Source organism: Prionailurus viverrinus, chromosome X (genome assembly GCF_022837055.1).
Source record: "Prionailurus viverrinus isolate Anna chromosome X, UM_Priviv_1.0, whole genome shotgun sequence".
Classification (NCBI taxonomy): domain Eukaryota; kingdom Metazoa; phylum Chordata; class Mammalia; order Carnivora; family Felidae; genus Prionailurus; species Prionailurus viverrinus.
Window position 1 is genome coordinate 55,865,043 of NC_062579.1, and position 256,286 is coordinate 56,121,328.

Below are 256,286 nucleotides of genomic sequence, written 5' to 3' on the forward strand. Positions count from 1 at the left end.
GCTGTCAGCACAGAGCTGGATGCGGGGCTCGAAGTCTTGAACCACCAGATCATGACCTGAGCCAAAGTTGGACGCTTAACCGACTGAGCCACCTAGGCATCCCAAGATCATTTTTGAATGGAGGATGAATGCAAGTTCATAGTTCTGGCATTTGCATCTGGAGTTAGGCTACACAGTCTATCAGCAGCACGTTAATTTCATGCTGGGAAAGGCTGAACTATGTACAAGATGATTTACAAGGAGGTCTATGGCACTTTCTGTCTGGTTAGATGACACAGGCTTTGGTGGGGTTTTGTTTTGTTTCTGGTGATGGAACGGGTTGGAGGGCTCTCTTGCCAAGGCAAAGACTTCAGCCAGGGGCTGCGTGTCAGCCTAAGGGCAGTAGGGGGCGGGAGAAGCTTGATTCTAGGGCTCGCGTTGCCCTTCACGTGACGCGTCCCTCTCTCCGCGTCTCAGGCCCTGCTTCCGGCCTGGGCGTCACCCGGAAGTGGGGGGGGAGTAAGGAAGGGAAGGGTAAAGGCCACAGGCCCGGGAGGCTAAGGGTGGAGGAACAGAATCCAAGTGAGTGCTGCTGCCGCCGCCGCCCCCGCTGCCGCCGCCGCGCTCCCCTCTCCCCCTCCCCCTCCCTCCGGACGCCGCTACTATTGCTTCTTCTCCGGGTGTGTTAGATTGGAGCCTGCGCGTGCATTTGTCGCTGCCGCGGGCTGCGTAGCTCCCGACGTTTAACTATAGGAAAAAATAAACCAGGTAAGTCCTATACCGGCTTCCCGTCGTTCCTTTCTACTGGAGAGGTGTTCTGTACTGTCAGTCTGTACTACCGAGTGTACCCAGGGTCATTTTAATCTGGGGGCAATCCCCAAACGCTCACTTCTTCACAACTCAGGTATTTACCTCGCTCATGTTTTACCCCTCCTAATAGGGCATAATGGAGGGGAGATTGGGTACTGACCCGTGTCATTTTCCTTGTACCCTCCTGCGAAAGTGTTCTGATCATCCAGTGGCCTGTGTTACCTAATTAATTAAAGATATGAGAAGGTCTGTGCCTGTATGGAAGTCACATGTACTGATGTCCATAATTAATGAAATAAAGTGAAAAATTATTTTGCTTCTTGTCTCTCTCTGGGAGCATAAGCTAAACTGAGAGAACGCTCTTGTTCTTATTTCATTTTGTTCATTCGGCCCGCTTCCCAGTAAAGTTATTCTCCATACTTGTCACACCCTTGTGGTACCTTTATCTTTGACACTTTTTGTTGTAGACGTTGAGGTTATCCTAAGCACCAACAACTCTTTCATTGCTTCACAAGTTCGTATTTTAGCATCTGATCTTTGTTTTAGAGTCTTTTCATCTACAGTAATACGGTTTTGTATTGAGTCTTAATGTGTGAAGGACATCGAATTGGGTGATGTCGAGGTGTGGGGGTGGTATGGAGTATAGGCAAGAAATAGGACAGAGTCCCTGGCCTCAAGTGAGTTTGCAGTCACGTTAGTTGAGTTCAGTTATGAAGTCAGTGGGTTCTAGCAGCCCCACTGATTGAATAACTAGACTGCTTATCTCATCCTCTTACTTTTTAAAAATCTTTTTAAAATCTCATCCTTTTAAAAGGATATTTTGAACTGAGATTTTATTTATTTTTAAAACGTTCTTGTGTTTACATTCATGACATGAGAGGGTTTTTTGGTACTAGAGGGTCTCACAATGTATAGGAAAGACAGGTACATCCTTTTAATTTCATCTCAGTAACATTGTACGTTGGAACGAGAAAGTGTTATGAGAATGCAGGGAAGGGAGCATTTGAGATGGGCCTTGAAGTTGGGTAGGACTTAACTTTGCGGGAATGGAAGTAGGGGAGGGCAGCCCAGGTAGAAGAAAAAATACGAGCCGAGGCTTAGGGGGCTGGAAAGATGCAGGACATCCAACAACACACTGTACATCAACATCCCTATTTCTAACACAGCCACATCCTCTCAGATACTGCTGTTAAAGGAAAAAATATATAGGCTCCAAAACTGGTAAGCTCACAACCATATCCAGCTACCCTCCAGCCAACAAAAAAGCTTATATATAGAAAAAATGCATGAAATGACAAAAGCAGCATGAATGTATGAGATTTCAGTCAGATGTAAACTAAAATTTAAGAGAAAAAATAAAGTTTGCTATATATTTTCATTTAAGCTTTAATTTTTTTAAGCTTTAATTTTAAATTTGGTTAACATATGGTATTATATTAGTTTCAGGTGTACAATATAGTGATTCAACACTTCCATACATTACCCAGTGCGCATCACAAGTGCACTCCTTAATCCCCATCACCTATTTAACCTATCCCCCCACCCACCCACCTCCCTTCTAGTAACCATTAATGTGTTCCCTATAGTTAAGTCTGTTTCTTGGGGTGCCTGGGTGGCTCAGGTAATTAAGCTCCCAGGTAATGATCTCACGGCTCATGAGTTTGAGCCCCACATTAGGCTCCGCACTGACAGTGAGGAGCCAGCGCGATTCTTTTGCCCTCTGTCTTTCTCTGCCCTTCCTCCTCTCACTCTCTCTGTCTCTCAAAATAAACTTAAAAAAGAAGAAAAAGTCTGTTTCTTGATTTGTCTCTCTCATTTTTTTCCTCTTAAAGTTTGTTGTATTTTAATTCTGATTGACTGTTATAACTTAAATGTAATTTGGAATCAATTTTTACATTTCTGGGAATGAATAACATCGGTGTCTGAAGCCAGAAGTTGTTCCAGGATTTCCCCAATGAATTTCTGCATTTCTTTTTCTCCAAATTGATTTCTCGCCTGGTCTTCTTAATATGATAGAAACTATTCTTTTCCAATCATAGTCTTAGAAAGATCTTGATTCTTGGCCTCCAGGTAGGGTTAGATTAAACACTAATCTCCCCAAAGGATAGAGACATCTCTGGTCTCTAATGCAGAAGGTTGTTTTTCTTTGAAAAGATGCATGCAGAAATAGTAAAATTTATTTGAAAAGGAAAGGGAGTGATGAGCAAAAATCAACTAACATATACAATCTTTACTTCTGTGAGGGTGCTAAGGCAACACATTTCTTTATAAATTCCTCATTATAACTTCTCATTATAACTTATTATAACTCATTATAACTTCCTCATTATAACCTCATTATAACTTATTTTATTAAAAATACTTGACAAACTTTAATCAAGACTTTTTTTAGTTTATTTATTTATTTTGAGAGAGAGAGAGCACGAGGGGCAGAGAGAGAAGGAGAGAGAGAATCCCAAGCACGCTCCCCACCATCAGCGTGGAGCCCCATTCGGGGCTCAAACTCAGGAACCATAAGACTGTGACCTGAGCCAAAACTAAGAGATGCTTAGCCAACTGAGCCACCCAGGTGCTCCTTTAATCAAGACTTTAGACACATCCCAATGCGTGAAAATAATTTTCATTTGCCAGTTGGGAAACTAAATTGTGAGGAGAGATTTATCTGAGGTGATACAGGCACTGGCACAGCTGAGAATAATATTTGGGAGTTTTATCTTAAAATTTCTTCTACTCATCTTTGTGAAAGGTTTTACAGAGTTTTGTTTTTGAACTGTGGTCTTGCTTAGGACATAAAAATGTGGGTGGAGCAGGGAGGTGGGCAGGAGAGACAGGCCACAGGCCTGTTTTGGTTCAATTTACCATCTCAACAATCATGTTTTTCACTTATAACTCTCAAGTCTTCAGGTAGATTTAATATGATATAACTTGCTTATTTGCTGAGGTAGTATGGCAGGAAAAGTATCATGATACTTTTAGAATGTGTTTCATTACAGTGAAAGGGTAGAAAATTTCTGGTTTCATAAATATGTTCCTAGTTTCTCCAGCACTGTTAGAAAATTGAAGTGATTTTCTTATCTTTGTGGAATTAAATGTGTGGGATACTGGTAGATTACATTAGTTTTCACAAATATTTCTTTCCTTGGAGGAAATGAGGATAAAATATCCCCCATTTTGAGCCACTTAGTTGTACTTTGTCCCATGTTTTCTGTCCACATTTAGAATTACACAGCTATTTTTTTAAACCTATTTTTACTTTATGATTTTCTCGTGTAGAAGTCCAGTTTTTCAGACCTATACTCAGGAGCACATTTTCATAATTTACTAGTTGAATAAACAGGTTATTTCACATCTTAGGGAAATTGTTTTAACCTGGCCATTTACCTTATTTGATTTTGTTTGTAAAAAGTTTAAGTGTTTTGTTTTATGCTGATATAATTGTTGCTGATCCTGTTTGTGCATTTGATGTCTCAGCCAAAGATTGTGAGGGAATAATATTGGAATTACTTTCCTCCTCTACTCTGACCTGAGAGTTTGCAGCGCATTGTATATTCTTGGAATTGTGAAGAAAATGGTTTCTGCTCTCTTGAGTGTTCACCTGAAGCATGGTACCTGCCGTTCAGGAGAGGAGAGCATTAAGAGGGCTTCTGTTAAGACCTGAAAAACTGTTAACAGAGATAGAAGAACAGAAAAGAATTCCAGAGTGGAGAGCCCTTTAAAGGAAATTCCCAGGACTGTTTCTTAAATATTTGTTTACTTATTTATTTATTTAACAGAGAGAGAGAAAGCATGCACGTGTGGGGGAAGGGTAGAGAGGAAGAGAGGGAATCTTAAGCAGGCTCCATGCTCAGGGTGGAACCTGACCCTGAGATTTTGACCAGGGCTGAAAACAGGAGTCAGAAGCTCAGTGGACTGAGCCACCCAGGGGCCCTCCTCAGGACTATTTAGGATAAATTTGTAGCTGACTTCTAGTGTCGTGAGGATACTTAAGAATTGATCCTTGAACTAACAAAAGTTTACAAAGAGCTTGGTTGTTAAGGAGTTCCAAGTGTAACTCCTTAGTTGATCCTTGTACTTACAATGGTAAGAAAAAACAAAGGTATCTAATTTTTTGGTGATAATAAAATTATTTGTTCTAAGAATTCTAATTGAATTATTAAATCAATCAATAATAATGCTATTAATATAAAGTATATTGTATTGATTATTAATAAATACATTATTATTTTGGAGTGGGGAGAGAGAGAGTGCTGGCTAGGGGCAGAGTGAGAGGGGGAGGGAGAGGGAGAGGGAGAGGGAGAGGGAGAGAGAGAGAGAGAGAGAGAGAGAGAAAATCTTAAGTAGGCTCCTCACCGGGTGTGGACATGGGGCTTGATCTCAGGACTGTGAGATCATGAGCTGAGCCGAAATCAAGAATTGGTTGCTCAACTGACTGAGCCACCCAAGTGCCCAATATATTATATTTTTAATTAATTAATTATTTATTTAGAACGTGTGCTGGAGCAGGGGAAGAGCAGAGAGAAAGGGAGAGAGAGAATCTCAAGCAGGCTTCACACTGAGTGCAGAGCCTGACGCAGGGCTTGATCTCACAAACCTGTGAGATAATGACCTGAGCTGAAATCAAGATTCAGATGCTCAACCAACTGAGCCACTTAGGTGCTTCCAATATATTATATTTTTAAAACACTATTAATATTAAATCATTTGCATAGAACCAGTTTCATTTTGGCCAATAAATGTTTTCTCTTATTTTACTCTGCCATTTCACTGTTAATTCTGATTATCAATTTTTAGTTCAGACTTACAGCCACAGTATCTTGGTATTAATTTCTGATCACACCTGTAAGTGTGTTTTTGGGTATTAGCAATCAAATTGGTGTCATATGTCTTCAAGTATTGTCCATCTAAAGTGAAGTGTTTTATCTGGCTCCTCTGTTTCTAGCGAGGTGATAGCAGAATGAATTTTAGTCATAAAACCCTTTGTAGTCTTCAGATAGTTATAAAGCCTTAAATTCATTGTATGATGATAGAAAAAATAATTTATGTAGTGCAGTATATTACTTGACCTTGAGTGTTAGCGTATGATTAGGGTTGCATAAGAGTGTGTCCACTGTGTTTTTTACAAAAATAACTCACAGATGCCTGTTTCTTAACTTTAGGGGCAGTGGTAAGTCATGGGATCTTGAATCTTTTCCTTTTTATTATTTTTTGGGGAGCATGTAAATGAAGGAGACTAGAATTGATCTTTCATCTAGTGTGAAAAAATGTGCAATTTGGTAGGAGTTAACATGTTCTTTCATAGGGCCAGATTTTATTTCTAGAGCTAGTAAGTGGCTAAGCTAAGATTTAAAGCCAGACAGTCTGGTTTTAGAACCAGACTTCTCTCTCTCTCTCTCTCTCTCTTCTGTGGTCTTCTCTCTCTCTCTCTCTCTCTCTCTCTTTTTTTTTTATAAAGTCACTTTATTTTTTATTTTTTAGAGAGAGTGCATGAGTTGTGGAGAGAGGCAGAGAGGGAGAGGGAGAGAGAGAAAGAGAGAGAATATCTCAAGCAGGTTCCATGCCCAGTGTGGAGCCCAACATGGGCTCAATCCCATGAATTTAGGATCATGGGATGCTCAACTGACTGAGTCATCCAGGTGCCCCTAGAATCCATGTTCTTACCTTACATAAAAGAACTGTATTTTTTTAATGTTTATTTATTTTTGAGATGGAGAAAGAGAGACAGAGTGTGAGTGGGAAAGGGGCAGAGAGAGAGGGAGACACAGCATCCAAGGCAGGCTCCAGCATCTGAGCTGTGAGCACAGAGCCTGATGTGGGGCTTGAACTTGTGAACCACGAGATCATGACCTGAGCTGAAGTCAAATGCCAAACCGACTGAGCCACTCAGGCTCCCCAAAGAACTGTTTTTTTTAAAAAGTACATAGACATTTGAGCAAAATTAGCTCTATTGCAGTTAAGTTCCTTGTTTGTCCTAAAGGGAGAAATACTCATTTATCTTCTTTGAAAGTATGAATGAGCAAATAGATTTGATGACGAAAAATTAAAGTATTGGTAACTCAAAATTTCCTTGATACTTTCAAACTAAATTCAAAAGTAAGGAGTCATAGTTTTATTTTTAGCTAATTACATTAATTAAAGATATGCTAAAAGACTTAATGTTTAAAGTGATGTTGGTCTTATTTGTATTTTCTAAGTCCCTCAGGAAGAGAAAAGAAATGGTCATATGTCTATTTTTATCTTTTTTTTAAGGAAAAATGTTTATTTAAAAAAAGAAAAACTGTTTTATTCAGTACATGTATTTCAGATATTAGGTAAATACAAAAATGATATAACAGTACCTACCTCAGAGGATTGTTGATGAGTTAATACATGTGAAGCTCTAAGAGCAGTGCCTGTCAGGTAGTAAACACAGTAAAGTTTAGTTACCATTATTCTTTTAAAAACTATTTACTGTAGGGGCGCCAGGGTGGCTCAGTTGGTTAAGCGTCTGACTTTGTCTCAGTTCATGATCTCTTGATTTGAGGGTTCAAGCCCTGTGTCGGGCTCTGTGCTGACAGCTCAGAGCCTGGAGCCTGCTTCAGATTCTGTGTCTCCCTCTCTCTCTGCCCCTCCCCTGCTCACCTCTGTCTCTCTCTCAAAAATAAAATTAAAAAAATTAAAAATTATTAAAAATGTTTTAATGTTAGCAACCTATATAATAAAATTATAAATTCTAGTTTTGCAGTACTATAAATTGAGTGGATGTAGGAGGAATATACTAATGAATCAGTACCTGCAAGCAATAATTAGTTTCTAATGCATTAAAAAAATTGTTTTTAATGTTTATCCACTTTTGAGAGAGAGAGAGAGAGACAGAGAGAGAGAGAGAGAGAGAACACGAGCTGGGGAGGGGCAGAGAGAGAGAGGGAGACACAGAATCTGAAGCAGGCTCCAGGCTCTGATCTGTCAGCACAGATCCCGACGCAGGGCTCTAACCCACAAATTGCGAGATCATGACCTGAGCTGAAGTCAGACGCTTAACTGACTAAGCCACCCAGGTGCTGCAGCAATAATTAGTTTCTAAATTCCACCACAGAAAATGGAAAACTCAGATTGGGAGGGCACAGTAGCCTACATTACACCTACAGTATGCTAACATCACATCTTGAAACTCATTATCACAGATAGCAAGTCAAGTCACCCTGATGTACTTAATCTTTCTGCTTCTCCACCGAGAAAACTCATGGCATTCTGCTTACATAATTAGTGAGTTACAGACTCTGGGTCACTGAGCTTTTCTGGATTATTTCTTTAATTGTGAAATGCTGAACCATACTTCTGAATGATTTCTGAAAAAGTAGGCAGAGGAAAAAAAAGACTTTGTGCATTTCTGACCTACTCTTCAAAATAGTTGCATTCTTACAAACTTGTACGTAAGTTGAGCTGTTACAAGTTATGTCAGCACTCCAATTAAATGTTTATTGTGTGCTTGTTATGAATGTAGTATTTATGTGGGTTCTGTGAGATATGCAAAGAAGCATAAGGCATATGCTCCATTGTCTAATCAGAAATAAATCTAAAACCAAGCAATTACAGAGAAATTAAGTACTAAACTATGATGCTGATTCCAAGGGTATTCAGAACTCAAAAAGAAAGTGGGTATGAGTATTTGACATGTTTTTCATGGAGGAGGTAGGACTTGAGTTCATTTACTAACTCGGCAATTATTTGAGTAGCTAATGTGCAAGGTACTGGGGATATGATTGTGAATACAACAGATCTGGTCCTGCTTTTCTGGAGTTTACAGATGAGTGAGGTGATTTAAATATGTGGAAGAGAGCATTCCAGATGAGGGGACCAGTCTAAACAATATAGTAGAAAGAAATGGCAAGCATGGATTATATATGGCAGTGAGGGCACTTGCCTGATTGTAGTAGAGATTATATATGTTAGGGAATATTAGGGAAGAGTATTGAAAGTGATAGATGAGGGCCATTGTTTGAATGCTCTGAACAACAATTTAAGTCTATGGAAAGTGGGGTGGGAACAGTCTTGTGGGACTAAGCCCTTAACTTGGAATCTGACCCTATATCCAGATAGACAGTATCAGAATTGAGTTAAACTGTAGGACACCCAGCTGGTGTCACACAGAATTGCTTGTTGGAGGAAAACTGACACACATCTGGTGTCAGAAGTGTTATGAGTATAGTAGTACTATGAGACTAAAGGAGAAACATGAGAAAGAAGACTGGGTTTTTCTAATACAGCCATCTTTTGAACGCTTTGAACAGTATTTAATCTGTGGTAAATTCCTTGGATGCGGTGTTTTGGAGAGGGATAGGAGCATGGGCTTTGGAGCCTTAGGCCTTGATTTGGTCCCATTTCCATTCTAATTTGTTTCCTAAGTTTAGAATTTTGTGTTAAGTTTTCTTAGTGAGCAATAAAATGGTATTTTCACAGAGGAGCTGGGATCAGTTACCCTAGTAGCACCAAGTAACACTAGAGAGCAATGTCTACATGAAGTGCCGGTGGGAAGTTTAAGAAGTTGGGAGAAGTAGAAGGAAGTTAGACAAGGAGAGAGAAATGCATTCTGTGATGGTTAGTAGAATGCCATTAGAAATGTCTTCAAGCAAAACAGAGTACATTTGCTTAGCCTTTGTTTTCAGTTGTATTTTATTAAGAATAGTCTGTTTCTTCAGTCCAAATATGAGACAGTAACTGCAAGTTGTTTGACTCAGCCACTTGAGGACTACCGGTGGTCATTTTAGATTCTTTTCTACATGTGAAGCATCTAGTCAGTGTCAGATTATCTTCTATATTTGAAGCATCTGACTAGACCATTGCGTCCTAGTTTTGTATTTTACCTAAACACAACTTGGTCAGAAGCTTGAAGTGGTAAGTTTTGTTTATAATCTGTGTTAGTATTCTCACAACTTGGCTTAAGGCATGAGTGGATTGCCAAATGAATGCCTGATATGACCTGCCTTTTTCCCTTGCTACCTTTGGATTTAATGTAAGTACCATCGTGTTCTTTAAAAAAAATTTTTTTTAATGTTTTTATTTATTTTTGAGACAGAGAGAGACAGAGCATGAGCAGGGGAGGGGCAGAGAGAGAGGGAGACAGAATCCAAAGCAGTCTCCAGGCTCTGAGCTGTCAGCACAGAGCCTGACACGGGGCTCGAACTCACGGGCTGTGAGATCATGACCTGAGCTGAAGTCGGACGCTTCATCAACCGAGCCACCCAGGCGCCCCAATACCATCATGTTCTAATAAGGTTTAACAGTATTATTAAGGCACTTTCTAGAATTTTTTTCTGCCAAATGAGTAGAAATGATCACATAAGACCATCTTTGTTTCATCCCAATCCTTTATTGGGGTGATCTCCAGCCTTATTATGTGGAGGACCTTCTTTTTCTTTCTTTTTTTAAAGTAGGCTCTATACGTGGGGTTTGAACTCACAACCCCAAGGTCACGAGTCACATGCTGTACTGACTGAGACATCCAGGCACCCCCGGAGGACCTTATTTTAATCTAAGTCTTGAGATCAAGGCAGATATAGTCATTGTAGTTCCTGAGAAGTATTTGCTGGCTGTACCTCTGTTCTCCCTTTCACTCTGGGAATGTTAGCTGGGACATGTGGCAGAAAGGGGTTGTAGCAGAGAGGAGAAAATATTGGGAACCACCTTGGAGCTCCATGAAGCAAGGTTTCTAGACTGACCAGTAGATCCTGATCTACAGGTTGGAGACTTCTACTTTATTTTATCTAGGGCTATTGTCTTACACAACTCCAGAGGCAGCAGTCACATTGGTAGTCTATAAATATTATAAATACATACAAGTCTATAGATATTATGATGTGGAGTTGTGCAATATGTCCACCTTGAAAACTTGACAAACCACTTCTATTTCTAGCCCCTTTCTCTTAATATCTACAACATTTAGCAGCCATGGTAGTCCCAAGTTTATCACTTGAATCTCACTTCCCACCTTAAGGCTCTTCTGTAGTCCAACAAATGAAATTTAGATCTTTGAGGATTTTAAGGACTTGCATCAGTTTTCTTACTCTATTTAAGTGTACTCATCAATAAAATGGTGATGATGCCTATCCTAACTCATACGTTGTTATGAGTATCAAGTGAAATAATATACAAAAGCACTTTGTAAATTGTAGAGTGCTATACAAATGTAAGATAATATTCTTTCTTGGTGTCTTGTCTTATAGTGGAAGGGGTACTGACTTTGAGACAGGAGTCTGGAATTTAAGTTCCAATTCTGCTATTAACAAACTGTGACTTTGGACAAATTACTTCGTGTTTCTGGGTGTTTGTTTCTTTACATATGAAAGGACACTAATGATGCCACTCCTCTCTACCTAGAAACCCAAGAGTCGTTTTTTTTTCCTCACCCCATATTCAGTCAGTCACCAAGTCTTTTGTCTAGTTCTTTTTCTTCTTTTTTTTTTTTAATTTTTTTTAACATTTATTTATTTTTGAAACAGAGAGACAGAGCATGAGCAGGGGAGGGGCAGAGAGAGAGGGAGACACAGAATCTGAAACAGGCTCCAGTCTCTGAGCTGTCAGCACAGAGCCCGACGCGGGGCTCGAACTCACAGACCGTGAGATCATGACCTGAGCTGAAGTCGGACGCTTAACCGACCGAGCCACCCAGGCGCCCCCTTTTTTTTTTTTAATTTTTTTTTAACGTTTATTTATTTTTGAGACAGAGAGAGACAGAGCATGAACAGGGGAGGGGCAGAGAGAGAGGGAGACACAGAATCGGAAACAGCTTCTTCTTCTTTTTTTTAAAGTAAGTTCTGTGCCCATCATGGGGCTTGAACCTCACAACCCTGAGATCAAGAGTCACATGCTGTGCTGACTGAGCCTGCCAGGCGCCTCTGTTGTCTAGTTCTTGATATTTCTCAAAATTTCCCCTACCTCTCTATCTCCATTTAGTCCCTAATCATTTCCCTTCTGGGCTATAGCCTTTTTTATTTTTTTATTTTTATTTTTGAGAGAGAGAGAGGGCACAAGTGAGCAAGAGGCAGAGAGAGAGAGAGAGAGAGAGAGAGAGAGAGAGAGAGAGAGAGGAGCCAGGCTCACCCAAAGCAGGGCTTGAACTCACCCAATGCAGGACTCAAACTCACAAACTGTGAGATCATGACTGAGCCAAAGTCAGATGCTTAACCAACTAAGCCACCCAGGTGCCCTGCGCTATATAGCCTTTGTCAAAATTATGGTAAAATATACATCATATAATATTTACCAGTTTAACCACTGTAAGTGTACAATTCAGTACCTTTAAGTACATTCATAAAGTTGTGTAACTGTCAGCATTGTCCATTTGTGGAACTTTTTTACCATCCCATGCAGAGACTCTGAACCTGTTAAAGAAGAGCTTCTCACTTCCCCTTCTCCTACTCTGGATAACTTCTATTCTACTTTTTGTCACTATGAATTTGCTTATTCTAGGTACCTGTTATAAATGGAATCCTACAGTATTTGCCCTTTTTTATTTGGCCTATTTCCCTTAGTATAATGTCTTTCAAGTTCATTCTTGATACAGTATATGTAATAATTTAATCCCTTTTAATGGCTGGATAATATTCCATTGTTCGACGGTAGGCTTTTAACTGGTCTTCTGACTCTAGTCTTGCCCCTTTCAAATTTATCCTTCATGATATGATCTTACTTAACCTTTCCAACTTCTTTGTCTTTTCCACTCACACCATATTCCTAGTCATACCAAAAGCACTTCTTCAGATGTGCTATGCTATTTGACACCTTTGTAACTTTGCTCATGGCCCTTTTTTTCTGGAGTTTCTATGCATTTTTCTGGAGAACTCTTATTCAACCTTCAAGACCCAGCTCTCTTAACAATAGTAGGTTGGTTAAATTATGGTCCATTCATATAATGGACTTCTATTCAGCCTTTAAAAATTATGGCATATATTAATGATTAAAAGCACAGACTTTGGATCAGACTTATTGTGTTCAAATTTCAATTATGTCACTTACTAGCTATGTGACCTTGGGAAAGTTCCTTAACTTCTCTGAGTCTCAATTTCATCATCTATAAAGTGGATATAATATTGTACCTTTCCCCTTGGGTTGTGAAGATTAAAATATTAAAAAATATTAGGTATTATTACATATTAATATTTACAAAGTTTTTCATTATAAGTATTGAATGAGAAGCATGTCACAGGGCACCTGGGTGGCTCAGTCAGTTAAGCATCAGACTTCAGCTCAGGTCATGATCTCACAGTTTGTGAGTTTGAGCCCTGCATTGGGCTCTCTGCTGTCAGCATGGAGCCTGCTTCGGATCCTCTCCCTCTTTCTCTGTCCCGTCTGCATTCTCTCTGTCTCTCTCAAAGATGAATAAACATTTAAAAAAAGCATGTCATAAAACAAAATACATAATTTTTATTAAAAATGTGTGTGTTTAGGGGTGTCTGACATTTTATTTTCTTTTGTCTTTTTATATTGCTCATGCTCTACCCACTTTTTATTAACTTGGCTTATAATTATGATATGAAGCTTTTCAGGTTAATCCATCCATTTCCATCAAACTCATTTTTGTGTGTGCATGTTGAGGAGACTGATTTATAATTATCTGGCCAGATATAATTTATTTTACACCTAACTATGGCAGTATCATCTTTGAACATAGATACTTACACTTTTCCTAATTTGATCTATTTCCCTTTCTCTCTGATATGTCCAACTTTAATTTCCTACATTCATAGCCATACCTTTTTCAAAGGGAGATGTTGTCAGAATTCGTTTTTAGCTGAAAGATACTAGTAATTTTAGTCTTTATCTGACTCATTTCTCTGTGTGTGTGTTTGTGCACATTAATCCTTCATCAAAAGTAGGAAAAAAGGCACATAAGACAAGAGAAGAGGCTTTTTGGTAATTTATTTCAAAGACCAAGAGAATATACTAAGCCAAAATTTAGAATTTAGTTATAGCTTGACTCTCTACAGCTTTTTCAGAATTAAAAAGTTAAACCTCTTTAAAGCAAACTAATTGAAAGGAAGCATCCACTTTGTGAAAATTGCATGTCTGAAATTGGGAGGGAAGCTCCCTTTTAGGTAAAGTATATTTTTTACTTTACCAAAAGCAACTTTCTAATGATTTCAGCCTATTTGGAGTCTTAATTTTGTAAGATGACAAAGTTCATCCTAGTGCTTTCTGAGAAAGCACAGAACCCAGAACTGAGGCTGAACTGAATTCTGAAAAAAAATCTTCCTGCAGGGGCGCTTGGGTGGCTCAGTTGGTTGAGTGGCCGACTTCGGCTCAGGTCATGATCTCGTGGTTTGTGGGTTCAAGCCCCACGTTGGGCTCTCTGCTGGCCGATCAGAGCCTGGAGCCTGCTTTGGATTCTGTGTCTCTCTCTGCCCCTCCCCCACTTGTGCTTGGTCTCTCAAAAATAAACAAACATTAAAAAAATCTTCCTGCAGATCATAATGAATTTGTACTTTAAAGATTAAATTTTTTTTTAGTGTTTATTAATTTTTTGAGAGAGAGACAGAGCATGAGCTGGGGAGGAGCAGGCAGAGAGACACAGAATCCACGGCAGACTCCAGGCTCCGGGCTATCAGCACAGAGCCCGATGTGGGATCGAACTCATGAACCATGAGATCATGACCTGAGCTAAAGTTGGACGCTTAACAGACTGAGCCACCCAGGCACCATGATTTTCTTAATATTTGTTTGTTTATTTTTTAGAGAGAGCGAGCAAGCCGGGGAGGAGCAGAGAGAGAGGGAGAGAGAAATTCCAAGCTTTCAGCACAGAGCCCAACATGGGGCTCAAACCCATGAACTATGAGATCATGACCTGAGCTGAAACCAAGAGTTGTATGCTTAACTGACTGAGCCATCCAGGTGCCCGCCTGTACTTTAAATTCTAAAAATAGTAAATCTTGTTGGCTATTTGTCTTTATTTCTGTTCAACAAATGTGCATTGAATTTAAATTAATATTTTTTTTCCCAGCAAGTCAGTGGATTTGATATAGCCAATTCACTGGATTTGATATAGCCATCAGTATTAGGGCTTCCACTTGCTTGTGATAACAAAACACTTGAGGGGTGCTTGGCTGGCTCAGGATGGTGAGTTCAAGCCCCACGTTGGGCATGGAGCCTATTTATAACACAAAAAACAAAGCACTTGAAACTTCCCAGTTAAAAACTCTAAAGGGTATGGAATGATATAGGGCTTCTCTGAATTCATTCTCATTCATTTGTATGAAAATACCTGGCTAAACAGTTGTCCTTGACAATTTGGAATTGCTAGTCCCTTTCTATTATATTTTTATCTTTTAATGAGAGACAGAGTACAAGCGGTGGAGGGGCAGAAAGAGAGGGAGACACAGAATCCAAAGCAGGCTCCAGGCTCTGAGCTGTCAGCATAGAGTCTGATGCAGGGCTGGAATCCAGGGACCACGAGATCATGAACTGAGCTGAAGGTGGACGCTTAACTGACCAAGCCACCAAGGTGCCCCTCTAGTCTCTTTTTAAAAATTGAACTCCTTAGGGGTGCCTGAGTGGCTCAGTCTAGTAAGCATCTGGCTCTTGATTTTGGCTTAGGTTATGGGTTTGAGCCCCATATTCGGCTCTGTGCTGGCAGTGTGGAGCCTGGTTGGGATTCTCTCTCTCTGCCCCTCTCCTGCTCGTACACATGCACACTCTCTCAAAAATAAACTTAAAAAAAAACCCTGAACTCCTCATACATTCCTAGTACATAATTTTTCATCCTTATCTGTTCTGATGGTGATTCAACTTTGAATAGGAGAGAATGTTTATTAGATTTTCACCTTCATTAATCAAAGTGTATAAAACGGCATTAAAGGAATTGAGGGGGTGGGTATGGTGGGAATGTAGATCTGGACTATATTTACAGAGTGTCTGCTTATTTCATGCTGAAAATTATTCTTTGGACCTTGGTTTGATAAAAAGAAAATTTATGAACAATATGGATGTTAGGAAAAGTCAAAGTATTATGAAAAATAGATATGTATATTATTTTTAGGTTTTAGTCATAATGCATAAATATTTCATCTCTAAGAATTAAGACAAAATAGTTTTTCTACCAGTATTTAAACTGCTTTTTTTAAATATTGGAAAGATTGATTATATTCTTACTTGATAGGAAAGATACTTTTGCATAATCATCAAGATGGGTCAGCAAGATATACCACATATACTGAGTATTACAATTTCCTCCAATACAAGTCAAATGCTAGTGTGCATGGGATTGGTGGTATAAACCTACCTGATACCTTTTTTGTTTCCTAAGCAGAATACAAGTACCTGACCTAATTATCTATGAAAGACCTGACATAAGTTCACTTGTTACTGTTGTTGAGGACAGGCATCACTTACCCCTATCACTGCCTCCATGGGGCAGAGAAATCTTTCCCAGAGCTGGAAATGTGAATAGGACATAGGTGTCCATTGGCATCTTGATTTCCTAATTGGAACTCACTATCCATTTCTCCATAAGAACCAGTGCTAAAACAATATTAATATATAATCTAGCTTCATAATTACCAAGAAACTTCTGAAGACCAATTTGTGAACCTAGCCATCATGTATAATGTTCTTTCTGTGAGAAAACATGATATGTCTTCAAAATCAATTGAGAAACAATGGTTTAAGGAACCCAAATTTTTGTTGAAAATAGTTTTATTGAGGTATAATTTTACATACCATAAAATTCACCTGTTGTCTATATATATAGTTCAATTACATTTATACAGTTGTGCAATTATTACCATAATCCAGTATCAATGTTAATTTTTGTTTTCTCAGTCCATCTTTTATGTATGGTAAAGGAGGACTTACTCTTTGAAAGGCCTCTTCACTGAAAATTAGAGGAGTTGAACTCTAAAATTACTTATAAAATTATATTCTAGTATAATGATCTGAATCAATCTCTTCAAGTTGACATATGCATCTTTCTGGCACAAAATGGATTTTAAAAGCAGCAGGAAAGTCCTTTGCTACCTTTAGTAGTAAAATTTTAAGGGTTGGGCAGGCATGATACAGCCTAGATTCTGTTTGGTGTCCCATAGTAAGATCATTATTCTTAGTCCTTTAGCAGGTAAAAAGGTTCCACAGAATAATGAGTACAGCCATAGTTCCAAGCAGTAATGTAGGTATTAAATGGAATGAAATGTGAGCAGTTCTCTTGTGCTCCTCAGTCCTGCTGGCAGTGAAATACCAAAGCTGGTGACTTTCCCCAATCCAACCTAGGAAGCTGGCTACTACAGTCCAGAAGCTGGGGCCACCAATTCTCTGTGCAGCTCCCAGAGAAGGAACCTTTGGCGTATTTGCTTAGCTCTCTACAACAGAACCCTGCAGAGAAGCAAAGCAAGGACAGCTGGTGCCTCAGGCAGGCCAAGCCTAGCATTGTGGGAGCAAAGAACATGGCTTCATCAAGATGCAGGATCACCAGGAGAATCCTGCTTCCATTTCCCAGAACATCAGCCAGCTCCTGACTCTTCATTCATTCCCAGGAGTTCCAAACCCAAAGGAAGCCCCATGCTAGGACTGCTGCCGCCAAACATAGAAAACCCACTAATGCCATGCTCTGTAAGTTGCACTCAAGGAACCTATTTTTTTAGCTTTATTTATTTATTTTGAGAAAGAACACACGTGTGTGTGTGGGCAGGGAAAGGGAAGAGAGAAAGGGAGAGAATCTCAAGCAGGTTCCATGCTGTCAGTGCAGAGCCTGACCACTGCTCGAACTCACAAACCATGAGGTCATGACCTCAGCTGAAATCAGGAGTCAGATGCTGGATGCTTAACCCACTGAGCCATCCAGGCGCCCTTCAAGGAACCCATTTTTAAATTGAAGGTATTCATTCAATGAATACTTATTGAGGGCCTGTCATATGTTTCAGAGAAATATGCTAGGCACTCAATAGATTTTCTTTTCTTGATAATGCACCGTTAAGGTCACCCCCAGTCACACTTACTTTGTCCAGGGTAGGATAACCAGTTGCAGTTACAACTTAGGGAGGAAACATTGCTGGATTGTGTGTATTTGTACCAGGTAGGGGACCAGGGGGAGGGGATTCTGTAGAACTTTGGGGGCTAGGATCAGAAGAATAGCTGCCCAGAAGAGGTAGGAGAAAAAAAAAACAAACATCTAGGAAATGGTAAGGAAGTGAGAGAAATGGAAAGAATTGGAAAGTTTAATGTTTGTTTCAGATTAAGGGGAGGAAGGGATACTGTTTATGTGTCTTCTCAGGATGAGCAAGGATGGACATTCAGGGGAAAGAACACACTTTTTGGAGTCCAAGAGGTGTGAATTAGAATTAGACTCTACCCTTCATTAGCTTCTTGGCATTAGGCTAAGAAACTCTCATTATCTTTCTGAACTTCAGTTTCATCTTCTCCAAAAGGAAGACAGTTTAATATGGTTATTAGGATTAAAATATTTAAAAATATCTGGCATATAATAGTAATTCAATAACTCTTAATTCCTTTTCCCTTTTATTCTCCTCCCCTTTACCCCGTAATTCTACCTACTATCAGCATGATCTGCTAGTTTTTAAATCTTCATTTGAAAAAAAAAAATCATAAAAGTAGTATATAGGGTTAAACATGGCTACCTGACCACACATGGTTAGCTCTAGTCCTTCTCAAACTCCACTAATATGACACTAAAGAAGTTTTGAAAGGCTTAAGCCTGCAAGGACAGAGAGAACAGGAGAGGGACATAAGCAGAGGAATGGTTTGAACATATCACTGGAAGGCAGGAAGCAGAAGAGGGGAAACTTGCCTGCAGAGGGGGATATCAATGAGAAGTGAGGTCTTTTATCTCATATTATCTGTGAGAAGCTCAGAACTTAAAGATTAGTACTTTTCCTAAAAGGTGAGGAGGAGACCCATGGCTGAAAAATAAAGGGAAATGTTTTAAAAAATGACAGAACAGGGTTGGACCCTTCAGGTCTCTTTGGTTTCCTGCTACACTAAGGTGATCTTCTTGCTTTCTATCCCATCCTGCCCTGGAGAGTAATGTGGCCTTGGACAAGTTACTTAACCTATTTGTACCTCAGTTTTCCCCTCTGTAAGATAGGGATAATTATAGTATTTACCTCAAGGTTGTTGTAAGGATTAAATGAGTTAATACATGCAAAAATACTGCTCCTGGTAACTCTTGATGAATGTTAGTTGAGGAAGGAGGTGGTGCCCAGGGACTTACATAGCTGCCAGAGGCAGCTCTAGAATTTAGATCATGCCCCATGGAAATCAGCTGCCTTTAACACTTAGGGTGGAAGATGGGGTCTGAACATAGTCTTTGACCCTTCAGAAGGCACCTTTCCCCAGTCCCCTCTCCCTGTTCCCAACTCTGTCTTTTAGGAATGTTCTTGAGCTGTAAGACTGGATTCAATTGGAGCATTGAGCTCTTATAATTCCTTTACTCAGTAAATGTTTATTGAGTGCCTGCTCTGTGCCAGGGATGATTCAGGCGGCTTAAATGACAGTTGGGTCAATAATAATATTAGCATTTGTTGAGTGCTTCCTGTGTGTTAAGTTTTTCTAAGTGCTTTATATATGTTAAGCCATTTAATTCTCATTACGACCCTATGGAACAGATGTTGTTATCCCTGTTTTACAGATAAGGAAACCGAGCACAGAACTTAAGTAGCATGCCCAAGGACACGTCACATAGCTCGCAAGCAGCAGAGATAGGACTCAAACCCAGTCTGGCTCTCCAGTCCGTGTTTTTAACTGTTATGCCTCCCTACTTCTAGGGAGCTTACATTTTAGAAGGGGAAGACAGATAGTAAATAATTAAAGTAAATAAATATCAAGTAGTGAAGTGGTATGGTAAATGTAAAACAAGAAGATTGTGATATAGAGGGACTGGCAAAAGGTAGCCTTTAATGGAAGGGTCAATGTTTATGAGTACCAAATAAGAAAAGTGACAGTTCTCTAGGAATTCATTACTTAGGGTATTGCTGTCTCTGCAGGTTTGCAAAATGCCCTTTCTATGATTTGATTCCTAATGCTATGTACACATTTTATTATTGCTATAAAAACAATAGCAGTTCATATGTATTGATGGCTTACTGTGTATGAAGGACTATAATAAGCAATTTGCATAGATTGTTTCGTTTTATCCTGCATCATGTAGGGCTGTAATAATTCTTATTTTTTTCAGCTGTGAAGAACTTAAGCTTAAAGAGACAAAGTAACAGGTCCAGGGCTTTAAATTCTGCAGGTGGCAGAGTGAAGATTCAAACTAAGGTAGACTGATTCCAGAGCCCTTGCTCTTAAATACTTTTATAGATTTTATAGATGAAGTGATTTGCCTAAGGTAATACTTTTTATAAACCATAATAGCAAACCCCCACAATAATAGCTAACTTTTATAGAGATTCAAAGTCTTTTAAGCATTATTAGGTCTTCACAATATCAGTGAACTTATATTTTGGAGCTTCAAGATGAGAAAAACAGCACATTTGAGTAAACAAGCTTCTAGTGCTATGATTTTATTACCCCAAATTGGAAAATTTTCACATTAACTAAAATTCTTAAGTTATTTCAGCACAAAGCCAGAGCCAGGATTTGACCTGAGGCCATTTGACTTCACATTAGAGTTGTTATCCACTCCATTGCAAAGTAGAAGATAACATGTAGCTTATCTTTGTTCATTGTATTATGGGAAACCAATCTTGTGAAAATACATTCAACAGTCCCCAAGGAATGTTTGGTAAATTATTTGTAGTTTCTTAAAACTTTAGAATTTTTTAAAATAAAAGCTGGAAAGAGTTTTTCTTCACAGATTTGGAGGTAATACAGGGGAATGGTACAGAGTAAGAGCTCTGGGGTCAGTTTGTCTGGTTTCCACTTATCTTCACTCCTTGTTACAGTGACTCAAGCATGACCTTGAACTGGTAACTTTGCCCTCCAAGTCTCAGTTCTTTTAATTGTGAAAGAAGCATAGTATATTATCTGCCTCATAAGATGAGTATGAGGGCTAAAAGAGACAGCCTTTCTACAAAGAGCTGGGCATGGTCCCTTTTGTCTGGTTACCTCTCATCTTGGAGATGGACCCTCATTCATCATCCATGGATCCAAAGGGAAGCTTTGGCTCTATTGCATTGGTTTCAGTACTGCTTGAAATGTTCTAGGTGTGTGAGCTTTGGAACATGGACTTCTCTGAAATACTGTTGTTCAGTGGCAGCTTTTTATTATCGTAAAATTATTATGGTAACAAAATTTTACCATTTTAACCACTTCTATGTGTATAGTTTAATGGCATTAAGTACTTTCATGTTGTGGGGCACCTGAGTGGCTCAGTCGGTTAAGCATCTGACTTTGGCTCAGGTCATGATCTCATGGTTTGTGAGTTCGAGCCCCGTGTCAGGCTCTGTGCAGTCAGCTCGGAGCCTGGAGCCTGCTTCAGATTCTGTGTCTCTCTCTTTGCCCCTTTCTGGCTTGTCCTCTGTCTCTGTCTCTCAAAAAACATTAAAAAAGTTGTTTTTTTTTTTTTTTACAGTACATTCATGTTGTTATGCAACCTTCACTACCATGTGTCTCTCTTTTTTTAATTCTATAATTAAGTGGTTTTAATGGTTAGTATACCTTTGAGAAATATTTTCAGCCTGAGCCCACAGGTATAATATTTGCTTAGTTCTTATGTGTCTAATATGCTTTTCATTTTCTTCAGAAATTATAAAAAAATAGGATTTCTGGGTAAAAAAATAAATTTTGGTTTATAAATGTTTCCTTTTAAAAATTTTTTAAATTTATTTTTTTATTTAAATCCAAGTTAGGTAAAATTTGGTGTAGTAATGATTTCAGGAGTAGAATTTAGTGATTCATCACTTAAATATAACACCCAGTGCTCATCCCAACAACTACCATCTGTCTCTTGATCTTTTTTCATCTTCCCAACCTGAAACTCTATACCCAGTAAACAGTATTAGTGGCAGTTTTTGTTTATTTGTTCTCAACCTTTGTGACTGAGGCTGCTAATTAGGAGAAATGTTAATACAAAGAAAGATGTGAACAAAGAAATGTGATTAGAAATCTGTGTCATCCCAAAAGCACAATCCATATGTGAAAAAATGATTACATTGGATTTTATTAAAATTAAAAACTTTTGTCCTATGAAAGAAAATGAAAAGACAAGTCACAGACAGGGAGAAAATATTTGCAAATCACAGTTTTGACAAAAAGTTGTGTCCAGGATAAAATTAAAAAACCATCAAAATTTGGGGTGTATGGGTGGCTCAGGTGGTTAAACATCCTGCTTCGACTCAGGTCATGATTTCACGGTTCGTGGGTCTGAGCCCTGCATCAGGCTCTGCACTAACAGCTCAGAGCCTGGAGCCTGCTTTGGTTTCTCTGTCTCCCTCTTTTTTTGCCCTTCCCCCGCTTATGCATGTGCATGCACGCTCTCTCAAAAATAAATAAACATAAACAAATTCCTGAAAATTAAAAATTTGACAATGAGAAAATAACCCAATAACAAAATGGGCCAAATATCTGAATAGACTCTTCACCTAGAATATATACAAATAGCAAATAAGGTGAATGCAAATTAGACATATGTGAATGAAAACTATTGGAGAAATGTAAAATAAAACCACAGTGATGATTGTAACAAATGTACCAATCTGATTCAAGATGTTGATAGTGGGGAAAGTTGTTGTGCATGGGAGGGAAAAGAGTATATGGGAAGTCTTTATCCTTTCTGTTCAATTTTGCTGTGAACCTAAAAATGCTCTAAAAATATTTTTGACAATCACAGGGCGATACCACTATACACCTATTAGAATGTGAAAACAAAACAAAACTGCAATACCAAGTGTTAGCAAGGCAGAGCAGCTGGAATTTTCATACATTGCTGGTAGGAATGAAAAATAGCATAGCCACTATATAAGACAGTTTGCTAGGGGTGCCTGGTGCCTCAGTCGGTCGGGTGCCCGCCTCTTGGTTTCAGCTCAGGTCATGATTTCACAGTTTGTGAGTTCGAGCCCCGCATCAGGCTCTGTGCTGATGGCATAGAAAGATTTAAAAAGAAGACATTTGCTAGTTTGTAATGAAATTAAACATATACTTACCATATGACTCAGCAGTTCTTCTGGTATCTATCCAAGAGAAATGAAACCTATGTTTACACAAAAACCTGTACATGAGTATTAAGAGCAGCATTATTCAGCATTAATCATCAAAAGCTGGAAGCAACCCAGTTACTTCAACTGATAGATAAACAGATTATCTTATACCCATACCATGGAATACTATTCCATGATAAAAGAGGAACTGACTAATGATTCTTGGAATAAAACAGATGAATCTTAAAATGCACTTAGCTAAGTGAAAGAAGCCAGATTCAAAAGCCTATATAATGTGAGTCCCTTTATATGAAATCTGAAAAAACAAAATGATAGGGAAGAAAATCGATCAGTGGGTGCCAGGATTTAGGGATGTTGGGAAGTGTTGGTTATAAAGGGGTAGCATGATGGAATTTTGGAAGTGGTTCTCACGCCCTTCTGCCACCCACCCAACCTCTGTTGCTAACTTTCACCAAAGTAACAGGCATGTAGTGAGGGTTAATATTTGTTCTGGTCCACCAACTCTCACAGGTAGAAATAAAGGCAACTAATTATCCCCCCCGTCCCGAAATCTGTATTACCAACTTCGTAGCATATAAAGTGCAATTCACCTAATGAAAGTAAATGCAACTTTATTAACTGTTATGTCATATGGAAAGTCATGGAAGTGCCTTTTTCTGTTAAAAAATGGGGAATCCTATATTAAAATAAAAACCAAAAACCTTCTCACTTCATTGGAATTTTCTGGTCATACTAAACTTTTACTACCGCTTGATCATTCAGTGTACCATTTGTGTAAGTTAATGATAAATTTTGTAGGGTGCCTAGCTGGCTCAGTTCCTTGATCTCGAAGTTGTAAGTTCAAGCCCCATGTTGGGAGTAGAGGTTGTTTAAAAATATTAAATGATAAATTTTGTGAGTGTAACTACCTACTTGAGCTCCAGAGACTGTTATAGAAAAGTTTTTTTTAATGTTTATTTTTGAGAGAGAGAGAGAGTCAGAGTGCAAGCGGGGGAGGGGCAGAGAGAGGGAGACGTAGAATCTGAAGCCGACTCTGGGCTCTGAGCTGTCGGCACAGAGCCCAATATGGGGCTCGAACTCACGAACTGTAAGATCATGACCTGAGCCAAAGTCGCTTAACCAACTGAGCCACCCAGCTGCCCCTGTTACAGAAAAGTTTTTTATCTTGAACTACAGGCAGCCCAGGATGGAAGGTGCTAATGCAAGGTAAATGCTTTCCTTTTACAAGTATCTTGAAAATTTAAATGTTATGGGGAACAAGATTTTATTTTTCAGAGAATGTTTTTACTTTTTTTTCAAGTTTTTGTTTAAATTCTAGTTAGTTAACATACAGTATAAAATTATTTTCAGGTGTAGGATTTAGTGATTCATCACTTACATATAACACACAGTGCTCATCACAAGTGCCTTCCTTAATGCCCATCACCCATTTAACCCATCCCCGCACCCACCTCCTCTCCAGAAACCTTCTCTGTATTTGAGTCTATTATGGTTTGCTTCCTTCCCAGTTTTTATTTTATTTTTTCTTCTATTCTCCTATTTCAGCTGTTTTGTTCATTACCCATTTAATCCACACCCCTGCCCACTTCCCCTCCGGTAACCCTCAGTTTGTTCTGTATAGTTAAAAGTCTGTTTTATCGTTTGTCTCTCTTTTTTCCCCCTATGTCTGTCTGTTTTGTTTCTTAAATTCCACATGAGTGAAATCATATGGTATTTGTCTTGCTCTGACTTATTTCGCTTAGCATAATACTCTCTAGCTTCATCCATGTTGTTGAAATTTTCAAAAGGCTCATTCAGTTTTAGTGCCTTTTTTAAAGATTAAAAAAAAATTTTAATCTCTACACTCAGTGTGGAGGCTCAAACTCACAACCCTGAGATCAAGAGTTGTACACTCTTCCAACTGAGCCAGCTAGGTGCCCCTGTTTTAGTGCCTTTAAAAAAATACATTTAAATCTTTTCATAACAGGTATCGTGCAACTCTTGTGAAACAGCCTGCTAGAACTAGACATATCCCAGGATTCTTGTAGGACTGTGTTAACCAAAGTGGATTTGAAGGTGTTTAATGAATATACATGGGCAGCAAGCTGAATGTGTTTAAATTCCTAGGATTTATGGGTTTAACTCCACATAGATGGTCAGTCACTCTGTTTCAGGAAACAGTATGTTCATTGCAGAAGACGTCATGACGTACAGCCAAAAATCCCAACTACTACTGGAACTATTGCTCTCCAAGTTAACTGTTTAGTCTTCCAAACTTCTTCCTGTGCAAACATGCACACTTGTCTCTCTGTGTCTCTCTTTTAAAAATTTTTTTAACATTTATTTATTTTTGAGAGACAGAGAGCGTGAGGGGGGGAGGGGCAGAGAGAGAAGGAGACACAGAATTGGAAGCAGACTTCAGGCTCTGAGCTGTCAGCACAGAGGCCGACATGGGGGTCGAACTCACAAACTGTGAGATCATGACCTGAGCCGAAGTCGGGTGCTTAACTGAGCCACCCAGGCGCCCCTCTCTGTGTCTCTTTTTAAAAACAAAAAGACATTTTGGGGTGACTGGGTGGCTCAGTCGGGTAAGCATCTAACTTTGGCTCAGGTCATGATCTTGCGGTTCCTGGGTTGGAGCCCCGTGTCAGGTTCTGTGCTGACAGCTCCAGAGCCTGGAGCCTGCTTCAGATTCTGTGTCTCCCTCTCTCCCTGCTCTATCCCTCTCTCCCTGTCTTTCTCTCTCTCTCTCTCTGTCTCAAAAATAAACATTGATGGGAATGCAAGCTGGTGTAGCCACTCTGGAAAACAGTATGGAGGTTCCTCAAAAAATTAAAAATAGAACTACCCTATGACCCAGCAATTGCACTACTAAGTATTTATCCAACGGATACAGGTGTGCTGTGTCAAAGGGACACATGCACCCCATTGTTTATAGCAGCACTATCAACAATAGCCAAAGTACGGAAAGAGCCCAAATGTCCATCGATGGATGAATGGATAAAGAAAATGTGGTGTATGTATATACAGTGGAGTATTACTCAGCAGTCAAAAAGAATGAAATCTTGCCATTTGCAGCTACGTGGATGGAACTAGAGGGTATTATGCTAAGTGAAATTAGTCAGAGAAAGACAAATATGACTTCACTCATATGAGAACTTTAAGAGACAAAATAGGTGAACATAAGGGAAAGAAACAAAACTAATATAAAAACAGGGAGGGGGCAAAGCATAAGAGGGTTACTGGAGAGGGTGTGTGTGGGGGGGATGGGCTAAATGGGTAAGGGGCATTAAGGAATCTACTCCTGAAATCATTGTTGCACTATATGCTAACTAACTTGGATGTAAATTAAAAAAAATAAAATAAAAAATAAACATTCAGATGCTTTTTAAAATAGGTTCATTATTCAGCATAGTATTGACTATCTTTGAATGTAAGAAAATTTAACTTTAGTAGCTATGTAGTATTCCATCAAATACATGGGCCATCATTTATTTTACCAGTCCTCATTAAAATTTTTTTTAATGTTTATTCATTTTTGAGAGAGAAAGAGAGACACCGAGCATGAGTGGGGGAGGGGCATAGAGAGAGAGGGAGACCCAGATACTGAAGCAGGCTCCAGGCTCCAAGCTGTCAGCACAGAGCCTGATGTGGGGTTTGAACTCATCAGCCGTGAGATCACGACCTGAGCCAAAGTCAGATTCTCCACTGACTGAGCCACCCTGGCGCCCCATCAGTCCTGATTTTTTATAGTCCTTTAACTTGTATTCATGTTTTCTTTTTGTGATGAGTATTCTTATATACTGAAGTATCTTTCTATTTATTTCCTTAGGATATATTCCTCAAAGTAGTATTTCCAAGTCAGAGAGTGGTACTTTAAGCTTTTTTTTTTTTTTATATCAATGGTAATGTATATTTTCATAGTGACAAAATGTTACAAGATACAAAAAAGCATGTAAGGTAAAAAGATTTTCTGACTTCCCAGCCCTCTTCTCTGAGAAACTATTAGCAGATTATTGTGTATGCTTCAGAAATTTTCAGAGCATTTTCAAGCCTATGTAAATACTTAGTTCTTTTTTTTTTCTCTTTACACATCTGGGATCTCATACACACACACACACACACACACACACAATTTTATGACTTCCATTTTTCATTTAACATATCTTGTACATTTTACACCAAGAAATATAGACCACCTTATGTTGTAAAATGGTTATAGCATATTCCATTGTCTGGGTATGTTGTGTTTTATTTAAATTAGTTCCTTTTTGATTAACATTTAGGTTGTTTTCAGTTCTGTGCTATAAACAGTGCTTCAAGGAATATCCTTGTATATGTACCTTTATGAGCATATCTTTATAATTTTTTTTTACTTTTATTTATTACTGAGAGACAGAGAGCATGAGCATGGGAAGGGTAGACAGAGGAGGAGACACAGAATCTGAAGAAGGCACCAGCCTCTGAGCTGTTAGCACAGAGCTGATGCGGCGCTTGAATTCACAAACCACGAGATCATGACCTGAGCCGAAGTCAGATGCTTAACCGACTGAGCTACCCAGGTGCCCCTATGAGCATATCTTTTAGATAAAATTCCCAGAAGTGTAATTGTGAGGTCATAGGGTACGTACATTATACATTTTGGTAAATAGTGCCAAAATGGCGTCCAGAAAAGTTGTACACCTATATACTCCCACTAACAGTATGTAAAAGTGGTTAATACTTTGTAAGACTTTTGATAGCATACTGCCAAATTTTCATTCAGAAAGCTATCATTTCATGCTCTCACTAGCAGTGTAAGAGAATGTCTATTTGACCACACTTATGCTAGATATTACTGAAATTCTTTTTAAGCTTTGTCAGTCTGTTATGTGAAAAATGATTATTTTTGTCTTCCATGACTCGTGAGACTTTTTGACCATTTGTATTTTTTTCCATCTTTTAAGTTTATTTATTTATTTTGAGAGAGAGTGTGTGTGTGCATGCATGAGCAGGGGAGGGGCAGAGAGAGAGAGAATTCCAAGCAGGCTCTGCTACGCTGTCAGTGCACAGAACCCGACGTGGGACTGGAACCCATGAACTGTGAGATTGTGACCTGAGCTGAAACCAAGAGATGGACGCTTAACTGACTGAGCCATCCAGGTGCCCCTCTTTTTTTTTTTAATTTTATTTTTTAAAATTTACATCCAAATTAGTTAGCATATAGTGAAACAATGATTTCAGGAGTAGATTCCTTAATGCCCCTTAACCATTTAGCCCATCCCCCCTCCTATAACCCCTCCAGCAACCCTCAGTTTGTTCTACATATTTATGAGTCTCTTTTGTTTTGTCACCCTCCCTGTTTTTATATTATTTAAGGAGCAGGTTGTAGTAAGGTAGAGGTGGTCAGGGGAGAGGAGTAGGAAGGTAGAGACTTAATGCTTTGTTGAGTTTGAGATGTACTGGGCATATTTATATCTGGATAGATGTAGCAGGCAGATGGGAACTCAAGTCTGGAGCTCCTAAGAAAAGTCAAAGCCAGCAAGTATAGATTGATTGATTTTATTTTTAAGTTATCTCTACACTCAACATGGGACTTAAACTTACAACCCCAAGATCAAGAGTCATATGCTGTACCAACTGAGCCAGCAAGGAGCCCCAACCATTTGTATTTTTTCATTTGTGCGTTGCCTGTTTATTTCCATTGTGCATTTCTCTTTTAGGTATTAATATTTTTGTTATATATATGTAAAAGATACTTGTATATTAAAGATATTAATCACTTGCCTGTCATACATATTGCTCATCAGTTTTTATATTTTGTTATCTTTTATCTGTTTGTATTTTTTTCTCAACGTAGGAGCTTTTAGTTTTTATGTGTCTTGACTTTGGTATCATGCTTAGAAAGGCTTTGTCTACTCCCACATTATACTAGTTTATGCCTATAATTTCTTTCAGTACCTTTTGTATTTTACACTTAAATTTGCAATACATTTAGAATTTATTTTAGTTTAGATATATAATATAGAGAACTAACTTTATTTTTTTCTAAAATGATTAACCAGTTGTCCCAATGGTGTTTGTTAAGTGAGCCACTGTTTCTTCACCTACTTGAAATGCTGTCTCAGGGCACCTAGCTGGCTCAGTCAGTGGAGCATGCAATTCTTGATCTCAGGGTTGGGAGTTCGAGCCCCATGATGGGTTTAGAGATTACTTAAAAATAAAATCTTAGTTAAGAAAAAGGAAATGTCTCTATTTTAAGTATAGTGATATGTAGAAAGTCATATATACATGTATATATATGCACACACACACATATATATATATACACACACACACATATATATACACACATATATACACACACACATATATATGTATGTATTTTCCCCTTATCATTTTTTTCACAATTTGTGTGTTCTTAGATGTTTATTCTTTCATATGACCTTGAGGATCATTGTATCAGGGTCCATCTACCTCAAAATCCTACTGACTCTCTTTTTTTTTAATTTTAGTTTTAAAATTAACTTCCAAATTAGTTAGCATAGAGTGCAGCAATGATTTCAGGAGTAGATTCCTTAATGCCTCTTACCCATTTAGCCCATACCCCCTCCCACAACCCCTCCAGTACCCTCTGTTGGTTCTCCATATTTAAGAGTCTCTTGTGTTTTGTCCCGCTCCCTGTTTTTATATTATTTTTGCTTCCCTTCCCTTATGTTCATCTGTTGTGTGTCTTAAAGTCCTCATATGAGTGAAGTCATATATTTGTCTTTCTCTGACTAATTTCACCTAGCATAATACCCTCTAGTTCCATCCACGTAGTTGCAAATGGCAAGATTTCATTCTTTTTGATTGCTGAGTAATACTCCATTGTATATATATACCACATCTTCTTTATCCATTCATCCATCGATGGACATTTGGGCTCTTTCCATACTTTGGCTATTGTTGATAGTGCTGCTATAACCATTGGGGTGCACGTGTCCCTTTGAAACAGCATACCTGTGTCCCTTGGATAAATACTTAGTAGTGCAATTGCTGGGTTGTAGGTTAGTTCTATTTTTAATTTTTTGAGGAACCTCCGTACTGTTTTCCAGAGTGGCTGCACCAGTTTGCATTCCCACCAACAATGCAAAAGAGATCCTCTCTCTCTGCATCCTCACCAACATCTGCTGTTGCCTGAGTTGTTGATGTTAGGCATTCTGACAGGTGTAAGGTGGTATCTCATTGTGCTTTTGATTTGTATTTCCCTGATGATGAGTGATGTTGAGCATTTTTTCATGTGTCAGTTGGCCATCTGAATGTCTTTGGAGAAGTGTCTGTTCATGTCTTTTGCTCATTTCTTCACTGAATTATTTGTTTTTTTGAGTGTTGAGTTTGATAAGTTCTTTGTAGATTTTGGATACTAACCCTTTATCTGATATGTCGTTTGCAAATATCTTCTCCCATTCTGTCGGTTGCCTTTTAGTTTTGCTTATTGTTTCCTTCATTATGCAGAAGCTTTTTATTTTGATGAGGTCCCAGGAGTTCATTTTTCCTTTTGTTACCTTTGCCTCCAGAGACATGTTGAGTAAGGTGTTGCTGCAATCAAGATCAAAGAGGTTTTGCCTGCTTTCTCCTTGAGGATTTTGATGGCTTCCTGTTTTACATTGAGGTCTTTCATCCATTTTGAGCTTATTTTTGTGTGTGGTGTAAGAAAGTGGTCCAGGTTCATTCTTCTGCATGTCGCTGTCCAGTTTTCCCACCACCACTTGCTGAAGAGACTACTTTATTCCATTGGCTATTCTTTCCTGCTTTGTCAAAGATTAGTTGGCCATACGTTTGTGGGTCCATTTGTGGGTTGTCAATTGTGTTCCATTGATCTGAGTGTCTGTTTTTGTGCTACCTACTGACTCTCTTAAATGTATAGATTAATTTGGATAGAATTTACTTGTTTTCACAATATCTTCATACACATTTATTTAAAAATTTTTTTTAATGTTTATTCATTTTTTGAGAGAGAGAAAGATAGGGCGTGAGTGGGGGAGGAGCAAAGAATGAGGGAGACACAAAATCCGAAGCAGGCTCCAGTCTCTGAACTGTCAGCACAGAGCCCGATGCGGGGCTCGAACCCATGAACCACGAGATCATGACCTGAGCTGGAGTAGGACACTTAACTGACTGAGCCACCGAGGCGCCCCTTCATACACATTTCTTATTAAGTTTATTACTGAGTATTAAATTTTTTTTCCCAGGGAGATATTTAGGTACTATATGAATGGGATCTTTTACTATTATATTTTCTAGATGATTACTGTCAGTGAATAAACAATTGATTTTGATATATTTAGCTGCCAACCTCATTCAATTGTTGAATACCTCTCTACATTAACTCTATCTTAAACTCTGTAATTAGGTGAATATTTCAGGAAAACAAGCATATTATCTAATATACACACATTTTCTCTAAAACATATAAATATAAACTTATATCTGATTATTTTACTTGCTTTTTTCATTAGATCCATATAACAACCCTATGATGTAGGTAAATTGGCCTATTCTGGAAATATCAGTCTAGTAAAATTGTTTGATAGTGTTCATTAAATCTATTCTTGCTGGCTCTCTGCCTACTTGTTTTTTTAATTATTAAGAGAGGGGGTATTGAGATATCTTACTATTATTGTGGGTTTTTCTATTTCTTCTTGCAAGTCTTTGACTTTTTGCTTCATGAGTTTTGAAGCTCTGTCACCAGCTGCATATACATTTAGGATTGTTATGTCCTCTTCATTAATTGGCCCCTTTATCATTGAGGTCTTTCAATGATAGACCTTCTTTATCTCTGCTTATGATCCTTGTTCTAAAATCCTCTTAAATATTAACATAGCCTTCACCTTTCTTTTGAATAGAGTTAGCATAGTATGTAAATTTGTCTCATTAATTGTGATGAAAATTTTTATTTTGTCTAAAATATTACTGTAAAGTTAATTAAGGAGTATTTTTGGCTTATTAGTAATTGGCAAGTATTTTCTAGGGTGGTACTTGGAGATTATGTAAATATCCTCTTTCCCATCAAACTTTTCCCCCTATTTTTAGCATATACAAGTGATTTCTTAACCAGTTGTTACTTTGATACTTGCAAATGGTGCTTTTCAAACTTCATTATTCTATCTACACTTATTAATTGGCATTCTACTGTGAGGTGGTAGAGCTTTCCTTTGAAGTGTTTGTAAACGTATTGAGTTAAAATATGTAACAGCACTACATAAAATGTGGGAGCAGTGTGGAATACAGAATAATGGCCCCATAAATATGTCTGTGTTCAAATCCCTGGAGCCTGTGATTCACTTACAAGGTAAAAGGGACTTTGCAGATGTGATTAAAGATCTTGAGATGGAAGCATTATCCTGGATGATCTGGGTGGGTCCAATATGATAATAAAGGTTCTTACCAGTAAAAGAGGGTGTCAGGAGAGTTAGAGAAAGAGATGCATGGACAGGAGCAGAGGTTGGAGTCATGAAGTTGGAACTAAAGGCCACAATTCAAGGAATGCAGGCAGCTGGAAAAATAAGAGATGGATTCTCCCATCTCCCCATCTCCCAGAAAGGACATAGTTTTGCCAACACTTTGAGTTTTTACTTTTCCCTTGACTTCAAGATGAGATTCTTTAGTCCCTATTATTTCTTGTATATCGGAAGTTAGCTCTAAAGGTTTGATTAGGTACATGTTAAGAGATTTTTAGTGAAAATACTCCATAGATGGTGTATAGGTGGTACATACATATGCTTTGTTTTCCCACTGTGATATTAATATTGATCACTGTGTCAAGGTGGATTTTGATTTCTTCATCTTATTTCACCGAGTGAGATCCATTTTGGGCTACTGACCTCTAGAATTGTAAGATACATTTGTAGTTGTGGCAATTTGTTACAGCAGCAATGGGAAACTAATAAAAGGGGGTGTTAAATTGAACTAACATTTAAATTATTTTCATTTTTTCAGGCGGAGGTTAAAAATTCTAATTTAAGGTAGACACTGATAAATCCAGGAGGGATGTTGTAATCTCTAGGGTAGTAAAAGAATAATTTTTATTTTTTTTAAAGTTTAAATATTTTTTAGTGTTTCTTTATTTTTGAGAGAGAGAGAGAGAGAGAGAGAGAATGAGCATGGGCACGGGAGGGGCAGAGAGAGAGAGGGAAACACAGAATCCAAAGCAGGCTCCAGGCTCTGAACTGTCAGCACAACCTGACGTGGGGCTCGAACTCACAAACTGTGAGATCATGACCTGGCTGAAGTTGGATGCTTAACCTACTGAGCCACCCAGATGCCCCAAAAGAATAATTTTTAAATGCTATAACAATTACATGGGGAAAATGGAGTAAAGAAAATTATTTGATTAACCCAAAAGAAAGCAAGAAAAGAGAGAAAAGGCCCAAAGAACACTTGGGACAAATAGAAAACAGCAAGATGATAGACATAAACCCAAAAATATCAGTGAATTTATTAAATGTGAATGGACCAAATATTACATTTCAGAGCAGAGCTTGTGAGAATTAAAAAAAAAAAAAACACGGGGCGCCTGGGTGGCGCAGTCGGTTAAGCGTCCGACTTCAGCCAGGTCACGATCTTGCGGTCCGTGAGTTCGAGCCCCGCGTCGGGCTCTGGGCTGATGGCTCAGAGCCTGGAGCCTGTTTCCGATTCTGTGTCTCCCTCTCTCTCTGCCCCTCCCCCGTTCATGCTCTGTCTCTCTCTGTCCCAAAACAAAAAAACAAAAAAAACACAATGAAATGCTAGTCACAGAAATAGCATACAACTAGATGCTATTTATAAATATGTTGAATCTAATTAATTGAATATAAAAAGATGAAAAATATTTTATGCAAATACTATCTGAAAGGTAACTAATATGGCCATGCTATTTCAGATAAAGTGAACTTTACATCAAGAAGTATTACTAAAGAGAAGGATAATGATAAAGATATAATGATTTATATTTTATAATGATAAAAAGATTACCTTGACAGATAGATATAATATTCCTAACTTTCTGTGTAGCTAATAGCATGGCCTAAAAATATGTATAGCAGAAATTTCCAGAACCAAAAGCAGAAATAACTTCATAATCATAGGTGGAGATTTTTAAAAGGGTTTATTTATTTTGAGAGAGAGAGAAAGAGCATGAGCTGGGGAGGGACAGAGAAAGAGAGAGAAAGAGAGAGAATCCTAGGCAGGCTCCACACTGTCAATGCAGATTCCGACGCAGGGCTTGATCCCACAAACCACAAGATCATAACCTGAGCTGAAATCAAGATTCGGATGTTCGACTGACTGAGCCACCCAGGTACCCCCATAGTTGGAGATTTTAGTACACTTCTCTCAGTAACTGATTTAACAACCTTCCCACAAGGAAAACTCAAGGCTCAAATGGTTCCCTGGTGAATTCTTCTAGTTACTAAAGAACTAGTATCTGTTGAACACTAAACTTTTCTAGACAACTGAAAAATAATGAATACTTCCTAGCTCTTTTTATGGAATCAATATAACGTTTATACCAAAACCTGATAAGAACATTGTATAAAAGGAAAATCTATTTTGATAAATGGTAACAGACCAATGCCCATGTGGGGAGAAATGAGCCTTGACTCCTAACTCATATTATATACAAAAAGCAGTTACAGATGGATCATAGACCTAAATTATGAAAGGTAAAATAATAATGATTCTAGACTAGCACTGTTCAATACAAATATGTGAGACACACATGTAATTTAAAATTTTCTAATAGCTGCAAAAAAGAAAAGGAAATTGGAAGTTAGTTTTAATATATTTTACTTAAGTTATACACAGGTTATTATCATTTTAATATCTAGTCAATATACAGTTATTTAGATAGTTTACAGTTTTTCCCTACTAGATCTTTGAAATCTAGTATGTATTTTTCATTTACAGCACATCTAATTTTCTATGTGCTCAATAGCCACATGTGGCTAGTGGCTACTGTGTTGGGCAGCATAGATACAGAACATTTCCAACATTGCAGGAAATTCTTTTGGGCATTGCTGCTCTTGACCCATCTACTAGATTTTTCTGATTATTTCCTCATGTTGTCATCTAACATCATCCTTTATTTTCTGTTACTTCGTGTAGATTGGAAGTTAGCTCTAAAGGCTTTATTATATACATGTTAAAGATTTTTGTGAGAATACTTCACAGGTGGTGTAGAAGAGGTGTACAGTGTACAGTACACTAATAGGTGTACACTATTAGTGATATTAATATTGGTCATGGAGTTAAGGTAGACTTGCTCCTTTGAGTTTCCATCTTGAAGTCAGGGGAAAAGTAGAGAATACTGGAAAATATCTCAGAATGTTAGTAGTTTCCCACCATTTGGTCTTCTGACCAAGAAGAAATCCTTTTCTCTCTTTCATCTTTCTCATCTCACATGAGAATTCAGAGGCAGTTTTTCTGTCCATCCAGTCAACTGACCATCCACCCAACAAAAATCATATTTACTGAACAATTGCTTTGGGTGTCTCTCTCCCACCTCTCAGTCTGGTTTTCTCCCTAGTTCAGATTTGGAATATTTGAAATAGATTATTTTCATCTAAGTAAGAGGGAGAAAAGTAGAATCACATGTTTATGCTGTAGCCTTAGCTGCCACTAGTTGAGTCCCTGTGGAGAAGCAAAAGAGTGATTATCTTTGGGTCTGTGTTTGGCCAAGTGTATATAATTTTGGCTCATGCCATTAATATCTGACTTTTTATTGTATAGTAGTAATAATACTTATTATATAGTTATAAGTCACACCTACATAGCAATAACTAGTGCTAGGTGCTATTTATATATATTTGCCTAGTGAATAATAGGCATAATTTCCAACTTAAATTTTCCTGAGATTTCATGCAGTTTCATTGATCTTAAATATGTTACAAATTAATTCATTTCTGTGTGGGAGGCATTTATCATAAATGCTTAGGTGGGTTGAGAACAGATATTTAAATAAGTAACTTAAAAAATTTTTTTAGTGTTTATTTTTCAAGTGAATTTTTAAATTGTTTTTCTTTTTTTTTTAATATATGAAATTTATTGTCAAATTGGTTTCTGCCCATTTCTTCACTGGATTATTTTTTTTTTTTTTGGGTGTGGAGTTTGGTGAGCTCTTTATAGATTTGGATACTAGCCCTTTGTCCGATATGTCATTTGCAAATATCTTTTCCCATTCCGTTGGTTGCGTTTTAGTTTTGTTGACTGTTTCCTTTGCAGTGCAGAAGCTTTTTATCTTCATGAGGTCCTGATAGTTCATTTTTGCTTTTAATTCCCTTGCCTTTGGGGATGTGTCAAGTAAGAAATTGCTATGGCTGAGGTCAGAGAGGTCTTTTCCTGCTTTCTCCTCTAGGATTTGGATGGTTTCCTGTCTCACATTCAGGTCCTTCATCCATTTTGAGTTTATTTTTGTGAATGGGGTGAGAAAGTGGTCTAGTTTCATCGTTCTGCATGTTGCTGTCCCGTTCTCCCAGTACCATTTGTTAAAGAGACTGTCTTTTTTCCATTGTATATTCTTTCCTGCTTTGTCAAAGATTAGTTGGCCATACTTTTGTGGGTCTAGTTCTGGAGTTTCTATTCTATTCCATTGGTCTGTGTGTCTGTTTTTGTACCAATACCATGCTTTGTAGTAGAGGCTAAAGTCTGGGATGATTACAGCTTTGTAGTGGAGGCTAAAGTCTGGGATTGTGATGCCTCATGCTTTGGTGTTCTTCTTCAAACTTACTTTGGCTATTCGGGGCCTTTTGTGGTTCCATATGAATTTTAGGATTGCTTGTTCTAGCTTCGAGAAGAATGCTGGTGCAATTTTGCGTGGGATTGCATTGAATGTGTAGATAGCTTTGGGTAGTATTGACATTTTAACAATGTTGATTCTTCCAATCCATGAGCACGGAATGTCTTTCAATTTCTTTATGTATTCTTCAATTTCATTCATAAGGTTTCTATAGTTTTCAGCATACAGATCTTTTACATCTTTGGTTAGATTTATTCCTAGGTATCTTACGCTTCTTGGTGCAATTGTGAATGGGATCAGTTTCTTTATTTGTCTTTCTGTTGCTTCATTATTAGCGCATAAGAATGCAACTGATTTCTATAAATTGATTTGTATCCTGCGACTTTGCTGAATTCACGTATCAGTTCTAGCAGACTTTTGGTGGAGTCTGTCGGATTTTCCATGTATAATATCATGTCATCTGCAAAAAGCGAAAGCTTGACTTCATCTTTGCCAATTTTGATGCCTTTGATTTCCTTTTGTTGTCTGATTGCTGATGCTAGAACTTCCAGCACTATGTTAAACAACAGCGGTGAGAGTGGACATCCCTGTCGTGTTCCTGATCTCAGGGAAAAAGCTCTCAGTTTTTCCCCATTGAGGAAGATATTAGCTGGGGGCTTTTCATATATGGCTTTTATGATATTTAAGTATGTTCCTTCCATCCTGACTTTGTCGAGAGTTTTTATTAAGAAAGGATGCTGAATTTTGTCAAATGCTTTTTCTGCATGGATTGACAGGATCATATGGTTCTTTTCTTTTCTTTTATTAATGTGATGTATCACGTTGATTGATTTGCGAATGTTGAACCAGCCCTGCATCCCAGGAATGAATCCTGCTTGATCATGGTGAATAATTCTTTTTATATGCTGCTGAATTCGATTTGCTAGTATGTGGTTGAGAATTTTTGCATCCATATTCATCAGGGATATTGGCCTGTAGTTCTCTTTTTTTGCTGGGTCTCTGTCTGGTTTAGGAATCAAAGGAATACTGGCTTCATAGAATGAGTCTGGAAGTTTTCCTTCCCTTTCTATATTTTGGGATAGCTTGAGAAGGATAGGTATTATCTCTGCTTTAAACATCTGGTAGAACTCCCCTGGGAAGCCATCTGGTCCTGGACTCTTATTTGTTGGGAGATTTTTGATAACTGCTTCAATTTGTTCACTGGTTATGGGTCTGTTCAAGCTTTCTATTTCCTCCTGATTGAGTTTTGGAAGCGTGTGGGTGTTTAAGAATTTATCCATTTCTTCCAGGTTGTCCAATTTGTTGGCATATAGTTTTTCATAGTATTCCCTGATAATTGCTTGTATTTCTGAGGGATTGGTTGTAATAATTCTATTTTCATTCATGATTTTATCTATTTGGGTCATCTCCCTTTCTTTTTGAGAAGCCTGGCTAGAGGTTTATCAATTTTGTTTAGTTTTTCAAAAAAACCAACCCTTGGTTTAATTGATGTGCTCTACAGTTTATTTTAGATTCTATATTGTTTATTTCTGCTCTAATCTTTATTTTTTTCTCTTCTTCTGCTGGGTTTAGGGTGTCTTTGCTGTTCTGCTTCTACTTCCTTTAGGTGTGCTGTTAGATTTTGTATTTGGGATTTTTCTTGTTTCTTGAGATAGGTCTGGATTGCAATGTATTTTCCTCTCAGGCCTGCCTTGGCTGCATCCCAAAGCTTTTGGATTGTTGTATTTTCATTTTCGTTTGTTTCCATGTATTTTTAAATTTCTTCTCTAATTGCCTGGTTGACCCATTCATTCTTTAGTAGGTTTTCCAGACTTTTGGAGGTTTTCCAGACTTTTTCCTGTGGTTGATTTCAAGCTTCAGAGCATTGTGGTCTGAAAGTATGCATGGTATGATCTCAATTCTTCTATACTTATGAAGGGCTATTTTGTGGCCCAGAATGTGATCTGTCTTGGAGAATGTTCCATGTGCACTAGAGAATAAAGCATAATCTGTTGCTTTGGGATGCAGAGTTCTAAATATATCTGTCAAGTCCATCTGATCCAATGCATCATTCAGGATTCTTGTTTCTTTTTTTTTTTTAATTTTTTTAACGTTTATTTATTTTTGAGACAGAGAGAGACAGAGTATGAATGGGGGAGGGTCAGAGAGAGAGGGAGACACAGAATCCGAAACAGGCTCCAGGCTCTGAGCAGTCAGCACAGAGTCTGACGCGGGGCTCGAACTCACGGACCACAAGTTCATGACCTGAGCCGAAGTCGGACACTGAACCAACTGAGCCACCCAGGCGCCCCCAGGGCCCTTGTTTCTTTATTGACCGTGTGTCTAGATGATCTATCCATTTCTGTAAGTGGGGTGTTAAAGTCCCCTGCAATTACCACTTTCTTATCAATAAGGTTGCTTATGTTTGTGAGTGATTGTTTTATATATTTGGGGGCCCCCGTATTCAGCGCATAGACATTTATAATTGTTAGCCCTTCCTGATGGATAGATCCTGTAATTATTATATAATTCCCTTCTTCATCTCTTGTTACAGCCTTTAATTTAAAGTCTAGTTTGTCTGATATAAGTATGGCTACTCCGGCTTTCTTTTGACTTCCAGTAGCATGATAAATAGTTCTCCATCCCCTCAGTTTCAATCTGAAGGTGTCCTCAGGTCTAAAATGAGTCTCTTGTAGACAGCAAACAGATGGGTCTTGTTTTTTTTTTTTATCCATTCTGATACCCTATGTCTTTTGGTTGGCGCATTTAGTCCATTTACATTCAGTGTTATTATAGAAAGATATGAGTTTAGAGTCATTGTGATGTCTGTAGGTTTCATGCTTGTAGCGGTGTCTCTGGTACTTTGTCTCACAGGGTCCCCCTTAGGATCTCTTGTAGGGCTGGTTTAGTGGTGATGAATTCCTTCAGTTTTTGTTCGTTTGGGAAGACCTTTATCTCTCCTTCTATTCTAAATGACAGATTTGCTGGATAAAGGATTCTCGGCTGCATATTTTTTCTGTTCATCACATTGAAGATCTCCTGCCATTCCTTTCTGGCCTGCCAAGTTTCAGTAGAGAGATCCGTCACGAGTCTTATGGGTCTCCCTTTGTATGTTAGAGCATGTTTATCCCTAGCTGCTTTCAGGATTTTCTCTTTATCCTTGTATTTTGCCAGTTTCACTATGATATGTCATGCAGAAGATTGATTCAAGTTACGTCTGAAGGGAGTTCTCTGTGCCTCTTGGATTTCAGTGCCTTTCCCCCCCCCCAGATCCAGGAACTTCTCAGCTATGATTTCTTTAAGTACACCTTCAGCACCTTTGCCTCTGTCTTCCTCCTCTGGAATACCAATTATGCATAGTTTATTTCTCTTTAGTGCATCACTTAGTTCTCTAATTTTCCCCTCATACTCCTGGGTTTTTTTAATCTCTTTTTCTCAGCTTCCTCTTTTTCCATAATGTTATCTAGTTCACCTATTCTCTACTCTGCCTCTTCAATCCGAGCTGTGGTCGTCTCCATTTTATTTTGCAACTCATTAATAGCATTTTTTAGCTCCTCCTGGCTGTTCCTTAGTCCCTTGATCTGTGTAACAATAGATTCTCTGCTGTCCTTTATACTGTTTTCAAGCCCAGCGATTAATTTTATGACTATTATTCTAAATTCACTTTCTGTTATATTGTTTAAATCGTTTTTGATCAGTTTGTTAGCTGTCGTTATTTCCTAGAGGTTTTTTTGAGGGGAATTCTTCAGTTTTGTCATTTTAGATAGTCACTGGAGTGGTGCAGAACTGCGGGGCACTTCCCCTGTGCTGTCTTGAATAACTTGTTTGGTGGGTGGGGCCGCAGTCAGACCTGATGTCTGCCCCCAGCCCACCGCTGGGGCCACAGTCAGACTGGTGTGTGCCTTCTCTTCCCCTCTCCTAGGGGTGGGTTTCACTGTGGGGTGGCGTGGCCCGTCTGGGCTACTTGCACACTGCCAGGCTTGTGGTGCTGGGGATCTGGTGTATTAGCTGGGGTGGATTGGCAAGGTGCACAGGGGCGGGAGGGGTAGGCTCAGCTCACTTTTCCTTAGGAGATCCGCTTCGGGAGGGGCCCTGCGGCACCGGGAGGGAGTCAGACCCGCTGCCAGACGGGTGGCTCCGCAGAAGCACAGCGTTGGGTGTTTGCGTGGTGCAAGCAATTTCCCTGGCAGGAACTGGTTCCCTTTGGGATTTTGGCTGGGGGATGGGTGAGGGAGATGGCACTGGTGAGCGTCTTTGTTCCCCGCCAAGCTGCGCTCTGTTGTCCGGGGCTCAACAACTCTCCCTCCCGTTGTCCTCCAGCCCTCCCGCTCTCCAAGGAGAGCTGTTAACTTATAACCTTCCAGATGTTAAGTCCCTCTTGCTGTCAGAACACACTCTGTCCAGCCCCTCCACTTTTGCAAGCCAGACCCCGGGGACTCTGCTTTGCTGGCGGGCCGCCCCTCCACCCCGGCTCTCTCCCACCAGTCCGTGGAGTGCGCACTGATTCTCTGCCCTTCCTACCCTCTTCCGTGGGCCTCTCATCTGCGCTTGGCTCTGGAGACTCCGTTCTGCTAGTCTTCTGGCGTTTTTCTGGGTTATTTAGGCAGGTGTGGGTGGAATCTAAGTGATTTGCAGGACGCGGTGAGCTCAACATCCTCCTACACCGCCATCTTCCGCAAAAGTATTTAGTGTTTATTTTTGAGAGAGAGAGAGCACATGAGCGGGGAGGAACAGAGAGAGAGGGAGGCACAGAATCTGAAGTAGGCTTCAGGGTCTGTCTGAGCTGTGAGCACAGAACCCGACATGGGTTTGAACTCACTGTGAGATCATGACTTGAGGTGAAGTCGGACACTTAACTGAGTGAGCCACCCAGGCCCCTCAGTAACTTCTTTTTTTAAACTTTTATTTGTATTTATTTTATGCAGAATTCACTCCCAGGCCATCAGTTTTTGTATCTTCAGTTTCTTCTGGCATATCTTTTTCTTCTGTGTAACCTTCTCTTCTGGTTTAGGAACAACCTGTCTTTTCAGTCAGAATCATCTCAGTGTGGCAGGGAGAGCTCATGTATGGTTTAATCTGACCATGAGCTCTGTAAGTTCTATGCTGCATCTTGGAGGCTTTGTTCACCTGGATGTACTTAATGACCAGAGAATCGACATCTAAACCACTAAGTTCAGCATTACTCTGCATTTTTAAGCATGCGTAGTAAAAATTCTGCACCGTTTTTGGGCCATTGAGCCTGTGTCCGGCACCACTGTTATGCCTGAGCACACCTACCACCTCCACCATTGTAGCAATGGAATGGCAAAGGTTGCTTCTTGAAAGTAACATCTTTCAGATCCTTGATGGCTTTTCAGATATGCGTACCGTTGATGGCCTGGGCAGTTTCACATGTGTTCTTAAAGTAGGCATGAAGATTTGAACCTCTTGATTTGCATAGTTTTGTAGAATTTTCTGGGTCAAGTGAACAGCGAACCATTTTCAGAGATCACCTCAGGCTGCTTGTGGGAAAAGAGTGAATAAGTAACTTCTATTGAGTTTGTTCCTCTGATATTTGTTTATAAAATAGATACAACAAACAGGTTGTTCAGGGTTGTAGAATAATATGTTCCTAGATTCTAGATATTGTCTACATCATCTTTATTGATTACTCTACTTTTTTGTAGTAATTACGGCTAGTATTGCTTCATTATTACTTGGGTATTTATTTATGGTGATGAAAGCATAATATTGTACTGTTTATATAATTGTACAGTTTTTACAATATTATACAGTTTACATAATAGTTAAGTCCCATGATTATAAGAAGTTCAATGGGCATAAAAAAGTTGATTGGAAGCAAGCACAGCTGAATCTAAGTATGCCAGCATACTACTGGTGGGACAAGGATTGCATGTAAGCATGCTTTGGGAATCTGAATATTTTAGTGATAGAACAGAGCCCATAAGTTAATCCATTGGATGTTGGTTAAGAGAAGTTTTAAAAAATTATTTATTTATTCATTGTTTAAAGTTTACTTACGCTTAAAAAATTTTTGTAATGTTTATTTTTTGAGAGAGAGAGGCAGAGTGTGAGCATGGGAGAGGCAGGGAGAGAGGGAGACACAGAGTCCAAAACAGGCTCCAGACTCTAAGCTGTCAGCACAGAACCCCATCACGGGGCTCGAACTCACGAAGCATGAGATTATGACCTCAGCTGAAGTCGGACACTTAACCGACTGAGCCACCCATGTGCCCCAAGTTTACTTATTTATTTTTAGAAAGAATGAGAGGGTGGGGAGGAGCAGAGAGAGAGGGAGGGAAGGAGAGAATCCCAAACAGGCTCCGTGCTGTCAGTGCAGAGCCCACGAACCATGAGATCACGACCAGAGCAAATACCAAGAATTAGACACTTAACTGACTGAGCCACCCAGGCGCCCCAAGAACTTTTTTTTTTTTTTTAAGTAGGCTCCATGCCCAAGGCAGGGCTTGAACTCATGACCCCAAGATCAAGAATCTCATGATTACTCACTGAGCCAGCCAGATGCCCCAGTTGAGAAAACTTTTTGCAGAGTAAAACTTTTCTTTTTCCTGAACATAGTTCCTGTTTGTAAATTGAAATCTACATCATTGTCTTTAATGGCCATATGGTTTTTATTATACATATATTAGTCTTGAGTTCTTGCTTGCAAACAGCATAGAGCTATTTTGACTCACTTAACCAGACAAGGAATTTATTGGTAGGCTACTAAGATTGCTTATACAGTGAACATGAAAGATGGCCAACCAGGGTTAGAAAGTAGGCAGGAACCCAGTGAGGCTAAAACAGGCCAAGGTTACACCCCAGGAGCAGTTTGGTGGTGACCTCTCCAGTGTCACTGCCTTTCTCAAGACTTTTTTGGCATCTTGACTCTTCTACTGCAACTGCTGTGAATTCTCTTTAACTATGACTGTATATTTGTGTCACTCCCTCAGGATTCAAAACCCTAGGCAAAAGTAGCTGCCCAGTCAAGTCTAGAATCATTTAGCAGCATCTCAGCTTCAATGATGAAGGGAAAAGGAATATCCCCTCATCCCACTTTGGCTTCAGTATTGGGGACAGTATTCTTTTTTTTTTTATTAAAAAAAATTTAATGTTTATTTTTGGAGAGAGAGAGAGAGAGAGAGAGAGAGAGTGCATGTGTGCTAGCTGGTGAGGGGCAGAGAGCAGGAGACAGAATCCGAAGGAGGCTCCAGTCTCTGAGCTGTCAGCACAGAGCCCAAGGAGGTGCTGGAACTCACAAACCCTGAGATCATGACCTGAGCCACAGTCGGATGCTTAACAGACTGAGCCACCCAGGTGCCCCATGGGGACAGTGTTCTACTGCCTATTGGCAGGACACTCACTCACAGGAGGGGATTTCTGTAACCTAGGAAATGTGTTTGGATTCTGGGTAGCCAAAAATGTGACAACTATCTGTAATAGTGTGGATATACGAGTTTATTTAATTAATTAATGCCCTGTTGTGTAAAATTTAGGTTGTTTCTTAGTTCTAAGCTACATGGTAATAAACACATTTTACTAATCTAGTGGGAAAATACTGCATCTTAGTTGTTTCAATTTATAATTATTACTATTATTTACTATAATGTTGGAACTTTAATAGTAAAACTTAAAGAAAAAATATGCAGGGAAAACAAGCTCTCACATTTTGCCACTAAGAATATAAATTGTTTGGGATGAGCACTGGGTGTTGTATGGAAACCAATTTGACAATAAATTTCATATATTGAAAAAAAAGAATATAAATTGTTAAAGTGTTTGGAGTTAATTACATCATTTAAAAATTTTGACATTAGGCACCTATTTTGTGTTAAAACATATATAACAAAGTTTTAACCAATTTTTGAAATAATTTTTTAATGTTTATTTTTGAGAGAGAGAGAGAGAGAGAGAGAGAGAGAGAGAGATCACCAGTGGGGGCAGGGCAGAGAGAGAGAGAGAGAGAAAGACAGACAGAATCTGAAGCAGGCTCCAGGCTCCAAGCTGTCAGCACAGAGACCAATGCGGGGCTCGAACCCACAAACTGTGAGATCATGACCTGAGGTGAAGTCGGATGCTCAACCGACTGAGCCACCCAGGCGCTCCAAATTTTAACCATTTTTAAATGTACAGTTCTGTGGCAGTAAATACATTCACATTGTTGTGGGACTATCACCACCCATCTCCAGAACTTTTTCATCTTCCTCAGCTGAAGCTTTTTTTTGATGTTTCAAGTTTTTATTTAAATTCTAGTTAGTTAACATATAGTGTTCATTAGTATCAGTAGTAGAATTTAGTGATTCATCACTTAATATAACACCCAATGCTCATCATGATAAGTGCCCTCCTTAATACCCATCACCCAATTAACCCATCCCTTCCAGCAAGCCTCAGTTTTCTCTCTATAGTTAAGAGTTTGTTGTATGATTTGCCTCTCTTTTTTCCCCTTATGTTCATCTGTTTTGGTTCTTAAATTCCACATATGAGTGAAATCATATGGTATTTGTCTTTGTCTGACTGACTTATTTCTCTTAGCACAATACTCTCTAGGTGCATCCACATCTTTGCAAATGACAAGATTTCATTATTTTTTATGGTTGAATAATATTCCATATATATGTGTGTGTATGTGTATCTCATATCTTTATATATATGTGTATATATATATATATATATATATATATTTTCAACATTTATTTATTTTTGAGACAGAGAGAGACAGAGCATGAATGGGGGAGGGTCAGAGAGAGAGGGAGACACAGAAACCGAAACAGGCTCCAGGCTCTGAGCTGTCAGCACAGAGCCCGACGTGGGGCTTGAACTCACAGACTGCAAGATTATGACCTGAGCTGAAGTCAGATGCCTAACTGACTGAGCCACCCAGGCGCCCCTCATATCTTTTTTAAATGTAATTTGTTGTCAGATTAGCTTACATACAGCACCTAGTGCTCATCCCAACAAGTGCCCTCCTCAATGCCTATCACCCATTTTCTCCTCTCCCCCACCCCCATCCACCCTTAGTTTGTTCTCTGTATTTAAGAGTCTCTTGTGGTTTGCCTCTCTCCCTCTCTGTAACTATTTTTTCCCCTTCCCTCCCCCCATGGTCTTCTGTCCAGTTTCTCAAGATCCACATATGAGTGAAAACATATGATATCTGTCCTTCTCTGTCTGACTTATTTCACTCAGCATAATACCTTCCAGTTCCATCCACGTTGCTGCAAATAGCATGACTTCATTCTTTCTCATTGCCAAGTAGTATTCCATTGTATATATAAACCACATCTTCTTTATCCATTCATCAGGTGATGGACATTTGGACTCTTTCCGTAATTTGCTTATTTTTGGTAATGCTGCTATAAGCGTCAGAGTGCATGTACTCTTTCAAACCTATATTTTTGTATCCTTTGGGTACATACCTAGTAGTACAATTGCTGGATTGTAGGGTAGTTGATTTTTAACTTTTTTTGAGGAACCTCCACACTGTTTTCTAGAGTGGTGGCACCAGTTTGCATTCCTGCCAACAGCGTAAGAGGGTTCCCCTTTCTCTACATCCTCACCAACATCTGTTGCCCTCTGTGTTGTTAATTTTAGCCATTCTGACTGGTGTGAGGTGATATCTCACTGTAGATTTGATTTGTATTTCCCTGATGATGGGTGGTGTTGGGCATCTTTTCATGTGTCAGTTGGACATCTGTATGTCTTCTTTGGAAAAATGTCTATTCATGTCTTCTGCCCATTTCTTCATTGGATTATTTGGTTTTTGGATGTTGAGTTTGATAAGTTCTTTATAGATTTTGGATACTAACCCTTTCTGCCATATGTCATTTACAAATATCTTCTCCCATTCCAAGAGTGACTTTTAGTTTTGTTGATTGTTTCCTTCACTGTGTAGAAGCTTTATATCTTGATGAAGTCCTAATAGTTTATTTTTGCTTTTGTTTTCCTCTGCCATGTCTAGTAAGAAGTTGCTACAGCCGATGTCAAAGATATTGCTGCCTGTGTTCTTCTGTCTCACATTTAGGTCTTTCATCCATTTTGAATTAATTTTTGTGTATGGTGTAGGAAAATGATCTAGTTTCATTCTCTGCATGTTGCTGTCTAGTGTTTCCAACATCATTTATTGAAGAGACTGTCTTTTTTTCCATGGGCTATTCTTTCTTGCTTTGTCAAGGATTACTTGACCTTATAGTTGTGGGTCCATTTCTGCGTTTTCTATTCTGTTCCATTGATCTGTGTGTCTGTTTTGTGTCATAACTGTTTTGATGACTACAGCTTTGTAATATACCTTGAATTTCGGAATTGTGTTTTAAAACTCCCAGATTTTGGGGCGCCTGGGTGGCGCAGTCGGTTAAGCGTCCGACTTCAGCCAGGTCATGATCTCACGGTCCGTGAGTTCGAGCCCCGCGTCAGGCTCTGGGCTGATGGCTCGGAGCCTGGAGCCTGTTTCCAATTCTGTGTCTCCCTCTCTCTCTGCCCCTCCCCCGTTCATGCTCTGTCTCTCTCTGTCCCAAAAATAAATAAAAACGTTGAAAAAAAAATTAAAAAAAAAAAACCTCCCAGATTTTAGGGACCTGGTATGGTATGGACTCATGCTGGTCCTGTGAGGGAGTTTCTCGCTGTGCTGGAACTGGTGCAGGTTTGTCTCAGAACAGCAGTTGTAACAAAGTGCAGTCATGTGAAGTTTAAGTAAAGTGCAACAAAGAGCCTGCTCCCCTGATTCTGCCCTTCTTCTCTAAGGGAGAACTGCAGCGCCCTCAGGGATCCACACCAGCCATGCTCTGGACCTCTAAAACACCAGTCTTTAAGCCTTGCTGGTTGTAAAAACTTATAAAAATCATTTCCTCTTGGTTTTCCAGTCAATGTCTTTGAGGAAGTGTTTTTCTTGTGTGGTCCCTTGTGCACTCCTCTCTCTCTGTCTCTGTCTCTCTCTCTCCCTCTCATCTCTCCTCTCTCCTCCCTCCTCCCTCCTCCCTCCTCCCTCCTCCCTCCTTTCGCTTCCCTCCTCTCTTCATGGGTCTCCCTCCCCTCTGCAGCACCAGCCATCCATTTTTTCCCCAAATCACATCTGCGTGGTGTGGGCTCTACCAAGATGTGGGCTCCTCTCTCCCTCTAACTTGTGCATTTTGTTCAGTCAGTCTTCAGATAGATTTCTTGGGTGTTCGGAATGATTTGGTATTTATCTAGCTGTGTTCCGGGGATGAGGCAAGTCTAGGGTCCTCCTACCACTCCACCATCTTAGCTCCTGTCCTCAATTTATAATTTTTAAATATGAATTTAATTTGTTTATTACTATTTTGGATTTCTTATTTTGTCATTGCCTAATATATATGTTACATATATATTTTTTTACGTATATATATCTTATATATAATTTATCATAAAATTCATTGTATTGAAGTATATAATTTAGTATTTTTTAGTGTATTCACATATTTGTGCAACCATTACCACTAATTCCAGAACATTTCATTATTCCCCAAAAGAAGCTCCATGCATATATATATATATATTTAAAAAATTTTTTTTTAACATTTATTTATTTTTGAGACAGAGAGAGAGCATGAACAGGGGAGGGTCAGAGAAAGAGGGAGACACAGAATCTGAAACAGGCTCCAGGCTCTGAGCTGTCAGCACAGAGCCCGACACGGGGCTCAAATCCACGGACCGCAAGATCATGACCTGAGCCGAAGTCGGACGCTTAACCGACTGAGCCACCCAGGCGTCCCAATGCATATATATTTTTGTAGTTTGTTTACATAGTGCTTTTTGCCACACAAAATTTTAAAATTTCATATAATTAAATTTAAAAATCTTTTCCTTTATGTTTTCTGCTTTTGCCTTATGCTTAGCTTTCTAAGCCTTCCCACCCCAGGTTTTGTGGTTGCTATTGTTAATTAGTATTGATTTTTATATCTTTGTAGCATTTTTGTTTTGATTTTTTTTGTTGTTTTTTATTTTGGTAGGCTTTACACCCAGAACAGAGCCCAAGGTGGGGATTGAACTCATGACCCTGAGATCAAACCCTTCAGCTGAGATCAAGAGTCAGACACTTAACCGACTGAGCCAACCAGGCACCCCTACTTTTTTTTAAAAGCAATCTCTTTGCCATTGTGGGGCTCAAACTCATGACCCCAAGATCAAGAGTTGTATTGCTCTACCGACTGAGTCAGCCAGGTGTCCACTACAAGGCTTTTTCATAATTAAAAATTATAAAGACATTTTAATGTCTGGTGGGGGTAATTAGCATCATTATCCTTTTAGGGATGCTTTTTATAAAATTAATGACATACTTGAAAACCTTGGTCAAACTGCGTTGTTATTTTCAGCCTCAGCAAACTTTTATTGTTTGTAGTTTACTTGTTCTTAATCAGTTATAGGAAATATAAAATATGTGCTTTTTCAGCTTATTCTGTATAATGGTTAAATACTGACAATTGGTTTTAGTTTTCTTAGATACTTACATTTTTGTAATGTTTATTTTTTAGAGAGAGACAGAGTGTGAGCAGGGGAGGGGCAGAAAGTGGGAGACACATAATCCAAAGCATGCTCCAGGCTCCGAGCTGTCAGTATAGAGCCTGACATGGATCTTGAACCTACGAACCGCGAGCTCATGACCTGAGCCAAAATCAGATGCTTAACCGACTGAGCCAGCCAGGCGCCCCAGTTTTCATAGATATTTAATGTTTTTTTTATCATTGGTTTGTAAGATGGATTTTTCCTTATGAACAAAGTGATGTCATTATAAGCAGTCTGTTATTTACCTACAGATTATATCTGGCAAACTTGAATCAAATGATGATTTTGATGGAGGGAAAAAGCCTTCCAACTACCAATCTTCTTAGAATCTAAGCGACTGCTTCACCAATACCATATCATCCCATTGTGTGGTTGAAAAGTATCTGACACATTTTAAAGTTAAATAGTTGAATCCTATTACCCTCTATTCTTCAGGGATAAAAAATGGCTTTGTCTGAGGTAGTACAAGTTTTATCTATACTAAAAACATGTTTTTTCCTCTGTATTGTTGACATGGCAGCAGATGCTCAGCGCTGGTGGAAAGGCACCTAGGAACTTGAGAACTATTTCTCAGTTTGTGAAGAACCTGTCCACACCTGTGTTCATTGCAGGATACCAGTATTTTTCAAGCATTTTTCCTACCCTACCCTTTACCTTTGGCTCGTTTTGTTTTATGCCTTTTGCAGACATTGCCCTATTAAGTTAATCCCTTTGAGGCTATTGTTAGCTCTGGACTCCAGCTCTGGATTCCTGAATTGGCTGTATAAGCATGAGTAAGTCTGAGTGTTGGCTTCCTTAATTTTAAAAGGAGGCTACTATATTTATATTGCAGGATTGTTGTGAAATTCACATATATGAAAGATTTCTCAACTATGCAATGCTATAGGCATCTGAAACATCTGTACTATTATCATAAGGACAGCTCTTTTGTAGAGACGCGATGATTAGTCCATGAGTCACAACAATGGCCAGGAAGATACCCTTTTCTTAATTTGAATGTTCTGTTCTTTTTTTTTTAATTTTTATTATTTTTTATTTTTTTATTTTTTAAAAAATTTTTTTTTATTTTCAACGTTTTTTATTTTATTTTTGGGACAGAGAGAGACAGAGCATGAACGGGGGAGGGGCAGAGAGAGAGGGAGACACAGAATCGGAAACAGGCTCCAGGCTCCGAGCCATCAGCCCAGAGCCTGACGCAGGGCTCGAACTCACGGACCGCGAGATCGTGACCTGGCTGAAGTCGGACGCTTAACTGACTGCGCCACCCAGGCGCCCCTGTTCTGTTCTTTATTTGACCTTATTAATATGTCTTAAGTATTCACTCCTAATTTTTTGGGACCGGTCAAATGAAAAGAACAATTATGTTTTGAAACATGCTTGTCTACTCCAGCAATTTCATCTAGAATATTCATCCTCTATTTATATAATGACAGTTGTCATTATTATTAAAGAGATTAGGCAGGCACTCAGTATTTTGAAAACAGGTTAAAGAATAAGATGGCTCAGTTGGGTGGCTCAGTTGGTTAAGTGTCTGATTTTGGTTCAGGTCATGATTTTGCAGTTCGTTGGTTCGAGCCCTGCATCAGCATCAGGCTCTGTGCTGATAGCTCGGAGCCTGGATCCTGCTTCAGATTCTGTGTCTCCCTCACTCTCTGCCCCTCTCCCACTCACGCTCTCTCTCTCTCTCAAAAATAAACAAACATTAAGAAAATAAAGAATAAGATCAGTTTTCATTTTAAAGGCTTAATCAATTTATAAGAGATGCATTATATAAAATAATAGAGAAGTTAATGTTTTCCCTTTTTGTTTGCAATTTAGAGGTTGTAATGATTTTATTTTGCGGGGTTTTTTTACTTAAAAAATTTTTTTGTGTTACTGGTTTTTTTTTTTTTTTTGAGAGAGATAAAGAGAGACAGAGACAAAGAGATAGAGGGAGACACAGGATCTGAAGCAGGCTGCAGGCTCTGAGCCGTCAGCACAGAGTCGTCACGGTCCCGAACTCACAAACCATGAGATCATGACCTTAGCTGAAGTTTACATTTAACTGACTGAGCCACCCAGGCACTCCTGTTTTTTTTTTTATTTATTTAAAAAAATTTTTAATGTTGGGCGCCTGGGTGGCGCAGTCGGTTAAGCGTCCGACTTCAGCCAGGTCACGATCTCACGGTCTGTGAGTTCGAGCCCCGCGTCGGGCTCTGGGCTATGGCTCGGAGCCTGGAGCCTGTTTCCGATTCTGTGTCTCCCTCTCTCTCTGCCCCTCCCCCGTTCATGCTCTGTCTCTCTCTGTCCCAAAAATAAATAAACATTGAAAAAAAAAATTAAAAAAAAAAATTTTAATGTTTGTATTTATTTTTGAGAGAGAGACAGAGATATAGCATGAGCCGGAGAGGGGCAGAGAGACAGAGGGAGACACAGAATCCGAAGCAAGCTCCAGGCTCTGAGCTGTCAGCATAGAGCCTGATGGGGGGCTTAAACTCAAGAACCACGAGATCATGACCTGAGCCGAAGCCGGACACTTAAAACCGACTGAGCCACCCAGGCACCCCTATTTTCTTTTAAGTAAGCTCTAGGCTTAACATGGGGCTTGAACTCATGACCCCAAAATGAAGAGTCGCATGCTTTACTGACTAAGCAAGCCAGCCAGGCACCCCTAGACGTGGTAGTAATTTTAAATAAAAGCAATTGGGTAGGAAACAATTAAATTGATTTGGTAATATTATATAGATTCCATGAAGGCAACTCATTTAATATTGTTTGCATAGGTAGAAATCATCAATTTATTTTTTTTTTTTTTGGTAAATGTTTATTTTTGAGAGAAAGAGAGAAAATGAGAACATGAGCAGGGGAGGGGGCAGAGAGGGGAGAGGATAAAGGATGAGAAGCAGGCTTTGCACCCACAGCAGTGAGCTCGACATGGGGCACGAACTGCAACATCATGACTTGAGCTGAAGTTGGACACTCAACCAACTGAGCCACCCAGGCGCCCCCATCAGTTTGTTTAACAACACAGCCCTGGTATAATAGGGGGGTTTTGGCTATTTATATGTTTGAGTTTATCATTGGTCTCACTTATTGAAATATTTCTGTTTTAGTAACACTTCTACACATTCCCTATATTTTTATTCTTTATTTCCCCTTAAAATGAGCTGACTTTTAACTTTTTTAAAAAAGTTTTTTTTATTAAAAAAATTTTTTACATTTATTTATTTTTGAAGACAGAGAGAAACAGAACACAAGTGGGGGAGGGGCAGAGAGAGAAGGAGACACAGAATCCAAAGCAGGCTCCAGGCTCTGAGCTGTCAGCACAGAGCCCAATGCAGGGCTCGAACCCACAAACTGCGAGATCATGACCTGAGCTGAAGTCGGACGCTCAACCGACTGAGCCAGCCAGGTGCCCCGAACTTTTTTTTTTATTTTAAAAAAAATTTTTATTTAAATCCAAGTTAGTTAATATATAGTGTAATGATGGTTTCAGGAGTAGAATTTAGTGACTCATCACTTACATATATAACACCCAGTGCTCATACCAACAAGTGCCCTCCTTAATGCCCATCACCCATTTAGCCCATCCCCCCACCCAGTACCCCTCCAGCAACCCTCGATTTGTTCTCTGTATTTAAGAGTCTCTTATGGATTGTCTCCCTCTCTGTTTTTATCTTATTTTTCCTTCTCTTACCCTATGTTGATCTGTTGTGTCTCTTAAATTACACATATGAGTGAAATCATGTAATAGTTATCTTTCTCCGACTTATTTAGCATAATGGATTCTAGTTTCATTTACATTGCAAATGGCAAGATTTCATTCTTTTTGATCACTGAGTAGTAGTCTAGTGTGTGTGTGTGTGTGTGTGTGTGTGTGTGTGTGTACACCACATCTTTACCCATTTGTCAGTTGATAGACATTTGGGCTCTTTCCATAATTTGGCTATTGTTCATAGTGCTGCTGTAAGCATTGATGTGCATGTGCTCTTTGAATCAGCATTTTTGTATCCTTTGGATAAATACCTTGTAGTGCAATTGCTGGATTGTAGGGTAGCCCTCTTTTTAATTTTTTAGGAACCTCCGCACTGTTTTCCAGAGTGCTGTACCAGTTTGCATTCCCACCGTCAGTGCAAAAGTGTTCCCCTTACTCTGCATCCTTGCCAACATCTGTCTTCAGATCGATTTCTTGGGTATTAAGAGTGATTTGGTATTTATCTAGCTGTGTTTCAGGGATGAGACAAGTCTAGGTTCCTTCTACCACATATAAAAAGCCAAAACCCCCCTGTATTCCTGCGTTGTTAATTTTAGCCATTCTGACTGGTGTGAGGTGGTATCTTATTGTGGTTTTGATTTATATTTCCCTGATGACGAGTGATATTGAGCATCTTTTCATGTATCTGTTAGCCATCTGTGTCTTCTTTGGAAAAATATCTATTCATGTCTTCTGCCCATTTCTTCACTGGATTATTTGGTTTTTGTGTGTTGAATTTGAGGAATTCTTTATAGAATTTGGATACTAACCCTTTATCTGATCTGCCATTTGCAAATATCTTCTCCCTTTCTGTTGGTTGCCTTTTAGTTTTGTTGATTGTTTCCTTCACTGTGCAGAAGAAGCGTTGTATCTTGATGAGATCCCAATAGTTCATTTTTGTTTTTGTTTCCCTTGCCTCTGGAGACATGTCAAGTAAGAAGTTGGCTTCAGTGGAGGTCAAAGAGGTTATTGCCTGTTTTCTCCTCTAGGATTTTGATGGTTTCCTGTCTCACATTTTGGTCTTTCATCCATTTTGAATTTATTTTTGTGCATGGTATAAGAAAGTGGTTATTCCTCTGCATGTTGCCGTCCAGTTTTTCCAGCACCATTTGCTGAAGAGATGGTCTTTTTTCTACTGGATATTCTTTCCTGCTTTGTCAAAGATTAGTTGGCCATGCATTTGTGGGTCTATTTCTGGATTCTCTATTCCATTGATCTATGTGTCTGTTTTTGTGCTAGTACCATACTGTCTTGATGATTACAGCTTTGAGGTATAGCTTGAAGTCCGGAATTGTGATGCCTCCAGCTTTTGTTTTATTTTTCAACATTACTTTGGCTATTCAGGGTCGTTTCTGGTTCCACACAAATTTTTGAATTGTTTATTCTCACTCTGTGAAGAATGCTGGTGTTATTTTAATAGGGATTGCATTGAATCAATAGGGATTGCATTGAATAGAGATTGCTTTGGGTAGTATTGACATTTTAACTACATTTATTCTTCCAATCCATGAGCATTGAATGTTTTACCATTTCTTTGTGTTGTCTTCAATTTCTTTCATAAGCTTTCTATAGTTTTCAGTGTACAGATATTTTACCTCTTTGGTTAGGTTTATTCTTAGGTATCTTATAGTTTTTGGTGCAATTATAAATGGGATCGATCCCTTAATTTCTCTTTCTGCTGTTTCATTTTTGGTGTATAGAAATGTAACTGATTTTGTACATTGATTTTATATCCTGTGACATTGCTGAATCCAGGTGTCAGTTCTAGCAGTGTTTTGGTGGAGTCTTTCAGGTTTTGTGTGTACATCATGTCCTCTGTGAAGAGTGAAACTTTGACTTCTTCCTTGCCAGTTTGTATGCCTTTTATTTTTGTTGTCTGATTGCTGAGGCTAGGATTTCCAACACTATGTTGAAAAACAGAGGTGAGAGTGGACATCCCTGTTGTGTTCCTGACCTTAGGGGGAAAGTTCTCAGTTTTTCCACATTGAGGATGATATTCACTATCAGTCTTTTGTATATGGCCTTTTGATGTTGAGATTAAGATGTGTTCCTTCCATCTGTACTTTCTTGTGAGTTTTTATCAAGAAAGGATGCTGTATTTTGTCAAACGCTTTTTTCTGCATCTATTGAGAGGGTGATGTGGTTCTTATCCTTTTTTTTTTATTAATGTGATATATCATGATGATTGATTTGCAGATATTGAACCATCCCTGCATCCCAGGAGTAAATCCCACTAGGTTGTGGTGAATAATTCTTGTAATATATAGTTGGATTTGGTTTGCTAGTATCTTGTTGAGAATTTTTGCATCCAGGTTCATCAGGGAAATTGGTCTATAGTTCTCCTTTTTAGTGGGGTCTTTTCTGGTTTTGGAATCAAGGTAATGCTGGATTCATAGAATGAATCGGAAGTTTTCCTTTCATATTTTTTGGAACAGCTTCAAAAGAATAGGTATTAACTCTTCTTTAAATGTTTGGTAGAATTCCCCTGGAAAGCCATCCAGCCCTGGGAGCTTTGTTGGGAGCTTTTTGATTACTGATTGCATTTCTTTACTGGTTGTGGGTCTGTTCAATTTTTCTATTTCTTCCTGTTTCAGTTTTGGTAGGTCTGTTCAATTTTTCTGTTTCTTCCTGTTTCAGTTTTGGTAGTTTATATGTTTCTAGGAATTTGTCCATTTCTTCCAAATTGCCCAATTTGTTGGCATATAATTACTCATAATATTCTCTTATAATTTTATTTCTGTGGTGTTGGTTGTGATCTGCCCTCTTTCATTTGTGGTTTTATTTATTTGGGTCTTTTCCTTTTTCCTTTTTGATTTTTTGATAAATCTGGTTAGGGCTTTATCAATTTTGGTTTCATTGATCTGTTTTTTTTTTTAATTTCAATATCATTGATACCTGCTCTAATCTTTATTATTTCCCTTCTTCTGCTGGTTTTGGGCTTTATTTTCTGTTCTTTTCCTATGAGCTGACTTTTTAAAAATCTTTTTTTCCCTCAGCTTTATTGAGGTATAATTGAGAAATAAAACTTGTCTATATTTAAGGTGTATAACATGATGTTTTGATATACATATCCATTGTGAAGTGTGGTCAAGGTAATTAACCTGCAGTCAGTAATTGACCTGCAGTCAAGGTAATTAACATATCCATCACTCCTCATAGTTACCCTTTTTTTTTTAATTTATTTTTTGAGGGGCACCTAGGTGACTCAGTCGGTTAAGTCTTTGACTCATGCTGTCTCTGTCTCTCTCAAAATAAATAAATAAACTTAAAAAAATGAAATCTTATTAAAAAATAAGATTTATTTTTTGAGAGAGTGAGTGAGCAGGGGAGGGGCAGAGAGAGAGAGGGAGAGAGAGAGAATCCCAAGGAGGCTCCAAGCAGGCTCCACACTGTCAGTGCAGAGCCTGATGTGGGGCTTGAACTCCTGAACTGTGAGAGTGTGACCTGAGCTGAAATCAAGAGTCGGACGCCTGAGTTAGCCACCCAGGCGTCCCTGTTTTTTTTTTCTTTTTTTAATTACCTTTTTTGTTTTTGAGAACAATTAAAATCTCTTTTAGCAAATTTGAAGTATACGATATTATTAGCTATAGTCACCATGCTATAAATTAAATCTCTAGATATTCATTCTATGTAACTGAAACTTTGTACCCTATTTTTTATGTTTTTATTTAAATTCCAGTTAACATACAGTGTAATATTAGTTTCAGGTGTACAATTTAGTGATTCAACACTTCCATACAACACTTAGTGCTCATCACAAAAAGTACATTCTTTAATCCCCATCACCTATTTAACCCATCCCCCTACCCACCTTCCCTCTGGTAACCATCAGTTTGTTCTCTATAGATAAGAGTCCTTTTCTTGTTTGTTTGTTTGTTTTTTACCCTATGATTTGTTTTGTTTCTTAAATTCCACATATGACTGAAATTATATGGTATTTGTCTTTCTCTTCCTGATTTCACTTGGCATAATACTCTCTAGCTCCATGCATATCATTGCAAATCGCAAGATTCATTCTTTTATATGGCTGAATAATATTCCATTATAAGATTTTATATATATATGAATAAATTTATGTATTAGAATAAATATATATACCACTTCTGTTTTTCCTTTTATTTATATTTTTAATTTTTTTTTAATATGAAATTTATTGTCAAATTGGTTTCCATACAACACCCAGTGCTCATCCCAACAGGTGCCCTCCTCAATACCCATCACGCACCCTCCCCTCCTTCCCACCCCGCCATCAACCCTCAGTTTGTTCTCAGTTTTTAAGAGTATCTTATATTTTGGCTTCCTCCCTCTCTAACCTTTTTTTTTTTCCTTCCCCTTCCCCATGGTCTTCTGTTCAGGTTCTCAGGATCCACATAAGAGTGAAAACATATGGTATCTGTCTTTCTCTGTATGACTTATTTCACTTAGCATAACACTCTCCAGTTCCATTCACGTTGCTACAAAGGGCCATATTTCATTCTTTCTCATTGCCACGTAGTATTGCATTGTGTATATAAACCACAGTTTCTTTATCCATTCGTCAGTTGATGAACATTTAGGCTCTTTCCATAACTTAGCTATTGTTGAAAGTGCTGCTATAAACATTGGGGTACAAGTGCCCCTATGCATCAGCATTCCTGTATCCCTTGGGTAAATTCCTAGCAGTGCTATTGCTGGGTCATAGGGTAGATCTATTTTTAATTTTTTGAGGAACCTCCACACTGATTTCCAGAGTGGCTGCACCAGTTTGCATTCCCACCAACAGTGCAAGAGGGTTCCCGTTTCTCCACATCCTTGCCAGCATCTATAGTCTCCTGATTTGTTCATTTTAGCCACTCTGACTGGCGTGAAGTGGTATCTGAGTGTGGTTTTGATTTGTATTTCCCTGATGAGGAGCGACGTTGAGCATCTTTTCATGTGCGTGTTGGCCATCTGGATGTCTTCTTTAGAGAACTGTCTATTCGTATTTTTGAGAGAGGCAGAGACAGAATTTGAGTGGGTTAGGGGCAGAGAGAGAGGGAGACACAGAAGCAGAAGCAGGCTCCAGGCTCTGAGCTGTCAGCACAGAGCCCAATGTGGGGCTCGAACTCACAAGCTGTGAGATCATGACCTGAGCCCAAGTTGGATGCTCAACCGACTGAGCCACCCAGGCGCCCCTTTTTATTTATATTTTTAAATTTAAATTCAAGTTAGTTAATGTAATGTAGTGTTTTCAGTATGCCGCATCTCGTTTATCCATTCATCAGTTGGTGGACATTTGGACACTTTGTGTATTTGTCTATCATTGATAATGTTGTAAACATTGGGATGCATGTATCCCTTCAAATTAGTATTTTTGTGTTCTCTGAGTTGATAACTAGTAGTGCAATTTGGATCATAGAGTAGTTCTAATCTTAACTTTTTGAGGAACCTCTGTACTGTTTTCCAGAGTGGTTGTACCAGTTTGCATTCCCACCAACAGTGTGAGAGCGTTTTCCTTTCTCTACATCCTTACCAGTATCTGTTGTTTCTTGTGCTATTTGAGCCATTCTGACTGGTATGAGGTGATATCTTATAATTTTGATTTGTATTTCCCTGATTATGAGTGAGGAACTTTATATCCTTTGACCAATATTTCTTTATTTCTCTACCCCCCAGCCCCTGGTAATCACCATTCTAGTCTCTTTTTCTGAGTTTGACTTTTTTAGATTTCACATATAAGTGAGATCATGTAGTTTTTGTCTTTCTGTGTCTGGCTTATTTCGCTTAGTATAATGTCTTCCAGGTCCATTCATTTATTTTCCTTTAAAATTAAAAAAAATAATGTTTATTTATTTTTAAGAGAGAAAAAGAAAGCACAAGCAGGTGAGGGTCAGAGAGAGAGGGAGACACAGAATCCGAAGCAGGCTCCAGGATCCAAGCTGTTAGCACAGAGTCCGAAGTGGGGCTCAAACTCATGAACTGTGAGATCATGACCTGAGCTGAAGTTGGACGCTTAAGTGACTGAGCCATCCAGGCACGCCTTAAGAATTCTTACAGGGGCGCCTGGGTGGCGCAGTCGGTTAAGCATCCGACTTCAGCCAGGTCATGATCTCGCGGTCCGTGGGTTCGAGCCCCGCGTCAGGCTCTGGGCTGATGGCTTGGAGCCTGGAGCCTGTTTCCAATTCTGTGTCTCCCTCTCTCTCTGCCCCTCCCCCATTCATGCTCTGTCTCTCTCTGTCCCAAAAATAAATAAACGTTGAAAAAAAAGAATTCTTACAATGAGGGGCACCTGAGTGGCTCAATCAGTTGCACATCTGACTTCTGCTCAGGTCATGACCTCGTGGTTCCTGAGCTGGAGCCCCACATTGGGCTTGGTGCTGTCAGTGCAGACCCTGCTTTGGATCCTCTGTCCCCTTCCCTCTCTGCCCCTGCTCTCACTCTCTATCTCAAAAATAAATAAACATAAAACATTCTTTTTTTTTTTTTTTTTTAAATTTTTTTTTTTTTTCTCCAACGTTTTATTTATTTTTGGGACAGAGAGAGACAGAGCATGAACAGGGGAGGGGTAGAGAGAGAGGGAGACACAGAATTGGAAACAGGCTCCAGGCTCTGAGCCATTAGCCCAGAGCCCGACGCGGGGCTCGAACTCACGGACCGCGAGATCGTGACCTGGCTGAAGTCGGACGCTTAACCGACTGCGCCACCCAGGCGCCCCTAAAACATTCTTATAATGAAATAATTTAGGCCAACAAAGAGTATAGGGATCCTGTAACATAATTGTATATCCACTACAAGGCCTAAGTATGTATGTATGTATGTATGTATGTGTTTATTTTTATTTTAAAAATTTCCACTTATACCTTTTTTTAAAAATATAATTTATTGTCATATTGGCTTACATACAACACCCAGTGCTCATCCCAGCAAATGCCCTCCTCAGTGCCCATCACTCATTTTCCCCTCTGCCCCACCCTCCCATCCACCCTCAGTTTGTTCTCTGTATTTAAGAGTCTCTTGTGGTTTATCTCCCTCCCTCTCTGTTTGTAACTATTTTCTCCCCTTCTCTTCCCCCATGGCCTTCTGTTAAGTTTCTCAAGATCCACATATGAGTGAAAACATATGATATCTGTCCTCTGACTGACTTATTTCACTCAGTATAATACCTTCCAGTTCCATCCATTTTGCTGCAAATGGCATGACTTCATTCTTCCTCATTGCCAAGTAGTATTCCATTGTATATATAAACTACATCCTCTTTATTCATCAAGTGATGGACATTTAGGCTCTTTCCATGATTTAGGTATTGTTGAAAGTGCTGCTATAAACATTGGGGTACTTGTGCCTCTATGCATTAGCACTCCTATGTCCCTTGGATAAATTCCTAGCAGTGTTATTGCCAGGTCATAGGGTATATCCCTTGGATAAATTCCTAGTTGTGCTATTGCTGGGTCATAGGGTAGTTCTTTTTAAAATTTTTTGAGGAACCTCCACACTGTTTTCCAGAGTGTACATAGCCTAAGAATTTAAGCATTACATCTATAGTTGAAGTTCCCCTTTGTGTTCCAGTTGCCTCCCTTCCTCCCTCCCCAAAGTCCTGAATTTGGTATTTATCCCTCCTTTGCACATTTTTATATTTTGACTAACACTGCTACATGTGTACGTATACAGAAACAATATATGGTATTGTTTTATGTTTTATGTTTCTAGACTTTTGTATCCACGTGAAACTTTTTTTATTTCCTCAACTATGTTGATTAGATTTATCCATGCGGTTGCTTATATTTCTAGTTTCTCAACCTCTGTACTATTGACATTTGGGGTCAGGTAATTGTTGTGAGTGGATTTCTTGTTCATTAAGGGTGTTTAATAGTATCCTTGACCTCTACCCACTAGATGCTAGTAGCATCTCCCCCTAGCTCCCAGTTGTGATAACTAAAAAATCTCCAGACTTTGCCAGATGTCCTTTTGGTGGTAAATTCTCCCCTCCCAGTGAGAACCATTATTTTAGTTCATTCATTTTAACTACTATACCTTTCTCCACTATAATATATGCTACTGACTATTTTTATATTTTCTGTTTAACAGACTTTTAGATTATTTCACTGTTGCAATGAGCATTCTTGTTCATGTTTCCTCTGCACATGGGTGAAACTTCTGTAGGGTGATATGCCCAGGAGTGAAAATGTTAAGTTCTAGTATATACATATCTTCAGCTCTACCATATATTGCCGGAGAGTTTCCATAATGGTTGTGCTAATTTATGCTCTTACCAGCTGAATAAGAAAGATTCTGTTGCTCCACATCCTCACTGACACTTGGTATTGCCAGATTTTGAAATTTTTATCTACCTGGTGGGTGTAGATTATATTAATCATGGTTTTAATTTGCATTTACTTGATTATAATTTATTAATCCGGAAACTTTTCCAAAATTATGAGGACTAACTATTTTAGAAGTATTTAAAAATTTTTTAGCTTCTGTGATCAGCTTCAAGATGTGGTTTTGAGCAGACTTCATATATATGTGTCATATTTGTACTCAACTTATGAAATTTGTGTTTCTAAACCAGAGATGATGATCTAGTCATAATCCTGTTCTTCCTTTTAGAAAATGTTATTACTGTGTGGTAATTACCAGGTGTGTTTAGGGAGTGGCTGAAAATACTTTTTAATAACCAGAAGTTCTTTCCCTCGTTGTTGGATGCTGTTCTCAGAATCACTTCATTCCTAATAGCTGCATGCCACATTTGTTCTTTGATATTGTGATCTCCCAGAAGCCTACATTTTTTTAAATGTTTATTTATTTTTGACAGAGAGAGACAGAGCATGAGCGGGGGAGGGGCAGAGAGAGAGGGAGACACAGAATCCGAAGCAGGCTCCAGGCTCTGAGCTGTCACCACAGAGCCCGATGCGGGGCTCGAACCCACAAACTGCGAGATCATGACCTGAGCTGAAGTCAGATGCTCAACTGACTGAGCCACCCAGGCGCCCCTATTTTTTTCTATACCATATGAAATTGTTTATGCTCTTACTCTGTTTTCTGAGTCATTTTGCTAAATGCAATGGGAGGTTACAAAAAGTTTTCCTTACTTTGTACGTATCATTGAGATTTAAAATTCAAAAGATAGACATAGCATATATTACAAAATCAATTGGAGTTATGTATATAGGAGTAGTATGAGGGAGATAGAATTCTTCTGAGCTTTTGCATGTAAAGGCCCATTAAAGTAAAGTTTTGAAAAAAATGGAGGTGAATTATGAAGGTAGGAAGAAATATATATTATTCATGAATGATTTAACATGCTTAAATCAGGATTTAACCAGAAATGTGATTGTATTAATGTAATTTTCACTCGTGCTCAGAAATTCTTTGTTCCCCAATACATACTTTCAGGTGAATTATCCAGTTATTTTAAAAGTGCCTTTCTGTTTTCTCTCTCTCAGTTCCTCAGTAAGCCTGAGAGATGCTCTAGTACTTTGGTCTGGGACATACCCCATAATAAAACTGTATTTAAGTTTTACATTTCTAACTAACCAAGTAAACAAGCCTTCATCTGCTGAATGCATTGTATTCTAAAAGTTTTTTTTGTTTTTTGTTTTTTTTTTTTTTTAGCAATTTGAACTTAACATTTTCCCATAAAACAATTTAGTCAGGTTTGGTAATGGACCCAGATCAGCCCTCAAAAGCCCCATTTGACCCATAACCTTATCTGAGTTACATAATACTAAGTCTGAGTGTTCTGTCCTGGAGCAGGCAGACACGTACTACAAGAGGAAAGAGAAAGGGTCTCCTTTTTTTTAAACAAAAATTTAAGTTTATTTATTTATTTTGGGAGAGAGAGAGAGAGCAACAGAGAGAGAGAGAGAGCGAGAGAGCACAAGAGTGAGCATGAGTGGGGTAGGAGCAGAGAAAGAGAATTTCAAGCAGGCTCCGTGCTGCCAGCACAGAGCCCAACATGGGGCTCAAACCCACAAACTTTGAGATCATGACCTGAGCCAGGATCAAGAGTTAGACACTTAACCGACTCAGTCACCCAGGTGCCCCAAAAGAGTCTCCTTTTTAAGGCAGAGGACTGACCATAACCAATATTTTGATAGGGTCTGTTTGTTTTAGACATTATTCTACTTCCCTTTTTATACCCATTACTGCTATGGAGAGTGACCCTCTTCCTAGCCCCTAATGTCTTTATATTGTTCTTAAATACCCCACTTTGGACTTTTCCCTTGGGACCGTGAGTTCCCTTCATCCAAGTATCATTTGTTCACAAGTACCTGCCTTTCCTGTCCCATCTGGGCTTTGTAGGTATTAGGAGGTATAATTTTAGCTATGAGTCCCTTAAACTATCAAAGAGGAATTTGTACTTTGAAAAGAGAATATAGTGTCTCTTTTTTTTTAATGTTTGTTTAATTTTGAGAGAGAGCAAGCAAGGTAGGTGCAGAGAGAGGGGGGGGGGGACAGAGAATCTGAAGCAGGTTCCATGCTGACAGAAAAGAGCCCAGTGCGGGGGTTCAAACTAATGAACCATGAAATCATGACCTGAGTGGTAGTTGGATGCTCAACCTCGCACACTCAACTGACTGAGCCACCCAGGCGCCCCTGAGGAGATACTATCTATTAAGACAACTGACCTGGATTCTTGAACAAGTCACTTCATGAGGGAAAAGAGATAGGACAGGGGCTGTTGTAGATTAAATGAGACTAAAAAGAAACAACCAAATTCAGTGTGTGAACTTTGTCTGGATCCTGATTTGGGAAAAATAAAAGCTGTGAAAGATGTTTTTGGGACATTTGGGGAAATTCAGATAGAGAATTTGTATTAGATGATGTACAATCATTAATTTTCTTAGCTTTGGTAATAATGTTGTGGTTATTCAGGAGTCCTTATTTTTTGGAAATGCACGTTAGAGTATTAGGATTTCTAAAACTTATATTCAAATAGTTCAGAACAAAATAGGGCTAATATAACAAAATGTTAACAAATGTTGAATTCATGCAGAGGATATACAGATAGATGTTCATTGTACTATTACAGCTTATACATGTGGTTGAAATTTTTCATAATAAAACTTTGGGGAAAAAGGAAATAGATGTATTGATGTAATTTCTAAATCTCAAATGTTTATAATAGTAAATTCAGGCAGTATGGAGAATTTTTTTTTTTTTTGAGCTGGATTAGCTAGTTCTAACTCCTCTAAACTAATTCAGGTCTACTATTCTCTTATTTCGCTTATCATTCATTCAGAGATTCAGATTTTATTCTACTGACAGCAGCTGTTGTGGCTGGAGGAAGGATGATAGAGTTTCATAAGGCAGTGACAACTTACTTTTACAGTAGATTGTAAATCATAGATGATCAGAATGTGAAAATCTTTGGCAATGTGCTTCATTAGAGATCATGAATTTTTAACCTGGAATAAATGCTGCTTCAGGTCATTAAAAACAAAATTTATGGGAATGCAAGCTGGTGTAGCCACTCTGGAAAACAGTATGGAGTTTCCTCAAAAAACTAAAAATAGAACCACCCTATGTCTCAGCAATTGCACTACTAGGTATTTATTGAAGGGATACAGGTGTGCTGTTTTGAAGGGACACATGCACCCCCATGTTTATAGCAGCACTATCAACAATAGCCAAAGTATGGAAAGCGCCCAAATGTCCATCAATGGATGAATGGATAAAGAAGATGTGGTATATATACACAGTGGAGTATTACTTAGCAGTCAAAAAGAATGAAATCTTGCCATTTGCAACTATGTGGATGGAACTGGAGGATATTATGCTAAACAAAATTAGAGAAAGACAAAGATCATGTGACTTCACACATATGAGGACTTTAAGATACAAAACAGATGAACATAAGGGAAGGGAAGCAAAAATAATATAAAAACAGGGAGGAGGAGAAAACATAAGAGACTCATACATATGGAGAACAAACAAAGGATTACTGGAGGGGGTGTGGTATGGGGGGGGTGGGCTAAATGGATAAGGGGCACTGAGGAATCTACTCCTGAAATCATTGTTGCACTATATGCTAACTAATTTGGATGTAAATTAAAAAAAAACCTCCAAAATTAGACAAAATGTATTCTCTTATATTGAATAAGTATTGTAAGTCTATGTAAAAATAGGTAATAATTTTAATACTAGTTTCATAAGAATTAGTGGGCACAACTGAATTGTTAACTATCATATTTGTAATAGCTTTAGCTGTAACTTTAAAAGTAAATAACTTGGGAGTGCCTGGCTGACTCCGTTGGTAGGGCATGCAACTCTTGATCTCAGGGTCATGAATTTGAGTCCCACGTGGGATGTAAAGATTACAAAAACAAAGAAATTAATTAAAGTAAATAACACCAGGCTTCCAGTTATGGAATGAATATGTCATGGGATAAAAGATACAGTATAGGGAATACAGTCAATGGTATTGTAATAGTGTTGTATGGTGACAGATGGTAGCTACACTTGTGGTGAGCATAGCATAACATATGGACCTGTCAAATCACTGTGTTGTATACCTGAAACTAATGTAACATTGTGTGCCAACTATATCTCAATAAACATAAATATAAAAAATAAAGTAAAAGAGCAAATAACACAAATAGACTAATAATTATGAACCTATTTCAGGTAAAGTCACAGTATAAATTACAATTTTTCCATAATGAATGATAGTTGAATGAAATTAAGACAGAATGGTGAGTTTAAGGATTAATTTTTCTTTAAGCTTTTCTAACTTTTTACATTTTAAAAGTGAATATATAGAAAAGAGTATGAAGGGTCCTTAAAAAATTAAAAATAAAATATAATTTAATTTTTAAATTAAAAATTAAAATTTTAAATTAAAAATTAGAAAAATTAAAAATAGTCCAGAATTTCCACTTCTGGGTATTTATCCAAAAGAAATGAAATTGCTGTCTCAAAGATAATCTGCACCTCCATATTCACTGCAGCATTATTTATAATAGCTAAGGCATGGAAACAACCTAAGTGTCCATCAGTGGATGAATGGACAAGTAAACTGTGGTGTATAAATACATACATTATGGGGCACCTGGGTGGCGCAGTCGGTTAAGCGTCCGACTTCAGCCAGGTCACGATCTCGCAGTCCGGGAGTTCGAGCCCCGCGTCAGACTCTGGGCTGATGGCTCAGAGCCTGGAGCCTGTTTCCGATTCTGTGTCTCCCTCTCTCTCTCTGCCCCTCCCCCGTTCATGCTCTGTCTCTCTCTGTCCCAAAAATAAATAAACGTTGAAAAAAAAAGAAAAACAAAAGTTTAAAAAAAAAAAAAAAAAAAAAATACATACATTATTCAGCCATTCCTTGTTTTTAGAAGGAAATTCTGTCACTTGCAACAGTGTGGATTGAGGGCATTATGCTAAGTGAAATAAGTCAGAGAAAGACAGATTCCATGTGAGCTCACTTATATGTGGAATATGAAAAAACCAAACTCATCAATACAGAGAACTGATTGGTGGATTGTCTGAGGTGGGTTTTGGAGGTGGGTGAAGTGGGTGAAGGTGGTCAAAAGGTATAAAATTCCAGTTTTAAGATAAATAAGTCCTAGGCATGTAATGTACAGCATGATGACTATAGTTAGCAATACTGCATTGTATAATGAAAGTTGCTGCGAGAGTAAATTGTAAATCGTAAAGGTTCTAATCATAACAAAAAAATTAACTGCATGGTGATGGATGTTAATTAAACTTATGGTGGCAGTCTTTTTGCAATATATACATATATCAGATCATTTTGTTTTATACCTAAAGCTAAAATAATGCTACATGTCAGTTATATCTCAATTAAAAAAATGACTAGAGGCAACAAAAACAACAACAACAACAAAATACATACATTGGACATCATCAAAATTAAAAACTTTTGGGCACCAGTTAACATATACTACAATGGCTAGAATTAAAAAATCAGATAATAACAAGTGTTGGTGAGGAGGTGGGGAAATTAGAACCCTCATATGCTGCCAGTGGGAATGTAAAATGGCACAACTGCTTTGGGGAACAGTGTGGCAGTTCCTCAATTAAAACAGTTACAGGACCCAGCAATTCCACTCTTAATTATTATCCAAGATGAATGAAAACACAAACATTTATACATAAATATTTATAGCAGCCTTATTTTTAGTAGCCAACAGATGAAGCAACCTAAATGTCCATCAGTTGAATGGATAAACAAAGTGGTATATCCATACCATGGAATTTAATTCAGCCATAAAAAAGAAATGAAATGCTGGCACATGCTACAACATGGATGAACCTTGAAAACATTATGTTAAGTGAAAGAAGCCAGTCACAAAAGACCACATATTATATGATTTCATTCATATGAAATGTCCAAAAGAGGAAAATCTATACAGACAGAAAGATTAATGGTTGCCTGGCAAGGGGGGTGGGAGGTTTAGGTGGGAGGGTGATACCTAAAGGGTCTGGGGCTTCTTTTTGAGGTGACAGAAATGTTTTAAAATTCACCATGGTGATGGTTGCACATATCTGAATATAACACCTATTGAATTCTATACCTTAAATGTGTGAATCATATGCAAACTGTATTTCAATAAAGCTGTTTAAAAAAATGGTCCTTGGAAAACTTGACATCCACATGTAAAAGAATGTAACTCAGATCTCTACCACACACTACATACAGCAATTAACTCAAAGTGGATTAAAAGACCTAAATGTAAGAGCTGAAACTACCAAACTCTTAGAAGAAAACATAGAAATAAATCTTCACGACTTTCAGTGTGACAGTGGTTTCTTCTATAGGACATCAAAAGCAAAGCAACAAAAGAAAAAAATGATAAATTTGGCTTCATCAAAATTAAGTTTTTAAAAATGTTTTATTTATTTTTGAGAGAGAGAGAGAGCGCTAGTGGGGGAATGGCAGAGGGAGGCAGAGGATCGAAGCTGGCTCTGCACTGACAGCACAGAGCCCCATGTGGGCTTGAACTCACGAACCCTAAAATCATGACCTGAGCTGAAGTCGGGCACCTCACTGACTGAGCCACCCAGGAAGCCCCAAAATTAGGGTTTTTTGCTTCAAAGGATGCCATCAAATAAGTGAAAACAATGAAGTACAGTTACATTCTACACATTGTTAAGCCTTAAAAATATTATGTTAAGTGAAAGAACTCAGACACACAAAGCCACATATTAAATGAATCAATTTTTATGAAATTAACCAGGATAGGCAAATCCATAGAGATAGGAGGTAGATTCATGTTTGCCAGTAGCTGTAAGGGGACTGAGGAGTGACTGCTGATAGGTATGGATTTCTTTTGGGGGTCATGAAAATGTTCTGCAGTTACATGGTCATTATGATTGCATATCATTGTGAATATTACTAAAAACTGAATTGTATTACTAAAAACCACTGAATTATACATCTTAGGGTGAATTTTATAGTGTGAATTATATCTCAAGAAATAATACATATAATGAAAAATATGTGCTGAAAACCAATTAACATTTGAAAACAAATTATCCTCAAGGAACTTCTGCGATTTTAGATATTTGGAAATTATATTGATGGTCCAGTTGTTCAAAGCTCCACAGAAATCCATCAAAGAAGTAAGGAGTCCACTTACCTGTTTTGTTAGGAGCAGAGGATGTGGTTCTGCAGCAGTTTCTGTTTGTTTCTCAGAGCTTAGAAAGCTAAGATGATGTAGTAATTGTTTTTATACCACTTGGAGTAAATTTATTGCAAAGAAATGTTTTAGTTTACATAGTTTCTCATAAATTTTATTTTATTTTATTTTTTTTTCAACGTTTATTTATTTTTGGGACAGAGAGAGACAGAGCATGAACGGGGGAGGGGCAGAGAGAGAGGGAGACACAGAATCGGAAACAGGCTCCAGGCTCTGAGCCATCAGCCCAGAGCCTGACGCGGGGCTCGAACTCCCGGACCGCGAGATCGTGACCTGGCTGAAGTCGGATGCTTAACCGACTGCGCCACCCAGGCGCCCCAAATTTTATTTAATTTTAATTGGTTTTATATTGACATAATTTAAAATGTAAAAGCTTGCCCCCTCAACCACCCAGTCTCTTTTCCTCCCTAGAGGTAACTGTGATATTGCTGATTTTTTTTTTTTGTGAGTCTTTCTAGAAATATTTTTACATAGCGTTCTTATTTAAAAAAAAAAATCCATCTTGTAGTTTAGCATTTTTAAAGGAAATGTCTTTGGGGGCAAAATAGAGTCAATATAAATCACAGTATTTGTAACCCACTTTTGGGTTCTGTAGTTGGCCATTGTTAATTTTGACAAGTCTGAAACACTTCAGTGTCTCTAATTTTTGATTATGGTCACAAAACAGGATCTTTATCCAAGGGCATGGAGAACCCTCTAATGAATATTGGATAAGACTTGTATTTTTATTTGTACTTCAATTTTAGCTGATAGCATCTTAATAATAACTGATTATTTCCTGCTCTTCTTCTTTTCTCTCATCACTGGTTTGGGTAACAGTTTTACTTTACTTCAATATTCCTCTTATACAAAATGGTGTTTTCTACATAATTTGAAATCTTTGCAAAAGAGTTTTTTTTTTTTTTTTTGCAAATCTGTATTATTTGCAAGCTCCTTAGATTGAGCTAATGTATTCTTACAAATATAATTTTTCTTAAATAATTTAACATTTTCTAATTAATACCCTAAACACGAATAATCTATGGTGCTCTAAGAGAGGCCCTCAGATATATATTGGGAAGTCTCTAATTTTTTCCTGAGTAATTTCTTAAGCCTGATTCTAGTGCTACTTTATTGTAATCATTTCACACTAGCCTCTAACAAGAAGAGTTTTATAGAAAGATGTTCTTACTTGTTTCTTGAAATTTTCATTTATCTTCATTGTTCTGTATTGGTTTATTTAATATTCTTTATTGTCTTTTTCCCTCTACTGTTTTGAAAGCTATATATTGTATTTCTAGTCTCCCACCAGTTACCTTCAAATTTTTAACATATATTCCTAACAAAATCTAAGGTTTATCTCTTTCTCTTTATACATTCCGAACAAAGACAAGGGATCTCAGAATGTCTCAACTATAATAAACTCCCATCCCTATTATTGTTTTCTGTTATTTCAGGTCCACTATACTTGTGTGAGTGTGTGTGTGTGTGTGTGTGTGTGTGTGTGTGTGTGAGAGAGAGAGAGAGAGAGAGAGAGAGAGAGAGAGAGAGAGAAAATACATTCTCATGGTACAAAATTCAAAAGATACAAAGGAAACTAGATCTTTTTTTTAACATTTATTTATTTTTGAGACAGAGAGTGAGAGAGCATGAACAGGGGAGGGTCAGAGAAAGAGGGAGACACAGAATCTGAAACAGGCTCCAGGCTCTGAGCTGTCAGCACAGAGCCCGACGTGGGGCTCGAACCCATGGACCATGAGATCATGACCTGAGCCGAAGTCGGACGCTTAACCGACTCAGCCACCCAGGTGCCCCTAGATCTTAATTGTTTTCACCACACAACAAGAAGTGGTAATTAAGTGACCTGTTAGACATGTTAGCTAATGGAGGTAATCCTTACAATATATCAATATATCAAACCAACACATTGTATACCTTAAACTTATACAATGTTATGTCAATTATATCTGAACTTTAAAAAGAGGTACAAAAGGTTACATACTGAAATTTTCCACCTTTATCCCCTGACCATTTAGTTCCTCTCACAAGAGGAAAACACTGTTTCCATGGGATATATTAGGTTGATCTATATGAAATAGGCAGTATTCAACTATTTTGATAAACAACAATGGCAGTTTCATATGGTTCAAACTAATATCAGTGGGAAAAAAATATTCCTGCCTTCATGGAATTTTCATTCCAGTGGGATGTGTATTAGTTAATTATTGCAGTGTAACAAATTGCCTAAAACTTTTGTGGCTTGAAACAACAAACCTTTATTATATCACAGTTTTTGTGAGTCATGAATTTGGGAATGGTTTAGCTTGGTGGTTCTGGCTCAGGGTCTCATGAGGTTGTAGTCAGTATGTCGGCTGCGGCTTCAGGCATCTAAAGGCTTAATTAAGTATGAAGTATCAGCTTCCAAGATGGTTAACTTACCTGGCTGTTGGCAGGAGATCTCAAGTTCTTGCCTCACAAACCTGTCCATAAGTCTGCTTGAGTGTCCTTATGACATGACAGATGGCTTCCCCCAGATAAGGCCATTCAAGAGAGAGGACAAGGAGGAATCCACAGTGATTTTCCCCCCTCCCATAGTGCCTTTTATGACCTAGTCTTGAAAGTCATATTTGTCTATTTTACCATATTCTGTCTGGAAGCAAGTTGCTGAGCCCAGGCCCCACTCGGGGAAAGGAGTTAAATTCCACTTCTTGAAGGAAGGAGTAACAAAGAATTTGTGGGAATATTTTAAAACCACCACAGGAACACCAATAATAAGCAATAAACATAGTAAGTAATTAATGGAGTGTATTAGAAGATGATAAATTCTATGAAAAAAAATGAAATAGAGCAGAGGTAAGGGAAATCAGAGTGTATGTGTGTGGAAGGGATGTGGATTGCAACAGGTTATTCAGTGTAAAACTCATTAAGAGAATTAGATTTGAGTGAAGACTTGAAAGAGATGAGGAAGTTAGCTAAGCAGACATCTGTGAGAAGAAAGTCCAAACCAAGGGAATAGCTAAAGCAAAGGCCTTTAGGTGGGGGTGAAACAAGATGAGAGGAAACAATGCTAACCATATATTATTAGTAAAATATTTTCAGATGAGAAGGTTGGGGGGTAAAGTTGAGGAAGGATTATTTCCATGGCTGAAATTGTTCATTGTTTCTAATAGGAATGTAAAGAAGAAATCAAGATGGATCGAAGTATGGTTGTGGATTTGGTCACCATCTCTGTTGAGGGGATGACATGTGGTTCCTGTGTTTGGACCATTGAGCAGCGGATTGGAAAACTGAATGGCGTACATCATATTAAAGTAAGTTAGCCTTTGGACATCAGTGATTTCAAATGCTGTTGACTGGAATTCTAGAAAATTACTTCTAACACTGAGATAGGAGCAGACACACTGAAACATTTGGCAATAAAGGCTCTGAAATATTAATATAGTCACTTTGTCCCTTTAACTTTTCTTTTTATAAAAAATAAGAAATTATATATTTTTTCAACTTAAAAATATCTGAAGATGGAATCATGACATTATTATGATTGTATATTTATAGTTTTATATTTTGTAAGTATACAGATGCTTATACACTTTTTATTATTCTTAATCTCATACTGAACTAAAATATATGTTTTCAGAGAAAGGGTTGTGGGCTTTCGTCTCTTAAATAGAATGACAATTATTATGTGAAATAATAATGTAATCTTCCTTAAGCACATGCATACAAAGTATAACAGTAATTTTCTAAGCTTTTTCACTTCAATTTTTAAAAAATGTTTCTAGTGTTTTTAAAGATATATATTTTTTAAATGTTTATTTTTGAGAGAAAACACACATGTGTGTGTATGTGTACGCACATGATTTGGGGAGGGGCAGAGAAAAAGGGAGGAGAGAATTCCAAGCAGGCTCCCTGCTATCAGCGCAGAGCCCCATGCAGGGCTCGATCTCACAAACCATGAGATCATGACCTGAGCCAAAATCGAGAGTTGGACACTTAACCAACTGAGCCACCCAGGTGTCCCATGATTTTATATGTGTGCTTTAAGTAATCTCTACACTCAGTGTGGAGCTTGAACTCACAACCCTGAGATCAAGATTTCATACTCTATCAACTGAACCAGCCAGGCGCCCCTTTCACTTCAATTTTTAATTGCAAAAATAAAATCGACTCTTGTTAGACCATCTTAACACATTCCTGCTATAATTCATCTTAGAATGTTACTTAATGAAAAAGAATGGTGTATATCTATCTATCTATCTATCTATCTGTATGTATGTATGTATGTATGTATATATATTCTGATTTGTCTGCAATGAACACGAATTGTTAATATAGCTATTATAAATAAATAAGAAAAGCTAAACAACTTTGTTTCACACCTTCTAAACATAAGAATCAAAAGCCCCCAAGTCAATACAAAACTACCCTACAGGGAATATAATGATGCCATCCCCGCTCATATCTTATAAAAACTTTTTTGAATGTTTACTGTGTTCATTTTTTGACATAGACATATGTTAATGCTGCAAGGGGTTTTAGATACGACTTCAATAGTCTAACCTCCTTATTTTACAGATTAGCAGATGGAAGCTTAGATAATGGAGTGACTTGTGCTAAATTACACAGCTACCTAATACCAAAACAAAACTAGAACTCAAGTTCCATGATTCCTGGGCCATGTGTGTTTTCTGGTCATACAGTCTGCAGATGCATTTTAATTTGCATATGGTTCTCAAACTGATCATTTCCAAATTATTCTCTCACATAAGTTCTGAAAATAATCATCATAGAGGTGCTTCTTACCATCAAAGTGATGTATTAGCTTTGTATCACTAATCCCTTTAAATTCTTCTTGGAATAATTGTAGTATTTTTACTGTGAGAAACCTTGATTTATGTTTTGTCATTACTTTTTTAAACTTTTTATTTCCGTGTTCATAAAAATGTCTTTGATTTTTAAAGCCTTTGGGGTAAAATATGTTTTGATTCATCTTTACCCTATAATCCAGATTTCTCAGTCTCAGCACTATTGACATTTCAAGCTGGATAATTCTTTGTTGTTTGAGGGCTGCTCTGTGCCTTGTAGCATGCTTAGCAGCACCCCTGGCTTCTATGCACTGCATGCCAGTAGGCTTTTCTTATGTTTGTGACAACCAAAATGTCTCCAGGCATTGCCAAATGTCCTCTGTGGGCAGAATTGCCCTCAGTTGAGATTCACTGCTTTAGACCCTTCTCAGAGAACTTACTACACACCCTTTGGCTATTCAGTTAGTATTTGATGATGGTGAATTGATTTATTGAATAGGCTTATGTGCCCCTTTCTCTTTGTATGAGCTTCTTACAGTTCCTTTTGCCAGTGACAGGTATAGTGAGCAGTGGTTCACAAATCATAACATGAGAATCACCTGGAGGACTTGTTAAAACATGTTTCTGGCCCTACCCTCAGAGTTTCTGTTTTAGTAGGGCTGATGGGGCCTGAGAGTTTGCATTTCTTTTTTTTTAAATTTAAGGTTTATTTATATTTGAGAGAGAGAGAGAGAGTGCACAAGCAGGGGAGGGGCAGAGACAGAATATGAAGCAGGCTCCAGGCTCTGAGCTGTCAGCACAGAGCCCGATGCGGGGCTTGAACCCATGAGCCAAGAGTTCATGACCTGAGCTGAAGTTGGTCACTCAACCGACTGAGCCACCCAGTGCCCCGAGAGTTTGCATTAAAAAAATTTTTTTTAATGTTTATTTCCGAGACAGAGCATGAGTGGGGGAGGGGCAGAGAGAGAGGGAGACACAGAATCAGAAGCAGGCTCTAGGCTCTGAGCTATCAGCACAGAACCTGACGCGGGGCTCCAACTCACGGATCGTGAGATCAGACCTGAGCTGAAGTCGGTCGCTCAACCAACTGAGCCACCCAGGCACCCGAAGAGTTTGCATTTCTAACAAATACCCAGTTAACTCTAATGGTGCTGGTCTTGGGACCACAGTTTGAGACCTGTTATATTGCATGAGATATAATTACACAAAAAATATTTGTTTATCTGAAATTTAAATTTATAACTTGGTGTCTTCTGTTTTTTTTTAAATAAATTTTTTTATTTATGCATTTTATTTTTAAATTTTTTTAATGTTCATTTTTGAGAGAGAGAGAGAGAGAAAGACAGACAGAGCATGAGTGGGGGAGGGGCAGAGAGAGAGGGAGACCCAGAATCCAAAGCAGGCTTCAGGCTCTGAGCTGTCAGCACAGAGCCTGATGCAGGGCCCAAACTTAAGGAGTGCGAGATCATGACCTGAGCCAAAGTCGGATGCTCAACCGACTGAGCCACCCAGGTGCCCCAGCATTTTATTTGTTTTTAAAAAAATGTTTATCCACTTTTGAGAGAGAGTGAGTGGGGGAGGGTCAGAGAGAGAGTAAGAATCCCAAGCAGGCTCTGCACTGTCAATGCAGAGCCTGATGCAGGCCTCGAACTCATGAACTGTGAGATCATGACCTGGGCCAAAACCAAGAGTCAGACACTTAACTGAGCCATCCAGCCTCCCCTATTTTATTTTTTTAAGTAGGCTCTATGCCCAACGTGATGCTTGAACTCATAACCCTGAGATCAAGAGTTGTATGCTCTGATAACTGAGCCAGCCAGGCACCCCTTGGTGTCTTGTATTTTTATTTGCTAAATCTGGTAACTTTACTTTGTATCTTTTTTTTTTTAACATTTATTCATTTTTGAGAGAGAGAAAGAGACAGAGCATGAGTGGGGAAGGGGCACAGAGAGAGAGAAGGAGACATACAGGATCTGAAGCAGGCTCCAGGCTCTGAGCTGCCAGCACAGAGCTCGATGTGGGACTCGAACCCATGGGCTGCGAGATCATGACCTGAGCTGAAGTTGGATGCTTAACCAACTGAGTCACCCAGGTGCCCGTTTGTTTTGTTTCTTAATTTTCACATAAGTGAAATCATATGGTGTTTGTCTTTCTCTGACTGACTTATTTCACTTAGCATAATACTGTCTGTCTAGCTCCACCCATGTCATTGCAAATGGCAAGATTTCATTCTTTTTTATGGCTGAGTAATATCCCATTATACATATATATACACCACCTTTTCTTTATCCATTTATCAGTCAGTGGATGTTTGGGCTGTTTCCATGTTTTGGCTATTGTTGATAATGCTGCTATAAACATCAGAGTACTTGTACTTCAAACCTGTATCCTTTGGGTAAATGCCTAGTAGTGCAATTGCTGGATAGTAGGATAGTTCAATTTTTAACTTTTTGAGGAACATCCATACTGTTTTCCAGGGTGTTTGCATCCAACAGTGTAAGAGGGTTTTCTTTTCTTTGCATCCTTGCCATCACATGTTGTTTCCTATATTAAAAAAAAATTTTTTTTAATGTTTGTTATTTATTCTTGAGAGAGAAAGACAGACTACGAGTGGGGGAGGGACAGAAAGAGAGGGAGACACAGAGTCTGAAGCAGGCTCCAGACTCTGCTGTTAGCAGAGGCCAATGCAGGGCTTGAACTTGTGAACCACGTGAGACATAACCTGAGCCAAAGTTAGACGCTCAACCTACTGAGCCACCCAGGTGCCCCTCCTGTATTGTTAATTTTAGCCATTCTGACTGATGTGAAGTCACATCTCATTCAAGTTTTGATTTGTATTTCCCTGATGATGACTGATGTTGAGCATCTTTTCTTGTGTCTATTGTTCATCTGTTTGCTTTCTTTGGAAAAATGTTCATATCTTCTGTCCATTTCTTAACTGCATTATTTGTGTTTTTGGTGTTGAGTTTTATATGTTCGTTATATGATTTGGGTACTAATCCTTTGGCAGATATGTCATTTGCAAGTTTCTTCTCCCATTCCATAGGTTATCTTTTAGATTTGTTGATGATTTCCTTCACTGTGTGGAAGCTTTTCATTTTGGTGAAGTCCCAGTAGTTTATTTTTGCCTTGGTTTCCCTTGCTGGAGGAGATGTACCTAGTAAGAAGTTGCTCCAGCTGAGGACAAAGAGGTTGCTGCCAAAATCTAGAATTTTGATGGTTTCTTGTCTCACATTTAGATCTTTCATCCATTTTGAATTTATTTTTGTGTATGGTATAAGGAAGTGGTCCAATTTCATTCTTCTGCATGTTGCTCTCCAGTTTTCCCCACACCGTTTTTTGAAGAGACTCTTTTTTCCTTACATTGGATATTCTTCCTGCTTTGTCAAAGATTAGTTGGCCATACATTTGTGGGTTCATTTCTGGGTTTTCTATTCTGTTCCATTGATCTATGTGTCTTTTTGTGCCAGTACCATACTGTCTTGATCACTACAGCTTTGTAATATAACTTGAGGTCTGGAATTGTGATGCCTCCAGCTTTGCTTTTCTTTTTCAAGATTGCTTTGGCTATTTGGAATCTTTTGTGGTTGCATACAAATTTTAGGATTGTTTGTTCTAGCTATGTGAAAAATGCTGATGATATTTTGACAGGGATTGCATTAAATGTGTAGATTGCTTTGAGCAGTGGAATTCCATGAGCATGGAATGTTTTTACATTTCTTTGTGTCATCTTCAATTTCTTTCATGAGCGTTTTATAGTTTCTAGAGTATAGATCTTTTACCTCTTTGGTTAGGTTTGTTCCTAGGTATCCTATGGTTTTTGGTACAGTTGTAAATGGGATGGATTCCTTGATTTCTCTTTCTGCTGCTTCATTATTGGTATATAGAAATGCAATACATTTCTGTATGTTGATTTTATATCCTGCAACCTCACTGAATTCGTGTATCAATTATAGGATTTTTTTAGTGGAGTGTTTCAGGTTTTCAGTATAGAATATCATGTCGTGCAGATAGTGAAGGTTTGACTTCTTCCTTGCCAATTTTGATGCCTTTTATTTTTCTTTTTGTTGTCTGATTCCTGTGGCTAGGACTTCCAGTACTATGTAAAATAACAGTGGTGAGAGTGGTCATCCCTGTCTTTTTCCTTACTGTAGAGGAAAAGCTCTCAGTTTTTTCCCCACTGAGAATGATATTAGCTGTGGGTATTTTATAAATGGCCTTTATTAGTGAGAATGATATTAGCTTTGGTGATTTTATAAATGGCCTTTATTATGTTGAGGTATGTTCCCTCTAATCCTATTTTGTTGAGGGTTTTTATCACGAATGGTTGTTGTACTTTGTCAAATGCTTTTTTTGCATCTATTGAGAGGATCATATGGTTCTTATCCTTTCTTTTATTAATGAGGTTTAGCACATTGATTTGCAGATGGTGAACCACCCTTGCAGTCCAGGAACAAATCCCACTTGATCGTGGTAAATGAGTCTTTTAATGTAGTGTTGGATTTGATTTACTAGTATTTTGTTGAGAATTTTTGCATCCATGTTCATCAGGGATACTGGCTTTTAGTTCTCTATATTAGTGGAGTCTGTCTGGTGGCCTTATGGAATGAATTTGGAAGTTTTCTTCCATATCTATATGTTGGAATAGTTTGAGAAGAATAGGTATTAACTCTTCTTTAAATGTTTGGTAGAATGTGCCTGTGAAGCCATCTGGCCCTGGACTTTTGTTTCCTGGAATATTTTTGATTACTGATTCAATTTCTCTGGTAGTTATTGGTTTTTCAAGTTTCTATTTCTTCCTGTTTCAGTTTTGGTAGGTTATGTGTTTCTAGGAATTTATCCATTTCTTCCAGGTTTTCCAATTTGTTGGGCATATAGTTTTTCATAATATTCTTTTATAATTTTTTGTATTTTTTTGGTGTTAGTTGTTACTTCTCTCATTTGTATTTTTGTTTATTTGAGTCCTTTCTCTTTTCTTTTTGATAAGTCTGGTTAGGGGTTTATCATTTTTATTAGTTCTTTCAAAGGACCAGATCCTGATTTCATTGATCTGTTCTGTGTTTTTGTTTGTTTGTCTTTTAGTTTCGACATCATTTATTTTTGCTCTAGTCTTTATTATTTCCCTTCCTCTGCTGGCTTTAGGTTTCATTTCTAATTTTTTCTATCTCCTTTATGTAAGGATAGGTTATTTATTTGAGATTTTTTCTTGCTTCTTGAGGTAGGCATGTATTGTTGTAGCCTTCCTATTAGGAAGTCCCAAAGATTTTGGACCAATGTGTTTTTATTTTCATTTGTTTCCATGTATTTTTAAAAATTTCTTCTTTGATTTCCTGGTTGACCCATTCATTCTTTAGTAGCATGTTGTTTAACCTTCATGTATTTGTGGTCTCTCCAAATTTTTTCTTGTGGTTGACTTCAAGTTTCATAGTGATAGGGTCAGAAAAGATGCATGGTATGATCTCAAGTCTTTTAGTACTTGTTGAGGCCTGATTTTTGACCTAGTAGGTGATCTATTCTGAAGAGTGTTCCATGTGCACTTGAAAAGAATGTGTATTCTGCTTTACGATGGAATGATCTGAATTTATCTGTTAAGTCCATCTTGTCCATTGTGTCATTCAAAGCTGTTTTTTACTTGTTGATTTTCTGCTTTCATGATCTCTCCATTGCTGCAAGTGGAGTGTTAAATTCCCCTACTATTATTAACTCATTTTCAATAAGTTTCTTTATGTCTGTCATTAATTGTTTTATATATTTGGGTGCTCCAGTGTTGTATGCATAAATATTTACAACTGTTAGATCTTCTTGTGGGATAATATCCTTTATTAAGATACAGTGCCCTGGGGCGCCTGGGTGGCGCAGTCGGTTAAGCGTCCGACTTCAGCCAGGTCACGATCTCGCGGTCCGTGAGTTCGAGCCCCGCGTCAGGCTCTGGGCTGATGGCTCAGAGCCTGGAGCCTGTTTCCGATTCTGTGTCTCCCTCTCTCTCTGCCCCTCCCCCGTTCATGCTCTGTCTCTCTCTGTCCCCAAAAATAAATAAACGTTGAAAAAAAAAAATTAAAAAAAAAAAAAAAGATACAGTGCCCTTCTTCATCTCTTGTTACAGTCTTTGGTTTAAAATTTAATTTGTCTGATATAAGTATTGTTACTCTGGCCTTCTTTTGGCATCCACTTGCAAGATAAATGGTTCTTCACCCCCTCACTTTCAATCTGCAGGTACCTTTAGGTCTAAAATGAGTCTTTTGTAGGCAACATATAGATGGATCTTATTTTATATCCATTCTGATACTCTATGTCTTTTGATTAGAGCATTTAGTTCATTTACATGTAATTGAGTAATTATTGATTGATATGTATTTAATGCCATTTTATTACTTGTTTTGTCATTGTTTCTGGAGATTTTCCCTGTTTCTTGTCTTTGTCATTTTTGGTCTTTCCTTTCACTCAAAGTCCCCTTTAATATTTTTTGCAGAGTTGGTTTAGTGGTCACGAACTTCTTTAGTTTTTGTTTATCTGAGAAACTTTCTCTCACCTTCTATTCTGAATGATAGCCTTGCTGGATAGAGTATTCTTGGCTGCAGATTTTTCGCATTCAGCAGATTGAAAATATCATGCTACTCCTTTCTCGCTTGCCGGGTTTCTGTTGAGATATCTACAGCTAGCCTTATGGGTCTTCCCTTGTAAGTTAGGTACTTCTTTTGTCCTGTTGCTTTTAGTATTTTCCTTTATCACTAGATTTTGCAAATATAATTACAATATATCTTGGCATTGGCCTGCTTTTGTTGATTTTGATGGGAATTCTCTATGCCTCCTGGATCTGGATGTCTGTTTCCTTCCCCTGATTAGGGAAGTTTTCCACTATTCCTCAAATAAATGTTCTCCCCCCTTTTTCTCTCTTATTCTTCTGGACTCCTACAATACGAATATTATTAGTTTGATGGAGTCATTGAGTTCCCTAAGTCTGTTCTTATGTTCCATAATTCTTTCTCCCTTTTGTTCAGCCTAATTATTTTCCATTATTTTATCTTCTGTGTCACTTAGTTGTTCTCTGCTTCTTCCAGAGAACAAATGCAATGCTTCATTGCATTCAGTCTGTTTCAAATCTCAGTTATTGCACTTTTTCATTTCTGACTGATTTTTTTTAACCTTTTTATCTGGCAGTAAGGCCTCCCTGAAGTCTTCCATTATTTTCTCAAGCCCAGCAAGTATCCTTATGATTCTTGGTTTAAATTCTCCATCCGGCGTATTACTTACGTATGTTTTGCTTAGATCCCTGACTGTGACCTCATATTGTTCTTCCATTTGGGGTGAATTCCTCCATCTTGGCGTTTTGTCTCTGTCTTCTCTGTGTTAGAAAAGCCTGTTATGTTTTCTGCTCTTGAGATAATGGCTTTATGAAGAAGAGGTCATCTAGTGTCCAGGGCCTGGTGCTTTGGGGAGTGTCTCTGGTGTGTGCTGTGTGCATTCTGCTGCTGTGTTTCATCTGCTCTGTCTTTCAGCCAGTCGTCTGTAGAGGCTCTTCTTGCCTGCTTTATGAAGAAGAGGTCATCTAGTGTCCAGGGCCTGGTGCTTCGGGGAGTGTCTCTGGTGTGTGCTGTGTGCATTCTGCTGCTGTGTTTCATCTGCTCTGTCTTTCAGCCAGTCGTCTGTAGAGGCTCTTCTTGCCTGCTGTGTGCAGTGTTTGGTCCTTGGCTAGACTGTGGCGAGTTTTAACTAGGTGTGTTCTGGTCTCTTTGTTAAATAAGACTTGATACTACTTCCACTAGAAGAGAAGCCTTTAGAACTATCTGGTTGGGAAATGTTCTGTGGGCAGGGGCCTCTGCTTGCCTTCTGGGGAAGGGGCTTGTGGTGCTGGGATGGAGGCAATCTTGACTTGGAATGGCAGTACTGGCAGAGTGCAGTGGTATGGGACCTAGTCTAAGCAGGTTAGGCAGCTAGTGTCTGTGCTGTGCTGTTTGCTGCAGGCGGCTATATGTTTATGCTGAGCGGCAGGGGAAGGAAAAGGTGCCAGACAGGTCCTTTTTCCCCTTGCTGCTCTCAGGGAAGCACTGCCAGTAGAGTGAATCATCTCCCCCCTTGGGTGTCCCAGGCATTCTTCAATCACTGTTTTCACATTGTTTGCCTGCCTTCTCTCCAGGAGCAGCGCAGCGCTCTCTGGGCTCTATCCCAGCCAAGCCTGCTGACTTTTAACGTTTATTTATTTTTGGGACAGAGAGAGACAGAGCATGAACGGGGGGAGGGGCAGAGAGAGAGGGAGACACAGAATCGGAAACAGGCTCCAGGCTCTGAGCCATCAGCCCAGAGCCCGACGTGGGGCTCGAACTCACAGACCGTGAGATCGTGACCTGGCTGAAGTCGGACGCTCAACCGACTGCGCCACCCAGGCGCCCCCAAGCCTGCTGACTTTTAAAACTCCAGGCTATAGGGATGTGGTGTGGACAGGGACCTGTGCTGGTCTTATGGGGTAGGGTCTTACTGCACTGGGACTGAGGGAGGTTTGACCGAGAGGGGCAGCCATACCAGTGCACAGGGGATGGGACTTGGATCAGTCAGGCTAGGCAGTGTTGGGACTGAGCTTCCCTGGTCAGGTGGCTCTGTGTTTCTGCTGAGGAGTATGGGAGGGAAAAGGCACCTGCGGGCTACTTTGTCCCTGGAGAGGTGAGCGGCATCTCCATGAAAGCTACCTGTCATGCATGTGCTCCAAGAAAGGTGAATGATCTCCCCTATGTGTGCCCCAGGTTTTCCTCAGATCATGCTGTCTGCCTACCATCTCTCCAGGAGTTGGGCAGCACCCTCAGGGCTCTATCCCAGCCAAGCCAGAGATCTTTAGAACTTCAGTCTTTAAACCCCACTTGTTGCAAAAACCCACAAAAATCAGCCCTCTTTTTCCTAGCCAATGGTTTTGGGGAAGTGTTCTTGTGCATTCCCCTGTGTGCTCCTCCCTCTCTTGCCTTTCTTCATGACCAGGGCTATCTCCCCTCTGCAGCACCCACAGTCAGTTTCTCCCCCAGACCATGTCTTCACACTTCTTGCCTTCCTTGATGTGGACTCTTCTCTCACTCTAGTTGTGGAATTTGTTCTGTCAGTACTCAGGTTGATTTCTTGGGTTTTCAAAGTGATTTGATAGATATCTAGTTGTGTTTGAGGAATGAGAGGAGCCTAGGGTCATCCTACTACGTTGCTATCTTAACTCACCTGTCTTTTCATTGTCTTAAAAGTGTCTTTCTCAAGAGCAGATGTTTTTTTACCCTTGATGAATTCTAGTTTATCTACTTTTTTTTCCTTTATGGATCATGTTTTTCATCTCTTGTCTAAGAAATCTTGGTCTCACCCAAGGTTACAAAGATTTTTCTTCTATGTTTTGTAAAATTTTATCATTTTAGGTTTTACATTTAGGTCTCTGATACATTTTGAATTAATGTGTATACCTTGTGAGATATGGGTTGAGGTTAATTTTTTTTTATGATGTCCAGTTTTTCCAAGAAGCACAATTTGTTGAAAAGTCTGTTCTTTATTCATTGGATTTCCTTTGTACTTTTGTTGGTTATCAGTTGACCATATATTTATGGGTATTTTTTTTATGCTCTGATCTGTTCCATTGATCTATGTGTCTCCCATTTGTCAATAAATACCACACAGTTTTGGTTTTTGTAACTTTATAATCTTAAAATCATAAGGTGTGCTTCCTCAACTTTTTTCTTTTTGAAAATTATTTTGACTATTCTGGTGCCTTTCCATTTCCATAGAAGTTTTAGAATCAACTTAGAAGTTTCTACAAAATTATCTGCTGGGATTTTGATTGGGATTGTGTTGATTCGGTAGATGTCTTTGGGTAGGACTAACATCTTAACAATATTGGGTATTCTAATCTGCATAGGATATATTTCTCCATTTATTTAGGTATTCCTTGATTTCTTTTATCAGGGATCTATAGTTTTCAGCATGCCGATCTTGAATATATATTTTTACATTTATATTTAAATAATTCATACTTTTGAATATTTAAATGGTACTGTTTTTTTTTTACTTTATTTTTTAAAATTTACATCCAAATGAGTTACTATATAGTGAAGCAATGATTTCAGGAGTAGAATCCTTAATGTTCCTTACCCATTTAGCACATCTCCCCTCCCAAACCCCTCCAGCAACCCTTAGTTTTTTCTCTGTATTTATGAGTATCTTTTGTTTTGTCCCCCTCCCTGTTTTTATATTATTTTTGTTTCCCTTCCCTTATGTTCATCTGTTTTGTCTCTTAAAGTCCTCAGATGAGTGAAGTCATATGATTTTTGTCTTTCTCTGACTAATTTCACTTAGCATAATACCCTCCAGTTCCATCCACATAGTTGCAAATGGCAAGATTTCATTCTTTTTGATTTCCAAGTAATACTCCATTGTATATATATACCACATCTTCTTTATCCATTCATCCATCAATGGACATTTGGGCTCTTTCCATACTTTGGCTATTGTTGATAGTGCTGCTATAAACATGGGGGTGCATGTGTCCCTTGGAAACAGCACACCTGTATCCCTTGGATAAATACATAGTAGTGCAATTGCTGGGTCGTAGGGTAGTTATATTTTTAGTTTTTGAGGAACCTCCATACTGTTTTCCAGAGTGGCTGCACCAGCTTGCATTCCCACCAACAATGCAAAAGAGATCCTCTCTCTCTGCATCCTCGCCAACATCTGTTGTTGCCAGAGTTGCTGATGTTAGGCATTCTGACAGGTGTAAGGTGGTATCTCATTGTGGTTTTGATTTGTATTTCCCTGATGATGAGTGAAGTTGAGCATTTTTTCGTGTGTCAGTTGGCCATCTGGATGTCTTCTTTGGGGAAGTGTCTATTCATGTCTTTTGCCCATTTATTCACTGGATTCTTTGTTTTTTGGGTGTTGAGTTTGATAAGTTCTTTGTAGATTTTGGATACTAACCCTTTATCTGATATGTTGTTTGCAAATCTCTTCTCCCATTTTGTTGGTTGGCATTCAGTTTTGATGATTGTTTCCTTCACTGTGCAGAAGCTTTTTATTTTGATGAGGTCCTGGTAGTTCATTTTTGCTTTTGTTTCCCTTGCCTCCAGAGACGTGTTGAGTAAGAAATTGCTGCAGGCAAAATCAAAGAAGTTTTTGCCTGCTTTCTCCTCGAGGATTTTGATGGCTTCCTGTCTTACATTGAGGTCTTTCATCCATTTTGAGTTTATTTTTGTGTATGGTGTAAGAAAGTGGTCCAGGTTCATTCTTCTGCATGTCACTGTCCAGTTTTCCCAGTACTGTTTGCTGAAGAGACTGTCTTTAAATGGTACTGTTTCTTAAATTTTAGTTTCAGTTGTTCATTACAAACATATAGATATGCAGTTTGTTTTGTATGTTGACTTTGTATCCTGAACTTTGCTAAATTGACTTATTAAATCTATTAGCTTTTTTGTAGATTCTTTGAGATTGACATAAGCTTTCTTGTAGATTCATTTACATAAGCAATTATGTCATCAGGGCATAAAAATAATTTTACTTCGTTCTTTTTATTTCGTATGGCTTTTATTTCTTTATTGAACTGGTTAGAACCTCCATTACAATTTTGAATAGGAGTGGTAAGAATGGACATCCTTGTCTTCTTCCTGATCATAGGGGGGAAACATTCAGTCATTCATCATTAAGTATTGTGTTAGTCGTAGGGTTTTTGTAGATGCTCTGTATCAGGTAAGGAAGTTTCTTTCCATTCCTCGTTTTCTGGGAGTTTTCTTTTTAATTATGAATGGAAGTTAAAGTTTTTCAAGTGCCTTTTTTGCATCTAGAGATTATTATTTTTCTTCTTTAGGCTGTTAGTATGGTGAATTACATGGATTCATTTTCATATGTTGGTGCAGCCATGCATTCACAGGATAAAACCTACTTGGTCAAAGGGTACTTATTTTTTTGTAAGTTTTTACTTAAATTCCAGTTAGTTAACATACAGTGTAATATTAGTTTCATGTGTACAATATAGTGATTCAGCACTTCCATAAAACACATGGTGCTTATCAGAAGTGCACTCCTTAATCCCCATCACCTGTTTTACCCATACCCGCCCACCCACCTCCCTTCTGGTAACCATCTTTTCTAAGTAGTTAAGAGTCTGTTCCTTGGTTTGCCTCTTTCTCTCTCTTTGTCCCTTTGCTTCTTTGTTTTGTTTTCTTTCATTTCTGAGTGAAATCATATGGTATTTGTCTTTCTCTGACTGATATATTTCGCTTTGCATAATACTCTGTAGCTCCATCCATGTCATTGCAAAATGGCAAGATTCAATTCTTTTTTATGATTGATTAATATTTCATTGTGTGTATATATCACATCTTTATCCATTAATCAGTCAATTACACTACTAGGTATTTACCCAAAGAATACAAAAATACTAATTCAAAGGAATACATGTACCCATGTTTTGAAAGAGCAAGGGAGAGAGAGAGTGTGCATGAGCAGGGTAGGGACAGAGAGAGAGGAGAGAGAGAATCCCAGGCAGGCTCCATGCTGCCAGAGCAGAGCCCGACATGGTCCTTAATCCCACAAACTGAGATCATGACCTGAGCTGAAATCAAGAGTTGGATGCTTAGCCGACTGAGTCGTCCAGGCACCCCTTTGAGTATTTAACTTTCAATGAGAAATTTCAAGCATACACAAAAGTAGAGAGCCTAGTACAAGGAACCTCCTTGTACCTATCACCCAGGAGAATCTTTGCTGTTTATTTTCATGACATTCTCATAATTTGAAACTGTTGATGTATTTTGCTGTGTTTCTAAGAGTTGATGTAGGCCTTCCTGCCTGTTGTACTTTGTTAAGATAGAGGTCCCTGACTAGTGCATGAAATCTCCTAGTATATCTCAATATCATTTCCAAGCCTTTTTTGCTGCCCATTCCTGCCTTTTTCCTTGTTACTTATTCTTAAGTATTCTCAGCACTGTTTGGAGTGTAGCTAATTTCAGCACTCTTACTTCATTCAGTTTGGTTCCCTGCTTGTTCCCCCCTATTTCTCTACTACTTGTATCTAAGTGTCCACAGAAATTAAGAATATCACCTTCTTGCCAAAAGTTTGGGGATTCCTGCTATATTGACAGTAACACATGGATGCTTTTCTTAAATATTATTCTATGAATTGCTGACTCTTGAGCATGTTTATTTACACTACCAGGGCTTAATGAGTCAATCCCCAAATGTGTCAATTTAACTGACTTGTGTCTTCATTTGTGTAATGTCCCTGTTATTTTAATGTATTATTCAAGTTTTCAGTATCATTAAAACAACTTTATATTGATGGTGGTTGTATTTACTTGATGTTTTCTATAATTTTGCTTTTATACAATATTTGTTACAGTGATGGTAGAGGTTAATGCAACTTTGGAATTTGTTCAGCTGCATGAGTCTTGAAATGGTTTTCCTATGACTAGTTCAAATCCACATGCAAAAGGTACATTTTTATTTTTATTTTATTTTTATTTATTTTTTTAAAAAGCATTCAGGATTTCTTTTTTTTAATTAATTTATTTTTTTAATGTTTATTTATTTGTGAAGGAGTAAGAGACAGAGCGTGAATGGGGGAGGGGCAGAGAGCGAGGGACACACAGAATCCAAAGCAGGCTCCAGGCTCTGAGCTGTCGGCACAGAGCCTGATGTGGGGCTCGAACTCACAGACCATGAGATCATGACCTGAGCCTAAGTTGGAGGCCCAACTGACTAAGCCACCCAGGTTCCCCCAAAAGGTACATTTTTAGACACACTACCTAGTAAATGTTAACATTCCAAAGAGAGTTTTGTCCAGCTGGATATCAGAGTTAGCACAAGATTTAAACCCAGTGTGGTCAATGGATTCTTTATAATAATCAGAAGCTCATTATATTTTTAAGTGCATGAATCATTAAATTTGAACTAGAATATCTTGTGTATCCTCCAGATAGATACTTATGAGAGCTCTGCCTTTTACTTGTTCTTAATCTAAACATTAATTTTACCCAATTACATTTTGTAATTTTTTCACTAATCATAACTATCCAACAATTGGATGGATATTTTCCAGTTTGTTAATTGGAAACAAAGATGGCAAAAGTAGCTCTACATTCTTCAGTCCCATAGCTTTAAAAATGAGTTGTTAATTTCAGTGAGGAATAAGTGTGACACCTGCACTTGATTTATCTTCAAATGAAACCAGTTAAACCTCCTCCACTTGATCTAAGGTGGCTGATGCTGGAGTGGCCAGAATAGAAGCTGAATCTCTTTAATTGTGCTAACTGCAGTAAAGCTATTTTAAGCATCCAAAAGCTAGTTCAAATAATTTTTCTCCCAATGACTTAGGTACTTACTGTCCACTGACAACTAATGCATTTTCCAGAACCCCCAACTCTGTGTGGCAAACTATTGAAGATTGTTTTTCCCAGCATATTCACGTATAGCTAAAGGAAAGGTTTCTGCTTTGACATTTGCAAGTACATTCCTCTATAGATTTTCCAAATAAGTCTGTTGCACCCCACTTGTATGTAAGGCTGCTATTTCCCCTGCGTCTTTCTAGAATTTCCCTGTGCTTAATAAGGTCTATTTAAGGTCAGAAAAATGCAATTGAATTGGATTAACTTGTAAAGGAAAAGTACCAGTGATATAATGTGAAAGCACTTTGTGTTATCAACAGTGATTTATATGGATCCCAGTGACAGATATGTAAGGCGGTGCTTGGCAGGGCACATTCATAATTTGATTGCTAAAAATAAAAGTACACATAACTTTTCTGCCTTTTCCAGCTCTCTCTTCCTTCAGTCAAAAGCTGTTATGATTGAGAGTCTATTAGTAACCTTTCTTCTTTTTTCTTTCCTTTAAAAATATTTTACTAGGGGCACCTGGGTGTCTCAGTTGGTTAAGCTACACTCTTGATTTCAGCTCAGGTCATGATCTCATGGTTCGGGAGTTTGAACCATGTGTCGGGCTCTACACTGACAGCACAAAGCCTTCTTGGGATTCTCTCTCTCTCTCTCTCTCTCTCTCTCTCTCTCTCTCTCTCTGCCACTCTCCCACTCTCACCAACTCTCTCTCATTCAGAATAAATAAACATTTTAAATTATATTTTACTAAGTGTTTAGTCTTCTAGGTCCAGAGACAGATTTATTGTGGAACTTATGTTTCATAGCCTTTCACTTGCATTGACCCCTTCTGAGACGCTGGAAAGAGTCTTAGCAGTGTGTTCACATGGTTAGGTGTTTTTGCAAAAGTAAAATATTTTAACCACAAGCATTTAAGTCCATTGTCTATTTCTGATGCAGACTTTGAGTCGGGAGTTCTCTCTTGTCCAGCAAGAGAGTGGATGCAGAAATGAAGATGAGAGAGGCTAATGTTTGGGAGGAGACAAGAGTGCCGAACAGGAGTTTCATCTCTGTATTTATTGAGCTTTGCAGATTTTACATACGTGGCGAACGTGCAGAAGAAAACAATCAGATAGTGGCCATTAACTTGTTTCTGTATGAAGCAAAGGGTTTGGGGGGCATGTGGCATATAAAGTTGTGATCAAAGCACAATGATATATTGGTGCCAGATGGGAAGTATTTTTTTGTAGGCGATACAGCTAATTAGCTATTATCTCTAAAGTTTAAGATTGCTGGAGCATGCATCCTCAGGGTTAACAAGGCACTCATCTTCCTAGCTAACCTTGGGTGTTTTTGCCTTGCGGCAGCTTTTCACCCTAAGCCTTGTTAACTCATTGGTGTAAGCATAGAGAATTCTTAAACCTATTCCCCACGTATTTTCACTTAGACTTGCCCTCTGTTAGACTTTTGCATTGGATTTGCCACAGGTATTTTGGGAATCTGACTAAGGGGACATTGAGTTGGGGATATATTTAGTTTGGGGTTAGGATATTTGGCCAAATGTGGTTCTTAGTCACTTCTGTGCATAATTTTGCTAGGAATTCTGGTGTAGGAATCGCTTCCAATAATGTTCCTAACACTCATATTTCAGTGTCATGACATAAAGGTGTAGGACCCAGTCAAAAGACATGAATAGACACTTTCCCAAAGAAGGCATCCAGATGACAGACACATGAAAAAATGCTCAACATCACTCATCATCAGGGAAATACAAATCAAAACCACAATGAGATACCACCTCACACCTGTCAGAATGGCTAACATTAACTCAGGCAACAACAGATGTTGGTGAGGATGCAGAGAAAGAGGATCTCTTTTGCATTGTTGGTGGGAATGCAAGCTGGTGCAGCCACTCTGGAAAACAGTATGGAGGCTCCTCAAAAAATTAAAAATATAAATACCTTAGGACCCAGCAATTGCATTACTAGATATTTGTCCAAGGGTTACAGGTGTGCTGTTTCGAAGGAATACATGCACCCCAATGTTTATAGCAGCACTATCAACAATAGCCAAAGTATGGAAAGAGCCCAAATATCCATTGATGGATGAATGTATAAAGAAGATGTGGTGTGTGTGTGTGTGTATGTATATATATGTATGTATACATAAATACGTATACATGGAGTATTATGTGGCAATCAAAAAGAATGAAATCTTGGTATTTGCAACTACGTGGATGGAAGTAGAGGGTATTATGCTAAGTGAAGTTGGTCAGAGAAAGACAAATATATAACTTCACTCATATGAGTACTTTAAGATACAAAACAGATGAAAAAAAGGGAAGGGGAGAAAAAAATAATATAAAAACAGAGAGGGGGACAAAAGAGACTCTTAAAAATAGAGAACAGAGGGTTGTTGGAAGGGTTGTGGGAGGGGGGAAGGGCTAAATGGGTAAGGGGCATTAAGGAATCTACTCCTGAAATCATTGTTGCAGTATATGCTAACTTGGATGTAAATTTAAAAATTAAAAAAAATTTTTTTAAATAAAAAAGATGTAGGGCCCAGTGTAAAAATGGTAAATGAATGTTATAAATTCAAAGACTATTTAATAGTAGTCAATACTACAGTAAACTCTGAAATGACCTTAAATCTTAGAGTACATATTTTAAAGAAACTAGATAGTTTTCCCAAATTTGTACAGCTCCAAAATTTTGTCAATATCTAGTTGTGATATTAAAAGGATGGAAAGGAACTTTTCTAAGCTATTGTTAATAAAAAATATTTGAAATACAGGAATGACTAAATTATCTTATCGCTTTATAGAAAATGCTTTTTCAAAGTTATTATCAAATGAAGCAGGAGAGTATACAGTGAAAATATAGGAAAAGAAAATATAGAGTTGTATTAGTATTTTATGGCATTTGGTGGCTCTTAAAATTTGTTACTTTGATTTTATTACTCATTCAATATATTTACTTCTGTACAGAATTTTTTTATTTATAGTTTTGTGGTATTTTTCTCTTTTTTAATGTTTATCGTTAGAGAGAGAGAGAGAGAGAGAGAGAGAGAGAGAGAGAGATCGAGCGAGTGCACACTGGGGAGAGGCAGAGAGAAGAAAACAAAGAATCTGAAGCAGGCTTCTTGCTGTCAGCACAGAGCATGACGTAGGGCTCGAACTCATGAACCACAAGATCATGAAGTCATGATGCTTAACCAACTGAGCCACCCAGGCGCCCCTAGTTTTATATTATTTTTCTTAAGTCCTTAAAATGTTTATATTTCAGAGGCCACAAAAGGTGGATGCACTTCTTTCTAGGCATCATATAGAAAATTATCCTGTGCAATGCAGGGCTGGTTCAGTATCCACAAAACAATTAACTTGATTCATCACATCAATAAAAGAAAGGACAAGAACCATATGATCCTCTCAATAGATGCAGAGAAAGCATTTGACAAAATACAAAATCCTTTCTTGATAAAAACCCTCAAGAAAGTAGGGATAGAAGGATCATACCTCAAGATGATAAAAGCCATATACGAGCGACCCAACACTAATATCATCCTCAGTGGGGAAAAACTGAGAGCTTTCTCCCTAAGGTCAGGAACAAGACAGGGATGTCCACTCTCACCACTGTTATTCAACATAGTATTGGAACTCTTCGCCTCTGCAGTCAGACAACACAAAGAAATAAAAGGCATCCACATTGGCCAGGAGGAGGTCACACTTTCACTCTTTGCAGATGCCATGATACTCTATATGGAAAACCCAAAAGATCCACCAAAAAACTGCAAGAATTGATTCATGAATTCAGAAAAGTTGCAGGATATAAAATCAATGCAAAGAAATTGGTTGCATTCCTATACACCAACAATGAAGCGACAGAAAGAGAAGGAATATACAGTTGCACAAAAACCCATATACAGTTGCACAAAAACCCATAAAATACCTAGGAATAAATATAACCAAAGAGGTGAAAAATCTATACACTGAAAACTATAGAAAGCTGATGAAGGAAATTGAAGAAGACACAAAGAAATGGAAAAAGATTCCATGCTCCTGGATAGGAAGAACAAATATTGTTAAAATGCTGATACTACCCAAAGCAATCTACACATTCAGTGCATATCCTATCAAAATAACACCAGCATTCTTCACAGAGCTAGAACAAATAATCCTAAAATTTGTATGGAACGAGGAAAGACCCTGAATAGCCAAAGCGATCTTGACAAAGAAAACCAAAGCAGGAGGCATCACAATCCCAGACTTCAAGCTATACTACAAAGCTGTAATCATGAAGACAGTATGGTGCTGGCACAAAAACAGACATTCAGATCAATGGAACAGAATAGAGAACCCAGAAATGGACCCACAAACGTATGGCCAACTAATCTTTGACAAAGCAGGAAAGAATAGCCAATGGAATAATGACAGCCTCTTCAGCAAGTGGAGGTGGGAAAACTGGACAGTGACATGCAGAAGAATGAACCTGGACCACTTTCTTACACCATACACAAAAATAAGCTGAAAATGGATGAAAGACCTCAATGTAAGACAGGAAGCCATCAAAATCCTCGAGGAGAAAGCAGGCAAAAACCTCTTTTATCTTATTCGCAGCAATTTCTTACTCAACATGTCTCTGGAGGCAAGGGAAACAAAAGCAAAAATGAACTACCAGGACCTCATCAAAATAAAAAGCTTCTGCACAGTGAAGGAAACAATCATCAAAACTGAATGCCAACCAACAAAATGGGAGAAGAGATTTGCAAACAACATATCAGATAAAGGGTTAGTATCCAAAATCTACAAAGAACTTATCAAACTCAACACCCAAAAAACAAAGAATCCAGTGAATAAATGGGCAAAAGACATGAATAGACACTTCCCCAAAGAAGACATCCAGATGGCCAACTGACACACGAAAAAATGCTCAACTTCACTCATCATCAGGGAAATACAAATCAAAACCACAATGAGATACCACCTTACACCTGTCAGAATGCCTAACATCAGCAACTCTGGCAACAACAGATGTTGGCGAGGATGCAGAGAGAGAGGATCTCTTTTGCATTGTTGGTGGGAATGCAAGCTGGTGCAGCCACTCTGGAAAACAGTATGGAGGTTCCTCAAAAACTAAAAATATAACTACCCTACGACCCAGCAATTGCACTACTATGTATTTATCCAAGGGATACAGGTGTGCTGTTTCCAAGGGACACATGCACCCCCATGTTTATAGCAGCACTATCAACAATAGCCAAAGTATGGAAAGAGCCCAAATGTCCATTGATGGATGAATGGATAAAGAAGATGTGGTACACACACACACACACACACACACACACACACACACACAATGGAGTATTACTTGGCAATCAAAAAGACTAAAATATTGCCATTTGCAACTATGTGGATGGAACTGGAGGGTATTATGCTAAGTGAGATTAGTCAGAGAAAGAAAAATATCATATGCCTTCACTCATATGAGGACTTGTAGAGAAAAAAAACAGATGAACATAAGGGAAGGGAAACAAAAATAATATAAAAACAGGGAGGGGGACAAAACATAAGAGACTCATAAATATGGAGAACAAACAGAGGGTTACTGGAAGGGTTGTGGGAGGGGGAAATGATAAATGGGTAAGGGACACTAAGGAATCTACCACGGAAATCATTGTTGCACTATATGCTTACTAATTTGTATGTAAATTTAAACAAAAATAAAATTAAGAATTAAAAAAAAAGAAAATTACCCTCTGCAAACATATTTTATAGTCATAATGCTGCTCAACATGTTAATAAATGTTGGTCACTTTTTAAAGACTGTTAAGGTTTCAAATTTTAGATCATAGTTACAGCTGAGATTATAATTAAGACTAATGTGCAGTTAGTTTAGGAAACAGATTTGGAGAAGACTTTTTTTCAACTAAGACAAGGAGTTCTTGTGTTTGGAATAAAACTCTGATAATTAAGTAATGTAATTGTGATGTTCAGTTGGGGTTGCTTTATTGAAAAAATGGTACAGTGGGACAGATTAGAGCTTTAATTAACAAAATTCAAGGAGAGTTGAATACTCAAGATGTCTCTAATGGAATAAGTAGAATTAATGTAATTATTGCTCTTTGTAGAAGCAGCATTTAAATACATTTTGGGAATTGTGTCTTACATCCTGACGTTTGTAAATGAATGTAATACTCTTTTGTTTGTCCTGTCAATGTGAAGCCTTAAAGGAGATTAACCCAAGTTTAATTTAATCACCAAGGGGACAAATAAAATGGGCAGATATGTGAAGGTCTTCTCTGGAATGATCTGGGCTTTTTGAAAGTGGAAATGTAAAAACAAATTTAATTAAATATAAGTACTGAATGACTCCAAAGGTTAATGCCTTATTACCAAATTATGGTACTTAGTCCTTGAAATTTATACTGCTAACATTTGGAGTTCTGTTTCCCTTTACTCAGATAAAGGCTGCAGTCTATACTCCTAATTTAGACTTAAAAAAAAAAAAGGCCACCTAGATGCTAGCAGTTACTGAATTTGTCCTGTGGATCAGTATATTCTTTGCTCCCCTTAAAATTAACTTTTTAAAAAATTTAAGTATAGTTGATATACATAACTTTTTTATTGTTGAAAAAGTAACACAGGAGTGCCTTGGTGGCTCAGTTGTCTGACTTCATCTCAGATCATGATCTCGCAGGTTGTGAGTTTGAGCCCCACATTGGGCCCTCTCCTGTCAGCACGGAGCCTGCTTCGGATCCTCTGTCCCCCTTTCTCTCTGCCCCTTCCCTGCTCACGCTCTCTCTCTCTCAAAAATAAATACTAAAAAAATAAAGAAAGAAAAAGTTACACATTGCAGAGTAAAAATCCCCCTCCCAAAGGAAACCAGTTATCAGTTTGCTATATATGTATCCTTCCAGAAATAGACTATGAATGTAAAATGATTTACATGTATATATGTGTATCTATATGGATATCTATATACCCTTTCATATAAATGGGACCATATGTCCACTGAGAAAAGAGAAATAAAATAAAAGCATTTATTTGGAGTCTCAGAATTACAATTCAGAAAGAACAGATTTTGATAGTAACCCAAATTGTGTCCCCCTAGGGAACAAAAGTCAGAGGTTTTTTTGTTTTTTTGTTTTTTGTTTTAGTGTTTATTTTTGAGAGAGAGAGAGAGACAGAGCACGAGCAGGGGAGGAGCAGAGAGAGAGGAAGACACAGAATCCGAAACAGGCTCCAGGCTCAGAGCTGTCAGTATAGAGCCCAACGTGGGGCTTGAACTCACAAACCGTGAGATCATGACTTGAGCCGAAGCTGGACACTCAACTGATTGAGCCACCCAGGCGCCCCAAAAGTCAGAGGTTTTTAAAGACAAAGAGGAATACATTGTTTACAAAGAATTTTGATTGGTATTGGTAGCAGAATACTAATTTTGGCTAAACATAATTGATTTTTTTAATTCTTAAATTTTATTTAAATCCAAGTTAGTTAACATACAGTGTAATAATGATTTCAGGAGTAGAATTTAGTGATTCATCACTTATATATAACATACAGTGCTCATCCCAACAAGTGCCCTCCTTAATGCCTATCACCCATTTATCCCATCCCCCCGCCCAACACGCTTCCATCAACCCTCAGTTTGTTCTTTGTTAAGGTTATCACTAAGCAAAAGTCCATTGATGTACTAGATGTACTAAGTTGCAGATGTTTGTACAGAGTCCTTGGAGTATTTGTGGTTTGGCCCATTTCAGAAGTTCATGGTTCCACCAGATGAGGACATGCATAAGTCCCACCTCCTTAATGGCCTCCTGGCTTTATTTTAAAACTCCTCGACATAAGTGACTCCATTTTCTTTCACATATATTATACATATTATCTATGCCTTGCCTTTTTCATTTAGCCAGTGTGTTGTGGAGATTGTTCCATATAAGCATGTAGAGATGAATCTTTTTATTTCTATTTGGAACATTTTTTTCATTTTCTAATTTTTGTTACGTCAAATGATAGTTCATTGAGCATTCTGTTTTTCAAACACTGTATGAGAGCAATATAGGCATTTTGGCTTAATATAATTCCTAGGTAATAATCCTCCATTCATGAAGATGTAGCATCAATGATTAAAAGAGGGTTAGGTTTCTGATTTATTTGACCTTTAATCCAAATTTCAAAAAAAGGTTAAATTCAATATAAAAATCTAGCGATGGAGGAATGATATGGACAGGGAGTTTCACTATTCCTTTGTATAATTTTGTATTTAAATATTTCATAACGAATAATCAGGCATTATTTGTATAATTTTTGAACAAAATGAAAATATATTATCAATGAAAATTCTGGTAAAGCACTCAGATTGTAGATAGTTTAGTATATGAAAAACAATGCTACAACTTAAAAAAATAATAAAATCTCTGCATCTTTTTCATTTTAGGATACTTGGGTTTTGATTTTATTTTTGTAAACTAGAAACTAATCAATTTTAACAAATGTGTCATAACTGTGTAATACATTAAGTAGTAATAGGGGATACTGTAAAGGAAGAGTTTTATGGGAAATCTGTACTATTTGTTCAATATTGTTTTTCTTTTCTTTCAGTTTTTATTTAAATTCCAGTCAGGTAACATAGTATAATATTTGTTTCAGATGTATAATTTAGTGATTCAGAACTTCCATACAACAGTCAGTGCTCATCACAATAAGTGCACTCCTTAATCCTCATCACCTATTTAACCTATGCCCCTATATACCTGTCCTCTGGTAGCCATATCTTTGTTTCCTGGTTTGCCTCTCTCTCTTTTCCCCTTTGCACATTTGTTCTTTTTCTTAAATTCCACATATGGGTGAAATCGTAGTGTATTTGTCTTTCTCTGACTGACTGGCTTTGCTTAGCATGATACTTTCTAGCTCCATCTTTATTGTTGCAAATGGCAAGATTTCATTCTTTTTTATGGCTGAGTAATATTCCTGTGTGTGTGTGTGTGTGTGTGTGTGTGTGTGTGTGTGTGTGTGTGTGTATCCTACATCTTCTTTATTCATTTATTCAGTCGGTGGATATTTGGGCTGTTTCCATAATTTGGCTAGTGTAGATGAGGCTGGTATAAACGTCAGGGTGGGAGAGAAGCATGGAAGACGGCTGCATAGGACGATGCTGGGTTCACTTCGTCCTGCTGATCACTTAGATTCCATCCACATCTGCCTAAATAACCCAGAAAACCGCCAGAAGACTAGCAGAACGGACTCTCCGGAGCCAAGCGTAGACAAGAGGCCTACGGAAGAGGGTAGGAAGGGCAGAGAAGTGGTGCCTGCTACAGGGACTGGTGGGAGGGAGCTGGGAGCCGGGGCAGTGGAAGGGCAGCCTGATGGGCAGGGCAGAGCCCCCGAAGTCTGGCTTGCAAATGCGGGGGGGCCGGACTGCATGAGTTCTGACAGTCTGCGGGACTTAACATCTGGAATGTTAAAAGTCAACAGCTCTGCTCTTGGAGAGTGGGGAGGGCGAGAGATGGCGGGAGGGAGAGTTGCTGAGCCCCGGAAGACAGAGCTCAGCTCGGTGGAAGAACAAACGCACTGCCAAGTGCCATCTCCCTTTCCCATCCCCCAGCCGAAATTCCAAAGGGAACCAGTTCTTGTCACAGAACTTGCTTGCACCGTGCAAATGCACAACACTGTGCTTCTGTGGATCCATCCCACCCAGGGGCCTGCCTTCCTTCCGGTGCTGCAGGGACCCTCCCGCGGGCCTGCCTCCCTCCTGGTGCTGCAGGGCCCCTCCCGCAGAGGACCACTGATGGCAAAGCTAGCTAAGCCTGCCCCTCCCACCCCTGTGCACCTTGCAGATCCACTCCGGCTACTACGCCCTTGGCCAGATCCCATCAAAGCAGCACCACAAGCCTGGCAGTGTGCAAGGAGCCCAGACAGGGGCCACACCACTCCACAGTGAGTCCTGCCCCTGGGAAAGGGGAAGATAAGGTACATACCAGTCTGACTGTGGCCCCAGTGGTGGGCTGGGGGCAGACATCAGGTCTGACTGCAACCCTGCCCACCAGCACAACTTTCTCCGGACAGAACAGGGGAAGTGCTCTGTAGTTTGCGGCTACCACAGGGACTACCCAAGATGACAAAACAGAAGAATTCTCCTCAAAAGAAACTTCAGGAAGTAGCGTCAGCTAATGAGTTGATCAAAACCAATTTAAGCAATATAATGGAACAAGAATTTATAATAATAGTCATAAAATTAATCACTGGGCTTGAAAAAGGCATAGAGGACAGTAGAGAATCTATTGCTACAGAGATCAAGGGACTAAGAAACAGTCATGAGGAACTAAAAATGCTATAAATGAGGTGCAAAATAAAATGGAAGCAGCATTAGCATGGATTGAAGAGGCAGATGAGAGAATAGGTGAAATAGAACATAAAATTATGGAAGAAGAGGAAGCTGAGAAAAAGATTAAAAAATCCAGGAGTATGAGGGGAGAATTAGAGCACTAAGTGATGCAATCAAAGGGAGCAATATCCATATCATAGTAATTCCAGAAGAAGAAGAAGAGAGAGAAAGAGGCTGAAGGTGTACTTGAACAAATTATAGCTGAGAACTTCCCTGATCTGGGGAAGGAAACAGGCATTGAAATCCAAGAGGCACACAGAACTCCCTTCAGACGTAACTTGAATCGATCTTCTGCACGACATATCATAGTGAAACTGGCAAAATACAAGGATAAAGAGAGAATTGTGAAAGCAACTAGGGAACAAACAGGCCCTAACTTACAAAGGTAAACACATAAGGGTAGTAGGAGACCTATCTACTGAAATTTGGCAGGCCAGAAAGGAATGGCAGGAAATCTTCAATGTAATGAACAGAAAAAAATATGCAACCAAGAATCCTTTATCCAGCAAGTCTGTCATTTAGAATAGAAGGAGAGGTAAAGGTCTTTCCAAACAAAAACTGAAGGAATTCATCACCACTATACCAGCCCTAAAAGAGATCCTAAGGGGGATTCTGTGAGTGAAATGTTGCAAGGATCACAAAGTACCAGAGACATCACTACAAGCATGACACCTACAGACCTCATGATGACTCTAACCCATATCTTTCAAAAATAACACTGAATGTAAATGGACTAAATGCTCCAATCAAAAGACATAGGGTATCAGAATGGATAAAAACACAAGACCCATCTATTTGCTGTCTACAAGAGACTCATTTTAGACCTGAGGACAACTTCATATTGAAAGTGAGGGGATGGAGAACAATCTATCATGCTACTGGAAGTCAAAAGAAAGCTGGAGTAGCCATACTTATATCAGACAAGCTAGACTTTAAATTAAAGGCTATAACAAGAGATGAAGGAGGGCATTATATAATGATTATAGGGTCTATCCATCAGGAAGAGCTAACAATTATAAATGTCTATGTGCCGAGTATAGGAGCCCCAAATATATAAAACAATCACAAACATAAGCAACCTTATGGATAAGAATGTGGTAATTGTAGGGGACTTTAATACCCGCTTCAAGAATGGATAGATCATCCAGACACAGGATCAATAAAGACACAAGGGCCCTGAATGATGCATTGGATCACATGAACTTGACAGATATATTTAGAACTCTACATCCCAAAGCAACAGAATATACTTTCTTCTCGAGTGCACATGGAACATTCTCCAAGATAGATCACATACTGGGTCACAAAACAGCCCTTCATAAGTATAAAAGAATTCAGATCATACCATGCACACTTTCAGACCACAATGCTGTGAAACTTGAAATCAACCACAGAAAAAGTCTGGAAAACCTCCAAAAGCATGGAGGTTAAAGAATACCCTACTAAAGAATGAATGGGTCAACCAGGCAATTAGAGAAGAAATTTAAAAATACAGAAACTGGGGCACCTGGGTGGCTCAGTCGGTTAAGCGTCCGACTTCGGCTCAGGTCATGATCTCGTCCGTGAGTTCGAGCCCCACGTCGGGCTCTGTGCTGACCGCTCAGGGCCTGGAGCCTGTTTCAGACTCTGTCTCCCTCTGTCTTGACCCTCCCCCGTTCATGCTCTGTCTCTCTCTCTCTCAAAAATAAATAAACGTTAAAAAAATTAAAAAAAATATAGAAACGAATGAAAATGAAAAGGCAACAATCCAAACGCCTTGAGATGCAGCGAAGGGAGTCCTGAGAAGAAAATACATTGCAATCCACGGCTATCTCAAGAAACAAGAAAAATCCCAAATACACAATCTAACAGCACACCTAAAGGAAATAGAAGCAGAACAGCAAAGACACCCCAAACCCAGCAGAAGAAGAGAAATAATAAAGAGCAGAGCAGAAATAAACAATATAGAATCTAAAAAAAACCTGTAGAGCAGATGAATGAAACCAAGAGTTTGTTTTTTGAAAAAATAAACAAAATTGATAAACCTCTAGCCAGGCTTCTCAAAAAGAAAAGGGAGATGACCCAAATAGACAAAATCATGAATGAAAATGGAACAATTACAACCAATCCCTCAGAAATACAAGCAATTATCAGGGAATACTATGGAGAATTATATGCCAACAAACTGGACAACCTGGAAGAAATGGATAACTTTTTCAGCACCCACCCACTTCCAAAACTCAAACAGGAAGAAATAGACAACTTGAATAGACCCATAGCCAGCAAAGAAGCTCAATCAGTTATCAAATATCTCCCAACAAATGAGTCCAGGACCAGATGGCTTCCCAGGGGACTTCTACCAGATATATATATATATATATATATATATATATATATATATATATATATATATTTTTTTTTTTTATTTAACTTTATTTAAAAAAAAATTTTTTTTTCAACGTTTATTTATTTTTGGGACAGAGAGAGACAGAGCATGAACGGGGGAAGGGCAGAGAGAGAGGGAGACACAGAATTGGAAACAGGCTCCAGGCTCTGAGCCATCAGCCCAGAGCCTGACGCGGGGCTCGAACTCACGGACCACGAGATCGTGACCTGGCTGAAGTCGGACGCTTAACCGACTGCGCCACCCAGGCGCCCCTGATTTAACTTTATTTTTTATTTTTTAAAATTTACGTCCAAATGAGTTAGTATATAGTGAAGCAATGATTTCAGTAGATTCCTTAATACCCCTTACACATTTAATCCATCCCCCTCCCACAACCCCTCCAGCAACCCTCAGTTTTTTCTCCATATTTATGAGTCTCTTTTGTTTTGCCCCCCTCCCTATTTTTGTATTATTTTTGTTTCCATTCCCTTATGTTCATCTGTTTTGTCTCTTAAAGTCCTCATATGAGTGAAGTCATATGATTTTTGTCTTTCTCTAATTTCACTTAGCATAATACCCTCCAGTTCCATCCACGTAGTTGCAAATGGCATGATTTCATTCTTTTGGATTTCTCATTAATACTCCATTGTATATATATACCACATCTTCTTTATCCATTCATCCATCAATGGACATTTGGGCTCTTTCCATACTTTGGCTATTGTTGATAGTGCTGCTATAAACATGGGAGTGCATGTGTCCCTTGGAAACAGCACACCTGTATCCCTTGGATAAAATGCCTAGTAGTGCAATTGCTGGGTTGTAGGGTAGTTCTATTTTTAGTTTTTTGGGAAACCTCCATACTGTTTTCCAGAGTGGCTGCACCAGCTTGCATTCCCACCAACAATGCAAAAGAGATCCTCTTTCTCTGCAACCTCGCCAACATCTCTTGTTGCCAGAGTTGTTAATGTTAGCCATGCTGGCAGGTGTAAGGTGGTATCTCATTGTGGTTTTGATTTGTATTTCCCTGATGATGAGTGATGTTGAGCAGTTTTTCATGTGTCGGTTGGCCATCTGGATGTCTTCTTTGGGGAAGTGTCTATTCATGTCTTTTGCCCATTTATTCACTGGATTCTTTGTTTTTTGGGTGTTGAGTTTGATAAGTTCTTTGTAGATTTTGGATACTAACCCTTTATCTGATATGTTGTTTGCAAATCTCTTCTCCCATTTTGTTGGTTGGCATTCAGTTTTGATGATTGTTTCCTTCACTGTGCAGAAGCTTTTTATTTTGATGAGGTCCTGGTAGTTCATTTTTGCTTTTGTTTCCCTTGCCTCCAGAGACATGTTGAGTAAGAAATTGCTGCGAATAAGATAAAAGAGGTTTTTGCCTGCTTTCTCCTCGAGGATTTTGATGGCTTCCTGTCTTACATTGAGGTCTTTCATCCATTTTCAGCTTATTTTTGTGTATGGTGTAAGAAAGTGGTCCAGGTTCATTCTTCTGCATGTCACTGTCCAGTTTTCCCAGCACCACTTGCTGAAGAGACTGTCTTTATTCCATTGGCTATTCTTTCCTGCTTTGTCAAAGATTAGTTGGCCATACGTTTGTGGGTCCATTTCTGGGTTCTCTATTCTGTTCCATTGATCTGAATGTCTGTTTTTGTGCCAGCACCATACTGTCTTCATGATTACAGCTTTGTAGTATAGCTTGAAGTCTGGGATTGTGATGCCTCCTGCTTTGGTTTTCTTTGTCAAGATCGCTTTGGCTATTCAGGGTCTTTCCTCGTTCCATACAAATTTTAGGATTATTTGTTCTAGCTCTGTGAAGAATGCTGGTGTTATTTTGATAGGATATGCACTGAATGTGTAGATTGCTTTGGGTAGTATCAGCATTTTAACAATATTTGTTCTTCCTATCCAGGAGCATGGAATCTTTTTCCATTTCTTTGTGTCTTCTTCAATTTCCTTCATCAGCTTTCTATAGTTTTCAGTGTATAGATTTTTCACCTCTTTGGTTATATTTATTCCTAGGTATTTTATGGGTTTTTGTGCAACTGTATATGGGTTTTTGTGCAACTGTATATTCCTTCTCTTTCTGTCGCTTCATTGTTGGTGTATAGGAATGCAACCAATTTCTTTGCATTGATTTTATATCCTGCAACTTTTCTGAATTCATGAATCAATTCTTGCAGTTTTTTGGTGGATCTTTTGGGTTTTCCATATAGAGTATCATGGCATCTGCAAAGAGTGAAAGTGTGACCTCCTCCTGGCCAATGTGGATGCCTTTTATTTCTTTGTGTTGTCTGACTGCAGAGGCGAAGAGTTCCAATACTATGTTGAATAACAGTGGTGAGAGTGGACATCCCTGTCTTGTTCCTGACCTTAGGGAGAAAGCTCTCAGTTTTTCCCCATTGAGGATGATATTAGTGTTGGGTCGCTCGTATATGGCTTTTATCATCTTGAGGTATGATCCTTCTATCCCTACTTTCTTGAGGGTTTTTATCAAGAAAGGATTTTGTATTTTGTCAAATGCTTTCTCTGCATCTATTGAGAGGATCATATGGTTCTTGTCCTTTCTTTTATTGATGTGATGAATCACGTTAATTATTTTGTGGATATTAAACCAGCTCTGCATCCCAGGTATAAATCCCACTGGGTTGTGATGAATAATTTTTTTAATGTATTGTTGGATCCTGTTGGCTAATATCTTGTTGAAGATTTTTGTATCCCTGTTCATCAGGGAAATTGGTCTATAGTTCTCCTTTTTAGTGGGGTCTCTGGTTTTGGAATCTGTCAGAAATTTAAAGCAGAGATAATACCTATCCTTCTCAAGCTGTTTCCAAAAATAGAAAGGGAAGGAAACTTCCAGACTCATTCTATGAAGCCAGCATTGCTTTGATTCCTACAGCAGACAGAGACCCAGGAAAAAAAGGAGAACTACAGGCCAATATCCTTGATGAATATGGATGCAAAAATTCTCAATAAGATACTAGCAAATCGAATTCAACAGCATATAAAAAGAATTATTCACAATGATCAAGTGGGATTCATTCCTGGGATGCCGGGCTGGTTCAACATTCGCAAATCAGTCAATGTGATACATCACATTAATAGAAGAAAAGAAAAGAACCATACAATCCTGTCAATCCATACAGGAAAAGCATTTGACAAAATTCAGCATCCTTCATTAATAAAAACCCTTAAGAAATTTGGAATAGAAGGAACATCCTTAAACATCATAAAAGCCATTTATGAAAAGCCCACAGCTAATATCATCTGCAATGGGAAAAACTGAGAGCTTTTTCCTGAGATCAGGAACGTGACAGGGATGTCCACTCTCACCTCTGTTGTTTAACATAGTGTTGGAAGTTTCTGCATCAGAAATCAGACAACAGAAGGAAATCAAAGGCATCAAAATTGGCAAAGATGAAATCAAGCTTTCACTTTTTGCAGATGACATATTAAACATGGAAAACCTGATAGACTCCACCAAAAGTCTGCTAGAACTGATACAGGAAGTCAGCAAAGTTGCAGGATACAAAATCAATGTATAGAAATCAGTTGCATTCTTATACACTAATAATGAAGCAACAGAAAGAGAAATAAAGAAACTGATCCCATTCCCAACTGCATTAAGAATCATAAAATACCTAGGAATAAACCTAACCAAAGATGTAAAAGATCTGTATGCTGAAAACTATAGAAAGCTTATGAAGATAATTGAAGAAGATATAAAGAAATGGAAAGACATTCCCTGCTCATGGATTGGAAGAATAAATATTGTTAAAATGTCATTACTACCCCAAACTATCTAAATATTCAATACAGTCCCATTCAAAATTGCAGCAGCATTCTCTCAAAGCTAGAATAAGCAATCCTAAAATTTGTATGCAACCACAAAGGACCCCGCATAGCCAAAGTAATATTGAAGAAGACCAAAGCAGGAGGCATCACAATCCCAGACTTTAGCCTCTACTACAAAGCTGTAATATTCAAGACAGCATGGTGTTGGAACATCACAGACACATAGATCAATGGAATAGAATAGAGACTCCAGAATTGGACCTGCAAAATTATGGCCAGCTAATCTTCGACAAAGCAGGAAAGAATATCCAATGGAAAAAAGAGAGTCTCTTTCACAATTGGTTTTGGGAGAACTGGACAGCAACATGGAGAAGAATGAAACTAGACCACTTTCTTACACCATTCCCAAAAATAAACTCAAAATGGATAAAGGACCTGAATGTGAGACAGGAAACCATCAAAACCCTATTGGAGAAAGCAGGAAAAAACCTCCCTGACCTCAGCTGCAGTAATTTCTTACTTCACACATCTCGAAAGCAAGGGATATAAAAGCAAAAATGAACTATTGGGACCTCATGAAGATAAAAAGCTTCTGGACTGCAAAGGAAACAGTCAACAAAACTAAAAGGCAACCAGTGGAGTGGAAAAAGATATTTGCAAATGACTTATCAGACAATGGGCTAGTATCCAAAATTTATAAGGAACTCACCAAACGGCACACCCGAAAAACAAATAATCCAGTGAAGAAATGGGCAGAAAACATGAATAGACACTTCTCTAAAGAAGACATCCAGATGGCCAACAGGCACATGAAAAGATTTTCAATATCACCCTTCATCAGCGAAATATAAATCAAAACCACACTGAGATATCACCTCATGTCAGTTAGAGTGGCTAAAAGGAACAAATCAGGAGACTATAGATGCTGGCAAGGATGTGGAGAAACCGGAACCCTCTTGCAATGTTAGTCGGAATGCAAACTGGTGCAGTCACTCTGGAAATCCGTGTGGAGGTTCCTCAGAAAGTTAAAAACAGATCTACCGTGTGACCCAGCAATAGCACTGTTAGGAATTTACCCAAGGGATACAGGAGTACTGATGCATAGGGGCACTTGTACCCCAATGTTTATAGCAGCACTTTCAACAATAGCCAAATTATGGAAAGAGTCTAAATGTCCATCAACTGATGAATGGATAAAGAAGTTGTGGTTTATATACACAATGGAGTACTACGTGGCAATGAGAAAGAATGAAATATGGCCTTTTGTAGCAACGTGGATGCAACTGGAGAGTGTGATGCTAAGTGAAATAAGTCATACAGAGAAAGACAGATACTGTATGTTTTCACTGTTATGTGGATCCTGAGAAACTTAACAGAAGTCCATGGGCGAGGGGAAGGGGAAAAAAAAGGTTAGAGAGGGAGGGAGCCAAACCCTAAGAGACTCTTAAAAACCAGGAATAAACTGAGGGTTGATGGGTGGTGGGAGGGAAGGGAAAGGGGGTGATGGGAATTGAGGAGGGCACCTGTTGGGATGAGCACTGGGTGTTATATGGAAACCAATTTGACAGTAAGTTTCATAGTTAAAAAAAGTTAACATCACAGTGCACTTCAACTTAGTATTTTTGTATAATTTGGGTAAATACATAGTCGTGCAATATCTGGATTGTACGGTAGTTCTATTTTTAACTTTTTGAGGGCCCTATACTCTTTTCCACAGTGGCTGTACCAGTTTGTATTTCCATCAACAGTGCAAGAGGGTTTCCCTTTCTCCACATCCTTGCCAACACCTATTGTTCCATGTGTTGTTGATTTTAGCCATTCTGACAGGTGAAATGTGATATCTCATTGTAGTTTTGATTTTCATTTCCCTGATGATCAGTGATGTTGAGCATCTTTTCATGTGCCTGTTGGTCATCTGTATGTCTTCTTTGGAAAAATGTCTATTCATGTCTTCTGTCCATTTTTTAATTGGATTATTTTTTGGGGGGTGTTGAGTTGGATAAGTTCTTTATATATTTTGGATACTAACCCTTTATCAGATATGTTATTTGGAAATATCTTCTCCCAGTCAGTAGGTTACCTTTGTGTTTTGTTTATGGTTTCTTTACTGTGTAAAAAGCTTTTTATTTTGGTGTAGTCCCAGTAGTTTATTTTTGTTTTTGTTTCTGTTGCCTAAGGAGATATCTAGAAAAATGTGATGGTTGATGTCAGCAAAATTACTGCCTGTGTTCTCTTCTAAATTTTTATGATTTCTGGTCTCACATTTAAGTGTTTCATCCATTTTAAGTTTATTTCTGTGTATGGTGTTAGACAGTGGTCCAGTTTAATTCCTTTACATGTAGTTTTCCAGTTTTCCCAGCACCATTTATTGAAGAGACTGTCTTTTCCTCATTGTATATTCTTGCCTCCTTTGTCATAGACTCATTTACCATATAAGCATAGGTTTATTTCTTGGTTTTCTGTTTTGTTCCATTGATCTATGTGTCTATTTTTGTGCCCAGCACCACAGTTTATATTAATGGATTTTTCTTATGATATTTTAATTTTTGGTATCGTATATTGAAGCATCAATGTAGAGTTTTACTTGATTAGTATATACACATTATTTTTTCAACAAACAATAATAGAATTTGTACTGTGAAGTATGTAATATATATGAGGTCCCTCATGTATTTTAAATAGTTTTCACTTGAGTCAAAACTATTTGTGGTTGGTGAATCAAACATACTAGAAATTCAATATAACTGATAAATCATTTCACTTTTCTCCCTTCATTCTGTGTAAAATGACAGAATCCTTTCAAGCCCTGAAGAACTGCTGATTATGTTGAGTTGTTATGAAACCTCCTTCTTAGGAAGGTGCAGCCCTTTGAGTTAGGGTGATTTGTCCAAGGTTCTAGCATTCATCTTGCTTGAGAGCAAATCATATAGAAATCACATGCAGATAAAGTATACTGTACTTGAATTTCATATATTATATTTCAGTAGATAAAGAATGCCATACTCATTAAAATAATGGATCTTTACAATTCCTGTCGACATTTAGTACTCTCTACTCAACTATTAATGCATTTGAGGCCACAGAGTATGTTTGATTTCATTTCTTCTCTTCCAGTCCTGCCTTCATCCAAATATAGTGAATAATCTTCCACCTTGAGGCCTTCCTATGAGCCACAGTCATAGTTTGTAGACTGTTACATGTTTATTTTCAGAGGAATTATTGATTTAATGGAAATATAGTTCTTATAAAAGTTAAAATAACAGCATTGGTTCCCAATGAAAGACAGAAAAAGACAAGCTGTTGAAACTTTTGAACAATGTAGGGAATAGGTGGAGGTGGTTTTTGTTGGTGGGGTTAATGTTAAAGGAGAGCTACATAGACACAGAATTGTACTGCTACCAGCAATTTCTGGGTCTACAGAGTCATTGCTTGTTTTTGCTCACCATTGTGTCCCTAGCAGCTTAGCACAGTGTCAGGCACATAATAGGCACTCCTTAAATATTTGTTGAATAAATAAATGTTATTTTAGCTTCCTGCCCAAGCATTTGACATCCAGAACAGTATTGTGATAATCACCACGTGAATTTCCTCTTAAAAGAAACAAAGGTGCTGCTTGTTTTTGTTTCCTTTGAGATTTTAGGCTTGAAACATCTCTTTGATATCTAATATTCAGAAGAAAAGTTGAGGAAAGTTTCCCCAAAGGGGAACATTTTTGTTTGTGCTAAGTGTGGTTGGACAGCTTTAAAACACACAAATAGAAGTTACTACATAAGGAAGTGCTTTCAGTCTACAGCATGAAAACAACATAGGATAATATAACTTTTTAACATAGTATTTTATATAAACAGTTTCCTTATTTCCTTATGTCTTTTACAGTTAGAAGATAGGCTAATGCAGTAGAAAGCATATCAAATCCTCTAGAGACAAAGTGATTTTTGCTTTTAAAATCATTTTTTGGGGACTCCTGGGTGGCTCAGTCAGTTGAGCGTCCGACTTCAGCTCAGGCATGATCTCACGGTTTGTGGGTTCGAGCCCCATGTCAGGCTCTGTGCAGACAGTTCAGAGCCTGGAGCCTGCTTTGGAGTCTGTGTCTCCCTCTCTCTTTGTCCTTCCCCTGCTCATGCTCCATCTCCATCTCTCTCTCAAAAAATAAAATAAAACACTAAAAAAATTTTAAATCATTTTTTAAAAAGTTTATTTATTTATCTTGAGGGTGGGGAGTATGCGAGCAGAGGAGGGCCAGAGAGAGAGGGAGTGAAAATCCCAAGCAGGTTCCTCACTGTCAGTGCAGAGCCCAACACAGGGCTTGATCTCACCAACCATGAGATCATGACCTAAACTGAAATCAAGAGTCAGATGCTTAACCGACTAAGCCACCCATGCACCCGTAAAATCAGTTTTAAGAATTGTTTCTCATGGGATATGTAAATTAACATTTTTGGGGGGATGGAAATTATCTCAAAACCAGATCTTTTTAAAGAGATACCATATACAGTGTACTTAAACATAAAGGAAAAAAGAAATCTACACACTTTTTAAAAAGTTTGGTACTTTATCAGAAAAAGTATAGTAGTACCTGGATCTGTACTGTCCAATGGAATGTTCTGCGATGATGGAAATGTTCTATAATATACCCAGCACCGTATGGCAACCACTTGGCCACATTGGCCATTGAACACTTGAAATGTGGCTAATGCAACTAACTGAATTTTTTAATTTTAGTTTTGTTTTCTTTAAAACATAATTATCATATGTAAAATTGACTTCTTTTTGATATAAAGTTCTGTAATTTTTTTTTTTAGTTTGGTGAATTTTAACATATCTATATATTTATTTAACTACCAACACAACCAGGACACCATAGTCCCATCATGTCAAAAAACGCCCCTGTTCAGCCCCTTTATAGTCACTCCTCCCCCACCCCTCATCTGTTCTCCATCTTCCTCTTTAGTTTGAATATTTAAAATTTTTAAAGTAATTTTATTAATCAGAAAAATCATTGGAGTGTGATTAGAGTTTGAAAGAGAATCTATTTAGAGATACAAAGCCACAAAAGCCTTCATTTTGTAATGACTATATTTGTATTGTATCTGTTTCAAAAGTATATGTCGGAACTGCATGTGGTTTGGCTATACTGCAACTTATTCATGAAAAATGTTATATGGTGTATTCCAAAACAAAATATAAATTATTTTTCCACTTTTTCTGTTTTGAATCACTTATGTTAGTGGTTTCTTCCATAACTAAGATCAAGATAACCAACTAGAATTACTAGTCTAAGCATCTTTTCTGTGCCAGGGGTGCATTTCAAGATTTCACCAAATACCTAGCCATTGATTACCAAGCTAAAGGAAGAAAGATTTAACTATATAACTATTGTTGACAGTTTAAAGTGAGATTTCCTTCTTTTAATTACTTTTAATTATATTTTGGTGTTGCTTTTATTTATGGAACAAAGATTTTCACCAGGAATCTAAAATAATAATGCTCATATTTTAACTGCCTTTAGAACATTAATCCCCTACCGTCTCTCAAAATCAGTTGGGTCTAAAACTAAATTTATCATCTTTCTTTTCCCACCACTCCAACCTCGTCCTCCAGTTTTCTTCTCTCTCTGATAACAGTTAATGGCAACACCATCTATCCACTGGCCCAGGCCAGAAACCTATAACTCGTAGTCATCTCCTTTACTCTCTATAATCTCCTTACTAGTTCTTGCCCTCCCAAATGTATCTTGGAATTGCCCCTTTTTCTTTACCCTCAGTATTCATGCCTTAATTCATGCCTTAATGCCTTAATATGTACCACTATTACAATTGCAATAGTCTCCTAACTGATCTCCTATCCTGTGTCACTCCATTCCACCCCCCACACATCTGCTGTGTCTCCAAAATGATTCTTCTCTAAAATGCTAATACAATCATGTCATTCCCTTGTTAACTTTTTTTGTGACTCTCTATTACCTATAGGCTGAATTACCATTATTGGCATAAAGTGGACCCCATAGTAAATCAGTTGCCTCATTCTCCAGTTTATCATCTTTATCTACTTTATCCATTTGTCTGGAATTCCTGCCTCATACATTCTTGCTAATTTCTGTTTGTTTGTTTACATTCAGGTCTTATCTCCCCTAAGGAGGCTTTTCTGACCCATATTGCCAGGGATAAATACATGTCTCTTTACTGTATTTTCTATGCTAATATTCCTCCCTGTGACTGTGTCATGCTCACCGTTGTATTTGAGAATCCTAGTTCCTGGCACATACAATAGGTGCTTGATAAATATTACTTGTTCGGTGTTTACCTTTATATAACTCACTGCTGCAAAGAACTACTTTCCTATCTATTTGCTCTTATAACAACTCTAGAAGATTATAGGGCATATTTCCCAATTTTTCAGATGGTAGAATTAATGAATGTGTTGACTAATAAGTGGAGAGTTGACAATGGAACTCAAATCTTCTGACTCCCAACCCAGTGAGTGTGTGTGTGTGTGTGTGCACATGTATTTGTGTGTATGACTACACCATTAATTTTTGTAAGATGTCAGCCAGATATGCATGCAGTCATGGTAGTAGTTAAATTATATACAGTAGCTGAGCTTTAGGAATACAATCATTATTTTTATCATTGAATCAGGCGAAGCAATAAAGATGTTCTTATTTTGAATAAAAGTAATACTAGGCTGTAGGGACTTAGAAGGATATAGGAGTATATGCTACAAAATCCTATCATTGCCTTTAATCACACAGTAGCATGTTTATATCTTTTCTTCCGAACAAAGTTATTTTAATCAAACATCTTAAAATTTAAACTTCATATCACCTTTTATTTTCTGCAGCTGATCCTGTTTTCTTTATTATCTTTGAATTGATAGAGAGTGAAGTATTGGAATAATTTGTGAAAGGAGATAGTAGGAAAGAGTTGTTTGTGCTCTGTTGTAAAATTCCAGGGTGTGTTTGTCCGTGTGTCTTTCAAATGCCTAATCAGTAGCTGAGTCACATACGCCTACATACAAGTTTATCATTCCTATAAGTACAGAAGACATTTTTTTTGTTTCTTTCCAAAGAGAATAGTAAAGATGAGAACTAATAGAGAAACTCCATTTGGTTGAATTATTTGTCCCATTCTTCTTGAATGCGGCATGATGATTGCTATTTTTTAAGTTCTAGGTCATAAAATTGAATTAAACTGACTTTTTGAAATTCTCTTCCAAAAGGTTTCACTGGAAGAAAAAAATGCAACTATTATTTATGACCCTAAACTACAGACTCCAAAGACCCTCCAGGAAGCTATTGATGACATGGGCTTTGATGCTGTTCTCCACAATCCTAACCCTGTCCCTGTTTTAACTGACACTGTGTTTCTGACTGTTGCTGCTTCACTGGCTCTGCCATGGGACCATATCCAAAGCATATTGCTCAAGACCAAGGGTGTGACAGACATTAAAATTTCCCCTCAGCAAAGAACTGTAGTGGTGACAATAATCCCTTCTATTCTGAATGCCAATCAGATAATAGAGCTGCTTCCGGATCTCAGTTTAGATATTGGAACTCTGGAGAAAAAGTCAGGAACTTGTGAAGATTATAGTATGGCTCAAGTAGGTGAAGTCATGCTGAAGATGAAAGTAGAAGGAATGACCTGCCATTCATGCACCAGCACCATTGAAGGAAAAATTGGGAAGCTGCAAGGTGTTCAGCGAATTAAAGGTAATATATCTGGTGGTATTTGGTTGTTTTGTAAGGATTAGCTTTCTGTTTTGGCCTTTTAAGTTTTTGCTTTCCTCTTAAGCATGGGTTTTGAATCCACAGACTAGAATACTTACTGCTTCATTGAAGTCTGAGGTACAGTGTGCATATTCCCAGGATTAATGTGGGTAAAGCTAATGTATAATTAAAAACTACATGAGTTTTGAACTAGCAGAAAATGTAGCTGGGGTGGCAGTTCATGGAGTTCAGCGTTTTTAACTCAACATGCCTGGGGTCCTCTCTACCTCTAATCTGTTTCTGTTCAGGCATGCAGAAACTTGGAGACCATAGATAAAGTAGTCATATTTTTTTTACTTTTTTCTAGTCTGTGTCAGTAACATTTTATGAAAACAGAATTATCTTAAGAAAAGCTAGTGACAGCGAAGACAGAGAAACAATTTTGTGTGGTATTGATTTGAAAGCTACAGAATGTTTTCTGAAGTGGCCTAAGAATAACTGAATTAAATATTTCTCTTTTCACTAACTAGTCTCCTTGGACAACCAAGAAGCTACTATTGTTTATCAACCTCATCTTATCACAGCAGAGGAAATTAAAAAACAGATTGAAGCCATGGGCTTTCCAGCATTCATCAAAAAACAGCCCAAGTACCTCAAATTGGGAGCTATTGATATAGAACGTCTAAAGAATACACCAGTCAAATCCTCAGAAGGACCACAGCAAAGGAGTCCATCATATAGCAGTGATTCAACAGTCACTTTCATTATAGATGGCATGCATTGTAAATCATGTGTGTTAAATATTGAAAGTGCTTTATCTACACTCCAATATGTAAGCAGCATCGTAGTTTCTTTAGAGAATAGATCTGCCATAGTGAAGTACAATGCAAGCTCAGTCACTCCAGAAACCCTTAGAAAAGCAATAGAGGCCATCTCACCAGGGAAATACAAAGTTAGTATTACAAGTGAAGTTGAAAGTACCTCAAACTCTCTCTCCAGCTCATCTCTTCAAAAGATTCCTTTGAACACAGTAAGCCATCCTCTGACTCAAGAAACTGTGATAAACATTGGTGGCATGACTTGTAATTCTTGTGTGCAGTCTATTGAGGGTGTCATATCAAAAAAGGCAGGTGTAAAATCCATACGAGTATCTCTTGCAAATGGCAATGGGACTGTTGAGTATGATCCTCTACTAACTTCTCCAGAGACCTTGAGAGAAGCAATAGAAGACATGGGATTTGATGCTGCCTTGTCAGGTAATTATTACTTTTTTCTCAGATTTCCTTAATGTTTTTTTATCTTCTAATTTGGATTCTTTGGCTTTCATCAATAATAAATAATGAGCAATAGGCACTGCAGCTCTGGTTTTTGGAAGTAAATCTTATAGAGGTAGTCAGCAGTGTATACAAAGATGCCTAAGGATGTTTGAATAATTATCTACAATATTTAAAAACTAAAAACATTATATCATGATACATCCATATGCTGAAATGCTATGAAGCCATAAAAAATTAGAGTATTAAAGATACTTAATGCCACAGGAAAGTGTCTGAGATATTTTGTTAAATGAAAAAATAAAAGCTAAAAATCTGTATATTCAGCATGATCAAAATATTATAAACACATGTATAAGGATTTATACCATGTATATATTATTTATGTATATGAGTGAATAAAATTCCTGGCAGGACATGAACTAAAATTTTAACAGTGGTTATTATATGAGTGGTAGGGTAAAGGTGATATTTTTTTCATTGTGCTTTCCTATGTGTTTTAAGTTTTATGTGACAAGGATATATGTATGTATGATGGGAGAAGCAAATGCTATTTTGAAAAGAAAAAAGGTAGAAATAAATAATAGAATTTTAACTGTAGTTTTAAATTTAGGCATTCAAATGAAACTGACTCTTGAACTGCCTCAAAGTCTTTCTATTTCCTGACAGCTCTTACCTTGAACTGAAACCAAAAATGAATAGTGCATGGAATTTGCCTATGTGAACTTGTTGTTTTATTTATTTTTATTTATTTATTTTTAATGTTTATTTCTGTTTGAAGGAGAGAGACAGCATGAGTGGGGGAGGGGTAGAGAAAGAGGGACACACAGAATGTGAAGCAGGCTCCAAGCTCTGAGCTGTCAGCACAGAGCCTAATGTGAAACTCAAACCCACGAACTGTGAGATCATGACCTGAGCCAAAGTCGGAAGCTTAACTGACTGAACCACCCAGGTGCCCCACTTGTTGTTTTAAACTACAATATAATCTAGCCTTGAATTAAACTGGAAATGCCCTAATGAAATTTCTTGCTGTAAATAAAATAGAAAAGTTGTATAACTAATTTCTAGAGCATGTTATTAACTTTTGCAATTCTGATCAGAATGAAGGATATCAAGTAACAATATTTGTTTTTCAAGCTCAATAAAACTGAGAAGCATAAAAATTTATATTAAACACATGCTCAAATTATTATGGTAGATAAATATCAGTGGAAGAGGACCCAGAGACATACTAACTATTCTTGATTTTCATATTCATGACATATGGTAGAAATTATAGAATTCTCACTTTTTAATGTCAAGATATAGTTTGTATGTCATAAAATTCACCCTTAAATTTTTTTTCTTAAAAAATTTTTTTTTCTTTTAATTTAGAGAGAGAGTTGGGGAGAGGAGCAGAGGGAGAGACAGAGTCTCAAGCAGGCTGCGTGCTCAGTGCGGAGCCCCATGCACAGCTTGATTCCATGACCCTAGGATCGTGACCTGAGCCAAAAAACCAAGAGTCAGACACTTAACTGACTAAGCCACCCAGGTGTTCCAGAATTCACCCTTTTAAAAGTATACAATCCAGTGGTTCTTAGTATATTCAGAGTTTTGCAGCCGTTACCACTATCTAATTTTATAACATTTATATCACCTGCAGAAGAAACCCTGTACCCATTAGCAGTCACTGCTAATATATATATATATATATATATATATATATATATATATATATATGTATGTATGTAATATATATGTATATAAAATTTTGTTTCTCTATTCAACAGTTGGTGGAAATTTGGAAAGTTATTTCCATCCTTGGCTTTTAAGAATAATGCTGCTATGAACATTTGTGTATGAGTTTTTACTTGAATGTATGTTTTTATTTCTCCTGAGTATATACCTAAGAGTGCAATTTCTGGGTCATAGGGTGAATAGGATTAACTTTTTCAGGAATTGCCATACTTTTCCAAAGTGGTTGACCCATTTTACATTGCCACCTAGAATTCTCACTTTAATAAAGAAAATCTCAAAAGACCAGAATGATTTTGCTCTAAAAGAGAGATACATAATTCCTTATTAGAAAATTAATATAGAATACTGAACTGTTGAAAAGCCTCCAGTATTAAAAATTTGAACAAAGTATAGAAAATCCATAATTGCAAAAGGAAATAATTATGAAACCAGAAGCATAATTTTAATTGGAAATATTGAAGTGAAACCATATCAGGTAGCCATAAAAAATGAATAAGATTAGTTTTGACAAAATTTAGTTGTGTCAGTCATTGCTTATAATTTTTAAAATTTTCAAAATGACGGTATTTGAAATTGATTAACATTTTGCTAACCCATAATGTTGAATTATTCTTCAGAGTTTCTATTAAACTAAAATACTTTGCCATACATAATGCATTATGGACATCATATAAGTAAGTTTGGCTTACATCAATATCAATCAAACAAGTTACTTACACTGTGATATTTCTATGCCTGTGCCTCTTAAATATAGGAACTCAAATCATATCAACTCATACCACATATAGTATAAAAGTGAAATATTTTTTTACAGTCAAATCTGGCATCTGGTATTATTGTAAGCAGGGATCTCACAGACATTTAGACTGGACCCCCAAAATGGCATTTGTCCTATTCATTTGGGTCTGTATTTTTGCAGCTGAAAATGGTTCACAGAGGAGCAGTAGCGGCAGCATCTCTGGGAGCTTGATAGAACTGTAGACTCTCTGACCCACTGCGCACCCATTAAATAAAAATCTACATTTTGATTTTCATAAGCTCTCCAGGTAATTCATACGTGCATTGAAGTTTTAGAAGCACTGGTGTAAATAATTTGCTGCATGGACCTCTATAAATAAACTCTGAATTAAATCTATATTAACATTTTTCATTTAATACAATGATAATATAATATGAAATGATACAATTTAAAATGGCATTTAAGAATTTTTATGTAACAGAGTGCCTAGGTGGCTCAGTTGTTAAGCATCTGACTTTGGCTCAGGTCATGATCTCATGGTAGGTGAGTTCGAGTCCCACATTGGGTGATCTGGAGCCCCGCTTTAGGTGAGCTTGAGCCCCACTTTGGGTGAGCTCGAGCCCACTATGATTGACCACAAGCCCTGCTTTGGGTGAGCATGAGCCCCGCTTTGAGTGAGCCCTGTTTCTCTCTCTCTCCCTTTCTCTCTCTCTGTCTCTCTCCCCGGCCCCCTCTTTCTCTGCCCCTCCTGGGATTCTCTCTCTCTCTCTCTGCCTCTCATTCACTTTCACCCTCTCTCTTTCTCTCTCTCAAAAAAAAGAATTTTTATATAAACGATGTGAGCAGAGTAAAAGCAACTTTCCAACTACCTTACATGGCTTCAAAGATGAACTCGAGCAATAGGAGAAATTTTGGTCAGACTAGTAAGTGGAATTCAAGAGTACTTGATAGTCTCTAGTAGTACTATGTCTGTCTTCTACCTAGCCCTCAGGATCCATGAATACAACATATTCATTAACTTTTAACAATGGTTTTTACCTCAACCAACTCAAGGGTCCCAGGAATTAATTGTTCAACGAATAATTATTAGGAGCTTGTTATGTGCCTTACATGTGTTAGGGGTCATAACAAACACATTAAAGGCCATCATGAATAGGTAAAAAACCTTGGCACAATGAGGGTCACCATAAAAGAACTGATAGAGTTGTGACTATGGTGACCCATATTTTTACGATAAAATGTTGATATCAAATGATTGCATTCTATATTTCTTCTAGAGATCATAGTTTAAAATGCCATCAGAATGGTGGCTACCCATTTTCTGAATGTCATTGTCAGTGCTGATCTGGCCTCACAGTCTATCACTATAACCTCTTCCCAGACAGAGAGGGGTTGGCACATTTTGTCTTTATGTCATTCTAATCCTGGGTGGATTGTAAAAGTTAAAAGAGACAGTGAGAAAAATGTGAGGTGTTTTCTTTCTTCATTGGTGAATTCTTTTTTTAATTTAATTTTTTAACATTTTAATTCCGGCATAGTTAACATAGTGTTATATTAGTTTCAGGTGTAAAATATAGTGATTCAATAATTCATATTTCACCTGGTGCTCATCACAAGTACACTCCTTAATCCCCATCACCTACTTAACCCATCCTCCCAACACCCTCTCTGTAACCAACTGTTTATTCTCTATAATTAAGTCTCTTTTTAATTTGTCTCTTTTTTTGTCCCTTTCTTCATTTATTTTGCTTCTTAAATTCCACACGAGTGAAATCATATGGTATTTGTCTTTGTCTGACAAATTTATTTCCCTTATCATTATACTCTCTTGCTCCATCCATGTCATTGCACATAGCAAGATTTCATTTCTTATGGCTAAAATTCCATTGTATATATATACCACACATTCTTTATCCATTCATCAATCAGTGGATACTTGGCCTGTTTCCATAATTTAGATATTGTAAATAATGTTGCTGTAAACATTGGAGTGCTTGTATCCCTTTGAATTAGTGTTTTTGTATCCTCTGGGTAAATACATAGTAGTGCAATTTCTGGATCATAGGGTAATTCTATTTTTAATTTTTGAGGAACTCCGTACTGTTTTCCACAGTGTCTGTACCAGTTTGCATTCCCACCAACAGTGCAGGAGGGTTCCCCTTTCTCCACATCCTTGCCAACATCTGTTGTTTCTTGTGTTGTTGATTTTAGCCATTCTGACAGGTGTAAGGTGATACCTCATTGTAGTTTTGATTTTCATTTCCCTGATGGTAAGTGATGATGAGCATCTTTTCATCTGTCTGTTGGCCATCTCTGTGTCGTCTTTGGAGAAATGTCTGTTCATGTCTTCTTCCCATTTTGTAATTGGATTATTTGTTTTTTGGGTGTTGAGTTAGATAAGTCTTTATAGATTTTGGACACTAACGCTTTATCATGTATGCCATTTGCGAATCTCTTCTCCCATTCTGGAGGTTGCCTTTTAGTTTTGTTGATTGTTTCCTTCGCTGTGCAGAAGCTTTTTATTTTGATGTAGTCTCAATTACTTATTGTTCATTTGGTTTCCCTTGCCTCAGGAGACATGTCTAGAAAAAAGTTGCTATGTCCATTGTCAGCGAAGTTACCACTTGTGTTCTCTTCTAGGATTTTTATTGTTTCAGGTCTCACATTTAGGTCTTTCATCCATTTTGAATTTATTTTTGTGTATGGTATAAGAAAGTGGTCCAGTTTCATTCTTATGTGTGTAGCTGTCCAGTTTTTCCAATGCCATTTGTTGAAGATACTGTCTTTTTTCCATTGCATATTCTTTCCTCCTTTGTCAGAGATTGATAGACCATTTAATTGTGGGTTTATTTCTGGGCTTTCTATTCTTTTCTGTTGATTTGTATGTCTATTTTTGTGCCAGTACCATACTGTTTTTCTTACTACATCTTTGTAATATAACTTGAAGTATGGTATTGTGATACCTCCAGTTTTGTTTTTCTTTTTCAAGATTGCTTTGACTCGTCAGGGTCTTTTGTGATTCTATACAAATTATAGGATTGTTCTAGTTCTATGAAAAATATGTGTATTTTGATAGGGATTGCATTGAATGTGTAAGATTGCTTTGAGTAGTATAGACATTTTAACATTATTCTTTCAGTCCGTGGGCATGGAATGTTTTTCCATTTCTTTGTGTTGTTTTCTATTTCTTTCATCAATATTTTATAGTTTTCAGAGTGCAGGTGTTTTACCTGTTTGGTTAAGTTTATTCCTAGGTATTTTATTATTTTTGATGCAATTGTAAATGGAATTGCTTTCTTAATTTGTTTTTATGCTGCTTCATTATTGGTGTATAGAAATGCAACAGATTTCTGTACATCGATTTCGTATCCTACAACCTTACTGAATTCATTTATCAGTTCTAGTAGTTTTTTGGTGGACTGTAGGGTTTTCTCTATAGTATCATGTCTTCTGCAAACAGTGAAAGTTTTCCTTCTTCCTTGCCAATTTGGATGCCTTTTATTTCTTTCTGTTGTCTGATGCTGTGGCTGGGGCTTCCAGTACTATTTTGAATAAAAGTGGTGAGAACAAACATCGTTGTCTTGTTCCTGATCTTAGGGGAAAAAGTCTCTCAGTTTTTCACCATAGGGTATGATGTTGTGGGTTTTTCATATAAAGCATTTATTATGTTGAGGTATTTTTCCTCTAGATCTACTTTTTTGAGGGTTTTTATGATGAATGGATGTTGTACTTTGTCAAATGCTTTTTCTGCATTTACTGAAGTGATCATATGGTTTTTATCCTTGTATTGATGTGATGGATCACATTGGTTGACTTGCAAATATGGAACCACCCTTGCATGGGAGGTATATTTTTATCATGACCATCAATCTCATCATTCTCTTAAAAAGACAAATATGAAGTTAAGTCTTCATTAACCAATTAAAGCAAAAAAAACCCTCAAATTCTTTTCCTTTTTTAAACTTTGTTATTTTTAATTTCAAACTTACAGAAAAGCTACAAGAGCAATACAAAAAATTCCTGTTTACCAATTTCTCTCACATTCCCTGGTTGTCAATATTTTACATTTGTTTTATTCTCTTTCTCTCTTCACACACACACACACACACACACACACACACACACACACACTTTTTCTGAGTCATTTGAGAGTGCATTGCAGAAATGATGTTTTAAATTCTTTTTAACCTATTTTCTGATTATGTGTTCTTCATATTCACACATTGATCCTAGTTATAAGGATTAGATTGGAAACCCTTTCTTGAAATTTTTGGAGTCTTTTCTGATTATTGCCTCGAGTGCAAGAAAGTCAACCTTCCTTCCTTTTGAATTCACTTAAGCATAAGTAGTGTTGCTACAGGCTATAGAAAATCTAATTGAAGAAGAGTAGCCATTTAATTCAGTGTGGCTTTTTAACACCTGCACTTCTGCTGTGGAAGATCGAAGTTTTTGCTCTTTTGTTTGCCACACTCACTGGGGTATAAAGGGCACAATTTTATGGATCTTTGTTGAGAGGTCATGCGAAGGTAGCTAAAAGGGAGTATCTCCGTGACTTATTTTAATTTAGTACTATCCTTCCAGAGTGTGAAAATTGCAGATTTTATTATAGGTTATCTCTGGTACCTGAAATAACGGAATTACTCTGGAACAAGACCTAAAGTAACTAGCAGTATAAACTTTTTTTTAGTGTCTAAGTTCAATATGAAGTCTTGATAGTAGTTATGAGAGAATGAAATAAACTCCTGGCTGGATTGAAATAATGTTTTATTTTTCAAAGCCAAAGCTATTTCCTTTGGGCAAATGAGCTTCCTTTTTGAAATCTTTAAGATAACAGTAGTAGTTGGTAAATTTTACTGAGTTCTAAATAATGCTCTCATAATCTGAATGAATGAGTATAGTTTTCAAAATTGATTTTCTTAAGACCAGAGGTTGACTAATTTTGGAATTGGAAGTATCTAGTCAGTTGTGATCAGTGTCCTTTACTATATCCAGACTGGCTGTAGTGCCATCACCTGGGAATGTGGTGGAAGTGCAGAATCTCAGGCCCCATCCTAAATGTCCTGAATCAGAACCTGTATTTTAAGAAAATCCCCCAGGTTATTGTGTGTGCATTAAAATTTAACAGCCACTATTATACTGATTTGGGAAGTATGGATCATTATTTATTAGGAAAATGGTTAGACTTTTTTAAAAGTTTCTGCAAAAGATGTCCTCTTTGGCATATGGAAACCAACTCTTCTATGCAGGGATCCTCTGTGGGTTAGCCAAATAGACCTGAACCAGTTTTTTTGCCCAAGGGGAATAAATAACAAGTTAGATAGGTGTACCTGGAAATTTCCACATCACCTCTTTTCCTCTTTATCGCTGCAGGAGAGTATACATCTTGAGCTTCTTTGCATGTGCACGGGTGTGCTGGAGAGAATAACTCTTCCCTTCTTAGAGTTGATTAATACTTCAGTGGATAAACTTAAAACAGAATAGCAGATTTTCTGAGACTGCAGGGGAATTTCTGGATGATAGGAGCTTCCCATTGTTCCACAGTGCATAAACATTCTTTGGAGAGATTTTCCAAATATTCCTTTGCACAAAATGAAGGTTACTGCTGACTTTCTCCTTGTCTTTTCTTCCATTGTCCACAAAGACATTTTAATTTAAAAAATACCATAAGGGGGCTTAGGTGGCTTAGTTGGTTAAGGGACTGACTTCGACTCAGGTCATGATCTCACAGTTCATGGGTTCGAGCTACAAGTCAGGCTCTGTTGACAGCTCAGAGCCTGGAGCCTGCTACGGATTCTGTGTCTCCCTCTTCACTCTGCCCTCCTCTACTCGTGCTCTGTGTCTTTTTCTCTCTTTCAAAAATAAATAAATATTTAACAAAATTAAAAATGAAAAAAATATACTATATATTAGTGTTTAAAATTCAAACAATACAGAAGTGTCTGTAGAGAAAATGTGTGTGTTTGTCATTCTGTTCCTGCCTTAACCCCATTCTCCAGAAGTAGCCACCATTAATGTTTTGGAACGTAGCCTCCCAGATTTTCTTATGCCTAGTCTCATATATACATATACACAAAAACTTTTTAAATGACATCCGCAATGCTATTTTGTAAATTGCTTTTTTGTTCCACTTACTGTATCATGAATTGCTTTAATGTAGTATGCAAATCATTAACATGGTGATAAAAATTCATTATAAAAATAGGAGCTGCCCATTAACAACTACTCTTTATCTGGGGTTTTCAGTAGAGAAAACAGCTAGAAGAACTTGGTATAATTAAAGTTTTGTTTATTCAGTTAGTTCCGATCCAAAGAACTGGGATGGGCAGTATTTGAAGTCACTTCCTAGAAAGTGTAAAGTCCATGCTGGTTTTAAACGAATGGATTGACAGTACCTGGAGGTGTGGATTGTGATGAATGACAAGGATGCAACTAAAGAATATCTTAAATGAAAAGAATCTTTCCCTGTCTACCAGATACAAATGAGCCATTGGTAATAATAGCTCAGACCTCATCAGAAATGCCGCTTTTGACCTCAACTAATGAATTTTATACTAAAACAATGACACCAATTCACGATGGGGAAGTAAAGCCTTCGTCTAAGTGTTATATACAGGTCACTGGTATGACTTGTGCTTCCTGTGTGGCAAACATTGAACGGAATTTAAGACGAGAAGAAGGTGAGACACTTTTGAAGCCTGTTATTTTGTGTGCTGAATTGAAGACTGTCCTTTTTTGATCTTTCAGGTGTTTAGTAACAATTTTTGTGATTCCTGCCAAGGCCTTATGAAGTCCTCTATATCAGTGATGTGCAGGACAACCTTGACTCTCTGACAGCCAGTTTTTGTGTTCTGTTCCCTTAGATATGGTTCCTATCTTGTTTACCTCATGATCACATTTTAACATCAATGAAATGTGTAGGAAAATAGCAGAAGGAAATATATGTTTAAGTTTACTATTCTCTGTGGACCTTGGTTGCAATGGATTTTAAGAAAAACATACAAATTTTCTGATAAAGCTATGCTTAAAAATAACTACAGTCCATAAGTTTCAATATTACTATACTTGAAACAACCAGATCAAAACCAAGTTTGTTTAGAATTATATTATTCTCTTCCAACAGTATGATCACTGATCTTTGCAGTAAAAATGTTAAAAAGTTATTGTGATAAATTTTAATGCTAGGTTACAAAATCTTAGAAAATTTACAGCGTACTTTTTTTTATTCAGTCATACCCAAATGTTTTACCTTATAAGTTTGAAGTCATATTCATATAAAACTTCATACTGTGACATAAGATTTGTTAGCCATAGATATATGCGGTTATGTTTAATGAAACTGAAATCATAGGTTTGGTACTTCAGCAGCCCTAGTCCCAGGTTTCTTAATACATGCTGTTAGTCACAAGGGCCAAATAAATAAGATTAGTATCAGCTTATTCCCTCTATTGTGGGGAAATAACTCACAGTATATAATAATAATACAGACCTGTGGCCCATAGAATCACCTTTTATATAAAGGCCAGAATTTTATAACAAAATGTATGTTATACAGAGGCAATTCCATTATTAACCTTATCTGCATTGTGTCATATTTGCATGTCATTTCAGTCTCCATTCTATCTAATTAGAATGCAGTTGAGGCTAAAGCTTATATTACACTTCAATTGATTAAAACAGGGAAGGAGGGAGGTTGCAAACATATGAAAGCAAAAGAAGTTTGTAAGGTTCCTGTTTAATTTCAGAACCAACTATGTTTGGGCAATTCAGAAATAGCCTTTTTCATGAGACAAGCAATGCCTATACCAATTATGAATCTTTTTTTAAAAATTCATTGTGCTGATTCTTCTAGTTACTCCCCACTCTCCCCTTTATCACTTCTTTACCCAATTAGGAATACCATTAGCCTAGCTGGGATCACTATATTCACTTTTTTAAAAACTAAGTAACACTGGTCATCTCTAAGTTTAGTTTGCATTATATTTCTGAAAATGAATAGAGTTCTAATTATAATTTAAAGTAAGAGTTTAAAAATTATCCATAATTTATGTAAGTATGAAACCTATTTTTGAAAAGTCAGATTTTCCCTTCTATTTCTATTTGGCTATAGATTATATCCACTGAAACAAAAAGATTTTTCCTACTTTCTTTATACCCTACTCCTTTTACTGACACTTTCCTATGAGCTGATCCTCTGAATTATTTAGTATCCACAAAGCCCAGAGTGTAAGTACTTTATATAGAAAACTTAGATTATATAGGTTCTCTGTTTTCTTATTTAAAACTATGATTAAATTAATATTATTTTCTTTTTATCAAACTCCACAGTTGACCTATGGTCTGTTGATCCCCATTTCCTGTCAGGTAGCCACCAAGTGCCACAGATTCGTAGAAAGAGCTGTCATTTTTGCTATGCAGAATTAATTTTCTTCCTAGAAATGACATCAATAGCTGGCCTAGAGAAGTAGGATGGTTGTTAATAAAAGGCTTGCATGAGAAAACAGGATGACTGCCATAAAATGAACTCCTTTGTTCTGTTAACAAGTTGTATGGCACTTTCTCCCTAGGAATAAGAGCACTTTATATTAGTGTGTGCCAGACAGTAAAATTGGATAATCTTAAGAAATGACTTTTATTTGATATTGTTATAATATGCATGTTGGTACATTCTTAGATTCCTTACTATAATTGCAGTGATTTCCTTAAGTGCATGAGTTCCTTTCTCTAGGTCTTATTAGTTTCTACAAATGCCCTATAATTACATGTTAAGGTCTCAACCTGTTGCAATTGATGGGTCTGATTTGGATCCCATTTCAAAAAAACAACTGTGTTAAATAAACAGTTATAAGACAATTCTGGAAATGTGAATTCTGCATGGATATTTGGTGATATTGAGGACTTACTTCAGGTGTGATAATGGTATTATGGATTTGTTTTTGAGAGAAGAGCCTTTTAGAGATACATATTTAAATATTTACATGTGAAATGATATGTTATGTGGGTTTTGCTTCAAAATCATCAGAGTAGAGTGCAGTAAGTAAGAGGATAGGAATATAGATGAAACAGGATCAGCCCCAGTATTATTGATAATTGTTGAAACTGGGTGGTGGTTATATAAAGTTTATTATGTTGTTCTCTTTTGTATATGTATAATTGAAATTGTCCATAATAAAAAGTTTCAGAAAATAAGGCCCTCTTTCAACTAGTTTTATTTGGTTTAGGTTCAAGACTGTATAACAGTTAAGTAATAATTTTTTCTAGATTCACTTTAATCCTTTCACAAATGAAGAAATTATTGTAACATTCCTCTTTTTATAAGGATATTATCTCAGTTATTTTTCTTATCAATGCTTCCAGGAATATATTCTGTACTTGTGGCTCTGATGGCTGGCAAGGCAGAAGTAAGATATAATCCTGCTGTTATACAACCCCCAGTGATAGCTGAGTTCATCCGAGAGCTTGGATTTGGAGCCACTATGATAGAAAATGCTGATGAAGGAGATGGTGTTTTGGAACTTGTTGTAAGTAATCATTTTTGTGTAATTAATAAAATTTCCAGGAAAAACTCGGGGGAAAGATTCCGAAAATAGTTCCAAAGTTATTTAAGGGTTGGGAAAATAAAGCATAAAAGGAAAATTAAGGAAACTGGAAAATAGAAGGATAAGATATGACTTAATGGTGGCCTTTAAGCCTGGAATATAAGAGATAATCATGTGTTAATTAAAAACCAACAAAGAAGAATTAGGTTTGAATAAATAAATAAAAACCGACTTTTAAAATATAGTATGATCCTATCAGCATAGAAAAGAAAAGATTCAGATGCATTGAAGACTGAAATTTTGTAAATGAAGTAAAAAAACCAGGTGGAAAGCATATTGGTTTACAATGGTCATTTTCTCCAATCCAGCAAATTGAGTTTTATTTGTATACCTTAAACAATTAAAACAAAAAACTTAACCCTGTACCAAAATTAGTATCAGCTCAATCAAAAATTTGAATATAAAAAATAAAACCATGAAATTACAAGAAGTATTTAGTGCCCTTTTCCCAGTATTTTAGTATAAAAACTTCAGACATCAAGAAAATCTAAAGAATTGTACAATGGACACCCTTGTACACACCACCTAGATTCTCTATTAACATTTTAGTGTATTTGTTTTACTATACATAAGTCTGTTGTGTGAATAATTTTAGATTCATAAAGTTGCAAAACTAGTAGGGAATATCTGTGAATCTTTAAAAACAAATTTTTTTAATGTTTATTTTTAAGAGAGAGAGAGAGAGAGAGAGACAGAGCACAAGTTGGGGAGGGGCAGAGAGAGAGGGAGACACAGAATCTGAAGCAGGCTCCAGGCTCCGAGCTGTCAGCACAGAGCCTGATACGGGGCTCGAGCCCACAAACTGTGATTTAGCCCACAAACTGTGAGATCATGACCTGAACCGAAGTCAGACGCTTAACCAACTGAGCTACCCAGGCACCCCTATCTATGAAGCTTTTCCCAGCTTTTCTCAATAATAACATCTGATCTATCACTTAAAAAATAATATCAGAGTGGAAATGGCCTTTCTAAATATCATACAAACCCAAAAAGAAATGATAGATAAATTCATGTACATAAAAATTTCTTTTTGGATGGAAAAACGCCATAAAAGAAGTCAAAAAACAGGTAAAAAACTTTATTTCTTATCATAGATGAAGGTTAATTTTCTTAATATACAAAGAACTGTTGTAAATCAATAAGAACCAGCAACTCAAAAGAGAGATAGTAAAGGATATGAACTGACAGTTCACAGACAGTCCAAAACATTACCACTTTAAACACATGAAAATATCTTCACCCTCACTTGTTATAAGAATAAAGCAAATTAAACCTGCATTGAAATGCCCTTTTTCGTCTATTAGATTGGTAAAGATAAAAAACAATTTTGTTAACATTGTATTATCTCTCATATATTGCTGGTGGAGGGTCAAATGATACAAGCTCTCAACAGGGGAATTTGGCAATATTTATCAAAAGGAAAATTATACATATCCTTTGCCTTTTATACTCATAGGAAGTTATCCTACAGACATAGTTCCATATGTATGAAATGACATGTGTGCAAGGATGTTCATTATAGTATTTTTTTTTAGAGAGAGTACAAGAGGGGGAGATGGGGAGGGGGCAAAGGGAGACAGACAGAGGAAGAGAGAATGTCAAGCAGTCTCCACGCTCAGTGAGGAGCCCAATGGGATGCTTGATCCTGTGACCCTGGGATCATGACCTGAGCCTAAATCAAGACTTGGACACTCAACCGGCTGAGCCACTCAGGTGCCCCAAGACTTAATTAATTAATTAATTAATTTTTTAGAGCAAGAGACAGAGAGTGGTAGTGGGGTAGTGGGGCAGAGGGAGAGAGAGAAAGAGCGGGGTGGGGGGAGGGAGGGAGAGAGAGGGAGAATCTTAAGCAGGTTCCATGTTCAGTGCAGAGCCCGAAGCAGGGCTTAATCCTATGACCCTGGGATCATGACCTGAGATGAAATCAAGAGTTGGGTGCTCAACCAACTGAGCCACCCAAGCACCCCCTGTTTTTTTAATATGGCAAAAGATAGGAAAAACCTAAATGTCAATCACTGGGGACTAGATACATAAATTATGATATGTCCATGCAGTGAGATATGAAGCAGCTATTAAAAAGAATGGGTAGGTTTTTATTTTTTATTTATTAAAAATTTTTTTTAAATATGAAATTTATTTTTTTTTAATTTTTTTTTTCAACGTTTATTTATTTTTGGGACAGAGAGAGACAGAGCATGAACAGGGGAGGGGCAGAGAGAGAGGGAGACACAGAATCGGAAACAGGCTCCAGGCTCTGAGCCATCAGCCCAGAGCCTGACGCGGGGCTCGAACTCACGGACCGCGAGATCGTGACCTGGCTGAAGTCGGACGCTTAACCGACTGCGCCACCCAGGCGCCCCAAATATGAAATTTATTGTCAAATTGGTTTCCATACAACACCCAGTGCTCATCCCAACTGGTGCCCTCCTCAGTACCTATCACCCACCCTCCTCTCCCTCGCACCCCCCATCAGCCCTCAGTTTGTTCTCAGTTTTTAAGAGTCTCTTATATTTTGGCTTCCTCCCTCTCTAACCTTTTTTTTTTCCTTCCCCTCCCCCATGGTCTTCTGTTAAGTTTCTCAGGATCCACATAAGAGTGAAAACATATGGTATCTGTCTTTCTCTGTATGACTTCACTTAGCATAACACTCTAGTTCCATCCACGTTGCCACAAAAGGCCATATTTCATTCTTTCTCATTGCCACGTAGTATTCCATTATGTATATAAACCACAATTTCTTTATCCATTCATCAGTTGATGGACATTTAGGCTCTTTCCATGATTTGGCTATTGTTGAAAGTGCTGCTATAAACATTGGGATACAAGTGCCCCTATGCATCAGCACTCCTGTATCACTTGGATAAATTCCTAGCAGTGCTATTGCTGGGTCACACGGTATATCTATTTTGAATTTTTTGAGGAACCTCCACACTGTTTTCCAGAGCGGCTGCACCAGTTTGCATTCCCACCAACAGTGCAAGAGGGTTCCCGTTTCTCCACATCCTCTCCAGCATCTATAGTCTCCTGATTTGTTAGCCACTCTGACTGGCATGAGGTGCTATCTGAGTGTGGTTTTGATTTGTATTTCCCTGATGGGGAGTGACGTTGAGCATCTTTTCATGTGCCTGTTGGCCATCTGGATGTCTTCTTTAGAGAAGTGTCTATTCATGTCTTCTGCCCATTTCTTCACTGGATTATTTGTTTTTTGGGTGTGCAGTTTGGTGAGCTCTTTATAGGTTTTGGATACTAGCCCTTTGTCCTATATGTCATTTGCAAATACCTTTTCCCATTCCATTGGTTGCCTTTTAGTTTTGTTGATTGTTTCCTTTGCTGTGCAGAAGCTCTTTATCTTCATGAGGTCCCAGTAGTTCATTTTTGCTTTTAATTCCCTTGCCTTTGGGGATGTGTCGAGTAAGAGATTGCTACGGCTGAGGTCAGAGAGGTCTTTTCCTGCTTCCTCCTCTAGGGTTTTGATGGTTTCCTGTCTCACATTCAGGTCCTTCATCCATTTTGAGTTTGTTTTTGTGAATGGTGTAAGATAGTGGTCTAGTTTCGTCCTTCTGCATGTTGCTGTCCAGTTCTCCCAGCACCATTTGTTAAAGAGACTGTCTTTTATCCATTGTATATTCTTTCCTGCTTTGTCAAAGATTAGTTGGCCATACTTTTGTGGGTCTACTTCTGGGGTTTCTATTCTATTCCATTGGTCTATGTGTCTGTATTTGTGCCAATACCATGCTGTCTTGATGATGACAGCTTTGTAGTAGAGGCTAAATCTGGGATTGTGATGCCTCCTGCTTTGGTCTTCTTCTTCAAAATTACTTTGGCTATGCGGGGTCTTTTGTGTTTCCATACAAATTTTAGGATTGCTTGTTCTAGCTTCAAGAAGAACGCTGGTGCAATTTTGATTGGGATTGCATTGAATGTGTAGATAGCTTTGGGTAGTATTAACATTTTAAATTTAAAAATTTTAAATACCTAAAATTTTTAAAAGATTTTATTAAAAAAATTTTTTTAACGTTTATTTATTTTTGAGACAGAGAGAGACAGAGCATGAATGGGGGAGGGTCAGAGAGAGGGAGACACAGAATCTGAAACAGGTTCCAGGCTCTGAGCTGTCAGCACAGAGCCTGACGCGGGACTCGAACTTACCGACCACGAGATCATGACCTGAGCTGAAGTCGGCCGCTTAACTGACTGAGCCACCCAGGTGCCCCTAAAAGATTTTATTTTCAATTAATCTCTACACCCAACACGGGGTTTGAACCCATAATCCCGAGATCGAGAGCTGCATACTTCACCAACTGATCCAGGCAGGCACCCCCATGGGCTTTTATTTTTTAAAGACTTCTGACAATTAATAGCTTTATTGAAATATTATTCACATACCATAAAACTCATGCTTTAAGTGTACGATTCAGTGTTTTTTTTAAAAAAATTTTATGTTTATTCATTTTGGAGAGAGAGACAGAGTGTGAGCCGGGGAGGGGCAGAGAGAGAGGGAGATGCAGAATCCGAAGCAGGCTCCAGGCTCTGAGCTGTCAGCATGGAGCCTGATGTGGGGCTTGAACTCACGAACTATGAGATCATGACCTGAGCTGAAGTCAGATGCTTAACTGACTGAGCCCCCCAGGTTCCCTTAATTCAGTAGTTTTTGTATATCCGCAGAGTTGCAATTATCACTGTATCTAATTTTAAAACATTTTTGTCAACCCAAAAAAGAAACCTCATGTCACTCTTCATTCTTGATATTAAGCATTTGAGTCTTCTTTCTTTTTCTCCTTGTTCAGTCTAGCCAAATTTTGTCAATTTTGTCAGCCTTTTCAGACAAATAATTTTTGGTTTTGTTAATTTTCTCTGTTCTCTCTTTTGTGAATTTCCACTTTCATTTTTAATTTTCTTCCCTTTGCTTGCTTTACGTTTAGTTTGCTCTTCTTGTCTAGTTCCTTAAGGTGGAAGGTTAGGTCATTTATTTGAGATCTTATTTTTTAATATTGGCATTTACAACTACACATTTCCCTCTAAGTAATGCTTTCATTTCAGGTATTATACTTTTTAATCCAGACTGTCCATTGGGCCTTTTCAATAATCTCTCTCTCTTTATTGATATTATTTTTGGTTAGACATTGTTCTCATATTTTCCTTTAATTCTTTAGACATGGTTTTTTTTTTTTTTTAGTTCATTGAATATATTTTCAGTACCTGATTTAACATCTTTGTCTAGTAAGTCCAATGTCTGGGCTTCCTTAGAGACAATTTCTGTTGATTGCTTTTTTCCCTTTATATGGACCGTACTTTCTTGTTTCATCACATGTCTCACAATTATTTGTTGGAAATATGTAGCAACTCTGGAAATAAAGTTATTTTCCACTCCTTAGGGTTTGTTGTTGTTGCTATTTGCCATTGTTATTGTTTAGTGACGTTTATGAAATAATTCTGTAAAATTTATATTCTTTGTTAATGTGTGGCCACTGAAGTTTCTGCTTGATTAGCTCAGTGGTCAGCTAATGATTGGACAGAGATTTACTTAAATACTTGGAACCAATAAATCTCCCAGTCTTTGCTGAGGATCTCTGTGCATGCCTTCAACACCAAGCTGTGCAGTTGTCAATTGCCTTAGTCTTTACTTCCTGCTTCTACAGAGTCTACTGGTCAGCCTGAGGTGAGAGGTTAGGACCTTTTAGGTCTGAGTGTGCATAGTCTTGGACATGTACAACCCTATGCGTGTGAATGAATGGCCTTCTAGATTTTTAGAATATGTTGGAGTTCTTATGTATATCTTGCTTCCCAGTTTTTCCTTTTTAGGCTTTTTGGTTAGCCTATTGTTTGCCCCAGCTGTTATCCCTTGCCTTAGGTAGCCACAAGATTAATAATTACCTTGAATTGTTTTGACAAATTCTCCCAGGGAATTCGCTGAGCTCCAGTCAGGGCAAACACAGACATCTTTGCAAGTGGGATATTTCAGAGAACCATCAGTCAGATCATATAATAACAGTTCCCTAGTAATGAGGCTTTGAAGGAGCTCCAACCATTTTCTGCTCTCTCTGGTGGCTTCCCTGATGCTGTTTTTCACCATCACTGTGGGCTGCTGGTCTTCATGGCCACCCCAGAGCTGGAGGGGAGGAGATGAGAAGAAGGAAAATTATAATATATATAATAGCACATAGCTTGCTGTTTCATTGGGTTTCATCTGATTCTCTTGAATAAATGCTTCCTGTATTGCTGAAAGCTTTTATGTAATTTCAGTTTCCGAAAAAGTTTGTTGTTTTTTCCAGTTTTCTTATTGCTTTTATGGAGGGGAGAATTTTCAAAGATCTTTACCATTACTGGTATTCTTTCAGTACATATTCTTGAATAAATGCTTTGTAATTTGTTATACTCTTTAGTTATTTACCTGTTATACTCTTTAGTTATTTACCAGAGTCTTTAAATGGTTGTTTTTTGAAGATTTTGTCCAATTTTATCATTGCTTTTTGGGAAAAGGATTTGCTGAGCTCCACACACGGTCATTCCAGAAGTTCTGCTACTCCATTTTAGAATTTAATACCCAGCTGAACTGTAACCTCACCTAAGACATAAGGCAAAATGCATTTTTAGACAAAGGTATAACACTTTTGTCATCCATTAACCTTCACTAAAAGTAATACTAACGGCTAAAAAATCTATAGGGAAGCATGACATTTAATACAAGAATCAATAGATGTCAAATCATATATCACTAGTGACAGGAGGAGGGAGACTTAGTGAGATCCTTTTCTGTTTAACCTGTTGCAGCTGGGACCATATCTTTGTTCAATGTAATTTTATATAAAAATAGCATTCTAATACAGTTTTCTAAAGTATATTAATAGTGCAGATAAGATCTTGTGTGTTAATCCCATGTTACAAGTCATGTTTAATAGAGGAAAAAGTAGATTTCTGAATAACAAAACCTTTGTCTTTAACAGGTGAGAGGAATGACGTGTGCCTCCTGTGTACATAAAATAGAGTCTATCCTCACAAAACACAGAGGGATCTTCTACTGTTCTGTGGCCTTGGCAACCAACAAAGCACATATTAAGTATGACCCAGAAATTATTGGTCCTAGGGATATTATCCATACAGTTGAAGTAAGTGTTAAGACTTTGCATTTCTGTGTTCTTACCTATTCAGTCAGCCCTCTGTTGAATCACTTCTGGTTTGTATCAGATAGAAACAGTGAACAAGATCTGGCCCCTTTGATTACTCTCAATAACATCTGTCTCAAATTTAATGTGTGTTTATACCCTTTTTTTTTCCTTGGTCTTTGTCAGGAAGAGTTAGGCAAAGGCATGTTGGCACTATTAATCAGGAGCAGACTGAAGGTAGAATCACAAATCATTTAAAAATATTTAGAAAATGGAAGTAAAGTACAATTTGTTGTAAGATTAATTAATCACTAAGAAAGCAAAGCATCATGCTACATGCTTTGTTGTTTGTTAGGTCAAAGCAAATGATGTATTTTTTTTAAAAATTTGAGTATAGTTGTCACAGTGATGTTACATTAAGGTATACAACATAGTGATTCAACAACTCCATAGTTATGCTGTGCTCACCACAAGTGTAGCTACCACCTGTCACCATACAATGTTATTGCAATACCATTGACAGTATTCCCTATACTGTGCCTTTTATTCCCATGACTTACTCATTCCATAACTGGAAGCCTTATCTCCCACTCCTCTTCACCCATTTTACCCATCTCCCATCTACCTCCCCTCTGGCAACCATCAGATTGCTCTCTGTATTAATAGGTCTGATTCTCCTTGAAAATGATGTATTTTTAAGTTAAAGTAAGAAATTTAAAAGACCAAACTCTTGTCTTGGTAGCAAATTTATCCTGTGTTCTTCAATAAATATTCAGTGGGTAGTAGTACATGTGAGAGTGCCTTAAAAACTTTAATGTGGTATAGCCTTGGTGTTATCATGATCTGAAGATATTAATAGTTCAGATAAGATCCTATTAGTATAGATAATAATACCATTAACATCTTGTGAAGCTAGCATTATCAAGTATCTACTTTGAGCCAGTTTCCAAGATTGCAAAGCTTCAACTCTTAATTTAATTCTCACAACAGTGCTGTCATCTTCATTTTGGTGGTGGAGAAACTCAGGTTGAGAGAAGTTAAGTTACTTGCCCAAAGTCACATAGGTAGTAAGTGTCATAGCTGGGATTTGAGTCTGTTCTTTCTGACCCCAAATTTCACGGTTGCTTTTTTCACTGTGCTACATTTCCAACAAATGTAAGATGACAGCATTTTTCTTAGCAGTTGAAAATATAGTGTATGTTACTGTCTATGCACATATGAGTCTTACTTATGTGTAGTTTTCTTTAATACTTTGTCTTATTCAAGAAAATTTTTGTTCGTGTTCTTTTTTTCTGATAGAACAAGAGTAAAGCCAACATATGCAAAGCCTTGAATAATATATTTAATATGGTGCTAGTTTTTGTGGCCTATTATTCAGTTTTCTGTACTTGTTCGGGGGAGGGATGGACAGCTGTCAAAGCTAAAATTTAGAAGAAATGATTAATGTACATCAATACTAGTGGATTACTCTTATCTAAATGTAAGATTTATGATTTTACTATTGAATTCTGTCTTTATTACATCATCAAACACTCTGTCAGCCTGACCACGTAACAGATTCTGCTTTTTTTCTAAAATCACTTAGTGGAGGCTTCAGCTTACTTTTTGGTGTAATAAGAATCTCTAGTGAGGGCAACTGCACTTGAGTTAAATCATTAGTTTGAGAGCAGTAGGATAGACATTAACTAGAATTGGGGAAATATTCATTTCTTTGAAGGAAGATTATAAACACAAGTAATTAAGGAAGCACATCTTCATCTTTATATTCCCCAGAGTGCCTTGCACTCAGTAATTGAGTTGAATTGTACTTAATGACAATACCATGACTTAGAATTTCTCTATATAATATTTATACATTCAGTGAAATAATTGTTTTCTCATGAATTTCCTTAGAGCTTAGGTTTTGAAGCTTCTTTGGTCAAAAAGGATCGGTCAGCAAGCCACCTGGACCATAAACGAGAAATAAGACAGTAAGTGCTTTTGGTGTGTCAGTAAGAAACAAGTGCTTTTAGTGTGTCAGTGAAAAACAGATTTTGACTCCTTGTTATAAATTTAACATCCTGTTGGCATGTTAGTTTTTACAGTGGCATCCTTATGTTGGGTGGAGTGGTCACAATTTGTATTTCTCTGTACTATGTAGACTCTTTAACCATAAGCTACTTATTCAAATGATTTTTCTTTTCTACGTGAGGTGGAGACGGTCCTTCCTTGTGAGTCTCTTTTTCTGTATTCCTGTCATGGGGCTGATGATATATATGATGGTTATGGACCACCATCTTTCAACTCTTCACCATAATCAGAGCATGAGTCAAGAAGAAATGATCAACATTCACTCTTCTTCTATGTTCCTGGAGCGCCAGATCCTGCCAGGACTGTCCATTATGAATTTGCTATCCTTTTTGTTGTGTGTACCTGTACAGGCAAGTGAAAGTTAGCAAGGATGTATGTTAATAATGTAAAACAGCAAAATGTGACAGGAAAGGCTATTTTCAGTTGCAAAACAGGTATTAGTCAGAAGTTGGGTAATTTTATGCTGTGGATGCTTTATAAAAATAATCTTAAATTGAGTGGTTAAAGTAGATAATAAATTCCATTTAACTCTTAAGGATACTATTTAATGGCAAAGCAGAGAATAAGCTCAATTCATATTTAGATATGAATTTAGCATTCATATCTGCTATTGTATATAATTGTATATTTAAAGCTATAATAAAATAGATTATATTTTATTTATCTATACTTGCACTTAATATTCCATATTAAATATATTAAAATTAATTATATTCACATTAGTATATTAAATGTTACTTAATTATTAATTATATAAACTAAAATAATGGTGGCAATTATAATATTATGTTATTATTTTTATTATTTCTCCCTAGCACTGAAGTTCATTATTTTCTGTATGTTTTCAACTCTTCTTTTGAGATAAACTTTTACTGTAGAACACTTCTATCTAATAAATCTATTCCTTTTTCTGATTCTTATAAAAAGTTATGATGATTTTAAGAAAATCTTAGTGTGTTTCTCTATACTAATGAAAAACAAGCTTCTCAGTTATGTATACCAATGAAAACAGCCAGCAGTTCCAGTAGCTTGTGATATACACTTAGGTTGAATTTTGGATAGGGGGAACAGAGTTTTCCATAAAAAACCCTTGTCAAAAAATGTAATTTTTTTCTTAGTTCTTTTTTTTTCTTAGTTCTTGTTTTTGCTAGCATCTAAAAGAATAATCCAAGAATTATCTTTCTTTATATTATGGAATATCCATTGGATCATAGAGGACAGCTGCCAAGAGCTTCTATAGCAATTTGAATCCCTACATGTACATACCTGCTAAAATACGGACACTATTGTTTCAGCTTAAAATCTTTCCTTAGTGTTGCTGGATTAGATAAAAGTCAAAGGAAATGAACATTATTACTGTATCTTTGTTACTGAGATAAACATTTGGATTTCAGCATTTTTTTAAAAAGCAGTAATTATTGTTTCTGTATTACAGTTTTTTGGAGGCTGGTACTTCTACATTCAGGCATATAGAGCCCTGAAGCATAAAACTGCAAATATGGATGTACTGATTGTGCTGGCAACCACCATTGCATTTGCCTACTCTTTGGTTATTCTTCTGGTTGCAATGTATGAAAGAGCCAAAGTAAACCCTATTACTTTCTTTGACACACCTCCTATGCTATTTGTCTTTATTGCACTAGGCCGGTGGCTGGAACATATAGCAAAGGTAAAGTAAGAACGGGTGACGTTTGTTAAAATCTTGGGTAGATAAATGATTGTAATATTTTCGAGTCCAATTATTGGAAATATGCATTGATTTATATAGTTAACAAAAGAAGTACTTCTGTTTTGGTAATATTTTAAGTTAAATTTTCCTTTAGAAGATTTACCAAATTTATGGAATTAATACTGTAGATAGTATAGTACATCCATGTTCATTTAAACATGAGATTTAAACAGAGAGACATTTGATAAATATTTATTTGCATCACATTGTTAATGGGAAAATTGATGTGACCAAAGGATTTAAAATAATGATGGAAAGAATATTCACCCATAATCCCATACTATAATGGAAATTACTTTCTAATTCTGCTCGAGATACCTTTATATTTTAGAGTGGCAAACATAGTGTACATACCAGTTTGTATCCTTAACATTATACAGCTTTTTCCCCATTTTGAAGTCTAGATAATTATTTGGTATTTTCTGAATCATATTCTGGCAAATCATTGTGCTGTCACTCAACTAAACCATTCCTGTTTTGTTCTCAATTAGGCTGTTTCCAGTTTTAAATTTTAGATAATCTTGCATTAAACATATTCATGTTTAATAGTAATTTCTATTGAATTAGTATCTTAGGATAAATTATAAAGTATATGAGTAAAGAGCATAAATCTTTTTATGGCTCATGCTACAAGTTGTAACAATTTTTTTTTATCAACAAGAGTATGTTAGTAAAGTAGTTTTACTACAACTTCATTGGCATTAACTCCTGTATAAATTCTTGCTAAATTAGTATGCATTAAATGGTATCATAGTGCTTTCTTTTGCATTTCTTCCATTAATAGCAAGGATAAACATTTTTCCACATATCAGGTATTTAATTTCTTCTTACATGAATTTCCTACACATGTCCTTTGCTCATGTACCTGAGTTCTTGATGCTTTTCTTATTAAGTTACATTATTTATTTATAAATTATGCCTAATAATATATTTTATATTTTGTATACTTCATATTTTTGAAGTGAAATATTTTCTAATTTGAACTGATTAATATTCCTAAAATTATCTCTTGGGTAAATGTTAAGTATTATATCTTTATTTTAGGTAAAACCTGAGATTTTTCATCCTTAGTATTGTTAACATGTTGTTTTTTATTTATAGGGCAAAACATCAGAGGCTCTTGCCAAGCTAATTTCACTACAAGCTACAGAAGCAACTATTGTAACTCTTGACTCTGATAATATTCTCTTAAGGTATTTATTTTCTTTTTTTTTTATATATGAAATTTATTGTCAAATTGGTTTGCATACAACACCCAGTGCTCATCCCAAAAGGTGCCCTCCTCAATACCCATCACCCACCCTCTCCTCCCTCCCACCCCCCATCAACCCTCAGTTTGTTCTCAGTTTTTAACAGTCTCTTATGCTTTGGCTGTCTCCCACTCAAACCTCTTTTTTTTCTTTTTTTTCCTTCCCCTCCCCCATGGGTTCCTGTTAAGTTTCTCAGGATCCATATAAGAGTGAAACCATATGGTATCTGTCTTTCTCTGTATGGCTTATTTCACTTAGCATCACACTCTCCACTTCCATCCACGTTGCTACAAAAGGCCATATTTCATTTTTTCTCATTGCCACGTAGTACTCCATTGTGTATATAAACCACAATTTCTTTATCCATTCATCAGTTGATGGACATTTAGGCTCTTTCCATAATTTGGCTGTTGTTGAGAGTGCTGCTATGAACATTGGGGTACAAGTGCCCCTATGCATCAGTACTCCTGTATCCCTTGGATAAATTCCTAGCAGTGCTATTGCTGGGTCATAGGGTAGGTCTATTTTTAATTTTCTGAGGAACCTCTACACTGCTTTCCAGAGCGGCTGCACCACTTTGCATTCCCACCAACAGTGCAAGAGGGTTCCCGTTTCTCCACATCCTCTCCAGCATCTATAGTCTCCTGATTTGTTCATTTTGGCCACTCTGACTGGTGTGAGGTGATACCTGAGTGTGGTTTTGATTTGTATTTCCCTGATAAGGAGCGACGCTGAACATCTTTTCATGTGCCTGTTGGCCATCCGGATGTCTTCTTTAGAGAAGTGTCTATTCATGTTTTCTGCCCATTTCTTCACTGGGTTATTTGTTTTTTGGGTGTGCAGTTTGGTGAGCTCTTTATAGGTTTTGGATACCAGCCCTTTGTCCGATATGTCATTTGCAAATATCTTTTCCCATTCCGTTCATTGCCTTTTAGTTTTGTTGATTGTTTCCTTTGCAGTGCAGAAGCTTTTTATCTTCATAAGGTCCCAGTAGTTCATTTTTGCTTTTAATTCCCTTGCCTTTGGGGATGTGTCGAGTAAGAGATTGCTACGGCTGAGGTCAGAGAGGTCTTTTCCTGCTTTCTCCTCTAAGGTTTTGATGGTTTCCTGTCTCACATTTAGGTCCTTTATCCATTTTGAGTTTATTTTTGTGAATGGTGTGAGAAAGTGGTCTAGTTTCAACCTTCTGCATGTTGCTGTCCAGTTCTCCCAGCACCATTTGTTAAAGAGACTGTCTTTTTTCCATTGGATGTTCTTTCCTGCTTTGTCAAAGATGAGTTGGCCATACGTTTGTGGGTCTAGTTCTGGGGTTTCTATTCTATTCCATTGGTCTATGTGTCTGTTTTGGTGCCAATACCATGCTGTCTTGATGATGACAGCTTTGTAGTAGAGGCTAAAGTCTAGGATTGTGATGCCTCCTGCTTTGGTCTTCTTCTTCAAAATTCCTTTGGCTATTCGGGGCCTTTTGTGGTTCCATATGAATTTTAGGATTGCTTGTTCTAGTTTCGAGAAGAATGCTGGTGCAATTTTGATTGGGATTGCATTGAATGTGTAGATAGCTTTGGGTAGTATTGACATTTTGACAATATTTATTCTTCCAATCCATGAGCAGGGAATGTCTTTTCATTTCTTTAAATCTTCTTCAATTACCTTCATAAGCTTTCTATAGTTTTCAGCATACAGATCCTTTACATCTTTGGTTAGATTTATTCCTAGGTATTTTATGCTTCTTGGTGCAATTGTGAATGGGATCAGTTTCTTTATTTGTCTTTCTGTTGCTTCATTGTTAGTGTATGAGAATGCAACTGATTTCTGTACATTGATTTTGTATCCTGCAACTTTGCTGAATTCCTGTATCAGTTCTAGCAGACTTTTGGTGGAGTCTATCGGATTTTCCATGTATAATATCATGTCATCTGCAAAAAGCGAAAGCTTGACTTCATCTTTGCCAATTTGGATGCCTTTGATTTCCTTTTGTTGTCTGATTGCTGATGCTAGAACTTCCAGCACTATGTTAAACAACAGCAGTGAGAGTGGGCATCCTTGTCGTGTTCCTGATCTCAGGGAAAAAGCTCTCAGTTTTTCCCCGTTGAGGATGATGTTAGCTGTGGGCTTTTCATAAATGGCTTTTATGATGTTTAAGTATGTTCCTTCTATCCCGACTTTCTCAAGGGTTTTTATTAAGAAAGGGTGCTGGATTTTGTCAAAGGCCTTTTCTGCATCGATTGACAGGATCATATGGTTCTTCTCTTTTTTTTTGTTAATGTGATGTATCACGTTGATTGATTTGCGAATGTTGAACCAGCCCTGCATCCCAGGAATGAATCCCACTTGATCATGGTGAATAATTCTTTTTATATGCCGTTGAATTCGATTTGCTAGTATCTTATTGAGAATTTTTGCGTCCATATTCATCAGGGATATTGGCCTGTAGTTCTCTTTTTTTACTGGGTCTCTGTCTGGTTTAGGAATCAAAGTAATACTGGCTTCATAGAATGAGTCTGGAAGTTTTCCTTCCCTTTCTATTTCTTGGAATAGCTTGAGAAGGATAGGTGTTATCTCTGCTTTAAACGTCTGGTAGAACTCCCCTGGGAAGCCATCTGGTCCTGGACTCTTACTTGTTGGGAGATTTTTGATAACCGATTCAATTTCTTCGCTGGTTATGGGTCTCTTCAAGGTTTCTATTTCCTCCTGAGTTTTGGAAGAGTGTGGGTGTTCAGGAATTTGTCCATTTCTTCCAGGTTGTCCAATTTGTTGGCATATAATTTTTCATAGTATTCCCTGATAATTGTTTGTATCTCTGAGGGATTGGTTGTAATAATTCCATTTTCATTCATGATTTTATCTATTTGGGTCATCTCCCTTTTCTTTTTGAGAAGCCTGGCTAGAGGTTTGTCAATTTTGTTTAGTTTTTCAAAAACCCACTCTTGGTTTCGTTGATCTGCTCTACAGTTTTTTAGATTCTATATTGTTTATTTCTGCTCTGATCTTTATTATTTCTCTTCTTCTGCTGGGTTTAGGCTGTCTTTGCTGTTCTGCTTCTATTTCCTTTAGGTGTGCTGTTAGATTTTGTATTTGGGATTTTTCTTGTTTCTTGAGATAGGCCTGGATTGCAATGTATTTTCCTCTCAGGACTGCCTTTGCTGCGTCCCAAAGCGTTTGGATTGTTGTATTTTCATTTTCGTTTGTTTCCATATATTTTTAAATTTCTTCTCTAATTGACTGGTTGACCCACTCATTCGTTAATAGGATGTTCTTTAACCTCTATGCTTTTGGAGGTTTTCCAGACTTTTTCCTGTGGTTGATTTCAAGCTTCATAGCATTGTGGTCTGAAAGTATGCATGGTATAATTTCAATTCTGGTAAACTTATGAAGGGCTGTTTTGTGACCCAGTATATGATCTATCTTGGAGAATGTTCCATGTGCACTCGAGAAGAAAGTATATTCTGTTGCTTTGGGATGCAGAGTTCTAAATAGATCTGTCAAGTCCATCTGATCCAATGTCTCATTCAGGGCCCTTGTGTCTTTATTGACCGTGTGTCTAGATGATCTATCCATTTCTGTGAGTGGGGTGTTAAAGTCCCCTGCAATTACTACATTCTTATCAATAAGGTTGCTTATGTTTATGAGTAATTGTTTTATATATTTGGGGGCTCCGGTATTCGGCGCATAGACATTTATAATTGTTAGCTCTTCCTGGTGGATAGACCCTGTAACTATTATATAATGTCCTTCTTCATCTCTTGTTACAGCCTTTAAAGTCTAGTTTGTCTGATATAAGTATGGCTACTCCAGCTTTCTTTTGGCTTCCAGTAGCATGATAAATAGTTCTCCATCCCCTCACTCTCAATCTAAAGGTGTCCTCAGGTCTAAAATGGGTCTCTTGTAGACAGCAAATAGATGGGTCTTGTTTTTTTATCCATTCTGATACCCTATGTCTTTTGGTTGGCGCATTTAATCCATTTACATTCAGTGTTATTATAGAAAGATCCGGGTTTAGAGTCATTGTGATGTCTGTATGTTTTATGCTTGTAGTGATGTCTCTGGGACTTTGTCTCACAGGGTCCCCCTTAGGATCTCTTGTAGGGCTGGTTTAGTGGTGACAAATTCCTTCAGTTTTTGTTTGTTTGGGAAGACCTTTATCTCTCCTTCTATTCTAAATGACAGACTTGCTGGATAAAGGATTCTTGGCTGCATATTTTTTCTGTCTAGCAACTGAAAATCTCGTGCCAATTCTTTCTGGCCTGCCAAGTTTCAAAAGAGAGATCTGTCACGAGTCTTATAGGTCTCCCTTTACATGTGAGGGCATGTTTACCCCTTGCTGCTTTCAGAATTTTCTCTTTATCCTTGTATTTTGCCAGTTTTACTATGATATGTCGTGCAGAAGATCGATTTAAGTTACGTCTGAAGGGAGTTCTCTGTGCCTCTTGGATTTCAATGCCTTTTTCCTTCCCCAGTTCAGGGAAGTTCTCAGCTATGATTTCTTCAAGTACCCCTTCAGCACCTTTCCCTCTCTCTTCCTCCTCTGGGATACCAATTATGCGTATATTATTTCTTTTTAGTGTATCACTTAGTTCTCTAATTTTCCCCTCATACTCCTGGATTTTTTTATCTCTCTTTTTCTCAGCTTCCTCTTTTTCCATAACTTTATCTTCTAGTTCACCTATTCTCTCCTCTGCCTCTTCAAGCCGAGCTCTGGTGGTTTCCATTTTGTTATGCATTTCGTTTAAAGCGTTTTTCAGCTCCTCGTGACTGTTCCTTAGTCCCTTGATCTCTGTAGCAAGAGATTCTCTGCTGTCCTCTATACTGTTTTCAAGCCCAGCGATTAATTTTATGACTATTATTCTAAATTCACTTTCTGTTATATTATTTAAATCCTTTTTGATCAGCTCATTCGCTGTTGTTATTTCCTGGAGATTCTTCTGAGGGGAATTCTTCCGCTTGGTCATTTTGGATAGTCCCTGGCGTGGTGAGGACCTGCAGGGCACTTCTCCTGTGCTGTGGTGTATAACTGTAGTTGGTGGGCGGGGCCGCAGTCAGACCTGATGTCTGCCCCCAGCCCACCGCTGGGGCCACAGTCAGACTGGTGTGTGCCTTCTCTTCCCCTCTCCTAGGGGCGGGATTCACTGTGGGATGGCGTGGCCTGTCTGGGCTACTTGCACACTGCCAGGCTTGTGATGCTGGGGATCTGGCGTATTAGCTGGGGTCGGTAGGCAAGGTGCACAGGGGCAGGAGGGGCAGGCTTAGCTCGCTTCTCCTTAGGTGATCCACTTCAGGAGGGGCCCTGTGGCAGCGGGAGGGAGTCAGATCCGCTGCGGGAGGTTTGGCTCTGCAGAAGCGCAGAGTTGGGTGTTTGCGCCAAGCGAGCAAGTTCCCTGGCAGGAACTGGTTCTCTTTGGGATTTTGGTTGGGGGATGGGCGGGGGAGATGGCGCTAGCGAGCACCCTTGTTCCCCGCCAAACTGAGCTCTGTCGTTCGGGGGCTCAGCAGCTCTCCCTCCCTTTGTCCTCCAGCCTTCCCACTTTCTGAGCAGAGCTGTTAACTTATGACCTCCCAGATGCTAAGTCGCGCTTGCTGTCGGAACACAGTCCGTCAGTCCCCTCCGCTTTTGCAAGTCAGACTCGGGGGCTCTGCTTGTCCGGCGAGCCGCCCCTCCGCCCTGGCTCCCTCCTGCCAATCCGTGGAGCGCGCACTGCCTCACCGCCCTTCCTACCCTCTTCCGTGGGCCTCTCGTCTGCACTTGGCTCCGTCGACTCCGTTCTACTAATCCTCTCGCGGTTTTCTGGATTACTTAGGCAGGTGTAGGTGGAATCTAAGTGATCAGCAGGACGCGCGGTGAGCCCAGCGTCCTCCTACGCCGCCATCTTCCTTCTTATCCAAGGTATTTATTTTCATTCTTCCCCCTTCTCTTTTTAACTTCTTACAAAAACTATCAAATATACCCAGAAGTAGAAGAGTATAATGAACTCACCTAATCTATCTCCCAGATTTGAGTTATTCACATTTGGCCAGACTTCATCTAAATATCTTTCTGTTGTTGCAGTAGTATTTTAAATTCCAGTCATATTGTTTTACTGCTAAATATTCCTAAAAAAGGACATATTCTCATGTATCTAACTACCATATTGCATTTAACAAAATGAACAATACCTTAATACCATCTCTTATACAGTCTATATTCACATTTCTCTTGTTGTCTCCAAAACGTTGAAAGTTTGTTTGTTTGCAATAAAAATCAAACAAGTTCTACATGTTGATGCATTTGACGAACACGTTTCTTTTAATCTAAAACAGCTCTTCCCTCTTGTTCTCCCTCCTCCCTCTCCATCACCCTCCTACTCCCACCTACCACCCCCTCAACCCCCGCCATGCAATTAACTTATTAGAGAAGAATCCATCAATGTGATGTCCTGCAGAATATCACACAATCTGAATTTAACTCTTTGCTTCCTTGTGTTGTCATCTCACTTGTTCTCTAACTCCTATGTTATCTGTAAACTGGAAGTTAGAGCTAAAAGCTTGATAAGATTTCAGTCTTTTTTTTTCAAGATTTCATTCTTTTGTATTTCTCATTTGTATATTCATAAAACTATGTAGGCAAATTTACACAATAAATAAATTGTTTACTTAAATAAAAGCCATCACATTATTTTCTAAAGCTCTCATTTATTCATTCAGTGACTATTCAACAAACATATAGGGTACCTATTTTGTGCCAGATACTGAACTATTCCCCAACAGTGAACAGGACTAACATTGTAGCTCCTAGCTTAAATGTTAGTTCTAGTTTCCATTGGTAGCAGTTCCGGAGCTACAAGCTTGACATTAACCAACAAGCTTGCATGGAAAGATCAGGGTGAGAAACATATTTTCCCAATGCTTTTTATTTTTTTTAATATTTTTTTAAAGTTTTAATTATTTATTTTGAGAGAGAGGGTGGAGGAAGGGGCAGAGAGAGAGAGAGAGAGGGAGAGAGTCTCAAGCAGGCTCCACACTCAGCACAGAGCCCGATGCAGTGCTCAATCTCACGAGCATAAGATCACAACCTGAGCCGATATCAAGAGTCAGCCGCTTAACTGACTGAACCACCCAGGCACCCCTCAATGCTTTTTATTTTAACTCATATGCAGTGAAGAACAAGTGGATGTGGAACTTGTACAACGTGGAGACATCATTAAAGTGGTTCCAGGAGGCAAATTTCCAGTGGATGGTCGTGTGATTGAAGGACATTCTATGGTAGATGAGTCCCTTATCACAGGTATGTTCTTTCAGAGGATCATGACATGAAAGTAAAATGAATCCAAAGTGATAATGAAAAATAGGAATAAAAAGTGGAGAGCTTTTTTGTAGAAACTATGGAATGAGTAAATAATGAGCAAAGAGAATATGAATTCTTTTTAAGACTGTATTAAATCAATTTCTGCAGATTTACTTTGTGTTTTTAGTTATGCTACTGAAAGCTTTTTTAACTGAGGATTGTTTATTACTAGAATGTGTAGCCAAAGGAAGTTTTCTCATTCTGATGTAGAGCGCAAGAGACTTTGGCAGATTTTCCTGAGCAAATAACCTATTTTGTTTTCCTTCCCTAAAGACTGGTCTGGTCTGAGCTGGCATATGACTCCAGGTTTTCCACCTCAGGGTCTGCTCTAAGAAAGGAGGCCTTGGAGTAGTTTTAGAGATCTTAGCTAACTAAGGCTGATCCAGAACAGAACCAAAATAATACCTTAACCCTCAGGATGACTCCAGAAGAGGCTCAGCTTATGGACTATGAGGAAATAATTTTAGGACTCTGTGTTTCTCAATAGGGTGCTATTGCCAATTCAGATGGGACAATTGTTAGTTCTGGGGAACTGCGTACACATTGTAATATACTTAGTATCCCTGACCCTGGCCCACTAAATTGGAGTAGCAGCACCACATGCTCCACCGGGAGTTATTACAAACAAGAACTCCCACATTTCTAAGTGCTCCTTGGGAACATTTAGAAAACCAATGATCTAAGACTAGGGTGGAGCTTTAAAAATGTCTGCCTATAAGACATTGTCTTTAGACATGTCTGCCTAAAAACCTTAATAGGCTTTTCCAGTTTAAGATATATATCCCTGGGTTTGTCTCAGAACTGACATAAGGAAAAAGGGAGGGCAACTTTCACCTAGGCATTTGTCCAGATTCTATTTCATGAAGTAAGGATCACTTTTCTACATATTTTTTGACAATTAATGAATAACAGCATGTTTCAAGATAGTATTTATTAATGCTCCCTAAATCTAAATCTGTCTTTACTCCTTTATACAGGGGAGGCAATGCCAGTGGCTAAGAAATCTGGCAGCACAGTGATTGCTGGTTCCATTAACCAGAATGGATCACTACTTATCCGTGCAACCCATGTTGGAGCTGACACAACACTTTCTCAAATTGTCAAACTTGTGGAAGAGGCACAAACATCAAAGGTAACTTAACTCCCTAGGAGAAACTGAAAGAAATTTTTTTTAAAGAGTGCTCAGTATAATCCTGATCTAGTTTTTTATATTTTCATTTGATTAACTCTAGTTGCATTAATATGGAGTTTATTTAAATATTTGTGTGTAATACCAAATAATACTCTATTACAAAAAAGAGACCTTGATACATGTGTTGTTGTTATTGTTGTTGTTGTTATCATTCTAGGCTCCTATCCAGCAGTTTGCAGACAAACTCAGTGGCTATTTTGTTCCTTTTATTGTTGTCATTTCCATTGCTACCCTCTTGGTTTGGATTATAATTGGATTTCTGAATTTTGAAATTGTGGAAACCTACTTTCCTGTAAGTGACTTGTAAAAACTCTTTACCATATGGAAAAAACAGTTGGTGAATCTTTTGCATAAACTATTAGTTGGAAAATAATTTTATAATTACTAGTAACTTTAAGGGCCTGAAGTGGGAGGATAATAACAATAACATTTGCATTTCTAGTACTGAACTTTTATATTTTATACCAGTCTCATTACAAACATGACTTTGCTTTCTTGAAGGACTATAGATGTATTGAGAAAAGCCTTGGGATCTCAGCTCTGTTTCCAATATATCATCCAATATATCCTCTTATTTTAACTTTCACAACAAATGCAAGTTATGCACGATGGGTGTTATTAGAATCTCATTTTATAGATGAGGAAACTGAACATCAGTGTGATCTTAAGTCAACTTAATTTCTCTCTGAGCCTCAGTTTCATCATCTATAAAGTGAGATTCTAATAACACCCATCCTTGCATAACTTGCAGTTGTTGTTAAAGTTAGATAAGAGGATATATTGGAAACACTTTGTAATTTATTAAATGCTTTATAAATATAAAGTAATATTAATGTTTGTTCCTCTGTATTTATATAATAGTCTATAAAGTATGGTGTCATAAAGTGGTAAAGTAGAGCTGGCTTGTACCTTATATTAGAGATATAACCTTTAAGTCACTTTCGATTTTGTCATCTGTAATGTAGTGATAATAATACCTAAATTGCAAGATTGGAATGAGTGTAGGTGAAAACATGCACATATGACATATATTAAAGCATAAGCTTTAGTCCCTCCCAACTCTGTTTCTATGTAGATAAATATCTCTTAGATGAACACTTTAAGTATTTGAGAACTTTGTGAGAACCTAGCACTGTAAAGCCATTACTACTAAGAAAGTCTTACTTTGTTGTGTTTCTTTATTTTAAAAAATACCATGCTGTACACTGTTTCATGTTGTTTGTCCCTTTATTTATTTATTTATTTATTTATTTATTTGAAAATGTTTATTTATTTTGAGAGTGAGAAAGTTGGAGCACGAGCAGGGAGCGGGCAGTGAGAGAGGGAAACAGAGAATCCCAGGGCTCACAGGGACTCAGGACTCAAAAACCACAAGATCATGACCTGAGCCGAAATCAAGAGTCAGACACTTAATCAACTGAGCCACTCAGGCACACCTGTCCCTTCATTTAAAGAACAAGTAGAATCAGGAGAGTGAGGGTGAGATGTAGAGCCTTACTGGGGACCTGAAGAAAAACTTCCAAGAAGGACATTTTGAAGGTTTTGTTGGCTAGAAGAGGTGTCTCTGGGATCTCCTAGATATTTATTGAAGATTGGAAAAGAATTAAATTAGGGCCATGGAAACACAGAAGGTCTCTTTGCCATCTCCATTAATTCAATAGGCTCTTTCCAGTTTGGTTACAACACTGGAGTCATCGGTGCTCCTGAGACAATTATTAAGAATTTTCTCAGTTACTCTTTGGTAAAGAGATTAGAAGACTCTCCCACTCAGATGGTACTCACTTCCCTCTGGTCCTTGTCTGTAGCAGTCTTCTCCATTAATGGTATGATTGCCTCCTTTTCTATTGGACTTTTGTCAACTGCTTTGGCAGGTGCGATTCAGTGCTTATTGTCAACCTATTGGCTGTTGCTGGTGCCTGCCTTATGGGGTTCTCCAGAGTAGCAGAGTCTGTTGAAATGCTGATCCTGGGCCAGTAGATTGGCCTCTTCTGTGGACACTGCAAGGTTTGTGCCCATGTACCTTGGAGAGATATCTACTACTGTCCTACGGGGTTGGGGGAGCTTTGGCATTCCTAACTAGCTGGGAATTGTTGTCAGGATTCTGGTGGCTCAGATTTTTTGTCTGAAAGTCATCTTGGAGACTGAAGAGCTTTGGCCCCTGTTGTTGGGCTTCACCATCATTCTAGCTGTCCTACAAAGTACAGCCCTTCTACCTTGCCCTGAAAGTCCTAGATTCTTGGTCATTAACAGAAAGGAAGAAAAGACTGCTAAGGAGAACATCTAGTGATTGTGGGGCACCCAAGACGTGACTCAGTCAGGACATCCAGGAGATGAAAGATGAGAGTTCTAGGATGGCACAAGAAAGGCAAGTCACTATGCTGGAGCTATTCAGAGTGTCCAGTTACTGACAACATATTGTCATTTCCACCATACTCCAGCTCTCCCAGCAGCTCTCTCAAATCAATGCTATGTTCTGTTACTCAATAGGAATCTTCAAAGATGCAGATGTTGGGGAGCCAGTCTATACCACCATTGGTGCGGGTATGGTTAATTCTGTCTTCACTGCAGTTTCTCTGTTTCTGGTCAAAAGAGCAGGGAGGAAGACTCTACTTCTGATTAGCCTTGGATACATGGCATTTTGTTCCATCCTCATGACTGTTTCTTTGTTATTAAAGGACAAGTATAATTGGAAGAGCTTTGTCTGTATTGTGTCTGTCTTGGTCTTTGTGCCGTTTTTTTTTTTTTTTTAATTTTTTTTTTCAATGTTTATTTATTTTTGGGACAGAGAGAGACAGAGCATGAACGGGGGAGGGGCAGAGAGAGAGGGAGACACAGAATCGGAAACAGGCTCCAGGCTCTGAGCCATCAGCCCAGAGCCCGACGCGGGGCTCGAACTCACGGACCGCGAGATCGTGACCTGGCTGAAGTCGGACGCTTAACCGACTGCGCCACCCAGGCGCCCCTTTTGTGCCGTTTTTTGAAATTGGCCCAGGCTCCATTCCCTGGTTTATTGTGTCGAAACTCTTCATCCATGTACTCCACCCAGCTGCAATGGCAGAGTCTGGTTATTCCAATGGGACCTCCAACTTTTTGGTTGGGCTGCTCTTCCCCCTCAGCTGCATTCTATTTAGGAACCTACATTTTTATTGTATTCACTGGCTTCCTTGTTATCTTCTTTGTCTTCATCTTTTTCAAAGTCCCTGATACCTATGGCAGGACTTTTGAGGAAATTACATGAGCCTTTGAAGGGCAGGTAAAGGAGGCCGGTCGAGCTGACAAAGGCCTCATTGTGGAGATTAATAGCATCCAACCCGTTAAGGAGACCACCACCAATGTCTAAGCCATGCCTCCTTCCTGCCTCCCTACCAACATGAAAAAGCAACCTCTCCCTGAGTGAGAGAGAGACCTCATCAGATTGTAACCCAGAACTGTTTCTGAATACTGCTACTTGATTTCCTTTCTCTTCTTGAGCACTCAGAGGAACCCAGTGCTAGGTTCGTTGTTATCTACAGTGGTTTTTTAAAACATTTTATCTCTTGGACATTCTCTTCTGTTTAGGAGAGACCAAGTGAACTTTCCTTCATTTCAGGAGTAATTGGCTGCTTGGTGTATGACAACTTTGCCAGCGTTTTCTCCCTTGGGTTCTTGTATTGCCTCAAAAGGGCATATACGAGAGTAAGAGTAAGGTGCAACTTCCCCAACCCCAGACTTACCAAGAAGCAGATGTATGTGAGTGTGGAGGGCATAGAGGAATTAAATAAGAGCACCTTCCTCACTACCATACAACTCTGCAGAGAAAATTAACTTGAGTTTAATTTATTTTATCTTCTAGTTTTATTACATAAATATTTAGTTCTTTAAGTGTAAAGTGATTTTACCAAATAATGAGAACATAAGGAAATTGAGGTTAGAGGGAAGCGCTTAAAGAGAGGTGATAGGGTAGAAGATTTGATACTGGAAAAGTAAAGGTGCACTAAAAAGGAGCATTTCTTAGGAATGTAATATGTTATTGAAGAGTACATGATATGGTGTATGAGGTTTACACATTGCCTCTTAACAATTTCTGTCCTTCAGGTGGAAACTCTTCAGTTTAACTTCTCAGGAAAGTCATGTGCCTATATTAAGAAGCTACTGGTCTCCTTTGGAACTTTTTTCTTTGTTGAAGATTATATGTAGTATTATTTGAAATCTACAATTATTACTAAAATAGGCATTGTACTTAATGGTGGTTGATGGATTGGAACTTTGGATGGAGTCCAGAGAAGGGAAGCTAGGTCCTTTCTCCCCTCACTGGACCAAACAAGATCTTCCCTTTAGCAGACCCACTTTTACTTTTTAATGTTTATTTATTTTTGGAGAGAGAAGGAGACAGAGCATCAGAAGCAGACTCTGCACTGACAGCAGTGAGCCCGATGTGGGGCTCGAACTCATAAACCTTGAGACCATGACCTGAGCCGAAGTCAGATGCTCAATGAACCCAGGTGCCCCAAGACTCACTTTTTTTTTAAGTACTCTTACCACCGTCTAGTGGGAGAGTCCTCCAGATGAGCAAGCAAAAATGCTGGCTCTTGGTAGAGGTTTAGTATTTTTCCATTTTGTTTTTTAAGAGATACTATTTTATTTATTTTTTATAAATAACTCCATTTTTCCTCAAATTTTTACTTAAATTCTAGTTAGTTAACATATAGTATAGGAGCACCTGGGTGGCTCAGTAGGTTAAGCGTCCAACTTGGGCTCAGGTCATGATCTTGCAGTTCGTGAGTTCGAGCCCTGTGTCCAGCTCTGTGCTGATAGCTCAGAGCCTGGAGCCTGCTTCAGATTCTGTGTCTCCCTCTCTCTCTGTGCCCCTACCCCACCTGTGCTCTCTCTCTCTCTCTCTCTCAAAAATAAATAAACATTAAAAAATTAAAAAAAAACATATAGTATAATGTTGATTTCAGGAGAATATAGTGATTCATCACTTACGTATAGCACCCAGTGCTCATCATAACAAGTGCCTTCCTATACCCATTACCTATTTAGCCCATCTTCTACATCTTTGTAATATAACTTGAAGTCCAGAATTCTGATGCCTCTAGCTTTGCTTTTCTTTTTCAAAATTGGTTTGGCTATTTGGGTTTTTTGGTGGTTCCATACAAATTTTAGAATTGTTTGTTCTAGCTTTGAGAAGAATGCTGGTGCAAATTTGATTGGGATTGCATTAATTATATAGATAGCTTTGGGTAGCATAGACATTTTAACAATGTTTGTTCTTCCAATCCATGGGCATGGAATGTTTTCCCCTTTCTTTGGGTCCTCTTCAATTTATTTTATAAGTGTTCTATAGTTTTCAGAGTCCAGATGTTTTACCTCTTTCATTAGGTTTATTCCAGGTATCTTATGGTTTTTGGTGCAATTATAAGTGGGATTGAGTCCTTGATTTCTTTTTCTGCTGCTTCATTATTGGTGTACAGAAATACAACAGATTTCTGAACATTGATTTTATGTTCTTCAACTTTGCTGAATTCATGTATCAGTTCTAGCAATTTTTTGGTGGAGTGTTTCGGTTTTCTACACAGAGTATCATGTCATCTGTGAATGGTAAAAGTTTGACTTTTTCCTTGCCAATTTGGATGTCTTTATTTCTTTTTGTTGTCTGACTGCTGAGGCTAAGACTTCCATACTATGTTAAATCATAGTGGTGAGAGTGGACATTCCTGTCTTGTTTCTGACTGTAGAGGAAAAGCTTCAGTTTTTCCCCATTGAGGATGATACTAACTGTGGGTCTTTCATATATGGCTTTTATGATATTGAGGTATGTTCCATCTACCCCTATTTTGTTGAGGGTTTTTATCAAGAATAGACGCTGTATTTTGTCACATGCTTTTTCTGCATCTTTTGAGGGGATCATGTGGTTTTTATCCTTTCTTTTATAAATGTGGTATATCACACTGATTGATATGCAAATATGAAATGACCTCTGCAGCCCAGGAATAAATCCCACTTGATCATGGTGAATAATTCTTTCGGTGTACCATTGGGTTCAATTTGTTAGTATCCTGTTGAGAATTTTTGCATCCAGGTTCATCAGGGATATTGGCCTGTAAGTCTCTTTTTAGTGGGATCTTTGTCTCTTTTTGGAATCAAGGTAATGCTGGCCTCATAGGTTGAGATTGGAAGTTCCTTTCATTTTTATTTTTTGGAACAGTTTGAGAAGAATAGGTATTAACTCTTCTTTAAATGTCTGGTAGAATTCTGCTGGGAATCTATCTGGTCCTGTACTTTTGTTTGTTGGGAGATTTTTGATTACAGATTGAATTTCTTTGTTTCCTGGTTATGAATCTGTTCAAATTTTCTATTTCTCCCTGTTTTAGTTTTAGTAGTTTGTATTTTTCGAGGAATTTGTCAGTTTCATCCAGATTGCCACATTTGTTGGCATATAAATTTTCAAGATATTCTCTTCTAATGGTTTATGTTTATGTAGTGTTGATTGTGATCTCCTTTTCGTTAATGATTTTATTTATGTGGGTCCTTTCTCTCTCTCTCTCTCTCTCTCTCTCTCTCTCTCTCTCTCTCTTTTGAGAGCAAGGGGCAGAGAGTGAAAGAGAGAGAAAAACGGGACTCACCAGAGCAGGGCTTGAGCTCACCCGAAGTGGGGCTGGTGCTCACCTGAAGTGGGGCTGGTGCTCACCCGATGCAGGACTTGAACTCAGGAATCATGAGATAATGACCTGAGCTGAAGTCAGATGCTTAACCGACTAAGCCACCCAGGCACCCTCTCTTTTCTTATGGATAAGCCTGGCTGGGGGTTATCAATTTTATTAATTTTTTCAAAGAACCAGCTCTTAGTTTCATTGATCTGTTCTACTGATTTTTTTGTTTCTATATCATTTATTTCTACCATAATCTTTATTATTTCCCTTCTTCTGCTGGCTTTAGGCTTCATTATTGGGTTTTTTGCTAGCTCTTTTAGGTGTAAGAGTAGGTTGTTTATTTGAGACTTTTCTTGCTTCTTGATGTAGGCTTGTATCGCAATATACTCTCCTCATAGGACTGACTTTGCTGTATCCCAAAGGTTTTGGATTGTTGTGTTTTCATTTTCATTTGCCTCCATGTATTTTTTTAAATTTCTTCTCTAATTTCCTGGCTAACCCATTCATTCTTTAGTAGGATGTTCTTTAACCTCCATGTATATGTTGTCTTTCCAAATTTTTTCTTGTTTTTGACTTCAAGTTTCATAACGTTGTGGTTGGAAAATATTCATGGTAGGATCTCAATCTTCTCGTACTTGTGGAGGGCTGATTTGTGACCCAGTGCATGTCTGTTCTGGAGAATGTTCCATGTGAACTCAAAAAGAATATGTATTCTGCTACTTTAAGATGAAATGATATAAATATATCTGTTAAGTCCATTGGTTCATTGTGCCATTCAAAGCCATTGTTTTCTTGTTGATTTTCTGCTTAGATGATCTGTCCATGGCTGTAAGGGGGGTGTTAAAGAACCCTACTATTATTGTATTATTATCAGTGAGTTTCTTTATGTTTGTTATTAATTGATTTATATATTTGGGTTCCTCCAAGTTGGGGGCATTAAATATTTACAATTGTTAGATATTCTTGAGTGATAGAACTATTAATTATGATATGGGCCTTCTTCATCTCTTGTTATAATCTTTGATTTTTTTTTATTTAAAAAAATTTTTTTAACATTTATTTATTTTTGAGACAGGGAGAGAGCATGAACGGGAGGGGGGAGGGTCAGAGAAAGAGGGAGACACAGAATCTCAAACAGGCTCCAGTCTCTGAGCTGTTAGCACAGAGCCCAATGCAGGGCTTGAACCCACAGACCGCGAGATCATGACCTGAGCCGAAGTCGGACGCTTAACTGACTGAGCCACCCAGGCGCCCCTAATCTTTGATTTAAAATCTAGTTTGTTTGATATAAGTATGGCTACTCCAGCTTTCTTTTTATGTACATTAGCATGATTGGTGGTTCTGTATCCTCTTACTTTCAATCTGCAGGTGTCTTTAGGTATAAAACGAGTCTCTTATAGGCAGCATATAGTTGGGTCTTGTTTTTTTAGTCATTCTGATACACTGTGTCTTTTTATTGGAGCATTTAGTCCATTTGTATTCAGAATGATTTTGGTAGATATGAATTTAGTGCCATTGTGTCACCTATAAAGTTGGTGTTTCTGGTGATGCTCTTTGTTCCTTTCTAGTCTTTGTTGCTTTTGGTCTTTTTTTCCCCTTTAATATTTCTTGATTGTCTGGTTCAGTTGTCATGAGATCTTTTAGTTTTTGTCTGGGAAACTCTTTATCTGTTCTTCTATTTTGAATGACAGCCTTCTTGGATAGAGTATTCTTGGTTGCATATTGTTTCCACTCAGCACGTTGAATATATCTTGCCACTTCTTTCTGGCCTGCCAAGTTTCTGTGGAGAGATCTGCTGTGAACCTGGTCTGCCTTCCCTTGTAGATTAATGACTTTTTGTTTTCAGGATTCTTTCCTTGTCTGGGTATTTTGTAAATTTGACTAAGGTCTTGACGATGACTGGCTTTTGTTGAATTTAATGGGAATTCTCTGTGCTTCTTGGATTTTGATGTCTGTTTCCTTCCCAAGATTAGGGAAGTTTTCAGCTGTAACTTATTCAAATAAACTTCCTGCCCCTTTTTCTCTCTCTTCTTCTTTTGGGACAGCTATGATGTGAATGTTATTATGCTTTATGTTATTACAGTTTAGGCTGAGTTCCCTAAGTCTCCAATTGTGATTCAGTACCATTCTCTCCCCCCTCTTTTCAGCTTTGTTATTTTCAGTAATTTTAGCTTTTATATGTGATTCGTTACTCTGCTTTGTCCATCCTGATTGTTATGGCATTCAAGTAGATTTGCATCTTGGTATAGCATTTTTGATTTTGGCCTGACGAGTTTTTAGTTCTTTTATCTCTGCAGTTAGGAATTCTCTAGTGTCTTCTATGCAGTAAGGAATTCTCTAGTGTCTTCTTCTCTAGTGTCTTCTATGTTTTTCTGAAACCTGGCTGGTATCTTTATAATTGTTATTTTAAATTCTGGTTCAGATATCTTACTTATATCTGTATTGATTAAAAACCTGGTCATTACTTCTTCCTTTTCTTTCTTTTGGGGTTAATTCCTCCATCTTGTCATTTTGTCTAGATCACTGTTCTTTTGTGTGATTGTTAGGAAAGCCTGTTATATTCCTGCTCCTGAGAGAAATGGCTATATTAATAAGAGGTCCAGAAAAATAAAAGCATCCTATATGTACTGTGCTGTTGTGTTTTGGCTGCTCCTATCTTTAGGTCAGTCCTCTGCAGAATTTCTCCTTGCCTGCAGTGGGGGTTGTTTGGACCTTGTCTACTATGTGGCAAATTTTGACTAGGTGTGTCTCAGTCTCTTTGTTAAAACAAGCCTGATGAAAAAAAAAAAAAAAACAGGCCAGATCCTATTTCCCCTAGAGCTGAAGTGTTGCAGCACTCTATAATCAGTAGCCTTGGTGAGTAAAAAGGGTTTGTGCTGGTCTTCTTGAGGAGGAGCCTGCAGGGCTTATATTCAAGAGGACTTGCCCTAGAGGAGAGGCACCTGCAGAATGCAGGGGGATGGGGTTTGATATAAGCAGCTCTGGTCTCCACTGGGGTATGCTGTGCTGCTCACTGAAGTCAGTCAGTGCTGATGGGTGGGCTGGGGGAGAGGGGAATGGTGATGGACCTCTCTTCCCCATAGTTGGGAGTTCCTGCAGGCCAGTCCTCAGGGAGCCCTCACAGAAGACCAAAAAATCACCCCTTTTCTGTCCCTGGCTTCCGTCAGATTTCTGCCTTCACCCTATCTATATCTGAGCTGCCTGCCTGCCAGGTGGCACAGTACTTGTGTGTTTTATCAGGCATGCAGCTGGGTTTCAAAACTTTAAATTTTAGGGACCCGCATGACTCGGACCTGCACTGATCCTCTGGGGGAGGGTCTCACCATACTTTTGCCATTTGTCGGTTTGTCCCATAAAAGTTCTTGCACTATCTTGCAGTAGTTTGGAGTTTATGGTAAAGTGTAGCACATAGCCAGCACTGGGGTTTGCTGCCTTCAGCCAGAATCTTTGTTCCTATGAGAACAGGGCATCACATTACCGGTGCTAATTCTCTTATCCCTGGAGAGGCCATGCCACCACTCCCAAATGCACTCCAAGAAGGGTAATTGTTTCTACCCATGTGACCAAGGGGATCCCTCAGACCATGCTGCCTGCTCCCAGGTCTCCACCCTCCCTCCCCACTGGAACACCACTGAGCCCACCAGGCACGATTCCAGCAACAGTATGGACTTCTAAAACTTCAGACTTTGCATTTTACTGCTTATAAAACTTACGACAGTCAGCCCCTCTCCTTTTCTTAGTCACTGGTTTTGGGGAAAAGTTTTACTTGTGCAGTCCCCTGCCTGCTGCTTCACTCTTGCCCTCTCTCTCTCTTGCCCCTCTTTCTGTAATCAGGGCTCCTTCCCTTCCACAGCACCCACAGTTCTTTTCTCCCTCAAATCAACCCCTGCAGCTCTTACCTTCCATGAGGTGGTCGTTTTTCTACCTGTAGATGTGCAGTTTTGTTCTCTCAGTCCTCAGATCAATTTCTTCATTGTTTGGAATGGTATGATATTTATCTAGCTGTGTTTTAGGGAAGAGGCAAGCTTAGCGTCCCCCTACTTCTCCACCATCTTAACTCCTTTCCCAAGAGATTTTAATTGTTGATTTTAATTTTTTAAGTTTTAATTTTAATCCCAGTTAGTTAACATACAGTGTTATATTAGTTCCAGGTGTACAATATAGTGATTCAATAATTCCATCCATTACCTGGTTCTCATCATGACATGTGCACTCCTTAATCCCCATCACCTATTTAATCCATCCCCCCAACCACCTCCCCTCTGGTAACCATCAGTTTGTTCCCTGTAGTTAAGAGTCTGTTTATTGACTTGTTTCTATTTTTTCCCTTTGTTCATTTGTTTTGTTTCTTAAATTCCACGTGAGTGAAATCATATGGTATTTGTCTTTCTCTGACTGACTTATTTTGCTTAGCATTATAATGTCTGGCTCCATCTATGTGGTTGCAAATGGCAAGATTTTATTCTTTTTTATGGCTGAAGTAATATTCCATTATAAATATATACCACATCTTCTTTATCCATTCATCAATCAATGGACAGTGGTGCTGCTTCCATATCTTGCCTATTGTAAGTAATGCTGCTATAAACATACTGGTGCATGTATCCCTTTGAATTATTGTTTTTGTATTCTTTGAGTAAATACTCAGTAGTGCAATTGCTGGATCATAGGGTACTTCTACTTTTAACTTTTTGAGTAACCTCTATACTGTTTTCCAGAGTGGCTCCATCAGTTCCCACCAACAGTTCAAGAGGTTTCCTTTTGCTCTGCATCCTTGCCAACATCTGTTGTTTCTCATGTTGTTGATTTTAGCCATTCTGACAGGTGTGAGTTGATATTTCATTGTAGTTTTGATTTGCATGTCCCTGATGGTAAGTGATGATGTGCATCTTTTCATGTGTCTTGGCCATATGTATGTCTTTTTTGGAGAAATGTCTGTTCATGTCTTCTGCCCATTTTGTAATTGGATTATTTGTTTTTTGGGTGTTGAGTTTGATAAGCCATTATAGATTTTGAACACTAGCCTTTTATCAAAGGATATATGTCCTTGAAAATATCTTCTCCCATTCCATAGGTTTCCTTTTAATTCTGTTGATTGTTTCTTTCTCTGTTCAGAAACTTTCTATTTTGATGTAGTCCCAATAGCTTATTGTTCCTTTGGTTTCCCTTGCCTCAGGAGACCTATCTAAAAAAAAGTTGCTATGACCGATGTCATTGCAGTTACTGCCTGTGTTCTCTTCTGGGATTTTTATGGTTTCATGTCTCAGATTTAAGTCTTTAATCCACTTTTAATTTAATTTTTTGTATGGTGTAAGAAAGTGGTCCAATTTCCTCCTTTTGCATGTAATTGTCCAGTGTTCCCAATACCGTTTGTTGAGGAGACTGTCTTTTTTCCATTGACTATATCTTCTTGCTTTGTTTAAGATTTATTGACTGGGGCGCCTGGGTGGCTCAGTTGGTTAAGCGTCCGACTTCAGCTCAGGTCATGATCTCATAGTCTGTGAGTTCGAGCCCCGCGTCAGGCTCTGTGCTGACAGCTCAGAGCCTGGAGCCTGCTTCAGATTCTGTGTCTCCCTCTCTCTCTGCCCCTTCCCCGCTCATGTTCTGTCTCTCTCTGTCTCAAAAATAAAAACATTAAAAAAAAATGTATTGACTGTATAATTGTGGGTTTATTTCTGGGTTTTCTATTCTTTTCTGTTGATCTGTGTCTATTTTTATGCAGTTACTATACTGTTTTGATTCCTACAGCTTTGTGATATAACTTGAAATCTGGAATTTTGACACCTCCAGCTTTGCTTTCTTTTTCAAGATTGCTTTGGCTATTCGGAGTCTTTTGTGTTTCCATACAAATTTTAGGACTGTTTGTTCTAGTTCTGTGAAAAATGCTGCTGGTATTTTGATAGGGATTATATTAAATCTGTAGATTGCTTTGGGTAATACAGACATTTTAATAATATTTGTTTTTCCAATGCATGAGCATGGAATATTTTTCCATTTCTTTTTGTCGTCTTCAGTTTCTTTCATCAGTGTTTTACAATTTTCAGAGTACAGGTCTTTTACCTCTTTGGTTAGGTTTATTCTTAAGTATTCTGTTAGTTTCATGAAATTGTAAATGGGATTGTTGTCTTAATTTTTATTTCTGCTTCTTCATTATTTGTGTATAGAACTGCAGCAGTAATTTGTAGATTGATTTTGTATCCTGCAACTTTACAGAACTTGTTTATCAGTTCTAGCATTTTTTTTTTGGTGGAGTCTTTCAGGTTTTCTATATATAATATCATGTCATGTGCATGTTGTGAACATTTTACTTCTTCCTTACCAATTTGGATGCCTTTTTCTTTTTGTGGTCTAATTGCTGTGGCTAGAACTTATAGTACTATGTTGAATAAAGTGGTGAGAGTGGACATTCTTGTCTTGTTCATGGCCTTTGGGGAAAAGCTCTCAGGTTTTCTCCATTGAAGATGTTATATGTGGGTTTTTCATAAATGGCCTTCATTATGTTTAAGTATGTTCCCTATAAATCTACTTTGTTGAGGATTTTTATCATGAATGCATGTTGTACTCTGTCAAATGCTTTTTCTGTATCTATTGAAATGATGATATGCTTCTCATACTTTCTCTTATTGATGTGGATTTTTCTTTTGTTATAAGCCATAACTTTAAAATAATTCAGAAGAGAATGTTCATAGCTAACTTTGATTTTGTAACCCCAATCCTGGGAGAGGATTTTTCCTGAACGATTATCTATTTGAAATATGTTGTTGCATTAGCGTCATCACATGCTCATTCATCCATTACCATGTCAAGTTACCCTTATTACTATGTTTCCATTGTATTAGGTTAAATGCCCTTAGGGGCCCATACATTTGAGATAGTATGAGTAAATGTGCAGTGTAGCCCACACTTGAGAGTATGAATGTGCACCGTCCCCTTGTAACTTGTTTCCTCTGTTTCTACAGTCCCCCATTAGATAGAATGTGTTAAACATCATCTCTGTATATAAATATTACACTGCTTCTGCTGGGTGGAGTTTGCATCTATGGATTTTTTCCAAACTTCGGTGTTCAGTCTCATCTGGCTACTTTGCCTTATTGGAGAGTTGAGAACTCCTTAAATCTTGAGAAAGAGGGTGGAGGACTCTGCCTCAGTCTAGACCCAGATGGTGGAAATAGGACAGAAGAGTGTGAGATCAGGACATGTGGCTTCTTGGGAGTGCTGGTTGGGGGTTTTGGGGGAAATGGGGGCTTTCTTTTAAGGGGATAAGAAACTGAAGACTTCTAACTCTGGAGCATTTCAGAGAGTTAGATGAGATGGAGGGATTTACGTTTGCCATAGGTCAAGGGCACCCCCACAAATCATCTAGTTTCCCAGTATTTTTATAAATGGAAATTGGACCCCATGACACTTATAGTCTCTTCCCTTTTTCATGTATTGCTGGATCTCCCTTTCTCTCCTTGATGCTTACACACTTCAGGCCTTTGAGCCAAACCCTTGCCTATGGCATTATTTTAGTTACCAGTTCTCATGTCATTCAGCCTTGGGATAAAAACTCACAGAGCTATGGAATGGGGCTTTGTTGGAACATGTGACTTCTAATTGCACTTGTGCTTTTGGCTCCTCAAAAACAGTGGGTTGGCAGTAATGCAGTGTGGAAGTATTCCCATTTCTCAGTGACCAGATTCTGAATATTTCCAAATAGATTTTATATTATAATGTTACCGTGGTTCTTTGTTTTGAGATAAAAATTATGAATGTAAAAAAAGAACAGGTAGAATCATAAACACTATGTATCTACTTCATGATATGGTCATTAGTATAATATAAAATTTAAAAAAATGATTCACATTGGTTAATTGCTCAATGAACAAGAGGATTGCTGGGAAGTATTTTAGAATGTGTATCTCTTAGGAATTGTAGGAGTTTTCCCCTAATACTCTCAATTGTATTTACTCACACAAGCAAATATTCAGTGTTGCTAAGAGCTATACCACCCAATATACTCAGTTCACACTGTTAATGTTCAAAAGAATTTTACTGAAATAGGATTAAGCTCCCATTGTATGCTGGGTGATTTTTTCCATTGTCTTTAAAGTATAGAGTGAAAGGGAGATTTATGGTCTTAGTATACACAGATTCAGATTTCTCTTTGTGCAGGATCAAATTTGCTGAGAATTAGGTCCCAGCTCTTTTTTGAAAATCCCTATTCTCAATATGGAGGAAAGAAAGCTGACTTTCATGTTCTTCAGATTGACTACATAGTTTATAACTCTGGAATCAGCAAAATTGAAATCCTGATTTTAGGACTATGACTTGTTTACATGTAGTATCACAATTTCTTTTATTCATACAAGAACAAAATGAGTGTTTTCTTACTAGTAACCAAAATGTATATGTTGGTAGCTAAGTAGGATTATGTGTGATTTGAAAATTGTGGTTTTATTTAAATAGAGTTAAGCTTTGTTCCTTTTGTTTTATACAGCTCTAGATCAATAACCCAAATTCATGCCTTTCTTCTAAAGGGATATAACAGAAGTATCTCTCGAACAGAAACGATAATACGCTTTGCTTTCCAAGCCTCTATCACAGTTCTGTGTATTGCGTGCCCCTGTTCACTGGGACTAGCCACTCCAACTGCTGTGATGGTGGGTACAGGAGTAGGTGCTCAAAATGGCATACTAATCAAAGGTGGCGAGCCACTGGAGATGGCTCATAAGGTAAGATAGTTCCCAGAACTAAGAATTGTCCCATCCAAACTGACAATAACACCCCTATCGAGAAACAGAATCCTAAATTATTTGCATATGGTCCATAAGCTGAGCCTCTTCTGGGACTATCCTGAGGGTTGAGATAGGAAAGGTGTTATTTTGGTTCTGTTCTAGACTGGCCTTAGTTCTATACAATCTCTAAAACCACTTTAGGCCTACTGTCTTAGAGAAGACCCTGATGTGGAAAACTTGGAGTCCTTTCCCATTTCAGACTAGAAATGTCTTTAAGACAGGAAGACTGAAGGAATATTTGCCCATGAAAATTTGCCCAAGTCTATTAATGCTATTTTATATGTGACTCCGTGTTTGTGTTCTTCAGTGTGAGATAGTGCTTATAGTTGCATTGAAGTTTCTTTGCCTTTGCCAGTTGTTGATAGTTTGCAGCCATGACTTCAGGAATATAATCTTTTCCCTCATCTCTCTCATATTAGGATTTCCTTAACAATTTCAATCAAGGCTACTTGACTTAAACTAAAAACTGTGTTCCTTCTAATATGTTCTTATTATACAGATACATGTAGTAAACACAGAACACAGATTAGAACAGATTTGGAACCTCATCTAACCAGTCAATACAATGTATTAATTTTTATAGTAATTTTTTATTTACTTTGATATAATTTCAAATTTAAAGAAGAATTGAAAGAATAGTATAAAGAACTATATACGCTTTACTGCAGATATCAGGCTCCTTTCCTAAGAACAAGGACATTCTCTTAAATGATCACAGTACAGATATCAAAATCAAGAAATTGGCATTGATATAATACTGTTATCTAACCTATAGTCCATCTTCCAGTTTCTCAGTTGTTTCAGTAATATTCTTTATACCTATTTTTTCTCTTGTTCAGAATTATGCTTTGTATTTAGTTGTCATATCTCTTTTCATCTTGGTTCCTCAAGCTATTAATTTTTCAAGGTTCATATTCCAAAGTTACTGTGGGGTGACTGTGTTCTCTAATTCCAGATTCTTCCTTTTCCCTGTCTGGGCTCAGTTTCCCTCATTGTTTCCCTGAGCTGTCTATTCTCAGACCAAGCTTCTCATCAGGACCCAATAAAGTCAAAGCAAACCAGCAGGTCTTGTCTGGTGCTCGTTTCCAACTTAATTACTTACCTTTCTCTTGTAATTCTATGACTACTGCCCAGATTGTCACTACAGTTCTATAATTCATTAGTATTGAAAACCCTTCCCTCCCTGGAGGCACGGAGTCATCTCTTACTTACTTATTAACAGTCAACTCTTAACAATTATTTCTAGTTGTTTAACATATATTCGCAGTATAGTTGAATATTTGCACAGAAGGGCTATTAGATGTAACTAAGAGTATTTTTCCCTTATTATTCCTTACTTTTGTTCACCTAAAGAGAGTTTAACTCCAATTAAGTCAAAGGTCAATTTATTAAGAAACAAAATATTAATATGTCAAAGTAAACCTTTTTCTCATTTCTAGAAACGTGATATTAAGGATTATCAAGTCAGATAGGTGCAGTGTATTTTAATTTTCCTACAGGTAAAGGTAGTGGTGTTTGATAAGACTGGAACCATTACCCATGGAACTCCTATAGTGAATCAAGTAAAGGTTCTAGTTGAAAGTAACAGAATATCACGTAATAAGATCCTGGCCATCGTGGGAACTGCTGAAAGTAACAGTGAACACCCTCTAGGAGCAGCCATAACGAAGTACTGCAAACAGGTACAATTTTTCTTTTGCTTATTAATGTAGTCATCTTCTACAGGAATCACCCAGACCAAATCCAAACTGGCTTTTGACTATGATTTATATATATAGTTGGTAGGAGGATAGAGAGACTTGTATTTTCTCATTGTATTTTACAATATGTCTTAGTTTCTTCATACAGAAGAGTATAAAGATGAAAACAGAAATTAACTATAATTTTATCGCACAGATAACTCCTGTTGGACTAAAAAATTAAAGTAGAATGCATATTTATGGTAGGAAATTCAGGTAGTTCAGAGAGTTACATAATGAAAAAGGAAAGCCTCATTCTCTGCCCCTTTTCATAATTCCTCTCCAAAATTTAACAAGTGTTAACCTGTTAATATTCTTTTAAAATACAGTGGTCTCCCCTTATCTGCAGGGGATATGTTCCAAGACCTTGAGTGGATGCTTGAAACTGCAGAGTACTGAACCCTGTATATACCATGTTTTCTTCTATACATACATAGCTATGATAAAGTTTAATTTATAAATTAGTCACAGTAAGAGATTAACAACAACAATAATAGAATAATTATATAACTGTAATAAAAGTTATGTGAATGTAGTTTCCCTCCCTCTCTCCCTCCCTCTCTCTGTCTCTCTCTGTCTCTCTGTCTCTCTCTCTCTCTCTCTCAATAACTTATTGTACTGTACTCCCCCTTCCTGTGGTGATGTGAGGTGATAAAATGCCTATGTGATGCGGTGAAGTGAGGTGAATGATGTAGGCATTGCAACACATCATTAGGCTATAATTGGCCTCCTGATGCTATGTCTGAAAGAAGATCATCTGCTTCCAGACCATAGTTGACCACGGGTAACTGAAACCAAGGAAAGTGAAACTGTGGGTGGGTGGGGGTACTACTGTAGCAGCTTTATACAGATACAATTCACATACTATATTCCTTTTTAGATTTTACATAGAAAGTTCACAGTGACCAGTCTTTGGTACTTTGGTTTTTTTTTTATTTTATTAAGTGATTTTTCCATATTAAGACATATAAATCTGCCTCATTATGTTTAATGGCTATATTATATTCTACTGTATAATTGGGTTTTTGTTTCCTACAATGTACAGTTAACATTCATGTTAGCTTTTGCAAGTTTATCTTTATGTTAAATGCCTATCAATGCAATTGCTAAGTCAAAGGATACATGCAGTTAAATTTTGGTGAATATTACCAGTGCCCCCATAACAAATATTACTAATACCCACATGAGGGGTTGTACGAGTTTATACCTTCACCAAAAATTATTAGTGCTCATTTCCCCATGTTATGACTTTATTTTTTCCAATTTAATAAATAAAAAATATTAATTATTGTTGGTTTGCTTTGCTTTCCCATAATTATGAATAAGGTTGAGCATCTTTTCATTGGTCATTTGAATTTCTTTTTCTGTGACCTGTTTGTATCCTTTGCCTATTTTTTCATAGGATTGTTTACCTTTTTTTCATTGATTTGCATAAGTTCTTTGTAAATTATCTCACATAATTTTACAGTTATGATGTGGCAATTGCTACCATTGGTGTTGCCATTTCTTTATTTTTTCTTTCCTTTTTACCAATTTACTATTACTGACCTGGTTTCTTTACACCCAAATCAAACAACAGAGAGGATGAAGATATAAAAAGCCAGGAAACAATGATGACCACCAAAATTCTTTGGCTTACTAAGGACACAGAATCATACTAGCAAGGCATTCTGGTAACTAAAGACCCTGTTCTTTGTTACCCTTTGCCCTGTACTGAATAGAAAATCTGACTTGACAATGGAATTAAATATTTAACTTGTAATTTTCTACTGGAAAGGACAGAGAATATTGGTAAAACTTTTGTTTTCTTTCTCTAAACTTGGTATAAATTTTAGAGAGTGGTGTTAAAGTAAACAATTCTGAGGTTTTGTTCTAAACATTTAGAATTTAACAGGCATGTAGTATATGTGTAAACATTTAGAATTAACCAGGAGAAGTCTTTGATCATGCTATTGATGACTTTGAATTATTAGAACAGCAGAAGAAATCCTTCTGTTTCTATTTGTTAGGAGCTGGACACTGAAACCTTGGGTACCTGTGTAGATTTCCAGGTTGTGCCAGGCTGTGGTATTAGCTGTAAAGTCATCAATATTGAAGGCTTGCTACATAAGAATAACTGGAGGATAGAGGAAAATAATATTAAAAATGCATCCCTGGTTCAAATTGGCGCAAATAATGAACAGTCATCAACTTCATCTTCCATGATTATTGATGCCCAGCTCTCAAGTAAGCTCATCTTCTTTTCTTTTCAAGTTTATGTATTTATTTTGAGAGAGAAAGAGCACGCATGTGCATGAGAGGGGGAGGGGTGGGGGGGTGGAGAGAGAATCCCAAGTAGGCTTTGTGGTGTCAGTGGGGAGCCCGACATGAGGCTTGATCTCACGAACCATGAGATCATGACCTGAGCCGAAATCAAGAGTCAGATGCTTCACCAACTGAGCCACCAAGCTAATTTTCTTCATAGTACCAATTATGGGACAGATATTAACAGATGTCTAACTTTATAATCCTAAACGGTTAGATAAGAAACAAAAATTGGCATCATGGTTTCATTCCATCAAATAATTTTACCATAGGCCTGATCACTTCACTTGTTACTTGAGAACATTTCCCTACTGTTCTCCTTTACTCTATTATATAGAGTGATGAATTCTAGCCTTAACTGATCTTCCATCTTAGTTCAGCTATCTTTCTTTTTTTTAATTTTATTTTTTTAATTTACATCCAAATTAGCATATAGTGCAACAATGATTTCAGGAGTAGATTCCTTAATGCCCCTTACCCATTTAACCCATCCCCCCTCCCACAACCTCTTCAGTAACCCTGTTTGTTCTCCATATTTAAGAGTCTGTTATGTTTTGTCCCCCTCCCTGTTTTTATGTTATTTTTGTTTCCCTTCCCTTATGTTCATCTGTTTTATCTTTCATTTCTTAGCACAGCTACTCTTACCCTTTTCTATCTTTCACGAGGTACTGTGGCCTTCTTCCTAGTTCCCTAAGCAAATTATCTGGTTTATTTTTCACATAGAAAAAAATTTATTTTTATTTTAATATAATTTATTGTCAAGTTGGCTAACATACAGTGTGTACAGGGTGCTCTTGGTTTTGGAGGTAGATTCCCGTGGTTCATCGCTTACACACAACACCCAGTGCTCATCCCTGCAGTTCTGTCATTTGTTCTTTCAACTTTTTGCCCAGAATGATCCCTTTTTTCAGGGGAAGAGGTATCCCTCATCTTGCATAATGAATCCCATCATCTTCGCTCTAGATCCCACCCTCTCTTGATTCTTCAGGAACCTTACTTGATTACATCCCATTGTTTCTTTATTTTCCAACTCTCTGTACTAGCTCCTTCTCCTAAACATATAAACATTTCTTCCATCAATATCACTGTAATCCCTTCTAGATTGCATCCTCTCTTTTCCTTTATATCTAAGCTTCTAGAAAGAGTAGTCTAGGTTTGCTGAATTCACTTATTCATTGCACAACCTGCCTTCTGCCCCATCCATACTACTGAAACTGTTTTTTCTTAGTGCATTGATGACTCTATTTAGTACCCACTCCAGTGATCTCTTCTCAGTCTACATCCTGCGTGACCTCAAATGCCAAAGGCATTTGAGAATGTTGACCACTTTTTCCTTCCTAAAGCTCTTTCTTCTTTTAATTTCATGACCATTCTCTCTCTAGGTTGTCCTCTCACCTACCTGGCTGTTGCTTCCAATCCTCCTCTGTTTCCTCTTTTCTCCTGCTCTCAAATGTTGGGTATCCTCAGGGTTTTGTTCTTTTTATTTTTCTCATTTTGTATACTCTCTCTGTACAATCTCATTCATGTCTATTGCTTGTTGTGCCACCTATATATTTCTCCTACCACTCCAAAAGTCACATCTTTAGCCAAAGCCTGTTTTCCTGAGTTTCTGGTTGGTCTATCCATCTGCCCCAAAACATGACATACCCACCTAAGTGTTCTAGCACCTCCCTACCCATTTGTGCTTGAGTGATTTTGCTAACACACAAATATGATTATATAACTTTCTGACTAATGCCTTTTATTATAGGGGCTTGTAACTTATTTTTGAATCGTGAACCTTTGGAGGTATATGATGAAAGCTGTACACACCCCTCAGAAAATTTATGTTTTGGAGGTATGCATGTATCTTAAACCCTATCCATGCAATTCTGTTCAGGATCCTGGCTTTACTGGCTGTCTCCTGTGGGACAAAGACCAGTCTTTCTGGGTCTGTTCCCCATGATATGTCTCCTGCCTCCCTGCACCACCCATTTTGACTTTTTCCACTGACCTCCATGTAGTCTGTGTTCCATTCATATGGAACTACTTACAGTTCCTTTTTACATTGTGTCATTTCATGCTTATTAAGTCATTTCAATTACTGTTTTCTCTGGGTAATGTCCTTGTCCACAGTAGCATCTACCTCATGAACTTATTTTCGTCTTTCAGGACTCAGCTCACATCTCTCTTCAGTGAAGCCTTCGCTAACTGACATGAATAGGCAGAGATATTTGCTCTTCTTTTTGAGTTGTAACTGTACTGAATCTCTGTTTTTGTACTAGGCGCACTGCATGATAATACTTTATTTACCTGCCTGATTCTACCAAACTACAATTTATTATTTGTCTGTGAACTTCCAGTATCAAGCATACTGACACATAGTAATTTTGTTCATTTGACACCTTTTGTTAAGCACTGTTCAAGACACTAAAGAATCAGCAGTGACAAAGTCACTGTCTCTTGGATCTTATATTCCTGGTGGGACAACACAAAACAGTGAGCAAATAAATAAGAAAATATTGTATGTCTGATAGAGATAGTGCTGTAGAGGAAAATAAAGTAAAGGGGTATAGAAAATGCTGTGAGTATTGGATCCTAGTTTATATAGGATGATCAGGGTAGGCCTCGTTGAGATGTTGGTGCTGGACCAAAAACCTGACAAGGGGGAGAGAGAAAGCTATGTGAATATCTGTGACAAGAGCATTCCAAGCAGGAGGGATGTTAAGTACAGAAGCCTCATGTGCTAAACTAGTTTGATGAACAGCAAGGAGAACAGTGTGCCTAGAGCAGAGTAAATGAGTGGGAAGGGGGTAAGAGATGAGGTTAGAGAGTAGTATAAGACTAGATTGTGTAAGGACATTGAAAGAATTTTGGTGTTTACCCTTGAGATGGGAAACCATTGGAGAGTTTAGTGTCTGGGAATGACAGAATCTGACTTAATGTTATAAAAGTGTTACACTGGCTGCCCTGATAAAAATACACTGTTAGGGGAATGGGGAGAAAGGCAGAAGCAGGGAGATGAGTAGTAGGGTGTTTCCATAATCCAGGTGAGAGATAATAGTGGTTTGGACCAATGTGATAACAGTAGAGGTCATAAAGAGTGGTCATATACTCAATGTGTCTTAAAGGGAGAGCTGGCTGAGATTTCCTCACAGGTTGAATATGGGGTATGAGAGAAACAGGAGTCAAAAATTATGCCCAGGTTTGTGGCCTAAATGATCCAGAAGGATGAACTTACCATTTAAGTAAAATGGAGAAGACCATTGGAAAGGCAATATTGAGGAAAACTGATCAGGAGATCAGTTGTTTACATGTTAAATATAAGTACCTATTAGATATTAAAGTGGAAATGCCATATAAATGGAAATAACAGGTAAGCAGTTGGCTGCACAAGTCTGGAGTTCAAGGAAACAGACTAGGTTGGAGACAGATTTGGGAGTCATCCACTTAAATATCTGTGCCATTCAATAAGATAGCCACTTGTTACATGTGAGTATTTAAACTTAATTTAAAATCCAGGGTGCCTGACTGGCTCAGTTAGAAGACCATATGATTGGGGTCATGAGTTTGAGGCCCACACTGGGTGTACAGATTACTTAAATGTTTTAAGGATTGAGCTCTGCAATACTATAGGTTAGGAGGTCAGGGAGATCAGCAAAGAAGATTGAAAAGAAGTGGTGAGTAAGGAGGTAACTTATAAGAATGAGGGAGTGATCTCCTCTGTTAGATGCTGCTAACAGGCCAAGTAAGATGAGGACTAAGAATTAGCCATTAGGTTTATTAAAGTAAAAGTCACTGATGTTCTCTGTGAACAATTCTTTGGAGTAGTAGAGATGAAAGTTTTACTGGAGTGGGTGGGTTCACAAGAGAATGGGAAGATATGAATTGAATATAGTCAATAGAGACAATACTTCCAAGAAGTTTTGCTGCGTGTAGAAGCAGAAAATTGGGGCAGTGGTAAAGAGGTAGGTGAGATCAAGGGAGATTTTGTTATTTTAAAGATAGGACTGTGTGGAACAGAGATAGAATATTAGATTATGCAAGAGGAAGAGGAGAGGATTGTTGGGGAGATGTTCTAGAATAAGCAAAGGAAGGAAGTCTAGTGCATAACTGGAAAGGTTGGCCTTAAAGAGGAGCAGGGGCAGTTTATATTAACAGAAGGGAAGGTAGATTAGTGTGTACACAGGCACAGTGGGTGGTTAGATGTGGCAGTGAGAGCTTGTGGAAGTTCTCTTGTGACTGCTTTTAATTCTTTCTGAAGTAGGAAGCAGATATTTGGCCATATATGAGAATGGGAGAAGAGAAGGTATAAAATAGCCCTCTAGAAGGAGAAGGAGTGGAGAATGTATAGACTAGGGAAGTATAGAGTTGCCAGACAACTCTAAGGACTTGCATAAAGTTAGTGGTCACATGCTTAAAATGAGACATCAGTATGGTTGTATGATTTCATACAACCATATTCAGCTGATGATGCACAATAAATATTTTGAATTTAATTCAGTTGTGTGGAAGATCAAAGGGAAGTCTTCATCAAGAAAGTAACATTAAAATTTTTTTAATGTTTATTTTTTTACATTTATTTATTTATTTTTGAGAGACAGAGCACAAGTGGGGGATGGGCAGAGAGAGAAGGAGACACAGAATCCGAAGCAGGCTCCAGGCTTCGAGCTGTCAGCACAGAGCCCAATGCAGGGCTCGAACTCACAAACTGTGAGATGATGACTTGAGCCTAAGTCAGATGCTCAACCGACTGAGCCACCCAGGCGCCCCAATGTTTCTTTATTTTGAGAGACAGAGAGAGAGAGACAGAGTGTAAACAGGGGAAGGGCAGAGAGAGAAGGAGACACAGAATCCGAAGTAATCTCCAGGCTCTGAGCTGTCAGCACAGAGCTGGAGCTCGAACCCACGAACCGTGAGATCATGACCTGAGCCGAAGTTGGACGCTTAACTGACTGAGCCACCCAGGTGCCCCAAGAAAGTAACATTTGAACTGGCTCTTGAAGAATATGATGGAATTTGATAATTGGAGAGGAGGGGTAAGGACTTTCCAGGTGGAGGCAGCAATATGTGCAAAGGCCCAAAGGCAAGGAAGAGCAGAGTATATTCCTTGAAAATTTGGAAATCACTGTTGTAGGCTGTGGTCTACCAAATATACAACATAGCGACTATGTAAGGTTAGACAGGAAGAATGTGCCTCATAGCATGTTATAAATAATAAACAAGCTCACTAAATGCTATTTCTGTACTTTATTCAGATGCTCTTAATGCTCAACAGTACAAAGTCCTCATTGGTAACCGGGAATGGATGATTAGAAATGGTTTTGTTATTAATAATGATGTAGATGATTCCATGACTGAACATGAGAGAAAAGGTCGGACTGCTGTATTGGTGGCCGTTGATGGTAAGATTTTCCTAAGTACACAATGACTCAATTTTGTGATCTCAGTTATTTTACGTATATTTTTGAGAGACTTCTGAACTTGAGGGTTATTCAGAAGCAGCCTAAATGAAAAGTGAAAATGTTAGCAATACATAATTGTTACTGATTAATTTAGAATTCTCATGCATTTATCTGGCTTTATTAATTTCCTCTATAGTCTAACCTATGTTTTAAAAAAATAATCAAGGATTTTTTAAGACCTAAAAATAACATAGCATTAGAGTAATAGCAAAATACAATAATATCTATAATCTTATCATCCTAACTCAGTGTCCATTTTAATTGCATGTATTCCATTTCTGGTTTTTGGTGTGTGTGTGTGTGTAATATATATGTACAGAATTATAACATTAGTACATATATACCATTTTTAAATGGGTTATTTTGCATATATATTTTACCTCAATAAAGTTGAATAAAAGTTAAAATTCCTTGTACACATACTATTTTCTTTTTCTTTTTCATTTGCTGTATTCATAAATATTTTCCAATTTTAATTCTGCATAATTTATTATATACTGTAATTAAATCATTCCCTTGTTGGAAATTTAAGCTATTCCTAATATTTCGTTATTATACATAACACTACGATGAACATCTTTGAGGTTTTAGGTGCTTTCTTTTGTTAAATTATTTCTTAGGGAAAATTTCTAGCTGTAAGATTAATTAGTCAACATTTATAATCCTTGCTAAGTATGAAGGCAGTATCTTAACTATGACCTTAACTAGGTCTAGGAAGAAGCATAAAATATTTACTTTTGTTTTTAAAAGAAAATAAAATTAATAAAATAAAATAATTACTTGCAGTGATTTCTTTCCCCCAGTTATAAAATGGCAGTTTGTCTCAATTCTCCCCTTTCACCTTAAAAAGAAAAAAAAAAGTATTAGTTTTCAGTTTCATTTGCCTTTAAATGAACTAAAGTTGTTTGGGGGCTATTGGCCAGTACTTCTCAAAGGAAAGAAAGAGTCTTTTAGTATCCAATAAGGTCTCTCTTTTCATTTTCTATTCTACTTTCATTTCATATTACTACCTTCATTAATAATCCCTATGTCACTCTGAAATTTTCACACCTAAATATGGAAGTTTGTTGCAAGTTTGGTGGAATACAGTCTGTGTGGGCTTGGAGACATTTTGAGTTAAGCTAAGCCCTGAACAATTTTACTTAACAAAATTAATTTCTTTCTCAAATTTTAAGTTAGAATATTATTATGCTTTCACCATATTCCAAACTGTCTTATTTTCTGGTGCTCCTTTATTAGATGAGCTGTGTGGCTTGATTGCTATTGCTGATACAGTGAAGCCTGAAGCAGAATTGGCTGTCCATATTTTGAAATCCATGGGCTTAGAAGTAGTTCTGATGACTGGAGACAACAGTAAAACAGCTAGATCTATTGCTTCTCAGGTAATTGATTTACATAGTTGTTGGGGTGGTGGTATGTAGTAACTTCTAATTCTTCACATACATTTTGTTTCTTGCTTTCAAGTGCTAAAAAAATCATATGACCTATTGTTTTCCTTATCACTGATTATCCATATCTGATTCCTTAAAGAACAATTAGCATGCTGTGTGGGAAGGACTTTGGTCTTTGTGTGTTACTAAAAAGCCATTTACCTAATCCATGAGATGCTTCAGTGACACCATACACTAGTTTCTGTTGATACTTCCTTTGAAATGTTACTTATACTCTTTACCAGCGTTGCCAGCCTAAGCCAGGCTCAATCACTAAGCCAGGTGCTCAATCTCTCATGTCTAAAATACAGCAATAGCTCCAGGCACTTCCTTCTCTAGTCCATCCTGAACATCACTGGTGGAACCATCTCCTAATGTACCACTTTGACATAGTTTTCTGCTACTGACCCCCACATTTGCCTTACCTGCAGAACTTTTCTCACATTAGTCTTTTCTATTTCAGAATGCCTTCTCCCTTCTTCTATTAAATAACACAAGTAATATATGGAAACATTCTTATATAAAAAATGCAGGAGGAGGGGTGCCTGGGTGGCTCATTCGGTTAAACATCCAACTTCAGCTCAAGTCATGATCTCACAGTTGGTGAGTTCGAGCCCTGCATCAGACTCTGCTGACAGCTTGGAGCCTGGAGCTTGGAGCCTGCTTTGGATTCTCTGTCTGCCTCTCTCTCTGCCCTTCCCCTACTCATTCTCTCTCTCTCTCTCTCTCTCTCTCTCTCTCTCTCTCTCTCCCCCCCCCTCAAAAATAAATAAACATTAAAAAATTTGGGGGAGGGGCACCTGCATAGCTCAGTCAGTTAAGCATCCGACTTTGGCTCAGGTCATGATCTTGCTGTTTGTGAGTTTAAGCCCTGTGTTGGGCTCTGTGCCTGGAGCCTGCTTTGGATTCTGTGTCTCCCTCTCTCTCTGCCCCTCCCCCACTCATGCTGTGTCTGTCTGTCTGTCTCTCTCTCAAAAATAAAAAAAAATTAAAAAATTAAAAAATTTAATGCAGAAGGATACAAATCAAAAAGTTTAAGTTACCCTTTTCCCAAACTCCCTGTCCAGTCCTACCCCCACTTTTTTTAAAAACTTTTTTTAATGTTTATTTGTTTTTGAGAGAGACAGAGACAGAATGCAAGTGGGTTAGCGGCAGAGAGAGAGGGAGACACAGAATCTGAAGCAGGCTCCAGGCTCTGAGTGGGTAGCACAGAGCCTGACGTGGGGCTCAAACTCACGAGATGTGAGATCATGACCTGAGCTGAAGTCGGATGCCCAACTGACTGAGCCACCCAGGCACCCCCTACCCCAACTTTTTCACATGCATGTGTGTTCATATACGAATGTATAGTTCTGGTATTTTCAACATAAATTACATCATTTTTCTACAGATTGTTCATTCAGCCCTTTGCGCTTTTTTTAAGTGTTTATTTTTATTTATTTTGAGAGTGTGTTCGCATGCACAGGGGTGGGGGAGAGGGGCAGAGAGAGAGAGGGAGACACAGAATCCAAAGCAGGCTTCACTCAGTGCGGAGTCTGACATGGGGCTCGATCTCACGACTGTGAGATCGTGACCTGAGCCAAAATCAAGAGTCAGACGCTTAACGCCACCCAGGTGCCCCAGCACTTTTTTTTTTGGTTAACAAAATACATTCCTTGGAGCTTTATCCATATCTGAAAAAACAAAATTATTTTATTCTTTCAAAATTACTACATGGAATCCCATGGTAGGAATGTGTCATAATTTACTTAACCATTCCTCTCATGATGGGTATTTAGGTGATTTTGAAAATTTTGTTGTTACAAACAGGGCAGTAATGTACATCCTTAGCTATACATCTTTTTTTTTTAGGGGGTGGTGGTTTTCACAGTGCTTTCATTTTGTATTTATTTTTTTAAATTGTATTGTAGTTCCAGTATAGTTAACATATAGTGTTATATTAGACTCAGGTGTACAACATAGTGATTCAACAGTTGTATACATTACTCAGTGCTAATCATGGTAAGTGTATGCCCCTTCACCTATTTTATCCATCCCCTCACCTAACTCCCGTCTAGTAGCCATTAGTTTGTTCTCTATAATTAAGAGTCTTGTTTTTGGTTTGTCTCTGTCTTTCCTTGTTTATTTGTTTTGTTTCTTAAATTACACAAATGAGTGAAATCATGTGGTATTGATCTTTCTCTGGATGAATTATTTCACTTAGTATCATACCCTCTAGATCCATCTATGATGTTGCAAATGGAAAGATTTCATTCCTTTTTATGGCTGAGTAATATACCACTGTATGCATGTATGTATGTATATATGTTTGTATATATATATGTGTGTGTGTGTGTATACACACCACATTTTCTTTATCCATTCATCTATCAATGGATATGGGCTGCTTCCATATCTTGGCTATTATAAATAATGCTGCAAGAAACATAGCAGTGCATTTATCTTTTTGAATTCGTGTTTTCATGTTATTTGTGTAAATACCCAGTAGTGGAATTACTGGATCAAATGGTAATTCTATTTTTAATTATTTGATGAATCTCCATACTGTCTTCCACAATGGCTGCACCAGTTTGCATTCACCAGCGGTGCATGAGGGTTCCTTTTTCTTCACATCCTTGCTAATATCTGTTGTTTCTTGAGTTTTTTATTTTAGTCATTCTGGAAGGTGTGAGGTGATATCTCATTATGGTTTTGATTTGCATTTCCCTGATGTTGAGTAATGTAGAGCATCTTTTCATGTGTCTGTTGGCCGTCTGTCTTCTTTGGAGAAATGTCTTTATATGTCTTCTGCCCACTTTTAAATTGGATTGTTTGTTTTTTAGGTCTTGAGTTTTATAAGTTCTTTCTATATTTTGATACTAACCCTTTATCATATATGTCCTGTGCAAATATCTTCTCTCATTCCATAGGTTACCTTTTAGTTTTGTTGATTGTTTCCTTTGCTCTGCAGAAGCTTTTTATTTTGATGTTGTCCCAGTAGTTTATTTTTGCTTTTGTTTCCCTTGCCTCCGGAGACATGTCAAGTAAGAAGTTGCTACAGCAGAGGTCAAAGATGTTGTTGCCTGTTTTCTCCTCTAGGATTTTGGTGGTTTCTTGTCTCACATTTTGGTCTTTCATTCATTTTGAGTTTTATTATGGTGTAAGAAAGTGGTCCACTTTCATTCTTTTGCATGTTGCTCTCTAGTTTTCCCAACACCATTTGTTTAAGAGACTTTTTTCCTTCGGTTATTCTTTCCTGTTTTGTTGAAGATTAGTTGACCATATAGTTCTGGGTCCATTTCTGGATTTTCTGTTCTGTCCCATTGATATATGTGTCTGTTTTTGTGCCAGTACCATACTGTTTATTACTACATGTTTGTAGTATATCTTGAAATCTGGGATTGTGATACCTCCAGTTTTGTTCTTTTTTCAAGGTAGCTTTGGGTCTTTGGTGGTTCCATGCAAATCTTAAGATTATTTGTTCTAGTTCTATGAAAAATGCTGTTGATATTTTGATAGAGGTTGCATTAATTCTGTATATTGCTTTGGGTAGTATGCACATTTTAACAATATTTATTCTTCTAACACATGAGTAAGGAATATCTTCTGATATGTTTATGTCATCTTTGATGTCTTTCATCAGTGTTTTATAGTTTTCAGAATACAAGTCTTTCACCTCCTTGGTTAAGTTTATTCCTATGTATTTCATTATTTTTGGTGTAATTGTAAATGGTATTGTTTTCTTAATTTCCTTTTCTGCTACTTCATAATTAATGTTTAGAAATGCAATGGATTTCTGTGTATTGATTTTGTATCCTGTGACTTTACTGAATTCCCTTATCAGTTCTAGTAGTTTTTGGGTGGCATCCTTAGGGCTTTCTATATATAGTATGATTTAATCTGCAAATAGTGAAAGTTTTACTTCTTTCATACCAATTTGGATGTCTCTTAGGTCTTTGTGTTGTTTGACTGCTGTGGCTAGGACTTCTAGTACTATGTTGAATAAATGTGGTGAGAGAGGACATCCTTGTTTTGTTCTTGACCTTAGGAGAAAAGATCTCAGTTTTTCACCACTGAGGATGATGTTAGCTGTGGGTTTTTCATATATGGCTTTTTTTATGTTGAGATATGTTTCCTCTAAACCTACTTTGTTGAAAGTTTTTATCGTGAATTGATGTTGTACTTTGTTAAATGGTTTTTCTACATCTACTGAAATGATCATATGGTTTTTATCCTTTCTTTTGTTATGTAATGTATCACATTAATTGATTTATAAATATTGAACCACCCTTGTTGCATCCTGGGAATAAATCCCACTTGGTTTTGGTGAGTGATTTATTTATTTATTTATTTATTTATTTATTATTTTTTTTAATGAAATTTATTGACAAATTGGTTTCCATACAACACCCAGTGCTCATCCCAAAAGGTGCCCTCCTCAATACCCATCACCCACCCTCTCCTTCCTCCCACCCCCCATCAACCCTCAGTTTGTTCTCAGTTTTTAACAGTCTCTTATGCTTTGGCTCTCTCCCATTCTAACCTTTTTTTTTTTTTTTTCCTTCCCCTCCCCCATGGGTTCCTGTTAAGTTTCTCAGGATCCACATAAGAGTGAAGCCATATGGTATCTGTCTTTCTCTGTATGGCTTATTTCACTTAACATCACACTCTCCAGTTCCATCCACGTTGCTACAAAAGGCCATATTTCATTTTTTCTCATTGCCACGTATTATTCCATTGTGTATATAAACCACAATTTCTTTATCCATTCATCAGTTGATGGACATTTAGGCTCTTTCCATAATTTGGCTATTGTTGAGAGTGCTGCTATGAACATTGGGGTACAAGTGGCCCTATGCATCAGTACTCCTGTATCCCTTGGATAAATTCCTAGCAGTGCTATTGCTGGGTCATAGGGTAGGTCTATTTTTCATTTTCTGAGGAACCTCCACACTGCTTTCCAGAGCGGCTGCACCAATTTGCATTCCCACCAACAGTGCAAGAGGGTTCCTGTTTCTCCACATCCTCTCCAGCATCTATAGTCTCCTGATTTGTTCATTTTGGCCACTCTGACTGGCGTGAGGTGATACCTGAGTGTGGTTTTGATTTGTATTTCCCTGATAAGGAGCGACGCTGAACATCTTTTCATGTGCCTGTTGGCCATCCGGATGTCTTCTTTAGAGAAGTGTCTATTCATGTTTTCTGCCCATTTCTTCACTGGGTTATTTGTTTTTCGGGTGTGGAGTTTGGTGAGCTCTTTATAGATTTTGGATACTAGCCCTTTGTCCGATATGTCATTTGCGAATATCTTTTCCCATTCCGTTGGTTGCCTTTTAGTTTTGTTGGTTGTTTCCTTTGCTGTGCAGAAGCTTTTTATCTTCATAAGATCCCAGTAATTCACTTTTGCTTTTAACTCCCTTGCCTTTGGGGACGTGTCGAGTAAGAGATTGCTACGGGTGAGGTCAGAGAGGTCTTTTCCTGCTTTCTCCTCTAAGGTTTTGATGGTTTCCTGTCTCACATTTAGGTCCTTTATCCATTTTGAGTTTATTTTTGTGAATGGTGTGAGAAAGTGGTCTAGTTTCAACCTTCTGCATGTTGCTGTCCAGTTCTCCCAGCACCATTTGTTAAAGAGGCTGTCTTTTTTCCATTGGATGTTCTTTCCTGCTTTGTCAAAGATGAGTTGGCCATACGTTTGTGGGTCTAGTTCTGGGGTTTCTATTCTGTTCCATTGGTCTATGTGTCTGTTTTTGTGCCAATACCATGCTGTCTTGATGATGGCAGCTTTGTAGTAGAGGCTAAAGTCTGGGATTGTGATGCCTCCTGCTTTGGTCTTCTTCTTCAAAATTCCTTTGGCTATTCGGGGCCTTTTGTGGTTCCATATGAATTTTAGGATTGCTTGTTCTAGTTTCGAGAAGAATGCTGGTGCAATTTTGATTGGGATTGCATTGAATGTGTAGATAGCTTTGGGTGAGTGATTTTTTTTAATGTATTGTTGGCTTTGGTTTGCTAATATTTTGTTGAGGACTTTTACATCTGTGTTCTTCAGAGAGATTGGCATGTAGTTCTCTTTTATTGTAGTGTCTTTGTCTGATTTTGATATTAGAGTAATGCTGGCCTCATTGAACTTATTTGGAAGTTTTTATTCCTTTTCTATATTTTTGGAACAGTTTTAGAAGAATAGGTATTACCTCTTCTCTAAATGTTTGGTAGAATTCTGTGAAGCCATCTGGCCCTGGACTTTTATTTGTTTGGAGTTTTTTGATCAATTGATTCTATTTTCATTGTTGGTAATCAGTCTTTTCAAATTTTATTTTCTTCCTTACTCAATTTTGGGAGGTTATATGTTTTTAGGAATTTATGCATTTCTTGTGGGTTGTCCAATTTGTTAGCATATAATTTCTCATAACATTCTTTTATAATCCTATGTATTTCTGTGGTATTTGTTGTTATTTCTCATCTTTCATTTCTCATTTTGATTATTTGAGTACTATTTTTAAAAATATTCTTTATTTAATCTTATTTTTTTAAGTTTATGTATGTATGTATGTAGGTAGGTAGGTAGGTAGGTAGGTAGGTATGTAGTCTCTACTCCCAACATGGGACTCGAACTCACAGTCCTGAGATCAAGAGTCACATGCTCTTCTGACTGAGCCAAGTGCCTCGAGTCCTATAGATAGATAGATAGATAGATATTTTGATGCGTCTGGCTAAATGTTTATCACTTTTGTTGATCTCTTCAAAGAACTGGCTCCTGGTTTCATTGATTGCTTTTAGTTTGTATTTTACTTATTTCTGCCCTAACATTATTATATAATTCTTTCTCTGGTTTTGGATTTTGTTTGTTCTTTTTCTAGCTCCTTTTTGTGTAAGGTTTGGTTAATTATTTGAGATTTTTCTTGCTTCTTGAGGTAGACCTGTTTTGGTGTAAACTTCCCTTTTAAAACAGCTTTTGCTGCATCCCAAAGATTTTGGCCATTTTGTTTTCATTTGTCTCCATGTATGTTTTGATTTCCTCTTTGAATTCAGGATATATCCATTCATTGTTTAGTAGCATGTTATTTAGTCTTTCCAGGTTTTTTCTTGTGGTTGACTTCTAGTTTCATAGCATTGTGGTTGGAACAGATGCGTGGTATGACTTCAGTCTTTTTGAATTTGTTGAGATTTGTTTTGTGGCCGAACATGTGATCTATTCTGGAGAAAATTCTGTGTGCACATGAAAAGAGTGTGTATTCTGCTGTTTTAGGTTGGAATGTTCTGACTATATCTGTTAGATCTGGTCCAATGTGTCCTTTAAAGCCACTATTTCCTTGTTGGTTTTCAGTTTGGATGATCTATCCATTGATGGAAGTGGAGTGGTGAAGTCCCCTTACTAGTATTACTATTAATTACTTCCTTCATGTTTCTTATTAGTTGCTTTATGTATTTTGGTTCTCTCATGTTGGGTGCATAGATATTTACAATGTTTACATCCTGTTAGGTTGTTCCTTTTATGATTATATAGTGCTCTTCTTTGTCTCTTGTTACAATCTTTACTTTAAAGTCTATTTTGTCCTATACAAGTATTGCTACCCTGACTTTGTTTTCACTTCCTTTTGTATGATAAATGTTTTTCCATACCTCACTTTCAATCTGCATGTGTCTTTAGGTCTGAAATGAGTCTTGTAGCACATATATGGGTCTTACTTTTTAATCCATTCACCCAGTGTCTTTTGACTGAAACGTTTAGTCCATTTACATTCGAAGTAATTATTGATAGCTATATACTTGTTACCATTTTGTTACTTGTTTTATGGTTTTTTGCAGTTCTCTCTTCCTTTGTTTTGTTGCTCTTTTCTCTTATGGTTTTCTGGCTTGTTTTAGGGACATACTTGGATTCCTTTCTTTTTAGTTTTTGCATATCTATTACTGATTTTTGATTTGTTATTAACATTAGATTTATATATAACATTATATGCATATATCAGTCTGTATTAAGCCGATGGTTGCTTAAGTTTGAAGCCAGTTTTTACTCCTCTCCCCTATTTTTTAGGTATATGGTGCCTTGCTTTACATCCTTCTATTTTGTGAATCCCTTGACAAATTTTTGTAGATATACTTAATTTTACTGCTTTTGTGCTTCCTACTTTTCTTACTCTTACTTATGGTCTTTCCTTTTCACTCAGTGAGTCCACTCTAAGATTTCTTATAAGACTGGGTTAGTGGTAATGAATTACTTTAACTTTTGTTTGTCTGGGGAACTCTATTTCTCCTTCTATTCTGAATAATAGCCTTGCTGGAAAGAGTATTCTTCGTTGCAGGTTTTTTTCCTTTAGCACTTTGATTGTATCATGCCAGTCCCTTCTGGCCTGCAAAATTTCTTCTGAAAAATCTGCTGATAGCCTTTTGGGTTTTCCTTGCATATACCTGTTTTCTCTTACTGCTTTTAAAATTCTCCCTTTATCACCCCCTTTTACCATTTTAAATACTCTGTCTTGTTGTGGGCCTTCTTGGGTCAGTTTTGTTGGGGCTTCTCTGTGCCTCCTGGATCTGAATTTCTCTTTCCTTCCCCAGATTAGGGATGTTTTCAGCTATTATTTCTTCAAACAAATTTTCTGCCCTATTTTCTTTTTTCTCCTTCTGGGATCCCTATCATGTGAATGTTATTACTCATGATGGCATTGCTATGTTCCCTTAGTCTATTTTCATTTATTATTATTTTTTTCTCTATCCTGTTCACCTTGATTGCTTTCCATTACTCTCTTCTTGAGGTCATTGATCTGTTGTTCTGCTTCCTATACTCTCCTGTTTGTTCTCTCTAGTATGTTTTTTAAATTTTTAAAAAATATTTATTTATTCATTTTGAGAGAGACAGAGTCAGCATGAGTAGGGGAGGGGCAGAGAGAGAGAGAGAGAGAGAGAGAGAGAGAGAGGGAAATGGAATCCCAAGAAGGATCTGCACTGGCACTGGCAGTTGTGGAGCCTGTTGTGGGGCTCGAACTCACAAAACTGTGAGATCATGACCTGAGCCAAAACCAAGTTGGACACTTAACTGACTGAGCCACTCATGTGCCCCTCTAGTATATTTTTAATTTCAGTTACTGAGTTCTCCATCTCCTTTTGCTTCCTTTTTATGTTTCCTATCTCTTTGTTGACAGTCACACTGAAGTCTCCACTGTTTTCTCAAGTGCAGTGACTATCCTTATGCCTATTACTTTAAATTATCTATCAGGCGTATTATTTTCATTTCATTTAGCTCTCTTCCTGTGATTTTGTCCTTTTTTTTCATTTTGTGATATATTCCTCTGTCCCTTCATTTTGTCTAACTCTCTGTGTCTGTTTCTCTGTGTTAGGAAAGTCAGCCATGTCACCTGATCTTGAAAGTAATGGCCTGCAGTGCAGTGTCCCCTGTTCACTAGAACCTGGCACTCAGGGATGTCTCCTATGTGTGTTGTGTGCACCGGATTATTTTGGCTGAGCCACGTTTGCCTTCAGTTCACTTGTCTGCAGTGGCTTTCTTTGCCTGTTGGTGGGAAAGGTTTGGTCCTTGTGGTCTTAGTGGGCCATTCTGGGGCCACCTTGGGCATGAGTTGAGTCAGACCAGGTTTTTGCCAGAGATGCAGTACCACTGAACTACAGGGTGCTCTCCCTGTGTTGTCCCCTGAGGTTTCCCTGAGGTCCCCTGAGGTTCCCCTGAGAAGCTTTTTTTGGTGAGCGGAGCCTGCCATCTGACCCTATGAGTTGGACTGGTGTGTGTGGTTATCTTCCCCTCTGTCTGGGACTGGAGTTGCTGTATAGTGGTTCTGACCCCCTATTGGGGCTGCTTGCACACTGCCAGGCTTGTGGCACTGCTTTGGATGGGCTCCGGCCAATGGCATATTGGAGGGGGCAGGTGTGCATGAGAAAGTGGGGGCAGGGCCTGGGGTTCCAGAATGGTCTGTGCTGGCCTGCTGTGGGAAGGGACCTGTAGCCTCCAGGGAAAACTTCTGCATCTGGCCAAGTTGGAGGGAGTGGATCTGCAGAAGGGCATAGCGGCAGGGAGAGAGTTGGCACTGCACTGGTTACCACAGGTGTTTGTATATCTAGGCTGGGGCCAGGGGAGGGAAATGCTGCCTGCTGGTTCTTTTGTTCTTAGAGAAGTCTCCCAAAGGTCTCTGCCTCTATAGTACACAAATCTCCTTCCTGTATATCCCAGGCGTTTTTCAAACTGCTGCTTCTATGCTGTATCTCAGTGGGATTGTTTGTTGTGCTGTCTCTTTAAGTGGGAAGACTCAGTTTCCTATTGCCCACTGGCTCTCCCAGAGCTGAACCAGCTGATTTTTAAAATTTTTAAAATTCCAGGTTTCTAGACTCACTGATTGTAAGAACTTACAAAGCCTGGCCCCTCTGGTTCTCAAAATTCTATGAGAACCTGCCTTCCCTGTGCAGGCCCCTGTGCCCAGGGCACCTGATGTAGGGGGCTGTTCCTCTCTTCCCGCTCCAGACTCACTGCACCCCTCCCTCCCACAGACTGTCCCACGAGTCCACCTGGCTCTGGGCTGTATCTCCCTCTCCACACATTCCTCAACATGGCCCTTTCTCTTTACCTAACTGTGGCAGTCTGTTCTGTCAGGCCCTATGCTGTTCTCTGGATCAGCCACATCACTGTGGATGACCCAGGTTGCATCTATGGGATGAGGTTAGCCCAGGATCCCCCCACTTTGCCATCTTCCCTGGAAGTCAAACATAAATATTTTTATACATGTATAAGTATGTCCAGAATATAGCTAGAAGTGGAATCGCTGAATTAAATGATGTGTACACTTTGATAGATGCTGCCAAATGCCCTCCAAAAACATGATAACTGTTTACACGCTCACCAAGAGTGCATATGAGAGCTGATTTCTCTATATCCTTACTATCACTAGATACTACCAATTTTTGCAATTTGGGACATCTGGTGGGTAGAAACTGATGGCTCACTATTGCTCCATTCTATTTCAGGTACTAGTAATATTTGTTGAAATGAATTGAGTTTATTTTTCCTCATGTAGGTTGGCATTACTAAGGTGTTTGCTGAAGTTCTCCCTTCTCATAAGGTTGCTAAGGTGAAGCAACTTCAGGAGGAGGGGAAACAGGTTGCAATGGTAGGAGATGGAATCAATGACTCTCCAGCTCTGGCAATGGCTAATGTTGGAATTGCCATTGGCACAGGTACAGATGTAGCCATTGAAGCAGCTGATGTGGTTTTAATAAGGGTAAGTCCTGTGGCCTGAACATTGAGGTCTGTGATACTGCTCTACCTGGTCAGGGATAGTGTCATAAAGTATATGGAATAGAACAATTCTTTCTAATTCCTGTGCTCCCAGCCATTGAGACGGAGAATTGAAGATGGGAGTATGAGAAGTCATACTAATTACTTTCAGACTTTCTCAATCCAGCAAAGCAAATGAGAATGACAAGCTTCTAAAGAATAAGATTGGGGAATATACTTATAATAAAAATTATCTTCAACAAACACTTGCTGAGATTATTTTAAGGGATATAATGCACATAGCATCATACAATGCAAGAAGTGTTTTCTAGACCCCTGAGAAAAAGTCCTGAAAAACATCTTCCAAGGCTGACTGAAATTTTTAGCAATATTTAAGATTTATAGTTAAATTATATATTTAAGATTTATAATATTTAAGATTTATTACCTACCCTAAGGTATACATCATCTGCAAAATCACAGTATCAAATACAAAAGTACTAGTTAAGTTAAAGTCTCTCACTAATATCACAAATATTTCTGTTCTCAGAATGATCTTCTGGATGTAGTGGCAAGTATTGACTTATCAAGGAAGACAGTCAAGAGGATTCGGATAAATTTTGTTTTCGCTCTAATTTATAATCTAGTTGGAATTCCCATAGCTGCTGGTATGTGACTATTAACTAGTATTGCTTTTCCTCTGAAGTCATTAGAGACCTATCGTATTGGAAGCTTCAGTCTTATTACTAGTTTTGAGCTCAGTTTTTTCCTTTTCAAATTTTTATTTAAAATTCTAGTTAGTTAACCTATAGTGGAGTATTGGTTTTAGGAATAGAATTCAGTGATTCATCACGTACATACATACAATACCCAGTGTTGAGCTCAATTTTTATATGTAGCCTCCTGGTATGGTGAGAGGTAATATTAACATCAATAATGATAATTTCAAGCAATGTTCATCACAGCCTAAAAGGTAAAAGCATTCTGACAGGTTTATTTTAATTTACTTTATTTTCCCCTCCCAACTTTATATTTAAAAAAATTTCAGGGGCGCCTGGGTGGCGCAGTCGGTTAAGCGTCCGACTTCAGCCAGGTCACGATCTCGCGGTCCGTGAGTTCGAGCCCTGCGTCAGGCTCTGGGCTGATGGCTCAGAGCCTGGAGCCTGCTTCCGATTCTGTGTCTCCCTCTCTCTCTGCGCCTCCCCCATTCATGCTCTGTCTCTCTCTGTCCCAAAAATAAATAAACGTTGAAAAAAAAAATTAAAAAAAAAATTTCAAAGGAGCACTTGGGTGGCTCAGTCAGTTAAGTGTCTGACTCTTGGTTTCGGCTCAGGTCATGATCTCACGGTATGTGAGATTGAGCCCCATGTTGGGCTCTGCTCTGACAGCATGGAGCCTGCTTGGGATTCTCTCTCTCCTTCTCTCTCTGCCCCTCACACACGCTGCCTTGCTCTCTAAATAAATAAACATTAAAAAATTTTTTGAAAAAGATTTAAAAGGTATATATAAGAAGGAAAAAAGATACAATGAAAACCTGTATAGTCTTCATTTAAATTCACCAGTTAATACTTTATTTACTACATTGCTTCATCTCTTTCTCCATATGCTCTCTCACATTTATATTTATTCATATTTATACTTGTACTGTATTTATTTACTTATTTTTTGCTGGATAACAAATTTACTTTTAATCTCACTACTCAAACACAACTATTGTTAGCGTTTTAGTGTCTTTCCTTCCAGTCTTTTTTACTTTGCATCAGTTTTGTGTCTTGTTACATAGGTATAATTATAGCATACAGAGAATTTTTTGCTCCTCACTTAGCATTCTAATAGCCAACACGTTTTGTTTTGTTTTTTTAAGTTTGGGTACCAGGAGAGAGAGAGAGATTGAGAGAGAGAGAGAGAGAGAGAGGTTGAGAGAGAGAGAGAGGGAGAAAGAGATATTGATTAAAGGAATAAGACCAAGGGAAAGTAATTTAGAATTTTTAAGTAAACACTGGATAATGTCTTGTACTTAGGGACTTGATAGGAGTTAGTAATAACAGAAGAGAAGTAGTTATCACTTTCTTCTTGTTCTCTCTGGTTTGAGAGCCAAAGAAAGACATGAAATGATGGAAGAACAATTATAAAGCTGTTTATAAACAGGGACACACAAATGCTGTTTATAAACAGGGGCACAGGGGTGCCTGGGTGGCTCAGTCAGTTAAGCAACCAACTGCAGCTCAGGTCATGATCTCACAGTCCGTGAGTTCAAGCCCCGTGTCAGGCTCAGTGCTGACAGCTCAGAGCCTGGAGCCTGCTTCGGATTCTGTGTCTCCCTCTCTCTCTCCTGCTCATGCTCTGTCTCTCTGTCTCAAAAATAAGTAAAAACATTTAAAAAAATTAAAAAAAAATAAACAGGGGCACAAAAAGTAAAAGAACAGTCCATAGAGATTAATTCATGAAACAAATGATTTTTTAAATTATGCAAGTAATATATGATGACTGTAGAAAAAGTAGAAAAATATAAACACATAAAAAGTTAAAAGTACAATAAGTGTATCTCATCCTTATCATATAAACAAATGTTAAAATGTCTATCCAAACCAAGTGTGGTGTGGCACCTGAGTGACTTGGTTAAGTGTCAGATTCTTGATCTCAGCTCAGTCTTGATCTCAGGGTTGTGAGTTTAATCCCCACATTGGGCTCCATGCTGGGTGTGGAGCCTACTGAAAACAAACAAACAAAAGGAAACAAAACAAGTGTGGATGAGTTTGTAGAACATGAACTCATACATGATTGGTGGAATTGTGATCTGGTACAGCCACTTTGGAGAACAACTGAGGAATATCCCTCTAAAATTGAGGATGTGCCCATGTTATAATCCAACAGTTTCACATCTAGGTATGTACCTTAGAGAAATTCTCAAGCACATGCACAGGTAGACATGTACAAGAATGTTCACAGAAATACCCTGTTAGTGAAAAATTGGCAGTGACATAAATCTCCACCAACAGAAGGATAAAGTGCTGAATAAATATCAAACAAGGAAATGATTTGTATATATGTATTAGAAACACATTAGTAATCTGTTTAGTACTGACTGCTCTAACTAATCCAAACTTGTTTCCTAGGAGTTTTTATGCCCATTGGTTTGGTTTTGCAGCCCTGGATGGGATCTGCTGCAATGGCTGCTTCATCTGTTTCAGTAGTACTTTCTTCTCTCTTCCTTAAACTGTAAGTATGATGGCTTGCTCATGTTTGTATTTTATGTTCATTTTATCATCCACAGTCAGTTCTTGGTAGGTCTTATTCTTGTATGATAGGCCAAGACTATTCTTAATAATAAATGTTAGCTATATAATTATCATCTTATGTAGTCTTTACCTAGCAAGCATAAGCACTGAGTGGGGTAAAATGTAGTACATTGGCTTCTGAGAAGTAGAATTTCTGATCATGTGACCCCATACATATTTTTTTTGAGCCAGTTTCCTAGCAGGGACTCCCTTTGTAGATCTTCGTACCAGGCAAATATACTTTCATTTTTGAACATAAAAAGTGTCTAGTTCACATTTGGTTATTTCAAACTAGTGTCCTTTTGCATGTGTTCAGTTATAGAAAACCAACTTATGAGAATTATGAACTGCATGCCCGAAGCCACATGGGACAGAAAAGGCCTTCGGAAATCAGCGTTCATGTTGGAATAGATGACACCTCAAGAAATTCTCCTAAACTGGGTTTGCTGGACCGGATTGTTAATTACAGCAGAGCTTCCATAAATTCACTACTGTCTGATAAACGGTCCCTAAACAGCATTGGTACCAGTGAACCTGACAAGCATTCACTTCTGGTGGGAGACTGCAGGGAAGATGATGATACCACATTGTAACAGGCCGCAGAGAGTGCTACTAGCCGATGTTGTTATGCACTGACACAGCATTAGTGATGTTACCTTAACTTTTCAAAATATTGTGGAAGGATTTTATATTGGTCTCATGCCCTGATGTTAAGGATTCTATTTGCATTGCATTTGTCTAATGGCAGAAATATATTTTTTCAGAGTTAGCTCTGAACCTAGCTTTATTTAAAATGAATCTCCAGCCCTTTTTGTTTTCACTAGTAACAGATAAGGTAGACCAGTGAGGTTTACAACAAGTCCTACAATTGAAGATTACTGAATTGCTGCTAAAGTGGTAATGTTTTTTATTTGACCAAAAAGAAAAGGCTCAAGAAAAAGGATAATTTAAAAGTTTCAAGATCTGAGAGCATGATCTTGAGGACATTCTTGAGCTCTCATCCCTGTCAGGTTGGGGAATAATGGCTTTTAAAACACTGTAAAGCATCTGGGTTTAGAAGGAAAACAGTTAGAAACTGTTTAAAAATAGATGTGCCTTATTTATTACAGGCTTTCTTCCCCCTTATTCTCCCTGCATCTTTGTCTTTGCAATTGCCCTAGTTTGTTTTTTTGTTGTTGTTCTTTCAGCTGAGCTAAGTGTAGGTGATTGATTGATAAAAATAAATGACAACTTTTCCAATATCTTTTTCCTTTCTTTATCTTGTAACCCAAAAAGACCTTAAGGATCCATAGGGTCCCTTGCTTCCTATCTTTCCATTGTTGTAAAAAAATAGATCAGATTCTTCATTCAGTGACTCTCTAGCTCTGTACAGGCTTTTAATTCACTCCTGACGAGTTCCACTCTAAATTGTTCTTAGTCTATTAGCCTCAGTCCAGAAGCCTAAAATGTTGAGCCTCTTCTACAATTAACTTTTTCGAAGATTAACACTACCATCCTTGACATATACGGGTCATGTGAAATTACCTAGATTCACTAAATTTGTCCTTTTTTGGGGAGAGAATACAAGACGGTAACTGGTATATATAATTTAATAGATTTTAAATATATTTTAGTATTTTAGATGACCTCTCAAAATGACTTTAAAATAATGCTATTACACAAAGCTGCATTTACCAAAAAAAACATAATAAATTTGTAATATAGAAATGAGAATTTCCCTAGGTTGTGATACCTTTTAGCCAAGTCTATACTTTTCTCTAGTTTAAAACATTTGCACTTGCTAGTAAGTGTGGTTTGCAAATTCAGGGGCTGTTTTCAGTGCCATACACATTTAGAAATTCCACTCTGAGTGCCTAGGAGTTAATACACTGATCAGAGATCTCGTACTTGTATCACTATTTAAATTCCTCATTTATTGCAAGATGGATTTCAGATGCAGATTATGGAAGTGAAAATAAATAAATAAGTTCCTAATACTTTGTTCCCATTGCCATATGTAAAGCTGTTGGAACAATGCCTAGCACATAGGATTTGTATTCAGTAAATGTTATTTCTTTTCTCCCCTTGAGGTCAGTAATAAATAATTAATAATAATTTTCTTAGGGCAGAATCTAAAATCAGGTGGGATTGGGGAATGGGTTTCTTCCTCTCCTACTTCTTTTCTCTCTTCTCCTTTCATACACACACAAAAAGGTTTATAACATTATTCCATCCTGTCTTTTCAGATTTGGAAAAAATCTCATTTTTATCTCAACTATCTTTTTTTTCTTTTCAAATTTTTATTTAAATTCCAGTTAGGTAACATACAATGCAATATTGGTTTCAGGAGTAGAATTCAGTGATTCATCTTTTATTTTTATTTTTATTTTTTTTAATTTTTTTTTTCAACGTTTATTTATTTTTGGGACAGAGAGAGACAGAGCATGAACGGGCAAGGGGCAGAGAGAGAGGGAGACACAGAATCGGAAACAGGCTCCAGGCTCTGAGCCATCAGCCCAGAGCCTGACGCGGAGCTCGAACTCACAGACCTGCGAGATCGTGACCTGGCTGAAGTCGGACGCTTAACCGACTGCGCCACCCAGGCGCCAGTGATTCATCTTTTAAATGCAACACCCAGTTATCTCAAGTATCTTAAAGAGAGAATTGAAACTATTGATGAAGGTGCTATTAATCTAGAAAGGCAAACCCATTTTAATGAAATATGAATGAGTTTGTATATCTAGGCTCTTTTTTAGACCAATGCCTATGTCATCTTCCATGCTTCCACTTTGAATTTTGATATTTGTCTTTTATTTTAATTCTAGTGGTCTGTCATACCACAATTTGTTTCTTCTAGAAGAAACAGCCAATATGATAAATGTATAATAGACTTTTGGAAAAAGAAGCACCTTTCTCTCTTTCTCCCTTACTCTTTTCTGTGTCTCTGAAACACTTGAACATAGACAGTTACTACTTTTATTATTATGTTGTTTTTGAGTTGTCCTTTTGTCCCCCACTTGCCAAAGGACCCACATGACCTAAGATAGCAAGAAGAGCAACCTATAGTCTGGGAAAAATCAAGAATTTAATTTCACCTCTTACTATCAGAACAGAAAACATGTTGTTTAGAAAGAATCCTATTTTAAGTATCTGTAGTATCTTTGAATTCCCTACCATAAGTCTCTTTTGTAATCCTGAACTCCTATTAGCTTCATAGAGCAGCTGTATTCACAGGAGAGATGATCTAGGAACAGGATCAAAAACATTGCTTTCAGTTAGTAACTAGCTTTAAGTAACCAGTTACTTGTGAGAACAAATGTTATAAATGTAGATGTGTGTATGTGTTTCTCTGTTTATATACACACATACATATGTACGCACATATTTACCATATAGAGGAAAATGGGTTTATATTTGAATTTGATGTTTGAATATTTGAAATTCCTTATATGTTGCTCCTTTATCACTCTTCTGTATTCACTCAGCACCCATGCCCTCAGTCTGAAGATAACAAGGATGTTTTGATATCCAGTGCTGGTTCTGATTCAACTATGGGGCACCTTTTATCTTAAATATCCAAAGATGCCTTTTGAATTTCAAAGGTTAAAAACACAGCTAGAATATTTAATGTTATAGTTTAAAGAAGTATGGTGGTCAGTGGTGAAAATAGAAATGATATTTTTCCTAGTTTAGTATCAGCATTTTAGAGTGTTAAATTTGATGCCTTGTGAACAAAAAATTTTATACTGTGCTTTAACTTTTTAAAAGCTTGTTTCTTTTTTCAGATGTATTCTTTGTTCAGAATGCTTAAAATAGCACTATAGACAGGATGTTTCCAAAAATTTAAGTGTGCGTATCTTTTATGTACACAGCTTAAAATCAAGAATACATGTTTTTTGAGAATTTTTCTCCATTACTTGTGAATCTTGCTTTAAAATTATTTTTTCCTGATATTTATTTTACTCTATTTTGTTACTTTCTTTGGGTGAGGCATCTGGTTATTGGTTATTTTAATAAGAATAAAAACATTCCTGCAATCACTCCCTTTGGATTTTTGGTTATTTCTTTTCTATATTTAAAATATGTAATCAAATATAAACAATATAGATTCATGCCAAATTATTAGCTGTTTTTAGACTGTTTCTGTAGTCCCTCTGAAAATTTATCTGGTATGAATAACCAGATAAAGCACAAAAGCATGAACTCTTGTTCTTCAGTTAAAGAGCTTCTATAATAGCATTGATAATAGATGCCTTTTGTAGCCAAAACCAGGCATCTCGACCTTATGTTTTCAGTTAAATGTTTAACTGAACATTGTTAAACATTGTTTGGTACCCAAAACAGCAGTGGACAGTGTTGTGCAATAATCATCTGTCATCAAGATATTCAGCAGTTTGTTTTTCCATAAGCATGTAATTGATCATATTTCTGCCAAGGATGTGCCTTCAAATTTGTAATTATAGTATTGTAGAAAAATGTCTTTTTGTCAGTGTCTCTTTTGTTAAACCATTCAATCTTCTGCCAGCAGTTCCAAACTACCCTGTGTTTTTACTTAATTTTTTGACTGTTAATCAGTGATGGGGCAGGATTGGAGACAAGACTACCCATTTGCTAAGAGAGGGAGGGAAGAAAAGTCTGTTTTCCTTTAGTGCCATTCCACCTGCTGTATCATTTCATGAGGATGAAAACCAGAGGAATGTAATTGTCCTCATTTCCTTTGTAGTCTCTAATACATTCTTGATAGATCATCTACCCCAGATGAGCTTAATAGAGGCAAGAGGTTTCCTTGCATTTGGGTGGCCCTATACAGTGTTTGAGGATCCTACCCAAAATATATTCCCATACCAAACACTTTTGTGGGTTAAGGAAAGAGTTTTAAAGTTATTGTAAGGAAAAACTCCTTTTTATTTCTCTCCCCCAATCTTGAGAGTATTCAGTTTGGTGAAATAATATTGGAAATAGAAACATAAGATTAAAATCTCTGAACTGTCCCCTTAGCTGGTTGGCCTTCCTCTTCTATTGGTGTCTTAACACTAACCTCCAAGAAGGATGTGCAGTTATAGCAAATCAGAGGTGAGGTCTCAAAACTTTTCAGATAATAAAACAAAGCAAAGCAAAATACCAGAAAACCTTCCTGTTGGGGAATGCTTTTTATGTTAAGGCATTAAAGGCCCTCCTAAAATTCAGAGACAAGAGGGGTAGAGCTTTATCTGTCACAAATTTTACCTAAGGACAGCGAACCTTACTTGCTTAATAGCTTCCTCTTCGTAGCTGTGACCACTACTTGTGGAGATGAATTACAAGTGAGGGATGAAAGGCAAGACTCAAGGACAAAGTTTAAGTGAAGATGCTGCTATAAATAGGATCTCATACAATTTAAGAAATCTGAGAGCCCCCTTGCAGTCTCCTCTCTAGAAAAATTTGAAATAGGTTGTGTAGTCTTTCACATAATGTATCTATTGCCCTCAAGTGGCCCCCAGCTTTTCATTGTTAGCACCCTGCCCCACGCTCTCAGACCTGTTGATAAACTGAAGGGCTGTCATTACTTCAACATTACTTGTTTCATTCAACTCACCCAATCAAAACTTTTTATTTCTTCATCGCAGTGTTTATCACCAAGTAATAGGGGAAAAACCGAGATTAACTCCATCCATCCTGAAATGCCAATGACCTTTAAATATGGCCAGAAGTATTTGCAATTATTTGGAAAGAATATTTTTAATCCAAATAACTTAATTGAAAAACATCTGGCCTTGTGGAAGAGGTTGTTTGGGGGAAAGTAGATAGACCCCAGGATCAACTTTCCTCAGCTCTTCTTGCTTCTTGCAGCTTTTTACCTTACACTTTTCCATCCACCATTTCTTTAACATCACATCCCCATTGTGATGGGAAGAGCACTGGATTTGGAGCCCACAGGACCTGTTTGCAAAATCCCAGTTCTGCCACTTACCACCTGGGTGACTGTTAGTTTCCTCTTGTTGCTGTAACAAATTACAGCAAACTTGGTGTCTTTTTAAAAAATGTTTTACATAACATTTACTCATTTTTGAGAGAGAGAGAGAGAGTGCAAGCAGGTGAGGGCAGAGAGAGGGAGACAGAATCCAAGGCAGGCTCCAGGCTCTGAGCTGTCAGCACAGAGCCCGACACAGGGCTCGAACTCACGAACCATGAGACCATGACCTGAGCTGAAGTTGGCCACTCAACTGACTGAGCCACCCAGGCACCCCTAAAGTAATCTGATTTTCTCAGAAGTAATCACTTGGAGTCAGGAAATGTAATCATTTGAGACTAAGAAGAAAAGTTAAGGTACTTAAAAGCAGTTTCTATCTCCAAGAGCTCTATTTATCGAGTGTCTTTAACCAATGATTTTAAGTTGATGTTAGACCACTAAAAGATTTACTTGATGTTTATTTTTGCCTTCTCTGAAGCATATGTGCTTCTCCTTATCTCTTAGGGTATGATACACTGATTCTCCACATTTACATGTTACTCAGTGAACAAATACATAAGAAAGTATGATACACTCCTATAATTTATACCAGCGTAGTATTTCCATGGGCTTTGAAGGTGCTGTAGTCCTTCCTTATATTTGCCCTTAAAATGAACCGTCAGGTTCCCCCAAGGTTTTGGCTTTATTTGTCTGTCTTTGAAACTACATTTTCTTTTGTTGCCATCATATCTGCTTATGTTGTGTTTTTCATACCTTCCACCTCTCTAAAAGTCATTACCTGAGCCTTTGTTATCACTTTTGACTGTGCTGCATTTAGCTACATTTCTAAGTTTCTGATTCTTGCAAGTTTGTGGAAGCAAAGGATTCTTTAACCCACATCAGCCTTGACCTAAGTGTACCACTTTAGGGGGGCTAGGTAGCTCAGTCGGTTAAGCATATAACTCTTGATTTCAGCTCAGTTCATGCTCTCATGGTTCATGAGTTTGAGCCCTATGTTAGGCTCTGCATGGGGATTCTCTGTCTCCCTCTGTGTCCCTCCCCTGCCTGCTCTCTCTCAAAAAAAAATATTAAAAAAAAAATAAGTGTACCACTTTACTTAAAGCTCATGATCTGGAGCTCCTGGTCTAGCAAGCCATGAAAATGCCAATAAATGTTTTAAAATAAAGCTTGTATTTATTTTTTAATGTTTTTTTTGAAGTTTATTTATTTTGAGAGAGAGAGAGAGAGAGAGCAAGTGGGGAGGGGCAGAGAGACAGGCAGAGAGAGAATTCCAAGCAGGCTGTGCAACGTCAGTGCAGAGCCTGATGCGGGGCTCGAACTCATGAACCCATGAGGTCAGGACCTAAGCTGAAGCCAAGAGTCAGAGCTTAAATGATTGAGCCACTCAGATGCTCCTGAAGCTTTTATTTAAACATCTATTTTGTTCAACCTTGAAGTTTTACTAATAAGAACAAATGGCCAATGCCAATGAATATTTGGGCTTCAATGTAGCAATGACAGCAGGTAGCCAGTGCCAGAAACAGAAGACTGGCCAAGCAGATGGAGAATAGACCCTCTGCGCAGGCAGCATTAAAACAAGCAGAGGGGCGCCTGGGTGACTCAGTCTGCTAAGCGTCCAACTTCAGCTCAGGTCATGGTCTCATGGTTCGTGAGTTCGAGCCCCGTGTCGGGCTCTGTGCTGACAGCTCAGAGCCTGGAGCCTGCTTTGGATTCTGTGTCTCCCTCTCTCTCTGCCCCTCCTCCACTCATGTGCTCTCGCTCTCTCTCTCTTTCCTCTCTCAAAAATAAATGAACATTAAAAAAGTTAAAAAAAACTTAAGCAGAAGACCTTAAATCAGCATCTGGATAAAAGTAATATCCAGGCATGGTTAGGTCGACATATAGGGGCCTTGGCCAGGGGAGGAATTGGAGAACAAAGCCTGCCCATAATCCAGAGAGGCGTGCCCAGAGGAGGACTATGTGGGGGACTTGCCACAGAACCCTGCTTAGTGGGAAGGTGGGGGATGTCGCTCTGAGGTTAAAACCTGCTCCAGGTGGGTGAGCTGTAGCTCCCCAAATGGATTTAAGAAGATGTGGTGTTCAAGGTCATGGAAGTCCTGGGAGAGCAGGCCTAGGGCATGGAGCTATGGGTCATGGTGAAATTGGTTATAGAGGTCAGGGTATGATGAGTTGGGGAAGAGGGAGCTTTGAATGCTGAGGTGGAGGCTGTGGGCCAGGGAGAGGTACCCTCATTCACCCTGTACTGACCTGGGAGCAGCTGGACAACCAGTGAGATACATACATGTTGAAAATGAAAGGACACCTGGATGCCAAGTTGGATGCCTACATGGCACAAAAAGATCCCCAAACCAATGACTGAAATGTGCCCACCCTCCTGGGAGAGACTCTTGTTCAAAAGTCACCACATCTGTAAGTAACTTTGAGATAACAGATGTAGAAGAAACCTGATTGATGATAGAAGGACTTACTACAATAGGCTATGGACTTACTTTCTCTAATTTGTGCCTTTAGTGTGTTCCTTTTACTTTTTTGATACTGTGTTGTATGAAACTATTTTTTGCTCTGGCTTAGGTTTTCTTGTGGTTTTTTTTTTCCCTCATTGCTCTGACTTTTCTTTGAATGTGAATGTGGTGTCCTTTTGGCTAGGACACCCTCTTCCCATCTCTGCCTGCCTTCACCTGTCACATGCTCTGATGTTCTAACATTTCCTCTCTTCATTTCTGTGTCCCCATGAAAATGCCCCAGAAGGAGCCGATCAGTGTTCTTTCTTAATGGCTAGGTTTCTGAGAAACGGTTCTATTCTACATCATCTTTAATAACCTCTTAGAAATGTTTAGAAAATCTGGAGCTCAAAAATGAATTCTCCACATTGGTATTTTAGTGTAGTAAATTGGGAGCACTGACATAGCTGCAGGGCCACATAACAGGTTATATGAGGTAGTACCTCTGGTTTGATTAAAGCTACTTCCGTGTACATTGACACCATGTAATGATTGTGCTGGTTCGGGTATGTACATGTTCTACCCTGGAATGAGATGTATAAACTTTCCTCTTGCTTTGTATCATGTCCAGAGAGTTACTGTTGAGATGGCTTACACCTACACTAGAGAGGAAATAGCCATTTGGTTTGGCAGATGTTTCAGAAGAGAAGGGGATAGAATGTTGGCAGGTATCTGATGGGAGTGGTCAGAAGATACCCATGCTGAAATGCTGTTATCCTTATGTTTATCCCAAACCAATCTTGGGATTCTCCATTCATTGGCTTTGTTTGACCCTCTTTTTATTTCCCTTGAGGTTTAACTAAGTTCAACCATACTCTGTCAACTGTTCCAGTTTTCAGTGGAATCTTGTATTTCTGGTTCATTATAACAAGAAATCATTCTCAAAACAACAACAAACCCCATACTTTGACCCTGTTCTTTAAAGACCATGTGGTGACACCTTCACTGTCTGTGAATTTTGTGGGAGAGAAGTCAAGACTTGGCCATCTGCTTTGCTCATCCCTGTTACTAGGAGAAGTTATCACAGTACCATAAGCAAATCAATCCTAAATCTGTTTCTCCTTCCTCCTTACCTCCTTCCTCCAGGTATTTCTCCAGTAGCACTGACTGGGAAATTGGATGGCTTCACGTCAGACCCAGAAGAAATGGGAGATAGTTGTGAATTGGTTTAAGAAAATAATCTAAAAAAAATATAATTGCTTTTTTAATTGTAGGGAGATGATAAAGTACATAAAAGTAAATGTTACTTCCTTGTAGAATTATATTTCATTGGTTTAGGCTGTGTTTGGTTGGAGGAGCTTGTGTAAATCAGAATGTCCAGATCAGCATTATGGTATATTTGCTCACAAAAAGAGCACTTAATGGCACCATGAATTTATCCCATAAATTACTTGTATGATGAGATAGAGTATGTCTTTGATCTTGTCCTTGTTGCTGCTCAGTTGGGAGAACTGATCACAAATGGTTTCTGGAAAGAAATATGTAAAGAAGCCATCTCTGAATAGCAAGGAAGTGGAGGATGTCTTGCTGTTTTAGGAGTGGTGTCAATTGGTGTGACATTTCATTTAAAAATTTTTTATGGTTTTCTAAATTGTCCCAGTTAAAAAGTTTTTCACAAAGGTATCGGCCTCAGAACATATGCAGTGTTCAGAAGAGCTGGCAGTGGCTTGAGGAAGACAGATCCAGGATCTCAAGGAGGAGGAGACACTAGTCCAACCCACCAGCAGAATTAGTTTGGATCAAGAGAAACCACTCAGGTGCCTAAGTGAACAGATATACCATCACAGCTCTGTTCTTTATTGGACGGGTGACCTTAGACTACTTAATTACTCAGTGTCTTGGGTGCCTGGGTGGCACAGTCAGTTAAGCATCTGACTCTTGATTTTGGCTCAGATCATAAACTCACAGTCATCAGATGGAGCCCCATGTCGGGCTCCATACTGTGCATGGAGCCTGCTTAAGACTCTCTCTCCCCAGGAGGAGTTAGGATGGCAGAGAAATAGGGGGACCTGGGGCTTTCCTCATCTTTTAAACACAGCTGTATTGAGGTCAGATTACTTGGAACACCCAGGAAATTGATCTATGTAGTGACAGATCTCCACAGTTGGAGGGAGACAGCTTGGCAGGTGTGAGTTGCATGGTTGTGAATTGGGGGAGAGAAAAATGGCTGCACTGTGGAGGGGAGGGAACTCTTTCCATGGAGAGACAAGGGAGACAAAGAGAGAGAGGGGTTGAGATCGTGTGGCATTGAGTTAGCACAAGAGGAAAACCTTTCTGGACCACGGACTGGGGAGAGAGAAATACTGAGTGTACCACTTCTTTTTTTCAAACAGCTTTTGGAGCTCGGACTCTGAGGTTTTGAAAGTGCATAACTTTTTCTGGAGTGGAGCTCATCTGTGCACTCCTGGGGAGGAGGGAGCTGGCCCCAGAGTGCATAATGTGGTTTAGCAATCTTCAGGGTGCACTGAGACAGAACAGTCCCCTTCCTTGAGTACTTGTGGAAGAGGGTTTATTGCCTCCCCAAGGACAAAAGACCCTGAAGGTGCCAGCCAAAGACCTTTCATCAGCAGGGTGAAGTTCTACTCCAGAGGAGGGCAGTGGATCATGCAGTGCCAGGCCCTTTTAAGACTTTGGGTTTTGAATCCCAGCTGTGGGCCAAAGAAAAACCGCAAGAGAGTTTGGTGCAGGGCGAGCTGACTTCCCTTGCTATTCTATGGGGGCTTCTTGACAGCAGGGGTTGAGATCCCCATTCTGGGGATAAGAGATTGGGGTGGCTCCTTTCCCCTCCCTCCACACCAACAGTGTGGGACTTCAGAGTGCAACACAGCAGCCCCCAGTGGAGGTGGGACCCGCTTGCAACAAATTCTGCCCCACCATGCCTGGCAACTGCTTATTTACTGGGCCAAGACTGACTCTGAGCCAACACAGCTGGCCTCTCTTCCATGAGGCCAGCACAGTCACCACCACCTAGGCACCAACAGGCAAGTCTTTTTTTCTAACCCCTGCTTCTTTTTTTCTTTTGGAATCAAGCTCATAGTTCCTTATTATTATTTATTTTTTATTTCCTTTTCTCTTTTTTGGGGATCAGACTTTTTTATTACTTTTTTTTCCTTATTTATTCTATTCTTCTGCTCCCCCCCCCATTTTTCCTTTTTTTATCTTTGAAATCATATTTATAGTTTTTGATTCTCTGTTTGGTTTCCTTTGTTCTCTTTATTTATCTACTTTATTGGTATCAGTCTCCCCCTTTTTTTCCCCAGAGTTACATCAGCAAAATAAATCAAATCACACCTAGTCAAAGGTCCAAACACTACACCACTGCAAGCAAAGAGGAGCTCTAGAGGACTGACCAGTGGGAAAGAGAAGCCACACGCAACAGTAGAATGCACACAACATTCACCAGAGACACTTCCTGAAGTGCCAAGCCCTGGACAGTGTATGACTCCTTTCTAATATGGTAGTACTGTCAGGTGCAGGAAACATAAAAACTTTTAAAACACACAAAAGACAGAAACTTAGCCAAAATTACAAGATGGAGGAATTCTCCCAAAGAGAAAGGTAAAGAAGAAATCACAGCCAGGAATTTGCTCAAAACAGATATAAGCAATATATCTGAATGAGAATTTAGAACAACAGCCATAAGACCATTAGCTGCATTTGAAAAAAGCGTAGGGGCACCTGGGTGGCTCAGTTGGTTAAGCATCCAACTTCAGCTCAGGTCATAATCTCACAGTTCCTGGGTTTGAGCCCCATGTTGGGCTCTGTGCTGACAGCTCAGAGCCTAGAGCCTGCTTCAGATTCTGGGTCTCCCTCTCTCTCTGCCCCTCCCCGCTCATGCTCTTTCTCTCTCTCTCTCAAAAATAAATTAAAAAAAAAAAAGAAAAAAGCATAGAAGACATCAGAGAAACCCTTGCTGCAGAGATCAAAGACCTAAGAACTAGTCAGGATGAATTAAAAAATGCTATAACTGAGATGCAAAATAAACTAGATATAGTGACAGTGAGGACTGAAGAAGCAGAGGAGAGAATAGGTGAAATAGAAGATAAAATTATGGAAAATAAAGCTGAAAAAAACAGGGAAAGGAAATTACTAGATCACAGAGGGGATAATTAGAGAACTAAGTGATTTTACAAAATAAAACAATATCTATATCATTGGAGCCCCAAAAGATGAAGAGCAAGAAAAAGGGGCAGAAGGTTTATTTGAACAAACTATAGCTGAGAACTTCCCTAATCTGGGGAAGGAAACAGGCATCTAAGTCCAAGAAGCACAGAGAATTCCCCTCAAAATCAACAAAAACAGACCAACACCATGACATATTATAGTGAAACTTGCAAAATACAAGGATAAAGAGAGAATTCTGAATGCAGCCAGGGACCAAAGGTCCTTAACCTACAAGTGTAGACACATAAGGTTAGTAGCAGACCTGTCCACTGAAACTTGGCAGGCCAGAAAGGAATGGCAGGAAATATTCAATGTGCTGAATAGGAAAAATATGCAGCCGAGAATCCTTTAACCAGTGAGACTGTCATCCAGAATAGGACAGGTAAAGAATTTCCCAAACAAGAACTAAAGGAGTTCATGACCACTAAACCAGCCTTGCAAGAAATTTTAAGGTGGCTCTCTGAGTGGAGGAAAAATAAGAAGACCAAAGCAGCAAAGACTACACAGGACCATCACCAGAAACACCAAATTTACAGATAACACAATGGCACTAAATTCATATCTTTGAATAATCACTCTGAATGTAAATGGACTAAATGCCCCAATTAAAAAATATAGGATATTAGAATGGATAAAAAAAAAGATCCATCCATATACTAGCTACAAGAGACTCATTTTAGACATGACATTTGTACATTGAAAGTGAGGGAATGGAGAACCATCTATCATGCTAGTGGAGGTCAAAAGAAAGCCAGAGTAGCCATACTTAAATCAGACTAACTAGATTTTAAAACAAAGACTATAACAAGAGATGAAGAAGGGCATTATATCATACTTTACAGGTCTATCCAACAAGAAGATCTAATAATTATAAATATTTATTCCCCCAACTTGGAGGCACTCAAGTATATAAATCAATTAATCACAAACATAAAAAAACTCATTGATAATAATACCCATATAGTAGCAGATTTTAATACCTCGCTTACAACAATGGACAGATCGTCTAAGCAGAAAATCAACAAGGAAACAATGGCTTTGAAGGACACACTGGACCAGATGGACTTAACAGATATATTCAGAAATTTTCATTCTAAAGCAGCAGAATACACATATTTGCAGATCACAACACTATGAAACTTGAAATCAATTACAGGAAAAAATTTGGAAATACCTCAAATACATGGAGGTTAAAGAAAAGCCTATAAAATGAAAAGGTTAACCAGGAAATTAAAGAAGAAATTTAAAAATACATGGAAGCAAATGAAAATGAAAACATGACAGTCCAAACCCTTTGGGATGCATCAAAAACAGTCCTAAGAGGAAAGTACATTGCAATTCAGGCCTATCTCAAGAGCAAGAAAGGTCCCAAATACACAACCTGACTTTACACCTAGAGAAGGATCAACAAATAAAGCCCAAAGCCAGCAGAAGAAGGGGAATTATAAAGATTAGAGCAGAAATAAATGATATAGAAACAAACAAACAAAAACCCCACAGTAGATCAATGAAAGTAAAAGCTGATTTTTGAAAGAATAAACAAAACTGATAACCCCCTAGCCAGACCTCTGAAAAAGAAAAGAGAGAGGACCCAAATACATGAAATCATGAATGAAAGAGGTGAGATCACAACCAACACCACAGAAATACCACATGCTAGAAATGTTAGAACTGATCCATCCATTCAGCAAAGTCTCAGGATATAAAATCAACGTACAGAAATCTCTTGCATTTCTATACACCAATAATGGAACAGGAGATAGAGAATTCAAGGAATTGATCCCATTTACAATTGCACCAAAACCCATAAGATACCTAGGAATAAACCTAACCAAAGAGGTAAAAAAAAAAAAGTCTGTATGCTGAAAACTATAGAAAGCTTATGAAAGAAATTGAAGAAGACACAACACTTGGGAAAACATTCTATGCTCATGGATTGGAAGAAAAAATATTGTTAAAATGTTGATACTACCCAAAGCAATCTACACATTCAATGTAATACCTATCAAAATAACACCAACATTCTTCACAGAGCTAGAACAAACAATCCTAAAATTTGTATGAATCCACAGAAGACTTCAAATAGCTGAAGAAATGTTGAGAAAGAAAACCAAAGCTGGAGACATCACAATTCCGGACTTTGAGCTGTATTACAAAGCTGTAATCATCAAGACAGTATAGTACTGGTAGAAAAACAGGCACATATATCAATGTAATAAAATAGAGAACCCAGAAATGGACTCACAAACATATGGCCAGCTAATCTTCAACAAAGAAGGAAAGAATATCCTGTGGAAAAATGACATTATCTTCAGCAAATGTTGCTGGGAAAATTAGTGACATGCAGAAGAATGAACCTGGACCACTTTCTTACACCATACACAAAAATAAATTCAACATGGGTGAAAGACCTAAATGTGAGACAGGAAACCATTAAAATCCTAGAGTAGAACACAGGCTTTGACTTTGGCCTCAGCAACTTCTTACTAGACATGTCTCTGGAGACAAGGGAAATAAAAGCAAAAGTGAACTATTGGGACCTCATCAGGATAAAAAAGCTTCTGTGCAGTGAAGGAAACCATCAGCAAAACTAAAAGGCAACCAACAGAATGGGAGAAGATATTTGCAAATGATATATCAGATAAACGGTTAGTATCCAACATCTATAAAGAATTTATCAAACTCAACACCCAAAAAACAATCCAATGAAGAAATGGGCAGAAGACATGAATAGGCACTTTTTCAAAGAAGACATCCAGATGGCTAACAGACACATGACAAGACGCTCAACATCACTCATCATCAGAGAAATACAAATCAAAACCACAATGAGATACCACTTTATGCCTGTCAGAATGGCTAAAGTTAACAACTCAGGAGCACCTGGGTGGCTCGTTTGGTTAAGCATTCGACTCTTGGTTTTGGCTCAGGTCATGATCTCATGGCTTGTGATTTTGAGCCCTGTGTTGGGCTCTATACTCACAGCACACAGCTTTCCTGGGATTCTCTCTCCCCTATCTCTCTGGCCCTCCTCTGCTTATTCTCTCTCTCAAATAAAATACACTTTAAAAATTGTAAAATTAACAACTCAGGAGCAACAGATGTTGGCGAGGATGTGAAGAAAGAGAACTGTTGGTGGGAATGCAAACTGGTGCAGCCACCCTGGAAAACAGTATGGATGTTACTCAAAAAGTTAAAAATAGAACTACCCTATGCCCAACAATTACACTACTAGGTATTTATCCAAAGGATAAAAAAATGCTGATCGAAGGGACACATGCATCTCAATGTTTAGAGCAGTGCTATTAACAATAGCCATATTATGGAAGAAGCCCAAATGTACACACACACACACACTGGAATATTACTTGGCACACACACACACACACACACACACACACACTGGAATATTACTTGGCGCACACACACACACACACACACACACACTGGAATATTACTTGGCAATTAAAAAGAACTAAATCTTGCCATTTGCAACAACGTGGGTAGAGCTAGAGTGTATTATGCTTAAGCGAAATAAGTCAGTCAGAGAAAGGGAAGTATATGATTTTACTCATATGATACATGGAATTTAAGAAACAAAACAGATGAACTTAGGAGAAGGGAAGCAAAAATAAAATAAAATAGAAATAGAGAGGGAGACAAGCCTTAAAGGACTCTTTTATTTTAAAAAAAATTTAAAAATGTTCACTTTTGAGAGAGAGAGAGAGAGCATGCAAGCAGGGGAGGGGCAGAAAGAGGGAGATACAGAATCTGAAGCAGGCTCCAGTCTCTGAGCTGTCAGCACAGAGCCTGACGCAGTGCTCAAACCCGTGAACCACGAGATCACGACCTGAGCTGAGGTGGGACGCTCAACCGACTGAGCCACCCAGGTGCTCCAAGAGACTATTAAATATAGAGAACAAACTGAGGGTTGCTGGAGGGGAGGTGGGTGGGGGGATGGGTTAAATGGGTGATGGTCATTAAGGAGGGCACTTGTTTGGATGGGTGTTGTAAGTGATGAATCACTGAATTCTTCTGAAACCAATAGGAGGTACAAACTTCCAGTTGTAAGATAAATAAGTTCTGGGGATGCAGGGTACTACAGGATCACTATAGCTAACCAAACTTTGTATATTGGTAAGTTGCTAAGAGAGAAATCTTAAAAGATTTCATCAAAAAGAAATAAGTTTTGTAACTATGTGAGGAGATGGATGTTAACTAAACTTATTGTGGTAATCATTTCACAATACATACATTACCAAATCATTGTGTTGTATACCTTAAACTTACATAATGTTATCTGTCAATTATGTCTCAATAAAACTGGGGGGGAAAGAATATGGGATCCCTATGTATATCCTAAGCTACGTGGTGCTGTAATATGCTGTGCAAATTATCACAGTGCCTTAAAAATGTACTTCCTTTCTCAGTCTAGTAAACTCTCTAAAATAGCAAAATAGCATATGCAAATTTACAGTTAATTTTCATTTTGACCACTGCAGTATTTCTTGATTATGTTTCACCACACCTAAGAAGTGTCAGGAATGAGCAGTAGGAAGGAAGGAATAGAACTATATAGATAGAATTCTGGACCCGCATTACCCACAGTCCAAGCAGTAGCCTTTGGGGAACAGGCCTTTTGAGGCCTGTGTTTGCACCACTTATGCTGAGGTGGTAAGAGCACTGGATTTGAGATCAAGAGGCCTGGATTTGTTTTGTTTTGTTTTGTTTTGTTTGTTTGTTTGTGATGCTCAACATCACTCATCATCAGAGAAATACAAATCAAAACCACAATGAGATACCACCTCACACCTGTCAGAATGGCTAACATTAACAACTCAGGTAACAACAGATGTTGGCGAGGATGCAGAGAAAGAGGATCTCTTTTGCACTGCTGGTGGGAATGCAAACTGGTGCAGCCACTCTGGAAAACAGTATGGAGGTTCCTCAAAAATAAAATATAGAACTATCCTACAAGCCAGCAATTGCACTACTGGGTATTTATTCAGGGGATACAGGGCACATAAAGGGGCACATACACTCCAATGTTTATAACAGCAGTATCAACAATAGCCAAAGTGTGGAAAGAGCCCAAATGTCCATTGATGGATGAATGGATAAAAAAGAGGTGGTACACATACACAATGGAGTATTACTCAGCAATCAAAAGGAATGAAATCTTGCCATTGAAACTACGTTGATGGAACTAGAGTGTATTATGCTAAGGGAAATTAGAGAAAGACAAATACGACTTCACTCATATGAGGACTTTAAGACACAGAACAGATAAGGGAAAGGAAGCAATATAACAACAGGCAAGGGGACAAAACATAAAAGACTCATAAATATGGAGAACAAACGGAGGGTTACTGGAGGAGTTGTGGGAGGGGGGATGGGCTAAATGGATAGGGGGCATTAGGGAATCTACTGAAATTATTGCTGCACTATATGCTAATTTCAATGTAAATTAAAAAATAAAATTTAAAAATAAAAAAATTTAAATGACTGTAGTAAGTGACATTATTGAGTCAATGTCACTCTCTTAATCTGCAAATAAACCTTTACGCAGTCAGTGTCTAGAAACATCTACGAGCTTATTTTTATAGTTCCAGAGTGAATAGATCCTCTACACTGTTCTCACTTTTGCATTGTGTGTCTGCATTCTCTTCGGCTAATTCTAACTCACTCAAGTTGCTACTGTTTTAAATGAACACATATGTAGATTCCAGGGCCTCTTTTTTAACCTCAATTATAGTGAATTTTATTTTAGATATAATAATTACATCTATTCAGTAATGAAAATCCCTTCTGGGAGTCTATGAACTATTATATTTTTCATGCTTAAAAATTTATCCTCACTATATTACCTTTTATCTCATAACTCCTATATCTTATGTCTATTTTGAATTCATAATTTATTTGAATTTCACTGTACCTATGTTTTTCTTAGAGTTTTTTCCCCAGCTTTGTTGAGTTATAACTGACGAGTAGCATTGTGAAAGTTTAAGGTATACAATGTGTTGATTTGATACACGTGTACATTGTAAATGATTACCACTACAGTATTCTTGAAGTTTTCATTGGTCTTTAGGCAAAGGCATTACAATATTGACCTAACTTCATATTTATTGGTAAAATGATTAGGGTGCATTGCGTTAATGGGTTATCCATCATAAAGGTATCAAGTGAGATCATAGGTATGAAAGTCTTTGGAAACAGTAATCAACTACACACAGGGTCTTTTGTCCTTGGGGAGGCAATAAACCCTCTTCCACAAGTACTCAAGGAAGGGGACTGTTATCCTTCTAATAAATATCATAAGAATAGAAATCCAAAGAATGTTTAATGATTAAATTTTTATCATTATATAACCTAAGAGGAGTTAATATTTGAAGATAGGAGTACCTTCCCAGAGCTTCCTTAATATAGATAACTGCTTAACCCAGTGCTTCTCGAAATTTTAATGTCCATAATAATCCCCTGAGGATCTTAAGATGCAGATTCTAGCTCAGTAGGTCTGGGACACGCCTGAGATCTATATTTCTTTTATTCATTCATTCATTTTGAGAGAGAGCATGAGCAGAGGAGGGGGAGAGAGAGAGAGGGAGAAAAATAATCCCAAGCAGGTTCCACACCCAGCCTGGGGCCTGATACAGGGCTCAATCTCACGATGGTGAGATCACAACCTGAACCAAAATCAAGAGTCAGACGCTTAACTGACTGAGCCACACAGGTGCCCCAGTATCTGAATTTCTGACAAGCTCCCAGGTGATGTTCATGCTTCTGATCCATAGACCACACTGTGAGTGGCAAGTAATAATTTTGGCTCTGGCTTTCAAACCCAATCATCAATCTTATTAAGAACAAATATGTGGTTATAAGGAAACATATATTCAGTAGTAGAGAACTGTGAGATCATGACCTGAGCTGAAGTCGGATGCTTAACCAACTGAACCACATAGGTGCCCAGATTAAAGTCATCTTTGATTTTAGTATACTGTACCTCCAGCAGGAATTTAAGCCTCTGATAGATGGCCTATTGCATCCTAAAGTATTTAGAAAGAATGAAGATAAAGCTATTATGGATTATGGTACTTCTAAATCCAGTCCTAACATTTTTGTAGTTTTCAAATAAAGTTCTCAATAGAATCTTTCTAAATTGAAAATTATTAAATAAAATGACATGGACAGGATTATAACTGCGGAAAACTGAGTAAAAGATGTTAACAAGCATTTAGTGAAAAGTTACAACTCTTAGTCTCAGTGGCACAGCTGCTGTGTGGGCTATAATTATAGATAAGTTATGGCCCCTAGCTTAATGGAGTTTGCAATCTAATTAGGAGAAGATAACATATTTATGTAAAAAGATGATTAAAATGCTAGGCAATGTGTGGTTAAAGTGTCAAATGAGTGATACAGACAGGAAATGCTAAATTAACTAGAGAAGGCAAAGATGGCTAGAATCCAAGTAGTAGTAAAGTGGCAATTAATATCACATGACCAAGGTATGAGGTTTTACTCCACCTCTTAGGAACTGTAACCCTGTTACTCAACCTATCTAAACCTCAGTTTTCCATTCTGTAAAATCAGGAAAACTGTAATAGCTTTTTCTAGGCTGGTTTGAGGGTTAAATGAAATAATGTATAGAAGGGCTTGGCAGGATGCTTGGCCCACAGATGTCAGCTAAGAAATTCACCTTCTTTATGATTGAAGGACCTGAGGTAGAAAGAGCAATGGGTGTCTGAGAATGGGCCTTTACTGAAGAAAAGCAGCTAGAAATATAGAGGCCACCAGCTTTGACAACTTCACCATTTGATAAAAGGCATCCCTAAAGGGAGACCTGGGCTGTTTTTCCCAAAGGTTACAGCTTGGGTGGTACTTCAAGCTTTGTCGAGTTATGAAAGACAGATTTTCATTTCATTGCTTACCACCACCTGATATGCCCAAACTAATTTCCATAATCTAAACTACCTGTGGTTGTCCAAGCCCCAAGCTGGAAGCTTTTTAGGTCCAGAAAGATTTGGGGTTAGTGGGATGGATTGATGAAAAGAAAGTTGATATCCAAGAAGGAGAGAGTGAAGTAAAAGAACCAGTTTCCTTGCTCTCTCCTGCACAGCATTGCCACTTGGTGATTATTTAATGAGTCACAATATCACCCCCTTCCCCACCCCACCACTCCCAAAGGTCCTGTCTTAATGTGAGCCCAGTGCTGAGAGAACAGAATAACACACCTTATTCACTCCTGTGGCTGCTGTAACAAATTACTACAAAAATGGTGGCTTACGCCAACAGAAATTTATTCTTTCACAGTTCTGGTAGCCAGAAGTCGAAAATAAGGTGTGGGCAGGGCATGACCACTCCAGAAGCTTTAGAGGAGAATCTGTTCCTTGCCTTCTCCAAATTCTGGTGGCTGATGGTCACAGTTTCTGAGTTTGTGGCCACATTGCCCCAATCTGTGCCTCCCTCTTTACATGACCTTCTCTTCCATGTGTCTAATCTTCTACCTCTCTTTTACAGGGACACTTATAATGGCATTTAGGGCCCACTTGGAAAATTCAAGATTTTCTCTTCATTTTAAGATGTTTAATTCAATTGGAATCTTCAAAGATTCTTTTCCAAATAGGGTAACATGCATTGGCTCCAGGGATTTGATGTGGGTATCTTTGAGGACCATTTTTTTTTTGGCCTACCACTTACATCTCTTCTTTATTATCTTTTAGTTCATTGTTGGTAATTAACATCTAAGATCTATTTGCTGGCTGGTGGTTATAAAGCATCAAAGAGGACTCTGGGCACACGGGTATAAAAGAGATAATATATAGCAAGGGCAAGAAAGGGCTGGTGAGCCAAGATTTAACTTTTGTTTGTTTTTAATAAACTGAATGTAAGTGGTTCTCACCCTCCAAATCTATATAAATAAGAAAATGGGAATTCTCGAACACTGCTGGTGAGACTGATAGAGATGGTAAAATGTTTTTGGAGAACAATTCTACAAATGTATCATATACTTCTACACATTAATTTTACCTCTAGGAATATATTTTTTAAACCACTTTATTGACGAATGATTGACATACAAAAAGCTATACAGATTTAATGTGCATAACTTAGTGAGTTTAAGATGCAGTTTTTTTTTTAATTTACATCAAAGTTAGTTAGCACATAGTGCAGCAATGATTTTAGGAGTAGATTCCTTAATGCCCCTTACCCATTCAGCCCATCCCGCCCCACAACCCCTCCAGCACAGCACCCCTCTGTTCGTTCCCTTATTTATGAGTCTCTTATGTTTTGTTTCCTTCCCTGTTTTTATATTATTTTTGCTTCCCTTCCTTATGTTCATCTCTTTTGTATCTTAAAGTCCTCATATGAGTGAAATCATATATTTGTCTTTCTCTGACTAATTTTGCTTAGCATAATACCCTCTAGTTCCATCCATGTAGTTGCAAATGGCAAGATTTCATTCTTTTTGATTGCTGAGTGATACTCCATTGTGTGTGTGTGTATATATATATATATATATATATATATCATATCCTCTTTATTCATTCATCCATCCATGTACATTTGGGCTCTTTCCATACTTTGGCTATTGTTGATAGTGCTGCTATAAACATTGGGGTGCATGTGTGCATTTGAAACAGCATGTCTGTATCCCTTGGATAAATACCTAGTAGTGCAATTGCTGGGTCATAGGGTAGTTCTATTTTTATTTTTTTGAGTAACCTCCATACTGTTTTCCAGAGTGGTTGCACCAGTTTGCATTCCCACCAGCAGTGCAAAAGAGATCCTCTTTCTCCATGCTAGGAATCTATTTTAAGGAGACAATCAGAATATAGGAAGTTTTATGCACAAAGATATTCCTTACATCCTTTTTTGATGGTACTCTTGAGTGTTGAAGACAACTCAAATGTTTGCTTTTAGGGAACCCTCTTACTTTGTTGGTGGGAATGGAAACTGGTGCAGCCATTCTGGAAAGCAGTATGGACTTTCCTCAGAAAGTTAAAAATAGGTGGCAACTGGGTGGTTCAGTCAGTTACGTGTCCAACTTTTGATTTTGGCTCAAGTCATGATCTCGTGGTTATGAGATTGAGACCCACCTTGGGCTCTGTACTAGGTGTGGAGCCTGCTTAAGATTCTCTCTCCCTCTTCTTCTGCCCCTGCCCTGTTCATGCTTGCTCTCTCACTCTCTCAAAAAAAAAAAAGAAAAGAAAAAAATTAAAAATAGAAATATCCTATAACCCCGAAATTGCACAACTAGGTATTTACATGAAGGATACAAAAATATTGATTTGGAGGGGCACTTGCACCCTGTTGTTTATAGCAACATTATCAACAATAGCCAAATCATGGAAAAAGCTGAAATGTACATCAACTGACGAATGATGTTTGGGTTAAGAAGATGTGTTATACACACACACACGCACACACACGCAGTGAAATATTACTCAGCCATCAAAAAGAATGAAATCTTCCCATTTGCAATGACATGGGTGGAGCTAGAGTGTCTTATGCTATGTGAAATAAGTCAGCCAGAGAAAGACAAATACTATATGATTTCACTTATATGTGGAATTTAAGAAACAGAATAGATGAACATAGAGGAAGGGAAAAAAATAAGAAAACAAGCCATTAAAGGTTTTTAACTATAGAGAACATACTGAGAGGTGCTGGAGGAGAGATAGGTGGGGGGTGGGCTAAATGGGTGATAAGTAATAAGGAAGACACTTGTGTTGAGCACTGGGTGTTATATATAAGTGATGAATCACTAAATTCTACTCCTGAAACCAATATTACACTATATGTTAACTAACTAGAACTTGTTTAAAAAATGAAAAAAAGAACCAAATGTTTACCTTTAAAGAGTAATAGTTGAGTGAATTATGGTTCATCTAGGTTGGAATATTTTATAGTCATGACAAAGCATGTTTATGAAGAGTAGGATTTATATATATACACATTGTACAAATATTAATTATAGATTGTTTCAAGATTTAAAAAATACATATAAATCTAACTTCTTTATACTCATTGATAATACTGAACTCCCAGAAATTTTGCATAAATATTTATAGGCATAACAACTTTTTAAAAAACATAAACATTATATCATTTTTTTATCTTTGTATTCACCTACTTCAGTAAAATCTTGCCTCTTGAAGCTAAATATTTTTCCTTCTACATTTAGTTCAACTTTTGTTCCCAAGAAGTTATGCTTAAAGATTTGTAGCTATACAATGAATCTATGATACATCCTGAAATACTATAGGAACTACAGCTATAAACTGAGTAAATGTGGGTGAATGGCTTTGTTCCTAAAGGCTGTAAGGAACTTTGACAGAACCTAAGAGTGGTAACACTGCTATTGGTCCTGGAACTCATGGTACTTGGATTTTAGTGTGGATGCAGTTGAGACTTCTTTTTTTAAAAATTATTTTCATTTTTTTAAAACTATTTAAAGTAAAATGCCTAACATGGGGCTCAATCTCCTGCCCAGCATGGGGCTCAAACTCATGACACCAAGATCAAGACTTGCTTGCTCTACCAACTGAGCCATCCAGGAACCCCCCAGATGATACTTCTTAATAGAACATTTTGTTCATTAGTCTAAAGTGCTTAAAGTCAATTCATGGTGGAAACCTCATTTAAAGGTCAATATAGAAAGCTGTTCTTATGTTGATATTTAAAACTATATGTGGGATTATTTATTTTGTCTTGATCCCAATGCAACATTGTGTTGCATAGTTGCTGGATTTTGTCTATGTATTTGTGATGTCTTCATGAATATAATTCCTGGAAAGCACTTTATTAAAGCTATTTAAAAATATTTGACATACTTTCAGAAATAACGCTATATAAATGGATTAAATATTTAAATGTAGGGTTAAATAGGTGGTGAGCATTAAGGAGTTCACTTGTCATGATGAACACTGGGTGATGTATGGAAGTGAATCACTGTATTGTACACCTGAAAATAACATTACACTGCATGTTAATTGGAATTAAAATAAAAACTTAAAAATAAAGATTTAAATGTAAAACAAATAAAAGTACTAGAAGAAAAATAGCTAGATATTAACATTTTCTTGGAGAGGGTTGGTAAAGGCGTTTCTAAGCATAAGATAAATCAGAAATCATAAAAGAAAAGACATAAAATGTAAAATTTCTATATGTCAAAACAGCAACTCATCATAAAACTAAATTAAAAGACAAAAATGATAGAGAAAAAAAAACATGTGCAACATATGACTGCAACATTTAAAAATAATGTTAAATGTCTTATCAGTCTATAATAAAAAAATAAATGACACAATAGACAAAGGGACAAAAGAATTTTATGTCCTTAATGCTTCTAATAGTTGAGACTCAATTCATGATGTGTTTTCTTCAAGACAGCTCCTGAAACACAAAGAACCTAAACTTTCTTTTTTTTAACTGAAATTTTTGCCCTTAAAAAATTTTTTTTACTTACTTTTGGAGAGAGAGGTGGGGGTAAATGGGGCAGAGGGAGAGAGGGAGAGAATCTTGAGCAGGCTTCATGTGCAGCACTCAGTCTGGAGCCTCACATGGGGCTCAATCCCATAACCCTGGGTTAATGACCTGAACCCAAATCAAGAGTTGGATGCCCAATGGACTGAGGCACCCAGGAGCCCCACAGAACCTAGACTTTTATATACAAGGGCATAGCTGCCCTTCTACAAGAGGCAGAAGGGAAAAATTAACCTTATAATTCTTTAGCTATTCTTGAAAAATAGAAAACATAAACTAGTATCTTGGTAGATTAACCTGACACATAAGCAGATATTGCTTCTATAATCAGAATTCCAGAATATATTATAATACACACAAAACGTAAAACACATGAAAGAGAAGCAAGAGCTTGAGCCTTTGGACATTATGCAGTGACCTGGTTCCTTTCAAGGGCCTTGCCAGTATCATAGTGACTGCAACTTTGCAGCCAACTACTGCTGGGAAATTCTCTCCACGGGGCAATTTGACACCAAAATAAATTCCTGGTTACTAACCTCAATTGGCCCTTAGCTCTGCTTAGCAATCTTATCCTATTTTTTGGTTAAGTCATGCTTCAATATCCCAAAAACCCTTTTTAATTTTCTCAAACCTCTAATCCTGTTATTTCCCTCATTATCACTCTCAATAAATAACCTTCTTATTTCACAGAGTAGGTATCAAATGGACATTCTCTCAACTTTTTCCTGCTACAAAACATACAAATCTGCACCTATCCTCACTTCCCTTCATCCTGTTAAAATAGAGGAGGTAGTTTACCCTCCACTGTTGAGTGGGTATTATATCATCCAATAAATATTTGTTGAATGAATGAATCAATCAGAAGCTACTCTGACCTTTACATTAAAAATTTTCTCTGCAATCTTGGTGGCTCTTTTGGGTGTTCACTTACTCTGTGTTTGTCCCTGTAAATTTCAGGGAAGGCAGAGGCACTACCCAACTGCCAGTAGACTGTGAACTCCTTCAAGGCAGGGAAAGTATTTAATTTATCTTAGTATCTTGGTAATTTATCTTGGTAGTGCTGCATTGTGCTTAGTAAGTGTGTTTGCTCAAACAAGATGCATAAATGAATGAAGGATTACCACATGACCTGTCTTCTGCTGCCCCTGCTAAAATCATACAGCTTGAGATTTGTTATACCAGAAAGAAGATTTAGAAGACAAATTCTTTATCCTTTCTTATGTCAACCAGAAGCCCAAGGCCTAGTTCTGCTGCCACGTGAGTAATTAGAACTCAGAGGGCACCATCTGAGCAAGATAATCTTCTTAGGACAAGACACAGCTCCCACACACCCCACACTTCATAATGTTAAGGGGGAAAATTATTGAAAATGAGATGCTGAGAATGTGTAGCAGGGAAAGTAGATGCCCTTCAACCTCTTCCTGAAAAGAAGGTCAGGATGTGGGCATTGAAAAACAGATAAGAAGGAAGGACTCTACTCATTTGTTACTAGAAAAATGATCAGGAGGACTAGTTAAGATGGCAGAGGGGAACTAGGATTTCTCTCGTCCCTCAAATACAGTTGTATTGAGGTTGGAACATTTGGAACACCCAGGAAGTTTATCTGCAGAGTGACAGAAAAATCTCCACAGGTGGAGAGACACAGCTTGGTGGGACAGAGGTGCGTGTATGCAAATTGGGGGACATAAAACAGGGTGGGCACCGAGGGGAGGGATCCCCTTCTGTGGAGAGATAAAAGGGAGAGAAAGAGAAGCTATGGATTGTAGTTTTGTGTTAGGACAAGAGAAAAACCTCTCCAGACCATGGACTGGGGAATGAGAAATATGGAGAGTGCCAGTCTTTGCAAACAGCCTTAGGAGCTTAAGATCAGGAGTTTTCAAAAGTGCGTGACTTTCTCTGGACCCATGCTGCTGCTGTGTGTGCGTGCCTGGCGGGAAGGGGAGCCAGTCCCTAGGGTGTGGTGGTAATCTCAGTGGTGCACTGGGAGAGAGCAGTCTCTCCCTTGAGTAATGTGGGAAGAGAGTATACTGCTCCCCCTCCACCCAAAGACAAAAGACCCTGAGCATTCCAGCCATATTGGCATGGTGGAGGGGTGCTACCCTAGAACCGGGTCTGTTCCGTGTGGGATCCTTTAAGACACTGGGTTTTGAATCCCAGCCAAGTGCCTAGGAGGCATGGGAGACTTTGGAGCAGGGCAAGCTGGCCACCCGAGCTACTCTGTGAGGGTAGCTCTGAATAGTGTGGTTTGAGACACCTGGCCCGGGAAGGAGAGATTGGGGTATTGCCATTTTTCTCCCCATAACCAACACTGTGAGGCTTCATGGAATAGGATAGTGTCCCCCAGTGGAGGTGGGACCCACTTACACCACACTCTGCAGCTCTGGGCATGGTAACTGATCATCTGCTGGAGAGGGACTGACACTGACTTAACCAGGTAACTTCTCCACTGGACCAGCACAGCCACTGGTCCCAGGCACCAACAGACAACTGTCCAGTGATTTTGTATGTTGGTTTGTTGCTCTTTTTTTTTCTCTTTTCTTTTCTTTCCTTTTATTTTTCTTTTTAACCTATTCTTATTTTCCCGTTGGAACCAGGCTCATAGTTTCTGATTTTATTTTTAGTCAATTCATATATATATGAATATATATATATATATACTTTGTTTAATCAGGCATTTTTACTCTATTATTTTTACACCTTTTCTATATCTCCTTCTTCTTTATTTTCCTTTCTCTCTCTCTGGATTAAGCCTTATAGTTTCTTTGATTCTTTGCTTGGTCTTTATTTTATCTCCCCTTTCATTTTTCTCTTTATATGGGATCAGGTTCCCTGCCGTTTCCTTTTTTCCAGGGTTACTTCAATGAACAAATCAAAGCACACCTGGTGGAAGGTCTAAACAATCCACCACTATGAGTAAGGAGGAGCTTTCTATAAGACTGACCACTGGGATAGAGCAGTGAAATATGCGACAACAGAGTGCATGCAACACACTCCAAAAACACTTCCTGAAGTGCCAGGCTCTGGAAGGGTATGACCATTTTTTAATACAGTGGCTCTTGCAGGTGAAGGACACAACAATCTACTAAGACACATAAAAGACAGAAACCTAGCCAAAATGATGAAATGGAAGAATTCTCCTCAAAAGAAATTCCAGGAAGAAATGACAGCCACAGAATTGCTCACAACAGATATAAACAATATATCTGAGCAAGAATTTATAATAGCAGTCATAAGACTAATAGTCGATGTAGCATCTGGGTGGCTCAGTTAAGCAACTTCAGTTCAGGTCAAGATCTCATGGTCTGTGAGTTTGAGCCCTATGATGGGCTCTGTGATGACAGCTCAGAGCCTGAAGCCTGCTTCCTATTCTGTGTCTCCCTCTCTCTCTGCCACTCCCCTGCTTCCTTTTTTTTCTCTCTCTCTCTCTGTCTCTGTCTCTCTCTCTCAAAAATAATAAACATTAAAAATTTTTTAAAAAGACTAATAGCCAGGCTTGAGAAAAGCATAGAAGACAGCAGAGAATCTATAGCTGCAGAGCTCAAAGACCTAAGAAATAGTCATGATGAATTAAGAAATGCTATAAATGAGATGCAAAATAAACTAGATGCAGTGACAGTGAGGATGGAAGAAGCAGAGGAAAGAATAGTGGAAATAGAAGATTTTATGGAAAATGATGAAGCTGAAAAAAAAGAAGAAAAGGAAATTACTAGATCAGAAGGGGAGAATTAGGGACCTAAGTGATTCAATGAAATTAAATAATATCTGTATCATAGAAGTTCCAGAAGAAGAATAGAGAGAGAAGGGGGGAAGAAGGTTTATTTGAACAAATTATAGCTGAGAACTTTCCTAATCTGGGGAAGGAAAGAGGCATCCAAATCCAAGAGATACAGAAAAGTCCCTTCAAAATCAACAAAAACAGGTCAATGCCATGACATATCACAGTGAAACTGGAAAAATACAAACATAAGGAGAGAATTCTGAAAGCAGCTGGGGACAAACGGACCTTAACCTACAAAGGTAGACACATAAGGGTAGTAGCAGACCTGTCCACTGAAACTTGGCAAGCCAGAAGGGAGTGGCAAGAAATATTCAATGTGCTGAATAGGAAAAATATGCAGAATAAAGAATCCTTTATCCAGCAGGTCTGTCATTCAAAATAGGAGAGATAAAGGCTTTCCCAGACAAACAAAAACTAAAGGAGTTCATGACCACTAAACCAGCTTTGCATGAGATTCTAAGGGGAACTCTGTGAGTGGAAAACAGCAAAGACTACAGACCAGAGACATCACTACAAACATCAAATCTACAGATAACACAATAACACTAAATCCATATCTTTCAATAATCACTCTTAATGTAAATGGACTAAATGTCCCAATCAAAAGACATAGGGTTCAGAATGGATAAAAGAAAAAAACAAGATCCATCTATACTAGCTATTAGAGACTAATTTTAGACATGAGAACATTTGTACATTGAAAGTAAGGGTAGGAGAACCATCTATCATGTTCCTGGAAGTCAAAAGAAAGCCAGAATAACCATACTTATATCAGACAAAATAGATTTTAAAACAAAGGCTGTAACAAGAGATGAAGAAAGGCATTATATCATAAGTAAGGGAACTATCCATCAAGAATAGCTAATAATTATAAATGTTTATGCCCCCAACGTTAAACACCCAAATATATAAATCAACTAAACACAAACATAAGTAAATGTATAGATAATAATATCATGATTGTAGGGGACATTAATACTCTACTTACAACAATGGATAGATCATCTAGGCAGAAAATTAATAAGGAGAAAATGGTTCTGAAGGACACATTGGAGCAGATGGACTTAGCTGTTATATTCAGAATATTTCATCCAAAAGCAGCAGAATACACATTCTTCTAGAGTGCACATTGAACGTTCTATAAAATAGATCACATACTGGATCACAAAACAGCCGTCAACAAATATAAAGGATTGAGATTATATCATGCATATTTTCAGATCACAGCGCTATGAAACTTGAAATCAACCACAAGAAAAAATTTGGGAAACCCACAAATAAATGGAGATGAAAGAACATCCTACTAAAGAATGAATGGGTCAATAAGGAAATTAAAGAAGAAATTAAAAAATATATGGAAGCAAACTAAAATGAAAACATGACAATCCAAACCTTTTGGGATGCAGTAAAGACAGTCCTAAGAGGAAAATACATTGCAAATTCAGGCCTATCTCAAGAAGCAAGAAACATCCCAAATATATAACTTAACCTCACACCTAAAGGAACTATAAAAGCAGCAGCAAAGAAAGACCAAAGCCAGCAGAAGAGAAATAATAAAGATTAGAGCAGAAATAAACAATATAGAATAAAAAAAAATCCCGGTAGAACAGATGAATGAATCTAAGAGCTGGTTCTTTGAAAATTTTGTTAAAATGTTGATAATACCTAAAGAATCTACACATTGAATGCAATCCCAGTCAAAATAGCAGCAGCATTCTTCACAAACAATCCTACAATTAGTATGGAACCACAAAAGACCCCAAATAGCCACAGTAATGTTGAAAAAAAAACCCCAAAGCTGGAGGCATCACGATATCTGACTATAGCCTGTATTAAAAAGCTGTAATCATCAATACAGCATGGTATGGACACAGAAACAGACATATAGATCAATGAAATAGAATAGAGAACCCAGAAATGGACTCAGAAATGTATGGTCAACTAACCTTCGACCAAGCAGGGAAGAGTATCCAGTGGAAAAATGACATTCTCCTCAGTGAGTGGTGCTGAGAAACTTAGCAACATGCAGAAGAATGAACCTGGACCCCTTTTTACACCATACATAAAAATAAACTCAAAATGGATGAAAGACATAAATGTGAGACAGGAAACCATCAAAATCCTAGAGGAGAACACAGGCAGCAACCTTTTTAACTTTGGCCTCAGCAACTTCCTACTAGACACGTCTCTGGAGGCAAGGGAAATAAAAGCAAAAGTGAAATATTGGAATCTCATCAGGATTAAAAAAATGCTTTGCAGTGAAGAAAACAATTAACAAAACTAAAAGGCAACTGACAGAATGGGAGAAGGTATTTGCAAATGACCTATCAGGTAAAAGGTTAGTATCCAAGATCTATAAAGAAATTATCAAACTCAACACCCAAAAATCAAATTCTCCAATGAAGAAATGGGCAGAAGACATAAATAGACATTTTTCCAAAGAAGACACCCAGATGGCAAATAGACAAGTGAAAAGATGCTCAACATCACTCATCATCAGGGAAATACAAATAAAAACTACACTGAGATACAACCTCATACCAGAGTGGCTTAAATTAACAGAGGATGTGAGTTGGCGAGGATGCAAAGAAAGGGGAACCTTTTTGTACTGTTGGTGGGAATACAAACTGATAGAGTCACTCTGGAAAACAGTGTGGAGTTTCCTCAAAATATTAAATTACCCTATGACCCATAGGGTTGTTTCACTATATGCTAACCCATAGAATATGCCCATATGCCAGACCCATAGAATTACCCTATGACCCAGCAATTGCACTACTAGGAATTTATCCAAAGGATTCAGGAGTGCTGATTCAAAGGGGCACATATACTCCAATGTTTATAGCAGCACTATCAAAAATAGCTAAATTATGGAAAGAGCCCAAATGTCCATCAACTAATGAATCGATAAAGAAAATGTGCTATATAAACACAATGGAATACTATTCAGCAATTAAAACTAATGAAATCTTGCCATTTGCAACAATGTGGATGGAACTGGAGGGTATTATGCTAAGTGAAATAAGTCAGTCAGGGGAATACAGATATCATATGTTTTCAGTTATTTGTGGAACTTGAGAAACTTAACAGATGACCATAGGGGAAGGGAAGGAAAAATAAGATACAAACAGAGAAGGAAGCAAACCATAAGGGACTCTTAAATACAGAGAACAAACTGAGGGTTGTTGGGGGTGGAAGGTTGGAGGGGTAGGGAAAATGGGTGATGGGCATTGAGGAGGATACTTGTTTGGATGAGCACTGGGTGCTGTATGTAAGTGATGAATCACGGGAATCTACTCCTGAAGCCACGACTACAGTGTATGTAGTAAATAAAAAAAAAAAAAGAAAAAGAAAAAGAAAAATAATCATATGTTCACGATTCCTTCAGCATACATTGTACTTTATGAAAGACATCCCTTTGCTGCCTCTAGAATGGAGGCAGACTATAAGTAAACACATTTTGAAAAAATTTGGAAAGAAAAATACAAGTGCCATAGTAGAAAAAATGGACAGAAAATGTGAAAAGGCTAGTGATAAATCCAGAAGTACAATTGGTTAATAAGCATATGAAAAGGTGTTGAAACTCTAACATTCATATAAACAGAAACTAAAATAATAATGAGATTCCATTTTTTGACTAAACATTGGCAAATATAAAAAGGTATGGTTACCAGTTATTGGTGAGGATTTGATAAAATTGTTACTCTTATACATTCTTCTTAGGGGTGCTAGTGATATATTTTCCCTTTCTAGAAGGCAATTTTCAATCTCATTTCTAAGAGAGGTGCACATTAAAACTGCAAGAAGATATAATTTTTACATTGCTAATGAGCAAATATTTAGAAAAGCTTGATGATACATTGTTTGGGTGGGGAAATGGATATGTTGTGGATGACAGTGTAAATTGATAGAACTTATTTGGAGGGAAAATTGTAATATGAATTCATAGTTTAAACCTAAATATTTTGACCCAGAATAGGTAGGCATTTATTTATCCTGCAGATATACTCCCTCTCACTTCTTAAGACATTTATATAAGGGTATTTATTGCAGCATTGTTTTTAGTAGCAGAAATTTGGAAACAAGGGTCCTTCACTATGGGAGTGGTTGAATATATTTTATACATTTAAATAATTAAGTCACTGAGAAAAATGAAGCTTCAAACCTAACACAGCCTTGTGGATCCCTAAGCAAGCTCTTCTGTAGACTTCTGGTACTGACCCATAGTTTCCTTTCCTGACTTTCCTCTCAAATATGAAAGACAGCAGTTAATATTGTTCATCTTATACAAATAATTTCATTTACATATATATAATGTTGGGTAGATTTTTGCATCACCTTTTGAAAATGCAAAATTATGACCACTTGCAATTAACTGTGCTACCAAGTTGAAAGAGATATGCTCATAGTTAAAAATTTTTATTTTATTGTTTTATACATAATAGAAAAGATACCATTTAAACCATTTCTAAGTGCACTGTTCAGTGGCATTAAGTACATTCACACTGTTGTGCAAGCATCATCACCATCCATCTTCAGAACTTTTCATTATCCCAAACTGAAACGTTGTACTCTTTAAACAATAATTCCCCATTCCTTCTCTCCCAGCTCATGGTAACCACTGTTCTGCTTTCCATCTTATGAATTTGACTACTCTATGTATTTCATTTAAGTAGAATCATATCATATTAGCTCTTTATGTCTGTTTCACTTAGCGTAATGTCTTCAATGTTCATTATTCATTTTTTTATTTATTTAAAAAAATTTTTTTTTTCAATGTTTATTTATTTTTGGGACAGAGAGAGACAGAGCATGAACGGGGGAGGGGCAGAGACAGAGGGAGACACAGAATCGGAAACAGGCTCCAGGCTCTGAGCCATCAGCCCAGAGCCTGACGCGGGGCTCGAACTCACGGACCACGAGATCGTAACCTGGCTGAAGTCGGACGCTTAACCGACTGCGCCACCCAGGCACCCCCATTATTCATTTTTAATATAGAAAATTGAAGAAAAATACGACACGAAAATCTTTCCAAGACATTTTGAGTAAAAAATGAAAAACCAAAAAACAATGTATATACTATCATTTATGTGATAAACAAAGAGGCATTTAGAAGGTATGGGGTAAGGGACACCTGGGTGGATCATTCAGTTAAGCGTCTGACTCTTGATTTTGACTCAGATCATGATCTCACCATTGTGAGATGGAGCCCCGCATCAGGCTCCACTCTGGGTGTGGAGCCTGCTTGGGATTCTCCCTCTCCCTCTCCCTCTCCCCCTCCCCTACCTGCCTGCAAACACTCTCTGTCTCTCAAACAAACAAAAAAAAGATTAAAGGAAAATATTAAAACTGCAAAATAGAGCAATAAAAAAAGAAGGTATGGGATGAAGGGAAAACTTATTTTTCATTGCATATCCTTTTTTATGATCTGAATTTTGATCAATATATGTATGTATGTATGTATGTATTGCATGTACGTATGTATTTTCTGTTAAATATTTCTTCAATGCCCATGCTCTTTGAACTAGCATTTTGACTGCCAGGAATTTATAGTGAGGAAATAACTGGACAAATACTTAAAGATATAAAAGCTATTTGGGGGATTTTTATAGTAATGGTTGAAAACAAGGAAACCATAATAATGTCTAGCAACAGGATACTGATAAATTATGATATGTCCGTAAAATGAAATGCTATGCAGGCCTCATAAATGACAGTATAAATTTATGTATTTGTTGAAATGGAAAAATGTCACAATGCATTGTAAAGTGAAGAAACTAAGTTACAAAACAGTATGCCTAGGATAATACTGTTTTTATACATATGCATTTGTATGTTTATATTTACATGGGAAAATACATTAAGATATATAACAGAATATTAACAGTGACTACCATTGTATAATGAAATTTGGAGTGCTTTAACATTTTTTCTCAAGGGGCACCTGGGTGGCTCAGTCAGTAAAGCATTTGACTCTTGATTTTGGTTCAGTCATGATCTTGCGGTTCATGGGCTGTGCTGACAGCACAGAGCCTACTTGGGATTCTCTCTCTCCCTTCTTTTGCCCTCCTCCACTTGTGCTCTTTCTCTCAAAGTAAATGAATTAACTTTAATAATTTTTTCTTATAATATATCTGTATTTTCTAATTTTTCCTGAATTAGTATTGTTTGTATATATGCATGCATGTATGTGCATGTGAGTGCCTGTGTGTATGCATATATACAAGATGATCACAACTAAAAAAATTAAAATCCTAAGCACTGGAAATACACCAAAATGATAATGGTGGTGGTTATCTTTGTGAAGTGGGGCTGGTTTGCGGCAAGTTTATTCATTTTACTTTATGTGTTTTCTAAATTTTCTATAATGAATATGTATTATTTTGTGATATTTTAAAAAAGAGATGTTGGAGAATGGTGTTGAGGCTCAGTTTTCATTTTTTTATTTCATTCACTCCTGTATTGCTTAAATTTGTTGCAGCAAGCACATATTATTTTTTAATGAAAAACAAATATTAACAAATGTATTTCAGATAGATATTCATTTCATTTTATTTCATTTTTATATTTTCTGACGTTTTATTTTATTTTTTTAAATTTACATCCAAATTAGTTAGCATATAGTGCAACAATGATTTCAGGAGTAGATTCCTTAGTGCCCCTTACCCATTTAGCCCATTCCCCCTCCCACACCCCCTACAGCAAACCTCAGTTTGTTCTCCATATTTATGGGTCTCTTCTGTTTTGTCCCCCTCACTGTTTTTATATTATTTTTGTTTCTCTTCCCTTATGTTCATTTCTTTTGTCTTTTAAAAAAATTTTTTTTTGATTTAACTTTATTTTTTATTTTTTAAACTTTACATTCAAATTAGACAGTATATAGTGAAGCAATGATTTCAGTAGATTCCTTAATGCCCCTTACCCATTTAACCCATCCTCCCTCCCACAACCCCTCCAGCAACCCTCAGTTTTTTCTCCGTGTTTATGAGTCTCTCCTTTTTTGTCTCCTCCCCTGTTTTTGTATTATTTTTGCTTCCCTTCCCTTATGTTCATCAGTTTTGTCTCTTAAAGTCCTCATATGAGTGAAGTCATATGATTTTTGTCTTTCTCTGACTGACTAATTTCACTTAGCATAATATCCTCCAGTTCCATCCACGTAGTTGCAAATGGCAAGATTTAATTCTTTTTGATTGCTGAGTAATACTCCATTGTATATATATACCACCTCGTCTTTATCCATTCATCCATCGATGGACATTTGGGCTCTTTCCATACTTTGGCTATTGTTGATAGTGTTGCTATCAACATGTGGGTGCATGTGTCCCTTTGAAACAGCATACCTGTATCCCTTGGATAAATGCCTAGTAGTACAATTGCTGGGTTGTAGGGTAGTTCTATTTTTAGTTTTTTGAGGAACCTCCTATGGTTTTCCAGAGTGGCTGCACCAGTTTGCATTCCCACCAAAGTGCAAAAGAGATCCTCTTTCTCTGCATCCTCGCCAACATCTGTTGTTGCCTGAGTTGTTAATGTTAGCCATTCTAACAGGTGAGGTGGTATCTCATTGTGGTTTTGATTTGCATTTCCCTGATGATGAGTTACGTTGAGCATTTTTTCATGTGTCGGTTGGCCACATGGATGTCTTCTTTGGGGAAGTGTCTATTCATGTTTTTTGCCCATTTCTTCACTGGATTATTTGTTTTTTGGGTGTTGAGTTGGTAAGTTCTTTGTAGATTTTGGATACTAACCCTTTATCTGATATGTCGTGTGAAAATATCTTCTCCCATTCTGTCGGTTGCCTTTCAGTTTTGCTGATTGTTTCCTTCGCTGTGCAGAAGCTTTTTATTTTGATGAGGTCCTGGTAGTTCATTTTTGCTTTTGTTTCCCTTGCCTCCAGAGTCGTGTTGAGTAAGAAATTGCTGCAGGCAAGATCAAAGAGGTTGTTGCCTGCTTTCTCCTCGAGGATTTTGATGGCTTCCTGTCTTACATTGAGGTCTTTCATCAACTTTGAGTTTATTTTTGTGTATGTTGTAAGAAAGTGGTCCAGGTTCATTCTTCTGCATGTCGCTGTCCAGTTTTCCCAGCACTACTTGCTGAAGAGACTGTCTTTATTCCATTGGCTATTCTTTCCTGCTTTGTCAAAGATTAATTGGCCATACGTTTGTGAGTCCATTTCTGGGTTCTCTATTCTGTTCCATTGATCTGAGTTTCTGTTCTTGTGCCAGTACCATACTGTCTTGATGATTACAGCTTTGTAGTATAGCTTGAAGTCTGGGATTGTGATGCCTCATGCTTTGGTTTTCTTCTTCAATATTGCTTTGGCTATTCGGGGTCTTTTCTGGTTCCACGCAAATTTTAGGATTACTTGTTCTAGCTCTGTGAAGAATGCTGGTGTTCCCTTGATGGGTAGTATTGAAATTTTACCAGTATTTGCTCTTCCTATCAAGGAGACTGGAATCTTTTTCCATTTCTTTGTGTCTTCTTCAATTTATTTCATAAGCTTTCTATAGTTCTCAGTGCATAGGCTTTTCACCTCTTTGGTTAGATTTATTCCTAGGTATTTTATGCTTTTTGGTGCAACTGTACACCAACTTCATTGTTGGTGTATAGGAATGCAACCGATTTCTGTGCATTGATATTACATCCTGCAACTTTGCTGAATTCATGGATCAGTTCTAGCAGTTTTTTGGTGGAATCTTTTGAGTTTTCCATATAGAGTATCATGTCATCTGCAAAGAGTGACATTTTGACCTCCTCCTGGCCGATGTGGATGCCTTTTATTTCTTTGTGTTTTCTGATTGCAGAGGCTAAGACTTCCAATACTATGTTTAATAACAGTGGCGAGAGTGGACATCCCTGTCTTGTTCCTGACCTTAGGGGGAAAGTTCTTAGTTTTTCCCCATTGAGGATGATATTAGCGCTGGGTTGCTCATATATGGCTTTGATCATCTCGGGGTATGATCCTTCTATCCCTACTTTCTTGAGGGTTTTTATCAAGAAAGGATGCTGTATTTTTTCAAATGCTTTCTCTGCATCTATTGAGAGGATCATATGGTTCTTGTCTTGTCCTTTCTTTTATTGATGTGATGAATCACGTTAATTGTTTTGTGGATATTGAACCAGCCCTGCATCCGAAGTATAAATCCCACTTGGTCGTGGTGAATAATTTTTTTAATGTATTGTTGGATCCTGTTGGCTAATATCTTGTTGAGGATTTTTGCATCCATGTTCATCAGGGAAATTGGTCTATAGTTCCCCTTTTTAGTTGGGTATCTGTCTGGTTTTGGAATCAGGGTGTTGCTGGATTCATAGTAAGTGTTTGGAAGTTTTCCTTCCATTTCTATTTTTGGAACAGTTTCCAGAGAATAGGTGTTAACTCTTCCTTATATTTTTGGTAGAATTACCCTGGAAAGCCATCTGGCCCTGGATTCGGTTTTTGTCAGATTTTTGATTACTAATTCGATTTCCTTACTGGTTATGGGTCTGTTCAAATGTTTTATTTCTTCCTGTTTCAGTTTGGGTAGTGTATATGTTTCTATGGATTTGTCCGTTTCTTCCAGATTACCCATTTTATTGGCATATAATTACTTGTAATATTCTCTTATTATTGTTTTTATTTCTGTTGTGATCTCTCCTCTGTCATTCTTGATTTTATTTATTGGTCGTTTCCTTTTTGTTTTTGATCAAACTGGTTAGTGGTTTATCAATTTGGTTAATTCTTTCAAAGAACCAGCTTCTGGTTTCATTGATTTGTTCTATTTTTTTTGTTTCGATAGCATTAATTTCTGCTCTAATCTTTATTATTTCCTGTCTTCTGTTGATTTTGGGTTTTATTTGCTGTTGTTTTTCCAGATCCTTAAGGTGTAAGGTTAGGTTGTGTAGCCGAGATCTTTCTTCCTTCTTTAGGAAGGCCTGGATTGCTATATCCTTTCCTCTTATGACTGTCTTTGCTGCGTCCCAGAGGTTTTGGGTTGGATGCTATCATTTTCATTGACTTCCATATACATTTTAATTTCTTCTTTAACTGCTTGGTTAGCCCATTCATTCTTTAGTAGGATGTTCTTCAGTTTCCAAGTATTTGTTACCTTTCAAATTTTTTCTTGTGGTTGATTTCGAGTTTCATAGCATTGTGGTCTGAAAATATGCATGTTATGATCTTGATCTTTTTGTACTTACTTAGGGTGATTTGTGTCCCAGTATATGGTCTATTCTGGAGAACATTCCATGTGCACTGGAGAAAAATGTATATTCTACTTCTTTAGGATGACATGTTCTGAATATATCTGTTAGGTTCATCTGGTCCAGTGTGTCATTGAAAGCTGTTGTTTCCTTGTTGATTTTTTTTATTACATGATCTGTCTATTGCTGTGAGTGGGGTGTTGAAGCCACCTATTATTATGGTATTACTATCGATGAGTTTCTTTATGTTTGTGATAAATTGATTTATATATTTGGGTGCTATCACATTTGGCACATAAATGTTTACAATTGTTAGGTCTTCTTGGTGGATAGACCCCTTGATTATGATATAATGCCCTTCTGCATCTCTTGATACAGTCTTTATTTTAAAGTCTAGATTGTCTGATATAAGTATGGCTACTCTGGCTTTCTTTTGTTTACCATTAGCATGATAGATAGTTCTTCTTCCCCATATTTTCAATCTGAAGGTTTCTTTAGGTCTAAATGGGGGCTCTTGTAAACAGCATATAGATGGATCTCATTTTCTTATCCATTCTGTTACCCTATGTCTTTTGATTGGAGCATTGAGTCCATTGACGTTTAGAGTGAGTACTGAAAGATATGAATTTATTGCCATTATGATGATTGTAGAGTTGGAGTTTCTGGTGGTGTTCTCTGGTCCTTTCTAATCTTTGTGGCTTTTGGTATTTATATATATTTGGTATATATTTTGGTATATATATATATGTATATACGTATACATATACATATATATATATGTATATATATATATATGTATATATATATATTCATCTTTTCTGCCCTCAGAGAGTCCCCCTTAAAATTTCCTGCAGGGCTGGTTTAGTGGTCACAAACTCCTTTAGTTTTTGTTTGTCTCAGAAACTTTTTATCTTTCCTTCTATTTTGAATGACAACCTTGCTGGATAAAGAATTCTTTGCTGCATATTTTTCTGATTCAGCACATTGAATATACCTTGCCACTCCTTTCTGACCTGCCAAGTTTCTGTGGATAGGTCTGCTGCAAACGTGATTTTCCCCCCCTTGTAGTTTAGGGACTTTTTTTCCTTTGCTGCTTTCATCATTCTCTCCTTCCCTGAGTTTTTTTGTGAATTTGACTACGATATGCCTTGTTGGTGGTCGGTTTTTGTTGAATGTAATGGGGGTCCACTGTGCTTCCTGGGTTTTGATGTCTGTGTCTTTCCCCAGGTTAGGAAAGTTTTCTGTTATAATTTGCTCACATAACCCTTCTACCCCTATTTCTTTCTTCCTCTTCTGGGACCACTATGATTCTGATGTTCCATTTTAATGAATCACTGATTTCTCCAATTCTTAAATCGTGCTCTTTTGCCTTAATCTCCCTGTTTTTCTCTGCTTCATTATTCTCTAAAATTTGTCCTCTATATCGCTGATTCTTTCTTCTGCCTTGTCTATCCTTGCTGCCACTGCATCCATCTGTGATTGCAGCTCAGTTATAGCATTTTTAAAATTTCATTCTGGCTATTTTTTACTTCTTTTATCTCTTCAGAAAGGGATTCTAATCTATTTTCGACTCCAGCTAGAATTCTTATTATCGTGATTGTAAATTCTGGTTCGGACATCTTGCTTGTGACTGTGTTGGTTAAATTCCTGGCTGTCATTTCTTTATGCTCTTTTTTTGGGGTGAATTCCTTCGTTTTGTCATTTTGAAGGGAGAAAAGAATTAATGAGGTAGAAAAATTGAAATTAAAAAAAATAAAATTAAAAAATTAAAAACACACCCACACAAAAATCGAACAGATGATGCTAGATCCTAGGTGTGTTTTGGTCTGGGTGTTGAAAGTGTTTTGACAGATTAGATAAAAAAAGGGGGGAGAAAAAAAGGAAATTGTTTGAGAATTTGAAAAAATGAATACACTGAAGTACACTAAAATGAGATGATGGGGGTAAAATAGAATTTGAAAAAATATACAAAAAAATAAAGAATATAGTAGAAAAAATTAAATAAAAATATTTTTAATAAAAACTAAAAATAAATATGGTTTTTTTCATTTTTTGAATTTAAGAAAAAAGAAAAGAAATGAAAAAGAGAAAAAAGATTACAAAAGGAAAAGAAGAAAATAATCATTTGAAAATTTGAAAAAGTGAATGCACTTTAGTAGACTAAAATAAAATGATGGCAGTAAAATTATTTTTGAACAAATTTACATAAAAGCAAAAAATATAGTAATGAAAATCAAATAAGAATATTTTAAATAGAAACTGAAAGTAAAAATGAAGTTTTTCTCTTTCTGCATTCAAGAAAAGAAACGAAAAATTAAAAATGAAAAATAAAAAAAGGAAATTGTGTGAAAATTAATAAAGTTGAATACACTGAAGTAGACTAAAATAAAATGATGGAAGTAAAGTTGAATTTGAAAAAATTTACACAAAAGTAAAATATATAGTAATAAAAATTAAAGAAAGATACTTTAATAAAAATCGAAAATAAAAATGAATTTTTCTCTTTCTGTAAAAAAGAAAAAGAAAAGAATTGTAAAAGAGAAAAAGAAAAAAAAAGAAAGAAAATTGAGTAGATGAACCTGCTAACAGATTGAAGTAGGGCTGAAATTGCTCTATTCTCCTCTAGAAGTCAGTCTATGTAGCGCTTTTTTGTCCATAAACTAAGCCGGTGGTGAGACATGTGTTCTTGAAGAGCAAGGTTGGCTCAGTTGGGTGGGACTCCGTGTAAGGCTCTGCTCTCCAGTAGATTGGGCTGCTAGCCTACTGGGATGGATTGTTGTGGTGCTTGTAGGTGCGTATGCACATGCGCAGGAGCAGTGAAAATGGTGGCACCCAGCTACCCAGTCTGTTGTCCCAGATCAGCAATCATGCACCCATCCCCTGTCTTCAGCTCTTGTCCACTGTCCACTTTTTCACTCTCCATGAGCAGGCCCCAGGCAGTACCTCTCTCCCGAGTGTTGTCCCAGTTGCGTCTGTTTTCCTGGCCCCTTACTTCTGAAGGTCCGTGGCCTTGACCCGTTCTTCCCCTCTATGGGAGAGTCTCACTGAGCAATGGCCGAATGAGCAATGGCTGAATATCGGCTGCACACAGGAACGCCTGCTGGACCCTGCTGCTGCCAGTGCCCTGAGACTATGGCCAGGTGCCAGCCTTCCCCAGAAAAATTTCACGAGACAGTGTGACAGCAGCGCCTCAGGGACCATGGAAAATCACAACACACATGTGGCACCAGGCTTCACCCTTAATGTCCTTGTTCCAGCACCAGAGAATGTGGCAGGCCTTGCAGAGTCTGCTGGGACCAGGTGGCTTTAACAGTCTCTACCAAATGTCCTTCCAGCAGTGGAACCGCTTTTCCCTGTGTGGTCTGAGAACCTCCTGGACCCCACTCTGTTCCTGAGGATTCGCCGTTCCCACCAGAGCACCACCAGGTATGGAGCTACATAGTTGAAGCCTTTGTGCTCCCCTTGTTTACAGTCTTACTGGAATTTAAACTCTCTCCTTTCTCCTTTATCCCTTTTTAGTTCCGTCCCTGTGGCTATTTCCAATTTCCACTTTCTCTCCAGCTGCTTTTGGGGAGGGATATTTTCCCCATATTCTCCCCACCTTCCCAGTATCTGTCCTATCTCCATCCGCAAAAGTGATTCCCGAACTTTTGTGGCTTCTTACTCCCCAAATTAACCTCTCCATGCCATGTACCTGCTGAATTCTGTGGTTCAGGTTGTGCAGATTGTTGTGTTAATCTTCCAATCAGTTTTCTAGGTGTGTAGGATGGTTTAGTGTTGGTCTGGCTGTATTTCATGGACGCTAGACACACAAAAAACTTCCATGCTGTTCTGCCATTTGGTTCCTACCCCCATCTCTTTTGTCTCTTAAAGTCCTCATATGAATGAAGTCATATAATGTTTGTCTTTCTCTGACTAATTTCACTTAACATAATACTCTCCAGTTCCATTCACATAGTTGCAAATGGCAAGATTTCATTCTTTTTGATTGCCGAGTAATACTCCATTGTGTGTGTGTGTGTGTGTATATATATATATATATATCACATTTTCTTTATCCATTCATCCATCGATAGACACTTGGGCTCTTTCCATACTTTGGCTATTGTTGATAGTGCTGCAAACATGGGGGTGCATGGGTCCCTTTGAAACAGTACACCTGTATCCATTGGATAAATGCCTAGTAGTGCAATTGCTGGGTCATAGGGTAGTTCTATTTTTAGTTTTTTCAGGAACGCCCATACTGTTTTCCAGAATGGCTGCACCAGATTGCATTCCCACCAACAATGAAAAAGCACCAGCTTGCATTCCCATCAACAATACAAAAGAGATCCTCTTTCTCCACATCCTTATCAACATCTGTTGTTGCCTGAGTTGTTAATGTTAGCAATTCTGACAGGTGTGAGGTGGTATCTCATTGTGGTTTTGATTTGTATTTCCCTGATGATGAGTGATGCTGAGCATTGTTCCATGTGTCTGTTGGCCATCTGGATGTCCTCTTTGGGGAAGTGTCTATTCATGTCTTTGCCCCTTTCTTCACTGGATTATTTGTTTTTTGGGTGTTGAGTTTGATATGTTCTTTATAGCTTTTGGATACTAACACTTTATCTGATATGTCATTTGCAAATATCTTCTCCCATTCTGTCGGTTGCCTTTTAGTTTTACTGATTGTTTCCTTCACTGTGCAGAAGGTTTTTATTTTGATGCGGTCCCAGGAGTTCATTTTTGCTTTTGTTTCCCTTGTCTCCAGAGACATGTTGAGTAAGAAGTTCTTGCAGCCAAGTTCGAAGTGGTTTTTGCCTCCTTTCTCCTTGAGGATTTTGATAGCTTCCTGTCTTATATTTAGGTCTTTCATCCATTTTGCGTTTATTTTTGTGTATGGTGTAAGAAAGTGGTCCAGGTTCACTCTTCTGCATGTCGCTGTCCAGTTTTCCCAGCACCATTGCTGAAGAGACTGTCTTTATTCCATTGGCTATTCTTTCCTGCTTTGTCAACCATTAGTTGGCCATACTTTTGTGGGTCCATTTCTGAGTTCTCTATTCTGTTTTATTGATCTGAGTGTCTGTTCTTGTGCCAATACCATACTGTCTTGATGATTACAGCTTTGTAATATAGCGTGAAATCTGGGATTGTGATGCCTCCTGCTTTTGTTTCTTTTTGAAGATTGCTTTGGATATTTGGGGAAAATATTTATTGTAAATAAAAGGTAAATTATTCACACAAAACCCACACGCAAATGTTTGTAGCAACCTTATTCATAATTGCTAAAATTTGGAAGCACATAATTTTCTTTAATAAATGAATGACTAATTACACAGTTTTACATCTAGACATTGAAATATTATTCAGTGCCAAAAAGAATTGAGCTATCAAGCCATGAAGATTTATGGTAGAACCTTACTAAGTGAAGGAAGCCAGTGTGAACAGGCCTCATACGGTCTGGTTCCAACCCTATGACATTCTGGAAAAAGTAAAACTATGGTATGGTGACAGAAAATTATCAGTGGTTGTCAGTAGTTAGAGGGGAGTGAGGGATGAATTGGCAGAGCACAGAAGATTTTTCGGTTAGTAAGATTATTTTGTACAATATTACAAGATACTTAGAAGTTTGTGAAAATCCATAGAATGTACAACCCCAGGGCTAACCTGTAATGTAAACTGTAGACTTTTGTTAACAGTGATGTGGAAAGATATAGTTTTAGAGTCATTGTGATGTCTGTAGGTTTCATTCTTATACTGATGTCTCTGGTACTTTGTGGTCCTTGCAACATTTCACTCACGGAATCCCCCTTAGGATCTCTTGTATGGTTGGTTTATTGGTGATGAATTCCTTCAGTTTTTGTTTGGGAAAACCTTTATCTCTCCTTCCATTCTGAATGACAGACTTGCTGGATAAAGGATTCTCAGCTGCATATTTTTTTTCTGTTCATCACATTGAAGATTTCCTGCCATCCTTTCCTGGCCTGCCAATTTTCAGTAGATAGGTCTGCCACTACTCTTATGGGTCTACCTTTGTAAGTTAGAGCCTGTTTATCCCTAGCTTCTTTCAGAATTTTCTCTTTATTCTTGTATTTTGCTAGTTTTACTATGATATGTAATGCATAAGATTGATTCAAGTTATGTCTGAAGGGAGTTCTGTGTGCCTCTTGGATTTCAATGCCTTTTTCCTTCCCCAGATGAGGGAAATTCTCAGCTATGATTTGTTCAAGTACACCTTCAGCCCCTTTCTGTCTCCCTTCTTCTGGAATTCCTATGATACAGATATTGTTCCGTTTGATTGCATCACTTAGTGCTCTAATTCTTCCCTCATACTCCTGGATTTTTTTTATCTCTCTTTTTCTCAGCTTCCTCTTTTTCCATAATTTTATCTTCTAATTCACCTATTCTCTCTTCTGCCTCTTCAATCTGTGCTATGGATGCCTCCATTTCATTTTGTAGCAACGTGGATGGAACTGGAGAGTGTTACGCTAAGTGAAACAAGTCATACAGAGAAAGACAGATACCATATGTTTTCACTTTTATGTGGATCCTGAGAAACTTAACAGAAGGCCGTGGGAGAGAGTAAGGGGAAAGAAAAGTTAGAGAGGGAGAGAGCCAAATCATAAGAGACTTTTAAAAACTGAAAATAAACTGAGGGTTGATGGGGAGTGGGAGGGAAGGGAGGGTGGGTAATGGGCACTGAGGAGGGCAACTGTTGGGATGAGCACTGGGTGTTGTATGGAAACCAATTTGACAATAAATTTCGTATTAAAAATACCTTTTTAAATGGGGAAAAAAAAACAGTGATGTATTCAATAATGGTTCACCAAATTTAACAAATGTACCTTACTAATACAAGATGGTAGTAATACAACATTTTATGCGGGAGTGGAGTTTGAAGAGGGAGTATATGGGAACTTTCTGTAATTACTGCTCAGTTTGCCAGTATACCTAAAAGTAGTCTAGGGGTGACTGGGAGGCTCAGTTGGCTAAGCAACTGACTCTTGATTTTGGCTCAGGTCATGTGATGGAGCCCTACATTGGGCTCTGAAATGGGAGTGGAGCCTGCTTGAGATTCTCTCTCTCTCTTCCTCTACTACTTGTGCTCTTCCTCTCTTCCTAAAACTAAACAAACAAATAAATATATTCTAAAAAATAAAGTCTTTTCATTTTTTTAAGTGCTAAAGTATGATGAAGAAAATCGTGGAGAAGTTCCCAAATGGCAGAACTGACCTTCCCTCCTAATTCTGTGGAGCTCCAGGTACAACACCCGTGTCCAGTGTCTTCCACAGGCATTTTTTTGTAGGCTGTGCTGTGCATGTCCTTTGCAACTTAGCAGACTGCCTCCTTTAAATTTCAGCGAGTTTCATACACAGGCAAAGATGGAAATACCTCAGAATAAGCAAAAATGATAGTTTCCCAAGTGTTTCCTTTCATTAAACAAGTATAAACATATGAGATGAATAACTGTGACATTAACATTAAAAAAATTTTTAAGAGGGGGGCACCTGAGTGGCTCAGTTGGTTAAGCATCCAACTTTGGCTCAGGTCATGATCCAATTGTGGTCTCTCTCCCTCAAAAATTAATTATTATTAATTTTATTTTATGATATTTTAAAAAAGAAAGGTTGGGGAATGGTGTTGAAGCTCAGCTTTCACTTTTTATTTCATTCTCTCCTGTAGGGTTTTAATTTGTTTAACTTTCATTTTACATAAAAGGTTCACACAAATTCTGCACAAAAATGTTTGTAGCAAATTTAAATAATTTTTCTTTTCCTTTTTAAAAAAATTTTTTAATGTTTATTTATTTTTTACACAAAGAGAGACAGAGCATGAGAGGGGGAGGGGCAGACAGAGAGGGAGACACAGAATCTGAAGCAGGCTCCAGGCTCTGAGTTGTCAGCACAGAGCCTGATGAGGGGCTCGAACTCACAGACCACAAGATCATGACCTGAGTCGAAGTTGGAAGTTTAACCGACTGAGCCACCCAGGAGCCCCAATAATTTATATTTTCAAGGGAGAGAGAGCAAGCATGAGCAAGGGAGGAGTGGAGAGAGAGGAGACAGAGAATTTGAAGCACGCTCCAACCTGTCAACACAAAGCTTGATGTGAGGCTCAAACCCACAAACTGTGAGATCATGACCTGTGACAAAGTTGGAACCTCAACTGACTGAGCCACCCAGGTGCCCCTGCCATTAATATTTTTATAAGTAGACTACTGTGGGACTATAACCAATGGGAGTGTGATAGAGATGCTGTGAAGATTGTTCAAATGACAACAAAGGAGTTAGAATATTATACAAACTTATTTGATAAAGCAGTGATAGGGTTTGAGAACACTGAAGGAAATTCTACTGTGGGTAAAATATTACAAACAGCATTGCATTTTCTATAGAAATTATTCACTAAAAGAAGAGCTAATTAATGTGGAAACCTTCATCATTGCCTTCTTTTTTTTAAATACGAAATTTATTGTCAAATTAGTTTCCATACAACACCCATTGCTCATCCCAACAGGTGCCCTCCTCAATACCCATCACCCACACTCCCACCCCCCATCAACCCTCAGTTTGTTCTCAGTTTTTAAGAGTCTCTTATGGTTTGTCTCCCTCCCTCCCTAACCTTTTTTTCTCCCCTCCCCCATGGTCTTCTGTTAAGTTTCTCAGAATCCACATAAAAGTGAAAACATATGGTATCTGTCTTTCTCTGTATGACTTATTTCACTTAGCATAACACTCTCCAGTTTCATCCACATTGCTACAAAAGGCCATATTTCATTCTTTCTCATTGCCACATAGTATTCCATTGCATATATAAACCACAATTTCTTTATCCATTCATCAGTTGATGGACATTTAGGCTCTTTCCATAATTTGGCTATTGTTGAATGTGCTGCTATAAACATTGGGGTACAAATGCACCTGTGCATCAGCACTCCTGTATCCCTTGAGTAAATTCCTAGCAGTGCTATCACTGTGTCATAGGGTAGATTTATTTTTAATTTTTTGAGGAACCTACACACTGTTTTCCAGAGCAGATGAACCCGTTTCCATTCCCACCAACAGTGCAAGAGGGTTCCCGTTTCTCCACATCCTTGCCAGCATCTATAGTCTTCTGATTTGTTCCTTTTAGCCACTCTGGCGTAAGGTGGTATCTGAGTGTGGTTTTGATTTCTATTTGCCTGATGAGGAGCGACGTTGAGCATCTTTTCATGTGCCTGTTGGCCATCTGGATGTCTTCTTTAGAGCTGTGCCTATTCATGATTTCTGCCCATTTCTTCACTGAATTATTTCTTTTTTGGGTGTGCAGTTTGGTGAGCTCTTTATGGATTTTGGATACTAGTCCATTGTCCAATATGTCATTTGCAAATATCTTTTACCATTCCGTTGGTTGCTTTTTAGTTTTGTTGATTGTTTCCTTTGTTGTGCAGAAGCTTTTTATCTTCATGAGGTCCCAATAGTCCATTTTTGCTTTTAATTCCCATGCCTTTGGGGATGTGTCAAGTAAGAAATTGCTGCTGCTGAGGTCAGAGAGGTTTTTTCCTGATTTCTCCTCTAGGGTTTGGATGGTTTCTTGACTCACATTAGGTTTTTTATCCATTTTGAGTTTATTTTCATGAATGGTGTAAGAAAGTGGTCTAGTTTCATCCTTCTGCATGTTGCTGTCCAGTTCTCCCAGCACCATTTGTTAAAGAGACTGTCTTTTTTCCATTGGATATTCTTTCCTGCTTTGTCAAAGATTAGTTGGCCATACTTTTGTGGGTCTAATTCTGGGGTTTCTATTCTATTCCCTTGGTCTATGTGTCTATTTTTGTGCCAACACCATGCTGTCTTGATGACGACAGCTTTGTAGTAGAGGCTAAAGTCTGGGATTGTGATGCCTCCTGCTTTGGTCTTCTTCTTCAAAATTCCTTTGGCTATTCGGGGCCTTTTGTGTTTCCATACAAATTTTAGGATTGCTTGTTCTAGCTTCGAGAAGAATGCTGGTGCAATTTTGATTGGGATTGCATTGAATGTGTAGATAGCTTTGGGTAGTATTGACATGTTAACAATATTGATTCTTCCAATCCATGAGCACAGAATGTCTTTCCATTTCTTTATCTCTTCTTCAATTACCTTCAAAAGCTTTCTATAGTTTTCAGCATGCAGATCTTTCACATCTTTGGTTAGGTTTATTCCTAGGTATTTTATGCTTCTTGGTGCAATTGTGAATGGGATAAGTTTCTTTATTTGTCTTTCTGCTGCTTCATTATTAGTGTATAATAATGCAACTGATCTCTGTACATTGATTTTGTATCCTGCGACTTTGCTGAATTCATGTATCAGTTCTAGCAGACTTTTGGTGGAGTCTATCGGGTTTTCCATGTATAATATCATGTCTTCTTCAAAAAGTGGAAGTTTGACTTCATCTCTGCCAATTTTGATGCCTTTGATTTCCTTTTGTTGTCTGATTGCTGATGCTAGCACTTCCAACACTATGTTAAACAACAGCGGTGAGAGTGGACATTCCTGTCGTGTTCCTGATCTCAGGGGGAAAGCTCTCAGTTTTTCCCCATTGAGGATGATATTAGCTGTGGGCTTTTCATAAATGGCTTTGATGATGTTTAAGTATGTTCCTTCTATACTGACTTTCTCGAAGGTTTTTTTAAGGAAAGATGCTGAATTTTGTCAAATGCTTTTTCTGCATGGATTGACAGGATCATATGATTCTTTTCTTTTCTTTTCTTAATGTCATGTATCACATTGATTGATTTCCAAATGTTGAACCAGCCCTGGAGCCCAGGAATGAATCCCACTTGATCATGGTGAATAGTTCTTTTTATATGCTGTTGAATTAGATTTGCTAGTATCTTATTGAGAATTTTTGCATCCATATTTATCAGCGATGTTGGCCTGTAGTTCTCTTTTTTTGCTGGGTTTCTGTCTGGTTTGGGAATCAAAGTAATGCTGGCTTCATAGAATGAGTCTGTATGTTTTCCTTCCGTTTCTATTTTTTTGGAACAGCTTGGGAAGGATAGGTATTATCTTTGCTTTAAATGTCTGGTAGGATTCCCCTGGGAAGCCATCTGGTCCTGGACTCTTATTTGTTGGGAGATTTTTGATAACTGATTCAATTTTCTTCGCTGGTTATGGGTATGTTCAAGTTTTCTATTTCTTCCTGTTTGAGTTTTGTAAGTGTGTGGGTGCTGAGGAATTTGTCCATTTCTTCCAGGTTTTTCAGTTTGTTGGCATATAATTTTTTATAGTATTCCCTGATAATTGATTGTATTTCTGAGGGATTGGCTGTAATAATTCCATTTTCATTCATGATTTTATCTATTTGGGTCACCTACATCCCCCCCTCGTTTTTTTTTGAGAAGCCTGGCTAGATAGAGGTTTATCCATTTGGTTTATTTTTTCAAAAAACCAACTCTTGCTTTCATTGTTCTGCTCTACAGTTTTTTTTAGATTCTATATTGTTTATTTCTGTTCTGATCTTTATTATTTCTCTTCTTCTGCTGGGTTTGGGGTGTCTTTGCTGTTCCACTTCTATTTCCTCTAGGTGTGCTTTTAGATTTTGTATTTGGGGTTTTTTTGTTTCTTGAGATAGGCCTGCATTGCAATGTATTTTCCTCTCAGGTCTGCCTTCGCTGCATCCCAAAGCTTTTGGATTGTTGTCTTCTCATTTTCATTTGTTTCCATATATTTCTTAATTTCTTCTCTAGTTGCCTGGTTGACCCATTCATTCTTTAGTAGGGTGTTCTTTGACCTCCATGGTTTTGGAGATTTTCCAGACTTTTTCCTTTGGTTGATTTCAAGTTTCATAGCATTGTGGTCTGAAAGTGTGCATGGTATGATCTGAATTCTTTTATACTTATGAAGGGCTGTTTTGTGACCCAGTATGTGATCTATCTTGGAGAATGTTCCATGTGCATTTGAGAAGAATTATATTCTGTTGCTTTGAGATGCAGCGTTCTAAATATATCCCTCAAGTCCATGTGATCCTATGTATCACTCAGGGCCCTTGTTTCTTTATTGATCCTGTGTCTAGATGATCTATCCATTTGCTGTAAGTGGAGTATTAAAGTCCCCTACATTTACCACATTCTTATCAATAAGGTTGCTTGTGTTTGTGATTGTTTTATATATTTTGGGGCTCCCAAATTCCATTGTTGCCTTATTTTAAGAAATTGCCACAGCTACCTCAACCTTCACCAACTACTACCCTGATCAGTCAGCTGCCATCAAGATTGAGGCAAGACACTCCCCCAGCAAAGTACAACTTTCTGAAAGCTCAGATTATGGTTTGCATTTTTTAGCAATAAAGTATTTTTAAATTAATGTATGTACATTGTTTTTGGGCATAATGCTATTGTACACTTAATAGACTTCAGTGTAGTATAAACAATTTTTATATGCACTGGAAAAACAAAATTTATCTCACCCACTTTATTATAGTATTTGCTTTATTGGCGGTGGTCTGAAAGTGAACTTGTAATCTCTCCAAATTATGCTTATAAATATTCTCATTTCCTCCCTTTCTTACACAATAGGTAGTATATTGCTATATGCTATTCTGCATCTTGCTTTCTTCACCTAAATGAATCCTTAAAGACATATAAGTGCTTACAGAGATCCCTCATTCTTTCTTACAGCTTTATGTAGTACAGTATTTAGTTACATAAATATACTATAGTTTATTTAGTGCTTATTCATAGACACTTGGGAATTTTTCCTGTATTTTACTATTACAAACAATGAGAAAGTGTACACACATTAAACCATAAAAGCAGATATGTTTTTACTGTTTTTTAAAAAGAGACAACATGCCCAAAATAGAGTCACTTTTGCTAAACCCCACATAAGCAAATCAAGACTTAATACTTAACCTAAGTGCAGTTTCAGTCTCTCTAAAGAATTTAACCTATAACCACTTAATCTGGAATTATCTGGTCAGCACTAGTGAGGTAATCCACTTGATAGACTCCTGTCCCCCATAGGAAAGTGACCTTGCCTGAATTAACCCACTCTTTTCCAGTAAATTCCCTTTTCTGTACTCTTCTGCATATAAAAGACTTTCATTCTGTACAGCTCTTCAGAGCTCCTTTCTATATGCTACATGGAATGCTTCTTGATTCATTAATCATTAAATAAAGTCAGTATCTTTAAATTTACTCAGCTCAATTTTGTTTTTTATCACAGTGAATAAATTTGCAGGAGTGTAACTGTTGGGTCAAAGGGTAAATGCATTAAATTTTTATTCCACTTAGACTTTAACCTATCATATGGTGTATGGAAGAGATTGAACTTTATCTTTTGTTATATAGTTGCTAAGTTGTCTCAACACCATTCATTTAAAAAATAAAGTTCATCCTTACCCCACTGATTTGATTTTGTATTGATTTTCTGTTTGGATTTGTCTCTTTTATAGACTTTCTCTTTTGTCCCATTGGTGTGTCTACTCATGTTCCCCTGACTCAGTGTGTACTTTTTAAAATTTTGTAAGTTTAGCTCAGCATTAGGGATGGTATAGGTACTGTAACAAAGAGACTCGGGATTGTACACAGGTAGTTTAAACAAGATATAAGTTGGTTTCTCTCTTGAATTAACACTGTAAAGGTAAGTGGTACAAAGCTGATAAGGAAGGTCTGCCATGTCTTAGTTCAAGGTAGCTGTTCCAGCTTTTGCTATTTCCTAGTTAGCAGGAGGGGCAAAAGGTCTAGAGGAAAACGTAAACTTTCTGTTTTAGGGTCACATCAATTGTCCAAAACTTGGTCACTTGGCCACTCCAGGTTGCAAGGGAGTGCAAATCCTCCAAGATTTTATAATAGGAAGACTGGTACAAAGGTATCTAGAGTTCATCTAGGTGTTACCTTCTTGTTCTTATAATTTTGGGGTGTGTGTGTTTTTTTTCTTGGAATTTTATTTATTGTTTGTTAGAAATCTCTTTCTCTCCAACTCTCTCTCTCTGCATGTTGCCTTATGTGTACTTTTGGCTTGTTCTTTTCTCATTGTTTTACTCATATTTCACTGGAGATACCAATTTTTGAAGCAACTCTTGGGGCTTGTTAATGAATTAATTGGCAAAAAGAAACCTCTAAGAAAACAAAAATCAGGGGCTTTTTATACCTTCTACACATCTCTTCCCTAGTTATCCCACTTGAATGTGATAAAGAATAGTTTAATACTAATTCGAAGGGATACATGCACCCCAATGTTTACAGCAGCATTAGCAACAATAGCTGAATTATGGAAAGAGCCCAAATGTCTATTGACTGGCGAATGTATAAAGAAGTATTGGCACATCTGGGTGGGTCAGTTGGTTAAGTGTCCAACTTAGGGTCAATTCATGATCTTGTAATTCGTGAGTTTGAGCCCCGCATGTGTGCTCTCAACACAGAGCCTACTTCCGATCCTCTGTCTTCCTCTCTCTCTGCCCCTCCCCCACTTGCTTGATCATTCTCTCTCTCTCTTTCAAAAATAAGTAAACACTAAAAGAAAAGAAGCTATGAAGAAGAGTTAAGATGGCGGAGTAGTAGGGGAACCCTATGCTTTCCTCCAACCTTGAACACAGCTAGATAAATATCAAATCATTCTGAACACCCAAGAAATCGATCTGAGGACTGAGAGAACAAACTGCACATCTACAGGGAGAAAAACAGCCCACTGTGAAAGGTAGGAGCTGTGGAGATTTGATTTAAGGGAAGAAAGAATTGCGTGGGCTGAGGAGGGGAGGGAGCCCTGATCACAGAGTAGAGGGAGAGTGAGAAAGAGAGAGGAAGAGATAAAGAGAGAAAGCACTGGGCAGGGATTGCATGAGAAAAGCTTTTCTCCAAAGCCATTGACTGGGAAAAGAGGAGCTGATTATTGCAATTTTTTCAAGCAGAGAAGCTCAAAGTCTGAAGTTTTAGAACTCAGCACCATTGCCAGGGTCATGCCTGGAGGGTTTGGCAGCGGGGAAGGAGGGTAGAGGCCCTGGAGCAGACAGCATGCTCTGAGGATTTTCTGGGTTGCATCAGGAGAAACAGTTCCCCTTCTTGCAGTGCATTTGGGAGAGGTGGCACTGCCTCTCAGAGGACAAAAGAGACAGCGGGCATGCCATTGAGCAGCTCCGTTATTTAGCATAGCAGCAGAGACACCTGCTGAAAGCAGCTAGCCTGGAAGCCAGGTTTTGGCTGCACTTTGCCATAGGCTCTGAGCCCCTGCACATTCAACTCCTTTTCTGGGACAGAATGGCAACAGCCACAGCTGAGACCCTCCTGCAGAGGATTAGCAGGGGCCCAAGCCGCACCAGGCCCCTAAATTTGGAGGTTTTGAGGCCCAGCCGTGCACCTGAGATAAAACGTGGGAGTGCTATGTCGCCAGGCAGGCAGACCACCCCAACACAGGGTGAGAGCAGGTTTCTGATGGAAGCCTGGAATACAAGCAGGGAGATTATTCGCTCTTCTGTGAGGGCTTCCTGAATGGTGGCAGGTGTGAATTCCACTCTCAGGGTGAGAGAGCCAGGTGACACTATTTCCCCCCCTGCCCATCAGCATGGACAGAATTCAGTGACCATCACAGTGCCCCCTAGTGGAGGCTTGAGCCACTTACACCAAGCAACACCAAACCACACCCTGCAGGTGCATCTTTACTGGGGCAAGTCAGCCTGAGAACCAGCACAACAGGCCCCTCCCCAGAAGACCAGCACAAACTCCTGCAAGCACCCCTCCCCAGAAGACCAGCACAAACTCCTGCAAGCCCTAGTGGAAATAGGATCAGGCTTATTTTAACAAGAAGGCCAAAGCACACCTAGTTTAAAATGCCACACACTGGACAAGGTCTAAACACTCCTCACTTTAGGCAAGGAGAAACTCTACAGAGGACTGACCTGAGGGAAAGATCAGCCAAAACACAATAGCAAAACACACACTCTGAAACACTTCCTCAAGCACCAGACCCTGGCCAGTATAGGACCTTTTATTAATATAGCCATTACTCTCAGGAGCAGGAAATATAACAAATTTTCATAACACACACAAAAAACAGTGACCTAGACAAAATGTCAAGATGGAGGAATTGAGCCCAAAAGAAAGAACATGGATAGGTCACACCCAGGGATATAATCAAAAGAGATATGAGTAATATGGCTGAACCAGAATTTAAAACAACAATCATAAGGATACTAGCTGGGTTTGAGAAAAGCATACAAGATGCTAGAGAATCTTTTACTGCAGAGATAAAAGAGCTAAAAACTAGTCAGGCTGAAATAAAAATGGTATAACCGAGATGTAAATCCAACTGTATGTAAAGACAATGAGGATAGATGTAGTGGAGGAATGAATCAGTGATATTGAAGGCAAAACTATGGAAAATAGTGAAGCTGAAAAGAAGGGGCAAAGAAAAGTGCTGGATCACAAATGTAGACTTTGGGAGCTCATTTACTTCATAAAGCATAATAATATTCATATCATAGGAGTCCCAGAAAAAGAAGAGGGTGGAGAAAGGGCAGAAGGTTTATTTGAAGAAATTATAGCTGAAAACTTCCCTAATATGAGGAAGGAAACAGACATCAAATTCCAGAAGGCATAAAGAGCTCTCATTAAATTCAATAAAACCCAGCCAAAACAAAGACATATTGCAGTAAAAATTTTAAAATATAGAGATAAGGAAAGAATCCTGAAAGTGGTAAGGGAAAAGAAATACTTAACCTACAAGGGAAAACAAATTATGTTCACAGTAGATCTCTCCATAGTAACCTGGCAGCCCAGAAAGGAATGCCATGATAGATTCAATGTGCTGAATAGGAAAAGTATGCAACCAGGAATACTCTATCCAGCAAGGCGGTCGTTCAGAATAGAAAGAGAGATAAAATTTCCCAGACAAAAACTAAAAGAGTTAATGACCACTAAACCAGCCCTGCAAGAAATATTAAAGGGGATTCTTTGAGTAGGAAAGAAAAACCAGAAGTAACAAAGACTAGAAAGGAACAGAGAAAATCTCCAGAATCAGCGACTTTACAGGTGATACAATGGCACTAAATTCTTATCTAGCAATAATTACAATGAATGTAAATTGACTAAATGCTCAAATCAAAAGGCATAGGGTATCAGAATCAATAAAAAAAAACAAGACCCATCTATATGATGCTCACAGGACACTCATTTTAGACTTAAAGACACCTCCAGACTGAAAGTAAGGAGATGGAGAACCACCTGTCATGCTAATGGGCATCAAAAGAAAGCTGGAGTAGCCATACTTATATCATACAATATAGATATTAAACCAAAGACTAACAAAGATGAAGTAGGGCACTATATCAGAATAAAGAAGATTATACAACAGGAAGGTCTAACAATTGTAAATATATAGGTCCCCCATTTGAGAGAAGCCAACTATATAAATCAATTAATAAAAAACATTGAAAATAATGTAAAAATAGTATGGGATGTTAACACCCTGCTTACATCAATGGACAGATCACCTAAGCAAAATCAATAAGGAAAAAATGGCTTTGAATGACACAATGGACCAATGGACTTAACAGATATATTCAGAACATTTTATCCTAAAGTAGCAGAATACAGTCTTTTCTAGTGCACATGGAACATTCTCCTGAATAGATCACATACTAGGTCACAAATCAGTCCTGAACAAGTACAGAAAGATCAAAAACATACCATGCATATCTTCAGACCACAACGGTATGATTCTTGAAGTCAACCACATGAAAAAATTTGGGAATACCACAAACACATGGAGCTTAAAGAGCATCCTTCTAAAGAATGAATGGATTAACCAGGAAATTAAAGAAGAAATAAAAAAATACATGAAAGCAAATGGAAATGAATACATGACAGTCCAAAACTTTGGGGATGCAGCAAAGGAGGTCTTAGGAAGCAAGGATATAGCAATATAGGCTCAACTCAAGGAACAAGAAAATCTTAAAAACACCTCCTAACCTTACACCTAAAGAAGCTAGAAAGGGAGAGCTGGGAAGATGGCGGTGTAGGAGGACGCTGGGCTCACATAGTGCTGCTGATTGCTTAGATTCCACCCACATCTGCCTCAATAACCCAGAAAACTGTCCGTAGACTGGCAGAACAGACTCTCTGGAGCCAAGTGTAGACAAGAGGTCCATGGAAGAGGATAGGAAGGGCAGAGAGTTTGTGTGTGCTACACAGACTGGCATGAGGGAGCCAGGGCGGTGGAGGGGCAGCCTGCCGGGCAAGGCAGAGCCACTGAAGACTGGGTTGCAAAAGCAGAGGGGCCGGACTGCCTGAGTTCTGAAAGCCAGTGGGACTTAACATCTGGAATGTTAAAAAGCCAACAGCTCTGCTCTCAGAGAGCGGGGAGGGTGTGAGGACGCTTGGAGGGAGAGTTGTTGAGCCCCAGAAGGACAGAGCTCGTCAGGGGAACAAAGGCGCTGGCAAGTGCCATTTACCTCTCCCATCTCCCAGCCGAAATTCCAAAGGGAACCAGTTCCCATCACCAAACTTGCTTGCACCGTGCAAATGCCCAATGCTGTGCTTCTGTAGATCCATCCCTGTGAGGGGCTTGCCTCCCTCCCAGTGCTGCAGGGCCCCTCCCGCAGAGGACCATCAATGGCAAAGCTAGCTAAGCCTGCCCTTCCTGCCCCTGTACACCTTGCAGATCATCCCTGGCTAATACGCCCTTGACCAGATCCCATCAAAACAGCACCACAAGCCTGGCAGTGTACAAGCAGCCCAGAGAGGGGCCACACCACTCCACAGTGAGTCCTGACCCTGGGAGAGGGGAAGATAAGGTACACACCAGTCTGACTGTGGCCCCAGTGGTGGTCTGGGGGCACACATTGGGTCTGACTGTGGCCCCACCCACCAACACAAGTTTCTCTGGACAGCACAAGGGAAGTGCCCTGCAGTTTGGAGCTACCACAGGGACTAGCCAAAATGACGAAACGGAAGAATTCTCTTCAAAAGGCACTCCAGGAAGTAGCGACAGCTAACGAATTGATCAAAACCGATTTAGGCAATATAATGGAACAAGAATTTAGAACAATAGCCATAAAATTAATCGCTGGGCTAGGAAAAATCATAAAGGACAGCAGAGAATCTATTACAGAGATCAAGGGACTAAGAAACAGTCATGAGGAACTAAAAAATGCTATAAATGAGGTGCAAAATAAAATGGAGGCAGCCATAGCATGGATTGAAGAGGCAGATGAGAGAATAGGTGAATTAGAGGATAAAATTATGGAAAAAGAGGAAGCTGAGAAAAGGGGAAATAAAAAAATCCAGGAGTATGAGGGGAGAATTAGAGCAATTAGATCACTAAGAATTAGAGCACTAAGTGATGCAATCAAATGGAACAATATCCATATCATAGGAATTCCAGAAGAAGAAAAGAGAAAGGGGCTGAAGGTGTACTTGGAACAAATCATAGCTGAGAACTTCCCTGATCTGAGAAAGGAAACAGGCATTGAAATCCAAGAGGCACATAGAACTCCCTTCAGACGTAACTTGAATCGATATTCTGCACGACATATCATAGTGAAGCTGGCAAAATACGAGGACAGAGAATTCTGAAAGCACCTAGGGAATAAACAGGCCCTAACTTACAAAGGTAGACACATAAGGGTAGTAGCAGACCTATCTACTGAAACTTGGCAGGCCAGAAAGGAATGGCAGGAAATCTTCAATGTGATAAACAGAAAAAATATGCAGCCAAGTATCCTTTATCCAGCAAGTCTGTCATTCAGAATAGAAGGAGAGATAAAGGTTTTCCCAAACAAACAGAAACTGAAGGAATTCATCACCACTAAACCACTAATCCTAAGGGGGATTCTGTGAATGAAATGTTGCAAGGACCACAAAGTACCAGAGACATCACTACAAGCATGAAACCTGAAGACATCACAATGACTCTAAACCCATGTCTTTCAGTAATAACACTGAATGTAAATGGACTAAATGCTCCAACCAAAAGACATAGGGTATCAGAATGGAAAAAAAAAAGCAAGACCCATCTATTTGCTGTCTACAAGAGACTCATTTCAGACCTGAAGACACCTTCAGATTGAAAGTGAGGGGATGGAGAACAATCTATCATGCTACTGGAAGTCAAAAGAAAGCTGGAGTAGCCATACTTTTATCAGGCAAACTAGACTTTAAGTTAAAGGCTGTAACAAGAGATGAAGAAGGGCATTATATAAAAATTACAGGGTCTATCCATCAGGAAGAGCTAACAATTATAAATGTCTATGCACCGAATATGAGAGCCCCCAAATGTATAAAACAATTACTCACAAACACAAGCAACCTTATTGATAAGAATGTGGTAATTGCAGGGGACTTTAACACTCCACTTACAACAATGGATAGATCATCTAGACACAGGATCAATAAAGAAACAAGGGCCCTGACTGATACATTGGATCACATGGACTTGACAGATATATTTACAACTCTGCATCCCAAAGCAACAGAATATACTGTCTTCTCGAGTGCACATGGAACATTCTCCAAGATAGATCACATATTGGGTCACAAAACAGCCCTTCATAAGTATAAAAGAATTGAGATCATACCATGCACACTTTCAGACCACAATGCTATGAAACTTGAAATAAACCACAGGAAATAGTCTGGAAAACTTTCAAAAGCATGGAGGTTAAAGAACACCCTACTTGGGGCACCTGGGTGGCTCAGTTGGTTGAGCATCCGACTTCAGCTCAAGTGGTGATCTCATGGTCTGTGAGTTCGAGCCCTGCGTCTGGCTCTGTGCTGATAGCTCAGAGCCTGGAGCTTGCTTTGGATTGTGTGTCTCCCTCTCTCTCTGCCCCTCCACCACTCATGCTGTGTCTCTGTGGCTCAGCAATAAACATTTAAAAAAATTAAAAAAAAAGAACACCCTACTAAGAAATGAATGGGTCAACCAGGCAATTAGAGAAGAAATTTAAAAATATATGGAAACAAACGAAAATGAAAAGACAATAATCCAAACTCTTTGGGATGCAGCAAAGGCAGTCCTGAGAGGAAAATACATTGCAATCCAGGCCTATCTCAAGAGACAAGAAAAATCCCAAATACAAAATCTAACAGCACACCTAAAGGAAATAGAAGCAGAACAGCAAAGACATTTTTCATGTATCTGTGATAATTCAGTCCCTGGCTGTTGTTTCTTCCTGCTCTTTCTCTTGGGGCAAATTACTTTGTTTCATCATTTTGAAGGAAGAAAAGGAATTAATAAGGTGAAAACGAAACAAAATTAAAGTTAAACAATTAAAAACAACACACACACACACACACACACATCAAGTAAATGATGCTAGATCCTAGGTGTGTTTTGGTGTGGTTATTGAAAGGAGTTTGATAGATTAGAGGAAAAAGGAAAAAAGAAAAACAAAAAAAAAAGATAAAAAAGAAAGAAAAGAAAACAAAGGAAAACGTTTGAAATTGGAGATAATATATTCTATGAATCAGAATAAAATGAAATGATGGAAGTAAAATAGAATTTGAAAAACTTACAAAAACGTAAATAGTACAGTAAAAAAATTAAAGAAAAATATTTTTAATAAAAATTGAAAATAAAAAATTTTTCTCTTTCTATATTCAACAAAAAGAAAAGAAATGACAAAGAAAAAAAGATAATTGAATAAGTGGAACAGAGAACAGAGTGAAATACAACTGAAATTACATAGCTTTCCCATAGAAGTCAAACTATGAAGCACTTTATTGTCCGTAAAGTAAGCAAGCAGAGATATTTGTGGTGTTCCTGAAGAGCTAAGTTTGCCCCGTTGGGCAGGGCTTAGTGTAACGGCTCCATTCTCCACTAGATGGCACTGCTTAGCTTACTGGGGTGGATTGTTGTGGTGCTTGTAGATGTGTATGCACATGGGCGAGAAGGGTGAAAATAGTATCACCCAGCTACCCAGTCTCTAGTATTGGAACTCTGCTCTCCCGGACCAGCAATCATGCACCTGTCCTTTGTCTCTGGCTTCCATCCACTCCCTGCTTTTACAGTGTCTGTGACCAGGTTGTCAGGTTGTCAGGTGGCACCTCCCTCCTGAGTTTCATGTCAGATGTGGCTGTGTTTCCCGAACTCTCACTTCTGAGGGTTTGCAGCTTTGACCTGCTTAGATCCTCTGGATGAGTATCTCACTGACAATGGCATGGTGCTGGCTACACTCAGGGATGTTTGCGAGACCATGCTGCTGCCAATGCCCAGAGACTGTGGCTGGATGCCAGCCTGCCCCTGATAAAGTTCACGTGATCATGTAGCAGCAGTGTTTCAGGTATTATGGAAAATCACAACACACCTCTGGCACCAGGCTTCTCACTTAAAATCCTTGTTCCAGCAGCAGTGAATGTGGTTGTTCTCTGGGGTCTGCTGGGACTGGGTGGCCACACAACCTCTAATGTCCTTCCAGCAGAAGATCCACTTCTCCCCATGTGGTCCGAGGATCTCCCAGACCCCACTCTGCTCCTGGGGATTCGGACTTCCTACCAGAGCACCGCCAGGTATTGAGCTGCGGAGTTGCAGCCTTTGCACTCCCCTTGTTTACAGTCTTAATGGAATTTAAACCCTCTCCTTTATCCTTTCTCCCTTTTTAGTTTAGTCCCTGCGGTTGTTTCCAATTTTCCACTTTCTCTCCAGATGTTCTTGGGGGGTGCTTTTCCTGTACTCTCCCCCCCATCTCTGTCCTGTCTCCACAAGCAAATACAGCTCCCTGCCCTCTGCAGCTTCTCTCTCCCCCAGTTCACCTCTCCATGCAGTGTACCTGCTGAGTTCTGTGGTTCAGTTTGTGCATATTGTTGTTTTAATCTTCAAATCAGTTTTCTAGGTGTGCAGGATGGTTTAGTATTGATCTGGCTGTATTTCATGGATGCGAGACACAAAAAAACTTCCATGCTGTTCTGCCATCTTGGCTCCTGATCCTAATGTTTATTTATTTTTTGGGAGAAAGAGAGAGAGAGTGAGCATGAGCGGGGGAGGGGCAAAGAGGGAAACACAGAATCCGAAGCAGGCTCCAGGTTCTGAGCTGCCAGCACAGAGCCCAACGTGGGGCTTGAACTCACAAACTGCGAGATCGTGACCTGAGCTGAAGTTGGACACTTAACCGACTGAGCCACCCAGTCACCCTAATGGTTTTTTTTTTAAATGAACATGTATTTGCAGCAAATGTCAAGGGTGTTACAGGAAGTAATGGAGAATGTTTTTAAGTAAAAATTTTTTTAATATAATTTATTGCCAAGTTAGCTAACATACAGTGTATACAGTGTGCTCTTAGTTTTGGGGGTATAGTCCCGTGATTCATTGCTTACATACAACACCCAGTGCTCGTCCCAACAAGTGCCCTCCTCAATACCCATCGCCCATTTCCTCTTACCCTCTCCCCTACCCCCTCCATCAACCCTCAGTTTGTTCTCTGTATTTAAGAGTCTTTTATGGGTTTGCCTCTCTTTCTGTTTGAAACTATTTTTCCCCTTCCCTTCCCTCATGGTCTTCTGTTAAGTTTCACAAGTTCTACATATGAGTGAAAACATATGATATCTTTCTTTCTCTGACTGACTTATTTCTCTTAGCATAATACCCTCCAGTTCCATCTATGTTGTTGGAAATGGCAGAATTTCATTCTTTCTCATTGCCAAGTAGTATCCCATTTTGTTTATAAACCACATCTTCTTTATTGATTCATCAGTTGATGGACATTTGGGCTCTTTCCATGATTTGGCTATTGTTGAAAGTTCTGCTATAAACATTGGGGTTAGTATCCATTATTTTTTTAATGTTTATTTATTTACTTTGAGAGAGAGCTTGGGGGAGAGGGGAAGAGAGAGGGAGAGAGAGAATCCCAAGCAGTCTCTGCACTGTCAACACTGAGCCTGATGCAGGACTTGATCCCACGAACTGGGAGATCATGACTTGAGCCGAAATCAAGAGTCAGACACCCAACCAACTGAGTCACTCAGATGCCCCTCCATTATTGAATATTCAAATAGAAGCTAGATGTTAAACATTTTTTTAATTCATTTTTGAGACAGAGACAGTGTGAGTGGGGGAGAGGCAGAGAAAGAATCCCAAGCAGGCTCCACACTGTCAGCACAGAGCATGATGTGGGGCTCGAACTCATGAAGCCATGAGATCATGACCTGACCTGAAACCCAAGAGTTGGACGCTTAACTGACTGAGCCACCCAGGCACCCCTAGAAGCTAGATGTTTAAAAGGCATTTTTATAGTATAGGAGGTAGGAGTTTGGACCTGTGGGACCTTCAAATTGCTACCAACTGTGAAATTTCTATAATTACATGTCTATTAGCATAGACAAAGCATGGGTAGAAGTCTAGAAAGTGGCCATTATAGCTGAAATCTGTCCTTAATATTCCTCAGAGTTGTTATGTTTATCTCTTCATGGGTTGAGGATTGTGTGCATATCCTATCATCAGGTCTATGCCTCAGCAAAATTAAGACCCAGGTATAGTGTGTGTTGTGGTTTTAATATATGTCCACAAATTCCTCTATTTTTCTTCCTTCAAGAGGTTAAACCCATCTACCCTACCCCCAAGTGTGGGCTGGACTTAGTGGTTACTTCTAATGAATAGAATATGGTTGAAATGATGGTGTGTGACTTCTGAGACTAGGTCACAAAAGGCATGATGGCTTCTTTCTTGTTCTCTCTTTAATCATTCATTCTGGGGGAAGCTAGTTGCCATGTCATTAGGATACTCAAACAGCACTATGGAGAGGCACATGTGGTGAGAAGCTGAGGCTTCCTGCCAACAACCATGTGAGTGCACCATCTTGGAAGTGGATCCTCCAGTCCTAGTTAAGTGTTCAGATAACAGCAATGTCATGAGTGACCCAGAGTAAGGACCACCCAGCTAAGCTGTTCTTGAATTCATGACCCACGGAAACTGAGCTATTTTTTTGGTGTTGTTTTAAGGTTCTGAGTCTGGGGGAAAATAGCAATAGATAAATAATATACTTTGTAATTTATTTTTGTTTGACAGAGAGAGAGAGCATGAGCAGGGGAGAGGGTCATAGGGAAAGAGAGAGTATCTTAAGCAGGCTCCATGCAGCACAGAGCCCAGCATGGGGCTTGATCCCACAACTCTGGGATCATGACCTGAGCTGAAGTCAAGAGTCGAATGCTCAATTGACTGAGCCACTCAGGCAACCCTACTTTTAAATTTTTGATTGTGTATAAAAAATGTAGTAATAGTTTGGGGCTCTTGATAAAGTTATCTTCAGAAAAGTGTTTTATATTTGTTTCTTCCTAGTAGATTAGTAACCTAGAGGTTTTACAAATTCCAGGTCACTTTATTCAATCATGGATTGAGATAATAAGAAGCTGGGCTTTATGTGAGAGCTGATCTATTTCCTATTCACCTTTTTTCCTAAGGGGTTGTCCTTCAAGTTTGCAACCCAAAGTATGTGGGTTTTATCAAAGCCCCCTTTCCTTGGTAGTCCTGGAAGTCTAATTTTTCCTCTTTAGCCCCCTAAATCTAACCAAAATTATGCTAGCTTTCCTCTGCTTCTTCTGGAATTAGTAGATGTCCTTATGGGGAAAAGTATCCCCTAATATGGACTTAACTTCTCTGGGTTTCATTTTCCTCTTAAATCCTGGCTTCAAAATTCTTCCCTAAGCTTCAACGACCTTGGTAGTTATCTAACACCTTGAATAGATGCTTTTGAAAAATTTTCAGCTTTTCTACTATTTCTCAATGGGAAGATTAGTTCCAATGAGCTCTTCCAAGATAACCCCAGTAGCAGAGGTGAAAGTCTCCCAAGGATGAACTTTTAAATATTTAAATTTGGGGGCATCTAGGTGGCTCAGTTGGTTAAGTGTCTGGCTTTTGGTTTTAGCTCAGGACATGATCTCACAGTTTGCTAGTTCAGGCCCTGCATCGAGCTTTGCACTGTCAGTGTGAATCTGCTTGGGATGCTCTGTCTCTCTCTCTCTCTCTCTCTCTCTCTCTGCCCTTCCCTTATCACTTGCATGAGTGCTCTCTCTCTTAAAATAAATTTAAAAAGTAAAATAGAAATGTAAACTTGATCGTATCACTCTTGCTTGAATCCCTTCAATAGTGTAGAAAGGTATTTTCAGCTGCAAGCAACAGCATACTCGATGAAATGGGGCTTTAAATTTAGGGTTTGTTAATTTCAACAATAAGAAATTGTAATAGTGATGCAGGCAGGCTGGGTCCTCAGACGCAAAGTGGTCCCACAGGACCAGCCAAGAGGGTCCTTGGCTTTGCTCAGGATAGAAATCAAAAGTGAGCCAGCAGGAAGTGAGAGCAGAGTTTATTTAAGATAGAGCAGATACAGACAAAGCATCTGGGAGACTTGGAAAGTAATGGACCATGAGTCTCATCTTTGTTTGGGGTCTGGGGTTTTTAGTGGGGATGATGGTCTGGTGTAAGTGTCCTCCCAGGTATCCAGGAACTGGTTGAACAAGGATAAGTGCTCAGGTGTCCTCCACAAGTCACTTATACCTGGAGTCTTGGTGTCAAGGTGTTTGGAGTCACTGGTCTTGGAGAATGTTCATGAAAACCTCATCTGGTCACTCCTTAGATGTTATCCATTGTGCTGAAAGACTCCAAAGAAATCATTAACTCCTTGATCTTTACAAGGAGGACATACATCAAGGCATGCATGAGGCAGGGGTGTAGGTTCTAGCAAGACTAAAAGCAGGAGGGGTGCCTGAGTGGCTGAGTCAGTTGTGTCCAACTCTTGATTTTGGTTTGGGCCCTGATCCCAGGGTTTTGGGATCGAGGCCCACATCAGGTTCTGTGTTGAGCCTGGAGCCTGCTTGGGATTCTCTCTTTTTCTCCTTCTGACCCTCTCCCCTGCTTGCATGTTCTCTCTCTCTCTAAACAATAAAAAATTAAAAAATAATAAAAGAAGAAAAAAGCAAAGAAAAAATAGATTTTTTATGGGGTCCCTTCGGTTTCCCTGTCTCATTAGGGCAGTGCCATGGTTGGTTAATTCAGTAGGTCATGGATGTCATCAAGGACTCAGTCTGAGTAATAAAATACCTCAAAATTTAGTACCTCAACACAACAAACATTATTTTACAATTTTGGTGTGTCATGAAATTGGAAACAGCTAAGCTGGGTGGTCCTGGTTCAAGGTCTTTCATGAGACTGCAGTAAGGATGTTGGCCAGAGCTGCAGGCATCTGAAGGCTTGAGTGGGCCTGCAAGATTCATTTCCAAGATGGCTTATTCACATGGCTACTGGAAGGAAGCCTTAGTTCTTTGTTGGTTATTGACAAGAGGCATCAGTTCATAACCATGTGGGCCTCTCCATCAGGCTGTTTGAATGTCCCCATGACATGGGAGCTGGTTTCCCCAGAGTTAATGATCTAGGAGAGAGTAAGAATAAATCCACAATGTCTTTTAAGACCTAGTCTTGGAAGTCACACAGTCATTTCTATCACATTTTGTTTATAACCAGGGTGCAGGAGTACAAGAGCACCTGGATCTGGGGGTCCTAAATATATGAGGTTCAGCCACTCACTGCTGACAAAATCCAAAGGTAGAGAGATGAGTAGTGGTGAAACAAGAAAGGGATTTACTTCAGTGAAACCAACACTGGGAAGACAGTGGACTAATGTCTCAAAGACTGTCTCCAAAGTGCTGAAAATACTCCTTGGTTTATACAAGGAAAATGAGGGACAAAGGTCAGTGGGTACATGCTGGTGGGCAGTAAAGGTCAGGTCAATCATTGCCTTTGGGTCAATTACATGGGGTCTTGCTGACTCAGGGCAGTCTTTATTGCTTGAGGGGGTATTTTCAGTTACCATCGGGGGATGCTTTGCCCACAGGATCTTTTGCCTGAATTAAGAGATAAACTGGAAGGAAGAACTTAATCAATTATAAAGCACACTGAGGTCAAAATGAAGGTACTTGAAGTCTTCTTTCGTGTTCATCAGAAGTGAGTCAGTAAGTATAGCCCACATTAAGGGAAAGGGAATCAGGCTCTGCCTTTTTAAAGGAAAAGTATCAAATAATTTGTGGACATATTTTAAAACCACCATGAATTGCAAACATAATGTTCTCATAGGACAGCATCCCAAGCAAGAATTTAGGAGTAGGGGGGAAAAAAAGGCTTGTTCCTCTAGCTGCTCTCTCTTTCATCAGAAAGCAAAGTCCTTCCCAGAAAGTGTCAGTTGACTTCTTAGATATCATTTGCCTAAATTCAATAAGTGCCCATTCCCAGACCAGTTCATGATAAAGGGGAATGGGATTACCACGCTTAGATTTATCCCTAGAGGTTGTGAGATAAACCTACCTTCCTTGAGTATTTGTCTTGAGCCCAATAATCAAATTAGGTTTCTATTAGCAAGGAAGATGGTAGCTATGGAATGGCTGCTGGGTAAGCAACAGTGACTTTGACAAATGGATTCTCATTACTCTTAGGATGAAAATTGCATGTTTATCGTGGTTATAAGACCCGAAGGATCTGGTCCCTGCTTACTTGCCTAGTCGGTATAATTTTAGGTCTTTTTTTCCAGAAACATTGGACTTTTTGTGTTTTCTCAGACTCCTTTCCACCTTAGAATCTTTGCATCTCTGATGGTGCTTCAGATATATAGTGGATAAAGCCTCCTGATCTTGTCACTGGCTAGACCCCAAGACCTGACTTTTATCGTTTACCTGCTTGTACCCACTGAACTTTGCCTTACACTTTTCCTTAAGCTCTTCTTTCTAGCTTATCTCATAACTCAGGCAAAAGACCCAACGGGCATAGCATCCTGTGATGAAAACCAAAACTACCCTTCAAGCAATAGCTAATGCTTGGACAACGAGTTCTGGCAAGCCCCTATCGCCCAGACCATTTCAATCTTAACCCCCAACTCATGCCTTCTCAGAAGGACCATGGAATGACTGACAGTCCCCTTTACCTCATTATTATACTAAAATCTCCACCCAAGATGGAGCAGAAGCTTCATTTACAAATAAAATTTACTTTGTGTGACAACTCCACCTGGTGTAGTTTCCATCTGTGACTCACCAAGGAGCGAACTCATGTTATTTTGGTTACAATCTTTACAAATTTCAATGTTCTCATCTGCAAAATAGAGATGATAGTACCTACTTCACGAAGCTATTGTGAGGAGTAATGAGTCATATATGTTCAGTCCTTAGCATATGACTGGAATACAGTAAGTACTCATTAATTGGGAAGTGTTGTTAAGTTCAGGCTGTCAGATTTTATGCTTGTTTCGCTTTCCTTGCTGACACCCTTGGTTACTATTCTATCTTTTCCAGAAGGAATTGCTTCCCACTACCACAGTAACCCAGGGGGAATGAAGTAACTGCTAAATGTACGCAGAGATGATCATGGAGAGGCCAGGAGTTCCAACTGGGTGTCAAATGTAGGCTCATTTGGAAGCAATTCCATGGAGGTTTCCCAAATATACATTGATAGGATTGAAAGAAAGTAATATTATGTTTATTTTATGACTTTAAATTTGTATCTCAGTACCAATACATCATAAATTATTATTTCCTACTGTAGCCAAACCAATGTGAGTTCCTCCTTGGTGAGTCAGAAACTGTATCAGGTTGAGTTGTTGCACGGAGAAAACTTTATTTGCAGCAAATAAGAAGAACATGGGGAATAACTTCCAAAGCCATGACTCTCTGAGCAAGGGTGAGTTTATTTAGGGTTATTTATTTAGGGTTAGGATGACTATTTAGATAGGGAAGCCTTGTCATCATATGCAGAAATGGGCACAAGGTTGCCCATGTGTCTTAAGGAAACATGCCTATACACACATTGTATGTTATGTAAATGAGGCTTATGCTCCTCCTTGGATGGAGATTTTAGTACTATAATGAGGTAAAGGTAGTTGTCAGTCATCCATGGTCCATCTGTGTAGGTGTGAGTCAGAGGGGTGACGCTCAAATTTGTCTGGGTGGTCTAGGCCAGCTGGAGGTCTTGTCAAGGCAGTTGCTATTGCTGGAGGTTCAGTTTCACTTTCCATTTGTCAGAGTTAAGAGATAAGCTGGCAAGAAGAGCTTAAGGAAACATATGGACAAAGGCCCGTGAGTACTAGCAGGTGGGCAGTAAAGGTCAGGTCTTGGGGTCTAGCTGGTGACACTTCATTTTACCTTGACCTTGAGTACCATATGTGGAAAATTTATGTTTCTGACTCAGATTACTTCATTCTATGACCTGAAACTGTGTTTCCCTCTTGGAGGGTGTCAAGCCAAAAGATACAACCAAGCCAAAGAATAGGAAAAACAAGAGTTTCACTTGCAACAAGTAAAAGAACACTGGGGATATTTCCCAAAGCAGTGTCTCCGTAAGAACAAAACTGGGGAAGTTTTAAGCTAAGGGTTCATGCATATTCATGAAAGGGCTTATGCAATGGGGAATTCAGCAAGCAATTTGGGAGCAAAAGTCATGTCAAGGTGACAGAGTCCAGGTCAAAGTTATGAGGGCCAGCAAGGATCAGTATCATCAATTCTCTGGCTTTTCTTGGTCAGTATCTGACTGCTCAAAAAGGATTTAGATCATTTAAAGATAAGTCAAGAATGTTTGTCAGGTAGGGGTGCCTGGGTGGCTCAGTTGGTGAAGCATCCGACTTTGGCTCAGGTCATGATTTCACAGTGGGTTCCAGCCCCGCATGGGGCTCTGTGTTGACAGCTAGGACCCTGGAGCCTGGAGCCTGCTTCAGATTCTGTGTCCCCTGCTCTCCTTGCCCCTCCCTTGCTCACACTCTCTCTCTTCTTCAAAAATAAATAAAT

General features: G+C 38.2%; 1 protein-coding gene and 2 pseudogenes across 6 annotated transcripts; 2 read left to right on the forward strand and 1 right to left on the reverse strand.

Annotated features, from left to right (window-relative positions):
* The first annotated feature begins 503 nt into the window (after positions 1-503).
* ATP7A (ATPase copper transporting alpha) lies at positions 504-191,286 on the forward strand. Of its 6 annotated transcripts, none has more exons than XR_007148926.1 (24): positions 504-747; positions 71,574-71,714; positions 111,287-111,776; positions 112,304-113,029; positions 121,997-122,200; positions 124,878-125,041; positions 132,064-132,225; positions 134,116-134,192; positions 134,414-134,642; positions 135,728-135,961; positions 137,123-137,214; positions 144,402-144,529; positions 145,567-145,721; positions 145,939-146,073; positions 160,933-161,127; positions 162,690-162,872; positions 164,939-165,155; positions 170,471-170,617; positions 171,917-172,059; positions 183,096-183,299; positions 183,846-183,963; positions 186,412-186,514; positions 186,890-188,150; positions 191,276-191,286. XR_007148926.1 is itself a non-coding variant. In XM_047843794.1 (24 exons), exons 2-24 carry the CDS (start codon positions 71,595-71,597, stop codon positions 187,164-187,166), a joined length of 4,590 nt encoding a protein of 1,529 aa, XP_047699750.1. In that variant the 5' UTR covers positions 504-747; positions 71,574-71,594; the 3' UTR covers positions 187,167-188,917. The 6 variants fall into 6 exon arrangements, 5 of the variants coding, with proteins under 5 accessions (XP_047699750.1, XP_047699745.1, XP_047699748.1 ...); XM_047843794.1 differs by lacking the exon at positions 191,276-191,286 and adding an exon at positions 166,984-167,070 and having other exon boundaries at positions 186,890-188,917; XM_047843789.1 differs by lacking the exon at positions 191,276-191,286 and having other exon boundaries at positions 186,890-188,917.
* LOC125157257 (60S ribosomal protein L17-like) lies at positions 41,490-42,040 on the reverse strand (annotated as a pseudogene).
* A 558-nt stretch (positions 191,287-191,844) lies between the features above and the next one.
* LOC125156981 (chromatin target of PRMT1 protein-like) lies at positions 191,845-194,974 on the forward strand (annotated as a pseudogene).
* The last annotated feature ends 61,312 nt before the right edge of the window (positions 194,975-256,286 follow it).

What these genes read in the sequence shown, in the direction of transcription:
- ATP7A (XM_047843794.1), top strand. Translation starts at nt 71,595, where the DNA reads ATGGATCGAAGTATGGTTGTGGATTTGGTCACCATCTCTGTTGAGGGG. An exon ending in AGAAAATTTATGTTTTGGAG is followed by an intron (nt 167,071 to 170,470) that starts GTATGCATGTAT and finishes TACTTTATTCAG; the next exon opens with ATGCTCTTAATGCTCAACAG. An exon ending in CTAGATCTATTGCTTCTCAG is followed by an intron (nt 172,060 to 183,095) that starts GTAATTGATTTA and finishes TTCCTCATGTAG; the next exon opens with GTTGGCATTACTAAGGTGTT.